The sequence below is a fragment of the Monomorium pharaonis genome, chromosome 10 (genome assembly GCF_013373865.1).
Source record: "Monomorium pharaonis isolate MP-MQ-018 chromosome 10, ASM1337386v2, whole genome shotgun sequence".
Taxonomy (NCBI): Eukaryota; Metazoa; Arthropoda; class Insecta; order Hymenoptera; family Formicidae; genus Monomorium; species Monomorium pharaonis.
This window is the reverse complement of record NC_050476.1, coordinates 12,893,651-13,182,008: the sequence shown is the minus strand read 5'-3', so window position 1 is coordinate 13,182,008 and position 288,358 is coordinate 12,893,651. Positions and strand designations below refer to the sequence as shown.

Here is a 288,358-nt window from a genome sequence, read left to right as displayed (position 1 = left end):
AGGCCTGGTTCTCACTAAACGCTCGTCTTTTTATGAGAGTCAAACTGTACGTTAAAGAAAATAAACACAAAGTGTTTATTTCCTTTAACGTACAGTTTGACACTCAATACACGCGGACGTCGGAAATGCCGCGTCGTGATAAGATATGGCGCGCGGCACAATGTTAGCGCGTTTCTTAGTCGCTCGCTTGAGATTCGTTCTCCCGGCTAAGTTCCGATTGATAATTATTCTAAGTTCCACACTTTAGGATTCACTCGCGGAACGCACGTATCAGCTTGATCCATTCTTGACTGATCCATGGCCCGCTAATCGGCAGCCGCTTAAATAATGCCGCAAAATAGGCATATTGGAGGGGTAATAAGCCCTCAATATGACCATATATGATCATAGTCGTGCGCATCCGACGCGCGGGAAATATTCGTGAGTAATAATTGCCAAATCGAAAATATGCATTTCCGGAGGAAATGTGGCATGATTGTTGCTAAGCTGAGATTAGCCAAATTCCGAGCAATGCCTGGTGCGTTGACTGGTGCGGTGGCCGGTTGGCAGCGCACGAGGCACGTGTCACTTGACACCTTGCGACAATATGCAGCTTTCCTTAGCGAGTTCTGAGATGCTATTCTCATTTTAGTATCTTTTTATTTTAATATTTTAATATAAGTTGTGAGTGATTCTGCCTCACAACATCAGTAATAACTCGTAATTACAACGGAAAATTGTTCTGTTTTGATGTGACCCGCGTTTTCTTTTCGCAGTTGTTTTAAATTTCGGCTAGTTGTAAAAATAACTTTTAAAATATTAACGCTATTAAAATGAGGTAAGATGGATTTGAAAGATGCAATTTTTCTTTAAATTAAAAAAAAACATTGTCCTAGCTTGCTTAGAAGCCGAGATAATTTTTTTTTAAATCACTGTTGCTACAGTTATGAATATTAAGAACTGAAATTTTGACAGCGTCTTATTAAATAGTTAAAGTAACTGAGTATTAAGCTCTTTCTGGTTCACGTACTTTGGACCCGAGTTCATATGCTTATACAGCAGGTTGTAAATTTTTTGTTTGTGCGTCTTTGATGTAGCGCGATTTTAAAAATTAAAGGTTGTAGGTTACTTCAGTCTGAAGAAGTGGAACCCAAAGAATGAAGGACTGCTCGTGGTGGTGGTTGAAGAAAGAGTTGTTTGAATGTTCCAACTCGTACCTTATTATTCACTTATAATTAGCTGTTTACTTCAGATAGTTTACGGATTAGGTGTTGCGCGTCCGCGATAGGACACTTTGGCACGTATGGGTGTACTCTTTGCGCTCGGTCACTGCGCGTATGCATTTATAACGGCCAATCGTCTACCGATTTAATGTAATTTCGTGGGAACAGTAACCGTGGATTAGGCAGCTTTCTTGAGACTAGACGTTTCAACATTGAAATATAATTGCCTCGCGGTTTATTTGTGCCACGTAAAGCTTTTATTGATTAATTATTTCCTGACCGTTCTGTGTCGAAATTTCGTAAGCTCGCGGAAGTTATTTGAGATATGATAAGAGTTTTTGGTACTTCACATAAAATTTATTTTACATCCTAGGTTATATTTGTACATAAGCTTAAAATAAACGTAGCTTCTCTTTTGTGATATCAACTTAATTGTATCATCAGTCAAGAAAAAATTTAAATCTAAAATTTTTACAATGTTAAAATACTGATACTCCAGGTTTGAGGTTATGTTTGTTATACCTATGATTATATTTTACAAACAAAAAGCATACATTTTTTAAATTAATATCTTCCTATATATTCTTATCTGTCAAAACAAATTTCGCCAACCTACACATTTTGTTGATTGGAATTTAACGATTCTCATTAAATTCATTAATACAGTTTTACTTATAAATCATGCATTTAACACATATCTTTGCATGTGTGTTGCCAAGGTTATGAAGTGGGTTATGTCAATTGCTGTGTTATCCTATAAGTCATCGAAGTGTGTTCTCGGCATGAAAAGAATTCTATTTTGTGTCAAAGTAACATATCTTATGTGTGTTATGGAAAAATAACACGTTTTTGCGGCGTGTTATATATATCGTAATAGAATAATGTGTCATTAAAATACACATCTATTACTGAAAACTTCTATTAGTGAATTCTTTTAACACACTTTTCAATACATGTGTCAAAATAATATGCTCGATTGCTTATAACACATATTTTTTTAGACCTGTTTTTACAGTGCACGTACCTTGATCTGTTTAGTTCTTTGTAGTATTTTATTTTCGTTTAATTGTGAAGTCCTTTGGGTTGAAAAAGCACTTAATTTGGGATCGCTGTCGGGAACTCCTCGAAACAGGTCACTCAGGAACATATTGAGTTGTGTGATTAAAATACAAACATATTTCCACTACTTCCTTATACCGAATTTACTTATTATGTGTTGATACAATGTGGAGGTATTAACGTGACGGTGGTTAATTCTGTTGTGAGTGTTTTCCGTTGCGTCGCTGACGCAAGGTAATTTCCTCGAATTTATATTTGCGAGTCACTCCCTTAAGAGTTGGAACCCAGAGAGTGGAAAACTGCTCGGGTGATAGTTCACAAAAGGAAAGCTTACTTGTTTAAATTTCCTTCTTGATATTTATTTCTTATTTTTTACATCAGTTGTTCGCTTTGTTGTACTCAGTAGTTTCTGAAGTACAGAAGAGATTGCTGCCAAGAATCCGGTTGGTCAGAAGTAAAGTCATTCACGCCGCGTTTAATCAAGTTAACAATATATTATTCCACGTCTACAATAGTATAGAATAATGCCAGATTGCGACCCTACAAGGCAGAGTGTCGTGGTACTTTGCTCGACTAATCCATCTGATTGATCCATGCCTCACTTTCTTTCGTCCGTTTATATACTTCATAATTTCAATTAATTCATCATTCGACATCGAAATCATCATTGCCTTGCGGTTTATGACGCCACTGTTACGGAACTGTTTCCGAGCTGTTCCGTATCAATAGCGTATCAGAGTTTCGCAAGCTCACGAAAGTTTTCGAATCTTCTGTGATCTCCGTGAATTTTTGGGGATTTTGAAAGATATTATTTCTTGTAACGTCTTTCGACACCATTGCTTGCACGGTTGCAGTGGGGACTGCAACAGAGAGTTTTTCGATAAGATTTATACTTTCAATGGTTTTATAGGGGGTTATAATTATGTTATTATTTATTTTTAAATTAACTTTTCTCTTAATCTTTGGATGACTTTTATTATACCTATTTTATTACTACAGTAGTTTTGCGTGTTGCATTATGAGCGGCGGGGCCGACCTGGCCCATCTAACGTGCTGGGACACGTTACATCATTTTTCTGAGTATTCACATTCACGTGTTGGCCGACACGCCATGATATCAGAATGTCAGAATTTATCGCATTAATCCTGACATTCTGATATCATGGCGTGCGGATCGATGTTAGATCGGACCTCTTTTATGATTCTTGATATTGTCGACGCTACTTGAAACTCGACGCATAATGAACCTCTTTTATGATTCTCGATATTGTGGACGCCACTCGAAACTTGATGTACAATGGACAAAGCCATATATTATGATCGGAAAATACACGGACCAAAAAATTACACGGTAAAAAAGAGAAAGAACGACGTATACGTTAATCGCCTAAAATTGTTTATCGAGGCATAAAAAAAAAATAAAGGAAAAAAGGGGCTTACTAAGTCAGTGAGATCGGAGAAGTCGCTAGGTAATCCATTTGTAATAAAGTCTCCCATAACCAAAAGTTTGTAGTAACTATACACTAACAATAAGTTTAAAAAAACTATACACTACGTATTATTCTTAATAAGAAAGAAAATACGAAAATATTTTTAAATAGCGTATGTTTATTCATGATGGTGACAGTGCCATCAATTGTACAGTTTAAATGCATTTTATAAAACACAATTTGCAACATGTTGTGTATGTACAACATAAGGTATGAGTAGATATAAATAATTCAGATATAGAGGGGGCGGAATAATTTACTAACTATTTAATCTTTCGTTGTTTGATAAACCGTTGTTTACCAATGGTTTTGAGCATTTCCCAGGCCTCGGGAGTGAGAATGGCTCGGTTCCATGGGACAATACGGATTTATTGGAATGCGCCGAAGGGGTCAAAATTGAGCTCGAAAATGCCTCGGAGAACTTCCTGCCGGAGCGGAGTCCCCTGCGGAGATGACTCTGTATTTGGAAGACCAATCCGGTTGAACGGTGTCAAAGTATCTTTCCTTCTGCAAAAACCAGGCATCACCGACGTAAGCAACCGTCCTTAACTTATCCGTCTCCAACTTATCAAACAGCCCATAAACTCTTCACTACTGCTATCCCCGTAGTCGCTTTCCTTACTATTGTTACGTCCGGCGGGGTTTAAGGGCTGCGCGGAGCGGGAAAGAAAAAGAATAATAATAATAAAAAGAACATATAAATTTAATTCGTATATTCTTTGGCAAAATTAATTTCATGCGCACGGGGATCACGGTATCCGACTTCACGGCCCTTACCGCGATTGTCACGGGCCTTCGGTAGTTTGATAGGGGAGGGGCGCAGTGAGCGGGGGACGCGGGTGTCGATTTGCCCTCCGGCGCAGGAACACCCGTGGCTGCGATGACCTCACGAGGGGGTGGGAGCGGCAAGACTGGCGTGCTGGCAGCGAAGAGCTCCTGAGGTGTTGAGAGAGGCGCTGGTGGTGGCCTTGCTAAGGCCGGAGGGGGCGGAGGCAGAAATACCCGGGGGTGGAATATCCCTCCGGATTCGTACTCGGCCTGGAGCCGCTTCAACTGAATATGGCGCCCGGCCCCACAGTGGAGAATTTTGACAAAAAACTGGCCAAAAATCGAAAAATGAAGTTTAGAGTTGGGATTTATTGTCTTTGAGAGTCGACAAAGGACTATTCCCCGGATAGAATTCCGTTGTTTTTAGTCCTCTATTATTTTAAGTTAAGCAGATGTGTCAGTTGAGAGTAGACCTTCCTCAGCGACACACGTTTTATACACATTTCTCGTTTACTTTAAACATTAGTAACTTTTTAAATAAAAGTGATAATCAAATTTTGCAAAATGAATTCTTTTCCTGGAAGTATGTAAAACTTTATTTATTAAAATTTTTTAAATAACGCTTACCATGTCGTTTTCGCATAATCAATAATTTAAAAAATTTCTATTTTTTTAAATTAATATTTACTTTGTGTAGACGTTTAGTTGTATATTCCACGAGATTCCGCGTTCATATTTTTTTTCCTGGTAACTTATACTATTAGTAATTAAAATTTGCAATGATCAACTGCTAATATCTGCTACTCTTGTTGTTACGATTTTTTTGAAATAATGTATGCGTTCAAAAAGACCCGGTGAGGCGCGTTTGACATCTCAGGCAGTCCCGCTTAATTCCATCTGTGCTCACAACAATAATAAAGAAAGTGTGTGTTTAAAATCCGGGTAAAAGTCAAAAGTATTTACAGATTTTAATATCTTATATAGGATGTTTACTAAATACGAACAAAAATTTCAGAATCGTTATTCAGAACTCGAATTTATTTTGACTTATAATACTAATATCTTGTATAATGTATGATATATTATATGTACTATATTATATTTTACAGGATCTAGAAATCTATTTATAACATATACAAGAAGAGAGATATTTTTTATTATGCAAAATTGCCTAAGCAACAATTTTAACGATAAAATTAAACATTTAGAGGAAGAATTATCTAAACGAAGTAACTGTTCCATTAAAATTAATTCAGATGCCAAATCTTATATGTGAATTTTTTTTGTAAACTGCGCACAAAATGGCACGAGGCGAAAAGAAACGTGAATCATTTTCTTAAAAAAAATGAAAAATAGTTAGAAGAAAATATGTCGTTTCCAACACATGTAGATACAGCAAATAAATTAAGCATACGCGGTCGTTCCTCGCTAGACTTTAATTCTTCTAGAGAACGATCAAAACGACGAAAAACTGAAGAACTCCGTCAAAATTTTACAACAGAAGAATTGTCATATGCAACGCAAATGAGCCTTCGCTCTTCCGGAAATTTAGACTCAGCACAAGTTGTCAAAGATGTTACAGCAACCTCACCAACGAGAGCTTTACGTTACAAAACAGCATTCCAAGCAAAAGTTGAGACTACATTATCTGCAGATTCAGCTCTCTCGATTATAGTAGAAGCTAAGCTCACCAGGAAGCAATACAATATCATCAGGTCATATAGCAAGAGAAATAATTGTCGATTATATCCGAATTACGAAGCAGTGCGAGCGGCCAAGAAATTATGTTATCCACCTCAATCTAGTATTACTATTAATGAAAGTAGTGCAGATATAAAGTTGCAAGATTTACTAGATCACACATGTAAACGTCTTCTTCTTACTGCGAGAGAAGCTTTAGAATCACTAGATATAAAAGCAGTTATTAAAGCGGAATTAATCTGTAAATGGGGATGCGACGGAAGCTTCAGTCAAAGCGAATACAAACAAAAGTTTAGTGACGAAACTAAATCGGATGTAAATATATTTTTAACCTCGTTTGTTCCTTTACAACTTCAACTTATCGAAAACGAATGTAACAAATCATTCAATAATATTATTTGGAAAAATCCGAGACTATTATCTCCTCGCTTCTGTCGACCTATCAGATTACAGTTTCTCAATGAGAATGTAAAATCTACTGTAAATGAAGTAGAATTTATCGAACAGCAAATTGCCATTAGAACCATTTAAAACCATAGTACATGGCACAGAAATAACAGTCAATTATCGAATGCTGTTTACCATGATTGACGGAAAAATATGTAATGCTGTTACATCCACAACTTCGACTTTGAAGTGTTATCTATATGGTGCTACATCAAAAGAGTTTAATAATATTGATAAGATGCTGAAAAAAAAAGTAACTGAAACAAATTTACGTTTCGGGATGTCCACGTTGCATGCATGGATTCATATGTTTGAGTGCTTATTGCATCTTTCGTATAAACTCAATTTTAAAAAGTGGCAAGCACGGACAGAAGATGAAAAACAACTTGTCAGCAAACGCAAAGCAGATATTCAGAAAGGTCTAAGAGTAGAACTGGGCCTTATTGTAGATCGCCCAAAGCCTGGATATGGTAACACAAACGACGCCAATACTGCTCGACGGTTTTTTGCAAAATCACAAACAACCGCTTTAATAACTGGTGTAAACGAAGAAATTATTAAAAGATTTCATGTAATTCTACAAGTCATTTCAAGTGGGTATGATATTCATGTAGATAACTACAAGGAATATGCGTTAGAAATTGCGAGGATGTTTGTATCTGAATATCCATGGTACAATATGCCAACTACAGTTCATAAACTGTTAATTCATAGTCCTTAGATTATAGCTTCCGCTCTTTTACCAATTGGACAACTATCAGAGGAAGCGCAAGAAGCCCGGAATAAAGACATTAAAAAATATCGAAAAGAATACTCACGAAAATGTTCACGCGAAAAAACAATGGAGGATGTTTTAAATTGGCTGTTGGTGTCGTCGGATCCTTTTATATCGAATTTAAGGAAACTGCCTTAAAATAAAGCGAAAAAATTATTGCCTGAAGCAATACAATTACTATCGAAACCAGATTCGGATACAGATATAACTACTGATTATGAAGAGGATTCCGATTCCGATTCAGATTAATTTATTTTTATTTAATTTATTTTTTATTTTAAATTAATTATTTAATTCGGACTAAATAATAATAATTTATATCTATTTATAAAAAATGTACAAATAAACTCTTATAGCTGCACATAGATTAAACAATTTTTCCTTGAATTTAATTCTTAATCGGCAAGTCCAAAAATTAATTTTCAGCTAGATCGGATAAGTATTTGATAGTTCATTCCGCCATATTAAGACCGCTATTTTATTTTCAGATAATTACACATTGAATTCGTAATCAGCGACCTCAAAAACATTGATTTATAAATTTTCAGCCAAATCGCATGAATATTTGATAGTTAGTTCCACCATATTAAGGCCGTCATTTTGTTTTCGAAAAATTACATATCGGATTCATAATCAGCGACCCCAAAAACATAAATTTACCAATTTTTGTGCAATTCTGATGATTCCTCGATTTATGGTTACGTTTTAGCCGAAATTCCCCACTGTGGGCCCGCCGCGACAGCCCATCCTGAGCAGAGGAATGCCACCTCTATAGTAGTTATCAGATAGACGCGTGGCTCGATATATATTGTGATTTAAGGAAGATGGAAGGCTGTCTTTATTAATAAAGGTAGTTCGGCCGCTATGATCGCTTTACAATAACGTTATCGTGAAAGAGATCGTTTCGATACGAAGAAACGCTTACGCGAATGAAAGGAAAAGAGAAACGAGGGAGAAAGAGAGAGTCTGCGTCCGATCCCTCTGAGGAAGCGCAAGAGAGCGCTCGCGCAGTGGCCATCGGCGTGGCTGCGCTATCGGGGAAGGAACGCGGGCGTCGCGGGTCCTCCCGATGCGCAAATAAACTTTCCTCTTCTCCGTATACGTTATTGCGAATAAGATCGTCTAAATCCCGGGAACGCTTGAAGGAAGAAGAAGAAAAGAGAGAGAGAAAGAGAGAGAGAGAGAGAGAGAGAGAGAGAGTCTGCATCCGATCCCTCCGAGAGAACGCAAAAGAGCGCTCGCGCAGGGGCGATCGGCGTGGCTGCGCTATTCGGGCTCCGCTGCCCTGCTCCAAGCATTCCTGCGCGATTGCAGATGCACCGGCGCACGCGAGAGCAGAAGCCTGCCCCCTCTCCAACGAGTTATTAATGAATTAACCAATTAATCAATTTACGCGGTTACCGTTAACAATCTGGAGCCGAGGCGCCTCGGAAAGGACCTGGCTAAGGGGAGGATCACTCCCCTTTTGCAATTTTTACGCTATCTGTAATGGTTTGCTAACAATTAATACATTTGATTAAAGCATGCGTGCCGCCAATGTGGACCGCATGCTCGCGGAGCGTGATACCCTGGGCCCACCAGCGAGAGCGCGTGAACATGGCAGTGCCTGGCTACCATGGCAACGCGTCTCGCGGCACGACGCTTTGCATGTTTGTGACGGATGGCGCGAATTACTCAGCCGGACGTAACACTATAATATAAATCAGAATTAAACTAGTCGGTCACCGCGCGCATTTGCTACTTCCGCGAACGTTGTATTTTCGAAATTTTGAAAGAAAGTTGCTTTCGCTAGACGTTGCATTTTTGCAAAGTTATTTTGAAGTGTTTTGCCACCCCTCGTAAATATTTTTGAGGATTAGTAGTTTTGCAACTTTGGTGAAATATGGTTTCACCATATTGAATTAAGGGGATCCTAAAGTCGTCTGTTTCACCGACAATTTTTACCAATGCCTATCTTTTTATTTAAGCATTTACAGAATTAAAAATCCTTCTCCACAATTAAAGTGCAGACGATAACAATGTACGGACGTAACGATTTTATACAAAAAACCCCAAAAAATTTTTTAATTGTCGGCATCTGACGTGGACTCGTAACAAAATGTGCTTGATAAAAAAGTTGTGCACCTTGTACGTATAAATCAAGTCAGGTTCGGACACGAGTAAACATTAAAGAACAATATTATGCTTTCAGATTGAGCGTAAGCGTCTTAAAAAAAAAACGCATTGGTAAACTGATTTCGTGTCTCAAAAGAGCAATCTAAAAAATTTTTTTTAATTCATGGTATGAAATTCAATTCATAAGCTGATATTAATACATAAACTTTAATTCTGGAAAAGTATTTCTAAATCTATAAAAGAAATATATACAAAATTTCGTTAATAACCTCGGTCAAGTTTGACTAGCAGTTTAGCATTTCCTTAACCAAGAAGCCGATTGAAAAAGACGTTAATTCGGCTGATAAAATTTTTCGCTTTATTTTAGTTTCGCAGCACTGCCGAAATAATTTTGGTGTTTAATTTAAAAACATAAACATATTGAAACAAAAATGAATATGTACACATAGGTAGAGACCAAAATTATTTCGGCAATGCTGTCAAAACTTAAATTGAAGCGAAAAATTTCTGAGCGCGAGTTAACGTCTTTCTAATCGGCTGAGTTAAGCCTTTTTCTTTGAAAGCAACAAAGTGTTCTTCGTTATCCCCAAGCGTTTTCAGAATCCGATCCGTTTCCCTTAAATGCTACACGAATTCCACGAACACTCGGCAAACTTCGGAAAAAAACACCGCCGTCCTGTGTGCCCCGCGACATCAGGGCAAATCGCCCTGTTGCGCAGTTGACGCAGTTTTAATGATGAGCTAATTAGTTATTTTTTCATAACAGTTATTGCAGTTATTATTACTCATAAATAACTGTTAATTTATAACAGTTTATAAAATTTATAAGCTTAATAAAAGAAATAAAATACAAGAAATAAAATTTTAACATATATAACTACTATAAATTCTAAATTAAAATGTGATATTGGAAAAATTCTGAAAGACATATATTGAAATAAATTCTAATAAACATTATAAGTTTTTACAATATATTATTTATTATAATATAAACATATTTTATTACATTTTCAATTACAATCACAGTTGAATTACAGATGCGCCTACAAGATGCGCAGTCTATGGACAAAATTCTTAGATCGATCTTAAGTTCAAGAATCGTCTTAAGTCTAGCCACGAGCAGACTTGAGATTTACTTAACCAATGAAACAACAGTCTCAAGATTGTACTTAAGATAAATCTTGAATAACCTCTAGTCTACAATGAAGAATTTAAGCTTTAAGTCATAAGAAACTGATCAATCACAGTAGATTTTTATAAAATCTATTACAATTGTGATTGGTCAATTTCTTACGGCTTAAAGGTTAAATCTTCATTGTAGATAAGGCCCAAGATCGATCTATGAATTCCGTTCTATGAGTATAAGTCTATGAGCTTTCCGACCGTAGCCATAAACAGTTATAAGTTAACTTCTATTGGAGAAAATTGTTAACTAATTACAACGGTTCTCCTTCAATAACAGTTACAAAGTACTAGATATAAAAATATCGCCCATCACTACGCAGTTTACACCCAGCGCACTGCACATCCTAAGGCCGCGATCACGCGTACTATTGTACTCGGGCGCAACCAAAATAGTTTTGACACACAACAGCTGATCCCGCGGAAATGCTACCACGCGGACACTTTATATAAATATTATGTATAATCGGTGGAAAGAATAAACTGTAATTAATTAAAACATCGTGTCTGCTGTCTCGAAACCTTCCCGTGCTTTGGTCCTGGGGAGCTAGTCTGTGCACGAGAACGAGTCGTTAAAATGTGCAGATATATCAAAATTATAAGAGAAATGTTGTGGGTAAAGATTATAAGAGCTATCTAGTATTTAAAAAAAATTCATGTACTGAATAACATTTTTTAGGACAATGACGTTTCTTAAATAAAAGATTTATATTTTTGAACTTTACATTACGATATGCTTCCTCGCAGGACATATAGAGAAAAAATAAAAAGTTTTTTTCTACAAATCAAACCCACGCTTTTGATTAAGTTAGAAATTGATCGATTCAATCGTTATTGAGATCTAATAATCTCGGATGTTCGCAAAGCGTATAATAATACCAATGTGGTCTTGCGCTACGCGTTCACTTGATGCAAGACAATATCGTGTCTCTCGTTATACGTATTGGTATATTAATTTATATATTTATATATTTATTATATATTTATTACATTTTATTTAATTAAATATAAAATATATTATTCTTTGTCTACTCTACATTTTAATATTGATCGATCGTAACTTCCATCATTTTTTAATAGATTTCATGGCAATAAAATAAGACAAGGACGCATTTGTTAGCTATAACAAAGAACAACAGTTATATTTTCTTATCTTAAAATATCTTAAAATATAATATATTATGATATATGTGAAATGTTTTATACCGTAGCAAAACATTGTAAGGACCCCACGAACAATTTACCAACTTTCAAACCAAAAGGTTTATTGCCTCTTAATAACAAAAGTTGTATCAATTTTTGTATATATAGAGGAGTTGCGTACCATTGGACTTCATACCTACATGCGATAACATAATATTAAGTAATTTGAGAGAAAAATATTTATAAATGATTTTTAATCCATATATATGTGTGTGTGTATTATATTAATTTTTACATTCGTTACTAAAGTCTGTAAAACAATTATAGTAAACTAGAATATTTCTTACGCAGTAATAAATATAAGATTATAATGGTCTGTAATTTCTTGTCCCATAAAATTCGAAAAGAATAAGTAAATATAAAAACCTAGTATTATTATAAGACGTAATAGAAGTTCCTCAATATTAAGTTCAGATGATAAGATCTGAAAACACTAATGTACGAGTATAAATGTTAGAATCAATTTTTAAATCAAAATTTAAATTAGATAACTTATATAATAACTTACATAATCTATTGTACAAGATATAGTTTAAAATTTTCAACTACATTTTTAACTACATGTTTTTAGAAATGAATAAATTCGTATTCATCTTAATCTTAAACGCATAGCATTCGACAATATATAAGATCTGTCGTAAATTGTAACTAGTAAATTGGCCTGTTCTTTTCTTAAAAAAAAAAAATGAATAGAAAAAGACGAAGAAGCATAGAATGAAGATAATTTAAATTCTCATCTACAGTGTTCAAACAGTGATGTAAATTTGGACAGTACTTATAAAAGACCAGCTGTTGAATATTGGCGAAATTTGGACAATAATAAAGAAATTAACCACAGAAAAAGGCATCGTTCTCTAAAATCAGTACAAAGTAAATTTAGAAGAGTTTCATCTGAACGTCAGTTAAGACGATGAGAAGAACAATTACAATCAACTAGAAATCGTTTGGAAAAATTATCTTATATCTCCAAATTTACACATGATAAATTTACTGCAGCTATTGAATCAGGATTCATGGTTCATGATATCGATTAAAAAAAATGGGCTTTACAAGCCCAAGAAGAAATAGGAAATGTAAATCCTATATTTAAAACATCTCAGTTGGATATCAAGATTCAAGAATTCTCACCAAATTGTTTCAAGATAAGTTATGAAGTTTGTAACTAAAAGAACAGTGGAAGATTCTATTGACTTACAAAACTCAGCAAATAATTTTTTAAAAACAGTGAAACCACTTATTGAACAGTTTGGAGCAGAAAATGTTTATAATTCTGATCAAAGTGGTTTCCAATTAGAAATGCATTCTAGAAGATCATTGTCTCCTAAAGGAATAAAAAAAGTAGAGCGTATCGTACAATCTGTATCATCAACAATCCATTCATACACAATACAACCAATAATATCATGTAATGGTAATTTGCTGTTACCCTTATTTATTGTTTTAAAAAAAGTTAACAATAAATTTGGACCAAGAGTACAAGAAATTTTATTTAAACCAACAAATATTATTGTAAAAGCATCGAAATCTGATAAAATAACATCAGGTAATATAAATTTCCTTTTATAAGATTTTAGATTTTTAAATATTGAGATAATTAGAAAAAAATAAATTTGCATAGACAATTACATAATAAAATTATATAATAAAATCAATCTCTGATACATAATTAATTATCATCCTTATGAAATTTTATATTTAATTTAACAATCTAATAACAATTATAAGAAAGTTATTAAATTAATTTATATTTCTTACAGCTCATTTAAAAATGTAGTTAGAAGAAGCTTATTTTCAAAACATTGGTTCTAATAGCGTTCTTCTTATTGATTCATCCGTTAATAATAATAGGCAATAAAATCAAATTCGCGTTGGGCTATAAACCTACCCCGGTATGACGTTCTATGGTTAAATAAATAAATCACAATCACAACGAGCTTAACTCTTACAGAACTGAGATTAGGTTTATTAAGATTATTTCAGATTTATTAAAATTATTTTAAAAATATTTATCCATCCTTTAGTCCCTTTTAAAGTCAGTTTTTAAAGTATTTAGTTTTTTTAAAGATTGTTTTAAAATCAGTCTTTACATACTTAAAAATTTTTTTAATCACTTTAGATTAACATTTTACATACTTTAGATTACTTAAAATTTTCTTCAGTAAACTCTTAGATTTATAAGGTTACTTTTAAAAATTTTAGCTTCATTTAAAGTAAATTTTCTTAAGAATGATTAGCTACTTAAAATGTCATTATAAATGTTATTATAAGTGTAATTATTATTATAAATATACATTAAAACATTATTATAAATATAAATATTATTATAGATTATTATGAAAGAAGAAAAATATATCTTTTGTTCACCATTTTTTATAATTTATGTTGATTTGTGTTTATGTAAAAATTTTAGTAATTATTCTTAAGTAAATGTTGATTAGTTTTTCAAATGTTGATTACTAAATATAATTAGTAACTGCATAAACATTTGATTTTCAATTATTAACAACTCTTTATAATTCTCAAAAATTACACTGTATATTAAGTAACAACTTACCCCAGCACTTTAATAACTAGCTCCACCATGAGGTAAGTAGTTTTTTCCTACTTTTTATATGTAAAAAGTACGTGCAAAAATCTATATAAGATATACCTAATATCATAAAATATGATAAATTTGTCAATTTCTACACCAGCATTAAATAGCTAATAATACATTTTAGAGATCATTTGCAATGTCCTTTCAAAATCAGCACATATAACCCCACTCTCCCCTAAAGTCAGAATGTGTAATTTCACACATTAAATTGACAAGTAATTTAATAACATTGTTTAATCACATTGTTGTTCAGGATCTGTAAGATCCCCTCATCACAAAAAACTGTAAATAATTTATTGCAAAAAATAATACTTAACTTTCAGTAACCTCAACTCAATGTACATGTTAACTAACCACACTAATACGATTTGGAATTTTGCATTTTTGAAGTTGAATAACACGGTAATAAAAAAAGAAAATTAAATTTAGCCTACGTTCTTTGGGGTAAAACTTTATAAATGCAACGTATATACTTGTTAGAGCAAAACGTAATTATTTAACTATAAAAAAGACCAAATTCAAATAGAAGTTTTCAAAAATTCGAAAGGAACCCAGCTAGCCAGGTCTGTTAAAATCACATATCGTGAAAGCTTTACAGCAAGGATTGTTTCAATTTTGACAACAATTTTATGACAAGTAATTGTCTGTTGTTTTGTCTTTTAAGTTTCGAGCAAATTTACAGCAAAAGTTTTCATCACACGATACTGCAAATAACAGAGAAAGACTTGTACATAAATATTACGTAGAGAAATTACAAGATTTGCCCTGACACGTTAAAATGCAAAATTTAAGCAAATAACAGAGCAAACCTTGCTACACGACATGACAATAAATTTATGGCAGGAACAGGAAATCTTGTTAGGCACTGAATAACGGCAAATTAGTAGCAAGAACAAAATAAAACTTGCCGAGCACACTTTTGCAACAAAATTGCGACAAGGTGTGTCCGTAAACAGCTTAGTTTTTGCTGGCAAGGCTTGTTGCAAATAGTATGACGTACATTTTATGCAAATAACAGGATTGCATTATCGGATTTTAAACTTTATTTCTGGGTGACTTTACTATCTGTCTCGAGATGGCGTATTTCTCGTGAAAAAGATTTACCTACTGAATTAATAAAAGAAGCTCGTCGAGATTGTCGAGAACAGAGAACCAAGTACGATTGCACCATTCACATATGATATTGGACTAATTAGTCCAATATTTAATTTTTGTTGATCTTAATTTCGACAAGATTTGTCCTGTTCTTGCCACAAATTTGCTATCATATTGTGCATGGCAAGGTTTGCCTTGTTTTTGCCACAAATTTGCTATCATGTTGTGTACAGCAAGGTTTGCTCTATTCTTGCCACAAATTTGCTATTATATTGTGTACAGCAAGGTTTACCTTGTTCTTGTTTCAAATTTGTTGTTATGCTTTACTAGAAAATTTTACCCTGTTATTTGCATAAAATATGCGTCATACTATTTACAACAAGCCTTGCCAGCAAAAGCTAAGCTTAATGCGGACACACCTTGTCGTAATTTTGCTGCAAAGGTTTGCTCGAGTTTGCGGCAAACTTCGCGCAAAGTTTGCGTCATTTTGCTAGCTGGGAAGAAGTTTTGGGCAGTGTAAATTTGCACTAGTGTGGTTATTACGAATTAAATCAGGCCAGGGTTCCAATTTGGATCTTTCAACATTTTATGTGAGTATTTTTTTAATCGACTATCAAGGTATATAATATTATTTTTTACAATAACTGATATAAGTTAGAAATTTCTTTTTTAAGCAACGTAGTATCTATAATAATAACACAGGCCCACAAAAAAGGTACCTTGCGCCGTAGACCAGACCAAATTAGTCACTAATAAAATTACAAAATTAACATTAAAATTTTTCTTTTATAAATGTCACAAAAATTTTTAATCTAAGTTGTCAAAATTATTCAAAATATAAAGATTATTAAACACATATAAAACACCATAAACATGTGACACATATTTATTAAATATGGACTTATAAATAAAACTTACTTGGAAAATATTAAGACTTAAACTAAATACACCAAGTATTATTAAAAACATAAATGACATCTCAAAGTTAGATATTATATATTCGGAAAACCTTCAAAAAATAAATTGTTATTACATATATAATATATATAGAGACATTGTATTAGAGAATGTAAATACTTACATTATTGCCTTTCGATGAATATGTACACCGTAAATAAAATTGTTATAAACCAATTTTTTGTTTTTAAAATTAATACTTTGAATGTAAATTACTATTGCCTTCTTGATACGATAACTGCAAATAATTTAATAGCAATGAATATCTAAAAATGTCGCTGTCTCGAAAACAGAAGTTTTTTATTCGTAGCAGTATTTCTCGAATATTCTAAATATGTCCCATCATATGTTCTATGAATGTCATTATCGTACGTATATGTAATGTTCATACACCATTCCAAATATTTTAGGGGACATTTGGTGATTCTGTGAACATTCTTCTCGCATTGCAAACATACGGCAGTTTTAGGATACAAATGGAATATCTCAGGAATATTTAAGGTTAGCTGAGATATTATTTAAAAAATATAAAAAAATAAAATTCTGTAGCTTTTTTGAACGATGTTAAGTTATAGAAAGCTGTAAAATTTTGTACTTATTTAAAAAAAATTTTAATATTCTCTAGAAAAGTACATTCAAATATTTACAGAAAACCACAAATTTTTATTATATGAGTTTCAAAGAAAATAGTTTTTAGAATTATTTACAGAAACCAAACAATCTTGTTATTTTATGTGGAATTTGTAATATTTTATGCAAAACTAAAAATAGAAAAAACTCAAAGTTCTGTAGTTTAAACAAAATGTAAAATTTAGTACATTTCTACAAATATTTGTAAATAAATCTAATATTATATAAGTAAATAAATATTTTGTTGTGCCCCGTATTAAGAGACACGATATTGGGAATTGCTGCCGTAACTCCTCGGGTCAGGTTCCATAGAGATAACGCCGATTGTGGCTTTAAAACGATATATATTCTTTTAACTGAGTTACACTAATTTGTTAATCAATAAACCCGTACAAAAGGTGTAATGTCGAGCGACAAACGTTGCTGTATACTGTATAGTATGCAAGTGTTCCGTTGGAACACAGCCAAAACCAATGACATTGAGCGAGCGCGGACTCGCCCGGGATTTGCCGATCGAAGAGACGTCGATCGGCAATCATTCGCGGATGAGTCCTCTCTTCGTAGCGCATCCGATTTTTCCCGAGCGTCACCGGCGGCGCTGCGGCGGGGAGACGGGGGCTTGTGGACCGGCCGGCCACGAGTTCTCACTCTCTTCCGAGCCATCGATCAAGCGACAGCTTTCTTCGAGCATTTAGTGACAGTGATTCGAGTGCGAATTTATTTCTAAGAAAACGTGTCTGTGCGGACTTAGGCTACGTAGCCGTGCCTTTACGTTCCACGCGAGATTCGAGTCCTTCTCAATACACTCTTCACGTGCGGCCGGTCGACAGCCGGTTCGCGAGGGAGCCGAGCCTCCTATTTGCGTCGCGATCCTCGTGATCCGACTTCCGGGGATCGAACTTCCCCATTTGCGTCGCGATCCTCGTGATCCGACTTCCGGAAATCAAACTTCCCCATTTGCGTCGCGATCCTCGTGGTCCGACTCGCGCCATGAATCTCTCGACGTGATTTAGCGCATCTTCGAAAGTAACGCTCGCACCTCTGATTTATAATATCTTCGTCGTTTTTTTTGTGTACTGAGCTCAATGTAATAGTTCTTCGAATAAACTTCAAAAGGGGGTTTTTGCCGGGCTCGCACTTGCAGGCTCGGATTTTCCTCCTTGGGTTCGCCCTAATTACTGTTTTTTAATTTAAATCAAAAAGTTTCCCACACTATCATCCCACTCAAACTATCTCGCCTATCGAAGGGGATTCGAAAGGCGGGAATACGATCACGCGCGGTCGTACAGCAAGTAAGCTCGTTCGTTACCTTTACAGCGGCGTTTATTTATACCGATTTTTGGCGTATAACCGAGGAGGGTACTTTCGCGGTCACTGGCCTGCGGTCAGTGCACTTGCTTAGTCAGCAATTGCATCTCCATCAGGAGATTTTGGGTGTTATTTATTAGGCAACCGGGTGCATTGCCCGGTGCGACGCTCGGTATGTAAGCGGAGCGGTGTTACATGCGCGAGGTGTCACTTGACACCTTTATTGCTTGCGACATTTCTGGTGTGAGTGCATCACAACAATTTTAAATAATAAAATTTTAAATGTTTTTACAGTTTCTAAACTTTTTAATTTAATAATTATAAAATTATATATTTCTAAAAAATCCTATTTGCAACACACCTTTTATTTAAAAGAATTGTAATTTGTAGTTATTTTTTTAGAACTTCTACAAAAAATTTGATATTTTTATAAAATATTAAAGCTTTTACAAATTTTTACTTTTTGTAAATATTTTTACATTTTCATAGAAATTTTTTCCGCCGCACTTTTTAAGCCTGTGTATACTACTGTTGACAAAAAGTTCACTGAGATTCATCCTCTTTTAAATTCAGCTAACCATTATTGTATATTTGAATAATCACAGTTTCTTACCTAGCAATTTTAAACATTCCACATGCATGTTGACCACATGTCAAAAGCATTGATCCTGTTGATATCGATGCGGTGAATCCTATGCATAAAGTTGCATTTATATGGAATTGCTGTATATAGTAATATCTTTCTTGATCAATAAAGTGTTCAGTTAAGCTTTGCAGGCGGCGTGATCGAGACTCATTTGTAGTTAGAATAATATCAATAAAATCTGGCCATAATTGGATGCCAACCAATATAAGTATAAAACAAACGACAACTACTAAACAACATTAGAACAAATAATTATTCATATAAAGTAGCCTTTTTATAATGTAAATTTAAGGGGATGCTGGAAACGTGGTTACACGACATTTTCCCGAAAACTAGATGAGAAAATGTTGGTACTAACCAAATTCTCTAGGCAATACCGTTTCAATTTCTACAGGTTAGTAACACTGTTAGAGTAGTAAATTCAAGGTTTGCAGAGTCGGTTTTGACGTATGCGCGCGTATGTGTCAAACAATAAATATTATATAAATGATTTATGACATTTGATTTAATAAATGAATAAAAATTATATAAATAACTAAAAATATAGTGCATAAAGATGAACAAGGTGAACAAATGTTTTATAGTATATTTATATATGAGAAAACAAATTATTATATTTATAATGTATTAATGTATTATATATTATTATATGTATTATATTATATTATATTGTATTTATATTATATTATACTATATTATATTAATTTTCAGTTTCTTTAATGTGCCTTTATAAACACCATGCATGATTGAATTTTCGTTCTTCGCCTTGGAATCATTCAGATTTCAATGAAATAAAATTAATAGAAACATAAAGAAAGAAGATGGAAAGAAATAAAGGAGAATAGACAAATATATCAGATAAGTAGCTAATATCTTTATAGAATAAAAAATTGTGTATCCTATGTGTTTTTTGTAATCATAGAGGAACTAGCCAATTCATTTCTTGAATTAATTTTTTGTTTCAGCTTCCCAGTCAATCATTTGCTTGTAGAATGTTGACAGCCGGAGAACAATCTCCTGCAGAGTGAAACTACCAAATTCTAAGCCTCCTACGTTCTCGAGTGTACCAAAATTGTAAGCAAAAAAGTTGAAATCACATTGTAGCATTAAGTAAATTTATCATTAACAGTGCAACAACAGATTGATACAACAAGCTGAGAGTAGGCTTGTCAAAATTGTTTGTACTACGAAGCATATGTGCTGTTTGTACCAGCAATGTACTCACATTGTTTACACTAGAGATACTGTTGCGTTTATCATTAATATGTCATCAACGCTTTCGACAAACCTGCTCATTGTTCATTGTCACTTTGTTATATGTATAGTCTGCTGATCGATGTATACCTTTTATCTTTCAGCAAGCAGAACATGTGTTATCCACATTGGTCTTTGCAAGAATGGGTATTTGGAGTAGCAATGGAATGCTTGTCAAAGATTATTTTGTAAGTAAATTTACACTATTTGAAGTAAAATAAATTATCGTAAATGGAAACCCATTAAGACCATAATAAATAAAAAAGTTACAAGTCTAGGAACAATAATTAAAAAAAGAATAGTAGTAGTATTAAAATGTTTATTTACTTATTGTTCGCGCGTGCGTAGAGTAAACGCGATCGCACGGGGAGAATTGCCGGGATCCGTCCCGATAGAGACGCGAAGTGAGTGGTCAGGAATGCGGGAGGTTCACGGGAGGTGATAGGAATAAGGAGGAGGCATAGATATCACTCACACTTAATTTCTTTATTCCACAAACGAACGCTCGAAGCGAGGGGCGAACCGTATCTTTTACACTGTGTCGGATATCTTGATACGCCCTGATATTGCGCTGCCTAATCGACGCGGAAATCTTGCAGAGCCTCGAGATCGAGGTCCTCGCAAATCCGGAAATCTTGCGCGCGATCCGACGGAGATCTTGTGCGCGAGGCAGAGGACGTTCGCGGGAAAGATACGGTCACCTGCGCACGAACGTAACACACTTACAACATTCACGCGGATATTAAAATTAAGAATTGCATGGTCGGAGCGGATTAATTAATAATGCACTCGCACTATCACGGCGCGAATGATAGGGAAGAGCGGAAGTGAATCTTCGCAGCTAGGATCGGCGGAAGACGGGAGAGATCTGTTGGACGATCTGATGTCGGTGCCGGGCTGCGAGAGACTGAAGAATTATGCATCGTAAAACAATTACGATCGGAGGCGAGAAAAGGGGCGGTAGGGAACCGATATCGAGACTTATTTGGGCATGGATTTGGACGTGCCCTTTTTTGGGCATGTTTATTTGCATAGCGACCGAGATGCATAGTTACCGGTGCTGATAGCAAACGAAAATCGCGCGTGTGAGGAGCTAGTGACAGCGCCGCGCGACTCGGTGCATCGAAGAAATGAACTATCAAAAGCTCGATGGCTGTCAGGAGCCCTCACTACTCGCGGATAAAACAGAGCAAATAAAAGGACAATGTCAAAACTTTAAAATAATTGTTATTGTCTCGAACACTTATAATTTCCCTACTAATTCGAATAATTTATACAAGATTAATAAAAGATCCAAATCTTTGTTATCTTCAATTTGACTCCAAATTTCTAATATTTTATTTTCTTTTTCTTTTAGGCTATTTCGTTTTGTTCGTGCCCAAAATTGTGGATGCCTCATGAAGCTCCGAATACGTTTCTGGTGCTCAGAAAGGTAAACTGTAAATAATATTGCATTTTAAAAATAATTAATATGGTATGGAAAAAATGTTTGCAAAATGAGGCATTTAATATACCTAAAAATTCAACAATTGTCGTGTGTTTTTTCAGATTTAACCGAATTTCTCGGTTGTGTCTCTCAGAAATATAATTAGTCCTGTGTACTTTTTGAAATACGCAGAAGGAATCGGGCTTAAAGTTATTCAGCCACGTTTCTTGATAATAATGAAAAAAGGATTCCAAAAACGTGCAATTATGGAATATAATTGTAGATATTAATTTAAAGCCTTCTTTTATCAATGTATGTGGTAAATAAGTCAAAGATATCAACAGTTTTGTAGCACCCCACCCCACATCATCTTTTAGTATACCATATTTTTCAGCATTATGCACTAATGCCTGTGATAAGAAATAAACACGATTAAAATTGACATGCATTTTATGCTAATTAAGTGTAATGTTATTTTTCCTAATTACCTGACTGTAATGAAATAAACGGCCCATAATTTTAGCGCTAGGAAAAACTATTCGTAAAGCTTTCCTTTCAGCTTTCTCAAAATCAGATATCACTGTATCAGGTTCTATTTTTAAAATATTTGTAACTTTTTTTAATACAGCAATATAATTTTTTGCGGTGCGACCTTCCTAATGGAAGATCGCACCGCAAAAATTTAATGTTCTTCTGTACTGATTGTGTAAAAGAATTAAAAAAATGTTATCAATTTTTGTAGAACTATATAAAGAATGAACATTCAATTATTTCTTATAAGTAAATAAATAAAGCTTAAAAAAAGAAGTACCACAGTATGGTGCCACAATATACAAATAAAAAATTATTAAATTACAAGCTACTCTTTCAATTTTTCTATGTTATCTTTTAATTAAAGATTCTCTCACTCTGATGATGATTTCCACTTACTTCGTATCTGCGTTCGATTTATTCAGATGGAAATGATATCCCTGATATTCCACTTTTGTTTCTTGTATTCTCGAAAAATTATATTTTGTTTTTTCTGCCATATTAACAAATGCACGCGACAAATACTCTAATTTTCAACACGCAATATAATAAACACAGTGTCAACACACAGTATCTTGGTTTGACTGCAAAATGACAATCGGGAAAAATACTAACTAGAAAAAAATCATAACGACAAACAAATGCATAAGGAATAATGAATAAACCGCAATATTTAACTTTTAACATTAGTTTATACTTGAAGTAATTAGTAAATCGAACGCAAATACAAAGTAAGCAGTAAGTAATCATCATCAGAGTGAGAGTTAATTAAAAGATTATAACAGAAAAAGGTTTATTCATTGTAGAATTAGTTGTTGAAGATAATACGACGAAAGCAATTATTTTTATTGACAAAAGTTTGTCAGATAAAATTCTAAATGAGCAAAACAATAAACTAACAGTTTTTGTAGATGGAACATTCGCTACTGTTCGCCAGCTAAAAAATATTAATTGCCAATTGTGGACAATTATCATTAGACACAATAATAGAGTAAGCAAAACAATTTAGTTCATTATTAAAATAATTAGTTCCTTTAATCACAACGGGCACTCTATATTCTATATAAATATATTATTAAATATAAATGCTTTGAAATTTTTTAGACATTTCCAATAGTCTACGCCATAATGGAAGGTCGCACCGCAAAAAATTATATTGCTGTATTAAAAAAAGTTACAAATATTTTAAAAATAGAACCTGATACAGTGATATCTGATTTTGAGAAAGCTGAAAGGAAAGCTTTACGAATAGTTTTTCCTAGCGCTAAAATTATGGGCCGTTTATTTCATTACAGTCAGGTAATTAGGAAAAATAACATTACACTTAATTAGCATAAAATGCATGTCAATTTTAATCGTGTTTATTTCTTATCACAGGCATTAGTGCATAATGCTGAAAAATATGGTATACTAAAAGATGATGTGGGGTGGGGTGCTACAAAACTGTTGATATCTTTGACTTATTTACCACATACATTGATAAAAGAAGGCTTTAAATTAATATCTACAATTATATTCCATAATTGCACGTTTTTGGAATCCTTTTTTCATTATTATCAAGAAACGTGGCTGAATAACTTTAAGCCCGATTCCTTCTGCGTATTTCAAAAAGTACACAGGACTAATTATATTTCTGAGAGACACAACCGAGAAATTCGGTTAAATCTGAAAAAACACACGACAATTGTTGAATTTTTAGGTATATTAAATGCCTCATTTTGCAAACATTTTTTCCATACCATATTAATTATTTTTAAAATGCAATATTATTTACAGTTTACCTTTCTGAGCACCAGAAACGTATTCGGAGCTTCATGAGGCATCCACAATTTTGGGCACGAACAAAACGAAATAGCCTAAAAGAAAAAGAAAATAAAATATTAGAAATTTGGAGTCAAATTGAAGATAACAAAGATTTGGATCTTTTATTAATCTTGTATAAATTATTCGAATTAGTAGGGAAATAACAATTATAAGTAAATAAACATTTTAATACTACTACTATTTTTTTTTTAATTATTGTTCCTAGACTTGTAACTTTTTCATTTATTATGGTCTTAATGGGTTTTCCATTTACGATAATTTATTTTACTTCAAATAGTGTAAATTTACTTACAAAATAATCTTTGACAAGCATTCCATTGCTACTCCAAATCCCCATTCTTGCAAAGACCAATGTGGATAACACATGTTCTGCTTGCTGAAAGATAAAAGGTATACATCGATCAGCAGACTATACATATAACAAAGTGATAATGAACAATGAGCAGGTTTGTCGAAAGCGTTGATGACATATTAATGATAAACGCAACAGTATCTCTAGTGTAAACAATGTGAGTACATTGCTGGTACAAACAGCACATATGCTTCGTAGTACAAACAATTTTGACAAGCCTACTCTCAGCTTGTTGTATCAATCTGTTGTTGCACTGTTAATGATAAATTTACTTAATGCTACAATGTGATTTCAACTTTTTTGCTTACAATTTTGGTACACTCGAGAACGTAGGAGGCTTAGAATTTGGTAGTTTCACTCTGCAGGAGATTGTTCTCCGGCTGTCAACATTCTACAAGCAAATGATTGACTGGGAAGCTGAAACAAAAAATTAATTCAAGAAATGAATTAGCTAGTTCCTCTATGATTACAAAAAACACATAGGATACACAATTTTTTATTCTATAAAGATATTAGCTACTTATCTGATATATTTGTCTATTCTCCTTTATTTCTTTCCATCTTCTTTCTTTATGTTTCTATTAATTTTATTTCATTGAAATCTGAATGAATCCAAGGCGAAGAACGAAAATTCAATCATGCATGGTGTTTATAAAGGCACATTAAAGAAACTGAAAATTAATATAATATAGTATAATATAATATAAATACAATATAATATAATATAATACATATAATAATATATAATACATTAATACATTATAAATATAATAATTTGTTTTCTCATATATAAATATACTATAAAACATTTGTTCACCTTGTTCATCTTTATGCACTATATTTTTAGTTATTTATGTAATTTTTATTCATTTATTAAATCAAATGTCATAAATCATTTATATAATATTTATTGTTTGACACATACGCACGCATACGTCAAAACCGACTCTGCAAACCTTGAATTTACTACTCTAACAGTGTTACTAACCTGTAGAAATTGAAACTGTATTGCCTAGAGAATTTGGTTAGTACCAACATTTTCTCATCTAGTTTTCGGGAAAATGTCGTGTAACCCGAAACGTGTGCCTGACGTCTGTTTTACCGGCAGGAAGACAGTAATTTTTGTATCGCAATATGTTTTTATTGGGCGCGTCTCAGATGCGCACAGTAATAAACGGACACAGCAGGTTATGTGGAACGGACACAGTAACAAACGGACATAGACCAAACCGACACAGTAACAAACGGACACAGTGCGAAACGGACACAGACCAAATGCGCACAGACCAAACGGACACAGTAACAAACGGACACAGTAACAAACGGACACAGTAATAAATGGACACAGTAATAAACGGACACGGTAATAAACGGACACAGTAACAAACGGACACAGTAACAAATGGGCACAGACCAAATGCGCACGGATCAAATGCGCACGGACCAAATGCACACGAACTTACCACATGAGTTACAACTTCTCAGAACATCGTACCGACGGGGTGGGTGCGGGAGATGGGGATGAAACCCTACCCTTGCACCCCCCCACCGTGTGTGTGTGTGTGTGTGTGTGTGTGTGTGTGTGTGTGTGTGTGTGCAAAGCATGCTCTGCACCACATGGGTTTACGACTGTGTCCGTTTCGCACTGTGTCCGTTTATTACTGTGTCCGTTTTGTTCATGCGCATTCGGTCCATGCGCATTTGGTCTGTGTCCGTTTGTTACTGTGTCCATTTATTACTGTGTCAGTTTATTACTGTGTCCGTTTGTTACTGTGTTCATTTGTTACTGTGTCCGTTTATTACTGATGTTTGGTCTGTGCGTATTTGGTTTGTGTCCGTTTGTTATTGTATCCGTTTGTTACTGTGTCCGTTTCACTCAGCCTGCTGTGTCCATTTATTACTGTGCGCATCTGGGACTCACTCTTCTTATTCCTTTTATAAATTGGGAAATTTTTCTCAAGAGAAAAACTAAACGCTATCAGTCTATGGAGTGGACTTTATATCAAAAACGGAAAAAAAATGTTAATTTTTTGGTCACATCGTAACAATATTTACTTAATATAACCCTAGTAGCAAAAAACATTGGCGCAATATGGGAAAGTAATATAGAAACAATATTCTCAATATTGGTCCAATATTGTAAAGTTGACGATTCATCGTATTTAGCCAATTTGTCTAAGAAGAAATATTGGTTCAATATTGGTTCAGCATTGGGCTAATATTGAACCGATCGATTTTTCATATTGAACATTAATTGCATTTTAATTTGGAACCAATATTTTATAACCAATATTGGCGTTACATTGAGAAACATTGGGAAAACATTGGCCAATGCATTCCCAATATATTCAATATTTAACCAATATTAGCCAATAATGGCCAATATACTGCCAATGTATTTTGCTACTAGGGTAAAAGATCTACGTACAGTTTGTACTTATGAAATTCATATCCATACATAGATTGATAGACAGGACAACAGGAACAAACAGCGCCGAGTTTTGAAAATTAGATTTTGATGTTTATTTGAGACAAAATTGTGATACAAAATTTAGGTTACATGCGCATAAAAAGTTGATAAGTAGAACGACATGAAAATAATGTTTTTCGTTCTTTCGATATAAAGTTTAATTCACAAATCGATACTAATATGTATACTTTAATTCTGGAAAAGAATTTTTAAGTTTATAAAGAATACATATAAAATACATATAAATTTTACTAATGATGTGCACAAATAAAGGCCTAAACACAATATCAGGAAACAGGCAATAGGAATGAAATAATGAAAAAGAGAAAGAGAGAAAGGATCTTCTTCTTTCTTTCTCTCTTTCTTTATTTCCTATTCCTATTGCTTGTTGCGTGGCATTGTGTGGTGGCCTTGACTCTACATTATCGACCCCGAACAAGTTTGAGAAATAGTCCAGCATCCCCTTATGTATAATTATACACAGCACTGCCATTTCTGAGCTGCATACACAGGACTGCCAGAGCAGCATAAGTACACAAGCAACGTGCCGTGTTATATGTATACAGGGTGTCCCAAATCTGGTGTGCAATACTTCATGGAAAGATAGACGAGATCGAGATGAACATAAAAATCCAATATAGTCTTGGTTAGGTCTATCAATAATCAAGATATAAATTTTTTAATTTATGCGAATGAGAGCGCGCCTTGCGCGCCGAAGGAAGAGCTCGAGCCGCTCGAGTCATAGCACGGCCTACTGTCTCAAGCATTGGCTGCCGGCGGTGGCGGGGGGAAGAAGGAGAAGCGTGGCGTCGTCGCCGTTCCCACGTCTCGCCGCACCGCGCCTAAGCTCGCGTCGATGGCTGCTAAGCATACTCGCGATTACATGACAAGATTATAAATTATTAATAAAAATATGACAAATTAAAATCGTAATAAACTTCTGTAAATAAGAAAGTCAAAAGAGATAAAGCGATGGAAACGTATGAATCCTGCAAATAATATAATATTTGCCGCATCAAATTCTCTTATCGTTTTTTATGGAATATTCAATTAACGAAGATTTATCACGATTGATTCTTTATACATTCTCCTTTCGTAACCATCTTATTAGAAAATTACAAAATGCACGAAATACTATCCCTAATATACACTCTTTGTAAAATAACACGATAGAAAAATATTCACGTTTGATCTAAGGACTTCAGGATAAATTATTCGATGCGACTTCTACGGTAATTATAGGTAATCAAAGATCAATGTTATGTCAAGTATCGTTAGTATGGTTAACTACAAAAGATTTTCTCTTGTATATGATAGAGAACTTCGAGTTTCTTCTATCGTTAATACATTATAAGTCACTGAAAATCTGTCGTAATTAATAATGCAATTAAAGGTAGAAGAAACTGTAAGTTTTCTATGGTTATAAAAGAAAATCCTTCGTTGTATTAACAATACATGATATTAAACATTAATTTTTAAGCATAATTATCGTAGCATCGCGCCTAAGCTATCGTGAAATCGTTACATCAAGAGGGAATATTTTTCAGTGTTATTACAAAGAGTGTAACATACTATGGATAAGTATTTCGCGCATTTTAGTATGACACCTCTCTCTCTCTCTCTCTCTCTCTCTCTCCTCTCATCCTCTCTATCTCTTCTTCTCTCTCTTCTCCTCTCTCTCTCTCTCTCTCTCTATTCTCTCTATCTCTCTCTCTCTCTCTCTCTTCTCTTTCTCTCTCTCTCTATCCTCTCTCTCTCTCTCTCTCTCTATCTCTCTCTCTTCTCTCTCTCTCTCCTCTCATCTCTCTATCCCTCTTTCTTCCTCTTTCCCCTCAAGCACTACGTAGTACACAAATACAATAAATATTACCACGTTTAAACAACATTAGTGGTATATTCTACTTTCATTATGTGTTGTAAATTGATTAAAATTTTAACAATTATCATTTCTTTATATTTTTAGTATTACACACGATCGAAAAAAAAAATTATCAAAAATTATCACTAAAACTGCGATAAATAATCAGCACGATACTTTCTTTCTGAGTGTCGTATTGTGTTTAATGTTAAAAATGTTAAAAAATAGTAATCTTGTTAAAAAAATTTTATATGACATTTAATGAAACTCTAATAATATTGATTGGAACTGTTGTTGAAAATGACATTTATCGTGTTTCTGTAAATACTTTAGAGGGAAAGATATTCTGCTAACTTCGCGAAATACATCTTTTTATCTTTGTCTTTTTAATATAAAAATTGTAGCAACGTTCTGCTTTATTTAATTACACATAATGAAAGTAGAATAGTACAAACTAATGTTGTTAAACGTGGTAATATTTATTGTATTTGTGTACTACGTAGTGCTTGAGAGGGAAAGAGGAAGAAAGAGGGAGAAAGAGAGAGAGAGAGAGAGAGAGAGAGAGAGAGAGAGAGAGAGAGAGAGAGAAGAGAGAGAGAGAGAGAGAGAGAGAGAGAGAGGTGTCATACTAAAATGCGCGAAATACTTATCCATAGTATGTTACACTCTTTGTAATAACACTGAAAAATATTCCCTCTTGATGTAACGATTTCACGATAGCTTAGGCGCGATGCTACGATAATTATGCTTAAAAATTAATGTTTAATATCATGTATTGTTAATACAACGAAGGATTTTCTTTTATAACCATAGAAAACTTACAGTTTCTTCTACCTTTAATTGCATTATTAATTACGACAGATTTTCAGTGACTTATAATGTATTAACGATAGAAGAAACTCGAAGTTCTCTATCATATACAAGAGAAAATCCTTTGTAGTTAACCATACTAACGATACTTGACATAACATTGATCTCTGATTACCTATAATTACCGTAAAAGTCGCATCGAATAATTTATTCTGAAGTCCTTAGATCAAACGTGAATATTTTTCTATCGTGTTATTTTAGGAGTGTATATTAGGGATAGTATTTCGTGCATTTTGTAATTTTCTAATAAGATGGTTACGAAAAGAGAATGTATAAAGAATCAATCGTGATAAATCTTCGTTAATTGAATATTCCATAAAAAACGATAAGAGAATTTGATGCGGCAAATATTATATTATTTGCAGGATTCATACGTTTCCATCGCTTTCTCTCTTTTGACTTTCTTATTTACAGAAGTTTATTACGATTTTAATTTGTCATATTTTTATTAATAATTTATAATCTTGTCATGTAATCGCGAGTATGCGTAGCAGCCATCGACGCGAGCTTAGGCGCGGTGCGGCGAGACGTGGGAACGGCGACGACGCCACGCTTCTCCTTCTTCCCCCCGCCGCCGCCGGCAGCCAATGCTTGAGACAGTAGGCCGTGCTATGGCTCGAGCGGCTCGAGCCCTTCCTTCGGCGCGCAAGGCGCGCTCTCATTCGCATAAATTAAAAAATTTATATCTTGATTATTGATAGACCTAACCAAGACTATATTGGATTTTTATGTTCATCTCGATCCCGTCTATCTTTCCATGAAGTATTGCACACCAGATTTGGGACACCCTGTATGTTGAATGCACATATTAGACGTGACGCGTCATGGATACATCATTTGTGTGCGTACGCTGCTCGGGCGCCTAAGTAAATACAATATTTAATATATTACGACACCTCTAAATAAAAGACCTAGGTAGCAAGGTGACGCCCACTGGACGTCAATAATTCGTCATTTAAGGTCGCGGACGTCATGTTACCAAGACGTAATAGTAACGTCATTTTTTTGACCTATTAATTACGTCAGTCATTTATCCATCCTCCAACGTATTTTCGATGTCATTTCTTGACTAATTAATAACGTCAGTTAATTGATCATTTTACGACGTATTAATAAGGTTTTATTAGTGACTAATTACTGACGTTAACTATAATTCTTTGTAATAATTGATAATTTAACCTCAAATGACGAATTATTGAGGTCCAGTGGATGACACCTTGCTACCTATAACTATTAATTATTATTTAAAGATTGGTTAATAAACAACATTATTAATAATTAATATAATATTTTATATAATTAATACTATCAATATTTTAGCATCATCCCAGACAGCACATAATATTTATGATAAATATTTATTAATATTTATTAATATTTATTTTTTTTAAATATATATTATATAAATATTTTACACATATTTTATATACACGAAGAAAAAATCTTTATTTAATATATTATTAAAATATAGACTAAATAGTTTATATAATATTTATGGTAAATAAAAGTAAAGATTTGTATAAGTAATATTTTGTAAATATTTATAATATTTATAAATATTTCATAAATATTTTTATAATATTTATGATAAATCTTTATGATTTGTCAAATCTAATTGTAAGAACACAAAAATATTTATAAAATATTTGGATAAATATTTATAAAATATTTAAATAAATATTATAAATATTTTATAAATATTTGCGTGCTGTCTGGGGTATAATTTAACTTTATTAAAAGAACAGAGCAAAAACATATTTTTAAAAGTTATTCCACATATTATTTTGTAACATATATATATATACATATATATTGTCACGACTTTTCCTGACCGGGAAAGCCGCGAGCAAAAAGCAGCGAAACCGATAGGGTAACCGGTACCCCCGATGCCGTGCTTGTCGCGCTCGAATCTCAGCCACGCTATCACGAGAAATTGTTGGGCGCCAGACGCGCTCGACGACGCGTCAATTCGCGAAAATCGATACGCCGAGGTGTCCTCGATCCTCGCGCGACAATCTCGACCAGCTCGGCCTAACGGTAGAGGGGCGGGGTGAATCGTAAGGGAGCAGGCGAATGCGGTAACACGAAGTGGTAGACAACACACTAGAAAAATAGACTCCGAACGTAACAAGTAACGAACTTTATTAAAATTAATAGTCAGACAGAAACAATAATATCACGGGACGCGGCATGCGGCGTGCCGACAATGCGGCGCCCCGGCGCGAAGCAAACCAAACAGAAACGCGAACGATACGCGGGAAGCTCCCGCGGTAGGCACGCGGCCGACAAGGACAGACGATGGAATCTCCCGCGCACAATGAATTTCGGACGTTCGAACGTGCCGACACTCCCGGCAACTAGAGAACACGTCCGCGTGTCTCGCGGGGGTCACAAAATAATCGCCAGCCGCTGCCGGACTACACGCCGTCGCGAAACCGGACGTCCCGTCCACCCGCTACTCGCGACGCGATACTCGCTTGCGCGAGGGCTTTGCGGCGCACACGGTCGAGGGGAATCTCCGACGGAACCCACGCGTCCTCACAATCGTCCTCCCCGTGGCTCGGCGCTTCGGCGTCCCGCCCGCTTGCATCCGATGTATCCCCAATTACTGACACGAACGTATGACCGCCCTGCGGCCCACGCGAATCACGCACCAACACAAAAACGGATGCAGAACGGGCCCGGGAACGCCTCGCCGGCCGGTAACCGCTCACACTAAGTTATCTTGGCTGGCCACCTCACCGATAACGTCCAAGGCGTCCTCCCTCGTCTCTCGGCTCGTCCTCTGGCTCTCTCGATGGCCCAGCACGCGCCACACCGATAATTTTTGTCTCTCGAGACACGACCCGCAACCGCAAGCCTGGACCGCTCGCACGCAAAAGCGGGGTGGATCGCGGTCGATTCCGGATCGACGCCGCTACCCCCTGTCCAGTCATGCGCATTGTTTCCGCGCCGCGACCCAATTGCTGCAAGGCACGCAGTCCTGCGTACGCAGGGACGTGCGCGCCGTAATCCTTCCGGGGGCCTCGCAGGCCCCCGCGAAATTTTCTTTCTCCCGCTGGGCCACTTCCCGAGCCGGGGCAGCGCCCGCGGAGACCTCCGCTCCCTGCGAGAGGACTCGACGCCTTCCTCGATGCGTTTGACCCCATCCGGGCTCCTTCACAGCCCTCCGGGACGTTCCGTCGTGGTGTTGGCGGGCACCGCCGCTTTAGGCTCCGGCCGTGGCTTTGCCGGGCCACGCCGAGTTCCCGTGCGGGCCGCGTGCTCGTCTCTCCCGGGCACCGGTGGCGTCCTTCCTTCTTCCCCGCATCGTCGTCGCTCTCTCTCCTCCTCTCTCGCTCTCTCGCCGCATTCTATCGGAAGGCGGCCGCCGCGCAAAGAAATCAAAAATATAAGAAATTAATACTACGCTCGCTAGGTCTGTCGCGGTTCCCCATGGAGATCCCCTCTCGCCTCTCGCCTATTTTCCCCGTACGGCGCGAATTCGCAGCCTGTGACGGGGGAGGAACGCTGCTACCCGTGGCAGCTGAGCTACCACGTCACAATATATATATATATATATATATATATATATATATATCCCATACAGCACATGTAGATGCTAAGAATGTTCGAAGGATATTGCAGCAGTATATTGCGTAAATTCTAAGAACATTCGAGATACGTACTACTATTTACTGAGAACATACTGAGTACATTTCTATTTCCGCTTTTTTCTGCTTCGTAGAATATACTAAAAATATTTTGCAGTATATACCAAGAATATCACTAGTATCAACGTAGAACCGATGATAAAATATGCACGGTACATACTTATTATGTTAGCTGGGCATCGAGTAACGGCGACGATGACAATGACAATACTTGTGTGGAAATTTCGCCTTACATATGGCTAGGTTCTGGACAGTTTTTCTAGATTCTGTCTAGCATCCATCTAGAAAAAATGGCTAGTACTAACCCAGATAGCACATGGATGAATACTAGGGCATTAAAAAATATGTCCATTTGAGATCTTTTTAGGTCCATTTCAGGTCTTTGTTTGGATGTTCACGGACATCCGAAGTTGTGAACAACGAGCGTCCATAAGACGCCCATTGAACGTCCATTGAACGTCCGAGCTCGGACATCGGGACGTTCATTGAGTAACCAAATAAGGTTCGACGGACGTCTTATGGACGCTCGTTGTTCACAACTTCGGATGTCCGTGAACATCCAAAAAAAGACCTGAAATGGACCTAAAAAGATCTCAAATGGACATATTTTTTAATGCCCTAGTATTCGTAATTATTGCTAAAATGAGTGTTTAAAAAATATAAAGGAGAGTTTATAAGCAATAATAAATACGAAATTCAGAATTAAATTATATATTTATTACATAAAACAAAATACAACATAATATAAATCAATATTTTAAATTATTGTAATTAAGAGATTTATGTATATATAGATATATTGTTGCGTGCGTCGCCCGGTATACTCCGCGACCGCGACTCAGCTGTTCGAAGACGGATCAATACTATTGATTTCCTGGACCGAGCGTTGTCAGCTGACGAGCGCTTGACGACGCGTGTAAACAACGAGTTGAATCTCGGTCTCGAGCCTTGTCGGACGCGTGAATAAAGCTGCTTGGTTTTACATTATAAAAGTGTCTTTCATTTCCGCGGCGCGCACGCTACATTTTGGGGGCTCGTCCGCTTGTCGGACCTTGAGGAACGCGCGCGGATCTAGTGATAAGTGCGCGGAGTGAACAGACGAGAAGAAGCGGAGAATTCGAAGGATGTCAATCCACCGTTCTCCTGTGATGACCCGATCTCACGCTTCTGCCGCTGCGGAGGGAGACAGAACGGATGTTCGAAACTCGGAGCAGGAGACGCCGGGGATCGTAAAGGCGCTCCTAGAGGAGATGCGGTTGCTGCGCGAAAGCCTGACTCAAAGGGAGGAGGAACAAGCCGCGACGCTGCGACGGCACGAGGAGGAGCTGCGCTTTTTACAGCTGAGTCTTTTGAATAATATTCCGCAAAACGGAAACGCGGGCAGTGAGTCGCGTGTGTCCGGGGCGGGCGCGGACGCGCGGCGAGAGGACGCGTTCGGTGCGGACGTGGACGCGCGGCGGGAGGATGCGCGAAGTGAAGCGCGAATGTCCGTCGGTCTAAAATTAAAGCCCGATACCTACGACGGGACGGCTCCGTTACGCGAGTTCCTCGCTCAATTTTTGCTTATCGCGAGTGCGAATCATTGGAGCGAGTCTGAGAAGGCGGTAGTTCTTGCTTCCTGTCTGCGGGGGAGGGCGCGTTCACTTTTGGACTCGTTTCCGGCTGACGAGGGCTCCATTTCGTTTGCGGAGCTCAAGTCAAAGTTAGAACTTCGATTCGGGGAAAGTGAGCTTGCGCAAAATTTTTATATGCAGTTCACGAATCGGAAGCAAGGGGCGGGGGAAGATTTCGCGACGTTAGGCGCGGATTTGGAGCGCCTATCGCGTAAAGCGTATCCCGAGTGCTCGTACGAAGTGCGCGATAAAATTTCTTGTTCGCAGTTTATCGCTGCGCTGTCGGACGGGTTTGTCAAACGCTCCCTTCAAGTTGAAGGGGTAACATCTTTACGAGTAACGGTTGAGCGCGCGAAGATGTTAAAGTCTTTTAATTTAAATAGCTTTTCGGAAAAAGGGGGGAGATGGAACAATAATTTCCGTTCGGAATGTAAGGGAGACGGAAATTCTCGATCGGAGCAGTCGGGAGTTTCAAAACGGAAAGAGGAGGACAAAGGAAAAAAGAATTATTTTAAAGGAAAGGAAGGAAACGGAGAGCGAAAAGGGAAAGAATGTTGGCAATGTGGGGCCACCGGGCACTTTCGTGCGGAGTGTCCGGCAAATAAATCGGGAAACTAAGTTCTGTCGGGTTTATTGGGGCCGGCTCGGCAGGCGGAGTTCGGGCTCCTGTTCCCGCGCGCGACGGGGCCGCTCTGGTTCGGCGACTTGACGGTGTGAGTGCGGCCGCGCGCGGCCGTTGTTATTTTACCGGATATTTAAATGGGAGAGTATGTAATTTTAAAATCGATACGGGCTCGGATGTATCGGTCGTGAGTGCTAAGAAGGCTGCTTCTTTTAACTAGGAGCGTATTATTTCTTGTGATTTGAAATATCCTACCGGAGAAAAAGTTCCGGTAATTTCTCGTATTACTGTTGAAATTTCTTTAGGTAAATTTTGTGTTAATTTATTGTGTTATGTCGCGGAGATAAGCGACGAATGTATACTCTGAGTGGATTTTCTCTCTGAGGCGGGAATTCTTGACGGTCTGTTTGAAAGCGCCCTCGGTTTAACGGGCAGCGAGGCGGAGAAGCGCGGGCAAATTTGTTCTCGGATTGAGGAATGCCCTGCTCGGCTCTCCGATCCTCTTTTGCGGATTTTTGAAGAAAGTTCTCAAGAATTTGAATTTTCTCAAAAACAAATGTTTTCGAATTTCTTGTCTGAATTTTCTTGTGTATTTTCTGAAAAGATTATTGCTGGTAATTGTAATGTTTTGTCGCATAACATAAAATTGTGTGATTCTCGCCCTATTAAGCAGGTACCTCGACGAATTCCCCTTCATTTACAGGCGGAAGTGAATAAAATTTTGGAAGATATGAAAGCCCATAAAGTAATAGAGGAATCAAATAGTCCTTGGGTTTCTCCAGCAGTTATGGTCAAAAAGAAGGACGGTACAATAAGGTTTTGTGTCGACTTCCGGAAATTAAATGCTGTGACCATAAAAGATTCTTTTCCGCTTCCAAGAATTGATAACATTTTGGATTGTTTAACGGGGAATTCGTGGTTCTGTACATTGGATCTTAAAAGTGGATATTGGCAGTTGCAGGGAAAAGAGGAAAAAGTCATCGCTTACTACAGTCGGATTTTCAGTAAGACGGAGCGGAATTATTGCGTTACCCGTCGTGAACTTCTTGCTGTCGTGGATTCAGTGAAGTCTTTCCATCACTATCTTTATGGACGAAAGTTTTTAGTGAGGACCGACCATGTTTCTCTTCGTTGGCTGATGTCCTTTCGGAATTTGGAAGGACAGCTAGCAAGATGGGTAGAACGCCTTCAGCAGTACGATTTTGATATCTTTTATCGGAGCGGAAAGGTGCACAAAAACGCCGATGGACTCTCGAGACGACCATGTTTGGAGACTTTATGTCGATACTGCATAAAGGTGGAATTAAATGAGGAATCTTCAAAGGAAGAGATTTTGGGACGTTTAATCTTTTCAAATAAGGAACTTCAGGAATGGCGTTCAGAGCAGCTTCAGGATTCTGTTGTTTCTTTGATAATTCGTGCTAAGGAGGCTGAGACTCGCCCTAATTGGCAAGAAGTTGCTTCAGGCGAACCTTCCTTGAAGATTTATTGATCTTATTGGGATTCATTGTTTTTGATTGACGGAGTTCTTCATAAGAAATGGATTTCCCCGAACTTGCGGAGAGATATTTTTCAAATTGTGGTGCCACGGCATAAAGTTCAGGAAATTCTTGAAGAAGCCCATGATTCACCTTCAGGGGGACATTTCGGTGTCAATAAGACCCTTCAGAAAATACGAAAGCATTTTTATTGGGCTACCAGCAAGAAGGACGTGGAGAGATGGTGTGCCTCTTGTAAGGTATGCGTTGCTAGAAAAGGGCCCATTGGGAAGGGAAAGTCTCCCTTGGAAATTTACAATGTGGGCGCACCTTTCGAGAGGATACAAGTCGATATTCTGGGTCCTCTACCGGTTTCTTCTTCAGGAAATAAGTATCTCCTAGTGGTAGTGGATTGTTTTACTAAATGGCCAGAAGCTATTCCCTTAAAGAATAAAAGAGCTAGTACCATTGCAAGATCACTTGTGGATCAAGTATTTTCTCGACACGGAATTCCTTTGGAGCTTCACACGGATCAGGGAAGGAATTTTGAATGTAGTCTTTTCAAGGAGATGTCTTTGCTTCTAGGGATGAAGAAGACGCGTACGACTCCTCTTCATCCACAGTCTGATGGACAAGTCGAGCGTCAACATCGCACAATTCTTGATTATTTGGCGAAATTCATTTCTGAAAACCAGAAGGATTGGGATCGTTGGATTTCACTTTATCTTTTGGCTTTTCGTTCGTCAAAGCAGGAAGCAACTGGAGCTTCTCCTGCGGAAATGTATTTGGGACAAGATTTACGTTTGCCTCTAGATCTTCTTAGAGGCAACCCTCCTTCTTCCAAGAAAGAAGAGAGGACTGATTTCATTTTCAGATTGAGGCAGAGATTAGATTTGATGCATCGTTTCGCTCGAGAGCGTCTTTCAATTAGCTCCAAAAATGCTAAGTTTTGGTATGACCAACGGACTAGACAAGTAAATTTCGAACCAGGGCAGAAAGTATGGTTCTTCGATCCTCGACGGGTTCCTGGAAGAGCTCCTAAGTTGCAGAGTTCTTGGAACGGTCCGTGGAAGATAGTCAACAAATTGAATGATGTATTGTATTGTATTCGGAGATTTCATAGAAATAAAGTCGTTCATGCAAACCGTTTGGCTCTTTTCATGGAGAGGGAGTGAAGCCGATGTGAGTTTAAATCGAACCGATACGAATCCGAGCCCGAATACGAAATAGGGGGTTTATTCTAATGTTAACACTGTTTTGAAGTCAATTTTAGTTCATGTTTTTGTGTTTTTGTTCTGTTTGTTTTCTTGTGTGTTTCAGTTGCTCTTCGGAGAGCAGTTTCTTTTTAGAAGAAGGGCGGACAAAGAGGGATCTCTTTCGGAAGGAGGTCGCTACTTGTAGGGAAGAAGACTGCCTCATCCACGGTTTTTGACCGTGGTTTTCCCGTGGAACTTAGGGCAAATGCCGAGGCAGAGGACGGGGAGCTTTTTAAAGCGTTGGGTCCACGGAGATAAATTCCCCCCCCGATCCTGAAAAAAGAAGAAAGAAGTGCACAAGATCCGACGTCGAGGGACAGTATCGCAAGGGGAGTGGAGCACGGGGACGCGGAAGGATTCGGGAGGTCCTGCGTGAGAGCTGGATGAGCTCGGCGTGAGAGGATGCCCGTGGTAGTCCTTGCAGGGGACGAAAAACTTCGGTGGACGTGGCTCGGGAACCCGTTGCAGCAGCTCGGGAAGAGCAGGAAATCGTCCGGGAACCGAGGGAGTCTTCTGCGGAGAGCGCTAAAACTGTTTCCCTGATTGTCGGGACGACAATCTAGAAGAAGGGGGGCAGTGTTGCGTGCGTCGCCCGGTATACTCCGCGACCGCGACTCAGCTGTTCGAAGACGGATCAATACTATTGATTTCCTGGACCGAGCGTTGTCAGCTGACGAGCGCTTGACGACGCGTGTAAACAACGAGTTGAATCTCGGTCTCGAGCCTTGTCGGACGCGTGAATAAAGCTGCTTGGTTTTACATTATAAAAGTGTCTTTCATTTCCGCGGCGCGCACGCTACAATATGTATATATTATATAATATAATGTGTATATTTATACATACATATTTATTTATTTATTAATAATATAAATCAATATTATAATTATAATTAAAATTACATATAAATTATAGACACCCATAAAATTTGAAAATTTTACATATATAAATATATCTTGGAATATTCTTGGAATTAATTATTTCATGGCTATAATTATAACATTTATATATAATTTCAGTTTTTAATATATAATCATACACTTTCTAAAAATGTAAAACTATTATAATACATACGAATCATTTAATAATTTCTATATATTTGTAGAAATAATAAATATTAAGGACGGACACGAACGACCCTAGCAAACACAAAACACTGCAGCAATATTGCAGCAATTTTGTACTATTGCTGTAATATTGCTACAATGTTATAACATTGCCGCAATATTGCTGCTATGTTCTGTGTTTACTAGGACTCATTGTATAAAGAAAATCATTGTGTGTACTGAGATAGTAATTAAGACTGTTTTAATAATTAAAAATCGACAATATGAATACTTCGTAGGATATCTGGTCTTGGACTCGTTTAAATATTGGTCCTTTCAGATCCATTTCAGGTTTCTTTTTTGAATGTTCAATGGACGTCCGAAGTTGTGAACAATCAGACATTGATGGATGTCTGAAATCGGATATACGACGGACGTCTATTTCATGTTCATGGACGTGTGGACATAAAATGGACACAAAATAAACGTCCATAGGATGTTCTGTGCTGTCTGGGAAGCTGTATATGTAACCTGCTGAATCTTAGCCCTTGAACATATAATCTATCCAAAAAGTAGTTAATGTTTCTCGCTACTTCTTGGCCACTGCATAAAACCAAGGAATCAAGGATTAAAATTTTATTTTTATATTTTCTCAATTCTCGGAAGCTCTATTCAAGTTGCGGAGGCCCAAGGAATGGGGACTCTCTTCGAGTAACAAAAATGATACCACACTTTATTGCTAGGTAAGCCTATTGAGCTCAATACACTGAGATCCGAGAGTTAATTCGTTGCTGTGGGTGGTTTTCTTTTATTGGCCTTTTGGTGTAAATTTTCTTACGAGAAGCGCCGCGCTTTCGCCTAGCAGCGATCTTGCGAACTACTCGCGGCGGAATAATGATATATATATTATAGAAGATATTGTAACAATATTCTCAATATATTATGTACGGTATATATATTCACAGTACGGTAATCAAAATAAAGAAATTATTTCGTCATTTTTGGTGACGTTACATTTTTTGACGCCAAAAATAAACCTTAAGCATTAAAAGGTATTTAGATTGCATATATAACTCAAAAGTAAATTCTAAAAATATAGGAAAAATAATATACTGATTTAGATATAACAGGTATATTCTAATAATATACAAATAATGATATATTAAAAAAGATATTATAAGAATATTCTTAGTACATTATATACGATACGTATGTTCACAGTATGAGTACAGGATATTCTAATGATATCATGTGCTATGTGAGATATATATAAGATATAAATATTCAGTATCTATAGGAATTCAAAAATTAAATTAATATAGAGCGAATTTGTAAAATAGAAAAATAAAAAGGATTGAAATACAGATATTAGATTAGATAGATAGAATGAAGAAATAGACGTATAAATGTATTAGAAATTGTAAATCAAGTTCCCTTCTGATTATTGTAATGTTGAAGAAAATAAAGATTAATTATTATATACAAAATTAATATTTATTGTTAATGTAATATTAAAGCAGGAAACCCGGGAAAAAATATTTTATATAAAAACATATATAAATACACTGAGCAACAAAATTAACGCAACAAAAATTTTGACCAAAATTTGACTCAATTTCAAATAATCATAACTTCGCGAAAACTTATCGTATTGGAAAGTTCTTTTTTTCATTTTAAAGCTTGAAGCCTCTATTTTAAAGAGCGTTTGTCAGATTTTGATCCTCTCCTTTTCCCTTTTCGGCATCTCTTTAAAAGTAAGAACATGTTTTGTCTTCAAAAATTTTCATGCTTTGACGCACTCCACGGGGTGCAATGAATTTTTCTCGTAAATTTTATAAAAATTATCGTAAAATATGAACTTTTCCCTACAAATTGAAAAAAAATTGAAGTCTGTACGATTTTTTTGGTGGAGTTATTAAGATTTAAAAAAAAAAGGTTATTTTGACTCTTATCGCTTGTTACTCGGGAACAAATCAACGTATACCGCTCAGCAAAAAAGCATTGGAAAGCTGAAAGTTTGTACTTTCAAATGCTATTATTAATGCTCTTTTAAAGAGATGCCGAAAAGGGAAAAGGAGAGGATCAAAATCTGACAAACGCTCTTTAAAATAGAGGCTTCAAGCTTTAAAATGAAAAAAAAACTTTCCAATACGATAAGTTTTCGCGAAGTTACAATTATTTGAAGTTGAGTGAAATTTTGGTCAAAATTTTTGTTGCGTTAATTTTGTTGCTCAGTGTATATATAAAATATGTCCATATATGTTTATATTTATAGCTTCCTTTTTTTGTAAAATTTCTGTTTGATATAAATAAATAATAGTCATACTGAAAAGATAGAAATTAATTTAAAGAATAATTTTCGCATTGCTTCTTTTAAAAAAGCTAAGTACGAAAAATTGTCCATATATAATCAAATATATTCCGGAATATATCTGGTTATATATAGATAATTTTTTATACTTAGCTTTTTTAAAAGAAGCAATGCAAAAATTATTTCTAAAATTAGTTTCTATCTTTTCAGTATGACTATTATCTTTTTATATCAAACAGAAATTTTACAAATAAAAGGAAACTGATATAAACATATATGGACATATTTTATATGTATATATTTATATATGTTTTTATATGAAACATTTTTTTCCCGGGAAGATATTTCATACACCTATAAGTATTATCGATACCATATTATATATTATTTATGTATTCAATAATATAATACTTAATTGTATTTCATTTAGTACACACTTGGACAGGAATGCCATATGAAATGAGCTCTCTTCTAGGATTTCTATAGTGTATGTTACGTATTCTATATATAATAGAAGTCGAAATGCAACTAATTTCATATGGCCAGGCATTCCTGTTCGCATGTATACGTCTAATCTGAAGAATATTGCATGAACGTTACAATATCCCAACAGCATCATATAGATTTTGTATTATATAGATTGATATTCTGTTCTTGCAACGTCCTTCAATAAGTGTGTGCAGTATGATATTTGATAAAGGTACATATATTTTATTGTAATGGCAATATTAAAATGATTTTATGTTTTAATAACTTTATTTGTATAAATTCATTAATCATAATTATTAAAACGTATTAAAATATATATTTAAGAAACAAAGTGTATAAAATATTTTAATTTTGATTATTTTTTATTTTTTGTGCTTTAAATTTTTTATTTGTTAATATATTTAGATTTAAAAAAATAAAACATGTTGCAATTCAAGAAATTTGAAAAAAATGTTTTGTTATTCAAATTTCATACTTGTTAATATATTATAAGTATAATAAATAAAAAGTATTGTCTTACTTATAAACGCAGTCGTATAACGTTTCGAAATGTTTACATATCTTTTAAAGATGGCAATTTCATTATTATCCTTTAAGTCATCATAAATGAGCTGAATTTGTTCCATTAAATATCTTAACTATTTGTTTAAAAAAATTTATTTTAGTATTTATATATTTTTTATAAAAAGAGAAAAAAACTCTAAAGATTGCAAAATTATATCATGTAAATGTTTATTAAAATATTAAGTATAATTAACTTACTTTATCACCGTTAACGTAAAACGAATTGTATGTAACGATTAAAGTAATGACAACAAATAATATAGAACAGAACTTTATGACATAATCTGCAGTACATTTTGAAGTCACAAGTGTTGCAAACTGTAATTAAAAACTTTTTTAGAAGCATTATACATGTCTTTATCATTTATCCTTTTAAACATAAACCTGATTATACATTATGTTAATGTTTTTTTTTTAAACCGAGTTTTTGAAACAATTTTTGCTGTTAAAATTCTAATAATAATTTATTCTATTTTTTTAAATTATTATACAAAAATATACATTGTACTTATTTATAAATAGGTTTTTATTTATTTAAGAATCAATCTGTTAATATTATTTAAAAAATAACGTCCCTGTAAATAAGATATCACTAATACCAGGGTAATGAAAATGCAAATTAAAAAATAATGCATTACTTATTATTTTTTAAATAAATAATTATTTCTTTACTCATTAATCATTTCAAAACCCGAGTAGAAAATGGTTAGGGAAATCCTTATGTAGCATAAGGCCCCGATGAGGATTTAATAAGGATGCCATAAAAAGGGGTACCTTAATATTACCACATCAGGGCCTTATAAGGTATTATTAAGGATGCCTTAAACTTACTGAGTAAGATTTTGTTATGGAAAACTAACAAGGGCCTTACAAGGTGTTATTAAGGATGCCTTAGATTTACTAAGTAAGATTTTGTTACGGAAAGCAAAAAAGGGCCTTGCAAGGTATTATTAAGGATGCCTTAGATTTATTAAGTAAGATTTTGTTACAAAAAGCTAATAAGGGCCTTACAAGGTACTATTAAGGATGCCTTAGATTTACTAAATAAGATTTGGTTACGAAAAGCTAATAAGGACAAGTTGCGATATCGAAAAAATGTTAATGCAGTTCTTGGCAATAATTTTTGTAACAATTAGTTGCAAAAAAAATTTTTTTGCAATTTGTTATAAACAAATTAACAAATAATTATCCTAGCCTGAAATAAACGACGGAAACATGTATAATATGTCTATGTTTATAACAAATAATATAATGTTTATAATATATATGTTCCTTGTTTATAACAAATTATTAACAAAATTTTTTGCAACTGATTTTTGTTGCAAAAATTCGTTTTTTTTTTTATCAAAACGGTCATTTTTTAAGTTATTCCACATGCTATTTCTTGTATGTGAAAATTAATAAAAAAATTTGTTAATTAATATTTATTTATAAAAATATAATTTAACTAAACATGTTTCATCTTTTTAACATCTATTGAACTGATCTACAACCCGTATGTATAACATATAAATATCCACAAACATCAATGGTTCATGGATCAATTCGAGGTATCAGTTCCTGTACGATCTTAAAAGTCAAGCAGCGTTCAAAGTGGTTCGCAGATGGATGGGTGACCGTTTTTTCGATTGCAGAAAATGCTGTAATAATGGCCGAATCAGGCATGCCGGATTTGACGTTTGGTCCTGATCTGAATATGGTATACATAATATAACCCCCAAATTTTTATTTTTATTACATCCCTTATCCCAGGGGTTGCCAGATCTGGCCCGAATAAGGCCCTGTTAATATTTGTTTGTAGGGCCCTGATAATTTTTCCTTTAAGGTGCTCTTAAACCATTTGTTTCACTTCCTTTTCAGGCCCCTTATACATCCTTACTAGGGCCTGATTAATTTTAAGGAAGCCTTATCAGGGCCTTATCGGTGCTCTATTACATTTTCTACTCGGGAAGTAATGCGTAATGAAAAAAATCGCATTATTTATTAAGAAAGTAATGCGTAATTAAGGATCTTCGCATTAGTTATTTAAAAAATATTTTTTAATGAAACCGTAATGCATTACAAAAAATAATGCATTATTTAGAACCCCGATTAATACAATAATATTTTGAACAATAAAACAATAAAAACTACATATAACGTTTTTAAATATCTAGTTTTTATTGTTGTATACAATTATTATAAAAAATATTTCAGTAAAACATTAAAAATAATGTTTGAAGAAAACACATTGAAAACGTGTTATGAAGCCTTAGGGTAACAAAAATAGAGATTTATTAATGTGAGCATGCTCAAAATTATGTTTTTGTGTATAAGTACTAAGATTTGTAACAAGTAGTTGATCATTATTAATTCATAAGACATAAATTTAATAAAACAATTTTATTTTAAGTAAAATATATGGAATAAAATTTTAGTTTTTAAGTTAATAAAAAAGTCCTCAAGTATTGAAGTAATCCTCTACATTACGTAACATAAATGTAGTCAGTAAGTCAACATACCTGAAGTAGAACAGTAGTTACAATAATACTGTAGCAACAAAATGAATAAAATCGAACAAATTTTGATCGTTGATAAGGCCATAGACCAACTATCAGCAGAAAAGCACGGTTAAGACTGAAATATTCGTCTATGATACTGATCATCTTTCTACTAACATTAAATGCGTTTAAAAAAGATAAAAGAAACAAAAGCCCGCTTATTCCTCTCTATTAAGTATAAAAAAAATATAAATATCTTTATTTTTTACATTTTTTCTTTTTATAAAAGATGTTAAGTGCTATAATTCATTTTCTACAACTTAGTCTAATCGTGCGGTTATAAGATAATATAAAATATTTCTATGTGCAATTGAACACTTGCAATTTAACACTATAGCGTGTATGTGATAATCGCTGCCGATTACATTGAGCCAGCGCCGAGAGAACATCAGATGTTTCTTTCTCATGGAATATTGAGATAAAATTTTAAATAAAAGTTACGCATATATATGTATATGTATATTGTTAAGCCTAAACACAATGCTAGGCAACAGGCAATAGGAACAGGAAATAAAGAAAGAGAGAAAGAGAGAAGAAGATTCTTTCTGGCATTGTGTTTAGGCCCTTTCGCGCGCCGCCTATACTCCTCGCAAGTCAGCTGTCCGATTACGAATATCGATCGGCGACAGCAAGCAATTGCGAAGCAGCGGTGTCAGTTCAGACACTCCCGCCAGTAGGGCTGCGTGGGGCTGCGCGAGCGGTAGAAGTATTTGCTGTCTTTTTCCGTTTCGAGCTGTCACTAGAGAAGGAAAGAGACAACAGATCTCCCACCGTTTGTGCAACTGGTGTGGCATCGCTGTTGTCAAGCAACGAAAATAAACTAGTTGAAAAGAAATCGCGCGCTTATTCAGACGTGTCACGACATTAGTTTGTACTTGTTCTGAATAAAGCTTTTTGGTTCGTTCAGAAAAGCGAAAATGCTTTTTTTTCCTTCAGCGGACACGCGAAACATTTTAATTGCTCATTCGGAATCCTACAGAACACGCTCGAACGCGTGGTCTAGTGTAAGGGCTATCACACACAAAATGACATAAGCTGCATAAGTATAGCATAAAAGCTCAATTTAATATTTATTTTATATAAAAAAAATATTTAAAGTATTACCTAATAATAATATATAAAGTAGTATTTAAAAATATATGTATTCAATATTAATTTAATATTTATATTTCAAGCATTAATTATTTAAAATAATGTGATTTAGGACAAATATTTATATAATATTTAATTAATATTTATTTAATATTAACTTTACATGTTAATAAATTGTTTAAAATAATATTTACATAACATTTATTTCATGTTTGTGTAATATTTATTTCATCTTTAAAATAATATTTAAAATAATGCTTAAAAAATATTTTTTTAATATTAATATAATATTTAAGTTACAATAATTAATTATTTGAAATAATGATTTAGAACAAATATTTATATAATGTTTAATTTATATTTATTTAATTTTAACTTAACAATTTAATAAATCGTTTAAAATATTTATATAACATTTATTTAATTTTTATATTATATTATATTATTTATATTATATTAATTTTATCTTTAAAAAAATATTTCAAATAATATTTTATATTTATTTATTTAATATTAATTTAATGTTTAAGTTACAATAATTAATTATTTGAAATAATGATTTAGGACAAATATTTATATAATATTTTATTAATGTTTATTTAATATTAATTAACATTTTAATAAATTGTTTAAAATAATATTTACGTAATATTTATTTATTGTTTATGTAATTTTTCAACTAGTTTATTTTCGTTGCTTGACAGCGATGCCACACCAGCTGCACAATTATTTTGCATTTAAAAAGTCATTTAAAATAATATTCGAATAAATATTTGATAATCCTGGTTGAAAAGCTTCATTAAAAGATCGAGGACACGAGAACCCAATCAGCAATATTTTTTAAACGGTTTTTAAATATTTATTTTTAATTATGTTTACATTATTAGGGTTTACTTTATAAATAATGTTTATTAAATACTTATTAAACATTTAACAGAACAAAAATATTTTTTTCATAAATTATTCCATATATTCTATTTCGCATGTAAAAATGAGTAAAAAACTATAAAGCTTTATATTTATAAAAATATAAGTTAACTATATATTCAGCCTTTTGACAATATCTATTGAAATAATCTATAACAAATATGTATGCATAAACATGAAGTATTTATCACGAAATGTTATGTTGCGTACGATCCTTGAAGTTAAGCAACGTTGACGGTGGCTGACAGTTGGATCATGTGATCGCTTTTCGGGCGCAGAAATTAAACATGTCTAACAGATACGACTGTAGCTTGAAACATGTAGTCTTCTCTCCCTTACAAAATTATCGTAGAAATTAAATGATGCTAGATTGGTGAGATTACGTTGAATTTATCAAAATTATTTAACAATATAACTAACTTTTTGTTTTTTTGCAATAAAAATTTAATAATAAACTTAATATCAATCTGATAAGAATATTCGGATGAGTCGAAATGAGGATACCTTTACGTGCGTCGCGAATGTTGCGGCACGGCATAAAATTAATAAAGTGTCACAGTGAGAAACCGGAATTATTTGAGATAAATGTTTAAAAAACAGTTTTTTAAATGTTAAAACAGACATTTATTAAATTAAAAAAAAACATATTTTTAAATTTTAAAGCAAATGTGTATTAAACATTAAAAAATTATTTGTCTAAAAATTAAAAAAACGTTTTTTTAATGGAAAAAAAGGGAACTTATCGCATTATTTTTAACGTTTTTAAAAATGTTGTTTTAAATAATTTTTAAATATTATTGAAAATATTTTTTTAATATTATTTTGCTGATTGGGATACAGAAAAAAAGAATTTTGATAATATGTTTCTTGACACATAACTCTTGAAATGAGATTATAGAAAGTTAAACGGATATAATTTACTTGCATAAACAAATTTTTATGTTGTTGTACCAACAAAAATATATTCTCATTATTGAAGAATAATTTTATTAAATAAAGTAAAAGAAAATAGAAAATAATAGTATTTTGAAACAATTATTATTAAAAAAAAATAAGATTAAGTTATTTTTATTTGATAATATGTTATCCTTAAAAAGAACAGTTCATATGAATGTTAAATTAAATTATTGTAGGAGTATTTATTTACAATTTCTCTTTCTTGTTTTAAAAATTAAAATATCAATCGATTAATCAATTTAAGATTAATAATGTTTCACTAATCCTATCAAAAACTGTTGAACGGAATGGATGGGACGCGTTGGGGGCGGAACACACAATGACAGATTCAACTCAATCGTGTAGAAAAAAGAGAACAGAGCCTTTATTGTAAAGGGTTACAGAGAGCCCGGAATGAGCGATCGAGACGCACAAAACACGCGGTCGCGATGAAGAAGAAGGACGCGAGCGGCGCGAGAGACGGAAGCGCGGGGCGAGCGTAGTAGCGAGTCGAGTTACGTGATGTAGACGTCGCTATAAGCGGTCTCGGTTTGGTTAACGCGTAAGTTAATAGATGGCAATACAGTTCTAACAAAAACTGTAAAAAAATTATATTTATTTATAAAAATATTATTTAACTGTACACTGAGAAAAAAAAGTTGTTAACTTGACTAAATTTATCAATTTAATTAAATTTTTTTAAGTATTTTAGGTATTAATGCATTTAACTTAAATACATGAAATACTTAAATATATAAATACTTGAATTAAAAAAATGTAATCAAAATAAAAAATTTAATTAAATTAACAACTTTTACTTATCAGTGAACATGTGTCATCTTTCTGACAAGATTTATTAAATTGATTTATAACAAACATGTATTCATAAACATCAAATGTTCACCGATCATCACAAAGTGTTAGTTTAATTCGACAATTTTCGAAATCAAGCAACATCAACGGTAGTTAGATGGGTTTTTCTTCTTCGGATAGCACGCAACATTCAATGGATGTCCTATTTTGGTCTTTATTTTGTCCAACCGTTCATGGACATAATACAAATGTTTTAAGAACATACATTATTGGACATTTAAAATACATTCATATTTGAATGTTTTAAAGATGTTTTTTACATACTTTTGAAAAAATTCTTGCCTAAAAAATTTTTTGTGTATAATAATTGTCAATTATTTTTGACATGTGATAGAAATAATATATATAGTTCAATCTTATATTTATTGAAATTGTCTTAAGTTCCCTTCCATTCAATAAAATAATGCTGCGATTTTTTTATTGGTTGAATTGTATCTAAAAATCTCTTAAATATAATATTGAACTAATATATAATATAATTAATATAATATAATATATAATAATATAAAATTGAATATATAAATACCGTCGAATAAATTTTACTAATAAGTTAACTAATTTGCATTAAAATTGAATAATATTTTATTTATACCTGCCTATTTTAAAACATTCTTTTAATGTTTAAAACAGGCCCAATTTTGGTCTGTTTTTCCTTAAAATGTACGTTTTTTTAATGTCCAAGACGGTAACTGGATGTTTTTAAAATGTGTTAAAAATGTCCACAGCTCGAATTTGAATTATTTAAATACGTCCGTAACGTCCAGTGTATATGTTTTTAGTACGTTTTTTAAACGTCACTGTGCTGTCTGTGTTGATATGAAGACAAATATGTGTAAAGATGAATACGTATTGCAATAAAGATTAGAAAATTCGTTTGAGAAATAAATATTCTGAAATGGATAGCATTAATTGTTGCACTAATTTTAAAGTACATTCTAGATAACCTTTTTATCATATGAACAAATTAATATTATTAAAAAAAGTTCAACATATATTTGGTACAAGAAAAATGCAAGTAATATTCATCTTTTCTTTAAATTTATGAAAAAATTGAAAGCACATATTATTAAAATTGAAGTAAACATATTGTATCCTTTATATAAGTATTATAATATTGAATTAAAATTATAATATGATTGATATTTAAAATAATACAATTATTCTTCAAAGATTGTATATTATTGCCCACATATGAAATGATCGCAATAATTTAAATACATAAGTTTCAATATGAGAGTAATTTTTTTTCTGTGCGGCAAACAGAGCTTGGGTCCCGGTTCATGGGCGAGCCGTTCTCATGTGACAACTCGGAAGCGTGGGGCGCGGACGTACCCTAACGCATTTGCGTGAAAGAATATTTAAATGAAAAACCGTGTAATTTTAGTTTAGAACATATTCGTCGATGTATAGACATTGAAAGGGAAACTTATTGTTTTCGGCAGAAGGCAACTAGACCTTCTTTCTCACTTCTTCCGGATGCATTTTAGTCCCATGTTCCCCTTTCATATCTATATTTTAAGAATTTTAGAATAGATATGAGATCGGATGTGTCGGTTTTGAGCGCCGGAATGATCGCTTCTCTTAAACAGCGGGATAAAGTTCCGAAAAGCGTAAACCTTCGATCGCGCTGAAATTTTAACCAAAGCTCATTCTTGATTAGAGAAGAAAGTCCCTAAAAGGATTTTTGACGACAAAGCCTCGTTTGCCCCTCAGCCCCCTTCAAAGTTTTTACAGTTCTTACTAAATATCTCCGAAAATATTGGTTTTAAAGAAAAAAGTTTGAAACAAAAAATAAAGCTCACAAATAACTCTACAAAAAAGATTATACACATTTTTTACGTAAACCTATTATTTTGGCTTTTATGACTCAAAATAACTCGGCGGGGGTCAAATTGATCCCATCAAACATTTTTTTCAATTTTTGTTTTATTAAATATACGAAAATTTTTTCATTTAAAGGTTATATATATTTATTTAACATAAACAAAAGTTTAATTGCAAATTTAAAAAAAATAATTTTTTTACAGTTTAACATAAAACAGAAAATTGTTTAATAATCTCGTTTTGCGAGAAATATATCTCGTTTCGCGTGTAAATTCGCAAAGAGTTGTGCAGAGAACGCGTGTACGGGGGAGGAGCTTTGCCTCTTCGGATAGGCCTTCAAAGAAACTCTAAGAAGTAAAATTATTGCGTCAAATATGTCTGAATTTTTAGATAGTAATTTTAATTTATCGAAAAATTAAGATAGCAGCTCTAAAATGGCTGCCAAAAGGTAAATTTTTCTCCTTACGTAATAAAGCGGTAGAAACGTTTTCAAATACTTACTAGACTGATCTTTTGCACATTTAAGCGTCAGATTATGCATTTTTGGACCATGTGATTAATAGAAAATTAAAAATCTAATATGGCGACTTGGCCCTGTCGCATGACTTTAATTTATGGAAATTTCTCCAAAACTTACGTGTAAAAACAGACTACTGGTAACAGTGTGACATTTTTATTTATTTATTTTAATATTTTTGCAAAATATTATTGCAAAAAATGCTTTTTTCCAAAATTTACTAGAACTGAATAATTAAGTTTCTGAATATTTTGATGTAAAAATTTTGATATTAGTGAAAAATACAAAACCCCCAAAAATGAAAAAAATTGAAAAAAAAAAACAAATTAAAAAAATAAAAAAAATATCCTGAAATTAGTATGCCCATTTTATAATTGTATTTGATATGCATGTGATATGTGAGTATGACGTTTACACACATACATATCACAATCTTGTCGATCTTTGTCGATTGTCGATTTCCGCTCTGCACAATTTTGTGATGTTCTCTGCACATGGGTGTATCGCATGGGGAATCGAAATTTCGTTCACGTTCCTGCAAGCACTAAGCAAGTACTGACCGGATCAAGCACGCATAAAGTAGAAGGAACCCCTAACTTTTTCCATTTTCCCAGCTGCTTGATCTAAAGTGGCGTACGTCTGAAAATTAGTCTGACGTTGCAAACCCAAAAATTCTGAAAATTCTGAAAAATTATATGCAAGTAAAGCAGTTCGTTCCTAATAAGAAACTATATTTTATTTCCGCTAACTTCCACTTTACGAGGGTAAAACACCTCTTCAAAAAAAATTGGTTTTTTTCTTTCCAGGTAAATATTTTCAAAACTATAAAAGATAGAAACAGATTTTTTAAACAAAAGTTGAACGGTTTTAAGAGTATTTTAAAGTTATCAACAAAAAAACTTTTATTTGCATTTGTTTAACAAAATTCCCCCTCCTCTCTATTTTTTAATTTTTAAATTTTTGTTTACATTAAATTACAGATTTTTTTCAATTTAACCGTATATGATTGATTTATGTTTCAATAAATCATTTTCGAGAAATAATTACAAACGTTTCCGCATATATGCCATCCTTATATAAACTATTCATATGCTATTCGTATAAGCACTCAATTCTTGACAAACACAACGACAATACTACAATATAAAAAAATTACCTTGTAAAAAATATAGACTTTGTATTTGCGGAATAAATGTCAAAAAGTAAGATATCAAAAAAATTGTATCTAAAGTAATTTTTTAAAAATTGTTAGCACTTTTAATTTAAAAATGGTTTTGTAAAGCAATATTTAAATTATTTATATTATTATATATATATATTAACATACATTTCAGATAGCTAAATCGATCAGTATATACTTACAACTATAAGAAAAACAAATTAACACAAATTAATACTAATGAGTGACATGCATAAATCATAATAACAATAAATGTTATTTATTATTTTATTGTAATAATAACATTTATATATTCATTCTTTTAGTGTATAATTTTGCAAATCAATAAACAAGATATTAAAACTCTATTTTAATATTAAATGACGCAAAACTACATAATGCACTGATAACTTTCTGATTTACAGAATGCGGATATGGTTAACTATTTTGTAAATTACGGATTATAATTTGTACAATAATGATATTCTTCATTTGAATGTTTAAAACAGAAATCATGCACAGCGCATAAAAGCGGCTATCCCACAAACACTACTGTTCACGACCGTGGCGTGTGCGGGAACAAGAATGGCGCGGAGTGACGGGAAAGTAAAAGAAACTCAAGGACGTTAGTACTTCACGTATAATTAAAAAATATATATAAAAAAAATATAATAAATCTCAACTCAATTGGAGACGCGCTCGCTGCACAATTCGCCCGAGCGAGAGTGGGCTCAGCGCCGGGATCTCGCGCGAGCACGCGGAATATGAGAAAATAATGCAAGCGTACGAACTCGGAGGGCGACAGCGATCCGATCGCGGTACTGACTCGGCGATTTCTGGCGGCAGGGCGCGAAAAACGCTCGCAAAACGCCCCGAGAAAGCGGAGGCCCTCCCTTTCCGTGGATCGCTATCGCCCCTCCGAACGTGAAAGTGGCGAAGAAATGCCCATATAAAGCAATGTTATTGACATCGGATTAGCGCCATCGATTTTCGCGCCACAATCTTGTTTTGCGCGGAACAAGCAAAGGCCTCCCGCTCGACGGAGAGAATCCGGTACGCTCGATCCTCAACAACTACATTTGGGTATATGCTTTTTATTTTGTAAATAGAAATAGAACTCTACAATATTTTGAAATTCGTGGGGATGTATTTTTACTCCGCTTTTAAACCAAGCATGTTGGAAAAGATTTTTAAATCTAGGCGAAGAAAGCTGATTATGTTAATGATTGCAATTTAACTATTTCGTTACGGGAGTGCAAATTGACATCTCTCTCTTGAAGAATTATATTATCTGAAAATGTTCGCACCAAATTTTTCCAAATCCGGAATCCGAACACATCTAAAGGCTGAATGAGGCCCGTCGTCTTTTTTGGAATAGTTAAAAATTGTACGCCTTTGTCTTGTGAAATCAACTGCTGCAAGTTTTGAAATCTTCAGATGTAAGTTTTCCTAATTTTGAAGCTTGAATGTAAATATTAACTGGACGAAGAAGAGTTTGTTGCATTCTTGGACCAAATGTTCCTGTGGATTTCTTTAAAACCATGTACAGTGATGAAAAAAGACGTCCGCTTGTCAAAATAATCGGCATTATAGTGTAATTATGTATCGCAGAAGATACCGATTGAACCGTTGCTTCAACTATTTTTGCACCTAATTGCGTCAATGTTCGTCCAGAATATATTTCAAGGTTGAAAAGCTACTCTCATCTGCATTTTCAACTCTGATGGTTGGGATGTTAGATCTTACGTTTGAAACAAACGATTTTGCGATATCTTGTTTATTATTAATATTTTCAAGCATAAATGGCGTTCTGAATGTCGTTATTTTGCGCGAAACAATTCCATGCACATTCTTAAATTTCCAAATCCAATATTTACTTGCCTTAAATTCAGGTAGATCTATTTCCAAGGCCCTTGAATTCATGTCATGAACAATAGATCTTCTTTCACGAGCTTCTTCAAATTTTTGCAGTACGTATTTCGTAATAAAAGCAACTTTATCTGCATTTGTTCCATCTTTTTCTATATTCGCTTTCCACCTGTATAGATGCTGTAAGGATTAGCCTTTTGTATTATAAAGGACATAATATTGAGCTGGCAAATAAGTATTTTAATACAAATAAATATTTTACTACAAAAATTTGGCGCCGCTAAACCGAATAATTTGCCAGCTCTCTTTCTTATTATTTTGTGCGTGCATCTGGATGTGTGTATGTGTGTGTGTGTGTGTGTGTGTGTGTGTGTGTGTGTGTGTGTTTTTACCAGTATATAACTTATAAGGGAACCTCACGAACTCGAAAATTCAGATTTTAATGAAACTTGGCATAAATGTAGAGGGGGTAAATACATAAATTTAGAAATTTTTAGTAGCGGCTTAAAAACGGTTTAAAGAAGTGAAACCATTATTCAAAAGTTGAGACATTTTTGCGTTTTCTCGAGATATCTCGTAAACTCAACAAAATATAAAAAAGTTTTATATAAAAGTTTTACAATAAAAGTATCTAATTACAGTAATAAAATTTTGAAAAAAAAAATTTTTTTTTAATATTTTTTTTAATTAAAAAAAATTTTTTTCTAATTTTATTAACGTAGTTAATAATATAATAATAATACTTTATTCTCTTCAGCAAATTACAGCCAAGAAGGGGACTTGGTTTACATACAGTCTAACCATTCATCCATCCATCCATCCCTTCGTATAGTTTATTCTCTCCTATTATCCTATCTCCTCTCTAACCCCCTTTCTCTTCCTACCGTTCAACCTTCTCCCTTATTTAACATATACTTTAATATACAAAAAAAAAAGAAAAACCTTTACCAGAATAAATATATGCAAATATAATCCTACAAAAGAAATACAACAGATCTAAAAAACCTACCCAACGCTGTGTTACCTTATTTGGTCTAGATAATACATTCTATTAATTTACTATATACTATAAATACTATTATCACAGATTTCTCTCTTTTTCCTTACAGTCTAAACAGTCTTCTTTCCTATCACGTTTGTACTAACCGTCTCTTATATCTTACCCTGTCTCCTATACACTTAAATACTAAATACTACTATATACTACTACTTCTGCTACTACTACCTTTCTTTAATATTGATTAGCATTTACTCCATGGGTCATTCTCCTTCGTTCCTTGAGCATTCCGATTTCCTAATTATCTCTAGTCTTTTCTTCTCTCTCCAAAACTTACTCAATATCTTCTTTTTCTCTATCTAATTCGTCGTTCCTAATCCTTTCCGTTCTTTCCTCCTTGTTCTTACCTAGATCTTTAAACCATCCGTTCGCCACTTCGCAATCTTCTATAAAATGTGATAACTGATCTCTACATTTTTTACAGAATATACAAACTCTCCTCTTTTCTTCCAGCCAGTACTTATTGTATTCCTCCATATTACCGCATCTCAATCTAACTAGCGCCCTTACACCTATAGTACATCTTTTATTTTTATTCTCAAGATTTTTCTTACACAAATACTTAGGTTTAATACCTATCATATCTAAATCTTTTTCCCTATAACTCGTGTTATATTTTGCGTGACTGAATCTCCTATCTTCCTCTTGCTTTTGTATATCTCTGTCCCTAATCTCTAATTCTTTGGCTAAGTTTCTTTCCCTTTCCTGTCCTAACATATCTACAGCCTTTGTACTCCATCCATTTCTATTATAGTAATTCTCTCTCTCTAATCCATACTGATCCTGCCACTCATCCTTTTCTTTTTCTTTCCAACATTTCTTAATCTACCTATCCTCTTCCATTTCCTTTATTTTTTCCTCAAATCTCCTAGCTCTAATTCCCCATTTTATTCGTAATTTGTCTAATCCTAATTCTCTAGCTATTAAATACCTTGGTGTACAAAAATCCAGACTAAAAATCCACCTAGCGTAGTCCATCATTATCTTCTCTAACTCTCTTTTTTCTTCCCACCCCCATATTTCTACTCCATATTCCATTATGCTTTTTACTAGATACCTAAATAACATCCATCTTCTCCTAAAATCATTTTCAAAATAAAACCGAGATATTTAAACGTTTTTACTTCCTCTAATTCTCTGTTCTCCCATTTCCATTTATCTATCCTTTCTTTCCTGTTCCTATTAAAGACTAAGACCTTTGTTTTTTCAGTATTCAGTTCCAAATTTTTATTTTTTAGTACCTTTTTAAGCGTGTCCATCATATCCAGTAGTCCTACTCTGTTTTTTGCCAACAATACCATATCGTCCGCGTACGCTAAAGACCATATCCTATCCTTATCTAATTTAATTCCTCCTATATTTCTTTTACGCATAAACTTATCTATGTCCGCTATATACAAATTGAAAAGTAAAGGACTCATCACGCATCCCTGTCTTACACCCTTCGTCGTATTGAAAACCTCCGTCAATCCTTCTTCTGTCCTGACTGCCACTCTTGTGTCTTCATATATTTTCTTCACTCTTCTAATTATCTGGGTCTCTATTCCTTCTTCTTCCATCAATTCCCATAATTTTTCTCTTCTAATGTTATCGAAAGCTGCTTTCAGATCCACGAATAAGGCAAAAACCTTGCTCTCTCCTTTCCTCTTCTCCCTCTGCACGATGTGATTCAGAATAAAAATATTCTCCATTGTACATCTACCCCTTCTAAAACCGCCTTGGCTCTCTGGCAGCACCTCCAATCTTTCCGTTTCTTTTTCTAATTTGTTTCTTAGTATTTCCGCGTAGATCTTATATGCCGAACAGAGTAGTGAAATTCCCCTGTAGTTTTCCGTTATATCCTGATCTCCTTTTTTATGTAGTGGCACTATAATGCTTACTTTCCAGTCCTCCGGAGTGTCGCCTCCCTTCCAAAGTCGCTTTATGATTTCTATTAGCCCTATTCTTACCGCCGCACCTCCATACCTCCAAGCTTCCATTGGTATCCTATCAATCCCTGGGGCTTTCTTGTTTTTTAGTCTCTCCAGTGCACATCCAATCTCCTCCTCGAAATCCATCTCTTCTCTCCCTTCTGTTCTCTCTTCTTCCTTGCTTTCCATCCTATTCGCTGTTGCCCTATCTACACTCTTCTCTACTCCTTCCAATAATTCCATGAAGTGAGTCTTCCATCCATCCTTTGTGATACTATTCCTTATCTGCCTCTTACCGCCTCTTTTCCTATTTATGTATTTCCACATCTCTGATTCGTTTTTCAGATTTCTAAGCTCTTTCTCTTCCTCTTCCTTCCATTTTTCTTGTTTTTGTTCTAAATATGTCTTAAAACTTCCCTTTTCCTTCATATACTTCTCTCTTGTGATTCTCCCTTTCTTCCATATCCTCAGCATCCTGTGCAGTCTCCTTTTCTTCTTAGTGCATCCTCTGTCCCACCACTCCTTGTGACCTATTTCCTTCCTTTTCCATTTGACTTCCCTTTTTACCATCGCTTCTTGGATCATTTCTTTCAAGTTCTTCCAGATTTCTTCTATCGACAGGCTTCCTACGTTTTCAATCCAATCCGCCCATTCTGTTTGTTCCTTGTATATATCTTTCGCTTCTTCGTCCCACCTTATTTTAATTCTTCTTTCTTCTTCCCTCTCTTCTTCTTCTTCCGTGACTTCCCTCCTTCCGGTCTTCAATCTCATTGACAAGGGCATGTGATCCGAGTCCGTTCTTTCCTCTACTCTAAATTCCTTATCTATACAAAAGTCATTCGCAATTACATAATCAATAACAGTGTTACCTCTCGTTCCTATGTACGTATATTTTCTTTCTCTATCACCGCTTGACGTTACATTTAAAATCCTACCGCCTATTTCCTTGACGAAATCTACTAAATCTCGACCGTTGTTACCTATTGTTTTATCTTTGTTCTTTCTTCCTATTCCTACCTCTCCCTCCACTATTCCTTTCTCTCCTATTCTTATATTAAAATCCCCTCCTATAATTATGTGTTCCCTTCTGTTTTCCTCTACTATTTCTCTGATTGATTCTTTAATATTTCCCCACTTGCCCTGATTGTAAACTGATACCACTAGTAAATCCTTTCCGTTCATTACACCTCTTAGTCTTGTCAAAATCCACCCCTCTCCACTTCTTTCAATTAACTCCCAATCTTTAATCCCTCCTCCCCTCTTTATTTCTACTATGAAGCCACCCTTAGCCTTATCTTTCTTATTATCCCTTATTGCATAACTACACTCCCAGGTGTGGGACTTTGACAAGGTACCTTTCAATCTGTTCCAATTTCTCTCCTCTACCCATGTTTCATTTAAACTAATAAAATCAAAACCTTTAACGTATTTCCAGAAATCTCTATCCTGTCTACCTAGTCCTGCTATATTCCAAAAAATTAAATCATAATCATAATCTACTCCCTTTTCCTCCCCCCTCTCTTTAGTCCTAACTTCCCCTTCTTGGCTTAGGCAAAATTTTCTTTATCCCTCTCTCCTACTCCTACTTCCCTAAGTACTTCCTCTTCCTCTCTCCTATCTTGTCCGTCCCCCCTTTCGCTACCTCCTCCCTCCTCTTTCTCTATTTCCTCCCATCTTTTCCATATCCCTCCGACTTTAACCCTTCCCATCCCTATCTTAACCGCTCTACCTTTTTCTCTTTCTAACCTCACCCATCTGGCTATTTCTTTCTGCGTATTCCTCTCTAACCATGTCAAATCGTGCTCTATAAAGAAACGTTCTCCATTTAATTTTCTTTTATTATACATTACATTTTTTTTCATTACCTCGTTTTCTAAACATCCTATTACAACTTTCTTGCTTAACCAATATCTAGTGACTCTAACCTCTAAATCTAATTTCTCCTTAATCATCTCCTCTATCCAAGCCTTTGTTACTTTTTCTAACTCCTCTCCTCTTATGCCTCTAATTATTATATTATTCTTTCTTTCCTCTTTATCCTTGTCAGCTACTAACCTCTTTAATTTTCCTACCTCTCTATCACTAAATGCATCGCTATCTATTTCTGATCTACTTCTGGAGCTCGCTCTGCTCGATCTACCTCTGCTTCCTTTACTGACGTTAATCGTCCCTACGCTCTATTCACTACCGCTCCCTTCCGTTCTCTCTATCTCTCTCCCTTCTCTACTCATTGTAAATCTTTCTAGCACCGATCCTTTTACCTCTAATAATTTCCTCTCTAAATCATTCGCCCTATTTTCATATTTTTCTCTCTCCGCCTTCATTTCTGCTAATTCTTTTCTTACGTCTTCCTTAAAATTCTTAAATTATGTTACTAGCGCTCTAACCTCTTTTTCCAATTCCTCTATTCCCCCTATTTCTCTTATCTCCACTTTCTCTTTAAAATCTACCTTCTTTCCTTGTTTGCCTCCTTCTAACGTTAACTTCCTTTGCCCCTCTTCTATCCCATACCTACTTCCTCTTGCACTTCTCTCCCTTCCCTCTGTCGACATCTTCCCGCGCTTGTTCTCGAAGCTTCTAACCTTCTAAACTAACCTCCTACCTACCTTGTGTCTTTTCCTTGCTATTATACCTAAATCCTACTTCTCTTACCTTCCCTCCAATTACTCGCCGAAAATTAATCTCACTCTACCTAATTCTCCTCAATACTACCTCTTTAACTCGCTTACAACCGCTCTAAATCGCCTTATTATCCGCTCACGCTACACCATACGTCCACACACCAGCGCTCCTCCTAACCAAGTCCTTTATTAACGTAGTTAGATAGAAATATTTTTGCTATAAAACTTTTGTATAAAACATTTTTTTATATCTCCAATACTTTTCGAGATTATCGAAAAAAGCAAAAATCTGCTCTATACATCAATAGTTTCATCCTTTAGATCGCTTTTGATCGGAACTTTGTGTCGAATTGGTGGTCATCGACGTCCGTCGACACACGGCGATCGAGCACGGCGGCCCTACGAATGGAATCGTGCCTGGCGCCCAACTATAATTAAGCTACTAATTACCGTCAATACACGATGAGGTTGCAGACGTAGAAGGTAGTAACGTCGCACTCTTAATTGTTTTAGCATTTCAATAGCTTTAAGTTTAATACTGCTTTTATGACTCTCGAGACTTATTAATTTTTCTAGAGCCTCTTCCAGAAAATCTGATATTTCCATATAAACTTCTTCCTTGATAACACTATTTAGGTAAGCTGTTGTAATATCGCATTGATAAATATGCATTTTGTAATGCGCTGCAATCGCCATTACTAATCGAATTGAGCTCAATCTGGCAACAGAGGCAAAAGTCTCGTCAAAATCTATACCTGGTCGGTGACTAAATCCACGAGCTACAATCCTTGCTTTTCTTTTCTGTAGACATCCGTCAGATTGATATTTATTTGTCAGCATTATACGACTTTTAATAATATTTTTATTATCTGATCGATCGACCAATTTCCACACGTCGTTCTTTATGGATCTTAATTCCGTTGCCATAGCATTATACCATTCGTTCATTTCTAGTTCCTGAAAATGGCTTTTCTTACTGAAACTTCGGCAAACATACTAACTTCTGGAGTCGTAAACTTTGACGCATGGTATTCTTTTTTCGATCGACCTCTTGATCCTGTACTAACAATTTTGAGACGATCTGGACCTCTTTTTTCAAGTATATCATTAAAAATTTTTTTGCCCATGATCTCCACTTCATCGTCATCAAAATGATCCGTTACCTGAGGCTCTTGTTGAATCGTATCTGATTCTGTTTCAATCATGTGTGGTTCTTCTTTATCTGTATTTTGAGAAACAATGTCAAATTGATTAGCTTGGATTGTTGTGTCGGTATCTTTTGTAATTTCTTCCTGAATACAATCGTATTTATTTAAAAACTTAACATCTCTGCTAGTTATTATTTTATCTTTAGACGGGTCCAGTAGGCGATAACCTTTTGCATCCTCAGTAAAACACATGAATTTAAATTCTCTTGCTTTAATATCTACCTTTGTTCTTAATTCTTTTCGAACGTGTGCATACACTCTAGATCCAAATATTCTTCAAGTTTGGTATAATATTACTCCATTTTTGTATTGGCGTGGCATCTATATTGCGTTAGTTATCAAACGATTTTGCAAATTGTTTGCTGTATTGGCGGCTTTACCTCAATAATTGTTGGGCAACCCAGCATTTATTAATAAACATCTGGCCATCTCAAGTAAGGATCGGTTTTTACGTTTTGCTATACCGTTTTGCTCGGGAGCGTAAGTGACAATATATTGAGCCTCAATACCTTTTTACTTAAACAATGCTTGAAGTCGATGATTGACGTATTCTTTTCTTTTATCCGACCTAATAACCTTTGGTATGACGTTAAACTTGGTTTTTGCTGAACGTATGTATTCTTGAATCTTGTCAGGAACTTCAGATTTGTTCGCCATCAAATACACAATCGTGTACCGACTGTAATCATCAATTATTATCAGTAAATATCTTCTCTTACCTGGTGTCTTTGTTTGCATAGGACCGCAAACGTCTGTGTGAACTAAATCCAGAATTGCTTTAGATTTTTTTGTCGATTTCTTTGAAACGTATTCCTGGTCATCTTTTTTTTTAAATAAGTTTTGCAGACTTCCTTGATTCCACAATCTTTGATACGAATGCCTTCGACAGTTCCTTTATTTGCCATTTCCTTTATTGCATCAACATCCCTGCGACCTAATTTTCGATGCCATTGATGTTGACAGTCTTCATTGTGTTCCTTAGTGACAGTTAAAACTTTATTATCATTCTCTAATTTATATAGATTTCCATTTAGCTCAGCTACAGCAATGACGGTATTTGCATGTACAATATAACATTTGTTCTCTTTAAAATTGACTTGCATTTGTCTTTCTGTCAATCTCTTTACTGATATTAAGCTCTCTTCTAGACTAGGAACAAACAGTACATCTTTGACAGTAACATTCGTACATTTTTCTTTATTATCCTAACAAATTATATCTCCTTTACCAATACTATAAATTTCAACATAATCGCCATTAGCTAACTTTAAATTTTCATTACTGTAACTGCGAAAGCTTATAAAAAAACTCTTATCCCTGGTCATGTGACTGGTTGCGCCAGAATCAATATACCAAGCTTTATGATTTATTGCATTGTTATTATTTATACTAAAACAAATATCAGAATCTTAATTTTCTTTGGTGTTACGTCCGGCGGGGTCAAGGATCGCGTCGTTCGTATTTCCTATTGAATTTTATTATTTTCTATTATTCTCTACTCCGCCGAGCGGAAACGGAGAGAGATCGCGAGGAACAGCGGGAAAGAAAAATAAAAATTCCTGGCAGATTCTTTTTCTGACTAATTTATTCAAATTCTATTAGAGAAATGGTGGCTTTGATGACTGTGTCTGAGGCGACCATCCTGTCTTCTATAATTGTGGGCCTTTTGTAGTCGCGTGGTGAGAATCCGAAAGTCGTACTCTCTTGGGCATAGGCAGGGCCCGGAACGGATGTTGGGCGAAAAAGGTCGCGCGGCGAAGGCAATGGTTGAGGCGGGGGTGCTGTCAGAGCTACCGGCAGTGGTCGGTCAAAAACACGGGGGTCAAACTCCCCGTGTTCCACCAACTCGGCGTACAGTCGCCTCAGCTGAACCTTTCTGCCGCCGCGCCTAGATCTTCCTATCTGCAGGGAAGAATGCCATTTCTTAGTTCTCTCGGTTTTATTTTATATCTTATAATTGGAAATCAGTTTCGCGAAGTTTAATTTGTAAGGTAAGAATTTATTTCCGTAAGAATACGCTAGCGGGTGGCGCGACCGATTGGTGCTTTGCGCGACGAAGTCTAGCACGCTGGATCACCAGGAGGCGTGAATAGAATGAGGATCGAGGGACATATACCTCACACCATGAGTTCGGGTGGAGGCGCCTAGTAAGGTAGCGGCACCGTGTTCGGCGTCCGCTCCGGTGCTGTCAATTTTGTCGGAACGCGAACGCGCGCCGACTATCTCGCGCCCACGCTAGAGTCTTCCGACTTTCGCAGGACCGGTTGACGGGGAAGGGTGTCGCTTTCCTATCCTCTCGAGAACAAACAGCCAACGGTGCGGGAAGGTGTACACTTTCCAGCGCGCACCTTCCCGCACCGTTGGCTGTTTGTTCTCGAGAGGATAGGAAAGCGACAGAGAGAGATAAGTGAACGAGGCAGACGATCCTCCCAATTGCCGCGAGAGAACGCGAACACGCTCACTTTGCGTGTGACGGGAGCCACCGAGTTCCTCACGGAACTACAGCTCAGCGCCAAGTTCACAACTCTCACTGTCTGTGAGAGGAAGTTATATTTCACGAAAGACCGAAGCACCACCACTGTCGCATGACACTCCACGATTAGAGAACGGAACGCACAAAGAAAAAAAGAAAAGAACTCGCTTATCACAACTATAATGACTTTAATAATAAGAAGAAGGGAGAGAACTCGCACCTTTACAACTTGTTGATTTCACTCTCGGTCACACTCACACGCACGCACAATCACGGCGATCGGAAATCGCTATCTGTAAAATAATGGAACGGATTAATCGTGTGAGGGAGAATTTGCCTTCTCTGGTGTTACCGGTTATCTTGAATGCTATAACTTGGTAAAATATTCTAAGTTCTTATTCGAGAATCGAAAATATGCTAAGTCTTTTATTCGACACGCGAAAATATTCTAAGTCTTTTGCTTGACACGCGAAAATATTTTAAGTCTTTTGCTCAACACGCGAAAATATTCTAAGTCTTTTCGTGCTAATATAAATTATGTCCAACGACCTTTCGGCGCGAGACGAGGAGGCAAAATCTCGCTTTCCGTACGAAATTCGCGGCTTTTATACTCCCAACCGAGGGAGTTCGGGGGTGAAGAGCGTGGAAAGGAGAGCAGTAAATCATCTAGTGCCTGTCACGTAATTCGGCAATTAATGAATTACCGCATACGGCTCTATGGTCACCAGATGAAGTTCCTCATCATAATTTTTGGTCGCGGGGTGTGTGACTATCGCACGCTCTTTGCAATCGCTTGCATTCCTTATTCGGGTTTTTATGAGTGGAGTTAGAATGGCGAGATTCTGGCAGCGTGCTCCTTCGCGTTCAATCTCTTTTAATTCGTTATCAATTAATTAAGGGCGTTGGGCCCCTAATATCTTACTGCGAACGGTCTCGCGCGAGCATGGCTACGTCGACGCCAGCGGGAGCGTTCGCCAGTTTCTTCTTAGAGGGGTAATTACTTCGTCCCGTTAATTAAGCGATTTACGCGATTGCCACCAAATGCCCAGTTTTGAGGCGCCTCAGGGGGAAGCTGGCTAGGGGGAGGATTACTCCCCTTTTTGTGCCTTAGCGATATCTAGCGCAGTTCACCGATAATTACCGCTTTTAATTAGCGCGTGCGTGCCGATCGAGTGGCCCGCACGCTCGCAGCGCGTGATCGCTCGGGCCCCGCACCGTAAGCGCGTGAATTTGCCGGCGTACGCGTTGTCCTGGCAACGCGTCGTTGCAGAGCGCGATCCTCGCCTGGATCGTGACGGCCGGCTCGAAAATCTCGGCCGGACGTAACATTGGAAACCGCATTTGCCTTTTCTTTATTGCTTTTCCATTTCTTATATTTAATGCAGTCTTTCTTCATATGGTCTCGTTTTGTACAAAAGAAACAACTAACCTCTTGAGATGTTTGTTGTTGTGAGCGAAACACTCACAACCAATAAATACATATTATAAAATAAAGGAAATAAAATATTAAAATAATAAGATAGCTCGCCGAGGAAGGCTCGCTATCATAAGGTGTCAGGTGACACATGCCTCGTGCGCTGCCGGCCGGTCATCGCACTGGGCAACGCACCAGCCACCTTAACGAAGTAGCGAAGCCAGCTTAGCAACAATCATGCCACCGGAAATGCATACCTGCATTTTGGCAATTGTTGCTAAACTCGCAAATATTTCCCGCGCGCCGGATGCGCGCGGGAATAACCATATATGGTCATACGGAGGGCCCGATGCCCCCACTAATAATTAAATCCGCGACACTATTTAAGCCGCTGCCGAACAGCGGCCAGCGGAATCAGTAAATAGTAATCAAGCCGATACGTACGGCCCGTACAAGTGTATTAAGAGTTCGGGACTTAGCCGCTAGCAAGTCTCTAGCGAGCAACGAGACGACGCGTTAACTCCGAGTCACGCGCCGTATCTAATCTGTGTAACACGACGCGGCACCTTCGCCGACCGCAACCAGTGTACAACATTAGAAATAAATCTTATATCAGTTTAAATTAAATCAGTGAGTGAGTGATTTGAGGACCCTGCCTACAAAACCGCCTCTTTCCGCGAGTTCTAACTCCTTGGGCAGCAACGAATCCCAAAAAATCTTTTGTCGCACCGCAAGGTTCGGCAAAAATATTTTGTTGTACCGCAAGGCGCAACATTGTTGTTCCTGTTTTTGTTGCATCGTTGACTTCTTATTAATTAAAGTGTACTTACCTTGAGTGCTTTATCCTCAGATTTTTCTTTATGATGCCTTACATCCTTGCGCCTGTCGCCCTCATCTATAAGTTTTCCTTTTACCAATTGCAGCGCAAGTTTCATCTTCTGATCTGGTTTCCAATGCTGTAACAAGTGTACTGTACGAATCAGGTAAACTACTCAATAGCATTGCAATTATTAAATTATCCTTAAACATTTCTCCCAAAGCAGCTAACTCATCCACTACGTTCAACATATGATTAATGTGAGTTTCCGTATCACCATCTTCTGCAAGCTTCATGCTGCACAATTTTTTAAATAAATAAACCTGATTTGTGAGTGAAGCTTTCTGGTGATAATCCTGTAACGCTTTCCACGTTTCCTTAGCTGACACAGCATCTTTTATGTCTCGTAACTGATCGTCTTCGATTAACAAACCGATGGTGGCTCTTGCTTGTCTATCATTCTTTAACCATGCTGCATCAGAACTTGCAGGTCTGGACTCGCTAACTGTGTGCCATATGTTTCTTATTAAGGGGATGCTGGAGTTGTCTGTTTTACCAACAAAAAGATAGTAATTTTTGTTTAACAATATCTTTTTATTTCTTTTATAGATTTGGAAATCCTTCTCCAGAATAAAAGAATACGCATTGCTATCAGTCTGTGGAGTGGAATTTCCTCCAAAAACGAGAAAAAATTGTTAATTTGCTGTCACATCATAACAATGTTTGCTTAATATAAAAGATCTACAGTTTGTACCTACGAAATTCGTATTCACAGACTAGTAGACGACGAAAACAAACAGTGTCGAGTTTCGAAAATTAAATTTTATTGCCTAATTGAGACAAAATTGTGAAACGAAAATTTAGGTTATATACGCGTAAAAAGTTAATAAGTAGAGCAATAAAAAAAAATATTTTTTGTCCTCGATATAAAGTTCAATTCACAGATGGATATTAATATGTGTATTTTAATTCTGGAAAAGAATTTCTAAATTTATAAAAGAGATATATACAAAATCTTATTAATGATGTGCATGAATGACTCTACATTATCGACCTCGGTCAAGTTTGAGAGGCAGTCCAGCATCGCCTTAATAGCAATTCCATCTTATGTTTTCATACCTGATAATTTCTGTTATTTAATTTCGTAATCAAAAAACGTGTTTCTGCCATTGTTATGGGTTGTCTGGGCCCATAACCTGTTAAAAAACAGAGACGTCATGTATCTGATATTCGGCCATATTCGCAAGATAGGAAGGGATAAGTTGCATCGACATACAGAATGGACGAGAGATAAATCGATACAATCGATAGATCGGTGCGTTGCGATAGGAGCACAAGTATGCCATCTTAACCGCGAAATATAAATTTTTACATTATATCCAGCAGACGGCACTGAAAAAATTAATAATTTCTGAAGCGTCTATTTAGATGGAACTGGAAAAGAATATTTAAACTAGATGCATTTATTTAAAAGGTATTGATAAAATTATTATCTGAAGCATCTATTTAGACGGTATTGATAAAATTTTTAATATCTGAAGCGTCTATTTAGACGGTACTGATGAAGTTATTCATATCTGAAGTGTCTATTTAAACAGTACCAATAATTATTAATATCTGAAGCGTCTATTTATACGGCACTGGTAAAATCACTACACGTTGCTATGTATGTGTACATGTTCTTCCAATACATGTATGTACGTTCTGAGTTAATGGTAATGTGGCACAAAATTAAAAATATTGGTAAGTTAATGACGGAGTCGATTATCGACATTATTCTTTCCTATTTTTAAGTACATATATTATACTAAAAAATATATGCCAAATAATATATTTAAAAATCTAATACAAAAAATATAACAAATGTTATAAACCAAATACGATTTATATAATAAACATAAATGATTAACAAATTATATACATTATTTTTTTAGCATACCTTTATGTACTGTTAATAAAATGAGAAATGATAATAAATTTTTAATTTTGATAACGCATTGGATTTATTTATATCTTTTATTAATACGTAAAAAAACAAAAAAGATGGTTAAATGGGTGATGGCTTGTAAGTTCGATTAATAAAAAGAGGATTCAATGTGGAGTTTAAGACAATTTTTTTCAAAAAATAAAAGATGATTCTGAATTGTTATATTGTTACACCACAATGACATTAGTACATTTTGAACAATTAGTACAAAAGGTAAAATCATATTTAACAAAAAAAATTCCTCGTGCTTTAGTTTCAGAACTACGACTTTTAATAACTTTAAGGTATATATACATAAAATTACGTATTTCACTAGATTACTTGTGTGTGTGTGTGTATGTATGTGTGTAATTATTATTATTATTGTTATTATTAGTATTATTTTTATATGTATAATTATATAATAATTATATCTACAATTTTACAGATATCTTGCGATAACTTACCATTTACCATAGCTATGGCATTTAGAATTGGTGAATCTACAGTAAAAGAAGTTGTAAAGGAAGTTTGTTTTGTTTTAATTAAAGTTTTAGAACCATTGTATCTTTCTTCACCTACAGAAAAAGATTGGAGATAATACACAAATACATATTGGAAAGATGGAACATTCCAAATTGTGTGGGTGCTGTTGATGGCAAACACATCAGATTACGATGTCCTCCACATTCTCGAAGCTTATATTATAACTTATTTATTTACAGGTAATAGTGACATTTTTCATGAATGTGATATAGGAATAAATTTAAATAATAAAACCGATTATATTTTCTGAAAAAACAGATAAACCTTCCTGATAGCAATTTAAAAACATACACTTATGGCTGATGATGCTTTTAAATTATCAAAAAGAATAATGAAACCTTATTCCAGTAGAAATTTAACATATAAACAAAATATTTTTAATTATTGACTTTCAAGAGAATGGAGAACAGTGGAAAGCGCATTTGGAATTTTTTCGAGTAAATGGAGAATATTTCAAATTGTTATCATGCTACCAGAAACTGCTGATTTAATTATAACAGCTTCCGTATGTCTATATAATTACGTACTAAAAGAGGAGCAACGTAGTGGATGTAAAATGTACAAGAAAAATAATACAATTTTTTTAAATAATAATGTTTAATCTTATAGGTTTCTTCACCATGGACCATTTGCGTGTGTACCAAGTGTCTTGAAGAAGACAATAACGTAAGATATGCCAACACTCAAAGGAATACTTTAAGTGATTATTTTGTCTCTAAAGCTGGTGAAATAAAATGGCAGCATAATTATGTTCAAAGAGATGTATACGCAGACGAATAAATATAAGTGTGTGTTTGTATGTATACATATAACACGTTTTGATCACTAAGTTTAGACATATAACATGTTTTGATTACTAAGTTTTGTTTAACAAGTTATGTATATAAAATAAAAACTTATATGTAAAAATGTTAAAATAAATTGTATTTATTAACAGTTAGTTAAAATTGTAATGCATGTATTGATACTTTTTTTAAGTTTTTAGTTATTATAAAAACATTTCATATTTTTATAACAATTTATATTATAAGAATATTTAAATATTAATTAATATGCAATTTATATTTTGTGTATAAACTAAAAAACGCGCGATCGGCGATGAACAAATCCCGAAAATGTCGCCCGGGGGAATTCGAACACAAGACTCGCCATCTAGACTCCCACTCGCGCGATCAGACGCGCGCACTTCTCGACCATAAACAAAATAGTGTAAATTTTCTTAAACCTAAGGTCAAATTCACAACATCCTCTCACATTTTTTGTGGAAACAAAAGACCAACTAAAAATGATAATTTATAATTTTCAAGGAAATACAATCCAATATCATTAAAGACGCAAAACTCTCGCGTATTATTATAAAAATTCAACGAACGTTTAGACAATGTGTCTTTGCTTGACGCTCTCCACAATCAGTAAATTAATAGGTCTACGTATTCGAAGTCCAAACCGGGTCATGATCCCTGACACTTCCTTTTGATTGTCTTTGGATTGCCCTACTGTTGAGGACACAGGGTCACCTTCTTCCAATACATCAGGCACTGTGTTCAACAAGTACAAGCGCTGTACAGGATGAACAAACTCTCCAGAGCTCAGCTTTAATCTGGCAACCTATTGAATGCCATCCTTCCCAGGTAGTCATTCCAAGATTTTGGCTAATGGCCACTTCAAGCGTTTTCGGTTATCGGCTCCAATCAGAACTATATCTCCCACTTTAACTGGGCGGAAAGTAGATAGCTTTCCACGGTGAACAAGCTCCGCCAAGTATTCCTTGCAAAATCGTTTTTTCAGCACATTTCGAACCCGTGCTAGATGTCGATAGCGTCCATCGAGTCCGTTCCCCTCTAATTGGTCGAGATTAGGGACAGAGACCTCTGGAATCTCACGAAGAAGCATTGCGGGCGTGAGCGGGACAAAGTCTTATCCGTCTTCAACCACATAGGTCAAAGGCCTCTAATTAATAATTGCCTCGACTTCGATCACACAAGTGGTTAACTCAATGTGACAGACGAGCTTTTCCCAAGACTCGTTTTAATAGATTCTTGACCAATCTGATAAAATGTTCTCAAAATCCGCCCCACCAAGACGCGGAAGCCGGATTAAACTTCCACGTTATGCGTTGCACGGCTGTCTCTTGTTCAATTTGCTTCCAGTTCAAGGAGCTGACCATATTATCCGCACCGATGAAATTGGTGCCTTGATCACTGTAGATCGTTGAGGGTTGTCCCCGTCTTCCAACGAAACGCCGCAACGCCAATAGAAAAGCTTCCGTCGAAAGCGAAGAGACCAGCTCCAAATGTATACACCGATAGACAGCGCAGATGAACAGTACTATCTAGGTTTTCTGTCCGGTTCTCAGATACATCGACTCGCAAAGGTCTACTTCAGTAGTCTCAAAAATCATAGCATCCTTTACGCGATCTTTGGGCAATCCATCAGGAACAACTTTGGTTTTTTTCTGCTTGAATCGACGACAACTAGTACAAGAACCGATTATTTGTTTGACTTCACGTCGGCCCCGTAATAACCGAGTGTTCTCGCAACTTGCTCAAAACAAACTGTACGCATGGCAGTACCGACGGTAAATCGATCAAATCAAGAGACTCGTTATTGGATGATTCCCCGGCAACAAAATAGGGAATCTGAGACCAACTGTACCATCACGGTAAGCGAGTTTTGTTTTACTCGAACTAGTCCATCTTCCTCACGTAGCACTTTTAGATCATGGTAGTTCGCTCCTATCATTTTAAAAAATTCTTACTGAACCACCCTCATGAATTTCAACTCGGCGTTTTTTAGTTCATCTACCGTTAGTTTTGCATTTAAACGAGGTTTGACATTCTTTGCAGCTTTGCACCATGCTGCAATCCACTCACTCTTAATCCGAACATAGGTTTCTTTGGTACGCTACTCATGGCCATTACCGTCGACTTTTTCCTCTCTGAAGCGATTGCCTCCTCATCTGGTTTTTCATCAGTATCTGGCTATTTTCGTGGTTCGCACTTCAACCAGGCTGGACCCGTTCACCATCTCGACGTCTTGAGCTGTTCTGCCGTACAGCTCCGAGACGACAAATCCGCTGGGTTTAGATTCCTTAGAATGTCTCCAGTCCACGACATTTAAACACGATAGAATTTCTATTACCTAGTTGTCGACAAATGTACTCCATTGATCGTTGCGACGAATCCACGCCAAGATCGTTGCAAAATCGGTTCAATAAAAAATTGGCAGGCTTTAAGTTTTACGGATGGTTTCACGCTCGCAGCTAATCTAACCGCAATGACATATCCAAATAATTCTAAGCGAGGGATAGAGACCTTCTTAATCGGGGCCAGCCCAGCTTTAGCTTGAACCGACTGTACTGAAACTTTCCTGGTCCCATGGGCTCGTAGGTAAACGACTGCTGCATATCTATCTTGGCTCGCATCTGAGAATACATGTAGTTGCCAATCCTCACGGTTGACAACGCCTCCTGCAATGTTTCGAGGAATGCGAATTCCAGGTATAGAATTCAGCCTCTCGTACTAACTTTTGAACTCGACGATTGATTCCTCTTCCAATAATGATTCCTCATTCCAAGATTTCTTTGCGAGCCAGATTCGTTGTAGCATCCTCTTCACTGTCAGAAGGACGGGACACAAAAAACCAATCGGATAATAAACTTGATTGACCACCGGTAAAATTATTCTCTTTGTGATATCCGCAAGTGGCTCCTGACGCTTCCACTCCGCCCACAACTAGTCTTCTTGTCGGTTCCACATCAGACTGAGCACTGTTGTGTGCACCTTCTCCTTTTCCCATGACTCATTAAGCAAGTTGATTTCGCTCCGGTCATCCAAATACCTCCGCTAGTCAATTCTCCCGCCGTCCAAGTCCCCTGCCTCAGTTTCATTTTTGCGTCGGACATCAGGGTGGGTGGCGTCATTTTTAAAACGCCTCATTTCCTTCATTAATCCAGTAGAATTAGCATTTAAAAAAAAAGTGATAACTCAGGTTTGACTGTGCGTAAAGCACAAATATTATGTGTAGATTAAAATACGTACGTATGCAACTCGCAACTCGTACCTATCTTAATCTACACATATTAATTGTGCTTTACGCATAGTCAAACCTGAGTTATCAATTTTTTTACAAAATGGTTCTTTTTGAAGCTAATTCTACTGGATTACATAGAGTTGAAGGATGCTAGCGCGTTATCTACATACATGGACTTCAGTAACTACTTCGCCATCTCTTGGTCTGCTGGATCCAAGTTGGCGAAATGAAATCGGATTACGGCAGCGAGTAGGTAAGGACTACAATTGACACCACGCGTTTGTGTCGCAGCATCATCAATTTATCTTCATGTCCTCCCTCCCACCATAGAAACCGAAGTCTCGATTTTCTGCCGTTACTTCGATTATGTTCGGGATTCGGCCTTCCTTCCAAATTCCCCGGATCGATCATTAATCATCGTTACTGACTCTCCGCCGATGACACGTCGTGTCAACAGATTTGACGGTAAACGAACGGAAAAATGATACTATCACGCCGGTCGTCTTGAGCCTAAATCTCGGAGTTTCACGCACCTCGGTGGAGGACCGCGTGATCCTCCGCTGATCAGCTGCGTGACAGGTGATCACCACGCGTTGTCTGCGTTCGATCGGATGATGATGAGGTGCTCGATTTTCCGGAGCAACAATCCTCCGCCAGTCTTGCGCCTGCTACCGCCCGCCAAGCACTCGTTTCTCGCTTTACGAAATCTGCTTCTCTGCGAAAGCTCTTTGTTCTCGCGGCTTCGCGCGTTGCTCCGTACCACGAGAGCCCGTACATTACGGTTAATCATGTCGCGATCTCGTTTAAATCCGGTTCGAGTAATTCGATCTTCCTAACTTAAGTTTTTTTTGTGTGTTGTAAACTTTAATGTATCGTTCACGCGGGTGATAAAGGCGAGAGCGCGCTGTGAGTGAACCATCGGCATTACCGACGACTCTCGCGATCGCGCCTGCACTCCTGTCCCGCGGCAAGATTTCCGTCGTTCGCGCGCTCAAGATCTTCGTTCGACATCACGTGCAATTCGACGTGAGGCAAGATTTCCGTCGCGGACCACCCGGGCAGAAATTCATCGTGCAGGATCGAAGATTTCCGATCGCTCGCGTGTCATCAGTTTCGCTCACATTCGCCATTCGTGCACACTCGTGATCGCCACCACCCTCGAGACTGACCATCGTTCTAAGCAATAAAATGAATTTGTAGTAATTCTGTGCCATGCATTTTTTAATGCCTATTCGTTCCTGTCTGTTTCTCCAGTGAATCTTCGAATCCACGTTACGCACCCTCCGCGCTCAGCGCTGGGCGGTTCCGGCGATTCGCGTGTCGAGATATTTTTCATCGGCACGCAAGCTCGCATTCATTTGCTGGTCCTTCGAGCCGTGAGTGTGTGTGTGTGTGTGGAAGACAGTTCGTGATCTATGACATTCAAATTTTCTCACATTATGTCAGAGATACTTTCCAATCAGCTGGTGCTACAACACTCGATCCAGCATGCGCTGGAGAATTTCACGAAAATCGGCAAGGGCAATTTGACGGCAGCGAAGATTCGTTCGCGAATCGCTTCTTTGAAAGAAAACTGGCGGCCGTATCGAGAAGGTCACAGTGCGCTCCTGCAAAAGATCTTCCACCCAGGCCATCATAGAGTACTTTACCAAGGGTCATTTCGACAAAACCGAAGAGTCGTACAATCTGGCTCTGGACTACATGACGGAGTACCTGAAGGAGCTCGAGCCGGTCGTAAGTCACAATCAATCGATCGAAAGTACAACTTCCGTGGCGCATCCGGACGCGTCCACTCTTTCGCTGTTACAATTGCCGCCTATTCGATTGCCACCGTTCGACGGCAGTTACGCGGAATGGGAAAACTTACGCGATCGCTTCACCGCTGTAATCATAAAAAATAAAGACATTAGCGATTTCGCACGCATGCATTATCTCTCGTCTTCGCTGAAGGGATCTGCTCTTGACTGTATCGCAAAGATTCCAATCATCGTGAATAATTTTCAAACGGCGTGGCAAACGTTAACGAATCGATTTGAAAGTAATCGACGAGCGCTCTCTTCTCATCTGTCTGCGCTGCTCGGCCTATCGACTCACGCGTGAATCCGCTACCGATTTACAATCATTGTGCGACAAAGTTAATATTGCGCTTCCGTCCTTGGGGAAATTAGATCGCACTCCGAGCGATTTATGGAACAATATTATCGCGCACATTTTGTCGAATCGTTTAGACGCGACCACGCGTAAGGCGCGGACTCTCCACACGAGTAGTGTTGACGTGCCGCCCACCTACGATGCGTTAAATCGATTTCTTGCCGGTCGCACCCGCGCGTTGGAGGAATGCGCGTCGGCATTCTCCACGAAATCAGCGTCGAAGTCGGCGGGATCTTCGCGCGTTCACGTGGCGACTGCGTCCGACGGCATGGCGTCAGCTTGCCCGCTGTGCAAGGCCCGTCAAGACTTAAATGCATGCCCCGAATTTATATAAAAAAATATAACTCAGCGTCGAAAGACTGTTTAAAATGCTGCTTCAATTGTTTAAGCAGTCGCCAGTCTGCTCCGTAGTGCAAGAGCAAATATAATTGTCGATCATGCGCGAAACGACATTATTCGATGTTACACGCCAAAACGGAATCGAGCTCCGACTCTACCGCGGTCGCAGTTCAAAATTCTCTACCGTTTCCATCGTCTAGCTCCACGAGCGAAATACATTCATTACTCGCGTCTACAGCGACGGGTATCAAATCGCAAGTCCTCTTGGCGACCGCGTGGGTCAGAGTTCGAGCCGCGTCCGGTCTTTCCGTCACGGTGAGGGCCCTGCTCGACCAGGGCTCCGAAGCTACGTTTATCTCGGAAAATCTCGCTCAATTATTGCGTGCGAAACGAATTCGTAAGTCGATCTCAATCTCGGTTGTCGGCGGTATCGACGTCGGCACGGTTCGACATGCTACGGCGCTCATTCTCCATTCTCATACTACGTACGCTTCGAAACGCGCTTCAGATCTCAAATCCCTTGCGCATCTGTTTAATCTCGAATGGGCGGATGCTGACCCGACAAACTCCGATCCCATTCATATCTTAATCGGTGCGGACGTTTGTCACGACTTAATCCTCGAAGGAATTTGAAAAGAAGAGCGGACAACCTGTGGCGCAAAATTCTGTGCTCGGATGGATCATTTCCGGTTCTCTCATCTCTAATTTACGTTTGTTTCGCGAATCATTCGATGACTCGCCCGCCACGCAGTCGTCGTTTCACATATTGGCGTGTTATTGCCCGCCCTGTCCTCTTGACGAGGAGCTGCGGAGATTCTAAGAAATCGAGGAGCTCCCTCAATCCCACGTTCTCACTCCGCACGATGAGCAATGCAAGGCTTATTTTCGCGCTACTCATTCGCGTCAAGCGGACAGCAGATATGTAGTAAAACTGCCGTTCAAAAGGTGTCCGCCGATTGAGACTGGTCACTCGCGCCTTTACCACTTGCTGTCGCGTCGGTTTCGCTCGCATTCAGCGCTCGAGGACGAGTACGACGAATTTATGCACGCATATGAAGCGCTAGGACACATGCGTCGAACGTCCGTCCCGCAAGGCTCGCTTGATCAGCGCGTGTATATTCCGCATCACCAGGTGTTTCGGACGGACAGTGCCACGACATATTGGCGCGTTTTCAATGCCTCGAGCGTTACATCAAATGGATCGTCGTTAAACGACCATTTACTGGCCGGATCGAAGTTGCAGACGGATTTGCCCGCAATCGTTTTACAATGGCGTCATTTTCGATTTGTTTATTCAGCGGACATTGCTAAGATGTATTGCCAAATCTTGGTCGATCCCCGAAATATTAATTATCAGTGCATTTTATGGAAGGGAGATCACGCGAAACCCGTCGATTATCAATTATTAACTGTGACTTACGGTTTGACGTGCGTTCCATTTCTCGCGCTTCGCGTGCTCAAATGTTTAATTGACGATGAAGGACATCGATTCCTCCTCGCGATTCCGATTTTGCGCGATCAGATCTACGTGGACGACGTATTGTTTGGCGGGGATGACATTGCGTCATTGAGAAAAATCCGCGATCAACTCGTCTCTCTACTACGATGCGGCAAATTCGAGTTGCGCAAATGGGCCAGCAATTCCCCGGCCTTGCTGGATATCGATCCGTCGGATCACGGTTTGGCCTGCGACAAGAAAACCGCGATCGATGAGAAAGTAAAAATATTGGGCATCGTCTAGAATCCGTCACGCGACATATTTCAATTTAAGGTATCTCTCAACGACCCCCTTCTTCGGAGCAAACGCACCATTCTTTTGACTATCGCAAGACTTTACGATCTTTTGGGGTAGGTGAATCTTGTTATTATTACAGCCAAGATTCTCATGCAACAACTTTGGCGACTTCGAGTCCCGTGGGATGGGGACATTCCTGAGCCTCTCTTAGGACAGTGGCGAGCAATTTACTCTAAACATTCACACATTGACGATCTCCAGATTGTCCGGTGGTCAGGCATCCGCGCAGACATCTCACGTGCGGAACTTTATGGTTTTGCCGACGCGTCAACGCTTCCATACGCCGCGTCAGTCTATCTGAAGGTCATTACCGCCTCGGGCAGAATTACTATCTCTCTGCTCGCTGGCAAGTCCAAGGTCGCACTGATTACTCCCCTGACGGTTCCCCACCTCGAATTGTCAGCGCCTGCTCCTCGTCCGCCTCATGAATTTTGTCCAGAAATCTCTCCCTGGCCGGTCCGTTCCGTGCATTTGCTGGGCGGATTCGACGATTATTCTCGCGTAGTTGAAAGCTCATCCATCACGATGGAAAACATTTGTTGCCAATCGAGTCCAGGAAATTCAATCTCGATTGCCGGATGCTGAATGGCGTCACGTGCCTACATTAGACAATCCCGCAGATTGTGCGTCGCGAAGATTGCCCGGTGATTAGCTTCGCGATCACCCTTTGTGGTAGCAGGGACTATTCTAGTTTCAACGTTCAAGAGAAGATTGGCCTCAGGAGCCTGTTTCTCATTCGCTGGATGCCTTCGCGGAAGAGAAAATTACCTCGTTGCAGATCTCCGAGCCTATCGCTTTCTGATACTCGTCGTGGCCAAAGTTGATTCGCGTTACGGCATACTTGTTCAAATTTATAAACGCTTGCCGACTTCGAAGACAATCTAATCACGTCGGCGTTCATCAAGGCACGGCCCTCTCCTCGTTCGACTGCGATCTCGCCAAGACATTTTTGATTAAACAAATCCAAACAAAACTATTCTCGAACGAAATCTGTTTGTTAACCAAAGGTCAGACTGTTCCCAAAAAAAGTTTCGTTGCTGAGTTTTGGCCGTTTATGGACCCGGAAGGTGTTCTTCGTGTTGGAGATCGGTTGCGCCATGCTCCTGTCCCATATCGAGTACGACATCCCATTCTATTAGCGTCTCATCCACTCGTGCGCTTGATTGTCTTGCAGGCTCATCTGCGAGCCTTGCACGGGGGGGCTGCAACTCACGCTGAGTACTCTCAAGAGTTTTGGATGATTCGTGCTCGAAGTATCGTAAAAGCTGTAATCCACGCGTGCATCACGTGCTGTCGCGAAAAAGCTGTCGTCTCGGTGCAACTCATGGGGGATGTGCGTGGCAACTCCGTCTCGTAGTTTCGCGCATTGCGGTCTTGATTACGCCGGGCCCGTTAAGGTTCGCGAGTCCGGCGGCCGTGGCATCAAATCAAATAAAGCATATATCGCCTTATTCATCTGTATGAATACTCGAGCCATACATTTTGAGTTAGACGGAGATTACTCCACCCCGTCCTTTTTAAATGTTTATCTGCGATTTTGTTCGCGTCGGGGCCTTCCCCATTTGATCTACTCGGATAACGGGACGACGTTCGTCGGCGCCGAAAAAGAGTTGCGGCTCGCCTATCGATCAGCGATTCGTGATCCCGACTTTTTGAATAAGATTGCATGCGATAATGTGTCGTGGCATTTTCTTCCCCCGAACGCTCCACATTTCGGGGGCATGTGGGAGTCGGGCGTCCGCAGTGTGAAGTATCACCTGCGTCGCGTGTTGGGGGAAACTACGCTGTCTTTCGAAAAATTTATAACTCTGTTGTGCAAAATTGAAACGTGCCTAAATTCACGTCCGATAGCCCCGTTATCGGATTCTCACGAAGACCATGAGAGTCGCACGCCAGGCCACTTTCTAATCGGCTTCGCGATCACGGTGCCCCCTGAGCCGTTGCTGCTGCAATTAAACGAAAATCGTTTGTCGCGCTGGAAACTCATTTGTTAAATCACCGAGCGTTTTTGGAGACTCTGGGCAAGCGATTACGTGAATACGTTGCAACAGCGCGAAAAATGGAAGGTACCTAAACCGTGAAGATCGGACAACTCGTCCTTCTGCGCAATGTCTCCCTGCCTCCCTGCAAATGAAAGCTAGGGCAGGTCACCCATCTCCACCCCGGAGCGGACGAGTTAACGCGCGTCGTTACAGTGCAGACTGCGACATCGGAGTTCAAACGCCCGATTGTCAAGCTCTGCCTTTTGTCGGTCGAAGGTGACACGTCGAGCGAACTTAAGTAAGCTCACTGTCCCGACGAAATCTAATCTATTTCAATTGCGTTACTATAGTCTTTTTGCATTCTCGCTAATATAGTTTATATGTGCGTTCTTTACCGATAGTTTTAGTCTAGAATTACTTGCGTCTTTTTATATTTAGTTTAAGTAAATAATGTTCAGTTTTCTTATACATCAATTCTTGTCAAGCACGAATCCGTGTCGCGCGATTTTGAAACGAGCGTTTCAAGGCGGCCGGTATGTTCGAGATTCGGCCTTCTTTCCAAATTTCCCGGATCGATTATTAATCGCCGTCACTGACTCTCCGCTGATGACACGTCGTGTCAACAGATTCGACGAGCGAACAGGAAAACAATAACATCACGCCGGCCGTCTTGAGCCTAGAACTTGGAGTTTCACGCACCTCGGTGGAGGACCGCGTGATCTTTCGCAGATCAACTGCGTGACAGGTGATCGCCACGCGTTGTCTGCGTTCGATCGGATGATGATGAAGTGCTCGATTTCCCGGAGCAACAATCCTCCGCCAGGCTTGCGCCTACTACCGCCCGCCAAGCAATCGTTTCTCGCTTTGCAAAATCTGCTTCTCAGCGAAAGCTCGTTGTTCTCGCGCCTTCGCGCGTTGCTCTGTACCACGAGAGCCCGTACATTACGGTTAATTGTGACGCGATTTCGTTTATACGAGTAATTCGATCTTTCTAGCTTAAGTTTTTTTTGTGTGTTGTGAACTTTGCGACGTAGCTTTCCCTCGGAAACCGCCAGGTCCGAAGGGGCTACGCCCAATTAAACGGTAACCTCTATTAATGTTAACGAGTAATGTTAACGAGCTTTCTCCACGAAATCGGTAGCTTACGAAAACGGTATCTCCCCAATGGAACTTGAAAAAGTTCTCCCCAACGATATCGGCAACTTGCGTAAACGGTATCTTCACAATATTATATATTTTGGGCGCCAGGCGCGAATTTCCGCCACACAATAATTAACGATAATTCAGTAGCGAAAGAGAAAGCGTTACTAATACCGGTAGCTCTTTTACTCTAAGCGATAGAGGGGCGTAGTCCTTAGATAAATGGGAGGTGTGGAGATTTCGGATCAAGGCAAATCGCAGAATAGAATCGGTAAACAATTTTTAAATAAATAACAAAGATCAAAATATATTTCTTGAGTGATTAAAGAATACGGTAACAAACAGAAATAATTGCCATTATTCAACTTATCGGAACACGACAGATCCACAGGTATACGCGATGGAGACGAAAACAAGAATTTAAGAACAGCAAAAATGCGGAAGTTTTAGAAAATCTACTATACGAGCCGAGAGGCCAGCGAGGCTCTCCGCCCGAACAACAACAAATACAATAATTTACGAAAACAGTATTCGCAATAATAATAACAACTCTACTATTAACTAAAGATGACTCTCGGTGCCGGCTTTGTCCGAGAGGGACGTACTTAACTAATCGGTATTCGGGGCCGGTCGGTCCGATATCTCGTGCGGCAACGAGACTCTACTCTTTAATTCGAGTGTCTCAAACGCAAAAGCAAACACAAAAACGGTAGCGGATTCCGAATTACCGGTAGCACGACAAGAAACGGTATTCTTTATCCGGTCCCGCACGAGAGTCGATCTCCTTAACCGAATCTTACGCAATTCCTGAGGGCTGCCGAGTGATAGCCTTACAACACAAGAAATCCTAGTCCACCAGAGTCGGTAACAAAAGGGCTGGTCCTCGTCGATACGCCTCGATGTGCAGCTCACCGAACAGTGAGAAACCCCGGTCCTCGATCCACCGCAGCGCCGCTTCATCCCTCGAAATTTTCCGGAATCCGCGCGTGTCGATTTTCACATGCGAGATCTCTCTTACCCGGCCGCTTCGGCTGATCCAGCTGGCCAGACCGCGACCGAACCGATTTTGATGGCGGGCGGTTTGCATTGATATGGCCGCTCCCCCAGTCTGCAGCCCGGTGGCGTGCTCGCGGCGTGATTCCTCCAGAGAATCGTCTTGCCGTAATGTCGTATTCTGGCGGAGTCGGTAACCTCGTAGCTTAGGGACGGCAACGCGCAGCGGGGCCCGGCGGGGAAACTCCTTGCGAGACACCCCGTCCACTATCGGTCGCTCGCGACAAAACTCCCACGACGGCTGTTCCTGTTCCGTCTTTGATACACTTTTGGATTGAGCCCACACTCGGCGCCTTATCTTTAGATAAACTAATAACTAAAAATGAAAAACGGAAAAGCGCGAAAGTTAGAAAGAAAGACAATAAAACAATAAAGTCCTTTTCCCCTCGGCTCGGCGGCTAGTAGCCTCAGACCGACCCCCTCGGCCGGATTTACTCCCTTGTGACGAGCGCGGCCGGACGCGCCACGTCACAAAACTTAAAAAATCTTTAAATGCTGTCCAATCACTTCCTAATTCAAATGCCGATTCGGAGAGAATGTTTTTTCTCTTAAGTAATTTGAAAACAAATAATCGCAACAGACTTTCATCGGCTACTGTTAATGCTAGTTGCGTTGTTAGATTAGCATTGAAAGCTAGAAAAGAAACATGTATAAATATGAGTTGATGAAAAACACTTCTATCTTATGTCAACAAAGAATTTATACGCTAAATCAATTAAAAAAGACTCGGGTACTTTGAGATACATGCTCTCGATGTTAATGATATTGTTGATTCTTTATGGGTAGGTTAAGAGGGCATAGCAGTTTGGCGCTACCAAAAAAAGGCATTCTTCATAAATTTTTTTCACAGCCAAGAGACTAACTATAAAAATGAGACTTTTTGCATAATAAAGTACACTTTTTGTAATTCTCGTACAAATTTTATTGTACTAGTTTGGTTAAAAAATCCCCCCCTTTCATCGTTGTGTAGTTACCCGTGCGCGCCACGCATGATTCTGCGGTAACCATAATATCTCCTTGCCCGTTCATCCGAAACACAAAAACCAAACGGGATTTTAAAGAAGAGTAAATTCCCTCGTCCTTGTCGTATCCGATTTTTAAAATTCAAATTTTAAACAAAATGGCGGGCCTTTAAAATTAGAATGCCGATTTTTGGCCAAAAATTTTATTTTTGTTTCTTAAAAAAAAATAGAAAAAATTTGAATTTTAAAAATCGGATACGACAAAGACAAGCGAATTTCATAAGCTTTTAGTTAAAAAAAAAAAGGTAGATCGGTTGATCCATTTTCAAGTTATATCATGGTTACCGACTTTAAAAACATGGTTTTGAGAAAAACGCGTTTAAAATTTTCGAACGACGTTACTCTATTGTAAAACTGAATTCATTAAACTTATTATCGTCAATTCCTGGGCCATACAGGGAAGCCTCCTGTTTAAGATCTGTCTCTATTTGTTCATTTTTAGAGAGACGGCGACTTATACGAGCCTTCCGTGTCGCGTGCTGTGCCCGGATGTCAAAAAGGGCAAGCGCACGCCCGATAAAATATATTGTGTAACTTTTTTACTTATTGGAATTTAGAAAAAGTTTTAGGACAACATTCTTGAAGGTTTAAACTGTTGAAAAATGCAATAAAAAAAATATCGATTTTTTGAACCCGACAAACTGCTATGCCCCCTTAAATTAATTAAAGTATAACATTATTATAATGTCCATGAGGACATCATGCTTACAAAGGATAAGCGTGTCAGAAATCTTGTTCGTAAGGACATCACGTTTATATAGAATAAGCGTGTAAGAAATCTTGTTCGTAATGACATCACGCTTACAAAGGATAAGCGTGTAAGAAATTTTGTCTGCAAGGGCATCACGCTTACATAAAATAAGCGTGTAAAAAATGTTTTAATGTATGTACGCACGCACACACACGCACGCACGCACACAGAGAGGGAAATGTAAAAAATTAATGTTAATTAAAATTAAAAATATAACTTTTTAATATTACAAAAAAAGTTTAATTTTAAAGTATTAAATTTTATTTGTATAATAAAAAAAGACGATTCGAGTGAGAAAGAGACGGAGCGAGAAGCAAAGGAGACAGCAGATGCTCTCGCCGCTCGACGCTGTCCGACTACAGGCAGATTTGCTGGCAAAAGTATCTGAACTGGCATCGCTGGCGACACGTCTCGTCGACAACCTCGTGCGTACACCGCTACACTTTTCTCGTTGTCGCCATTGCTCCACCAACAATATCATGTCGGCGTCACCAAAAATGTTAGAGTAGGGAACTCAGAGATTGCACCCTGCGAGCAGCTCTTAACTGTAAGAAGGGATGGTAAGCGAGAGGGTGATAACTATTTAACGAGACTTATTTAAAACAAAAAGGGCAATTTATTCTTTCCGTGTACAAACTAAAAAACGCGCGATCGGCGATAAACGTCCCGAAGATGTCGCCCGGGGGAATTTGAACACAAGACTTGCCATCTCGACTCCCACTTGCACGACCAGACGCGCGCGGCTCTTGACCATAGACAAAATAGTGTAGATTTTCTTAAACCTAAGATCTAATTCATAACAATCATTATTGATTAAAAATATACAACTTTGCAGTTAAGTTGATCATCTTGTAAGTATTATCATTATTGTTGAGAACATTTTATGTACTATTTTATTTTATGTACTATATATATATATATATATCTCAACATAATAGTACATAAAATGTTCTCAACAATAATGATAATATATATATATATATATATTAGGTATACCAATAAGTTTCCGCCGTTTGATAAAAGTTGGCGCCACCAGTAAGTTATGGTTAAAATTGTCAGATGTAAAACGTCATTATCGTAAGGTTGGACATCTGTCAACAACATGACCTTGAAATGTTAGTGAATTTTTATCAGTATAATATATTCTTTTGTGTGCGAAAATGTCGAGTTTCGAGCCGAATAAGCGTCATTTGCGGGAACTTCTGATTTACTTCTTCAATTTGTACTTATGACAGGGATGTAAAAATAATAAATATCAATTATTAGCAATTCAATAATATGATTAGTTCTAATTTGCAAACATTTATTTTGCAAAACTAAATTGTAATGCCATCAAGATTGGTGCAGCACAAGTTCATAATGTATAGATTTGGTAAATTTTTACATTGCTTGGTTACAAATTGCCATTGATTGATTTTTCTAGAGCAGACGATAAAACAAAGTTATTATCATACAATGATGGCAAATGATATCGATAAGATTCACGCAAAATTCGCATAAATCTATCTAAAATAACGACGCAAAATACAGAAGATATAATTTTCATAGAAACTGCATATTACTGCTATCCACGTTCAAATCAATATATGTAGTTTGTGAATGATAATGATTTAATATAAAAGCAATTGACTTCTTCTATGTGTTGAAACTTAAACTACCCAGTAAGCAAGAAACATTGATCAACGATTTTGAAACGTTAATTTTAGAGAAATTTCTTGTAACATTATAATTTAATGTTTCATAAATATTTTAAAAATATTACTTAGTAATATTGCTGTTCTAATACTATTAAAATAAAATATTAAAAACATTTATTAATATGTTCTTTAAATGTTATTAAATGTTATGACATAGCGTTTGATAAATGTTTTTAAAATATTACTGAATAATATTACTGTCCTAATATTTTAAAAACATTAGTTACATACGTGTTTTAAATGTTATTAAACATTATAACATAATTTTATAAATATTCTTAAAATACAAATATTCTTAAATATGAATTATTTAATACATAAAATCTAAACATTTCATAAATTTACAGACATAAATTAAAATTTTTTTATGTGTTTATAATACAAATTATATATTATCATATAAATTATTAAATTTTTATTTTTTGCTCGTACATTTAATTATATTCATCTGTTATATATGCATATATTACCGTCACCATCAGAACCATTACCGTCTACTAATTGCGTTTGTCATATGTTTTGTGTTACAAAGTTTATATAATTATTAATAATGTTACACTAATTTTATTATTAATTTAATGTTATAATAACATCCTGGCGGAAACAATTTCTATAAACATGTAAAAATATTTACTAAAAGTAAAAATTTATAGAAGTTTTTAATATTTTATATAAATATAAATATTTTTAAATAATTTTTAAAAAATAACCACAAATTACAATTCTATTAAATAAAAAATTTATTGCAAATAGCATTTTCTTAAATATATAATTTTATAAAAAATGATACAAAAAATTTAAAGTTTAAAAATTTTTAAGATTTGAAATTTTATTAGTTAAAATATATATATATATATTTACTTACTCATATAATACCAAAATTATTTATAAATAATTGTATTTAATGTACTAAAAAATTACATTAATTTTTTTATTGTTTGATATAAATATTTTTTGTAGAAATTTTTAAAAAAATAGTCACTCAAGTTACCATTTTCTATTAATATTTTATAATTACATAATTTTAGCTTTATAGAACAGAGTAAAAACAGATATTTTTATTAAGTTATTTCGCGTGTTATTTCACATATATAAAAATCAATAAAAAAACTGTAAATTTATATTTATTTATAAAAATATTATTTAACTGCACGTTTTATCTTTCTGACATCTATTAATCTGATCTATAACAAATATATATTTATGAGCATCAGGTGTTCATGGATCATCACGAAGTGTTAGATAGCGTACGGTTTTCGAAATAAAGCGACGTCGAGTGGTTTACAGTTGGATGTATGACCGTTTTTCTGATCGCAGAAGTAAAGCAATGCACCAAATGCGACGATGGAGTAACCGTGCCTGTTCAGAAACTTAATTTTTTAACTAAATTTAATTTTTTTCTTATATTATAATATTATTTCAATATTTTCACAATGTTGTTTTAACATTTTCGTAATATTAAAAAAATATAAATGCAATATTATTTATAATGACATTGCAAATGCTATTTCAACATTACCGAAACTTCCAAATGAAGCCAACTTGAAGCCAAAGTTTATTCATAATGACATTGTATACAACGTTAAAAATACATACTTGGAAATGTTACTAAGTTAGTAAGTAACATTATAATAACGTTGCAGCAATGTTTTTGTGCTTACTGGGTATACTACTCAAGGAGAACAGAAAAGTCAAAATTATATCAATTTTATGTGACATTAACAAATTTATGTCATTTTTTGGTCATTAATAAAATTTTAGATGACTTAAGAGGATGTTAAAACTGTCTTGTCTTATTGATTATTTTGATTATTTTCAATTCACAAATCTTTTAAATGTATTTACAGAATTAAAAATTCTTTTCCACAATTAAAATACAAACGATAACATAATGCGCACATAAGAATTTTGTACAAAAAACGAAAATAAATTTTAATTTAATTTACGTGAATTTAATTGTGAGAAAGGATTTTTAATTTTGTAAATACAATTATTACAAAGATTAGCAAATTAAAAATAATCAAAATAATCGGTAAAACAAGACAGCTTTAACATATCCTTTAAGAGGATGTTAAGAGGATGCTGGACTGCCTCTCAAACTTGATCGGGGTCGAATGTAGAAACATTTGTATACATTATTAATGAGATTTTGTATATATTTTTTTTATAGATTTGAAAATCCTTTTCCAGAATTAAAATACACATATTAATATCAATCTGTGAATTGGAGTTTAAATCGAAAACGAAAAAAATTTTTTTCATATTACTCTACTTATTGACTTCTTCCGAATCCGCACTCACACATACATAAAATTTTCAGATACATTATTCTCTTATACCAAAACTTCCAGCTCATTTTTGACAGCACATTGTTATTCTATCTTGTAATGACAAGGGTGCATAACAATTATTTTGTATGTATAGAGTCTTTAAAACTTAGTTTTGCAGATTAAAATTACAAGATGACTGCACAAAAGTATAATTTTCTAATTTTTTTCGTTTTTTACATAAAATTGTAATTACCCACCCTTTGTTATTGTCTATACTTTAATTCTGGAGAAAGATTTATAATTCTATGAAATCAATTAAGAGCAAAGCATATCCGAAAATAATTAGTATTCAATCGGTAAAACAGACGATTCCAGCATTCCCTTAAATTGCTCGTCAATCTTGATCAAGGTCGATAATGTAGATAATATAATATTTCTAAAATTTTTCAGAAAGATAAGAATTTGTTTTTGTATCTGCATGCTTCTGTAATATTGCAAAATATAGCAAATAAAGTATTTCAGAAATATTCCAGAGCATTATAAATACTGTAATAATACTGCATTTATATTAAACAAATAATATTTCTATAAAATATAAAATACAATATTGCATTTAAAATATTTCGAAAAAATTATAAAAGATTTTTGATATTTTTGTTATTAAATAATATTTTTATAAGATGTTTTGTATTTTTGTCAAAACATTACAAATGTTTCTTCGACAGATGTATAGTCTGTCCAATAGAAAAGGTGATTGATTTTATTTTTTCGTAACCACTAGCGTGTGAACGAATAAATGTGTGAATGAATAAATAAGTTTAGTTGTAACGCATTTTGAGTATCTTTCGTAAAATTTTTTAAGCGCTGGCATTGCTGGTTTATTTGTTTCTACTTAAAAATTAATACTACCTGATATCTTCTGAATCTCAATCGAGAAAGGAACAATGGAGCATAGACTATGCGACTATTACTTAGATATTTTGAGTTGTTTATGGGCCAGGATTCTTCGAGTTTGACTGAGAACTGTTTGACAAAAACTGAGACTGAGTTTGACTGAGAACTGTTTGACAAAAACTGAGACTGAGTTTGACTGAGAACTGTTTGACAAAAACTGAGACTGAGTTTGACTGAGAACTGTTTGACAAAAACTGAGAACAACGAACATCGTCTTTGTTGCACGACAATGCACCGGCGCACAAAAGCAAGGTTATACGTGATTTCTTGGTAAAAAAAAAGTATTGTGGTGTTTGATCACGCCCCATATTCGCCTGATTTAGCTTTATGTGATTTCTGGCCATAAATCAGATGGGTCGAACTCGAAGAATCCTGGCCCATAAACGATTAAAAACATTCAAGTAATACAGTGAAACCCCGCGTTAGCAGACTGTTCGGGGCTCTGGTCCGCTAACGCGGGGTTATCTCCTATTCAGGCCTGCCAGATTTCCAGATTTGGTACCAGCATATACTAGAAAAAGCTGAGAGCTCTGACACAGTCATGTTTTAAGTGCCCTTCAGCGCCATCATGACATCAACGACGTGGACATGTATTACGTAACCAATTCACATTAGGATCAAGGAGTAACACATATGTGTGTAGAATGTTGGTTCCATTCCGTAAAGAGTAAAAAAATTAATTTATTTATTAATTAAAACAGATATAACATAATTTAATCTTCTATTTTCGCACAAATCGTAAATCTTTTTAAATTAACAGTTAATTTTTTAAGGAAAAGATGTACACATTGGCCAAGAGTGGATTTCTATCATTTACTTTCTTTCTTTTCTTTATTTCTTTATTTAATAAATGTTTGGAAATTGTGCATTTAGTCGTTTACGAATCGTTATCATTGACATTCTGCAACGTGTTGTTAAATAATCGTCAGTATATATATTATTTTATTTTAATACTGTATATATATTCCTAATTTTAATAGAGAGCACAACAAGAATATAACTATTAGACTGAATACAATTTTACAACATTTTATTTACAAAATAATAACAATCAGTAAGAGTTAATTTAAAAAATTGTCACTTTTCTATTTGCATTAAATCACAGAATTATTTATGAATAATTTGTTTTAGATTATATATTAATGTAATTGTGATATTAATATAAGCGCGCGCACACACACACACACACACACACACACACACACACATTTAATGTATAAAAAAATAAAAAATTTATTTGATTTTTATTTTAAAAATATGCCGGTCTTATAACGTAATTATGTTAACGAGCGAGACAATAATAAAATCGAACAAAGTGATAATAAAAGCGTGCAAGGATCAATCCGATCATGGATCTTCGAGATTATTTTGCATGATAACTTTGTGTTATCGCAAGGACATTTCGTGCACAATAGCACGGAACGGGACCAACATTATACAGACACGCGTTACTCCTTGGCCCTAACGTGAACATTGGTTACGTAGTACATGTCCACGTCGTTAATATCATGAGGGCGCTAAAAGACATCTAAAACCTGGCTGTGTCAACTCTCAACCTCTTGTGGTATAAGTTACCCCCTCCACGGCCAAAACGTGGTAGATCTGGAAATCTGGCAGGCCTGCTCCTATTGCTTGGTTTCACTCCCACTCCGTGAAATTCAAGGACGTAACGGTATTGCCATCTAATCTAATGTTTACGCTTAAGACTAAATGTATTCGATCATAAAATTGCAAGCAGAGCGTCTCAGATCAAGTCAATCGTATCTATAGCTGTCCGAAAAACTCACATCTCGTACCTCTGTAATAAATTACATTCCCGAATATCTTATATTCCCTACACTTTTAATTTATTATTATTTTTCAACATATAATTTATAAATAAAATATTATCAAATTAGAAATCCAGCTTTGATTGCAATTGGTGTTTCTTTTTTTATGTGATTACATTTAAACAATTTATTTTAAATTAGTGTTGGCTATTTTATTTACATGATCGTGAATTTTTCAAATAAAAATTTATATAAAAATATATTTTTATTTATATTACACGAATAATATTTTGAAACAATTTTTTGAGACAATTTTTAATGACCATGTAGACAAAATAATAAATTCTTAAATTAAAAAAGATATTAGCCATTTCTTAGTCTTAAATGAATTAATTACAGATTAAAATTTTGCACAAATCTTTAAGAATATGTCGTAACTGCTTACATACTACGTGACTGCATTGCTATCCCCACACACGCTACTCATGTGGGCCGAGTGCATATGGAGGGGATAGTTTCCGCTAACGCGGAGTACGCTAACGCGGGGTTCCAGTGTATGTTATTTCGCATATGTAAAAATTAGTAAAAAAAACTGTAGATTAATATTTATTTATGAAAATATTATTTAATTATACATGTTTCATCTTTCTGATAACAACTATTGAACTGACCTACAACAAATATGGATTCATAAATATAAAGTATTCATGGATCATGACGAAGTGTTAGTTTGCGTCTTAGACTTACTAGAATAGACTTATGAAGGTAGTGGCGGTATCCGTCAATGAGAAAAGGATAATTGTTGTTAATATGAATTTCTATCTCTTTCTAATGATAGCAGAATAGTAGGGAAGCATAGCGACCAATAACGGTGTCAGAGCATGAGCGTGTTGTCACAGTATGCGTATTGTCGATGTGAGTTTCATGTGAAATTGGATGATTGAAACGGATATTTTCGGATTAGTGAATTTAACGTGTGAATAATTTTATTTTAACAATTGAAATAGTGGTGTTGAGTTGCTGCGTATGCGAAGTAGAATGTGAAAAGGACTTTCTTCGCTGCTACGAAGTTATGGCCACTAGAAAAAGATAGCAACTCATATTAACAACAGTTATCCTTTTCTCAGTGACGGATAACCCCACCACCGTTTTTAGATTTCTGGCGATATCTAAAAGACATCTTGAAGAAATCTAAAAGATATCTTAAAGATATCTAAAATATGTCTTTTAAAAATCTAAAAAAATCTATATGAGACATCTTAAAGATGTCTTTTATACGTCTTGAAGATCCTTTTTAGAATTTTTTTTAAACATTTAAAGGTTTTATGCATTTATGCGGAAGTCCAGAGAACTTTCTTCAAGAAGAGGTGCGAAGACCCGTGGAATTCGCTCCATCAGGAAAAAATCTATTATGTAGGTCCTAAGAAGGCTGAGAGCTCACTACAGTTGCTATTGTAGATTAATCCGTCACCGTAGGTGATATATATCCGTCACCGTAGGCCTATAACAGCGAATTCGCAAACTACATCGTGACTGCGAATGCTGCATGCGTGCACATTGTATTGTGGCGGATATTTCACCGCCACATAAACTACTAAATTATGATTTAAAATGTCTTTTTTTTAATGTTGAGTAATAAATATATAAAGACGTTTATAGATATCTTAAAGCAATTCTAGAACTAGTCTTTAAGATATATGTATAAAAGACTTTTGCATAATGCATAATGTATGTACATAAGCAAATTGATTGGTCCATAAGCAAAGTGCATAAGAAATTCAACCAATCGAATTTTTTATGCATTTATGTTATGCGTTATGCAAAAGTGTGTGCGGGGTCCCTTAATCTCTAGATCAATGCTCGACGTTAGTTGCTTTTTTTAAGCAAATTTCAAAGGTGACCTATCGTTCCCCCACTACCGCTCGCGACCTTGACGACCGAACCGCTGATCGCGCGTGAACGCCTTAAGTGCGTTGCGATAAAGAAGTATACTGGGAGTCCTACCTAAAATATATCTTTTGTTAAATATTTTTTATTTTTATTAAATAACTGAATATTAATAATTTTATTATTAATATATGTTATGATATAAAATTTTTAGCGACTCGACATAATTTTTTTTGATGTCAGTAAGTAGGAAATTTATAATTTGTAGGCGAAAATTTAAATTGTGTGTGTGTGTGTGTGTGTGTGTGTGTGTGCGTGCGTGTGTGTGTGTGTATGTGAGACCACAGCAAAGAAATGTCTTTGTTTACATTTCTGATTAGTTGACTGATAATATTCACACTCCCGCGCCCCTCCGCTTACAGAGCGAATCGACGTCCACGCTTGTACTGTACCACATAGGTTTGCGACTTCAGATTTGAAACTGTGACTAAATAGCGACTAAAATTTATTGGGTTAGGTTAGGTTAAAAAACGGGGAGGGGATGCAGAAGGAGGGGCGAGCCCCTCTTTCGCCCACGCATTCTGTGCACCACATGAATTTGCAGGCATGAAAATCACGCATTTCATGTATTATTAAGTTATATAAAATATGTATAATCTGGAAATTAAAATAAAAAATAGTGATTGACGTGTAGCGAGGTCCACCCACACCCTCTCCCTCCCCAGTTTTAAAGAATAAAACGACGTCCACGCTTGGAAATAATTTAATTCTTTCTACATCAATAATAAAGATTTAAAAATTATAAATTTTCTACTTACCAATATTAAAAAAAATATTTCGAGTTGTCAAAAATCCTTTTCGCATATGTTTTTTTTTCGCTAAAAGAAACCTATTTCCAAAATTTGAACTAAATCGAAAATTGGACGTTTTTGGAACTATCGCCAAAATATGTTATCATAATATATTTTTGATGAAATATAATTACAATTTTGACCATAGCTTTCCATATCACCCGTATTATTGTCAAATACGTTTTTTTTTTAAATAGTAATTTTCCAAGTCGGCCTATTCTACTAATAATAATAATAAAACGTTATAACGTAACAAATAAGAATACAACTTTTTTATAAAATGGAAAAAGTAATTTAAAAAAAACTAAAGCCAATTTGTGTATAATTTAATATAAATTAATTTAACCGTCGGAGAACACACCTATTTTTTCGATCACGAAGAACGCTGTGGGTCAATCTGACCTTACACACACTTTGATCGTCCACCATTTTAAATTGACAAGTGCGATCAACATGAAAAAATTTCCAGATGTACTTGGAACATTGTTAAATCAATTTATATAAATAAAAAGTGATGTTGGAATTATTTACATATTTAAAAAAATTCACAAAGAATTTAAAAAAAAAAACGTAATTTACGAAAAAAATTAAATTTTTATATTTTTTTAATATTTCTGGCTAAAAATTTACCTGTATATTCTTGAAATGTAGTAGAATCAAGAAAAAAATTGTACTTTAGTGTTCTTTAAAAAAAAAAGGTATTTATTTTGTTAGGTAATAAAAGTTATTTTTAAGGTAAAAAAATCAAACATTTGTGAAAAAATTTTAGAATACAACGTGTTGGTGTTTGACCGTACTGACACATTATTCACCTCAGAAGAACTGTTGCCATCGAAATATTCTTGCTCGACACGTACTAAGGCATTCTGAATACGTGGCCGCAAACTATATGCCATCGTGCTCACTATTGAAAAACCGACGTTTAGTACATAACAGGGTCAGAATGACCCTGTACCGACTTCGAATAATGCCCAACACCTATTAGATGTTGCGCTGTACAAAAGGAACATCTTGACATATAGTTAGTATCCCAAACTACAGGTAGAAGGCCTCAGGCCCGCCAATTTTCAAAATGCTTTCAAGATATTTACAATCAAATTCGAGGTAAGGGTCTAATTGACCCTATGGTGGTCTTTAAGGGTTAATATAATTTAATTAATGTAATATTTAAAATTTTAATGCGATTTTCCCAGTCATTTGTACGATTTTACTAAAAATGGTATATCTGCAGAGATTTTAAACGAACTAACTCGCATCAGCAAAGATAATGTTTTATCGATTAAAGAAAAACGTTTTTTTGTCTTCGTAAATTTTATTTTTTAATTTTTATAAGTGGATAACATAACATATCTAAAATTTTGAAAAATTTTACTTTTTTTCTAACCGTGCTTTTAAAGCAATATCGCATTACAAATCACAAAGCTCTGCCTGAAATTCTAAGCTTTGTTCCTTGATTTGTGAGAGGATTTTCAAAAAGTACTAACTTTTTTCTTAATATTTTGAAATCAGTAAAACGGGTATTAAATTGATTTATTAGAGAATTAATTATATCTCTAGGTTTGTTTTTCAAAATTACAATTCTTCAAAGAGAATTTGGCAAGAAGGAAAAAAATAAAAAAATATTATTTTTTAATGATTTTATATTATGCTATATTATAACATTTTATATATGTAAAATAGTTTTGTATACATAACATATATTAATAGTAAAATTATTAATATTCAATTATTTAATAAAAATAAAAAGTATTTAACGAAAAAAATATTTTAGATACAACCCCCCAGTATACTTTTTTAGAGAGACCCAATATACTTTTTTGGACGCGCCTGAGGCGTTCACGCATAGACATAGTATATCTAGGCCGAGGATAGTCCTAAATTTCAGGAGTGGGTGTAAGGCTTACGTATGATATAACAGGTATTTCCTTCTCTCTCACAGATGTCTGCGTGTAGGAGAGAAGGAAGTATTTGTTACATCGTCCGTCCCTTTTCAACGTCTACGTTTGTCCTTTTCTACGTATGCCTATACCCCTATCCCTGAAACGAGCAGGGCCTCTATTCTTGAAACTGTACGCAACTTTACGTATACGCACGTTGCGAACGGTGAAATTGCGCATACGTTTCTGACATGGTATTCTTGAACATAAAAGTGTAGTATTCGCAGAGGAAAACGTATACGCTTTCCATTGCACTGATTTACGTTTGGCAACGTCGGAAAATAGACGTACATTCCTACAAACATCGACAAAATTAATAAAGCTAAGATGCGCTCATTTAAATTAATTATAAAAAATATTGAGTTTATTATATTTAAGTCTTGTTTGTTACATCTAACATGTTTGTTACATCTTTGTAAGTAAAAAAATAAAATTGTTCATGTAATATATTGCAACAATTGTGATTTTAAACTTGTCAAGGTTTAATTGTTAGATGAAATTAATAAGACTGAGTAAGATTGATTAGTTAAAAATATTTTATACGCAATATTAATATATGAAAAAGCAAGTATTATAGTTTACTACTTTAATTTTTTTAATAAGACGTCTAAAATTACAAAATAAAATTTTACTAAATCGTTTCTTTTTTAATAAATAGATACATAAGAATTTTAGTAAATTTTAAAGAAAGAGGATTATTATAAGAATTAATTTTATTTTACATTTTAATAAATGTTTAAAAGTGGGAATGTTACATGCCATGAAGAATACGTCATAATATTTAAAAGTCTTTTATATAATTCTTTCATATTATATGTTTTATTTGTATTTATATACATTGTAAGAATAAATAAAAAAATTTTGACTTAAAATATGATATATTTCTAATTAATATAAATCCACTATTGATAAAAACTATACTAAATGATAAACGATACTTATAATTTACGAGAAGTAATTTGCAATCATTAGTTGCTGTTTATTTCTACCAGCTGCCATATTTGGATCAATTATACGGACGTTTCTTTCGTTTTCAATACGATTTTTGTTATTATACATCCCAAAATCTACATCTTCATTATCGTCATTTAGATTCAGTGGCACATTTTGGGCAATGTACATATTATGTAAAACAGCACATGTATATATAATTTTAGATGCTATTGGTGGAGAGTAATGGAGTACTCTATACTTCAATAGACATCTAAACCGCATTTTCAGAACTCCATTGCATTGTTCTATTAATGCACGACATCTCATTTGTTTGGTATTATATTCAGCTTCTGGACTACTTTTAATAGCACCTATTATAGGAGTCATCATCCAAGGCCTGAGAGAATACCTTGAATCACCTGCAATCCAAAACATTTTAACGTAAAAATTTATGATATTATTTGTTTTTGTGGGGGAAATTAAGATTTTATATTAATAATTTTCTGAAAATTTCCTTAATATATGGAGAAGTAAAAGCCTTAGTGGTTTAGGTTAAATTTTTTAAAATATTGACTCGTGTGCACAGATGCAATTTATACAATATATAAATTGCATCTATGCACACAAATTAATATTTTTAACAATTGACTTACACCACTAAGGCTTTTACTTCTCTATATATACATATTTGCAGAAAATATATATTATTTTCTGCAAGTTTCAACATTAAACCATGCATTACATTACTCGTCATTTATTTCTCTTAACATCTTACCTACTAAATGGAAATTTTTGTGTGGATAGCGCCTGTAAAGATAAACCATAGCACGTTTTTTGCATTTGAGTTATTCCATATAAATGTATTGCGAGTGCTTCCAGGATAACGTGTTCAATTCTGCTAACGTACTGGGAAACTTAATCCACTGTTTCATTATTTTTTCTTTCGTTACAACATCAATCATTTTGTGGATGCAGCGGGAGACTGTTGGCTGACTAACACCAATATGAATATTTTTATTAATATTCAATTGATAGGATTCACTTGCAAAAAAACGCAATGTGTAGTGAATTTTCAATACTTCTATTTTTAATTTATAAAATATTATGCTTACCTAATATGTAATGGTACGCGGAGGCTTTTACTATTGCTTTTCACCATCGAAACGTATACGTTTCTCATGAAACGAATGGTCTAAACCATTCGTTGCATCGTACACGAAAAATTGCGTATACGTTACTGCTTGCGACAGTCAAGAATACCGTTCTAGGGATTTTCCATTGCGATCATTCGCAACTTGCTATTTACGTATGCGCAACTATTTCAAGAATAGGACCCCAGGCCTGCGGCGTTCACGTGTGTTCGGCTGCTCAGCCGTCAACGAGCGATAGTGGGGGAACGATAGGCGTCGCCTATCAAATCTGCCCGAAAAGGGCAACTAACGTCGAGCACTACTCTAGATAATCAACTTTTTTTGGCCGACTTTTTTAATTTTAATGCTAAAACGTTTTTGTCCTTGTCAGTGAGATAAATTACGAAGAAGATGACATCACTCTAGCGTCTAATATTAGTTTTCAGTTTAAAAAAAGTAATTTTTTTTGTTGTACTTAAACTTTATATTATTGTTTATTGTTAAAATAATTGTTTAGCGTTATTAGCAATAAAAATGTGTTGAAAATATGTATATAAAAACATAAATATGTCTCATTTTGTGAAGTATGAGACAGTATATAAAATGTCATTATACAAAGTAGCATATCAATTTATTTCAAAATAAATGGATATATTATGATAAAAGACGTAATTTTAGTTAAATAAATATATAGTGTTTTTGGTAAATTTAATTATAAGCCTAATATTAGGCTTCTGGTCAGGGAGAGGTTAAGATATCTTGTATAGATCTTTCATTTAGATATCTTTGACATATTTTTCGAAAATTTTTAAGACATCGTTTAAGATGTCTTTTAGATGTCTTTTAGATATCTTTTAGAAATTCCATGAAGATATTTTCAACAAAATCTTCTTAGACATTTTTTAGATATGTCAGAAATGTCTTGAAGACGTCTTGATTAAGATGTCTTTTCAAAATATCGATGTTTACTGGAAATTGGATGGGTGACTGTTTTTTCAATTGTAGAAGTTAAGCAAGTTGTAGAAGTTATGCAATAAATAAGTGTAACTTACCATTGCAATGAAAGATTTTTGCTATGTGCAAGTGTTGGACGGGACATGTACCGGAAAAATTTTTTTAATGTTTCTGTAATATTTTATAATTTATATAGATTTGTTCAAAAATATTAATGTTGTTGAAATCTTTTAGCAAGATTGCATTTAAAATGATTGTAAACATTGAAAAAATGTAGCAAAAATGGTTGTGGAATATTTCTGTAATATTGCTGTAGAAGTGTAATATTTCAAATAAAATATTTTAGAAATATTACATCCTGAATGAGAAAAGACTAACCTTAATCTGACTCTTCATACGGACCATTTTTTAGTCATTTAGATTGACAAAAGCAAATGTAGAAGATTTTACGAAATGTCAATTTTTGTGACATGTTAATTTTTCCCAATAAATTTTTCTGTTCTTAAGAAAAAAAAATCGAGAAAAATCCGCGAAAGAAATGGAAAAAAAACCGGTTTCCGAGCCTTTAAAATTATATAGCCCTTGACGATTGATTTTTGACACAATTCATTATAAGTGGATAATACTTCTAGTCAACGTAAATAAAACAAATTGACGTAATTCTTTATACATTTTATTCTAGATTTTTTTATGTTTTTATTTTTAGTTTATTTACGATTTTATTATTTGCTCTAGTAATAATTCATTGGAGTTATACATTATTTAATACTGATAAAAGATCAGTAACAGCCAGGTTATTAATTTTATTAAAAAAAAGAATTTTTATAAAAGAGAAACATAATCTTGTTTTTAATATTTTGTTATTTTACTGTATGATTTGTAAAATTAAATTATATATTTTTACAGGAACAGAATTTATAAATGTGTGACCTACATTAAAAATTTTGTATTGACAATGCTTGCATCGATAATCAGCATATCATAAACAGTCAAACATAATGTTTATAAACTATTAAATTTGTCTTATTAATTTATACAATTATGTATTATAAGTTTATAAATTATTAATTTATATTTTTAACTTTATCATGTAAAAAAATTTAAATAATAGAGGATCGAAATTATATCATTATTAATATCAAGAAAACATCAATATTTTATGCTTTGAACACATTATGACGTCTTTTTGATTTTTCTGTTCTCACTAGATCTACATAAATAACAATTGTAAAGCTATCTTTTTAATCATATATATCTATAACAATGCAAAAAACATTATTAATCGCATAAAAAAAATGAAGATAATACAATACGAAAAGTAACTAAATATTAATATTATTATTAATTAATATTAATATTAATAATTAATATTAATAATATTAAATTAATTAAAATTTTAATAGAATATTTTTTTAGATACGCGTAAATATATATAATATATGAAATACTGCTTCGTTTTGACATAAGTAATTCATCTCTTCTTATTTAGTGGTGATATCCATATCTGTGCGATGTGGGCGACGATGTAACGCTATCTGCAAAATACATCAGGTGTACCTCATTAGATACTCTCGTCTTCATCTGTTTACTGCTTTTTAAATACAAAAAAAATCAGTATCAAATTAAAACTATTATATTCTTTGTAACAGTTATTTTTTTATATAAAAACAAAAATATGAATTATATAAAGTTCGTGAAATATTCTTGAAAGAATTACAGTTTTTTAAATCAGTGAATAATGTCAGTGAAATATTTATTTAAGTATTAAACAAAATTTTTTTTAACCTTTGGTTGTCACACTGGGTACGGTGTATGTACCCATGCATCAATTTTGAAGTCAAATAAGTCACCACATAAATTTTTAACTTAAAATATTTAAAATTAAAAAGATATGTTTCTGTAAAAACTGATTTTTTCTAGAATTTACAATTTTCAAGATTCTTTTCTAATATAAAACTTTTCAAATTTTAACGTTGTAATAATCAAACAATACTTTAAAAGAAGTTAATCCCCAATTTGCTTGGTTATTATATCTCTGATAGTTTTAAAGCAATGACTGTTTGAAAATTGATATGCTCTACCCAGTATGACAACGACTGGAGATAAGTATGACAACCAAGGGTTAAAATAATTATTTTTATATTAAAATAGTCATCTAAAAAATATAATATAATCCTGAATATTAATAACAAATTCAAATTGTTATTTGAAAATATTATTTAAAGATATTATTGTTTTGCATCCGCATTTTTTCTCTTCATTCGTGGAAATAATTATTAAATAATAAGGAATACTTTTTTTGACACTAAAAAATTTCTTACTTATTTTTGAAACTAAGAAATTTCTTACTTAAACAGCACCAAATTATAATTGATATAATCTATTTAATAATTGCTTCATGCAAGAATATGATGTCTTTGTTAACAATGTGGTAATTTCAAATTTTAATAAAATATTATATTTTTATTTCAATATTTAATCAATTCAATAATTGTTCAAAGAGTGCAATATATAATAATAGTAACATAAAAGAATTCGTTGGCAGACCAATTTGACTAAAAAAAGACAGAAATTAGACTTATATTGGGTTTGTTTTAGATGCGTTTTGGATGTCGGAACACATCCACTAGTCTCATTTTTAGACCTTTATTAATCAAATATCTGTTTACATACTGCTTAAATATTGTCTACACAGTCGAAAAACGCTGTTTAGTCAGTCTAAGTTGTCTAATTTATTCCAGGATAATAAACAAAATCTAGTAAACAAAAATATAACAAACCGTTTACCGTTGGCCACGGAGGCACAACAAGTACCAGGCCGTTACCTCCTACTTCGTGCGACCCCCTCTATGCTTCTTTATTACCTTCATCACCGAGTGGAGGGTATGTGAGCCTTCCACCACAGTATAACCAGTAGCGTCACTCCGTGTCGGTTCCTTTTGTCGATGTCCGAAATCACGTGTCATGTCGCTATGTTGTCGGTAGTAGCAACGCGCTCATATTTAAATTGTATAAAAAAGAAAGCCGATCATAAAAAAATATTTTTATATTAAAGTAACCGCTATTCAAATTTTCTTAAATAAGTATTGCAAATTTGTAAATGTAACATTAAAGTAATATATGTAATCACATAAAAATAAGTAAAAAATTGAATTAATAAGTAACAATATATAGCATCGATATTGTATCATATAATGAATTATAAGTAAGTAAATTAATATAAATTTTAATTATTTACAATTGAAATGTATATTATACGTCAAATTACATTATAAATTTTTGATCAATGATTCCAAATTTGTTTATCCTGTTTAAAAATCAATATAATTTCAATTTTTTAAATACATAAATATGTGAATATATAAATATATAAAAAAATTAATAATAAAGAATGTAATATTGACTGCAATCAGCAGAAAAAGCAGCTTTGCAACCACTCATGTGTAAAATTCTTTTATATGATTGCATTTAGTATTTAGGTCCGACAGGAACTATATAAGAGCAAGAACCAATCATATTAAAGAATTTTACAACAATTATAAAGTTGCTCTTCTTGTTAAACCTAGCTATTTTTAACATTTGCAAGCTACGATTTACAAATTTATTACTGAAGACATTATTTTATTTGTCATGCATATCGTTATTAATCTATTTGACGTATTTAGTTCGTATAAAAAGTATTAATTTATTGCAGTTTTATTATAAATGTAAATGTTTCATAAATAACCTAATCTAACCTAATCTAACCTAACCTAACCACATCACAATAACACACGCTTTGCACTGTGCTACGCCATATTGTCGATAGTAATGACACGCATGCGCTGTAGCACTTCTCCAATACGACTTTTATAAAGTGACGCTACTGGTTATACTGTGTCTTCACCAACTACAAGTAGTTAGAGCTTTCCGGCCAGGCACTGAGCTGATCGTACCTCCTGACGGACTGATTGTGAGTCAAACTTCCTGGTGCGCGCATTGAGCGTTCTAACCTTGAAATCCTTTCCGGCATGTATTGAGCGTCTCTCGGTCGCGCACTGAGCGACACTTCCACGACAACGACACAGCGATTGCAGATTTCGGCCCCGGTAACATACGTTCGCATGGGGAGAGGATGATTAGTGACACTCAGCCGGTTGAGCGCATGTGCAGTCGTGTCGCAAGAGTTACTAGTCATCCCCTCCCCAGGCGATTACTGGAATCTGCGATCGCTGCCACGACACGATCCGTATTTCGAGTTCTCGGTCGCGCATTGAAGGGTCATGCGTCCCATTCCGGGGACTCCATAATGAATGGACACCGGTGCCGCGAATGATATCTCCCCGCGGAGTGATTATCGATAACATCGACCAATATCAGCTGATGCGTCGAACAGTTGACACAGGGCAAGGGCGCCACGTCGAACCGACTGAGATTCCATTCACAAAGTAAGAATAAGAAGACCCAATTGCACAGATAGAAAGTGATCACGAAAAATGTTCCGTCAAGGTGGAGGTTTGCTGAATCGAATAACTTGCAAAATTTTATCGCCATATTGAATTTATATACATATGTGTATTGACTTCATCATGTCCTTAGACCTGTGAGTATTATCCACATACTTGCTCTAAGAATGTACTCAGACAGGATTAAGATATATTATAGATAGTATGAACTATCGTGAACATTACCTGCGGAATGCACTTATAGAGGATATATTTTTAATGTATATTTTCCATTAGTTTTTGTTTTTAAGAAATACTTTACATTGTTTTCCTCTGAACATGTGAAATTTCCCTTTTCCTTTAGTAAACATTACGTCATTTTGGCCTTATAAGTAAGGCACCCTGCGACTGCAGCAACAGTTCTCACAGTTCTCTTAAGGGGGCATAGCAGTTTGTCGGGTTAAAAAAAATCGATATTTTTTTCATTGCATTTTTCGACAGTTTAAACCTTCAAGAATGTTGTCCTTAAACTGTTTTTTAAAATTCCAATAAATAAAAAAGTTACACAATATATTTTATCGGGTAGTGCACAGGCGTGCGCTTGTCCTTTTTGACATCCGGGCACAGCACGCGATACGGAAGGCTCGTATAAGTCGCCGTCTCTCTAAAAATGAACAAATAGAGACAGATCTTGAACAGTAGGCTTCCCTGTATGGCCCAGGAATTGACGATAATAAGTTTAATGAATTCAGTTTTACAATAGAGTAACGTCGTTTGAAAATTTTAAACGCGTTTTTCTCAAAACCATGTTTTTGAAGTCGGTAACCATGATAACTTGAAAACGGATCAACCGATCTACCTTTTTTTTTTTAACTAAAAGCTTATGAAATTCGCTTGTCTTTGTCGTATCTGATTTTTAAAATTCCAATTTTTTCTATTTTTTTTTAACAAACAAAAATAAAATTTTTGGCCAAAAATTGGCATTCTAATTTTAAAGGCCCGCCATTTTGTTTAAAATTTGAATTTTAAAAATCGGATACGACAAGGACGAGGGAATTTACTCTTCTTCAAGATCCCGTTTGGTTTTTGTGTTTCGGATGAACGGGCAAGGAGATATTATGGTTACCGCAGAATCATGCGTGGCGCGCACGGGTAACTACACGACGGTGAAAGGGGGGGATTTTTTAACTAAACTAGTACAATAAAATTTGTACGAGAATTACAAAAGGTGTACTTTATTATGCAAAAAGTCTCATTTTTATAGTTAGTCTCTTGGCTGTGAAAAAAATTCATGAAGAATGCCTTTTTTTGGTAGCGCCAAACTGCTATGCCCCCTTAAAGTACTTCTTATAGTTCTCTCCGAAGATCTAAATCACGTAATTATAAGTGATAATTGTAAAACTTATTAAATAAAATTGTTTTTTTCTATATAAAGAAAATCGACAATTCTTACAGACCATATACTATTGGACCGCGCATTGTATATAAAAACTGTTGCCGAGTAAAGGAAAAGAGACAGCGCTATAGTGACATATATACATTGAAATAGCGGACGTTCGTGGTAACTCCTATTCCAACAGATAAACTGTAACATTTTATGTAAATTATCGATAAAGCTTCGAAAAATGTATTAGAGCTGAAATGAAATATATTTTAACCGATACAATCCATCGATATCGAGGTTATTTCTATTGCATTGACTGCATTTAAGTGTTCACAGTTATTAACAAGAGAATATGCCAAAACGGTAACGTAGCACTTGGCAACGTTTACTTCACCGGTGGAGCATTGTTTCTTTGTCACACGCGTGAGAAGGCACTGTCTCTTTCCCGTTACTCCGCAACAGTCTGTACAAGAGGCGATGCGCGGTTCAATAGTACAAGGTCTAAGGTCGCCGTCGGTGCATAAAATGTCTTATTCAAAAGTAGTATTTCGCATTCACGAGATTTTATCGTGAATTCTGCTTTGCAAAAATCTCGGATTAAATCGTGGCCAATATTTTTTAATGCAATATTGAGATAGAATCATGAAATTTTGCATATCTCTGAATTTGATAGCAATTAGCAGAAGAAGTGAATCTTTTTTAATACTAAACTACAATTAAACTATATTTACTTCAAAAATATCAAAATTACTTATACTTTTTCCGATTTTTCAGATTAATATTAGGTTACACAACCTAACAGAACACCAAACCAATGACGCTAACCCAACAAATTCAGTACAAATTTATATTTATATACATATGCATATATATTCAATATGGCGACAAAATGTGACAAAAGTTATTCAATTCAGTAAATCTCCTCATTGACGGAATATTTTTCGTTACCACTTTCCTTCTCTCTACACCACCTAGTTGGGTCTCCTTATTCTTACTTTGTGATTCCGCTATGCCGCTTGTCAGGCCGGTTACCCGACAATTTCTATAAAAAGGGAGGGAGTATTCTAAGGAAATTGTTGGTAGTAACGAAAATACCTAAGCCACACAATTCAACTTCTGCAATTGAATATCCTATGTAAGTAATAATTTGTTAGTTTACGGAAATTTTGACATATCCGTGCATATGTAAAATAATAAATAATTTATAAACATTTATGAATGAAATATGTAGTGAGAATTAACCCTTTTAGGGGCACATTTTTTCTAACAATTATGTCGAACAAGTCTTGTTATATCTGTATGTTTTGGATTATCCCAAGACCGAATCTGAAGTCAAAATTTAAAAATTCAAAACGGCGGATCCAATATGGCGCACGTCAAACATAAAAATTAAAAAATCGAGGATTAAAAAATTATAACCGTATTTTACATAAAATTTGTAATAAAAAAGGTCCTTTTCGGTTTTTTTACTAAAATGCATAGTTTTCGAGAAAAAAATTCCTGGAATGATATTCTTAAAATCTTTTTATTTGTTATTTTGTAGCCGCCATTATGAATTTTATATTTTTCAGGTTATTTTCATAATCAGTAATCCAAATAACCATTAAGTATAAAATTCTACATAATTGACTTGTAAATTAAATGAATAAATCATTTTTATATGCCAAAAATAGCATTTTTGCAGTACATTTTGTTGAATAATAAATAATAACAACATACTTTCTGCAACTTCAAAATATGACTTAATTCGTCATTTCTAGAATTTAAAATTATGATCTAGAAGTTTATTTACATTTAAAGGACTTCTAGAACAAATTTATCGTAAAAAAACAGCATTCTTTTTTATTGTTTATTTGTTAATAATTGCAAAATATATGACTGATGCAAAACTAGTATGGTATTGCATAGTTCTAATATTAACAAATATAGAACAGTTTATTTCACAATCACACGATGTAACAGACTTCAGTTTTATTTAAAAAACCTAAGAAAATGAGGTGGAAAGTATACTTCCCACACCGCCCTTGAAAAAATACAAAAGAAAAATATAATATAATCTTTATTCACTTTAGCCTTTTTAGCCAAGAAGGGGACTTGGTTTATAAAAAATCTAATTCACTCATCCTTCCATTCATCCATCCTCCTATCCGTTATTCGCTCTATCTAATCCTTCGACTATACCTATTCCATACCAAACCTCTTAGTAGTTATACTAAATACTAAATAATATTGAATCGTAATATTTATCTTTATCCTTATCCTATACTTAGTACTTAATTGCACATGTAGATCAACTTGACATAAACTTTGGCTTTTAATTCTTGTTATAATCTAATCATAAGCTATTTATGTGATCATGTAAGACGTATAAAATAAAATATAAATATATGACCTAGAGTTAAAACCTAGAGTTAAAACGTAAAGAAAACGTAAACGTATAAACTATATATATCAACATACAAAGCTACAAAGCTAAGTGTTGCCCGGTTCAAATAATAAGAATACAATAAAATAAAATAAAATAAAATGAAATAAACTACACATTACAGCAATAATAATAAACGTGACTCTGAAGGGGAACCAAGAAACAATAATGATGACCTTAATACCAATACTAAACGCAAATGCAAATATAAATAATGCAAATAATAATAATAATATTATAATATCTTAATATCTATACCAATACCAATAGTAACAATATTAATACTGCCACCAATAATATCTATAATATCAACAAACGGTGTGATTTCATATCATAGTTGTTCTACTGTACAATGTAATACCTCCGTTTTACTCCCTCAAACTGTTCTTCCTATTCCCTAGTTTCTAAGCAATAATTCTCATTTCTCCTCATTTTTTTCTCTATCTTTTCTTTTTCTTTCCAAAATTTACTTACTATCATTTCCTTCTTCTCATCCATTTCATCATTTAATAATCTATTGAGTCTTTTGTTTTTATTTACTCCTAGATCGCTAAACCATATCTTCGTAATCTCACATTCTTCTATGAAATGATCTAAATTGTCTTTCCTACAGAATACACATAATCTCCTATCTTCCTCTAACCAGTATTTGTTATTTCCTTCCATGTTACCACACCTCAGTCTCATTAATGCTCTGATCCTTTTACCGTTTTTCTTCTTCCTCTAAACTTTGCTTACTTAAATATCTAGGTTCTCGTCCTACTTTATCTTTATTATCTTTTTCGTATCTTATATTGTATTTTGCGTTTCTAAGCCTGCTATCTTCCTCTTGTTTTTGTATATCACTATCCCTACTCTCCAATACCTTGGTAAAATTTCTCCTATCTTCTATTCCTAGCATATTTATTGCCCTCGTGCTCCAATCGTTCCTATTATAATATTTCTCTCTCTCAATACCATACAAGTCCTGCCAACCTTCCTTTTCCTTTTCTCTCCAGCATATTTTAACCCATCTATTATCCTCCAGACTCTTTATTTTTTCTTTGAATCTCCTAGCCCTAATTCCCCATTTTATTCTTAGTTTAGCTAACCCTAACTCTCTAGATAAAATATACCTCGGGGTGCAAAATTCTAAATTAAAAATTCATCTAGCGTAATCTAACTTTATCTTTTCTAATTCTTTTTTTCCAACCATCCCCACAGTTCTACACCGTATTCCATTATACTCCTGACCAGATAACTGAATAACATCCATCTTCTATTAAAGTCATTTCTACCTATTCTTTCTCCTAGTATCCATACTCTTTTAGCCGCCAAGTTCCCTTTTAATGTTAGCTTCTTTATATGATCTTTATAATCTCCTTTTCTATTAAATGTAAAACCGAGGTATTTGAAGGTCCTAACTTCTTCTAAATCCTTACCTTCCCATTTCCATTTATTAATCTTTTCTTTACCGTTCTTATGAAAAATCAGAACCTTTGTTTTTTCTACGTTTAATTCTAATCCTTTTATCTTTAATACCTTCTTAAGCGTATCCATCATATCTAATAAACCTTCCCTATTTTTGCCAATAAAACCATATCATCCGCATACGCTAGTGATCACACTCTCTTATCACCTAGTTTAATTCCACCTATTCCTCTTTTACTAAAGTAATTATCTAGGCCTGCCAAATACAAATTGAAAAGCAGTGGACTCGTCACACATCCCTGTCTGACGCCTTTGCTCGTGTAGAAAGCCTTTGTCAAACCCTCTTCTGTCTTCACTACCGCCTGCGTATTCTTGTACATATCCTTCACTCTTCTTTTTGTTTGCGTTTCAAATTTCATTTGTTCCAATAAATCCCATAGCTTTTCTTATCTTACGTTATCGAAGGCCGCCTTTAAGTCAACGAAGAGCGCAAATACCTTTTTATTTTCTTTGACTTTCTCTCTATGCACTATATGATTCAGTATGAAAATATTTTCCATTGTATCTCTTCCTTTCCTGAAACCTCCTTGACTTTCTGGTATAACTCCTAGTGTTTCCTCTTCTTCCTCTAACTTTCTTCTTATCAGTTCTGCATATATCTTGTATGCAGAACAGAGCAGGAAGATGCCTCTGTAATTTTCTGCTTTTTCCTGGTCACCCTTTTTATGTAGTGGTAAAATTACACTGGGTTTCTACTCTTCGGATATTCTCTTCTCTCTATATTTTTCCCAGCAGAACTATAAGGCCTTTTCTAATAGCAGAGCCTCCCATATCTCCAAGCCTCCAGCGGTATGCCGTCAATTCCTGATGTTTTTCTATTTTTTAATCTGTCGATCGCTTTTCCTACGTCCTCTTCCTTAATTTCTATATTCATTTCCTCACTTCTGTTTTCCATTGATTCAACCTTGTTTGGGATTTCGTGTCTATCTGTTCCGCTGTTCTCCTTTTTTTTCCGTTCCTTTTAATAAGTTCATAAAATGTTTCCTCCATTTTTCTCTCCCTATGCAGTTTCTTGTCTTCATTCTTCTTCCCCTTTTTTGTTTATAAAGATTTCCGCACTGTTTTTCAAATTCCTAAGCTCTATTTCCTTGTTCTCTTTCCATTCTTTTTGCTTTTGCTTCAAGAAGATCCTTAGTTTGTTTTTAGCATTCAAATAACGCTCTCTCGTAATCTTGCCTTTTCTCCATTTTATTAAGTATCTGTGTGCTCTTCTTTTCTCTTTTATGCAACTTCTATCCCACCAGTCCTTGTGTCCTATTTCTTTCTTCTTTCAGCTCACTTCCTCTTTTACCATCGCCTCGATTATTGTCTCCTTCAAATTTCTCCAGATCATCTGCGTTGAGTCCTTGTCTAGTCTAGTTGTCTAATCTGCCATTTCTGTTCTCTCTTCATATATAGATTTTGCTTCTTCGTCCCCTAATATCTTAGTCCTCTTCTCCACTGTCCTTTGTCTATCCTCTTCATTCTTCTCCATCCTTTCGGCCGTCAGTTTCACCATCAAGGGCATGTGGTCCGAGTCCACTCTTTCTCCTATCTTAAACTCTAAAATCAAGTCTATACAAGGATCATTCGCAATCGCATAGTCTATAATTGTATTCCCCCTCGCTCCTATATATGTATACTCTCCCTCTCTATCTCCTTCAGTCGTTCCATTTAAAATGTAGCCTCCTATGTCATTTATAAAATCTATCAAGTCTAAACCATTATTGTCTACTCTTTTATCTTTGGTTTTTCTACCAAATCCTACTATATCCTTCGCTAGACTATATTCTCCTATCCTTATATTAAAGTCTCCTCCTATTAAAATTATCTCACCTTCATTTTCCTCTACAATTTTCTTAATAGCTTTTTTGATATTATCCCATTTATCTTAATTATAAACCGAAACGATTAACAGATTTTTCTTATTACATACTTTCTCTATCCTAGATACTAATCATCCCTCTCCGTGTCTCTCTAACAAATTACTATTACTATCCCCCAATTTTTCTTTCTTCCTACTATAAAACCGCCTTTCGCTCTACCCCTCTTATTAATTCTTTCTGCAAAAATACAACCCCATTTATGTGTATCCGGTAGTATATTCTTTAAAATGATCCAATTTTTTTCCTCCACCCACGTTTCATTAAAACTAACAAAGTCAAAACCCTTAATAAATTCCTAAAATTCTTTATCTTGTCTTCCCAGACCCGCTATGTTCTAAAACAACATATTCCTACCCATCGTTATCCTATTACCTTTCCTATTCCTCCCACCCCCTTCTTGACTTAGACTAAATATGCTTTATTCCCTTCCTCTTCCCCTGATTCCCTTTACTCTACTCTATTCCTATTCTCTTTCCTATTCTCATTCCTAATCTCAGTCCTACACTCTGTACTTACTGTTTCTCTAATTCCCTCTTGTATTCCCTCACTATCTCCCGCTCCCTCCTCTCTTACAATTTCCTCCCATTTTTTCCAGAGACCATAATCCTGACTCTACCTTTTCCAACCTTTACATCTTTACCCTTGTTTCTCTCCTCTCCTACCCATTTACTAATACTTTTCTGTACAATCCTTTCTACTTCTCTAAATAATCGCAAATCTCTCACTCTCGCTTCGCTTGCTATGGCTCACATGCACGCCTCCTAACCAAGTCCACAAAAAAAAATAAAGAAATGAAATTTTAACAAGGTAAAAAGTTGTATTATGTACCTGATGTAATGTATATATTTTAAGGAATAAACTTCCAAAAGCGACAACCCTCTGATTTTGCTGAAATTTTGTATATAGCTTCTTTTTATCTAGGAAACAAGATTCCCAAATGGATTTTGGACGACACGGCCCCATCGCCCGCCCAGCCCTCTTCAAAGATAAAACTGTTTTTGTTATTTATTTCATAGAGTATTAATTATACCGAAAAAGTTGTCGAACAAAAAATGAAGCTCGTAAAAAGTTCTACAAATAAGGTCGTATACATATTTTACGTAATTGCAACAGTTTAGTTGTTATTATCATAAAACTATTGTAAAATGAGTTATTAAGTGTTAACACCGTTACCATACGCATATTTATATTTTATTTTAATATACTCATACATAAAAAATAAAAGTTCAAATTTTATTTTAAAAAATCAGTCTTTTCAGGGCCACATGATGTACAAAATCCGATCGTCATTCTCCACGTGGTGCAGATCAGGTCACTTTGATGACAGCGGTATGATTGAGTTCAACACGAATAAAATCAATGTGCAATATCATATTGATACTCAAAATTCATGATATTCAAAAAATACCGTATTTATTTGCTAAAATACCTTAAAATGCAGTGCAAATTTCAAACTCGTGTGCAATCAACAAAAAACATCGTATCGACATGTATTTTTTTTTTAAATTGCTTAGAAAAGAATGAACTTTAAGAATCTTGATTAATATTAGCCAAATTTTAACGAGAAACATGTGAAAAATGATAACAAACTTTTACTTTTTTCTATAATTTTTTTTCTATAATACATGTTTGGTTTTCATGCGATACAAAAGATTCGCACTTAACAAATCAAATTTTCGCCTAGGGATTCTCAAAGTAGGGTCTTTGCCCTTTAATTTAAAAAAAGTACATGTAATTTGGATGATTTTTCGCAAACTTTGAAAATTGCCTAAAAATCGGTCAAAATTTTTGTTTCGTTTTTTTTTGCGCCAGTGTTTAATCCTGTAACCATATAATTCATTCGACTGGAGTGAACAAATCACTTTTCTTGTAGCAAATTGTTCACTTAACTAAAATGCAGTAAATCATAATAGTGTGTGACAGTCCTCTTCCATCGGACAGAAACAAGAAGCTAATTTTTGCTTGCCTTAACCACGCTACGGGTGGTCTTTATGTAGCCGATCGGCTGCACTTTGCTCCCGAGAGAGTACGCCGCCTATCGACGGCGCCGCGCACTAACTAGCATATCTAATTGTATATAATTGTATGTGGCGCCATATATAATGCTATATATAATTATATATAGGGTGCACTGCTAACACAACATTATATATAGCGCCACATACAATTATATACAATTAGATATGGTGCTATATCTGATTGTATTTAGGAGCACTGATTGCATATGAGGCCATATATGATTAGATTTGACACCATATAAAAACATATATAATTATATATAATTGTATATATACCAGATATAATTATATCTGATTTATATAAACATTTTTTCCCGGGAATGCTTTGCACACACACATACACACACACACACACACACACACACACACACACACACACACACACACACACACGCACGCACGCACGCACGCACACACACACACACACATCCCGAGGGGTGCAAAGGGGCCTTCGACCCCCCTCCCGCATCCACCCCGTTTAAGTCGCTACCCATGTACACATTGCAAACAAAGTAAAGTTCACACGTGTTTGCAGATTTCCAATACAATGTTTACAATTTTTCTCGTGTTTATTTCTTATGTTCTGTATTTGTGAATTTTCATTTTGAGACAGTCTTTTTCGATTCGTAAAAATTTTATTATCAAGTTTTGCACTGTTACACTACGTACAAATTTTAATTCTTACAAATTGTTTTTGTCAAGAACTTTTTAATAAACAACGACGGCTAAAATTTGTTGTAGATTACTCAGGACAACATGTCAAGGTCAAGGTGATTGAAGCTGAGTCCCCTTTTGTCAACCCTTTGTTTATCCTTTCTGAAATAATTAACGAAAATAGTTTTACCTTTGAAGGGGGCTGGGAAGGGCGAGGGGGCTGCGTCACCCGGAATCCATTTGGAAATCTTATTTACTAAATAAAAAGAAGCTATATACAAAATTTCAGCAAAATCGGAGAGTTGTCGCTTTCGGAAGTACACCCAGTTTAAGTTATATAAAGTTTATTCTAATTAAATATTTATAACTAAAATAATTATAACGGAGATCATCAAATAAATTTAACATTTTGTTTGCAAATTAAGTTTAAATGACACAACAATATTGTTTCTTTTATATTAAAATGTGTTTTTTGTTTAAGTTATTTTTAAATAGAGAATTGAAAAAAAACCTATATAAAATGAAAAGAGTATGAAGGAGGAAAATGTAATAGAAAAAATAAATTGAAATATAAACAAATATTAGATAAGTTATCATTTTAAGACATTCTTTAAAAAAATTATATCAATGTACTATAATTGTAGACGCTGTTGGACCGACTCTTTTCTTTAATTTTTTTTGTTCCAGCTTTAAGTTTGAAATTGGAATACTTCTTCCAGAAGATTCGATGGTATAATAGTTGAATATAATGGACCTTTGATTCTATATGGACATGTCATCTGTCAAAGTTCATTGTATTAGCCTGAATCAGCTAGTATCACCTTGCACAGATTTTTGTCTAAAGGAAGTAATATAAGTAAGGACATTATTTTTTAACAATAATCTAGCCTCATTATAAATATTAACTGCTGAAAAAGAAATATTTATTTGTGATACAAATCAAAACAAAAAATATATGGATACGTTATTTTTGTAGCAGTTAAGATATATTGCAGTTGCTGATTAACAAACAAGATTAACGAAATAGAATTGAACAAACAGTGTAGAGAGAGCAGAGAGCAGAGAGAGAGAGAGAGAGAGAGAGAGAGAGAGAGAGAGAAAGAAAGAGAAAGAGAGAGAGAGAGAGAGAGAGAGAGAGAGAATTCAAATATTATTAAGCTTTGCTTCCAATAGAAAGGGTTTTCGGATACATGGCGCGTCCTGGTACAGCGTTGCGCCGACGTTTCGCAAACGTTGCAGTTTGCATCATCAGGGCTCGGAGCTCCGATACTGAGCTCTGTTGTCCTGGTGGTAAGAATGCGAGTGAGGAGAGGGGGAGAAGTTATTCGTCCAATAGTAGCACATGTCATGGGCCTACTATTGGTAAACTTTTTTTAATTCATCAGTTAAAAACATGTCCGAACAGTACATATTAATTGGCAAATAGTAAGCCAATATTATATTAAGATTGGCCAACAGTTGACCAATAGTAGGCCCATGAACTGTGCTATTATTGGACGAACAACTCCGCCCCCTCCTCTTACCCTCATCTCTACCACCAGGACAAGAGGTATATAAGGACAGTTGCAATCCAAGAGAACTCAGTAACAGAGCTCCGAACTCTGATGATGCAAACTGCAACGTTTGCAAAACGTCGGCGCAACACTGCACCAGAACGCGGCATGTATCCGGAAGCCCTGTTATAAGTGACTCTCATACCGATAAGAAAGGTGTCAGTAGCACCGATGACGTAAGTCGGTCAGCTGCAGCAGTCAGCATCGAGCGCATTGCACGAGATTCCGCGCAATCCGCTCGACATTTAGCGCAATGCTCCTTAGACAGCACTTGCTGTCTAAGCAAGATTTTGGAATGACCGATTTACGCCCTCACGCAATCCTCCCCTTCTCTCGATTCGACTACCGAATTTACAGATATATAAACCGCCAAGAGAAAGTGAGGGACGGGTCAATCCGAAGTCGACAAACCGAGATAACACACAACACTTTGCAGGGTTGTGTACCGCCGACACAAAACATTGTATAGCGCACGTCCCGATATCGCACAATGAAAGAGGCATATTATCCAGTTAGCGCACAAAGTAAAAACCACATTATCCCGATAGCGCACACCCCGATAGCGCATAACCCGATAGCGCACATCCCGGTAGCGCACATCCCGATAGTGCACATCCCAATAGTGAGTGAGTCCCAGATGCGCACAGATCAAAATAGACACAGCAGTCTGAATAAAACGGACACAGTGTCAATCAGACAGAAATAAATTCGTGCAAAATTGTCAATGAAATTTTATAGGCATGTAGTGTTTACTAAATGAAGTCGAATGTAAACCGGTTGGCGAAAGAGGAGAGTGTGGGTGGACCTCGCTACGCGTCGCAAACCCATGTGGTACAGTGCAAAGCGCGGACACTTCTTCGCTGTGGCCACACACACGCGCACGCACGCACGCACACACACACACACACACACACACACACACACACACACACACACGCGGGGTGCAAGGGGGGCTTCGCCTTTTCTCCCGCACATATCCCGTCGGTAGGGGTGCCCTGAAAAGTCGCAAACCCATGTGGTAAGTCCGTTTGTTATTGTGTCCGTTTCGCACTATGTTCGTTTGTTACTGTGACCGTTTTATTTAGTCTGTTGTGTCCATTTTGATTTGTGCGCATCTGGGACTCACTCGCGCTATTAGATATGCGCTATCGAGATGTGCGCTATCAGAATGTGCGTTATTGGAATGTGTGCTATCGGGGTGTGCGCTATCAGGCTGTGCGCTATCGAGATCTGCGCTATCAGGATGTGCGCTATCGGGATGTGCGCTATCGGAATGTGCGCTATCGAAATGTGCGCTATCGGAATGTGTACTATCGGGATAATGCGGTTTTTGCTTTGTGCGCTATTGGCATAATATGCCTCTTTTATTGTACGTTATCGGGACGTGCGCTATTATTATCGAATATTATCAAGATAATACGCTTTTTACTTTGTACGCTATTAGACTAATATATCTTTTTTACTATGCGATATCGGGACGTGTACTATCGGGATGTACTCTATCGGGATGTGCGCTATCGCGCCGTACGCTAACAGGACCCTCTCGTTAAGGGCGTCGTCAGCCGTTAGTGACGTGACACCTAGTGGTCAGATTTGGCGTGAAAAGATTTATTCGACATAAGATACAAGAGATCACAGGACACGCGTGACCGCGGGAGGAAAAGAACGTGAACAATGCCTGTAAGGTAGAGAGGGAACTTGGGCGTAGACAAGGCACAGCCCCGAATAACATTTTCTAGAATGGGCACGGAGGCGCCACCCGGTGTCGTAATCTTGTACGAGAGTCGCCTGTTCCAACACTCTCCTCGACCCGTGTATCATCAGTATCTCGTGGCATGATGTAACTTGATACTGTTACTGTACATTCCGACAAAATTAAAATTATGTTTATAATTTATTTGTAAAATTGTTACATGGGTGGATGTTTTTGCGGCAAGAAATTAAGTCAAGAATCAAAAGATGCTAGTGCACAGTTTGTACTCCCAAAAATAATTACGAATTTGCTGTCCAGATGTATTAGCGGGAGCGTCCCAGATGCGCACAGTAATAAACGGACACAGCAAGCTGAGTGAAACGGACACAGTAACAAACGGACACAGTAATAAACGGACACAGTAACAAACGGACACAGTAACAAACGGACACAGACCAAATGCGCACAGAGCGAAACGGACACAGTGCGAAACGGACACAGTAACAAACGGACACAGACCAAATGCGCACAGAGCGAAACGGACACAGACCCAATGCGCACGGACCAAATGCACACGGACCAAATGCAATCCATGTACATTGCAAGCAGAATAAAGTCCACATAGGTTAGCGACTTGGACGGAGTGGGTGCGGGAGGGGGGCCGAAGGCCCCTCTTGCACCCCCCCGTGTGTGTGTGTGTGTGTGTGTGTGTGTGTGTGTGTGTGTGTGTGTGTGTGTGTGTGTGTGTGCGTGCAAAGCATTCACTGCATCACATGGGTTTGCGACTTTCTGTGTATGCATTTGGTCCGTGCGCATGTGCAGTGTGCGCATTTGGTCTGTGTCCGTTTCGCACTGTGTCCGTTTCGCTCTGTGCGCATTTGATCTGTGTCCGTTTCGCACTGTGTCCGTTTCGCTCTGTGCGCATTTGGTCTGTGTCCGTTTGTTACTGTGTCCGTTTGTTACTGTGTCCGTTTCGCACTGTGTCCGTTTATTACTGTGTCCGTTTGGTCTGTGTCCGTTTGTTACTGTGTCCGTTTCACTCAGCTTGCTGTGTCCGTTTATTACTGTGCGCATCTGGGACTCATTCGTATTAGCTGGGGAGGCACTCAGAAAACCAAAATTGCTTTTAATAAAAGCAAAACATATAATGGTATTCAAGGTAAATAACACAGGCACACAAAAAAAAGTGGTTGGTCCGGCGGACCTAACTAGTCAATCCTTTTGTATTTTGACCCGCTGATTGCGAATCCAAGGTCAGAATTGCAAAGTTAGCTTAAATTTCCTAACCACAAAAAAAATTTTATTTTAAATGTTGGTCCGGCGGACTAGACTAATCTGTCCTCATGTATTTTGACACACTGAATTCAAATTCAGTAAGAATTTTTGAATTGGCTCATTTTTTTCTAACCTCAAAAAAAAATTTTTTTGTATGTTAGTCCGGCGGACCAGACTAGTCTATTTTTATGTATTTTGACTCGCTGAATCCAAATTCAAGGTCAGAATTTCTGAATTAGTTTATTTTTTACTAACCTCAAAAAAAATTTTTTTAATGTTGGTCCGGCGGACCACCCTACCGTAAATTCGATATATGACTCATATATTAATAGTATATGAAAGACATACGAATCATATCTGATCGTCTACGAAGTATATGCAAGTCTTATATGAATCGTATGCGATCATATGCCAATTGTAATATTAGACATGAACGTATACGACCGCATACGAATTACATATCACCTCCCAAAATTTATGTCAGAATCATATGTGACATGTTCAACGTACGAATCAAATGGTATAAGATTGCGTACACAGTACATGCGATTCTTATACGGCTCGTATACGATCACATGGCAATAACGTTATTAGATATACGATCGTATACGATCGCATACGAATTACATATGACAGCCGAAAATTGGTAACAGAATCACATATATGATATATGTCATACATGTTTGATTTGCGTATTCATCGTGTAAGAATTATACTATATGATCCTGTACGAATATGTACGATCTACGATGCGCGCACGCAAGTGTACACACAAAATTCATAATTTTGTCATATATGACTGATATACATATATATCCTTTACCAAAATCGGAGGCAAACTTTTCGACAAAAAAATTAATGTATACTCGTATACTCTTCATACATCAGTCATATATGACAAAAATATATTATGTATATTATGCATATATAAATTGTATATTATGCCTTATATGAATCGTATATAACGCCTATATGAATCGCCCGGGAAAAAATACTTCTTATTTGTTCATATTAACAAATATATGTTTATATATGTTTATATATCGTCGTATAAGAAAAAAAGTGCCATTATAAATAATCTTATACGGCCATATATGAAAATATATGATTAAATCATTTTTGTAAATACTATTTAAGTATGGTCTTGTATAACAATATATGGTATGACGTTCTTGTATATTATTATATGTAATCATATGAAAGCATTTATATGATCGAATATAATCATATATGAACATATATATTATACTAGGTTTATCCATAAGTTGTCCGTGCTTATGAATAGATCCAAATATATATGTTCATATATGATTATACATGATCATTACAATTTTTTAAACTTTAAAGTTCTTAAATAATAAAATTAAAATGTTACAGAAATAAAAAATTTATTATGTAATATATTTTTATTATGCAACATTTAATGTTTAAAAATCTTTTATATCTTAATAATTATAAAAAATCCCATTGACAATAATTATGTTCAATTTTTTTTTACAAACATATGTATAAATATATGTATACAATAGTTAATACTATGTCGGTTTTAACTACTGGGCTTCGAGAGGGGTGCGGATGTGTGAGGGGTACCCGTGGGCGCGGGGGTATGACGTCACGCGGGGGGAGGTCGCTGTGCGGGAATGGCTGACGCAGATTTTCGGGTCCGCGACCTGGGAGCGGAGAGGGGGAATCGGAGTCTGTGACCGCCGCCGTCGCCGCCGCCGCCCGCCGCTCGCCGCCCGCCGCCGTGGTGCTCGCGCTCTCCCTCTGTTGCGAAATTCGGTCTCTCTCCCGTACGCGACATCTTTCAGCAGCCATCACCGCGATGATCGCTCTTTTCCTCTATTGCGAAAATCTGTCTCTCTCTCGCCCATACGCGATATCTCCAACCATGTAATCTTATCATTCTCTCGTTTCTTCTCTTTCATTCGTTGCGTTCTTTCATACGCGGTACATACATGCGTTCCCACCCATCTTATCTATGTACCTCTTACTCAGTTCTGCACACACCATTATACCGCAGAGGAATAGGGAAGAGAAAAAATATTCCCGAAAAAATTATTTATAAATTTGCTTCATTTATTCATTTTGTAACGCGTCATATATCTATTCAACCGCTATCGAACCACATCATACAGATATAAAACACAGAGCATTAAAAATAGGACATTTATTGAAAATAATACCTTCATTCCGTTAGACAATTTTATACATGCCATTAATTTCATTCTTTCGTCAACCTTTTTCATATTTAACAATAAAATATATAAGCAAACATTTGGAACTCCGATGGGCTCACCTCTGTCACTTATTATGGCTGATCTAGTGTTGCAGGACCTCGAGGACAAAGCGTTGAAAGCATTAAAATTCGAAATTCTGATTTATTATCAATATGTAGATGATATTCTATTATCTGTACCCCTGACAAAAACCACCGAAACTGTCAACATGTTTAACAGCTTCTATGTGATACTTCAGCTTACTTTAAAACCTGAAAAAGACCGTTGTTTCAGCTTTTTGGGTCTTTTGTTGAGAGTAGAGAACAAGATCATAATTGATTGATTCCATAAAGATACGTTTTTGAGAAGATATTTGTCGTTTTTTTCGCAAAATCCTCGTTGTCACAAAATAGGAACAATCTATAGTCTAATTCTAATAGATAGAGCAGTTATGTTGTCAGATCCATTTTTTTGGCAAAAAAATTTAAAATTTTGCATCAATATATTACTAGACAATGGTTATCCGCTAGATCTTGTTTTTCATGAAATTAATAACAGACTTAAGAAACATTTCAATAATCAAGTGGAACTCACTGACTCTCAAACTAATCAGGCTAAAACTGAAAGTCAACGCATAAAGAAAAAGTATTTTGTATTATCTTATATCAGACACATATTTGAAACAGCCTCATCTTTTGTTAACACAGATTTGTTTATGATTGGCTTTCGATGCCTCAATAAATTGAACATGTTCATCAGGGTGCAGAAGGACATAACCGATATAAATCTAATGAATAATATTATCTACAAAATATGCTGTAAAAATTGTAACGCGTCATATGTAAGACAGATAAAGAGACATTTAAGTAACAAGATTAAAGAACATGCGAATAATTTTAAATTGGAATCGTCGAGACACTCCGTGGTAACAGAACGCATGCTAAAAAATAACCACGTGTTTGATTGGAATAACGTTAAAATATTAGATTCTGAATCAAGATACCAAAAAAGTTAATTTCAGAAATGATTCATATTAAGGAGCAAATTAATGGCATCAATTTACAGAAGGAGTGTCTTGACAATTCTTATTATTGTTTGTTTGACATTTTGTCGAAAATGACTAACGGAAAATAAGTCTCGCTCATTCTGCCTTTGACTACCGAACGTTACACTTGTCTTTAGCGCTTTATCGAATACTCTGTGCGTTGTTGCTCTTTTTAATATTGTGTTTGAAGATCTGCGATCAACATATATAAATTTACAGTTTTCTGCAATACGCATACCAGTTTATGTTATTCATAACACGGTTTCCATTATTTTTTATCTCATGAATTTATTTTAATATGAAAACCGACTTACGAAAGAATTTCATTATTTTTCATTTTATTATTCATTTAATTATATTATTGATTTACGATTTATTATTGGTTTACGTTTTTATTTATTATAACATAATTTGATACGCAATGAGCTGTTTTATGGTTGTTCAAGGGTCATCTTGTTTAACTGTTTAATTATATTTTCGTGTCCATCATTTCATTCATGTTTTAAGTTCATACATATTGGTAATGTATTGTGACTAAAGAGGACTAAGTATAGTCGAAACGTTTCTTTAACACAGTGTTATTAGTCGCGTTTATAATTATATAATGTTTATCTAATTAATTACAATGTATTAAGAAAATTTGTCTTGACTCGATACATTGACCTGTTCATCATATTATTTTTGTGTATCATACAGCTATCGATCCATTATTGAACCACTATCAAACTGCATCATACAGCTATCGAACCGTTATCAAACTGCGTCATATAGCTATCGAACCGGATTGTACAGCTATCAAACCGTTATCAAACTGCATCATATAGCTATTGAATCGCATTGTATAGCTATCGAACTACTATTAAACTACAGCAAACATCTACAGGGAAAGAGTAGAAATAAACATTTTATTGCGTTTTATTTTTCTTTATTTTGAAAAAATTTCGCAATTATTTTGGTGTTGCGACCACCAGTTATATATTTTAAATACATTTTGTAATGCACTATTGTTAATATGTTTTTCATATCGTATAGTATTACTAACATCTAAATTATTTAAAAATTCAATGTCTTCGTAATCCGCATTCAATGTCTTGATATATATCCCATTATCGGTATCGAGCATGTCCGTCAACCATTCCCGTTTCTGAAGATGACCGTCCTGATCCACAATACGAATCATCAAATCAGTAATGCTCCGTGCGACGATTGGAAGATAAATGATCTGTGCAGGCGTTTCCGATATCTTATATCCTGATGGTATGACCCTCGGTGAAAATTCGTGTATCGTGTGTACGCATTTGTCGTTGCCGTACGCACCCGCAGTACATTCTATGCGAATAATGTTTACGTTTATGATATTTATAGGTGCATCCGATTCATGCCACAATCGCGATTCAAGAATACGACGCGATGAAAATCCCAACAGCGATCCAATGTTGTTAGGTTTAATGAAATTTATCCGATAAGCACACATAATCTTGTTCTTCATTGTATTACTTTTGGCACGAATCACTAGCAGATATTCGCTCTCTTCTTCATCTTTGCAAAACGTCCTCTTTCTCGCAACATCAGGATGAAATTGTAAAATTGCGCGTTTCAAATATCTATCTATATCACGCAATTCCTACGATCCTTCGGGAATTGTAATTTCCTTGTCGTCTTTGTCGTAATAAAATTTGTTATTCGACGAATTTACATTAAGTATGGTACAGTATGTTTTAAAATCTGTGAGGCTGAGCTCGTAATCGCCATCGCTCAAATCTACGGCTGGAAAATAGCTTACCGCGAGGATGTTACTCTTTCCGGTTAGCGTAAACATCAGTGACATGTTGAAACGAATACTGAGTTAAATTTCGCAATGTTAGCCTTTAAATTAATTATTAACTGTTTGAAGAAAACGCAGACATAGTTGGCCGCAGTTGCTTTGATCGTAACGTTGATAAGGCGTGTGATTGTACTCGATCCGCGTTACATCTAAATATTGCACCAGTTCTTTCGGTGGTTTAAGATTGCCGAAACTATTAAAGTATATAGCGCGATTTCCTCTTTTTGCGTATGCCACTTAGTGTGTACCTTATCCTTCAGCATTATCTAAATTCACAATACCGCTCTCGTTTCGATATGCTCTTGCCGTTGGTAATGCTGTACGCATAAAAATTCCACTAAACTTTAGAGTCTAAAGTATGGAATGCGCATACGTTTCGCTAACTGTAGTACTTGTATGTTGTTAGTTGCACCTTTTGGCATTTTTAACGTCTCTTTGACGTTTCTTTTTTCGTCGAAACTCCTTGTCCACGCTTGTATAGAGCGAGATAAACTCCATGACCTTCCATGACACGATTATGACGTTTCAATTCGTCCAGCTGACGCTGCGCTGCCTTGTTATCATTCACAACCTTCGCAACTCCCGCCGCTCCGCCGACCAACGACCCGAAAACTCCAACAGCGGTAGAATGGGTAAAACACCACCGCGTTTCGCTACCGGAAGTATTCATTTACTTACTCTTTTCTTTTTATCTCTTTTTTTCTTTTTCAAACCCGTACCGATTTTCGTCTTAGTTTCATAGCTGCCCAAACGGCTGCTGTAGCAGCTCTTTCTCCGAAAGTCGAATCATTCGCTGTAATGCGTTTTTGCGCTTCCGCAGCGAGTATATTGTCAGCTATGTGTCTGTCGATGAGTTCGTTGATCCGGGAGTACGCAATGTCGTTCGCGACACGCCGCGTCCAACGGATTAATATCCCGATCTTTTCTGACCAATCGTTTTTTCAGCCTAGTACCCGGACCGCAAAATTGATATCCTGGTATGTGCAGTTCGAAAGGAAGCGCATTTATCGCACGATTTAATAAGCCGCGCCCTACCGCTGGCATTCGCGACAATTCTTTATCAACGGTGCGGGGCCGTCGATGTGCGTCTGGTGCAACGATTGATTGTAATGTTCGTAGCAACGACGATAGCTTCGAACCTCCGTATCAGCCTTTATATGTTCCGAAAGCCTGTCCCATACGATGTGGGAACTATGTTCAATATAGTTGCCACACACGCGTAGCAGAATAGGTTTCGACACGAATTCTAACTGGTCGGCGCTCAAATCGAGTATATCGGAAGAATGTGACAATATGAAAAACATTTTACATACTGAACAATTTTGCTCGGCGCGTTTCTATAAATAGATCGGTCTGAATATAATTATTGTCAGTTTTTATCAGAGCATAGAGGGAGAAAATATGCGGTTCGTACAACATTTACCAGCGATTAAAGTAACAAATTTCGATGACAGAATAATGTCCGAAAGAAGGATACGGAGGCATGGAAGCATGTTGCCGAGTTCTATACGCGGTATAATTTGCGACCTGTCAAATTGTGGCAAGACAAATGTATTAATAAGCTTGTTGGAAAGTCGGCATGGAGTTCGTTTTGAGAATGTGTATGCGTACTCGAAATCATTATAACAACCGAAATATCAATACTTGGAAAATTTATTGACACCGATTGAAGAAGTTAGTTATTTTGCATTCTCCAATAACTGTGATGTCATTCAGCCGAGTGAAACGCTTCCGAATTCCATTTTTATCTTTGATGACGTGGCGTGTGATAAGCAAAATACGATAAGAGACTACCTTGCAATGGGGCGACACGTGGATGTTGACTGCTTCTATCTCTGTCAGACGTACGCAAAGATACATCTTATACGTGACAATGCAAATTTACTAATTTTATTCAAGTAGGATGGTAGTAATCTAAAACATGCGTACAACAATTATGTAAATACCAACATGTCTTACGATTTTAGCAATTTAAGTTAAACTTGTTGGCAACAAAAATATGGATTTTTAGTGATAGATAAGGATAGTGCGCTCGCCGATATCGAAAAGAATTTAATGACTTTGCAATACCATAAAGCAGTTAGTTGTTTTCTATACGTTGACCAAATAGCGTTTCTCAACATGGATAACACAGATAACAGTATGGATTGTAAGAAGATTGTGAAAGAGATTGCGAAAACAAGTGATTCAATTCGCAAAAAATATCGCGCTTTGAAAGCGGGTAAAGTGCAAGAAGAGATGGCGTTGGAGAGAAACTTTAAGCCCATTGTCGAACCATTAAAACAAATTGTTGAGAACACCGTTGGTGATGTATCAGATTCGATTAAGAATGCAACGTTCTATTCAGGAGAAGATGAATACGCAGAACCAAAATCCAAACAAAAGCGATTGTCAAACGCTTCGTTTAACAATTCTATAATGACCTCTACTCTTGTTAAAAAAATGAGACGATCAAAAACTGTACCAACTAATTTGAATGAAACATCGCAAATATTACGTGATAGTGATTTATCATACAGTCATGTACCTTCTGTCGAAGACGTTTTTGAAATCACAGTCAATGAACCGCTCGTGACGTCTATTCGACAACAGCTGGAAACGCGAGAGGGACGTGAAAAGTTGCACACGCATTGTGGTCCATTAGGTCAAAAATATATGGGAGCTGTTCTGAGCGGTAAAAAGCCAGTCATCATAGATACTGTTTACGGAGTTTATTTCACCGACTTTGGAACGATGCTCGGCGATAAACGCATCGACATACAGAAGAATGACAACAGTCATAGATGGTAAAATATACGCGGAAATGCCTGGTCTGTATGTACGAATTAATTTTCATGAAAATGTCCAACATGTACACGAATAATGACTGACAGAATTATAAAAACATTCTATTGGCAACAAATGCATATAGACGCGGGCATATTACATATAATCAAGTAATAGGCAACAAAGGGTCTAAATATAAAAATATAATTAGCCCTTAGTAACAGACGCTAAAGTTGGACAAGGTGTACCGAGCGCTATTACATTAAATGATAACAAGATTGATTATGTTTATTGGGATGATCTCAACGAGCTTGTGGATCGCCTTCGATTGCTCAAGACCTCACACCAGGCAAGGCACAATGCTCACGACAACAAAATTTTATCCATTATCGAGGAACTTCGCGAGACTGGTTTTATTAAAATTAAAACTGCGTGAAACAAATTATTTAGTCAACATCGAAATTGTCAATCAACAAGTTTGGAACATCGCTCGGAAAAAGTGGTGCGGAACCATACTATCAATGGAACGGATTAGTCAGAAATTACATGCGCTATAACACTCTTTGCATGGTTGTCACCGATTTTGAAGCAAAGTCGCGCAAGGTTCGACGTTTAGCGTTACCTATAGATGATAATGATGCAGCCAATAAACGATACGTGCAGCAAACCGTGAAAATTGTAAAGGATCGACAGGATGAAATCAAGAGGAAGATTGAGACACTTCAAAGTAAGGTGGAAATTACAGCTCATATGCTAAATGAGATTCAAAGACAGCTCGACGCGATGATTCATCGTGCAGAATAAAAAAAGGCAGTACAGCGAATATATGCACCATTTACATGTCATACTCTGAACATGTCTAAGAAACAATTGCTGGTTGACGAGTTGAATGCTCCGGCGAGAAGAAATTTTCCTTGAAGACGCGTTATAGTTCATGGATACGATGATCTGTGGCAGGCGGATGTGATTGAGATGCGTCCTTACACATGATTTAACCGAAGTTATCACTACACACTCATCGTTATCGACGTGCTGAGCAAGCATGCATGGGTTGTGCCGCTGAAGGCCAAGAGTGGTAACGAAGTTGCAATTGCGATTGCAAAAATAATTCGGAAAGACAGAAAATGTCTGAAAAATTTGCAAACAGACAAAAGAAAGGAATTTTATAACGCCAACGTGCAGAAACTATTGAAAAAACATAATATCAATCATTATTTTACGTTCTCTATAATGAAAGCATCAGTTGTCGAACGCTTTAACCGAACATCATGTGGAAACAATTTACACTCAATGGAAATTATAGATGGATTGATTTGCTGCCGCGTCTCGTGTCAGAGTACAATGCACGAAAGCATCGAACTATCGGCATGCGACCCATTGATGTTACACCCACAATCGCTAAAAAAACACTTAACCCCGGTGTATAGTCATGTAAAAGTTGCTACACCCGCGCGATTTGAAGTAGGTGACTCGGTGCGCGTCAGCAAGTTCAAAACTGTTTTTGAGACGGGCTATACACCAAATTGAACTACGGAGATATTTAAAATTATTAAAGTACAGCATATCAATACTGTGACACATATACTGGAAGATTCCTGTAGAAAACCTATCGTCGAGAATTTTATGAATATGGAATGCAACGTGTTGCAAATCCTGACGTGTATCTCGTTAAAAAAATATTACGCAGGAAAGGAGATGAGATTTATGTCAAGTGGCTGGGATTCGATGGATCGCATAATTCATGGATACATAAAGACACTATTATTTAACCCATATAAAAATTGTTTTTATTATATTCACATAAAAGTACAATGTGACCAAATACATTATTAATTTTATATTATGCGAGATTTCTTTATCATCCTTCCATCATTCTTAATACATTTTTATTAATACTTGTTTTTAATATAAAAATACATAAAATTATTTTTAATGTAAAATGTGAAATTTAAAAACTATATAATGTTAAAGATATAAATATATTATAGCAGTATTCGATAATGTCCCCACGGTAACGTTTCAACTGAATCGGGTATAAGGTATCTCTTGTCATCATATGAACTTAGAGCGATTTTCGTTACGGACATATATATATACTTCATGCATCTTGGATCGTATGCATGATTGGCGGCGCATCATCTCGATCTCATCTCTCAAACATAGGGTATAATCATCGAACGTTATGGTTTGCGCTACTACATTATTCTTGACACCTTTCGCTTTTTTAGTGTCCTTGTGACGATGCGTCACTAAGTCCCGGGCCACTAAGCCGACCATCCGCCTCACCACGGGACTCGGCATCTACGGACGCCCTCCCCGATAATCTAGAGTTCCCCCACGGGAAACCATTCCCACCACGCAGCTGAGAGCACGTGGGGATCGCCCCGGCGGGTATATAAGCCGGGTGCGATCTAGATCTGACACCAGTCCCGTCCTATCGACTGAGTAGGTCTCCGGACCACTCCGACGCCCGGTTCTCGCCGGCATTCGACTATCCTTGTGTCCGCCGACGGAGCAGGCCACCTGGCCGTTTTGCCGCCCGGTTCTCGCCGGCATTCGGCTATCCTTGTTGCGCCGACGGAGCAGGCCACCTGGCCGTTCTGCCGCCCGGTTCTTGCCGGCATTCGGTTGTCCCTGTCATCCCCAACGGAGTAGGTTACCTGGCCGCTCTGCCCGCCGGTTCTCGCTGGCGACCACGGGTTCTAAGGTGCTGCGCACTAGCGCGTTCCCGTCCGACTGACGTCACTAGGCTAAGCTGTACATTTCTGTATATATCCGCATAGACTAAGTAGTATATAAGGTAGCATAAGTAATGTGTAAGTTAGGCTAAGGTTTCTAATAAAGACTTATTAATTTAACATCGGTGTGCGCAAGTTGGTTTCTCCACTTCTCTCGAATCCTGGTACCCGGCGAGCCTGTCCGAGGCGTTCGGGAAAGGCGAACCGTTACATCCTTCTTTCTACCTTCAACGCATACATCTTTGCTCTAAGTCCAATGAACTCAGTCATTATCACACCATTGTTCTCATTTTTCATCAGGTCCGGAACTTTTTTATTCTCGAGAGGCATACTGTACGCGTTGTCGACCGGATAATCGCTCGTGTCGAACCTAGCGATATCGCGTTTCATAGTCTCGTAAATATCTTCGCACTCGACGTGATATACGAGACTGTCAGTGTCGGTATACATGACTCTACATTTGTCGCGATACAGAAGTAGCATGTACCGTGGTGAAATTCGTATAGACACGTCTTAGAAATATCTAGGATAACGTCAACATGATTGCGCACATTCTCCATGGTTTTACCAAACCCCGCATTATTCATTAATTTATACAAGTTTTTTTCGTAATCATTTTTGGCGAGAGTCCGGAATTGTGTATTTAAATCTATGTATTTACAGAGCCATGTAGATTGTGCGAATTTTAATATACGATAAGAAGACCGTGACGCGCACTGTTGCAGGTTGCGGTAGTGGATGACGTAACGTTTCTTATCATACAGCGTGTCGAGAAGTTTATATTCTCGCTTGACTGGTAGTTTATCACGTGTTGGGCAAAAAGGTAGGTCAGTGTGCACGTCATGAAAGTCTCGGGGATACTGGAGATCAACTTCGAGAATGTATCCCACTGGTGAATCAGCAGCGATCACATTTACGTCAAAATTCGACTCATTGAAATTCTCCATACGGTAGCGGCTGACACATCGCCCAACCGTACAAATTTTAATGTCAAAATACATAAGATATGAGGATGGTTTCGATTGGTCGTACGTCTGCATGTACTTGTTGTTAGCCTGTGCATATCTGCTTGAACATTGACTAAGACCATCGCGTATACCGCGCTCGATGAACATTATCATGTCGATGTCCGTAAGCAGTTCGAAAGTAATTTTTGTATATTTAAACATAGCGTCCCACGTGTATCCCGGGAGAGTGTAATAATGTGCTGGATCAAGACCATAACTTCTAAGCATTTACCGCGGAAATTTTCAAAAATGTCAGCTAACAATAACACATCTGTTTTCAAATATAGATCGCTGTATTCACCCAACGTCCGAATGGAGAATCGCTTACAAACATTCTCGGCGTGTATGTAATCGCTCTTGGATACAGTATCAGAGGTCAGGGAACTGAAAAATGATTTGCGCGGCGGTAAACATGTATCTTGCAGCTTGTCCACGTACTCATACGGAAATACACCTTTTCACGTCAATAATTCAAAATCCTCGTCAGATAAATATAAAAATTCGGAACGTACAATTTTTAATTTTTTTTTGCCTAGAAATGATGCCAATTTTTTGCGACTAGTGTTTAAATATTTATATGAATCTATAAACCGAAGTTTTATGTAATTGTGTGGATCTAATTTATCGGCTGTGTCTACGACATGTTTTGTAAAAGAAATATACTTTTCTTTCGTGATGAGGAGTACGTCGGTCTTCCCTTTGAACGCTGTGGCTATTTTTTTAATAATGAAATGCGAATCGTATCCAGATAAATTATGAAAAATAACTGGCATGTATGATGCATTTCGATAATTTAGATTGCAGAGAGAATGCGCAGGACCGCGGTGACGACCGGCCATGTGGCAATGATCGCGCACCCGCGTATCATCCGACGTGAATGGCTTATCACAGATACGACACCGCGTATGCCTCCAATTGTTTCTCCGATAACGTTTCCATGGGGACATTAGTTGATAAACGAGTTTTAACATTATACGCTAATTCTTCAAGTTGTTTAGTGAACCACGCGACGCAATCTTTATCGCGACGAAACCGGTACGCTGATGTCGTACGAGCATCGCATGTAATATCCGATGCTGAATATCTCATGTTGTTGATATGTGTATAACGCTTGCACATGTTGCGTCTTCCGCAGCACACACTCGAGGTCCGCGTAAACGATAAAGTGCACTCGTTCCTTGTGGTTTATATTCTGGAAATTCAACCACTTGTCTTGGGCAGGCAATGTGATAGCGCAATCGTTTATTCTCTGACAATCACAGCGTGTGATTGCAACCTCTCGCATAAAAAATAGTGCAAGCACCTGTAAAAATAATGAAGACATTTTTAATTACTTTTTTGCTAGGTCATGAGAATTTTTTAAATATATTATACATACCGATCGCAAGTGTATTTCTTGTATTGCTCATTTTTACTCAGTTGGGAACTGATGAGGCGGGACAGATTTTTTATCCAAACAAAGTGGCCCACGCTGTCTTCACGCGGATTTTGCACGTATAATAAATTGACATGCTTCTCTTTCTTGTCATTGGACAGCTGCAGCGGAAGAATCTTTACATTGCCATTTCCTTTTTCATCCCGTAGACGTTGATTGATACATTGTTAAGACTCTCAAATTTTCCAATGTCCTTTACTGTAACGGGAAACGCAATGTCATCAAACTTTAGGACTGTTATATAATGCAGATATGACGACTCCAATCCTGTGTTTCTTTCAGCAGGGTATAGAGCGGCGACCACTGACAACGCGAAGTATGCATTGTCTTTTGAATTAACGTTCACTATCGCGCGCTTTGTCATTATTTCTCGCGGTAATGTCACGTAACACCCCGCGTGTAGAGGATTGTATTTACTTATATTTAGAATCAAATTGAGAATTCGCGACAACGCCCACCCGCTATCACGTTCTTGAAACTCTTCGAGTGAGGCCAAAGTGGGCTCGATAACGCGTGGCTCGTATCACTCCAAATCCGACGTTTGGAATAGTTTACAATTTTTAGTATTTATACTTTTGTTGGCACGTTTATCACCTGTTACAAACACGCTGTTGAATGCTGTGTTCACTTTTACACTATTGTGTTTTTCTAAAGCGTCCCGCACTCGCTCGAGCACTATATCGCCTGCGTCTTCTAAAAACGTTCGCGGTTCAATATAGTTTGTATTTATCACTGCACCTGTCTGAATGTGATTCTCGAACGCTGTATCTATCTTTCGCCACATGAGTTTGTTCGCGTTATTACTAGTGCTCGCGTAATTATCACTTACATGCACGAAACGTCTTTGTAATTGTATCTTTTCACCTTCGAGTCGCGCGATCCTCGCCACCAACGATTGTCTTTGTCCGACGGCAAGCCGAGGACGCTTTATGGGGCTGTTCCTCAAGTTGTTGTATAAACTCGTCGCATCGCTGCAACCACATGAAACACTCGCCCAAAGTAGTGACTCCATTTGCTTGCTCCAACAGCTCGCGTTCCACTTGCTCGAAATTATTCTCCATTTTTATGTCTTTTTAGCACTTTTTTAAAACAGCACCGTACAATCTTCAACAGGACACTTGCATGTAATTTGTATTGTATTGTATAGTAAGTAGCACCTAATGCAGAATCGATATTTGTCTTGAATTTCAAAGTGCATTAGCTTGCTTTGTATTCCACATCGAATAAAAACACATATCTCTATCTCTTGTTCAGACAAAACATATTCATCCTCATCATTGTTCAAAAGATTAGAAAATTCGTGGTAAGTGCGCAACATTTTCTCTACATAAGGATTCTCAGTCTCATAACAAAGGTGGCTCATTCCTATTACTTCGATATACCTTCCAACACTTGCTGGTATCTCAAGGGAGAGGTTTAATGGCGCACAGTACAATTGGACACGTTGCAATTGCCCACCGTACTATTAGACACGAAACATTGCGCACCGTTCGATTGTACACCGTTCGATTGCACACCGTTCAATTGAACACAGTTCGATTGGACACCGTTCGATAGTTTAACCGTCAATTAATCAATACTCGCATAGAAATGCTTGAACAGAATTAGAATAAATTCTTGGAAGAACACGAAAACCTATGCTTGTCTGGAGGTGATAACTTGAGCGAAAAACTTTATCTCAAGACCCGCGTATATGAACGCTGTCAAGCCTTTTACGTATATGTTCAGGTCAAACTGCTCAATCATCGAGAAGATTCTAAAACGACTGAATTAAATTCCAGATCTTCGTTCCTCGATCATGAGACATCTACCTCAATGTTGCCTCGGAACTTCTTGCCTCGAGTTAAATTGCCAAATTTCTCAGGAGATTACAAGTCCTGGCGTTCATTCTACGATCTTTTTACAAGAATGATCCGAAACAACAAAGATTTGTCAGATGCAGAAAAGACGCATTATTTAAAGACATGCGTTACTGGAGAAGCAGCACGCTTGATTTCCAATCTACCTGCCTCGAGTGAAAATTACATTGTCGCATGGAAGCTTTTGGTATCAACATACAAAAACAAGCCATTTCTGATATCCGCTTAACTGGATCGAATCTACGAAATAAAGTTGAAGGTCAAGAGTGCTTAAGCAACAAGAAACCTACGAACAACCATGTTGGAATCCGTCGGCGCTCTACGCGCGCTAGGATGCGCTGTAGATCATTCGGATCCATTACTTGTACATTATTTAGTTAAATTGCTCGACCCGCAGTCTCGTGAAATATGGGAAATGAAGTTTGGATCATCAGCAACACACCCGCCCTTCTCGCAATTCAACGAGTTTCTACTCGGAAGGATACAAACATTAGAAAACATGCTCCCCGTCGATAGGGATGCCCTGGATAAATTTGTGTCCGTTATTGACGTGGCCTTTATTGACGTGGCCATTATTGACGTGGCCATTATTGACGTGGCCAATATTGACGTAGGCAAATGGGACGCTTTCTAAATATGCATACATATAGTATAATTTCTGTTTTATAGACATAAATTGCAAGGCTTGTAACGTATGTTCTATTTTAGTACATTTATTACATTGTAGTATTACTCGCATAGCCCGATTCTGTATTACTTACAATATATTCAATTGTGTTTTTTCCATATCTACTAATAATGTTGCACAATACTCAAAGTGGGGTATTATTATCGGCTTATATACAATACACTTCGTATATGTCGATATGTAGTTTCCTATTCTATTTAAAAACCCGTGTCTTCCAATTTTTTTAACGTATAGTCACAATAATCCTTAAATCTAAGTTTGTTATCAATAATTATACCTAAGTACTTTATTACCTCTATACGCTCTATTTCCCTTCCGTCTAGGCATTTTTATACAATAGTTCCCCTTAATTATTTTTTTATACTTCTCAAAATCATAAATTTTATTTTTCTCTGATTCATTTTTAGCATATTCAATCTCATCCACTCTTCAACTATATTAAAAATCATTTTTTCTTCTATTTCTGCCCTACCTTCTTTAGCTACATATATTAGTGTATCATCCGCAAACATTTTTATACTATAGTTTGCTGGGCAAATTTTTATTATACTATTAATATATACATATAATAGCAAGGATCCCAACACTGATCCCAGTGACACCCTGTGCCAAGTTCGCATTAATTTTGAGCAATAATTACTAATACGAAATTGTTGCAATCTATTTTTTAATATTTATCCATTGTTTTTATCCATGTTTTTATCCATTCTAATACATTTCTTCTAATACCGTACTGGAAGGGAGGAGATGGAAGGAGAGAGGGAAAGAAAGAAAAGAGAATAGAAATGGAGGAAATGGAGGTAGAAGTAGGACGGGGGGTTAAGGGGAGGAGAGAAGAAAGAGGAAGTTGAGAGGAAGGAGTTAGGGAAGAAAAAGAGAGGGATGGAGAGGTGGGGAAAAGAGAGAGAAGAAAGAATGTGAAGCTAGGAATGATATAAGCGTAGCGTTTTTGAATGTAGCAGGATTAAAAAATAAAGATTTAAATTTGGAAAGGGTTAGAGAAGTGGGGTGTAATGATACTAATAGAAACTTGGGTAGAGAAAAAGGACTGGGGAGAGATAAAAAAGAAATGTCCCAAGAGTCACGAATGGAACGCACAAGAGACAAGAAGAGAACATAAAAAGGGGAGAGCTAAGGGAGGGATAATTATGGGAGTCAGGAGAAAAATAACAATAAAGGGGAAAGAGAGGGATAAGGTGGATGAAGGAAAGAAGATAATAAGAAGGAATGTCAGGTGGGTAAAGAGGTCCTGAAAATAGTAGGGGCTTATAGTATATCAATGGGGACATGAAAAGAAGCTGGAAGCAATGGAGTGGATAGAGGAGAGAGAAGAAGAGGTGAGGATGGTAATAGGGAGGGACTTTAATGCTAGAACAGGAGGAGAGGGAGGGAAATGGAAATGGGGGAGGAGGGGAAAGAATGGGATAGCAGAAGGTCAAAGGACAGTAAAATAAATAAAGAAGGAGAGATATTGTTAGAATTTATAAAGAAAAGAGAATGGTTTATTATAAACGGGAGTATAGAAGGAGAATGGACACAAGAGGAGAATTTGTAATAGATTACGTGTTAGGAAATGAAGAGATAGTGAAGGAGGTGACAAAACTAGAGATAGGTGAAAAAATGGATTCGGATCACCATCCAGTGTTAGTATGGCTAAAGGGTAAGGAAGTTAAGGAGAGAATAGGGAAGGATAGATCAGGTGGATAGAATAGGTGGATATGGAATGAGATGGGAAGGGAAAAATTCAGACAAGGTTTAAGGGACATGGAATGGGGAGGAGAGGATATTCAAAAGACGATGAATGAGATAGAGAAGAAGATTAGGAATATTTGGAAAGAATCAGTAGGGGAGAGGAGGGGAGAAAAAGTGGGAAGGAAAGGGTGGTGGGACATGCAGTGCGCGATAAAAAAAGAGAGATAAGAAGGAGGTTAAGAGAATGAAAAAAGGCAAAATAGGAGGAGAAATATACAGAGAGGGGAGGAAAGAATATAAGGAGCTATGAATAAGAAAAAAGCCGAGGAGAACAAAAGATGGGAAAGGGAGGTCGAAGAAGCGGTAACGGACAGGTATGGCAGGTGGACAAGGATAGGAAGAGAAAAAGGGGAATAAATTGGGAGATAAAGATAGAGGAATGGGAAGGATATTTTAGGAGGCTATTGAGGGGAATAGAGAAAAGAGTGAGATGGGGGAGAGAAAAAAGAGGTTAGGAGAGGAAATGGAAATAGATAGGATAGAAATAGATAGAATAATTAGAAAATTAAAGGAGGATAAAACGATGGGGATAGACGGGATTTCAAATAAAGTGTAGAAATACGGAGGAGAAGAGATTAAAGAATGGATATGGACAGTATGTAACAGGATCTGGGTAGGGGAAGGATGGCCGGAGGAATGGAAGAAGGGGGTGGTAGTACTGGTACTAAAAAAGGGGCAAGGAGATAGAGTGGGGGATTATAGGAGTATAACGATTATTCCCTCCTTGTACAAAATATACGTGACGATATTAGCAAATAGGATGAGAGAGGAAATTGAAGGGAGAGGGATGATACCGCCAAATCAGACAGGTTTTAAGAAGGGGATGGGAATAATAGACAACTACGTGCTAAATTATTTGGTAAACAGGAAGATTAGTAGGAAAGGAGGAAAGTTTATAGCATTTTTTGTAGATCTGAAGGCAGCATTCGATTCGGTAAGTAGAAGGGAAGTGATAAAGGCAATGAGGGGAAGGGGGAGGAGGAGACATGGGAGCATATCTGCGAGATGCAAATTTTGGAGGGAGAGGGGAAAGGGAAGTTGGCAGTATGAGGTGGGAAGGATATTAGCAGATGATAAAGGAAAAGAGGGGTGGATGAGAGAAGTGGAGAGGGAAAGAAGGAAAAAATGGATGAGGGAAGGGAGAGTGAATGCAAGTATGAAGAGTGAATAAAAAATAGAGAAAAATGTAAACGGAAACGGAAGTCCTGGAGAGGTAAAAGGCAGGATGAGGAATGATAGGGTAGAGGGAGGCATGGCGATGGCGTCATAATTGTTAGAAATTAGACGGCGATAGATAAGCGAGTAAGAAATACGTAACATTGTCTACTTTTCATAATTCTCGTCGGACTATTAACTATTTGTTTCATACGTAGACTAGATATTATTGTTCGTAATTTTTTTTGTAAAATGAATCTATCTAAAAATCTATATTAAAGTTTCTTACTATCATACATTCTTCTCTTATCATCAAATCCTCTATAATTTATTCTAAAAATCGCAGGAAATCGCCATCAGAGACACTTGATGAGTGATATATTACCATTAGCGCCCTTTTGTAAAATTTTTCTCTTACAACTATCGCAACGCACTAGCAATTCGCACTTATAGATGTTAATATCGTAGTGTTGCGCGCCGCGCGTCGCCTGATACATCCCTGAAGCGTCGGTCAGCTGACGGTTATTATCGATCGGTTGATTGCCGGGAGAGATTTGTAAGTGACAAATGTTTCCTATCTAAAAAAGGAGATGTTAAATCGAATCGAATTTATTGTTGCCGCTTTTCCGAGATGCTGATTGGCTGTCTCGCTATCTCGTTGTTAAGTGCGTCGTGACTTTCTTCACTTCGTGTCATTTCCAGCTGTCAAACTACTTCGTATCATTTTCAGCTGTCAAACTGTTAGTTTTGATAGTTGATTGAAATAATCAGGGAAAAAGAAAAAAGAGCCAAATAAAAAATATAAGAGAGAAACAGAGAGAGAGAGAGAGAGAGAGAGAGAGAGAGAGAGAGAGAGAGAGAGAGAGAGAAGTAAGAAAAAGCTTAATTTTTTATAATACATTAAGTATTTTATTTCTGAAAACAATAATATATATATATATATATATATATATATATATATATATATATAATTTTTGAAAATAATTTTTTCCTTTGAATGTTTTTTGCTTTTTTTCCTTTCTTTTTGTTTGAGTACGAGACTTTGTGGTGTCGGTGAGCCCGGCCTTACCCCTACCACGACCGGCAACGTCGCGGATAGCAGCGGCGCACATGCGCTGCTTGTGGAGGAGAGAACGCTGCGTGCGTGACCTAACTCTCTCTCGCTGTTCGTATCGAGTCGTGATCGGTTATCTGTACGACTGCAGTATTTTGTGATAAGTGTATTAGAGATATAAAGAGTGTATAAAAACCACACGCAGGATCTTTTTCCGTAGCACACCCTCGAAAGCTAATATCCTTCAGGTTACGGGCCCAGGGCACGCGTCCACTGCGTGAAGTGCAACGGTATAAAGTTTGCGTGTTAATAAGAGGATTCTAGAAGGTAAATACACAAGATCTCTGTTCTGACGAGAATTGAGAACGGTACTTAAATAAAATTCATATCAGAATTAGATGGAAAGGGAAGACAAGGAGGACGTCATTTCTCTGGAGGATGAGGATTGTCATCAAATTGTCGACTACGAAAGCGATAGTGAATACAATGAGACAATGACGCAAGAGATAGTAGAGGCTAGAGAAAGAGAAGAGACTAGAGAAAGAGAAGAGGCTAGAGAAAGAGAAGAGGCTAGAGAAAGAGAAAAGGCTAAAACTTTAGAGGCTAAAGAAAAAGGTATACTCATGAATGTTTATTTTAGAGGTTGCAAATTAAAGTAAGAGTAAAAGTTTAAAATATTTAAAAAATAAGAGGAAAAAAAATATATATATATATAAATTTTCTTTGTATATATATAAAAGAAATAAGAATCATATCAAAGGATGACGAAACCAGAGGAGCCAAGCCCAAGAGGACACTAGAGAAGGAAAAGCCAAGAATCTTAGAGGATAAGAGGTTCGTGCAAGGTGACAGCCCGTTTTTGCTAATAGGCAGCAAAATTCTGTATGAAAAGCAAGAAAAGCTAATTGCTAAAAATGATCTGATAGCCAAAAAAATGCAAGCATCGCTCAAAATGATCGAAAAAATTATGGGGGGAGCGAACAAAATGATGGAGAAAATGGTCAGAGTGTCGGAGGTCAACCTGGAAGAACAGAGAATTAAACTTAGATGTTTAGAGGTAACTAAAAATAACACACAAAGTTTAGAGAATATAGAGGAAAGCCAAAAGTCAAAAGAGTTAGAGTTGAATAATAAAAAGAGAAAGTTAGAAGAAATGATCCATGGATCTGAGCATAAAGGAAAAGAGGTAGTTAATAATAATAAAAATCTAGAGGTAATTAAGAGTGTAATTAAAAGTGAATTAGATAATCAAAAACTAAATATTAAAAGAGAATATAAGCTGACGCAAAAATCCAACTTCGATCTCTGGTTAGATTATCTAAGATCAGAACTAATGAGTAACAATTTGCTAGATGTCATAGATTTAGAAGTAACTGGTCCGGAAAATCTTACAGAGTCAAGGACAATTAAAAGAAATAACCTTGTTAGAGACATAATAATCAATCGTTTAGATGAAGAATACCATAAGAGAATTTTACATGAACGCGATTCTAGAGTAATTTTAAAGAAGTTAAGAGGATATAAAAAGAGTGAGACAAATGTTACTCACACATCCGTAAGAGCTCGCTTATATCAAATGAAGATGAGAAGAGACAAAAAAGTGAGTGATTTTTGCGAACGTTTTGACTCAATTATTAGAGAATATGAGACGTGTGAAGATGCAATCCCTCTCACTGAACAAGAAATCAGATCTTCGTTCTATCAGGCTGTGTCTTCTAACATACCTGAATTAAGAGGCGTTGATCTAATTAGAAGACAAACAAACTTGAAAGAGATGAACATAGATGAAATAAAATCATTCATCCTACAGTTAGAAGCAGAGAAGAAGTCAGAGGTGAGATACGAACCTAGAGTCCAAAGAGTAGCCAGCAATATCAGAGAAAAACCGGAAAACAGATGTTACCGGTGCAACAAAGATAGTCACTGGGCAAAGGAATGTCCACTGGCTGATACAAACACCTGGTTTTGCTACTACTGCCAGAGGGTCAGGACTCACAAAGGGGACGACTGCCCATTTTCCAAGACTCAGTCCACGGATAAATTTAGAGGAAAAAGGTACAAAAATAAAATGTTTATATTAGAAAGAAAACAAAATAAAATCAAACGCGAACATAAGGGCTTTAAGAAAAACATTAGAGGAAAAATGGTTAAGAAAGAAAATAAAGAGGACAAAAAGTTAAAGAAATCATAAAAAATCTCAGCAGATGAAGAAAAACTAGAATCAGGTAAGAATAGGTTTTTAAAGAGTTTAGATGATCCTAGAGAATTAATTAGCTTCATCGCGGATTCAGGAGCAACTGATCATATTGTAAACACAAATATAATTTTGTCAAATTTTGAGAAATGCGAGAATAAGTTTATTAAGTGTGCGAACAAAAATGGGTTTGCTGACCTGATGGTGGATGGTAGGGGAGATCTTTTGTTGTATAGAGATGAGAAAGAGGAAGAAGACATTAGATTAACTAATGTAATCACAACAAGAGATGTATCCGAAAACCTATTATCTCTGAGAAGGTTGGCGGACGCAGGCTTTAGCATTTATCTAGACGATAAAATATTTAGAGTCTATAATAAAATAACCAACAAAATAGCGTTTGAAAGAGCTTACGAAAAACCCAACTGGATAATACAGTTTAAAGTAAAGAGTAACAAAGTAGAGAAAGAGGGCGACGATAACTGTGCAGTATATTGTTGCAAAGCTAAAATAAAGTCACATTGCGAGCATCCTAGACAATCGCATGCAAAAATTCAAAACATAGAATTACCTAACTCGGTGGTAGAATATAGAGAAAATAAGAATGTTAGGCATGCGATTGGGAGGGAGAATGAAATGAAGCTCGCAAATGTGAACAAAAGATTAGAATCTGATCAGAATACAGATCTTAGCCAAATTATTAAAATAGAAGATGTAGAGTCATTAATAAAATTAAAGGAAATAGTTAAAAGTTCGATCCCAGAGAAACCAAAGAGATTAGAGAAAATTAACGAAGCAATGTTATGGCATGTTAGATTAGGCCACGCCTCATTAAGTTACCTAAAAAGATTACAAAAAGCAGAAAAGATCTTAGAGAAAGTAAAGTTTGATGACTCTATATTAGAGTGTGAGGTCTGTATTATGGCAAAAATGGAAAAGCTGCCTTTTAGAGAAACAAGACAAAGAGCGCAAAGACCACTTCAAGTCATACATACGGATATTATGGGTCCGATAAAACCAACATCTTATCCAGGATACAAGATATTCATAATCACATTTATTGACGACTATTCTAGACTAGCTAGAGTATATCTATTGAAGACAAATGGATCGACTAGATACAAGGCGAGACTGGTAATTAGAGGTTTTAGAGATAAAAACATATATGATCTCAAAGAGACATACGCTCCAGTTTCAAGATTGTCATTGGTTAGATTTATTCTGGCAATAATAAACAAGTATGGCTTACATGCCTGCCAACTAGACGTTAAGACTGCCTTTTTAAATGGAGTCTTAGAAGAAGAAATATATATGGAAATACCAGAGGGACTAGAGACAGATGCGCATACTAAAGGAACAAAAGTGTGCAAATTAGAGAAAGCCCTTTACGATTTAAAAATAAGTCCAAAAAAATGGAACAAGAAATTCTCAGAGGAAGCTCGAAAACTTGGTCTAGAGAATGATTTGCATGAACCATGTCTATTCACTTGGAGAAAAAAAAGCAAGATGGCTGTCATACTACTTTATGTGGATGACATGCTAGTTGCTAGCAATGACAGGGAAAAATTAGAGGAAATTAAGAATAAATTGAGTAAAATCTTTGAAATGAAAGATCTCGGAGAGCCTAAACAATTTCTGGGAATGTCAATAGAGAGAAATAAAGAAGAAAGATACATAGCCATACATCAGAAAACCTATACAAAAAATGTATTAGAAAGGTTTAACATGAAAGATTGTAAACCTCAGGACACACCAATGATCACTAGACGAGCGAGCAATAAAAATAAAAAGCCTAAGTTAAAGGAAATTAAAGATGAAATAGAAGCTGGGGAAGCAAAGAAAGTACCTTATAGAGAAGTAATAAGAAATTTGATGTATTTGGCAAACGCTACTAGACCTGATATAGCATTTGCAGTAAACTATCTAGCAAGAAAACAATTAGAGCCTACGGAAGAGAATTGGTTAGAAGTAAAAAGAGTTTTCAGATACTTAAGAGGAACTACAAATGGAGGATTGGTGCTTAGAAGTGAAACAGATGAATTGATGGCATTAACGGATGCAAGCTTTAGAGATTGTGAAGATTCTGCATCCACTGGAGGCTATATAATTAAATTGATTGGAGACGTAGTGGCATGGAGAAGTCACAAACAAACCTATGTTACGCTTTCTACCTGCCAAGCTGAATATTTAGCTATGAGTGACGCCTGTCAAGAGTTAATCTCGCTGGACAAGTCAATTAGACATGTTGTTGGAATAACGTTTTTTCCGATAACAATCCGGTGTGATAATAAGTCTGCAGGAGACTGCACTAAGAAAGATGGAAGTCACAAACTTAAAATGTTTGATAACAGCTTAGATGAAATAAAACAAACCCTAAGAGAAAGAAAAATTACCGGGAACAGAAAGCATATGGCAGACATACACGGAGATTTCGTGAAACAATGTGTTGATCAGAGGAAAATTAAAGTCGAATGGATAGAAACCAAAAAGAACTTAGCCGACATTATGACAAAGCCCCTACCTTTAGATGCTTTTAAGAGTTTAAGAGATAAAATTATAAATTGAAATTTAATCTGTAATAAATACCACTTTTTGTTTATTTAGGCAAGAAAGAGACCTAGAGGATTGTTAGAGGAGAGCCTGCTCACCAACGTACAAAGAGAGGGAATGTTGGAGTACGAGACTTTGTGGTGTCGGTGAGCCGGGCCTTACCCCTACCACGACCGGCAACGTCGCGGATAGCAGCGGCGCAGATGCGCTGCTTGTGGAGGGGAGAACGCTGCGTGCGTGACCTAACTCTCTCTCGCTGTTTGTATCGAGTCGTGATCGGTTATCTGTACGACTGCAGTATTTTGTGATAAGTGTATTAGAGAAATAAAGAGTGTATGAAAACCATACGCAGGATCCGTATCAGCTGTATTAATTGATTTTGAGACAGCTGTAAGAAAATCAATATATATACCCGTTTGAAGTCAATGTTAATTACAACAAAACGATACATTGATTTTCAACACCTGACTCATTAATATTATGTACCTTCTTTATTTCTATTTTCAGTATATACCTTTTTAATATTTCTTTCTTTCTTCTCTTACTTTCTGCTCCCTCTATTTCTTTCTTTCGTTTTTAAACATAATGCTTATTTTCTTTAACCTTAAAAAAAAACATTTAGATATGATAAAAGTAAAAACGCAACTAAGTCATATTAAAACTTCGAAATTTTGACAAAACAAGCTTTATATTGTAAAAGAAAGGAAAAAAAGCATTTCAAAGAAAAAATTTAAAAAATATTTTTTTAAATTATAGATATATAAATATTATTGTTTATAAAAATAAAATACTTACTTAATGTTATAAAGAATTAAGCTTTTTTATTTTTCTGTCTTTCTCCCCCCCTCCCTCTCTCTCTCTCTCTCTCTCTCTCTCTCTCATACTTTACCGTATTGACATGAATTTTTTTTTAAATTGCTTAGAAAAGAATGAACTTTAAGAATCTGGATTAATATTAGTCAGATTTTAACGAGAAACTTGTGAAAAATGATAACAAACTTTTACTTTTTTCAATTAAAAAATACATGTTTGGTTTTCATGCGATACAAAAGATTCGCACTTAACAAATCAAATTTTCGCCTAGGGATTCTCAAAGTAGGGTCTTTGCCCTTTAACTTAAAAAAAAGTACATGTAATTTAGATGATTTTTCGCAAAGTTGCATCACTTTGAAGATTGCCTAAAAATCGATTAAAATTTTTGTCCCGTTTTCTTTTGCGCCAGTGTATATATAGATATTTATAAAAAATAAAAAGTTTAAAAAAATAGCAAGAATTAAGTGATAGGTAGAAGGAAAGAGAGAGAGAGAGAGAGAGAGAGAGAGAGAGAGAGAGAGAGAGAGAGAGAGAAGTGGTCTGTTCTTTCTAGCTGCATTGTTGCACCGGTGCAATAAGTTAAAGTAAGACAAGTATATTTTTTCTCATTATTGCACCAGCGCAACAGTGCAGCTAGAAAGAACAGACCAAAGGAAAGAGAGAGAAAAAGAGAGAGAGAGAGATTAAGTAAATTTGAAAGAGATCTTATTAAGAGAGAAAAAAAGAGAGAGTGCGAGATTTCGGGAAGGTAACATTTGCGTTTTAAATATTTTGAAAAAAAGGAATCTTAAACTCTTAATTCTTATTTCTTATTAATTATCATTCTCAATAATTATTATTTTTTATTAATTATTATTCTCATTAAATATCATTTGCGTTTTAATTATTTTGACATTTTGTGTATTTTAATAGAAGAAAAGGAATGAGATTAGAGAGAAAGAATTGAGATCGAGAGAGTTTAAAAAAGAAATGCAGAAAGTGAAAGTGTTGAAATTTGATTGAAAATTATCAGGTAACATTGCATATAACATATTGTAATTTTTAATTTATTAAAAATTTTAATTTCAAAGTTGTATTATTAAAGTATAAGATTTAAAAAATTTAATTTTAAAGTTGTTGGATGCTTGTTGTCAGAAGTTGTTGAAATGGTCAGAGAGAGATAATGAGTTTTATTGAAAGAGATTAGAAAAGGAAAGAGATTAGATAGAAGGAAATTATGATTGAGAGAGATTAAACAAGAAAGCCAGAAAGTGAAAATTTGAAATTTTATTGAAAATTAACAGGTAGCATTACATATAATATATTATAATTTTTAATTTATTTAAAGGGGATTAAGTATGGAGGTAAAGTGTGTAAAAGTGATATTAAGAAACATGAAAATATAATATAATTAATAATTTGTGTTTAGAGAGAGAGAGGGAGAGGGAGAGGGAGAGGAGAGGGAGAGGGAGAGGGAGAGAGGGAGAGGGAGAGGGAGCGGAGAGCGCGAGAGATAGAGAGCTGAGAGAGAGAGAGAGAGAGAGATAGATAGCTCGAGAGAGCAGCTAACTCACTCGCCTTAAATCCCGTGTGTACAGTAATTTTGACCAATAAAAATATATAATTCTATCCCTACTCTCTAATTCACTGACCCCACCCCGCGTTAGCGTCTCCGCGTTAGCGGAAACTATCCCCTCCATAGATGCACTCGGCCCACATGAGTAGCGTGTGTGGGGGATAGCAATGAGGCAATGCGGGTCGCGTATTTCACGGAGAGTGGGAGTGAAACCAAGCAATAGGCGATAACCCCGCGTTAGCGGACTAAAGCCCCGAACAGTCCGCTAACACGGGGTTCCAGTGTAATAATTTAGAGAGGGAGAGAAGGAGAATGAGGGAGCGTGAGATAGAGAAGGGCATTAAATATGATAAAGTGTGTGAGAGTAATATTACTGAAGAAGAATAAATGCAATGTTCAATATAAAAATGCTAAGAGGCGCGCGCGAAGCGGGCGCAATGTTGTGTTCTAGTGTAAATAAAAATGAAATGACAGCTTTGTGCTGGACTCCTGCCGAGAAGGACGCCGTGTTAATCGGTTTCGTGTTTTCAAAATAAAGTTGGGGTTTCTATAAAAAAACTCGTCTAGCCTTTTTTCCGTGTGCGTGAGTGTGTGAGACCAAGAGAAACTCGACGCAACAATATCACTTCATTCAATGTCATGTTCAGTGTTCACAATATCACTTTAAGGTGATGCAGAACTGCCTCTCAAACTTGATCGGTGTCAATAATGTAGTCATTCGTGCACATCATTAATAAGATTTCGTACATATTTCTTTTATAAATTTGGAAATTCTTTTCCAGAATTACATATATTAGGTGTACAACTTTGCTTCCGCCGTTTTTTTTCGAAAGTCGAGGTTTTATTGTGAAAAACTGGTTATACATTTACGATTCAAAGTATTGTCTATTGCTGGCCACTACTTTCTTTTATCTTTCTGGCAGCATACAAATCCCGCGTCGAAAAAACTGGTCATCTTTTGAGATGATCCACGAATCGATCCAATTTTTCACTTCTTCATAAGAACGGAAGTGCTGGTCAGGCAGACCGTGTGTCATTGATCGAAACAAGTGATAGACAGAGGGAGCAATGTCCGGAGAATATGGCGGGTGGGGTAGGACTTCTCATTTCAACGTTTCCAAGTATGTTTTGACGGGCTTTGCGACAAGGGGTCGAGCATTGTCATGTTGCAAAATCACTTTATCGTGTCTATCGTTGTATTGCGGCTGTTTGTTTTTCAGTGCTTGGTTCAAACGCATCAATTGCTTTTGATACCGAATTGCCTGTAATTGTTTCAGTCAGTTTTAGTAGCTCATAATACACTACGCCGAGCTCGTCCCACAAATACAGAGCATGACCTTGGAGCCGTGAATATTCGGTTTGACCGTCGACGTGGAAGCATGGCCAGGAAGTCCCTACGATTTTCTGCGCTTGGGGTTATCGTAATGACCCCATTTTGAGTCTCCAGTCACAATGCGGTGTAGAAATCCCTTCCGTCTTTGCCTTGCAAGCAGCTGTTCACAAGCAAACAAACGAGAACGAAAAAAAACTGTTTTCATATTATTCTACTTATCAACTTCTTTCGAATCCACACTCACACATACATGAAATTTTCAGATACATTATTCCCTTATACTAAAGCTTCTAGCTTATTTCTGAAAGCACATTATTATTCTTTTTTGTAATGACAAGGGTGCATAATAGTTATTTTGTACGTATAGAGTCTTTAAAACTTAGTGCTGCAGATTAAAGTCACAAGACGGCTGCACGAAAGTATAATTTTCTAACTTTTTTTGTTTTTCACATGAAATTGTAATTACACACCCTTTGTTATTGTTTATATTTAAATTCTAGAGAAGGATTTACAATTCTATGAAATCAATTAAGAGCAAAGCGTATCCAAAAATAATTAGTGTTCAATTGGTAAAACAGACGACTCCAGCATCCCCTTAATGGCTTCTTTTAGGTATAATATTGCACCTGCTGTACTTCTATTCTCACTATCACATCTGATTATATCATAATCCGGCACATTTACTTCACTATCTTCCATTTCAAACGTTAGCCTCGTTTCGAACAATGCTATAACCGCTGAAAGAATCGTGTTTATAACTTGATTATGTATTTCATTATTGGCTATCTTATTGGCTATCAAACTTCGCGCATTTGTATACAGTATCAGTTTTTCTTTTTTCTGTGATTACTGTTTTGTATTCTCCCAGCCGGTCCTTCTTTTCTCTTTTTGCAAAATCTTCTTGAACGTCGAACATTCGGGAGCGTTCCAGATGCGCACAGTAATAAACGGACACAGCAAGCTGAGTGAAACGGACACAGTAACAAACGGACACAGTAACAAACGGACACAGTAACAAACGGACACAGACTAAACGGATACAGTAATAAACGGACACAGTAACAAACGGATACAGACCAAATGCGCACAGAGCGAAACGGACACAGTGCGAAACGGACACAGTAACAAACAGACACAGACCAAATGCGCACAGAGCGAAACGGACACAGTGCGAAACGGACACAGACCAAATGCGCACGGACCAAATGCACACGGACCAAATGCGCACACTGCACGTGCGCACGGACCAAATGCAGTCCATGTACATTGCAAGCAGAGTTAAGTCCACATAGGTTAGCGACTTGGACGGGGTGGGTGCGGGAGGGAGGGCCGAAGGCCTCCCTTGCACCCCCCCCCCGTGTGTGTGTGTGTGTGTGTGTGTGTGTGCGTGCAAAGCATTCACTGCATCACATGGGTTTGCGACTTTCCGTGTATGCATTTGGTCTGTGCGCATGTGCAGTGTGCGCATTTGGTCTGTGTCCGTTTCGCTCTGTGCGCATTTGGTCTGTGTCCGTTTCGCACTGTGTCCGTTTCGCACTGTGTCCGTTTATTACTGTGTCCGTTTGGTCTGTGTCCGTTTGTTACTGTGTCCGTTTCACTCAGCTTGCTGTGTCCGTTTATTACTGTGCGCATCTGGGACTCACTCGAACATTCCGGACTCAATGCATCATGGTCATCTTTTATTTTCAGATTGTATGTTTGGTTTTTATACATACAATTTATACATTTCTTCATATTTGTTGTACAATCATTTGAGTTATTATTACCTGCACATTTGTGACATGTTACATTTCGTATACAGTTTTTCGCAAAATGATGGTAGCCCCAACATTTAAAGCATCTCTTGACATTAATATGATTAAATACAGAACATCTCTTCTATCCTATATTTAACTTTTTTGGCCCAACATTAATTCATGTGTTTTTTCATTTAGTTTAATTATAATGGCGCCTCCTGTTTTATCTCTTCTATTAAATTAAGTTTTTAATCTTTTCACTATTCTCATCCTATTTTCTCATCGTATACCAAGTTTATTCTGTTTTTTGATTGAATCAATTAATTCTTCATTACTCAGGTTCCATTTTTCTTTGTTAATATCAACAATTTTTAATTTCGGCTTCATCTGTAGTGACTCAGTAACTTTAAAGTTGTCACCCAGGTTGCTTTGTATTGTAATTTTCAATTTTGCTATTTCTTTTCCAGTTTTACATCCCAGGATGACTGTACCATTGTTTCTTTTCTTTAACTCTGTTATTTCCATTTCCAACAGAGGAAGAAGGAGAGGTAGAAGAGGAAATGGAGGAGAGAACGAGGAAAAGGATCAAAGAAAGGAACAGAGAGAAAGAAGGGAGAGGGAGAAAGAAGAGGAACAAAGAAAAAAGAGAAAGAAACAGGTTCTGAGGAAGCAGAAAAGATAAGTAAAAAAGGAAAGAAACAGGAGGAAATTACAGAAGAGACAGAAAGAAAGAAGTGCAGCTGGCTTTGGAGAAGAAAAACAGGTGAAGAAACCGATAGAAGGGGAAAAAGGGAGAAAAATCGGTGAAGAAAGGGAGGAAAAAAGAGAAGGAAGATAAAAAGAAAAAAGGAAAATAGAAGAGACCAGGGGAGGAATATGGATGGATCTAAGGAGAAGGAAGAGAGTGAGGAAGTAAGGGAAAAGAAAAAGAGGGACAGAGAGATGTGGTGGAAAATAATGGAAGAAGAAGAGGTAGACAAGCGGAAAGAAGAGCAGAAGAAGAAGGACAGCGGGAGGAGAGAAGGAGGAGAAAGCAGGAAATGAGCGGTAAGATTAATTATATGGTATATATGACTTTTGTACCATTTTGTATTGACAAATTGATCACTATAAAGGATTTGGTGCACCTTCGAAAATATACTCCGGCAACCCCGAGAAGAGTCCGGTATAAAGATAAATACATGCATACATATAACAACTTATTTTACACACATACATAATTTTCTAACAGAATACTATCACTTTTTTAAACAAAACTAATTTCTTACATTTATTTCTGTGGTGGCCACATTATTCTCCCTGCTTCCTTTCGGCCCATTTTGCAGTGTCGCTACATTTTTATAAATAGTATATAGTGTAGTAAAGTCAAGGTTAGAATTGCTGAATTGCCTCATTTTTTCCTAACCTTAAAAAACACTGTGTAAAAGCAGTTTGAGTCACAAATGTATAATTCAGAGGGTGCAGACTTGCGTAACCACATTACCGGGAAAAAGTTCAATACGTATGACAAGTCTAAGTTTCTGTGAATGAATAGCGTAAAAAATATACTTCCTTTTTTTATTATATTTAACTCTTTTATTCTTAAATGTTTGGATTAGTTAACAAACTGAAACCTGGATGTTACAAGTCTGATGAGTGGAAACTATTCATCAATTCTTCTAAGGAAAGCTTGAAAGCAGTATTGCTGCACAATACCAATGTATATACCTCCATTCCTGTAGCGCACTTGGTAGTGATAAAAGAAGAGTAAGAACACAAATCTGAAAACAGTTCTTGAAAAAATTAAATACACAAGAACATAAATGGCAAATTTGTGGGTATCTGAAAATTCTCACCATATTATTGGGTCAACAATCAGATTACACAAAAAATCTGTTCTTCCTATGTGAATCGGATAGTAGAGATCAAACAAACAATTACATAAGAAAAGAATGGCCGATAAGAACGTCTTTGCAACTTGAGTCTAAAAACATCATAAATGAACCGTTATTTGAGCCTTCAAAAGTTCTTTTTCCCCCTTTTTATATCAAATTAGGACTTATGAAATAATGGGTAAAAGTTCTGAATAAAAAAGATGAATGTTATAAATATTTACGAGAAAAATTTTCCAACATCTCTGATGCAAAATTGCGGGAAGGAATTTTCGATGGACTTCAAATGTTGAGAGACTACAATTTTGTCGCAAAAATGGGTGAAGATGAAAGAGCAGCATGGCTGAGTTTCAAAGATGTCACAGAAAATTTTCTAGGAAACCACAAAAGTCAAAATTACAGAGAAAGAGTGGCGGAAATGGTGGAGAACTATAGAAAACCAAGTTGCTTAATAAATCTTAAGTTGCATTTCTTGGATTCTCATATTGACTACTTTCCAGAAAATCTAGGTGGTTATAGTAAAGAACAGGGAGAATGGTTTCATCAGGACATCAAAGAGATGCAGCATCGATATCAAGGCAAGTGGGATGTGAACATGATGGCTGACTTCTGCTGGACGGTCGAACGAGATGTCTCTGTGAAAGGGAAGAAATGTATGACAAAGCCATTTCACAGAACCTTCGAGAATAAAAGTGTTAGATAACAGAAAAAAGGAGTGAATTTTCTATGCTATTCATTCACAGAAGCTCAGACTTGTCATACGTATTGAATTTTCTCCAGGTAATGTGATTACGCAAACCTGCACGCTCTGAATTATACATTTGTGACCCAAACTGCTTTTAAGAGGTGTTTTTTTTTAGGTTAGAAACAAATGAACTAATTCCGCATTTTTGACTTTAAATTTGGATTCAGTGTGGCAAAATATATAGGATAGATTAGTCTGGTGGCCGGACCAACATTAAAAAAAAATTTTTTGGGGGGTTAGGAAATGGAGCGTCCCAGATGCGCATAGTAATAAACGGACACAGCAAGCTGAGTGAAACGGACACAGTAACAAACGGACACAGTAACAAACGGACACAGACCAAATGCGCACAGAGCGAAACGGACACAGTGCGAAACGGACACAGACCAAATGCGCACGGACCAAATGCACACGGACCAAATGCGCACACTGCACATGCGCACACTGCACGTGCGCACGAACCAAATGCAATCCATGTACATTGCAAGCAGAGTAAAGTCCACATAGGTTAGCGACTTGGACGGGGTGGGTGCGGGAGGGGGGCCGAAGGCCCCCCTTGCACCCCCCCCGTGTGTGTGTGTGTGTGTGTGTGTGTGCGTGCAAAGCATTCACTGCATCACATGGGTTTGCGACTTTCCGTGTATGCATTTGGTCTGTGCGCATGTGTAGTGTGCGCATTTGGTCTGTGTCCGTTTCGCTCTGTGCGCATTTGGTCTGTGTCCGTTTGTTACTGTGTCCGTTTCGCACTGTGTCCGTTTGTTACTGTGTCCGTTTCGCACTGTGTCTGTTTATTACTGTGTCCGTTTGGTCTGTGTCCGTTTGTTACTGTGTCCGTTTCACTCAGCTTGCTGTGTCCGTTTATTACTGTGCGCATCTGGGACTCACTCTTAGGAAATGTGAGCTAATTCTGCAATTCTGACCTTGGATTCGTATTGAACGGGTCAAAATACATAAGGATTGACTAGTCTGGTCCGCAGGACCAAACATTTTTTTGTGTGCCTGTGTTATTAGCAAAATTATTGTACAAAATGTAAATGAATGGCTATATTACCAGGGTAACACTCATTTGGACACGGTTCAAATGGACACGGTGCATTTGGACACAATGTTTTTGGACACAATATCTAACGCATTATTTATTTATTTGGATACGGTGCTTTTGGACACCATTCATTTGCACACCGTTCAGTTACACACCGCTCAGTTGCACACCGCTTACTTGCACACCGTTCAGTTGGACACAAAAAAATGGACACATACACACACGCGCGGGGAGGGGTCCAAGGGGGGCCTTCGGCCCCGTCGGTAGGGTGCCTTCGGCATAGTTATTTCTCACTGTGTCTAAGTGAACGGTGTGTAAATGGACAGTGTGCAACTCTACAGTGTGCAAATGAACAGTGTGCAACTGAACAGTGTGCAAATGAACGGTGTGCAAAATATTGTGTCCAAAAGCACCGTGTGCAAATGCACCGTGTCCATTTGAACCATGTGCAAATGCACCGCTCCCATATTACTATCTTTCCTTATATGTATGTTACTTATTTGATGTTTTTTCTTTCAGCTCATAAAATTTATTAATTATTAAATAATGAGAATTTTTCTGTACAAAATTATATAAAATTTTTTCTTGTTCTTCAAATAAATTATGTCTGTCGTGTATCAAATAAATTATATCTCTAACGCTAGTTAATCTTATATTATTAGCATTTATATACAGAGTTAATAGCGAGCATCGTCCAAATCTTATTAGGAAGATAGGCGGGATGGATATAAAAGTCCAATGTTGTCTTAGATCCACCAATAATCGATATATTAATTTTTCACTTTATACGAATGGGAACGCGCCGAGGGAAGTGCCGAGCCGCTCGAACTATAGGACCATTGTGTCAAACATTGGCTGTTCGCGCTGAGAGGGAAGAAAGAGAAGCGCGGCAAAGCATGAGCAACGGCGCGCTTCTCCTCCTTCTCCCTCCGCCGCCGGCAGCCAATGTTTGAGACAGTGAGCCGCTATAGCTCAAACGGCACAGCGCTTCCTTCGGCCCGCTCTCATTCGTATAATTTGAAAAATTAATATCTTGCTTATTGGTGGATCTAACCCAAGAAAATATTGTACTTTTATGTTCATCTCGATTCCGTCTATCTTTCTATTAAAATTTGGACGATACTCGCCATTTACCCTGTATATACTGAAAATAAAAACTTTTTCAAAATAATAATTAAATTTTGTTTCCTATGAGTAGGTAAAATATTTTTTTTCTTTATCTTTGTAACTAATGCAGGGTACTCTTTACTGACGTAAAAACTGTATATCTTATTTGTTGTTAATATGAACTTTTGTTATTTTCTTTTTCTATATTAAAAAAATTTTAAAATTATCTTTTTTTAATTTATGTACTTTTAAAATATATTAGAAAATTTATTTTTTAAATCTTCTATTTTGTAACTAGATCAATTTTTATATTCTATATTTCGATGCTTATCAATAGAAATACACGTACCCATTGATCCACGAAAGACGACAGGGGATAAATGTCGAATTGTTGAATATCTTTGCTAGTCCTTTCGAAAGACTGATCCGATCGCTGTTCCCGGAAATCGTCATTCGGAAAAACGTAAAATAATTCATCGTTCGGTGATGGTACCTCAGATTCTTGAAAATTCTGGCTGACACTTTTTTGTAAAGTATTACGTCGTACGGTCGAATCGAATCTTTTGCCATGAGCACCGAAACAGACATGCCCGAACGACATGCAATTATCTGTAAGAGATTAATTATTGATGTTATGGATGAATTGTTTGTGTAATCAGGGTAATGAAAAAGAATTCGAAATGTTATGATGTATCAAACGCTTTAGGTACGCATGAAACATACTCAGGATTCTATTCTTTTACTTTACATGCCATTGATCGATGAAACTACACCCACAGCAAAGATTTCTGGATCTAATTTTATTATTGTCCGATCTATCATAAAATAGGATCGATATAGCGCCAATCATATTTATCATCACAGAAGGAATATTTTATTCTTAAATGGTAAGTTCTTAAATCTAGAATAACATAATTTTTGATGCTATTTTATTAATTTTTTTAGAATAATTTAGTGTGACAAACTTATAATATTTTAGATTTAAAAATAGACCGATCTGAAGATCTTAATCTGAAAATCTGATTTTAAAATTTCTGGAAGGGTTAAATTTATTACATCAATACTAACACTAACACGTTAACATATATACCGTGATTCTCATTTTTCTCGATTTCTTTCATAGATTGACATATTTCAGTCTAGTAAGTTATATGTCAATGTTGAAATCTTACTTCCTTCGACGCACTTGATGTGCCCCTGTATTCATTAAATAGTACATTTTATTTACGAGAAAACGCTATGACAACACGCCACATAGCGTTGGATAGTGATCAGAATACTATTTTAAGAATAAAATATGTTCTAAACGTAAAAACAATATAAGCTTAAATTTATATATTGTTGCACGCGTCGCCCGGTATGATGGCCAGCCGCACGAGTCGATCGCCCGATTGCCATGGAAAAGCATGTTGATTTTGGTTTTAGATTACCTGAGCTGTCAAGCTTGTGTATTTTGGTGTGTTGAAATAAATATCGTTTTTCCCTTATCTACGCAAGAGTGTTTTTTCTTGCAAGCATCTGTAAGTTCGGGAGAGTGTGAGAAAGTGCACGCGAGGTTCTTTGAAGTGCGGAAGTGACGCGAAAATGCAACACTTTTTGAGAGCTCGTCCGGAATAATGGACGAGCAAACGAGCCGATGAAAAAAGTTTAAAGCGTCGAGGAATTTTTATGACGACGATACACTCGCCGAGGAAGACCCGCTCTCAGATCGTGTCGTCGATTTCCGCGAAAACGAGTGCGATGAAAGCCGTGTTGATGCGGCAAGAGCAGCAGACCTTCGCGCCAAGATCGAAGCCCGTTTCTTGAAGCGCGAAGCAGCCTTTCGGAGGTTGGAGGAGTGATTCTCCGACCCACAGCTAAGTCCAAATTTTAATGTGATTCTACCGGAAATTCGGTCAAAGCAACGCGATTCGGGGGCGCGGAGAAAGCGTGTGCGGGTGTAGTGCAAAAGGAGGTGGGAGTAAAAATTAAACCCGACACTTTTGACGGCTCGATGTCGTTGCAAAAACTTTTATAATTTAAGCTGGTCGCGCGCGCGAATCAGTGGAATAAAGCGTCGAAAGGGGAGTGGTTTACTTAGACACAGTACAATTGGACACAGTGAAAATGAACACGGTGCAAATAGACACAAAGTAATGTGCACGTTTCAAATGGACACGGTTTATTTCGACACAGGAATTTTGGCCACAGTAATTTTGTACACAGGAAAAATAAATTTTGGACAAATTACAATTTGGACACGATAAAAATGTACACCCTGCGATTGGACACGTAAAATTTGTACACCGCAAACTTGTACACCACGTACATTGTATTGGAAATCTGCTAATACATATAAACTTTACTTTGTTTGCAATGTACAACATGGGTTAGCGACTTTGACGGGGTGGGTGCGAGAGGGGGGAGATGGCCCCCCTTGCGCGCGCGCGCGCGCGCGTGTGTGTGTGTGTGTGTGTGTGTATGCAAACCATTCTCTGCACTACATGGGTTTGCGACTTTCCACGCAAAACTTTGCGGTGTACAACTTTGCGGTGTACAATTTTTACGTGTCTAAATGAACCATGTACAATTTTACGGTGTACAACTTTACAGTGTATAACTTGGCAGTGTATAACTTTGCGGTGTCCAAATTTTACGTGTCCAATTGCACAGTATACATTTTTATCATGTTTAAATTGTAATTTGTCCAGAATTTATTTTTCCTGTGTACAAAATTACTGTGTCGAAATGAAACGTGTACATTATTTTGTGTCCATTTGCACTGTGTCCAAGTGAAGGCCACTCCAATTTTTTGTGCAGTAATTTTTACATAATTTTTTCCTATGGGTTGATCTTGTATCATTTTTAAATTTGTTTATGTACTTAACATAATCTTCTTTACCTTTGTGAAGTTTTTGATATGTTATTACTTTGTTATTATTTTATTTGTACAAATAATTTCCATATTATATAATATTAATTGGCTATTGTGTTTTAACTACACGCCAAATTTTTGCTTTACTATAATCACGTTGGTTGATTTTAATCATTTAATTATTTAAGCATAAAACCCGTTTAAACGTTTTTGTAATATTAAAAAGTAATAGTAAATAAATTTTATACGTATGTTTTTATGATTGGCGCATTTACTAAATTATAATTACTATGTTATAATCTTTATAGAGAAAACAAATTATTTGTCCTTTTATTTAGGATATTTTTATTCTTTCTATATATTTGCTGAAGCTTAGTTCTAAAACGTTAGTTCTAAAAACCGCCACAAGTATTGCTACAGTCAATTTTAGAAATGGGCACAGCAAATAAGCATAGATGTCGTTTTGCACTGTAAAGAGGAGGAAGTGTGGGTGGATCTTGCTTTACGTAGAGTCGCAAACCCATGTGTACCCGCAGTTTCGCTCTGTAAGCAGGGGGAGGTGTGGGTGGATCACATGTGTGCAATGTGCATGTGTGCAATAATGTCATGTGTGCAGTGTGTATGTGTTCGAGATCGAGAGACGATGCTTACAATAAATCATGTATTTTGTCTTAGCTTGGCAAATCTCTTGTTTCTCGATCTCGAGCATTTGATCGTTGGTTGACGTTCTCGGAACCCCCGGGTATAACAAAGTGAGAGTAAATAACAACACAGCGGCCGTGACAGTTAAAACAGCTGAGCGGCCGTCAAATTCAAAGCGAGTGCTCGCGTACTAACGTCGTATCTTCTCGGCTTAAACTTGTATCTTCGCCCCACTCCCAGGAGATAGAGTGCTCATATCCTTTAGTATAGTCTTACTCGTTTGTCGAGGATTCGATAAGTTTTGGCGAATATAAAACCGAGACTCCGCGGGCGCAGGCATACAGTCGCAGAGATTCGTAAGGATCGGATCGCTAGTTTTCGACTCATTATTATTCGCATAGTTTTCTGTTCGCTTAGTCGTGTGTGCTCGCCGACTGCGGTATGCGTTAAGTCTCGTGCTCCGAGATAATAATAAAGTCGAGTCTATTGTGTCGATCGCGCGGTCAGCGTTTCCGCCCGTTTTTCAAGTGCGGACTTACGATGACCTGCAGAGCAACTCTTACTCGTGCTTTCGAACCTTGATTGTATATATTGTAAATAGTTTCTTTTGACTTTTTAAATATATATTAATTCTGTGCTGTTCTAAATTGATAGCTTTCATTACCACGTCACTCCCGTTCCTATCTTTCGGTTCTGCTTGAACAGTATGTGTGCAACAGTGTCATGTGTGGAATGTGTATAAGCGTAATAATATCATGTGTGCAATGTATAAAAGCATAATAATATCATGTGTGTAATATGCATATGTGGAATAATTTTTAATTGATTAATTAAAAACATTTCGGAACAGCACATATTAATTGGCAAATAGTAAGCCAATATTGTATTAAGATTGACCAACAGTTGACCAATAGTAAGCCAATGAACTGTGCTACTATTAGACGAACAACTCCGCCCCTTTCCTTCACCCCCATCCCTACCACAGGACAAGGCGTATATAAGGACGGTTACAATCCAAGAGAGCTCAGTATCGGAGCTCCTAGCCCTGATAATGCAAACTGCAACGTTCGCGAAACGTCAGCGCAATACTGTACCAGGACGCGGCATGTATCCGGAAGCCCTTTCTATTGGAAGCAATATCATGTGTGCAATGTGTATGAGCGTATTAATATCATGTGTGCAATAATGTCATATGTGTAATGTGTATGTGTGCAATGTGCATGAGCGTAATAATATCATGTGTGCAATGTGGATGTGTATAATAATGTCGTGTGTATAATGTGTTAATTTTATTTCTTCATTTTATGTATACAATAATGTGTGCAATGTGCATGTGTCATGTGTACGATGTGTTTGCGCGCAATACTGTCGTGTGTACAATGTGTACATACGCAATAATGTCATTATATGAGGTTGTAATAAGATTAGTATGTCAAGAATATTTTTGTCTTGGTGTCAGAAATCCTTTCTAAAAGAGTACATTGTCACATTCAAAAGTTCATCTTTAACTATTTTATGTTTACAGATATAAAGATCTTCAGAAATTTTTTCACGAAAAATGTGTTATTTATTAAAAACCACTATAAAACAAATTTTTTTATTAGAATAAAAAATACATTATACGAAACTTTATAATTACAAGAACTTAAAAAATTGTTTTGGAATCCTTGAAAAGTTTTTTGTGTAGTCTTGATCAACACATACTTTTTATTAAAATCTTACCTTTGTAGTTATAGGTACTCCTGCGACCTGTACTCCTTTCTCCTCGCGCTGTAAAAGAAATTAATGTTACAAAAACAGTAAATAAATTTTAAAAATTTTCATAATTTTTTTCGGGTATTCTTACACTCTCTTGCAAAGTAATGCAATGAAAAATTTTAATTTTAATGTGTAATGAACCCCCGCCCGGCGACCAGCGACCGCGTACGGCTCGGCCGAACATCCGTCGAACCACGATACGGGCACCGGCCCGTCATAAAAACTCCACACAGCGTCGAGGCAAAAATCGTCTCCGCAAGTCGCGCGATTCCCCACCGATCTCCCGACCGTCGGGGATAGAGTACAAGAGAGGCCGAAGACTCCCGAGAGTCACCGACCCTCCACCCGGACGGGTATAAAAGACCGTCCCGGTGGAGGTAGCTTCACTTCTCTTGAAACGATCTCGCCGAGACACGACAAGAAAGAAGCTTCCTAAATCGCGACCAGAGGTTAGAGTGGAGAGTTCTCCGTTTTAGCCGAGCGTTCTCCGGCTCTGATCGCATCTTCTCCTTCTCCTGGGGTCAGTGCACTAAGGGTAAAGAGTTCTTTGCCTTTGCCGAGATCTCTCGACTACTGGCCCGCTCCGTTCCTAGCAAAAACGGTCTAGGCTAAAAGGGTCAAGTGTTCTTGGTTTCTCCCGAGCGTTCTCGGATCTAGATCCGTATCCTACCCATGGATCACCGCCTTATCCGAGTTTAAAACTCACGACCGCCCACCGCACAGCGCGAACCCCGCCGCACCGAACCACCAGCACGGCGAGAATACCACCCGCCGTACCGCGCTAATTCCCGCGCTTACCAAATCCGAATTCTTCACCGCGGAGCGCCAGCCGTCTCACCGCGAGCCCTGCGACCGCCACCGAGCATTGCACGCGACTTACATAAACAGATGTTCGGTACAAACACGCGTATAACGCTCTGTACATATTGTAAATAGTATATATAATTAAGAATATATCTGTTTCTCATTACAAATCAACTGTCTATTGTCTTGGACCTTTTTTTTCTCTCCATATCCTGGCGAGCTAATCCGCGCAGAAATCAGGTCGTTACAAATAATTTACATAATGCACAATACTTAATCTGGATTAAAACTGGCGAAAAAGGGGAAAAAAAGAAAGGCTAAGAAATTACATAAAACAAATCAATAAATAGTACAGTTTATTCTGATAATTATGGCGTTAAAATACTGTTTAATATTTTTTATTAAAGAGAATTAATTTCATAATTTCATAAATACAACACACATTAATATACTGGTTCCATATATGTATATATATATATATATATATATATATATATATATATATATATATATATATTGTTGCGCCCGAGTCGGGAGATCGTTCGGGATTTCTCCGTGGAACGTGAACGTTGTCCCTTGATTACGGATGTTGACACGTTGTCAAGGGAGAGTTGAGCTTGAGATTTCGAGCCGAGCGGACGTGCTTTGATCTTGATCCGTGAACGATCTTTGTATTTCAAGCCTCATTAAAGAGTTTTATGAAAGAGAGTGTCTTTGTCATTTCGCGCAGAAGTGCGCGAGTGATTGTGCGAGGCAGACTTGCCGGGCGAACGCAACATTTTTGGGGGCTCGTCCGATCTTAACGGACTGGCGACACAAACGAGCTATGGTTACGAGAACCCCGTCTTACTCGGATTTGATTGCGGCTTCTTCCGCGGAGGAAATGCCTTTTACAAGGAAGCGAGCACGTGCATTGGAGTCAGCCAATGCGGTAACCAATCCTACTGCGGCTCAAATGGAAGTTCTTCAGGAACTGCTTGTGGAGATGCGCTCTTTGCGCGAGGAGCGGCTGCGCAGAGAAGAGGAATTCTCCGCAAAACAGAGACAGCGGGACGAGGAGCTACAGATTCTTCGTTCTCAATTACAGCTAAGTCTTTCCAATAATCGTGAAAGTGGTGACGCGGGTGACGCGGGGTCGAGTCGTGCGAATTCAGCTCGCGTTTCCGCGGGCGAAAGAGGCGAACGCTTAGAGCCCAGTTTTAAGTTAAAACCCGATACTTTCGATGGAACAGTTTTGCTACGGGAATTTCTCTTGCAGTTTGATTTAGTTGCTCGTGCGAATCTTTGGAATGATTCTTTTAAAGCCATCGCTCTCGCTTCTTGTCTGCGGGGTAAAGCACGTTCTGTTTTAGAGTCTGTTCAGAATCTCGAAAATTTAGAATTCTCGGAATTGAAATCCAGGTTAAAATTACGCTTTGGGAAGACGCGTTCTTCTCAAAGTTGTTATACGCAGTTTGCAAACCGTAAACAAAAATTCGGGGAAGATTTTGCTACTCTAAGAGCAGAATTAGAGAGACTCTCTCAATTCGCTTATCCTGAATGTTCTTATGCGGTGTGCGAGAAGATAGCTTGCGCACAATTTATTTCGGCGCTTTTAGATGAAAATATTAAAAAAACTTTGCAGTTGGAGGGGATTTCCTCTCTTTATGTTGCGATTGAAAGGGCAAAAACTTTGAAAATTATCCTTGGAGAGAAACGTGAAGGAGCAGGTTCTTATTTTAAAAAGCGAAATTTTAATTTTGAAAAGAAAGCTGCTTCGGAGGAAACAGAAAAGAAAAAGGAAGATAGTGGGGAAGAAAAGAAACGTTTCGGGAACAAGGTTTCTAAAGAGTGTTGGACTTGTAGGAAAATCGGACATTTCCGGTCTGAATGCCCAATGAAAGGGGAAAACCGGGTTTAGTTGAACTTCCCGGAGCAAGTTCAACTTCCGCGAGAAATGTTCCGATGATTAGACGTATGGGAAATTGTTTTTTTAATTCTGTAAGAGAGGAAAAATTTATTTATTATGGAAGATTGGAAGGAAAAACTTGTTCTTTCAAGACTGATACGGGTTCTGATGTTTCTATTGTAAATTGTAAGTTTGTAGAAAAAGAAAGTAAAAAGTTAAAAAAGAAATCTTATGTTCTTAAATATCCCACAAGAGAGACGGTCTCTGTAAATTATAGAGTTTTTGTAAAGATTGGATTAGGGAAATTTTCTTTGGAAGTTCCAATGTTTGTTGCTGATATTAAAGATGATTGTTTGTTGGGAGCGGATTTTCTTGAAATTGTCAATTTACAGGGAATTTTCGATGCTGCTTTTGGTTCAGAAAGTTTAAATAAAAGTGATTCTTTTTGTTGTTCTCGAATTATTGAATCTGTAGAAAAGAATCCTTTTTTCTTGAAGGAACAATGTTTTCTCTAAAAACATTGTCGCGGGGAACTGTAATATAGGTATGCATGTTATTAATGTAAAAGATTCTCTTCCTATTAAGCAGGTTCCTCGGCGTATTCCCATTCAAATGCGCGGAGAGGTTAATAAAATTATTGAGGAGATGAGAGCTCAAGGCGTAATTGAGGAGTCACAGGGCCTTTGGATGTTTCCCGCAGTTTTAGTCCGGAAAAATGATGGAAGTATAAGATTTTGTGTGGACTATAGAAAATTAAATGGGGTTACTGAGAAGGATTCGTATCCTCTTCCCAGGATTGATGACATACTCGATCAGTTCTCAGGTAACATCTGGTTTTCCACCTTAGATTTAAAAAGTGGTTATTGGCAAATAAAAATTCAGCCTGAGGATAGAGAAAAGACAGCTTTTTCCATCGGAAACGGGCTTTGGCAATTTACGGTGATGCCTTTTGGCTTATGTAATGCTCCTGCGACTTTTGAGCGCGTGTAATGGAGAAAGTTTTACACGATTTACTCTATAAAATTTGTTTAGTTTATCTCGATGATGTTATTATTTATGGAAAAAGTTTTTCTGAGATGCTTGAAAATTTAAAAAAAGTTTTCTCGCGTTTACGAAAAGTCAATTTGAAAATTAACCCAAAGAAGTGTAATTTTCTAGAAAAAAATGTTAAATATTTAGATCATATTGTTTCCGAACACGGTATTACTACTGATCCCGAAAAGATAGCTGCTGTAAGGGAATGGTCTGTTCAGCATAATAAAAAGCAATTAAGGAGCTTTCTCGGATTTTGCTCATATTACAGGAAATTTGTTAAAGGGTTTTCTACTTTAGCCAAACCTTTATATGCGCTTACGGAAAATTGAGTTCCTTTTGTCTGGGAAAAAAATTGTCTTTCTGTGTTTAAGGAATTAAAACATAAGTTATTTTCTTCCCCTATACTTGCGTTTCCAAAAGAGGAAGGGGAATTTATTTTAGACACAGATGCTTCTAATCTCGGGATAGGAGCAGTTCTTTCTCAAAAACAGGAAGAAATGGAAAAGGTCATTGCTTATTTCAGTCGAGTTCAGTCGAGCAAAACCGAGCGAAACTATTGTGTTACACGTCGCGAATTGTTGGCAATTGTAGAATCTTTAAAGTCTTTCCGGCATTACCTTCTTGGGAGAAAATTTTTAATTCGGACAGATCATGTTTCTTTAAAGTGATTGTTATCTTTTAAAGATCTGGACGGGCAATTGGCACGTTGGCTGGAGAAACTTCAACAATATGAATTCGAGATTCTGAACCGGAAAGGATTAATTCATAAAAATGCCGACGGACTTTCTAGACGTCTTTGCGAATCGAGTGGTTGTGGTTATTGCTCTAGGGTAGAGAAAAGGAACATTAGGGGAAAAGGAATTACTGTTGCTCGAATTTCTTTTTCAGGAGGTCTTTTAGAAGAATGGCGTAAGGAGCAGAAAGAAGATACGACCATTTCTATCTTTTACCGTGCCAAGGAGGCAGGAGTGCGTCCTGCTCGGTCGGAGCTGGGTGACGGAGACATTTCGGCTTAAATTTATTGGAATTATTGGGACGCCGTAAGTTTAAAGAATGGAATTTTATATAGAAGGTGGACGGCCCCTAATCTTAAATCCAATGTTCTTCAACTTATAGTCCCTCGTAGGCGAGTAACTCAAATTTTGGCTCATGACTCTTCAACGGGAGGACATTTTGGCGTCAATAAAACTCTAGATAGAATCCGGAAGCGGTTTTTCTGGGCTACTTGCAAACAAGACGTTGAGGAGTGGTGTCAAACCTGCAAGGTCTGCATTTCCAAGAGAGGTCCTTCGGGAAAAGAGAGATCTCCCTTACAAGTTTATAATGTGGGAGCTCCATTTATTCGAGTTCAAATGGATATTTTGGGACCTTTGCCTTCTTCTAAAGCCGGAAATAAATATTTGCTCGTTATCGTCGATTGCTTCACTAAATGGGTGGAAGCCTTCCCTCTTAAGAACATTAGGGCAAAAACTGTAGCGGAAATTTTTGTCAATCAGGTGATTTCCAGGCAAGGAGTTTCCTTAGAGATTCATACAAATCAGGGAAGGAATTTCGAGTCAAAACTTTTTTTGAAACTTGTGGTTCTTTTAGGGAGCTGGAAGACAAGAACTACCTCTCTCTATCCTTAGTCTGACGGTCAGGTGGAGCGTCAGCATCAAACAATTACACAGGCACACACAAAAAAAAGTGGTTGGTCCGGCGGACTAGACTAGTCAATCCTTATGTATTTCGACCCGCTGAATCCGAATCTGAAGTCAGAATTGCAAAGTTAGCTCGCATTTTCTAACCTCAAAAAAAAATTTTTTTTTAATGTTAGTCCGGCGGACCAGACTAGTCTATTCTTATGTATTTCGACCCGCTGAATCCGAATCCAATGTCAGAATTGCAAAGTTAGCTCGCATTTCCTAACCTTAAAAAAAAATTTTTTTTTTAATGTTGGTCCGGCGAACCAGACTAGTCTATCCTTATGTATTTTGACCCGCTGAATCCAAATCCAAGGTCAGAATTGCTAAAATGACTCATTTTTTCCTAACCTCAAAAAAAATTTTTTTTTAACGTTAGTCCGGCGGACCAGACTAATCTATTTTTATGTATTTTGACCCGCTGAATCCAAATTCAAGGTCAGAATTGCTAAATTGGCTCATTTTTTCCTAACCTCAAAAAAACATCTTATAAAAGCAGTTTAGGTCACAAATGTATAATCCGGAGCGTGCAGGCTTGCGTAACCACATTACCCGGGGAAAATTTAATACGTATGACAAGTTTGAGCTTCTGTGAATAAATAGCGTAGAAAATTCACTCCCTTTTTCTATTATATCTAACTCTTTTATTCTGGAAGGTTCTGTGCAATGGCTTTCTCTTACGTTTCTTCCCTTTCGCAGAGACATCACGTTTGAGCGTCCAGCAGAAATCAGCCATCATATTCACATCTCATTTGCCTTGATATCGAAACTCCATCTCCTTGATGTCCTGATGAAATCTTTCTCCCTGTTCTTCACTATAATCACCTAGATTTTCTGGGAAGTAGTCGATATGAGAATCTAAGAAATGCAACTTAAGATTCATTAGGCAACCTAGTTTTTTATAGTTCTCCATCATTTCCGCCACCTTTTGTCTGTAATCTTGACTTTTGTGGTTTCCTAAAAAATTTTCTGTGACACCTTTGAAACTCAGCCATGCTGCTCTTTCATCTTCATTCATTTTGGTAACAAAATTGTCGTCTCTCAACATTTTACGTATTTGAGGTCCATCAAAAATTCCTTCTCGCAATTTTGCATCAGAGATGTTGGGAAATTTTTCTTGTAAATACTGGTAGCATTCACCATTTTTATTCAGAGCTTTCACCCATTGTTTCATGAGTCCTAATTTGATATGGAGAGGTGGAAGAAGAACTTTTGAAGGCTCAACTAACGGTTCATTTATGATATTTTTAGATCCAGGTTGCAGAGACGTTCTTGTCGGCCATTCTTTTCTAATGTAATGGTTTGTTCGATCTCTACTATCCCATTCACATAGAAAGCATGGATTTTTTGTGTAATCTGATAGTTGACCCAATAATATGGTGAGAATTTTTAGATCTCCACAAATTTGCCACTTATGTTCTGTGTATTTAATTTTTTCAAGAACTGTTTTCAAGTTTGTGTACTCTTCTTTTATCACTACCGAGTGCGCTACAGGAATGGAGGCATATACATTAGTATTGTGCAGCAACACTGTTTTCAAGCTTCTCTTAGAAGAATCGATAAATAGTCTCCACTCATCAGACTTGTAACATCCAGGTTTCAGTTTGTTCATTAATCCGATAACATCGTGACAATAGACTAATGAATGTTCCTCATCTGTAAAGAAATATTGCCGATATTCTCTTTCTCTGTCACGATAATAGGAGGTTTTCACATTTTTCGCCTCTCTAGCATTGTGTTTCAACCAGGACGCCAAAAACTCTGCTCCATCTTTGAGCAAATCCAAATCTCGAACAAGATGGTTCACCTTCTCTTGTGTTATTTTTCCTGGTTTTTTTGATATATTATACGGAACATAGTCACCATCAGTTGATTTACTTAAACTTTTAGTCTCGCTTTCAGTTTCACTCTCAGATTCTTCCGAACTTCCATCAATCTCTTTTCGATTGAGTTCAGAAGTAATACTTGTATCCATAACTTCATCGTTCGACTTAAGTTGCATTTTTTGGATTCTCATATCGACTACTTCCCAGAAAATTTGGGTGGTTATAGTGGAGAACAGGGAGAAAGATTTCATCAGGACATCAAGGAGATGGAGCATCGATGTCAAGGCAATTGGGATGTGAACATAATGACTGATTTCTGCTAGACGCTCAAACGTGATGTCTCTGTGAAAGGGAAGAAACGTAAAAGAAAGCCATTGCACAGAACCTTCCAGAATAAAAGAGTTAGATATAATAGAAAAAGGGAGTGAATTTTCTACGCTATTTATTCACAGAAGCTCAAACTTGTCATACGTATTAAATTTTCCCCGGGTAATGTGGTTACGCAAGCCTGCACGCTCCGGATTATACATTTGTGACCTAAACTGCTTTTATAAGATGTTTTTTTGAGGTTAGGAAAAAATGAGCCAATTTAGCAATTCTGACCTTGAATTTGGATTCAGCGGGTCAAAATACATAAGGATAGACTAGTCTGGTTCGCCGGACCAACATTAAAAAAAAAATTTTTTTTGAGGTTAGAAAATGCGAGCTAACTTTGCAATTCTGACATTGGATTCGGATTCAGCGGGTCGAAATACATAAGAATAGACTAGTCTGGTCCGCCGGACCAACATTAAAAAAAAATTTTTTTTTGAGGTTAGAAAATGCGAGCTAACTTTGCAATTCTGACATTGGATTCGGATTCAGCGGGTCAAAATACATAAGAATAGACTAATCTGGTCCGCCGGACTAACATTAAAAAAAAATTTTTTTTTGAGGTTAGAAAATGCAAGCTAACTTTTCAATTCTGACTTCAGATTCGGATTCAGCGGGTCGAAATACATAAGGATTGACTAGTCTAGTCCGCCGGACCAACCACTTTTTTTTTTGTGTGCCTGTGATATTAATTACCTTGCAAAATTTGTTTCAGAAAACAAAGAGATTGGGATTATTGGATTCCCATGTTTCTTCTCGCTTATAGATCTTCAAGATATGAAACTACTGGAGTCTCTCCTGCGGAGATGTATTTGGCGCGAAATCTAAAATTGCCCTTGGATCTTTTACGAGGGAGCCCACCAGAATTTAATGAGGATGCACAGTGTCTGATAGGATATGTAAGAAATTTAAAACGGAAATTAAAAGGGTTACATTCTATTGTTAGAGAGCGTATGGATATCAAGTCTTCTCGCGTTAAAGCTTGGTATGATCGGAAAGCTAGACTTGTTTTCTTTCATGAGGGGCAGAAGGTTTGGTTGTTTAATCCTCAAAGAAGTCAAGGAAAAACTCCCAAATTGCAAAGCAATTGGGAGGGCCCTTACATTGTAATTAAGAAGCTTGGTGATGTAGTTTATTGTAAAAATCTTCTAGGCAAAGAAAGAAAGTAGTTCATGCTGATAGACTCGCTCATTTTTCTGAAAGATGTATTTAGGGGTTTTAAATTTTGGAAGTCGGAACCTTGTCTTAGGATTAGAACAGAGAACTAGAATAGTTAAGAAATTTAATTTTTCAGTTTTTCTGTGTTGAAATATTTCTTGTAGATTTCTTCGAGAGAAAAAGAAAACTCAAGACTTGGATGGAGTTCTGATGCTGATGGAGGGAACCAATGCAGGAGATCTTTTGGCGAAAGCATGGATCTCTTGTTTATCTTCTTGGACCCTTACTGGGTTGGCTGTTGGAAATCTATATTTTTTTAAAAAGAAGACCGCTTTGCCCACGGTTTTCTCTCTGTGGTTTTCCGTGGAACGTAGGGCAAATGCCGAAGCGGGGACTAGGGGAGTCCTTCGGGACGGCAGGGCCACGGGAAGCTATTTTCCCCCCTTGTCCGAAGTTCCTCAAGTTTCAGCAGCAGCGCCCAAAATCTTCTTTTTTTTTCAAGAAAAAAATGGCTGATTTAAAATGGCGACTCAAAAGTCGTACCATGGTGGTAAAAAACTAACATTTGCGTAGAAAATCTGACTAATACCATTGAACCCAATCGAAAAGTAGTTGTTTTTCACAAATGCATGTATATATATGTATGCAAGTATGTGTCTATATATATGCGCGCGTGTGCGTACAGATACGTGTGCGTTCGCAGTTATGCACTCATGAATACATGTATTTTTTTATGTTTCTTTGCCGTTACAATCATAACCGTTGCCCGAATCTTACCACGAGAAAGTGAACGTGAATAAGATTTGCTTTTGTTTTTATTTTTTTATTTTTTGTGTTTTTAATTTTTGTTTTTTAATCCTTTTTATTTGTTGAATATTTATCTTTCTCTCACTTATATGTTTATATATATTCTGTTTTATTTTTTTCTTTATTTTCGAATAATACTTTTTTTTATCAACTTTATCCAATTTGTGAAATCGTACATTATTTTTTTTAGCTTTTTTCAGATAATAATTAGTTATATTTATAGCAAAGTCATTTGAAGTATGTTTTTTTTTACAAACTGCGTATTCAACAAATAAAAACTAAATATTCAATAAATAAAAAGTACAAAAAAAACAAAAATTAAAAACACAAAAAATAACAAAAGAAAAAACAAAAACACAAATAAATCTTATTCACGTTCATCTTCTTGTGGTAAGATTTGGACAACGGCTATCATTGTAGAAGGCTAAGAAACGAAAAAAAGTAGATATATCCGTGAGTGCATAATTGCAAACGCGCACACGCACATATATATAGACACATCCTTGCATAGATATATACACATGCATTTGTGAAAAGTACCTTTTTGTTTAAGTTTAACGTATTAGTCACGTTTTTAAAGCAAATATTGGTTTTTTACCACCATGATACGACTTTTAAGCCGTCATTTTGGATCAGCCATTTTTTCCTGAAAGAAATAATTTTGATTTAAGAAATCTGCAAAACTTTTATATTTTTTATTTATAACTACATTAAAATTCAGCAGAAATAGGGAAATTCGTGAAATGTCCACTTATGTGCCTCTATTTTGTTTCCATCATCTTGATTTTAAAAAAATGCTGCATGCCTTTCAAAAGCACATTAGACATATAACACGAGGTATATCTACATTTCGGTGATTTTCATAAATGAAATAAATTATAAAGGGTATAGCGGAATAAGCAGGTGAAATCTGTCTCCGCTCTAATCGAGCTCAAATTGATATTATTAGTAGGCACTTTTGAGATGTATAACTTCCCCAAAAATTAGAATTTTTTATGGAATGATTGTTTTGAGATACCACTTTTGTATTTTCACAAAAACATTTCTAGATTTTCTTCTTTAACACGTATTTTTTTCAAATTAATCGGAGTAGTGGAACATGGTTAAAAATAATAATTCACACCGCGCCGCCATGCCGCGCCGCGCCGCGGCGCACGGTGATTGTTGTCATGTTAAACTTACATACTAGTTGCAGTGTTGCAATATTTAGTTGCTAAGAAAAATTGGAATTTAAAAACGTACTGCAATCTCCTCGTGGTAAACTGCCGAAACGATAAGTTTTATAGGCTAACGGTAGACGTCCTGAAAATATTATATGTATTATTATATTTTATATTATTGTATCATAATTTTCCTTGTCAACTAAACATTGCAACATTGCAACTAGTATGTAAGGTCAACATGACAACAATCGCCGTGCGCCACGGCGCGGTCGCCTAGCCGGCGCGGCGCGGCACGGCGGCGGAGTGTGAATTATTATTTTTAATCATGTTCCACCACTCCGATTGATTTGATTAAAATACGTGTTTAAGAAGAAAATCTAGAGATGTTTTTGTGAAAATATAAAAGTGATATTTTAGAACTATCACCCCAAAAAATTCATAAAAGATTCAAAAATTTTTTAATCAGGTTTTTTTTATCACAAAAATTACTTAAAATTTTCTTAAATTTGCCTAAAAGATGTTTACAACATATATTTTTTTCATTAAAATTCAACCATTTTCGAAAAAACCCACTTTTTTAATTTTTCTTTCCCCCTCCATAACTTCCCAAAAAATGCAATTTTGTAGCTAATTTTTGGGGAAGTTTTACATCTCAAGAATGCCAACTAATGATCAATTTGAGCTCGATTAATGCGGGGGCAGATTTCATCTGCTTATTCCGCTATGCCCTTCATGAAAAACAATTCCTGAAAATTTCAATATTTCGTTGAAAATTGAGTTGAAACTTTTGAACAAATGGAATTTTCAAAATTCAACTACATCTGAAAAAGCAACCCTGAATATAAGGAATGACCTTCATACAATTTTTTTCCGTTGTAACATAAAAAATTATGGCGATGAAAAATGTATAGAAAAAGTGTCCATTTGTTTTTAAAGGATTAAGAAAAAAATAATCTTTTTTTTAACCTTAGAGTGATATATCTACATTTTTCGACTTCAAACGTTTTACCGGGTTAAAAATATATTTTATTCCCTCGTGTCCAAACGTGCTGCAATAAATAAATAATTTGAAATCAATATTGTGCTACATGAACCTCTTCGTTTTTTTATGGCCAAAACGATAGTGTAATTTACAATAATATTAATTACACAGGCACACAAAGAAAAGTGGTTGGTTCGGCGGACCAGACTAGTCTATCAGGTCTGTAAATATGAAACCGAAATTTGCCCATAGATAGCGCTAGCTGTCAATGTAGTTACCATCAAACCGCGTCATTGGCGCCATTTTCTTACTTTGACATTTGATAAAGATTTTCAACTCACAACAATACAAGTTTTATACAACATCATAGTTTTTAATAGCGTTGAACATGTCGAATTTTGTGTCTGAAAACTACGATTTGCGAACAGCATCGATTTTCTGTTACCATTTGAAGAAAACTGCTGTAGAATCGCATCGAATGCTTGTCGAAGCTTACGGTAAGTATGCTTTTGGTAAATCACAGTGCTTTGAGTGGTTTAAAAAATTCAAAAGTGACGATTTTGACGTGAGAAACGAAGAACGTAGAAGACCACTGAAAAAGTTTGAACGCAGCGAATTGCAAGCGTTGTTGGATGAGAATGACACAACAACAACAACTCGCTGATCAATTAAATGTGACACAAGAAGTCGTCTCCATACGTTTGAAAGCCATGGGAAAGATCTAGAAGATGGGAAAATGGGTTCCACATGAACTGAATGAAAGACAGCAGGAAAACCGAAAAACCACTTGTGAAATGCTGTTCGCCAGGTACAAAAGAAAGTCATTTCTCCATCGAATTGTGACTGGCGATTAAAATTGGATATATTTTTAGAATTCTAAGCGTAAAAGATCATGGGTAACTCCAGGCAAACCATCGACGTCGACTGCAAGGCCAAATCGCTATGGACGGAAGACAATTCTCTGTGTTTGGTGGAATCAGAAGGGTGTGATCTATTATAAGCTACTACAACCTGGCGAAACCGTTAATACTGAAGGCTGCCGACAACAAATGATCGATTTGAATCAAGCTTTGCGTGAAAAACGACAAGAATATCAAAAAAGGCAACACAAAGTGATTTTGCTTTATAATAATGCACCATCACACACAGCAAAACCGGTCAAGGAAACGATTGAGACGTTTGGTTGGGATATACTTACGCATGCGGCTTACTCACCATCCGACTTGGCTTCATCCGATTATTACTTATTTGCATCGATCGGACAAGCACTTGCTGAGTAGCGCTTCACATCTTATGAAAATGTACGCAAATAGCTCGATGATTGGTTTGCCTCAAAAGAGGAACAGTTTTTTTGGAGTGACATCCACAAATTGTCAGAGAGATAGGAAAAATGTACAGCTAGTGGTGGGAAATACTTCGAATAAAATATTTTTTATCATTTTCATACAATAAACATACATTTTCTATACAAAAATTCCGGTTTCATATTTACATATCTGGTATTCTCATGGATTTTGACCCGCTCAATCCAAATTTAAAATCAGAATTGTTGAATTGGTTCATTTTTTCCTAACTTAAAAAAAATTTTTTTTAAATGTTAGTCCAGCGGATTAGACTAGTCCATTTTTTGTGTTTTCACCCGCTGAATCCAATTTCAAGGTCAGAATTTCTGAATTGGCACATTTTTTCTTAACCTCAGAAAAAAACCTTGTAAAAGCAGTTTAGGTCACAAATATATCCAGAGCGTGCAAGCTTGCGTAACCACATTATCCGAGGAAAATTCAATAGATATGACAAATCCAAGTTTCTGTGAATAAATAGCGTAGAAAATTCACTCCCTTTTTTATTATATATAACTCTTTTATTCTCAAATGTTTGGATTAGTTAACAAACTGAAACCTGGATGTTACAAGTCTGATGAGTGGAGACTATTCATCAATTCTTCTAAGGAAAGCTTGAAAGCAGTATTGCTGCACAATACCAATGTATATACCTCCATTCCTGTAGCGCACTTGGTAGTGATAAAAGAAGAGTAAGAACACAAATCTGAAAACAGTTCTTGAAAAAATTAAATACACAAGAACATAAATGGCAAATCTGTGGGTATCTGAAAATTCTCACCATATTATTGGGTCAACAATCAGATTACACAAAAAATCTGTTCTTCCTATGTGAATCGGATAGTAGAGATCAAACAAACAATTACATAAGAAAAGAATGGCCGATAAGGACGTCTTTGAGACTTGGGTATAAAAACATCATAAAAGAACCGTTAGTTGAGCTTTCAAAAGTTCTTCCACCTCTTCATATCAAATTAAAATTCATAAAACAATGGGTGAAAGCTCTGAATAAAAAAGGTGAATGCTACCAGTATTTGCAAGAAGAATTTCCCAACCTCTCTGATGCAAAATTGCGGAAAAAAGTTTTCGATGGACTTCAAATACGTAAAATGTTGAGAGACGACAATTTTGTCACCAAATGAAGACGAAAGAGCAGCATGGCTGAGTTATAAAAGTGTCACAGATAATTTTCTAGGAAACTACAAAAGTCAAGATTACAGAGAAAGGGTGGCAGAAATGATGGAGAACTATAGAAAACTAGGTTGCTTAATGAATCTTAAGTTGCATTTCTTGGATTCTTATATCGACTACTTCCCAAAAAATATAGGTGATTATACTGAAGAACAGGAAGAAAGATTTCATCAGGACATTAAAGAGATGGAGCATCGATATCAAGGCAAGTGGGATGTGAACATGATGACTGATTTCTGCTGAATGCTTAAATGAGATGTCTCTGTGAAAGGGAAGAAACGTAAGGGAAAGCCATTGCACAGAACCTTTGAGAATAAAAGGGATAGATACGATTAAAAAAAGGAATAAATTTTTTACACTTGTTGTGAGTGCATCACACTCACATACGGCCTATTGCAAGCGATAGTAGGTGTCAGATGACACCTCGCGCGCGGACATCGCCCGGCCTACAGACCGGGCGTCGCACCGGGAAATACACCCGGTTGCCTAAGACTCAACACCCAAAATCATCTGATTTTGGGATAGAATCCGCATAGCCAGCAATTGCTGGCTAAGCACATACACTGTCTAAAGGCCAGTGACCGCGGAAGTACCTTCCGCGGTCATACGCCCAAAACCGGTGTATAAATACGCCAGTGGACAGACAACGAGCGGGCTTTTGCGATACCGTATACAGCGACGCACGTATGTCGCTGACCCTGTAATACTCGTTACGGTTTATTATTATATATAAGTTATCAAGTGTAACTAAGAAAGAAATATACATATATATCTTTATACTACAACTGGCTATAATCTCTCGAAGACCTGACCCGAGGAGCATCGGCAGACGATCCCTATAACCTGTGACCCTTTATCTAAGAAGAGCCACAACAAATCTGGTGGCAGCGGTGGGATCCACTGCCGAAGAACCTACAAGGAAAGTACTCCCTAACAGACGCAGAGTCTAGAAGAGAACAGCTAAAAAGGGAAAAGAGCGGAAGCCGATCAGAGCGAACTAAACTCGCCAAAGATTCTGCACCACGCAGCCGAGCCGATCAGCTGATCTGCGGACCCGAGATCCAGCAAGGAAGACAGCCATCGAGCCAGAGCTCCGCCATCGGACAGCGCAACAGCGATAGCGGCGTAATCGGAGAAGACACCGACCTACCGCATCGTGATTCACCAGCCAAGCGGCGAAACGACGGACGACAACATGCTACGATATACTGCGTTAATGTAAGTCCGACAAATCTTGTAATGCGAAATAGATTATAAGTTAGCGCGTCCGAAAAACCCCGAAATACGCAGGCCCCCGGTAACCTAGTTATCGAAACAGAAATTAGAATAGGCGAATGTCCGACAATAGTAACTCGCCTATACGCAACGAATCGTGGCTCTTCAGTGCAGCTGCAGCGCGATCAATACATTATTTAGAACTAGATCTTGCCTGGCGATCGGCCCAAGCTCTTCGCGAGGATCGGGATAACGTGCGCAGGGCTTTAGAATATCCCCCCGAAGGCAATAGCGAGTTACCCGAGTACGTGGTACGCGAGCGAGAATTTCCCTTCACGAGTCTCGATTCAAGTTTATTCGAATACGCGACACGATCAGATTTGCCGGAACCAGACCGCGAGATCCGACGGACGAGACCATACGTTAGCCGGACCCCGAGTCGCGTATCCTCACGAGGTGAATTCTCACTGACCTCGTACGATTCGGATATATTTAACCCGGAAGAAATTCTCGAACGATACGCAATGAGTGCCAACGACCAAGCACAGCCATCGGGCGCTGAACAAACGGAAGCGCAACAATTTATGGCTGACGCGGAAAGAGAACTACAAGAAATACAACAAACAATTCGCGAAAATCCGGCCGCCAGGGTAGCACAGCCCAACGTAGCGAGAGAAAGGGACGACGAAGTCCGGGATACGCTACGCGCCGTAATTCAAGAAATCCGTCGGTTACAAACAGATATAGACGCCGTGCAGAAACACAACTGCACACGCAGCGCATCTACGATTATCGCCCATCGCGACCGAACCGGAGAGATACGACCATTATAGACCACGACGAAGACGTTCGACATCGAAGAGGACGTGGGACACTACCGTTAAAAGAAGCGCGTTGCATGATCCCAGAATTCGATGGAAATGCAAGTAAACTGCAAGAATTCTTAAGCGCAATGACATACGCGGTAGAAAACATTGACCCGGCCGACGAAGTGACGTTATTAGGCGCGATATTATGCACCAAATTAAAAGGTCGTGCCATGCTGGATTTCCAAACGCGAAAAGTCCGAGATTTCGAGCAATTAAAACAGGAGCTAGAAGCGTGTTACGCTAGTAAAAAGAGCACCACGCATTTACAAATCGAGTTTAATACGCTCAAACAAAGAACTGGGGAAAACGCGCGAACATACGGACTCCGCGCCGACAAATTAACAATGGACCTGTACGAATCCATGATAGAGGGTCGACAACACTACACGACCGAAAACAAACGCGCGATAATAGATATTTTGCAGCAACAAGCACTCGAAAATTATCAAATCGGACTTAACGACGACACGAAAGCCGTAGTCCGATCGCGCGGATACGCGACACTGCAAGAGGCAATAGCCGCTGCTAGCGCGGAAGAGCGGATAAAAGGAACGGCCGCTAACCGACCCAAGCCGAAATATAACACGCTTGGCGGAGACAATTACAAAAATAAATTACAATGCCGCAAATGTGGAAAAATGGGGCACCATGTCAAGGATTGCCGAAGCAGCCGGTATGCAAATCGCTTTTCGTTACCGCAACCGGAGAAATCACGCGTCAATGCAGTCGACAAATTTTGCAAACACTGCAAGAAACGCGGCCACACTCGGAATGAATGCTGGCACTTAAACGGAAAAACCATAAATAAAACGTCAAAAGGCCTCCAAGGACCACGACACAATAATATAAAAAATAGTAATACGCGAAAAACAATTGAATCGCGAAAGAAAAGAAACTCCGATTCCGAATACAGTAGCGAAGAAGAAAGAGGACCAGCTGGAAAGCAAGATAAGTGCGCGCGCTCGTATCAAGTTGCGCAAGTAACTCGAGCCGCCCAGCCGAGCAGCGGCCTCGACCAAATCACGCTCCCGATACAGGAGACGCGATCAGGGGAGATTGACATGCTTTTTGATTCAGGCGCGACCCTCTCACTCATAAAAGTAAAAACTTTGAAAGGGAAAACCAAAATTTCTCCCGAAAAAATTACCCTAGCAGAGATAACTGGCCACAAAATGCACACCATCGGGAGCATACAGGCCCACATTAAACTAGGCGAACAAGTATTAAAACATACTATGTACGTAGTCAAGGATGATTTCCCAATGGAGTACGACGGAATACTTGGACTCGACTTCATGAAAAAACACCGCGTAGTTTGTGATTACGACAAACAGAAACTAAAAATAGCCGGCGTCTCATTTAAACTAAGACCCTGCGGCAAAATTACTCTACAGCCGCGCAGCGAGACTATCATCCGAGCCATCACTAACCGAAATCAACCCGGAGTGATCCAAGCAAAAGAAACTAAACCCGGGGTGTATATCGGCCGATGTCTGGTTGAACCAAAAAATTTTGCATGCGCAATTAGCGTAATAAATACAACCAACAAGCCGGTAGAAATACGTACTCCGCACGTGACCATAGAAGATCACGACAAAAACGATTATCAGATATACGCTGTTATCAACGAAGCGGAATGTACAGATAAACCGCGGAGCGAACGAATCTGACAAACACTACGCACCCGGCACCTCAACTCGGAAGAAAGACAGGCTTTCACACGGATATGCGAAGAGTATCAAGACATATTCCACCTAAGTGGAGAATCACTGACATGCACAGCAGCAGTGAAACATGAGATACGTACACAAGCCGACGCATCGCCGGTCAACGTACGACCGTATCGCCTCCCTGCGAAGCATAAGGAAGAGGTGAATACGCAGATAAAGCAAATGCTACACGATGGCATTATCAGAGCTAGCACGAGTCAGTGGAACGCGCCACTATTAGTGGTACCCCAAAAAGCTGACTCGGCCGGAAAACCGAAGCTTCGAATTGTAATCGACTTCAGAAAGCTCAACGATCTAACTATTGGCGACTCATTTCCCCTACCCAACATAGAGGAAATCCTAGATCAATTGGGAAACGCCAAATATTTTTCAACGCTAGACTTAGCGTCAGGGTATCATCAGATACCAATGGCTGAGCACGATAAACCAAAGACAGCGTTCTCAACACCGTACGGACATTACGAATACAATCGAATGCCGTTCGGATTAAAAAACGCGCCAGCCACGTTCCAGAGACTGATGAATTCAGTACTCATAGGAATACAAGGACTCAGATGCTTAGTATATCTCGATGACATAGTGATATACGGCTCGAGTCTAGAAGATCATAACAAACGGTTAACGGAAGTACTGCAACGCTTACGAGAAGCGAATTTAAAGCTGCAGCCAGACAAATGCGAATTTTTACGCAAGGAAGTCAATTATTTAGGACATGTGATTTCCGAAGATGGAATATCACCGGATCCAACAAAGCTGCAAGCAATAAGAGATTTTCCGGAACCAAAAAAGGTTAAGGATGTTCAGTCCTTTATAGGCCTTGCCGGATATTATAGAAAATTCATTAAAGAATTTTCCAAAATCGCAAAACCGTTAACCAAACTAACCAAGAAAACAGAAAAATTCGCGTGGGCCGCCGAACAACAAATAGCCTTTAATACGCTAAAAGAAAAATTAACGACGGCACCAGTACTCCAATATCCAGATTTCACAAAAGAATTTAATGTGACCACAGACGCATCCGATTATGCAATCGGAGCGGTATTGTCACAGGGACCGATAGGCAACGATCGTCCCATTGCTTACGCGAGCAGAATATTAAATCGCGCAGAGCAGAATTACAGTACCACCGAGAAAGAATTACTCGCCATAGTATGGGCTGTAAAACATTTCCGACCATATGTATATGGGACCAAGTTTAAGATCGTAACCGATCATAAACCCCTTATATAGTTGTTTAATGTAAACGACTCCGGATCAAGACTGATTCGATGGAGATTGAAACTGGAAGAGTACGATTATGAAATCATTCATAAGGCCGGTCGCGCGAACGCGAACGCCGACGCGCTGAGTCGTAACGTGAAGCGGGAAGCTCACGTTACAGAAGCAACTGATAAAGTCCTAGCGCTAAACGAAGACGGCGAACACGCATACACCTCCAATGAAGATGATACAGAAGAGGATAAAAAATGCGAACTAGCATATACAGAAGAACAGAAAAAACAGATTCTGTATGAATACCATGATGCACCTACAGGAGGACATCAAGGAATCGAAAGAACAATAAAAAGAATACGACTCAAACATAATTGGCCTGGATTAACGGCCGATGTAGAGCAGTACATAAGAAAATGCGAGTTATGCCAAAAGAATAAACTCTCTCGAAGAATAAAGGCACCTCTTATCGTCACAGATACGCCAAGCCGACCCTTCGAGAAATGTGCGCTCGACATTGTAGGACCACTTACAATAACAAACAACGACAATAGGTACCTACTAACTTTTCAGGATCATCTTACAAAATTCAGTAAGGCGATACCTATCCCGAACCAGGAAGCAAATACCGTGAGCAAAGAATTTGTCACGAAAATTGTACTGGAATACGGAACGCCAGATTACGTATTAACGGATCAAGGCACGAATTTCACGAGCGAGATATTCAAAAATACGTGCAAACTATTGAAAATAAATAAAATTCAAACTACCGCCTATCACCCCGAGAGCAATGGAACTCTTGAAAGATCACATCGGACTCTAGCCGAATACTTGCGACATTATATAAATCAGGACCAAACCGACTGGGACGAACGGATCCCGTACGCGATGCACACATACAATACAACGCCTCACACGGCGACAGGGTATACACCGTTTGAACTAATATATGGTCGACAGGCAGAACTGCCGACAGCCCTAACGAAACAACCTAAACCCACCTATAACTACGACGACTATGCGCAAGAATTAAGGGAGAGGTTAAGGGCCGCAAACCGTGTTGCACGCGAAAACATAAAAGAAGGAAAGGCCAAAGCAAAAACGCAATACGATAAACGCGCGAAGGAAACAAAATTTAAAGTCGGGGAGAAGGTATTATTGTACGACGAGACGCTCCGGCGCGGGAGATCCAAGAAACTCGACGCGCAATGGACCGGACCGTACACGGTGACCGAAAAACACTCGGAAGTTAACTACACGATTAAACGAGGCAGGACAACTACGCGCGTGCACGTAAACCGCCTAAAACCGTTTATTGAAGCGTAACTAATAAGGCGAAAAAGAAAAAGAGAAAAGAAAAAGAGAGCAAAACAAAAATAGAGACTTACCATGATGATGCCGCCAGCCGGAACATAGCCCGAGTAACCAGGATAACAGTCATATGCTAGTGCATTACCCACACCAAAAATAAACTATCACTACACTTAAAAACTAGCACTACAAACTACGGAACAGTGTATAAGTAAACAGCCAATCAGCTGTCCATAGCTGGATCTTCAGGCGAAAGATCCAGACACGACGAGACTCCGTCGCGTAAAGATAACTCTACCGCGAATCCTACAGTATCCTCGTACTCGCCACTATGGAAACACGTCCCCTCGGAGGCTCCTTCGTCCTCTGCACTCACAGAAGCACTCATGCCAACATCCTCCGAAACGTCCACATATAAAACGAGTTCCTCCCAAGGAACGGGACCATCATTAAATTCGGCTAAATGCTCATATCCATTGACAGGCAAAGGCTCGGCAGGATCGGAACTTTTGTCCTCATCCAGAGGAATGTAGTTCAACTCATCCAAGTCGTCAGATAGGATGATCGTCTCCCGATCATGAAAATCGGAGAAGACATCATCATACCCATCGCTCTCGCCACAATCACTCCCCTCACTCTCCGCACTATAGCACGAACTCGAGTCGCGTCGAAACATAGCAACGAAAAAACCGTAAACTCGCGACACGCAAACAAACTAATGGAAGGCCGACAAAAGACTGAAAATTCGTACCGCCCAAAGAAAAAATGAAAGGCAAAAAAGAAAGACGAGAACAAAAAAAATATGCACTACTAAGCAGCCACAAAATAGCAGCATCAAACGCACGTGCAGCAAAACGCTGACACAATTTAATAAGATACGCGTAGCGAAAATCGATCTAATAAGAAATTCCTCGTACAAAAAAAAAAAAAAAATTTTTTTTAAATAATTACAGATGTATAATCTGGGCAACACTAAATGCCGCGGAAGAACCGGACATAAAGCCACAGTACGAGATAGAAAAATTCACCCATCATCCGGGAATATATTTCGAGAAGATAGGAATACTACACCAAGTGGAATCTTCCTGGAAGGTGATAATCAAAGTAGACGCTACGTCACTAACCAAACGACTTACGCAATTAGAAAAATACGTACATAAAACAGATAATTTATGTCAGATGATAGCCGTAATCGGCAAGGAAACATGCACAAACTTGCATGAAATTATTAAGAAAAGTTTCGAAAGAACAAATAATCTAATAGAACGGATAAACTCAACGTACAAGAAACAAACCGCACAAAAGAGAGGATTGATCGATGGAATAGGATCTGTGGCGAAATCATTGTTTGGTACCATGGATGCAAATGATGAAAAACTCATCTACGAGCAATTGACAATATTGCATAATGCTGAAGAACTAAATAAACATGCAATAAAAAACCAACTGAAAATAATGAAAGTGACAATAGCCCACATTGACAACAACGAACGAACAATACGACAAAACGAAAACACTCTCGCAGACGCAACTGACAAATTGCGGACAAAACTTATCGAAGACGAAAAACAGAATAATCTACATGAACATTTCATAATTATTAACGCTATACTAGCTGACTTAACGCGAGACGCAGAAGACATATTAGAATACGTAGCAAATGTCAAAAAGGGAATGTTGCATCCTCGCCTAACACCCATCAATGAAATAATAGAGTCTCTTAAAGACGCAAGCTCGAAATTGCCTGAAGGATTATATTTCCCCTTTAGAATAGGCAAAGAAGAATGGTCGACGATAGAAAGATTCGCGGAAATAGGCGCGTATTGCGACCATTTTCATATATACACCATTCTGAAATTTCCACTCATATCAATACCGAAATATGAAATTCAGAATGTAATTCCTCTACCTATCCCAGATCCAAATAACATCTTCTCATTCATAGAAGTAAACCATCCTCTCGTAGCGATAGATACAGTACAGCGTACGTATATAATACTAGCGAATAGCGACCTACAGAAATGCGTAAAAATAAATCGCGAATACTTATGTACGCAGAACCATCCGGTATATAGGATAAATGCAGACTCCATATGCGAAGTAAAAATATACGCGGAAATCAAAGAAAACAATAGAGACTGTAAAATAAAAAATACTATATCGAATAATAGTATTTGGATAGCATTAGAGAACTCACACTCGTGGCTATACTCGACACCGAGAAGCCAAGTTATCACTATATACTGTAAAGACCACGGACAAATAAAGGAAAAGATTGAAAGAACGGGTAGAATAACGTTTAAAAATAGCTGTAAAATAGCGACGGAAAACGCTATAATAAAATCACTCACGGCATCATATGAAACGCGAGTAGAAGCGTATCTACCGCAATACAACATCTCGCTAATACAAAAGTCTGACTCAACAAACGACACAGACATAGCGAGAAAAATAAAATTAAAAAAGGTTATACGAAACCCAACAGAACTAGAAAGCTATAAGCAAAAAATAGATGAAATAAACAACGAAATTGAAAAAAGACCAAACTCGATCTTTCAATCGCCACACTTTATTTTTCCAATGGCAACAAGCGGAACAACCATTGTAATAGTTGTAATAGTGATAGTCATAGGGATTATCGTGATACGTAAGAAAATGCGCGAATCACGCTAATACAAAATAGAATAGTACACGATTCTAAAATAATATATATATTTATATAATGAAATGTAAGAAATTTCTCCCGACGGGGGAGGGGCGCATGGCAGTAACCAGCACGTCTCGAGTTAGCAAAACGTGACACACGATCACGTTACAGCGAATTGCCGGACTCTGGCAAGGAACGACACGTGCACCAACGATGCACAGCTGACTTAGCTATGACCATATATGGTCCGATAATGGGTTTCTACCCCACCAAATACAAAATTTTGAAAAACTATAAAAACCACGGCAGAGCCGCGCGACAAGAAAACTCGTAAACCAACACGAGCCAAGTCGCGTCAGTCAAAAGTTCCTGTGAAAAAACCACAAGTTCAACCCGAGGACTCACAAGATGAAGATCCCGACGGAAACCGAACAGCCAATCGATGGGGTGCGCCCAATTGACCACCCTACTCGCTACGAGCGGTTCCTGAGAAGCATCTGCCTGCGGCCGACCGAGAGATGCCTCGTGGAGAACGAATTCGCCTGGAGGCGATGGTGCCGCAAGTGTTACCGGCCACACAGGGCCCAGTGCGAGGTACGAGAACCAACCTCCCACGGGTACCGCACACAGCTGGCAACAGACGAGACATGGAAAACCATCACCCAGTGTTTCCTCTGCGACACCATCCTCATGGACGTCCGACCAGCAAGGGACTGTCTACGGTGCCTTGCAGTGTTTCTGGAAGACGAGGACGCCATCCAGGAGGCCATCAACCTTAACGTCAGTTACGAGACGTTCCAAAACTGCCGATCAAGCGACCCCGCTAGCTAAGTAAGACTATCAATGTATACAATACCTGCGCTCATAGAAAATTGTACTACTCTTTATTGCGGACCATCCGTCGTATAGTCTATTCCGTAACCGACAACTCAGCCCCCTCGTTGTCTTCCTAATAAGGGGGAGGGATGTTGAGAGTGCATCACACTCACATACGGCCTATTGCAAGCGATAGTAGGTGTCAGATGACACCTCGCGCGCGGACATCGCCCGGCCTACATACCGGGCGTCGCACCGGGAAATACACCCGGTTGCCTAAGACTCAACACCCAAAATCATCTGATTTTGGGGTAGAATCCGCATAGCCAGCAATTGCTGGCTAAGCACATACACTGTCTAAAGGCCAGTGACCGCGGAAGTACCTTCCGCGGTCATACGCCCAAAACCGGTGTATAAATACGCCGGTGGACAGACAACGAGCGGGCTTTTGCGATACCGTATACAGCGACGCACGTATGTCGCTGACCCTGTAATACTCGTTACGGTTTATTATTATATATAAGTGTTATCAAGTGTAACTAAGAAAGAAATATACATATATATCTTTATACTACAACTGGCTATAATCTCTCGAAGACCTGACCCGAGGAGCATCGGCAGACGATCCCTATAACCTGTGACCTTTTATCTAAGAAGGGCCACAACACACTATTCATTCACAGAAGCTCAGACTTGTCATACGTATTGAATTTTCTCCAGGTAATGTGATTACGCAAGCCTGCACGCTCTGGATTATACATTTGTGACCCAAACTGCTTTTACAACGTTTTTTTCTGGGGTTAGGAAAAAATGTGCCAATTCAGCAATTCTGACCTTGACTTTCGATTTATCGGGTCAAAATACATAAAAATAAATTAGTCTGGTCCGCCGAACCAACATTAAAAAAAATTTTTTGAGGTTAGGAAAAAATGAGCCAATTCAGCAATTCCAATTTTGAACTTGGATTCAGCGGGTCAAAATACATGAAGATAGACTAGTCTGGTCCGCCAGATCAACATGACAAAAAAATTTTTTTTTTAATTAGAAAAAAATGACCTAATTCAGCAATTCTGATCTTGGATTTAGTGGGTCAAAATACATAAGGATAGACTATTCTGATTTACCGGACCAACATTAAAAAAAATTTTTTTCGAGGTTATGAAATATAACGTAACTTTGCAATTCTGGCCTTGGATTCGGATTCAACGGGTCAAAATACATAAGGATTGACTAGTCTGGCCCGCCGGACCAACCACTTTTTTTTGTGTGCCTGTGTTATCATTAAATACGTCAAAAATTGTTTTAAATAAAATAAGGTACGAAAAATCACAAAGTGACTTTTCTTTAAATCTATTATTTTCATTAATTTTTAACGAATTTAAAAAACAGAATAGTTTTGGAAAGTTAAAAGATAGATCTAGAATCTGGATAAAGTGGATTTTAGGTATCATTTAAAAAGTATAATTATTTTGATAAATAAAAGTTGGAAAAAACGATATGTTGAGGAAAAATGGAAAAATAAATAAAAACAATTATTTTTTTTATTTTGCTATTATAAAATTGTAAAAAATCTGTTGTGAGCGTTTGCTCTGAACGGGAGTTCTCCCCGAAATTGTTCTGGAATTCGCCTGCCTTAGAGGTTAGGATCCGAAGGGGAGAGGATTCGGCTCGTTGATTGACAAAGGTGGCTTCTTGTTTGCTCTTCTTTCGGCTTTTATTTGTGTCAGTCCGGTTACAATCAGCTGTGCTGCGCGTTCGGTGTTATGTGATACTCGCGAAAAACGTGACGTAAATCGACATACTCACATATATGTAATAAGACTATATTGCTAACGTCGGACTTATCCCATAGGAGGAGTGGGTGAAATCAAAGAGAGATAGACGTAGTGGAAATCATGTATCTGCATCGTTGTGCGCAAGCGTGGCACATAGTTGCATGTGCGGGGCGCGCGGTAGCGGGAGCGGCTTTTGCGCGTGCGCAAAACTGTCAAGGTACGTCAAGTCGCACCGTTTTCGTCGTAATGTTTTCACCCTTTTCCGAGCCCAGTTAGCTTATTACATATATGCATACTTACGTCGTGCGCATTGCTACTCTCCGCTCGGTCACGGCGTGGTCGCGCTTATATTTGATGATTTTGTGGCGCAATTTTAGGACCAATAACCGGAAGTCGGTGGCTTCCGCGAGGCTATGCGTTTCGACACTGAAACGCGGTAGCCTTGCGGTTCAATTGTGCAGCGTAGGGCCTTATTTCTAGGGCGATACGGAACTTCCGAGCGGTTCCGTATCGTGATGTTGTAAGCTTACGAAAGTTGCTTGGAAGGTCATGCTTTGTATCTGGTGGGACCAGCTCGGCGTAGTGTATTATGAGCTACTAAAACCGCCTGAAACAATCGCAGGCGATCGGTATCGAAAGCCATTGATGCGTTTGAGCCGAGCACTGGAAGACAAACGGCCGCAATACAACGATAGACACGATAAAGTGATTTTGCAACATGACAATGCTCGACCCTATGTCGCAAAGCCCGTCAAAACATACTTGGAAACGTTGAAATAGGAAGTCCTATTCCACCCGCCGTATTCTCCGGACATTGCTCCCTCTAACTATCACTTCTTTTGATCAATGACGCATGGCCTGGCCAGCACTTCCGTTTTTATGAGGAAAAATTGGATCGATTCGTGGATTGTCTCAAACGATGACCAGTTTTTCAATGCGGGATGGGGGGTATGCTGCCAGAAAAATGAGAGAAAGTAGTGACCAGCGATGGACAATACTTTGAATCGTAAATGTATAACCAGTTTTTCACAATAAAGCCTCGAATTTTGAAAAAAAAACCGGTGGAAGCAAAGTTCTAATATATAATGTGTATATCCATTAATATATTTGGTATGTATATACAGCGCACAATGTTAAATATATGTACATTTCATATGTAAGATATTTTTCCTCGATAATGTGAACTTGCACGCCCACTCGCAAGGAGTAATCTTTGCAATCATCGCTAGGCGATGCAACTTAGCCTTTTCTCCGGAGTCAAGTAATGCTCTCTTGCATATATAAGGAGGTCACTTGCAACTCCGAAGTCAGATCTCAAATCTCATTTTTACTAGCCATCGTGCCTCGAGTACGGCAGCACAACTGCCACGATTCTCTTCAACGCACGGAAGGACCGTCATCACGGCACATAGGACAGCCGCTAGATCAGGGGATTACAAATTACAAATATAATTACACACTGACGCTATTCCATCTGTATTGTTCTGCTCTTTTAAATAAACACACAAGCTATTTATAAAACCTTCCAAGCAAGTCATTTCGACGACCTACCGCACGCAACACACAATCCCCCACAAATTTATATCATGTATATTCTATGTACACGTTATATATATACTATGTACAATATTATGCATGTTATTATGTATTTCTATGTTCATATTATGTATGTGCAATGATAAATGGACATACATAATGTATATATATATATGTAATATATAAATCATGTACACACACACATACACACACATGTATATATACCGATCTGCAATATACATTATTCTGGTAACATTTGCATATATATTTCATATTCATTGGATGTATAATGTAATACAGGAGCATATACATATACACTGTATATTATACACTGTTTATATATATACACTGTATATTAAATTGTTTTGTGGGTATTTACATAAAGTTAATTTCTGAAAAATCAAACCTTCTATTCTTAGAAAGTAAGACAAAGAGCGAAATACACAAAAAGAATAGATCCGCCTTTTAACCTTGAATATAATTTGAAAAAAGACCTTCAAAGCAATTCAGACTATGAGGTACAAGTCAGTTTTGAATTATAACAGAAGTCATAGACACATACATAGGTAAGCCACGATTTATATTGTACTTTAATACAAAATGAGTATTTTCTGAATAGTTCCTGAAATGATATTTAGTTGTTTACACTTTTCTTTAATAAAAATTATCAATTTTTGGCGTAAGTTTTCTTATGCTTAAGTAATGTTACATTGAAATATTTAGTTTAAAAAAATACAATTTATGAAAAGAAAGTGCGATTTATACTATTATACTACATTTGATATTTCGAAATATCAAACTAGTCCAAATTAAAAATTCATTTAAATTTAATTAGAAAATATGTGAATAATTTGTGGCTTTTAACCTTATATCTTACTGTGATAATTATTATACATATCGAAAATATTTCAAATCTGCAGCTAATTGAAAAATGTAAAAAACCGGAATATAAATTTCATTTTCTAAGAATAACAAAAATAACAATTTGTGATTTTGCATTTTTCGTAATATAGCCCAAGGAAAAACATATTATGTAGATAATTTTAATTGAATTCAAGATAAAAATATTTAATATAGAGATGCTGAGTGACAAATATCTCAGGCGTGCATGAAGAAAGAAAATCATAATAATAATAAATACATAATCCGTAATACGTGCTCCGTGTGCGAAATTATTTGCGAATGATAAAAGAACAACTTGTTTCATAAAGTCCTCCATTCAGTTGCTATCTCAAACGAAGCTGATTAATTGATTGGTTTCGACCTTTTTGAGCACAATCGAACATGACCGTTTTTCTTCCTAAATGCTACATTTTTATTAAAGATTCTACAGATGGGTGTAATAAGATCCACGAAGTAGAACTTGTTAGACGTATTTCGTCTCTATTTCTTAATATTACATAAGTATACCGCGTTATTTCCAATAACATAATCACAACGCAACTTGCAATACAATCTCGCAATTATAATTCGTCATACTTTTTACTCTAAACAAATAAATAATAAAGTAAATTTTATTAATTGTATGTTACTGATCGAATAATTATGTCACGGATTTGTTATTGATTTTCAACAGGAAATTAATGGAGACGATGTACAATCATTGCGAACCTGTAATAAGACAGTTGCAGTTCATTTAAGATGATTATATATAAAAATGCCACATAACAGATAATACATTTGCGCATATCAAGGAGAATATGTGTATTTTGTGTCCGACCTTTTCAATATCTAAATGTTCGCTTACACTTTTAGCCGCACCTAGATTCATCGTTCACGAAAATACGCATCACGGCTGGACAATTCAAACTTCAATTCGAATAGCCGCAGCATTTACAGTGAAATGGACTGGAGTATTGCGTACCATTCTATCTGTCCAGTATAAATTTACTAAAGTGCATTTCACCTTAAGTGAGTAGAGATTTTACGTATAAAATTACACCCACAAAAATTATTTCGGTATATGTGAAATTCTCTAAATCTTAGAGGATTTATATATATATATATTGTCTCAAAAAAGGATTCCTGTCAAAATAAAAAAAATAGTATAAACATAATATCTTACAAGTAAAGAAACAATTTGTTGCTTCTTTTGTGCTGCATGTAAGAAAAGCCACTCTGCTTCGAATCAATAAATTTCGATATAAAACATATTCTTCTTTATATAAAAGGACAGTTAAAATATCTCATAAATTGCGGATGAACACTTTATTTTATTAAAAGAGGAATATGTTTGCTGTAAAATATTAAGCTTAGAATATGAGATTATGGGAAAAATCATTTTGGACGTTGAAAATACTTTTTTTGGGTGTACCCAAATATTTAACTGACTTATATTTTATATTATTTAATTATAATTGTGTATTTCATACTTTTTATACTTTTATCTTGCTTAATTATATTTTGTAATATTAAAATTGTATAATTTTATATTGATCCTAGAACATCATATCAGAGTAGTTTTGTAGCTCAATGCAAAGAACAACCACAAAAAATGCCCGGTTTTTCTCGGTTTTTCAATTAAATATAATGCTAAATTATAGTTTATAATAAAACATTAATCGCATAAAAATTTTACGATAAGTATACAATTAGTTTATGATTAGATGATAATTTTTTTATAAATTAATTTCATTATCGTTTTATCCCTTATATTTGATCCGCTATCTTGAATTTTTGAGATCTGACATAAGATTCGTAATCAGGAACTTAAAGAATTCTTAGGTACTAACTTTTGAAAAAAATCAACAAAAGTTTATGCTATTATGTGTCGATAGTGTCATACTTTCTTTTAGTAGACGTTAACTACTTTGACCCCCTAGATCTCTGAAACCAATTGTATGCTCATCGTAAAACTTTTCTGTTATTAATGTTTCATCATGAACTATCATTTAGCATAATATTCATTTGAAAAATTCAGAACAGAAAAATTTTTTGCATCCTTTTTTGCCATTGTTCTTTGATTTTATTTTTTAATTTAATTTAGCAAATAAAGGGATCGATTCGGGGCACCGACCATAATTCCATTTAAAGTCTTAAGAATCGAGAGAGACACTAGCTGGCGTTGGAACGTCATTAGCTTCCAAGCAGTACAGACATAAAATAAAAATAGGACACGCTTATACGAGTATATCAATCTGACATTTGTGTATGCATTTCGTTCAGATATCACCATACAAAATACTATTTTTTCATGTTTATATTTTGTTTGGACGGACACTCGCTATAGAAAGAGAAGTACTACGACTGCGTTTGTGCAAGCTGTAACGGTCCTGTATATAAAAACCACAGGACAACACAATGTGGCGAGTGTCGCTTGAAGTCATGAAAATATTTTAATAATTTGTTTTACTTTAATAATGTATAATTCTATATTTAAAAAATAAACATTTTTTACTATTTTATAGCAAATTAAAAAATGATTGATTGTGTTTTAATTTATCTTTTTCTTTTTCTTAAGCTATTTTTTTCTACTTCTACTTGTCAAAATAGTTATACTTTTTAAACAATACTCAAAATTTATTTTATCTAGATCTATCTTTTATTTTTCTAAAACTGTTCGTTTTTTTTCAATTTGTTCAAAATTAATGAAACTACGATAGATTAACAAAAATTATTTTTGCAATTTTTTTTTAAACTTTAATTTGTTAAAATTAATTTTTAACGTGTTTAATGTTAATTAATATTATTTTGAGTTACATTGTTTTTATCATGAAAAGAGATTTATATATTGTAGCACAATATTAATTTCAGTCCATCTGTTCAATGCAGAACGCTGAGGAAGGAATGGAATACATTTTAAATCCAATATAACGTTAGAGGTGGAAAAATAGGTATATTGTTCTAGGATTAAATTCATATACGATGTATACTTTAATAGAGAGTTTAAAATTATTTAAATAGGTTCTTGATTCTAGCCTGGCACTGTAAGGAAACATGAGAGGTGTAGGTGACATAAGTAGGAAATGGTATCACCAATGAAACACCATTATAAATAAATTTTGATTATGCAACACTTTTGTGAACAGCTGAGCAATCTAACTAAATTTATTTCATTTTTGTATTATTGTACTATTATCTTCTTTCTTACATTATGTTCTTACATTTTCTTTCTTTTCTCTCGTATTATCTTTATGTATTTGTATTTTAAAGATCATTCAGAATTGATCATTATTGACAAGTATTAAGACAGTTTCAATTGTGCTCAAAAAAGTTGAAAGTGAAAAAGAGCGAGCTTAGAAATTTTCAAAAAGTCCTTCTCTCAATATCCTTTCATCTTAGCTTGTTTATAATTATATCGATGCAAGTGTAATCAAAAATGAGCAGATCGTCATGCAGCCAACATTCTTGTTTCTTTCTGTGTTGTAAAAAGACTTCGAGTTCCAGAAAACCGGAAAATTGTTTAAAAAATTTCAAATATACCTCTTATGTATATGTGTCGCGCATATTGCTTTTCTGATTTTCACAAAAGTTACAAGAATTTTGAATAAGAGTTTATATCGATTTCCAGGTCAGTGACTTTAAGTGAACGTAAACGTGACATATTTCCATTTTTATCATTTTACACAATTTGTTTCAACGATTGTGAATATATAACGTGTTGCAGCATTTATATAGTTATAACATATATATAGATTTGATTTCCCGCATACTTGTTAATTAACGTAGTTTGCAACTTGAAACTCGATCAAAGAAAGTTGTACGCAAAAAAAATATAATTCTTAAATATATTTTAATGTACATTTTATATGTCTCAGAATTTTAATAAGTATGTGTTAGTAATATTTATCAATTTTTTTATTACTTAAAAATAAAAAGAAAAAAATTGTGCAGATAAAAGAACAATAAAAAACTAAAAGAATATAAATAATAATAAAAATAATATAATTTTTTTATTAAGATAAAATATTAAAAAATAAAGCTTTTTCCTTTTACAAAACCTCATTTCTTGATGTAATAAAATCGTAACGATGTTGTGGCTATAAGTAATCTGATAAAATCGTCCAAGCTAAATGCTAACTTTTTTACTTAAAGCGTTTTAATGGTATTAATTATGTCTATTGACCAACCGAAAGAGAGCGGACATGCAAAAATGTATTTGACAAATCCATTTTTGTTTTCACAAAACATTTATGGTTATTGAAGGATAAAGAGCTGTACATTTTAATAATAGTTTAAAATTAAGCACTTTAAAATCAAAATCGATATTTGCGATAAATATGGATAGGCGGACAAAACAAATTTTTGGAAGCAACTGTTATATTAAGAGCTACTAAATACATAATCGTTAATAACGCATGCAATATTTGCCTATTATACAACGCATTTAAGCTGTCTCATTAGATGCTAACTACAAGGCAATTTTCACCGACACGGCTTTTAACATCGCATAATGTGTGTCACATGCGTTAAATTATTAATTTTTGACATTTATAATCAAATCATTGTTGAAATTTTATGGTGGACTTATCAATCGTATATTAATAGAAATTTTATTAATTAATAGTATCTCAAATTAACACTACAAGTACCAAGTGATCAAGTATTTGTATGTACTGTTTTTATTTTTCAAATTATTTTTATTTTTGTACAAAAAATAAAGTTTTAATTTTTTACTAATTTTTAAAACAATTATGTTTTTTATATTAATAAAATATTTGACTACATTCTTTATTTTTACAATAATGTATTGTAACTAATGTTTTTGTATTGTAACTTATGTACACTTGTGCTTTTATTGTGTAAAAAAGTGTCAGTACTTGTTGTGCTAACAATTTATGTAAATCAGTCGGTAAAACTTCTAACAATAAGTACAAAAGATTTTACTTTATAATTATTTCTTAAAATTGTATAATTTAAAAGAATGTCAAAATTAACCAACAATTTGATTTTTTATCAAATCATTATATACACTTCTGTCTCCGATAATTTCTATTCTCGCGTTAATTCTATGCTTTTTAGCCGACATAAGAATTGATAACTGTATCATGGAAATATGAGAAATAATGAATGCTATCATAACATTTCGTAACCGTGAGAGTCTCTTACAGTGGATCAACAATAATTCGCTTTTACGAGAGTTTTGCCTAGAATAGCGAAACTTCACGACAGCATCGCAGAAATAATCTATTGCTCGCGCAAGACCCAAATAGAAGTTGAGCGGGCGTATGCAGTCGTCAAATCTACGATGTAACTACTTCGACTTTACATCGTGCATTGTTACAGTTTCCAGGAGCGGAAATAAAAGGATTGATGTCGCTAATCTAATCACATGTCCGAAGTTATGTATTTGGCAACACCACTAATATTAGTTATTAAATATCAATTGTTCGTAAATAGTTTTACGTACAAATGAATGATGATGTCTTTAAATCTTTCATGATCCTTTTTCAAATCAAACTTGTATGTTTTATTTATTATTCTGTTTGAACTGTATTAAACTGTTTTGTGTTTAAACATATTAAACATAATAATATTTAAAACATATAAACAATTAGTGCTAAAGAATGTCAAATATAGTGAAAGTTTACGTGCATCTATTTTAAGATTAATAATGTTGAAATTACTATTAATTATAACTGAAATATTTACTACCGACAATCAAACATCTTTCAATATATTTATAGATTTTATTTATTTTTATTAGATAAATTAGTCAAATAAAATTGAATTGAACAGAAATAATTGATAACGCTCAATCGTTTCATTTATTTCCGCTATTGACTTGTTCCTCTTCATTACTTTAACTTCATTATTATATCGAAAATGTTCTCGCATGCGTAATAAATCAGAGTGCTTTATATTGTGTCGGATTTAGTGCACATGATTTATATCATAATTATTTATGATAAAAAAATTTACGCATTATGGTTCTCAAGAAATTACGTTTTTAATGCTCATAAGTTCTCCGTGCTAACCCATTCGGACTTTGGCGGAAAGTGGAAACGGTTAGTCAAATATCAGATCGATAAAACAATTTGACGGTGATATTTGAAATATCAAAGCGTTGTTTAAATTATGACTTTTTGTGAAAGAGAAAAGTTGCAAAATAGAACGTTCGTAAACACGAATAACAAACGTACTTTTTTTGACATTTTTGATCTATTTGAGCTAGATGTTCGACTATTGATTGACTATTTATTCGTTTGATGACGCAACACTTTCACAATGTTATAGGAGAATACTGATTTTACTGTCTCCTAATTTGTAATGTTTTAACTTATAGTCTAGATGAGAAAGAATATTTATTTATATAAATGCTTTTTTATATAGTTTTTTTATAAATCAAACGGTTTATAGAGCATTAAAAAGGTAAAAACATTAGTGAAAACTGTGAATAATAATAAATTAAAAAAAATGCACTATTAATAAACATGTAATTTCAAACTTTAAATTACAAAAAAAGTTTACCCCGCGAATTAACGTAAACAGATTTAAAAAATCGTTTTATTTAAAAAGTTATTAAATTTGTTTTTGATTTTTTAGTACACACACACACACACACACACGCGTAAACAAATCTTTAATTAGTACTTGAACAAAATATTATTCACGTGTTTATAAAAAGTTTTATCTTATTCTCACTTCAAAACAAAAGAAATATAGTTCAATAAATTGGCACAGTTAAGAAATCATCTACAATTGAAAAAAGAAGATAACAACAAATACAAAAAGAATCAGGTCAATATATCGAGCTAATATAATATTCTTAGTAAAAATATTATTTATTGACTGATATAAGAAAATAACAAAATGAATAAAAGAAATCTAATACACAATATAAATTAAAGAAACGTTTCGACTCTATGGAGTCCTCATCAGTCTGTATTACAAATTATATAATAATAAATTAAGTACTGTCCTAACGTTAACGATGAATAAACAATAATATAATCTACGTAATATATAATATACGAAAATTAAAGTAAACAAAATAACCCAACATACTTGCAAAAATTATAGTTGTCAAACCAGAGTAAAAGACCTTTATAGGAACTGAGCGTCTCAACTATTCGACAGTCAACGCAGGTGTATCAAAGAAGGCAACAATTATTAAAAAATGTATAATTTAAATAAATAGTAATATGTAATATGTATGTAATACATATAAGTAAATGTAAAATATAAAAACAAATTAATATAAAAATAATTATAAAGTAATTATAATAAAATGGAATTTAGTGAAACAATTATGAAACAATTAAAACAAAAATAAAATAGTTAAATTAAGAACACAATAATGCAATAAACAACCAAATCTCATATAAGAATAAGGATAGATCATTGTTTTCTATCTCTATTAAAAATGCATTCCAGCAACCACGGAATCGACTTCCTATGCAATTTGTGTAAACGGAAACTAGTTTTACGGATTAAGTTACAAAAGCATTAATTAATGAAAAATAAACTCAACGTGCATCTTAAAGCTTTTAAGACCTTAAGTCGGCAAGTTAAACTTAAGAAAATCACGAATATGTAAAAAGTTTTACTATATTTTCAATTAAATTTAAAAGTTTAATACGTTATTTTTCTTCAATACGTAATAATTTTGATTGTATAAGATGACATAAAACTAAATAAAAGGAATTTTACTATTTGTTTTTTTCTGTTAAAGATTTACATACAAACAGATTTGTAAAAACAAGAGTTTAATTTCAATAAATTTTTAATTATATACATATACATATAAGTAAAGAATAGAAATCTATCAAAATCTATCAAAAGTATTATATCGTATTAGTAGTCTTTAAAAATATTGAAATTTCGGAACAAATAAATTACTTTTTAAGAATGTATTTATCATTTGCAAATTCATGTCAAAACAATTTAACTTTATCTCAACATTCGTGCCATTTTTTTGCAAAATATTTTGAAATTACTAATAAATTATTAATATGCTGTTTAAGGATCTTGATTATTTGTAGAAGCTAGAATTAAATGTATAAATTAACAAATACGAACGAAAACTTACTCACGTTTAGCATGCGCCTTGTCGCTGATAGAAACTAAGATCACGAAGATCAGGATGATTAAAAACGAAAAAACGGAACCGAAAGTCGCGTTAATGGTCCTCATCCTGTCACAATTATCAATGCGCGCTTCGTTCCTGCGGAGGGTGATAGGCCTAAGAAATCCTTCTGCTGCACGGTCTGGAATGACAGATGACACCGAAACGATGCTATCCCGTCAAGCAGGTGGTTGTGAATGAACGATGGTGGCGGCGCGCGTTCCCTCTTTTACAGAAGCGGAAACCGGAGTGGCGCAGTCGGATATCGTCGTGGTGCATGTCGGGTATGCGAACGGCAAGATATCCGTGGGTGGAGGTGATATTTTCCAGGTAGTGACGGCGATCACGACGTTGTTATCATTGTGAACTTTGATGATAATTCCGGACACGAAAATTGATTGGATATGTAGGTATAGGAAAAAAGTGTCGAGAAAATTGCACGTGCCGAAAGGACTGTCTTCAAGAAAAGATAAGATAGTTAGAGGCACACATTGCGACAGATCTTAATTATTTTAGAGTTAGCATAGACTGCGCTTTTGTAATCGAAATATAACTACACAATATACAGAATGTTAATTAATAAAAATATTAGAATATTATTACGCAGCAAACAATATAATTGTTATACAACTTACAAAAATTATATAACATATAAGAGTTATATTGTTGAATAAAAAATTACAACAATATGTAACTATTAGTCGAGGTTTGCTGGATATATGATTTGCACACGGGTAAAATTTTCTTTTAGAATTTTGCATTACAATCATGGTAATAATAAAATAACTTTAAAAAAATTTACATTTTTGGTAAAATTTTTACTAAATTTTACTACATTTTTATTAAGTTATATTTCTTAACTTGTTCTAAATTTAACAAGATTTAATAAAATTTAGTTAAATTTTTCAAAATTTAATCAAATTTAATAATTTTCAAAAGTAATTTTTTCTAAAATATAACTAAACTTTAGTACATTTTATTAAAACTGTAATAAAATGTTTTTAATTTTATGTTGTTTGATAACATAATCTTGAGAATAAGTTCTATAAAAAAGTATATTCTACACATTTTATATGTCTAAGACGATTCATCTAAATTGTTGTATTTAACAGAATATGAATATATTAAAAAGTAACATAAATATTATGTAAAGATTGACACAAAAAATTTAATATTTTGTTACAATTTGGAAAAAATTGTAAAAGTATATTTTTTTAGTAAAATTAACATTTATATTGGCACATAATTTTATCTTAGAATTTATGTTTTAAAATTACTTTTATGTACATTTATCTATAAATTGTGCTATTTTAAACCTAAAAAATATTGAATGAATTCAAAACAAAATATTTAACTGATACAATCACATTATATTAAATTAACATTACTTACGTTAAAAACTTTAACAAGATCCAATTTTCGATACAAATAAAAAATTTTACTATACGGATTTGATTTTTTAAGAAATGTCATACAATTTAATATTCGTCAATTGTCACTCTATGATGATCATTTACAAAACAAATAAGAATTACTCACACAAAAATGTTACTATCACAAAATGTATTTTTGTTATAAAAATACGGAAAATGATTCCATGCGTCATAAATGCAAAATAAATAGATTTTATACGTAAAAATAATATTGAAATAGTTCATTTAAATAATATTTTTATTTTATAATCATAAATATTATATGTTACTTTATAGCATTATAAATTAAAAGTGTTATATATAAAATGTCAGGAAATAAAAATCCAGATTTTTTTTTATAAAGAGAAAATATACTTCAAGAGTAGAAAATAAATAAATTCAAGAAAACTTATATTTATATTTATGTGACTAAATTTTATTATTTTCTTGTATAATTTTTGTATGACTCTTGTAAGAAGTTAAGCTTGAAATATTTCCTTCAAATAATGAAACATTAAAGCTTAATCAAGAATTTAATAAAAATTATTTTTATGTATTAGCATTATGTATCAATATATCAACATATCTCTAAACTATCTTAGTTACCAGTCCTGTACCTTATCGAGTTCTGTAATTTTTCATCATTAATTCTTGCACATATTTTCACAATATTATAATAATAACGAAGAAGAGCCTGACTTCTTTTTGATACCATTTGATTCGAGAGACGCTTCTTATCACGCCATAAAACTTATTAAGAAATTCTTTTTTCTTACGAAGTCGATCAAGATTATCGATAAAAACTGTAATTAATATTTAAGTACGTAGGAAATATCGTGAATAGGGTAGAGAGAGACTTACACGTTTCATGTGAGTTGAGGCTCTTTACGCCTGATTGAAGTGTTCCTAGATGGAACAATGCTGTTGGAAAATTGTGAACGACGTGCTTTTCAACCGGATATTTAATTATTGGATATTTAATTTTATTCGAGGCATGTACACAACAATGTTCGTACAACGGTGAAGAAAATCTTGACAAATTTGTAATTAATGGTATTCGATAATGCCGTGCCGATGGTGGTCATCCTTGTCATCTCGTGGGCAATCGAATGCAAATTTAACTGAAGGACAAATGCATACAAGCGCTAGTTAATTAACTATCCTCCTAATTTCATCAATATCACGTATCACAAGAGTTGCTTTTTAATTCCACATATAACATTTAATTATCTATCACTTTAATTTACATTGTAAAGTTTATTAGAAAAAAGTTGCTAATACCGGCATAGGCTTTTTCAGACGATCTAATTTCCAACGTCTATATAATAATATCGTATTAATACTGATAAAAACACATAATGCTTAATATAGATAATTAAAGAAATAAAAATCCATAGTTTATTTACGGCTTTTTTTGTATAAAATATGTTAGAAATGAGAGAGAGAGAGAGAGAGAGAGAGAGAGAGAGAGAGAGAGAGAGAGAGAGAGAGAGAGAGAGAGACTCTAACATAATCTAATCTTTATATATAATTGCATTACACATTGCATCTCCTAAAATTACATAAGGTATTTATATAATAAAAAAATATTTTATATTAAAATGAAAAATTCTTTAGGTATATTCATATAAATTAACTTGTTAATATTTTGTAGGTACAGATAATTTATGTTAAAGAAAAAGAAAGTATAGCTTATTATCTCAGTTTTGGACCAAATTTTTCAGACGTTTATTTTCGATTATGTTGCGAAAGCATTAATTATCATAAAATATAAAAAAGTATTTTAATAACAGTTATAGCATCTAATAAAGAACACTTTCTAATTAAAAGTTATTTTCAAAGTTTTAAAGCTAATCTACAATATGTTTTTTACTTTTCCTATTTTCGTTTCTTTTTTTTATTGCATTTTGCCTTTTCAAACGTCTTATCAAAATTGGTAAAATAAAAATTAACAAACTATTAAAGAAATAAGAAACACATGACAAGAAACACAATTACCAGTAAAATAGTATACACAGAAAAAAAGTAATATAGCCAATAACATATGTAATTGCGGGCTGCCAACTGCATAAAATACTCAATACAATAATTTGCTATTAATGCAAGTACAATGTTGATACTGCAATAGCATATATTATTGTATTGAATATATCTGTAATTGGCAGCCCGCAACTACATATCTTATTGAATATATTACTTTTTTTTTCAATGTGAAAAAGCGAAAAGGTAATAAACAAGAAACAAAACAAGAAGCATATTGTAGAAAAATTTTTGCTTTTACTTTTTGTTTAAGAAATATTCAAATTATTCAAAATCAAAGTAATATGCCACTGACCTTCTGCCATTCCTTTCATTTTTGTTCTTACTTGTCTCGGAATATATAATAAATATTTCAAAGTTTGCATTAATTGAAAACAATCAAATTCTACCCATTATATACAAAGATATACGCAATTAAAAAATATCAGGTACTACACCTAGTGCTTCAAAATCTTGAAGCAAACATAATGCTCCTCCTGAAAAATATACAATCAAATCTTATTCATTCAAACCCCGTTAATTTAAGAACCTCTACAATTTGAATTTCTATTCATTTCCTAGAAAAAACCTTTTCAAACGTATTAGACTTCATCCTTCCTCTACATCCCCATTAATTTTTATAAAGCATTTTTGCTTTAAAATAAGAAAATTTATTAATTTATTATTATCCTAATCTAAACTTAATTATTATCCTAACCTAAATCCTATAAAAAAATATGGGTAAATCTTAACAAAAGGGGACCCAGCCCCGATAAACAATAAATTCATTATTAAAATAAAGCACGTATTTATGCGTGCTTTAAAATAAGAAAGTCTATTAATTTATTATTATCCTAATCTTTTATGCAAAGTCGCAAACCCATGTGGTGCAGAGAACGCGTGGGCGGAATTCAAGGGCACATCTTCGCCCTCTCCCTACATGCCCGCATTAATTTTTATAAAGCACACATAAATTAATATATTTTTTTATTTTAAAGCACCCAAAAATGCATGCTTTATAAAAATTAATGCGGAGATGTAGGGAAGGAGGGCAAAGTCCTTTCCTTGCACCCCGCCCACGCGTTCTTTGCACCACAAAGGTTTGCGACTTTAAGGGGGGAACCTCATTCCATACAGCACAGAAGCTTTCAGCAACATTGCTGCGACGTTACAATATTACGAGTTGCAATGTAACATTGTAGAGACGTTTCAGAAACATGCAATATCAATATTACGCCGAAATGTTCCAGTAATGTTGCAGAAATATAATAAAATTCTGAAAATGTATATATTTAAAAATATGCATCAAGTATTCCAATATACGTGCAACTTCGTGTAAGAAGAATTTGTGATATTTTTAAATAGTTTTGTGAGATTTAAATATTTGGATTTGTGTGCAATATTTATAGGATTTATACCAAAGATTATATATATAATCTTTTTGAGATTTATAATAGAACAGTAAATTAAATAATTCTTTAAATAAAAAATAAAATTATCATACATGATAATTTTATTTTATTTGAAAAATTGTTCAATTTACTGTTCTATTATAAATCTCAAAAAATGCAATTACTTGGCTATAAATATTGATGCTAGGAAATTCATATATATATGTATTCATTAATATTATTGCTTTTGACGATAATGAAAATAATGCTACTTCATGAAAATAATGCTACTTAGATAATAGAATATTGTGTAAGTTTTTAATCCTGTATAAAATGTAATAATAATTTTCTAATTTTCTACTATGCTTCTATATTTTAGATTTTAATAGGTAAACTTTGAGAATATGTAAAAATATTCTAGAGAAATAAGAAACAAATTCATTGCAATTGCGTAAATTCACAATTTTTATCCGAATTTTGGATACAAAAAGATTATAAAGTTACACAGATTGCAACAAATTTCTTTTTATCTCTCTTGTCTTTAGATATTCTCAAAGTTTATCTATTAAATTTAAAACGTTATGCATATTTATACACTGAGAAAAAAATTTCTTTAAATACATTTAAGAAACTCGGTTTTCTTATTACAAAGAAATGATTTATTTCAGTTTAATAATGATACTATTAATGTCATTAAATCATTACTTAAAGGAACAAAATCAAAAATGTATGAAATGATTTACTTAAAAGAATAAAATATTTATTTGCTAGCATACATTGTTTTGTTGCTGTAAAAAAATATTTGTTTGTAATAAGAAACCGAGTTTCTTAAATGTATTTAAAGAAATTTTTTTCTCAGTGTAGCAACGCGTTTCAATGCATCAAATACATTGCACCGTAACATTGCACTAGTCTTACATTGTAATATTTCTCAGGGCGGACATTTCAGCGTTGCCGCAAGCTTGCAGTAACATTGCAGAAACATTTTGCAATGTCCATGCAATATTACAATATTTTAATGTAAGGTTTCTGCAATGTTTTTGTAATCTTTCAGTACTGTGTGGGATGTACATAGAAATTTTGTAGTAATTTTTTTTTCTTACTCAAATTTATAGAAAATTTTCCATAAAATATGAAAAAAAAATAGTAGAAACCGATTTGAGACTTTCTTCTATGTTATTTTCGTCGAAAAGTGAACGGTCGAAATGGGCGGAGCACTCAGGTAGACGAGCGCTCGTCGAGAACTCAGCCTTTCAATCCCTCTGTAATAAATGTTAACCTGGCTGTGTTAGAGTAATGTTCGAGGAAGATCTGCTCTATGGCCCTGGAATCATAAATTAGCAAAAAACTGCGGTAAGTTAAAATAAATTACGATTTTTTCACGATTTTGTTACTCAAACTTTTAATGCATTTTTCTCAAAACGCAAAATTTCACACGCCATGCAATGTAACTCAAAAATTAATTTTTCGATCTTTATGAAATTTGGTATAAATATTTTATAGATAGTTGGGCATAACATGACATGCTCCAATTTTTTATTTTTTAATTTAAAACGTTGTTATTAACAATTGTTTAAAAAAGAAAACCCTTTTTTTCAAAACTTCGCGATTTTTACAAATTTGCAAATTTTAATAAAATAAAAATGTCATGTTGTGTATTTTTGCATAAACAAAAAAACTCATTTTGGTTTTTTCGTTTCAGATCATTTTTGTGACCTGTACGCTGCACGGCCATTTTCCATTGCACTGTTATTATAAAGAATTAAAGTTAAAAAAAAATATTTTTTTTACATTGTAATGTTCATAAATTGTACCTTAAAGTTTAAATCAATATATGCGTTACATTTTTCAAAAAAAAATTCTTGAAAAACAGGCCGTTAACATGAGGTTCCCCCCTTAAGTAAAGCACCGATATCATGTATCATATTTATAAAACCTTTTTTGTTAATAACTTTTTAACGAATCACGAGCGGCGATTAAAATCTCTTGAACATTACTCAGGGGGGTGACCTTGATAACATATGTTATCGGAGCTGGGTTTCCTTTTGTAAAGGTTTATCAAAAAAACATCTCAGAATTAAGTTAGGAATATGACATTTTAAGGATAAAGAGTTATTTGAAACTATTCTGTATAATGGTCAAATAATTTTAAATCTTTATCTCAAAACAATTCAAGTTTGTAGAAATAAATTATAGTAATTGTTACGCTCGAAAAACATTTCGAGTTAATTTCCTATTTTTCTTCGATTTCTAGAAAATGAATAGAAATTCTAATTGTAAAGTTTTTCAAATTAAGAAGGTTTCGAATTAACAAGGTTTAAGTGTATATTTCTTAGGAAAAACACTATGTTTGCTTTGAGATTCTGAACCATTGAATACGCAATATTCGACATTTTTTAATTGCGTATATCTTTGTATGTAATACATAAAATTTGATTGTTTTCGATTGATGCGATAAACGGGCAAGAAAAAGAATTTATAGGTTTAAAAGTTGAAAAATTTGTAAATATTTGAATCATTGAAGAGAGAAAGAAAATAAAAATTATTAACACTTTTCTTTCAATTTACAATTTTGACAGGAAAACAGTTAAAAAAGTTTTACCAATAAATTTTAAAAGATATAATTGAACATATTTTAAGATGAAAATATCCTTTGTCTGATTATTTTGAGTATATATTTTTTATAAGAGAAAGTTAAATTCAAAGTGAGTAGAGAAGATGGAAAAAGAGGAAAAGCGGAAAATGAGAAGAGGAGAGGAGAGAGTGAGAAAAGGAAACATCAAGCGGCGGCGCATGATGAAGCAATGGATAAATAATTAAATAAATAATTTTAAAGAATATGAAAACTACACAAAGTATTTAAACTTTACTTTAATTGCTTCACATTTAAAAAAAATTTTAAAATATGTAAAATTAAAAAATTTTAAAATATTAAAAAACAAAGAAATTGTAAAAATCTCTACTTATTTTCACCTATAAACAATAAATTTAAACACACTAAAAGTAATTTTTCGCTTCCAGTGCATGAAATTGATCCTTTTCTCACGTGTCACTCCACACAAAAAACCAATACTTTGACGCACAAGTAACAAAAAATATTGTATGCGACATGTGCAGATCGGTTATTTTCCGCCCGTGTTGGTAGACACACGAGCCTTTAGCTCGATTTACCGCACTAGTTGCATAAATATCTATTTAATATTGCGGAGTATTAACAATAAGTGTAATACACCAACGGACTGAATTCCTACGACTATGAAAAGTTCTTATCCAATCTTTCAAGCCTGCTGTGATGGAGAATTAGTAGTAGTAGAGATGTGAAACATTTTTTATCTTTACTCCAGCTGTCATCTCTTAGGGCCTCCGCTCAGATTTTTGCATGACGCATAAGATAATCAATCAATCAGAGTCGACTATTTCCCTTTCTAGGATAAAAATAAAGACCTCTGATCGGGTAAGTCTCTTATGCGTTACATACTATGCGCTATGCAGAAGTCTGTGCGGCGGCCCTTACAGTTTTGTGAATGCCTAATATTATTCAATACACCTCGGGTATGCGTAACAAAGTGCTCCTGAGAAATGTATGTATACCCACATAGCACAGAAAGACTGCAGAAACATTACATAAATATTTCACCCAAACAGTACACAACATCCAATGGACATCGAGCTAAAGGCTCGTGTGTCCACCAGCACGGGCAAAAAATAACCGATCTGCACATGTCGCATACAATATTTTTTGTTACCTGTGCGTCGAAGTATTGATTTTTTGTGTAGAGTGACACGTGAAAAAAGGACCATTTTTTATGGATTTTGATCTTTTTTTGTTCAAATGTGAACGTAATACAAATGTTTTAAGAACATACATTATTAGATGTTCAAAATACATACATAAGAATAGACTAGTCTGGTCCGCTGGACCAACCACTTTTTTTGTGTGTATCTGTGTTATTTACTATCTTTTGATGACAAAAAAATTTTTTTGCTTTAATCAAAAAAAGTTACAAATGGTAACTTTTCTTTGGCTAGAGCAAAAAAATTTATTTTGTCACCAAAAGATAGCAAATAATTAGTAAAAAATTCATGTATCAATGATTCTTTAATTTATTTAATTTATATACGATTTTTTGTAGTGGGTAGGTAGTATAATATTAAGCTATCTAGTCACTACAAAAAAACGCATATACAGTGAACAAATAAAAAAATTATTAATATAGGAATTATTTGCTAATTATTTGCTATCTTTTAATGACAAAAAAATTTTTGCTCCAACCAAAAAAGTTACAAATGGTAATTTTTTTGGCTGCAGCAAAAAAATTTTTCTCACCAAAAGGCTAGCAAATAATTAGCAAATAATTCCTATATTAATAATTTTTTAATTTGGTTAATGTATATGCGTTTTTTTTCTATTGGCTTAATATTAAGTTATCTAGCCACTGGTATTTCTTTTGGCTGGATAAAAAAAAAATATTTTTTTCAGCAAAAAATAGCAAATAATTAACAAATAATTCCGATGTAGAAATCGATGTGTTCTGATGATATGGCTCAGCCAGCTTAATATATCTACTCACCAGACCGCTACCGGTCACCCATCAGGCTCGGAAGCCCGGTATCGTAGCCACAGTCCACTCGATACCCACGTGCCGTGTCATCAACGTTTCCTGACACGGATATCGAGCGGTGCTCATTCCTCTGCAAGGGATATTCCTTTTTTCTTAATCAACCTCCAAAGGGGATAGATAAAAACAAATGTACACGCGCGGAAATAATAATAAGAATTAAATAATTTATAGAAAAAACAATGTAACTATTACGTTTGACCTGATTGGCCTCAAATATGTTTATCAAATAGCACACAACGTTTCGACCGTTGGTTTCGGTCCTTATCAAGTGCTTAGGTACGTAAAAATTATGTGGTACACATTTTGAGTTATAATATGTGTCTAGATATACTGGCGTGACAACATCATCAGTGATCTTACGTATAAAAAATTGAATTGCACTAACGCGAACCTCCGACGATGTTATGGACAACCGAAGATCCATAAAAAAGATTATCCATTAAGGATTATAGTATCGACGCTTGGTAACCTTTTATACAATATCTCGCATTTCTTACATCAGATTCTGGATTCGTCGATTTCAAAACCAAAATCTTATATCAAAGACAGTTGGACATTTTCAAGAGCAATAAGCGATGCTACGATTAAATCCGATAAAACGTTAATTTCGTTCGATGTCACAGCATTATTTACGAACATTCCTACACAGTTAGTTCTAAATTCTATTACAAATAAATGGCAATATATCTCTATAAAAACTTCGCTGTCATTACAGCAATTTCTATTTACAATAAAACTGATGTTGGAATCGACGAGTTTTTCATTCAATGGCGAGATATATGAACAGATCTTCGACAGTCTAATGGGATCCCCGCTCTCTTCAATATTAGCGGATATGGTCATGGATGATTTGGAGACACACTGTATAAAACAGTTATCGTTTCATATCAAAATGTTCTATAAGTATGTTGATGATATTTTCGCCATTATACCGACAGCAAAAGTCAAAGATGCTCACTGGGTTCAATGGTTATCATCACCGATTATAGTTTACATATGAAATCGAAAAAGATAATACACTGAGTTTTTTAGATATTATTGTTATACGTGATGGTAGCACCCTTACTAATTGATACCGTAAACCAACGTTTTTTGATCGGTATCTGAACTTCTTTTCCAACACTCCAAGATACAAAATTAACACGATTAATAATCTTGTTGATAGAGCTGTATTACTCGCTCATAAACGATTCCATTCAGAAAATATACTAGAAGTCAAAAGAATATTAGGTACATAATTTATGACAAAATAATTAAATCGACATAGGCGTTTAAAGATATCGATTGTATCTGATATTATCATTGTTTATGTATTTTTACCGTTAGACTCCGCACCGTCGCTCAGTCGAGCCTCAGATCTCGAAGGAAACACACGCATTAGACTTCAATGTATCCAATCATTTATTATTTTTTATTACACAAACTTGACTACACTTTTTATTTATAAACGTTATTATTAATTTATATTTTTAAAGCAACTCTTCTGTAATTTATTTCGTTTATATTACCTTTTAGATGATATCGAGGCACATATTATAACTCAAAATGTGTATCACATAATTTTTATGTACCTAAGCACTTGATAAGGACCGAAATCAACGGTCGAAACGTTGTGCGCTATTTGATGAACATATTTAAGGCCAGTCAGGTCAAACGTAATAGTTACATTGTTTTTTCTTTTGTAATCACTGGCGAATAAATAATCATTTTATTAAATAATTTATAATCATAAACTCAAGTCGTCTTCTCTCTCTCTCTCTCTCTCTCTCTCTCTCTCTCTCTCTCTCTCTATCTCTCTCTCAAAAATAATAAATGAGTTGAAGAATATCAAAGAAGAGCTAGAAGAAGTAAAAAGGATGCTGTCCACTGGACCTAGTAATTCATCAAGAGGAGCACAGAAGAGTTATAGTGAGATAGTTAAAGAAAAGAAGAAAGTAAATGTTATAATTGTTAAACCTAAGGTTCAGCAAGAAAATGTTGATACGGCTATGTTAATAAAAAAGAAAGTAGATATAAAGAATATGGAAATGGGAGTAACGAAAATAAGGAGAGGAAACAATGGTACAGTCATCTTGGGATATGAGAATGGAGAAGAAATGGCAAAATTGAAAACTACAGTGCAAAACAAGCTGGGTAATGAATTTAAAGTTACTGAGTCACTACAGATAAAGCCGAAAGTAAAAATTGTCTATTGACGAAGAAGAATGGAACTTGAGTGATAAAGAATTAATTGATTCAATTAAAAAGCAAATAAACTTGGAACACAAAAAGAAAATAATATGAGAATGGTGAAAAGATTAAAAACTCAATCTAACAGAAGAGGTAAAACAGAAGGCGCCATAATAATTGAACTAGATGAAAAAACACATGAATTAATGTTGAGCCAAGAAAAAGTAAATATAGGATGGAAAAGATGTCCTGTATTTAATCATATTAGTGTTAAGAGATGCTTTAAATGCTGGGGATATCACCATTTTGCGAAATACTGTACGCGAAATGAAGCATGCCATAAATGTGCAGGTAATCACAAATTAAATGAGTGTACAACAAATGAGAAGAAATGTGTAAATTGTATGTATAAAAACCAAACGTATAACTTGAAAATAAAAGATGACCATGATGCATTGAGTCCGGAATGTCCGACGTTCAAAAGAGTTCTACAAGAGGAAAAGAGAAGGGCCGGCTGGGAGGATGCAAAATAGCAACCACAGAAGGAAGAGGAACATATACTGTATACAAATGCGCAAAGTTTAATGGCACATAAGGACGAGATACAGCATCAGATTATGAAGAAATTAAATTCGGCAGTTATTGCATTGTCGGAGTCAAGACTAATTGCGGAAATTGAAGACAGTGAAATAAGTGTACCGGGATACAGTGTGGTTAGATGCGACGCGGAAAATAGAAATACAGGGGGGGTTGCTCTGTATGTAAGAAATGATATCAAGTATGAAATAGTAGCATTGAAAAAATTAGAAAGGATTGTGTGGTGCGTTGCAATAGAAGTGAAAGAGAAATTATTTAAAGAAGTGTTAATGGTAATATATCATTCACCGAGTGCGTCACATGGAGAGTTTATAGGATTCTTAGAGGAGATAGTAGAAGAATTAACGATAAAAGAAAAGTGTATAATATTAGGAGACTTTAATATAGATTGTATGACAGACTCTTATTATACAAATAAACTACTAACGACTATGCAAAGTCTAGGTATGAAGCAATATGTGGATAAACCAACGAGAGTTACCGAAAATAGTAAAACAATTATAGATCTAGTTTTTGCGAATAAAGATATAAATGTAGAAGTCAAGTACGAACCTAAGATAACGGATCATGCGTGGATAAAAGTCGTGATAAATACGAACAAGACTGTAAATAAATATAAAGAATTCAGTGGCAGGGATTATAGTAGATATAATGCGGATGAGTTTATTAAGCTAGTGGAGAGTAATTTAGAAAAAAGATATGATTTAGATATTAATGAGTTAGATATTAATTTAAGGGCAAAGAATTTAATTAATAGTATTGTAGATGTGCTAGACATCTTAGCACCTAAGAAAATTTTTAGAATACCGAAAATATGGGAAGGGAAAAAATGGTATTCAAAGGAAATAGAAGAGCTAGCGACTAGAAGAGATGAGGCTTATAGAAAAGCACTGTACGATAGCACGGAACAAAACTGGCAACAATTTAAAATAGAAAGAAATGCAGTAGTTAATTTAATTAGAATAAAGAAAAAAGAATATTATGAAAATATGAATGATCATAATAGTAACAATCCCACAACTATGTGGAAATCATTAAAAGAAATTATTAGAGGAGGACCAATAGGCGCGAAAGTTGTAGGAAAAATAGATTTTGAAATATCAGACAATAATATAGAGTGTGATATAGCTGATAAATTTAACTTATATTATATACAAAGTATTAAAGACATAATAAAATCTATAGATAAAAATTATACAACGAGCACAAATAAGAGAACTATTTATTGTATTGAAAAGAAGGGAGAGCTAGAAAAATTTGAGTCAATTACGACAGAACAAGTAAAAATAATTATTAGGGAATTACCAAAAAAGAAAGGCACAGAAGAAGGAATAACTAACGATATATTAAAAACGGTGTCTTGTGTCATTGGAGAGGAATATTGTGATATAATAAATAAGTCATTAAGTGAGGGTTGTTTTTTGAAAGAGTGGAAAACATCTACGATAATTCCAATACCAAAAGTAGAGAAACCTAAGAGGGCAAGTGATTATAGGCCTATTAATATATTACCAATATATGAAAAAGTACTAGAGATAATAGTTAAAAAGCAAATTGAGGTCTACCTAGAAAGTAATAATATCATAACGGAACATCAGTCGGGCTTCAGGAAAAATTATTCGTGTGAAACAGCAATTCAAACAGTTATAGATGAATGGAAATTGATTATTAGTGAAAGACAAATAGTAGGAGTTATTTTTGTAGATCTTAAACGAGCTTTCGAGACAATTGATAGAGAAAGATTATTAGAGAAATTATACCAGTATGGTATTACAGGAACAGTTCTAGAATGGTTTAGGTCGTACTTAAAAGATAGAATGCAACAAGTTTAATTTAATGATAGATGGTCTAAGATAATGACTACGGAATACGGAGTGCCACAGGGTTCGGTATTGGGCCCATTGTTGTTTATAATATATATGAATGATATTGTTAACGTTTGCTCGGATATGTGTAATATAAAAATGTTTGCGGACGATACCTTAATATATGTAACAGGTGAGAGTAGTGCGGAAGTAGAGAGGAAATTGAATATTGCATTTAACGTAGTGGAGGAATGGATGAATATTAATAAACTGAAGATGAATTCGGGGAAAACAAAATATATGTTAGTTAGAGGGATAAGAAAAGAATTGAGAGGCAATACTACTGTGAGATGTTTTTTTTTGATGGAAATGAGATTGAGCGTGTAGAAATAATAAAGTACTTGGGTATAATTATTGATGATAGACTTAGATTTAGCGGTCACTGTGATTACATGCTAAAGAAAATAGGGAAAAAAATAAGTTTTTTAAATAGAATAGGAAACTTTATCTCGGCGTACACTAGATGTACGATATACAAAACAATTGTAGCACCTCACTTTGAGTATTGTGCGACGCTACTATTAGATATGGGAGATACACAGTTAAGTAGACTCCAAAAAGCGCAAAATAGAGCTATGAGAGTCATATTGCAATGTGGCAGACGTACTAAAGTTAAATGTATGCACCAAGCGTTGCAATTTATGACCATAAGACAAAGGCTGTATTACAACACGTGCATATTTATTTTTAAAATTTTAAATAATATGATGCCGGAGCAATTTAGTAATAAACTTAGAATAGTAGAGGGAGAACGCGAAACTAGGCAGACAGGGGATATTGTTATTGAATTTCGAAAAACAAAAAGTGCGCAAAAAAGTTTATTTTATGAGGGTGTGTTAATGTATAACGCATTACCACCCGAAGTTAAACATTGTAATCGTTTAGAAATGTTTAAACGAATGCTAAAAGAGTTTGTTTTTAATGATGTAGCATAAAATTGTATATATATGTATTGAAAATAGCTGAGAAAGCTAATAAAAGGTCAATCAATCAATCTCTCTCTCTTTCTCTCTCTGGTCCTAGAAAGGGAACGTCCCTAAATACGTCCCTGCCAATCAAACTCGGACGTAACAATTACTATTGTTATTTTTTTTCTCTCGAATAAACGCGCTGTTAATTTGTCCCACCATAGGAGTGCAAATTATTTTTTTTCTCGTCCCGCGCGAACGAATGTCCGTTCGTGGCATACCGCGTCCCTCTACCGAAATCGAAGCGACCGGCTAATTACTCTGAGCGAGCGTGAAGCGAGATCTTGGAACTTTTCGCGGGATTTCATTTGGTGATTCGACGCGACGGAGAAGCGCGTCTGGCGCCCAACATTTGATGATAATTTCCTCGGATCGCTCGGTGATAACTCAAGAAGGAACGTCCATCCTCCCTCGCCTCTCGTACCGTTTTTGCTCCGTGTCGCGGTTCCGCGCGGCGGAACGTGGAACGGCGCACAGTGGTCCAAAATGTGAATTTAGCGGCCCAAAACCCGTTCTTTCGAAGTGAGAAACAAAAATACTAATGATTATAACTTTAAAGTACACATCCCAATTAAGGTTAAAAATGCACTTTTAAACAAAAAATCGTTAAATAATGAGTTACGTGAACAACAAGCACAAATACGATGTGAAAATCGTAATCGCGCGCAATGCTATTTTTGTTTCACTTTTGACAATTTTAATTGATAATAAACTAGTTTAATGTTTTATTTTATTACAACAAGTATCAAAGTTGCAGGTAAGTATATTAAATAAACTCATACATATATTTAATCTTGTAAAAAATACATATATGTCTGAAGTAAGTATAACCCCACAAAAATTACCTTTTGAAAAAAGGTAAAAAAGCGCCAAGTATACGCGCGCAAAAAAACCCCTCAAAAATGTATTTTTATACAAAATGTTCTCAAAAATGTATTCTTGTAAAAGAACAAAGAATATATTTTCTCTACAAAAGTAATGATATGAAGAAAATCGCCAACTATGAAAATGGATGTTCATACGAATTAGAACATCCCCAGTGAGCATTATTGAGAGGATGAGTTCTTTAAGAGGACTTTTTTAAGACCTCATTAATTTCTCTTGAAAATGATGTCAATAAGTTATCTTTTTGTAAGAGATCTTTCAAAAGAGCTCTTTATATCTATTTATAGATGTCTCTATAGATGTCTCTATAGAATCTTAAAAAAGGAGCTCTTGAAGAGGACTTTTAAAACATCTCATTAATTTCTCTTGAAAATGATATCAATAAGTTATCTTTTTGCAAGATGTTTCTTTAAAAACATAACCTCAATGCTAAAGAGCTGTAAAAGAGCCCAAACAGAGAATAATACTTATAATAATTTTAACACCGTTTGTTGTGGAGAAAGGATATATTTGTGGGAGTTAGAATAACTATAGAAGATCGAGGAATAATTAAATTGATAAGTATTACATAGTGTTACAATCAAATATTGTGCATAACAACACATATATATTTATAACTTTAAAAAAATTATAAGAGAGCTATTATATATATTATTTTTGTATTTACTATTAATATTTTTAATAAAAATGTCTTTGCGTAAAAATTTTAAAAACTTATCAGTGAGTTAAAAAAATAAAAGGCTTCTTAATGCCTATAAGTATTTGCATAATAAAGAAATAACAGATATTCTGAAAGAAAATGATGAAATAACGTGTTCAAGTGAAATAGTGCATTTACTTGCTGACAATGGAAATATTGATAAAAATATTAATTTCAGTATTAGTGACAAAAGCAGAGATAAAGAAAACTATTGCGTTGAAAATGATAATGACTTAATGATAATAAATGATATAACAATTAATAACAATTAATAACAATTAATAACAATAGCATGAATGTAATAAATAAAAGTGATTTTAATTTTAAAAAACAATTAAAGCAATGGATGTGCAACATTATAACATTATAACATTACTCATCGAGCTGCTGGATCATTATTGAAGTTATTAAAAAATATTAAAGATGTGAATGAATTAGAAGATCTTCCACTTGATTCCAGAACATTTCTTAATACGCCTAAACACACTGTTACTTGTATAGTTTTTCCTGGGAAATATTTTCATTATGGCTTAGAAAATGCTTTAATAGATATTTTTAAAATTGTACCTTTAAATACAGTACCTAAGGATATAAAAATTAATATAAATATAGATGGATTACCTTTAACCAAAAGTTCAAAAGCCAATTTTATCCAATATTAGGAGAAATATATCCCAGAATTGCTGAACCATTTGTTATTGGAACATATCATGGCTATCGTAAATCTGATTATCCTAATGAATTTTTAAAAGATTTTATTGAAGAGTATAATTTTTTTACACAAAAAAGGATTTAAGTTTAATGAAAGACATTTTACAGTTACAATTCGATGTGTAATTTGTGATTCTCCAGCTCGATCATTTGTGAAATTTACTAAAGGATTTAATGCATTTTTGGGTTGTTCAAAGTGTATGCAAGAAGGTGATTATAATAATCATCGAATGATTTTTCTTGAAATAAACGCAAAATTTAAGGACAGATGAAAATTTTGTTAATCAAGAAAATGAAGAACATCATACAGGAAGAACAATTTTTGAGAAAGCAAATGTGGGAATGATAAGTCAATTCCCACTGGATTACATGCATTTAGTTTGCCTGGGAGTTGTAAAAAGACTGCTTAAAGTTTTTGTGCATGGGGGAGAAAACAAAGCAATTAAATTTAGTTCTACAGTTATTCATGAAATTTCAGAACTCTTGTGTAAAGTATCTGCATGGGTACCAAATGACTTTGCACGAAAGACACGTTCTTTAGAAGAATTGGATCGTTGGAAAGCAACAGAATTAAGATTATTTCTGTTATAGGTAGGACCAGTTATTCTCCAAGATTATTTATCAGAAAATTATTTATTAACATTTAATTGTTTGCATTGTGCTATTCGAATATTGTGTCATGAAAGTGATTGTTTTAACAACAATTAATATGCTAAGAATTTGTTGATTTACTTTGTTACAACTTTAAAAATATTATTTGGAAAAAATTTTGTTTCAAATGTTCACAATTTAATTCACTTACCTGATGATTCCTTTCTAAAAAAGCCGTGTCACCTGTGTGAATTTCATTCATATCGATTCCTTGAGGCCTTTTTTCCGCGACGCTGATTGGTTCTCTCGCTTGTCTCGTTTTGCATAGTGTGACTGTCTGCGCGATTGTATTTTGTTATATGTGTCATTTCAAATAGATTTTGAATTTCGAAGATAATAGATTTTGAATTTAAAAGAGAGTAGAGATTTTGATAGTTGTTAAAAAAAGACATTCTTAAACAGAACATTAACGTAAAAAACATTCTTATAGAGATAAGAAAAAGACATTAACGTATTTGCGGTGATTGCGGTGAAGAGGCGCTCGTCTATGTGATTGATTCGTTAAAGTAACTTACGTTGTAAGACAATTTATGTATTTGCGGTGAAGAGGCGCTCTTGCTCGCGTTAAATTTAAGGTAAGTTTTATTGCGTGGACTTTTGTCTGAGAGATACTTGACCGCGTGTGTTTTGTGAGAGATATTACCCAGCAAACACAGATCATTGCAGCAACATTGCGACAATTTTGTAATATTGCTGTAATATTACTACAATGTTATAACATTGCCGCAATGTTGCTGCTATGTTCTGTGTTTACTGAGTATTCATTAATGATAATGCTTCTTAATATACATTTAATATTTTTTAATAAGACATGTATTTAATTTATTTTGGAGAAAATGCTACAATATAATGATTAAACAAGTCGTGAATAATTATTTTTTAAATTCAGTAATAATTTAATATAAATTATTTGTTATAAACATAATTGTTCAATCTTATTTATTATTTCCAAATTAATATTATTACTATTTTATATTATCAGCACTTTTTCTTTTTTTTCTAATTTGACATGTATTTTTTTTAAAAGACATCTATTTTATGTATGGGGGTGAAAATGCATTAATTTTCTTATAGAATATGTGTGTGCATTTGTGCGTGTGTCTTTTTGCTTGCGTCTTTGTTAATAATTGATTTTATTTATTTTTTTTTATTTTTTAATTTTTAAAATACATTAAATATATTATATATTTTCAGATGGATAGAAGCTTTAAGAGTTTTATTTATCAATACAGCATTAAGAATATTTTTTGGAAGAGACTATCGTTTTTATATTTCTGAAAATTTTAAGGTAAAGACATATATTTAATGTTTAGGGGATTTTACTTTTTCCTTTTCTACAATTTAATGATTAAACAAGTCGTAAATAATTATTTTTTAAATTCAGTAATTTAATATAAATTATTTGTTATAAACATAATTGTTCAATCTTATTCATTATTTTCAAATTAACATTATTACTATTTTATAATATCAGCTACATTCTTGATACAACTATATTTTACATTGCTTTAAAATAATGTTACCCTTTTTCGTTTTTTTCCAATTTGACATGTTTTTTTTTAAGAGTAAAAATGCTATAATATTATGTATAAACAAGTCTTAAATAATTAATTTTTAAATTTCAACAATTTATTTTAATTTTTTTTCCAAAAAAACATCTATTTTATGTATGGGGGTGAAAATGCATTAATTTTCTTATAGAACAAGTCGTTAATTATTATAATATTTCACCAATTTATTATAAATTTTTTGTTTTAAACATAATTGTTCATTATTATTCATTATAGACAAATTATTATTATTACTATTATATAAAATCTTTTTCCAATTAGACATGTATTTAATGTATGGTGGAGAAAATGCTACAATATATTGATTAAACAAGTCGTAAATAATTATTTTTTTAATTCAGTAGATTAATATAAATTATTTGTTATAAACATAAAGACATATATTTAATGTTATTTAAAAATAGTCTCTTTAAAAACCAAATGGTTTAAAAAAAACAACTAATATTTGTCTTTTTTGGAAATAAAATATTTAAAAAAATATATTTTATTAATTTTATTTCTCAAAAAGACATATTTATTTTTTGGTGTAGATTATTTTTTCTTTTTTTTTATAAATTTTTTAATTTTATAATTTTCTATTTTTAAATCTATTTTCTCTGATTCTGTCATAATTTATTTAAAAATATTATATAAAAAAAAAGACAAATATTTCACCCCTATACATTTAATTTTATGTTTACGTTAATCTTTAAATGCATTTTTCAATCCGAAAGTATATAATTCTATCTTATAAACATCTTAAAAATTGTATTTAATTTTTTAAATGTATTTAATTTTAATAAAAGACATATATTTTTAGTTTATTGCCAAATTATTTAGCCATTTTTTAATCAATTTTTGTGTTTACTTATTGTATTAATTGAATTATTTTTAAAAAATTCTAATAATTCTTTAAATTAAATTAAAAAATAAGAATATTTAAAATAAATTAAACAAGGATAATCTTTTCTTATTTATGCTCGTGTTCATGCTTTTAACAAATGATTACTTGTTTTAAGCATAATTGTTCTATATTATTAATTAATGATAATTGTTTCTTAATATACATTTAATATTTTCAAATAAGACATGTATTTAATGTATTGTGGAGTAAATGCTACAATATAATGATTAAACAATTCGTAAATAATTATTTTTTTAATTCAGTAATTTAATATAAATTAATTGTTATAAACATAATAGTTCAATATTATTCATTACAGACAAATTAATATTATTACTATTTTAAAAAAACAGCAACATTCTTGAAACAATTATATTTTACATTGCTTAAAAATTATGTTACCCTCTTTCGTTTTTTTTCATTTTGACATGTATTTATTGTTTAGGAGTAAAAATGCTAGAATATTATATATAAACAAGTCTTCAATAATTAATTTATTTTCCAAAATTTATTATAATTTTTTTCCACCAAAAGACAACTATTTTATGTATTGGACACACACACACACACACACGCGCGCGCGCGCGTGTGTGTGTGTGTGTGTGTGTGTGTATTAGAATGTTTTCAATATATATATATACACTGGTGCAAAAAAAAACAAAACAAAATTCTTGACCGATTTTTAGGCAATATTCAAAGTGATGCAACTTTGCAAAAAATCATCCAAATTACATGTATTTTTTTTTTAATTAAAAGGCAAAGACTCTACTTTGAGAATCCCTACGCGAAAGTTTGATTTGTTAAGTGCGAACCTTTTGTATCGCATGAAAACCAAACATGTGTTTTTTTATTAAAAAAAGTAAAAGTTTGTTATCATTTTGCACAAGTTTCTCGTTAAAATCTTGCTAATATTAATTCAGATTCTGAAAGTTCATTCTTTTCTAAGCAATTAAAAAAAAACATGTCGGTACGATGTTTTTTGTTGATTGCACACGAGTTTGAAATTTGCACTGCATTTTAGGGTATTTTAGCAAGTAAATACAGTATTTTTTGAATATCATGAATTTTGAGTATCAATATGATATTGTACAGTAGGCGTCAATAATGCCTTCCTACATGAAATAAGCCGCATTCGGGGCCAGTAACAACTAGGCGCATCTCATCTAGATATTCGTGCATCATGACTGTTAGTCTAAAAAGATATTATTTTCAAATGGTGTGCACGCACATTCTCAACAGTTTTAAATGCACTTTGCAAAATATTGTATCATGTTAAAAGAAAAATAATAATTTATGCTAATTTAGTATATATAGTCTAAGCTGTATATATTGTTAAAAAAATAAGTAGATTAAAATAATACAAATTATAGAGAGACTCAATAAAAAATTTTTTATACAAAATATATGTAAATCTATATAATTATACATAAAATGTCCATATATTTCTATATTAATTTATTTTTTGTAAAATTTTTATTTAGTATAAAATAATAATCATACTGAAATAATGGATTAAAAAAATAATTTTTCTACTGTTCTTTTTACTAAAAGTTAAATATGAAAAATAAGAAAAAATTTCTCACGTATGATCATATGTATTTTCTTAAATCTTAAAATATAAATATAGGCAATTTTTTTAGACAATTATATAGGCAATTATATAGGCATTTTTTTTTTTTTTTTTTTTTTAAGGACATATCTTGTGTATATTATAATTATATATACTCTGCATAAAACGTCGGATTGAAAAGAATTTAAAAATATAGACAGTTTAAATACTTTCTGAATTCTGCTTAAAAAGGATTCAATTTATTTCAAATCTTTTTATTTTATCGCATTCAATAAAATTTCATCAAATGCCAACTCTTGCATTCAAAAGAATTCACTCGAGTCTAAACAATTCTTCGCATTTAAACGCAATAAGAGGCATTGAAATAATTGCGAATCCTCACATTAAAAAGATTCACTTCTGCTAATTGTTATCGGATTCAGAGGCATACCAGATTTTGTGATTCTATTCTTAATATCGCACTGAAAAGTATTGGCCCATAATCTAATCCGAAATTTTTGCAAAGCAGAATTCATGATAAAATCTCGTGAATGCGAAACATTATTATTGAATAAGACATTTTATGCAGGGTATTTATATATAAAAAATTTTTTTCCTGTGAAAAAAAATTATAATAATAAATTATCAATTCATACAGAATATGCCTTAATCGGTCAAAGCTGATCAAACTGTTCGCGCTAATATTTACTTGCGTAATTTTATATATCTTTCCAAGTTCATTGATAATAATAAATTATCATATTATTGATAATAATAAATTATTATATTATTGACATAATTTCTCTCTATATAAATTACATAAAATATTAAATAAATACAACGGATTTTTATTTTTGTTTTTATTGTTATTTTTTTATAGCTGCTAAAATTATCGGACTTTATGAATCGGGAGTAAACAGAAATAAAATCGCTCAAACGGTAGGATGTAGTGGACGCACAGTGAGTAGATGGATCATACAAAATATCGAACGAAAAACCCGGAATCTCTAAAAGATTACCGAAAAAACAATGCAAGACCAAGGCAAACTACAGCACAAAAAGATAACAATATTGTTGAATTTGTTAAAAATTCTTCCAATGCTGCTACAACAGTTTACGCAATAATTTTCCAATTTTGGAAAATACGGTGAGACGAAAACTTGCAGTAGCATTGAAATGATTTTCGTCAACTGATTCAACAACATTTTTATTTTGTTTTGCAGTTTTTCTTGACCTTGCATTGATCTGTAGTTTTTCTTGTTTTTTCTAATCTTAAATTTTTTAAGATTGGAAAAAGCTTCTCGCTTGATATTTTGAAATTCATCTATTCATTATGCGTTTAAATTAATTTTTAAAAACATTATCATGGTCACGTAAATATCACACGCTATGTAATATTTTTGCAAATATATATATATATATATATATATATATATATATATATATATACACATATATATCTAATTTTATAACAATACATATAATATATATAATACGTATTATCATAATATTATAATAATATTAATATATATTCATGACTCTTTATATTTATAATAATTAGATATATATAATTATATTATATAATATTATGTGTATGTGTGTTGCATGCGCATGTGTGTTTATGTGTGTGCATGCATTAATTTTTGTTATTGTTTTGTTTATTAAAATGGTCGTAAAAGTGACACACAATGCAACGCAATATTTTTGCAAATTTATCAGAAAGTGATAGAGGACGAATTATCGGACTCTATGAATCGGGAGTAAGCAGAAGTGAAATCGCTCAAACGATAGGATGTAGTGAACGCACAGTGGGTAGGTGGATAACAAAATATCGAACAGAAGGCCTAGAATCTCTAAAAGATCATCAAAAGAATAATGCAAGACTAAGGAAAACTACAGCACAAGATGATGAAAACATTGTTCAATTAGTGGATGAAAACCCTTTTAATGCTGCTGCAACAGTTCTACGCAACAATTTTCCAATTTCGGAAAGCACGGTGAGACGTCGATTGAAATCGACTAAGATTCGTTCACATCCACCAGCGAAAAAAATTGCACTTACAGAAAATCACAGGAATCAAAGAATGCAATTTGCACGAGAATATTTAAATACACCGCAGGAAGTATGGAATGCAATGATATTTTTGGACGAAGTAACGTTTTCTTCTGCTGAAGACGGGAGATATAAAGTATGGCGACCGGATGGAGAGCGTCTAAATCCGAAATATGTTATTCCCTATAAACAAAGTGGAAGAATTAGCTTGGGATTTTGTGGAAGCATGACATTCTCAAGATTAATGGATATTGTAGAATTATCACCACATGGATGCTGAAGAATATGTGGAGATTTTGGAAGTAATTTTAAAACCTAGCGCTAGACAAATATATCCTGAAGAACAATACCCAGTTATTAAAATCGTTCAAGACAACAGTGCTGTACACACTTCAAGAATGGTTCAGTTATGGTTTGAAGCAAATTCTGATTTTCAACTAATACCATGGCCAACAAAGTCACCCGATCTAAATCCGATTGAAAACGTATGGGGCAAGATGAAATCATCATGGATATCAGGTCAATTAAGAACCAAAGAAGCGTTAAGAGATCATGTTTACCAAGTTTGGAATCAATTAGCGTTGACACCCGATTACACGCAAAATTTAATTAATTCGATGTCGAGACGATTAGAATTAGTACTCCAAAATGATGGTTTCTGGATTCCATATTGGTAAGTATAAATTCAATAACAATTTAAAAAAGTAAATAATATATATATATATATATTGTAGAATAACAATTACAATCTTCTTTTTTTCAGAAAATTTACAGAAAGAAGAAAATAAAATTAACCTTTACTTTAAAACAATATCATCTGGTAACCGGATTCTACATATCTCGTCGACCGAAGAAAATAGAAAAAAATTTTTTAAAGAAGATTGTAATTGCTAATATTTATAGTTACCATTATTTGTTTTTATACTTACCAATATGGAACCATCAATTTGGAGGGCTAATTATAGTAGTCCTGACACCAAATTAACTAAATATTGCGTATAATTAGATGTCAACGCTAATTAATTCCATACTTGGTAAGCATGATTTCTTAATGGTTCTTTTATTCTTAATTGACTAAATATCCATGACGATTACGTTCCATACGTTTTTTATTGGATTTAGATTAAGTGCTTTGGCCATGGTATTAGTTAAAAATCAGAATTAAACTACAATTGAACCATTCTTAAAATGTGTACAGTACTGTTGTCTTGAGCGATTTTAATAACTGGATATTAATTGTTATTCGGATATTTACCTAGCGTTAAATTTTTTAATTCTTTCAAAAATCTTAACATATACTTTAGCATCCATATGTGATAATATTTCTACAATATCCATTAATCTTGAGGATGTCATGCTTCCTCAAAATCCTAAGATATTTCTTCCATTATGTTTATAGGAAGTAGCATATTTTGGACTTAGACGCTCTCTGATTGATACACTTTAGATCTCTCGTTTTAAGTCCAAGATAACATTTTTTTTGTCCAACCATTATTGCGTTTCATTATTTCTATGGTGTAATTAAATGTTTCTTGTGCGAATTAAATTCTTTGATTTCTATGATTTTCTGTAAATGCAACTTTTTCCGATGGTGGATGCGAACGAGTCAATTTCAACCGATGTCTCACCGTGCTTTCCAAAATTGGAAAATTATTGCGTAAACTGTTGTAGCAGCATTGGAAGAATTTTTAACAAATTCAACAATATTGTTATCTTATTGTGCTGTAGTTTGCCTTGGTCTTGCATTGTTTTTTCGGTAATCTTTTAGAGATTCCGGGTTTTTCGTTCGATATTTTGTATGATCCATCTACTCACTGTGCGTCCACTACATCCTACCGTTTGAGCGATTTTATTTCTGTTTACTCCCGATTCATAAAGTCCGATAATTTTAGCAGCTATAAAAAAATAACAATAAAAACAAAAATAAAAATCCGTTGTATTTATTTAATATTTTATGTAATATATATAGAGAGAAATTATGTCAATAATATAATAATTTATTATTATCAATAATATGATAATTTATTATTATCAATGAACTTGGAAAGATATATAAAATCACGCAAGTAAATATTAGTGCGAACAGTTTGATCAGCTTTGACCGATTAAGGCATATTTTGTATGAATTGATAATTTATTATTATAATTTTTTTTCACAGGAAAAAAATTTTTTATATATAAATACCCTGCATAAAATGTCTTATTCAATAATAATGTTTCGCATTCACGAGATTTTATCATGAATTCTGCTTTGCAAAAATTTCGGATTAGATTATGGGCCAATACTTTTCAGTGCGATATTAAGAATAGAATCACAAAATCTGGTATGCCTCTGAATCCGATAACAATTAGCAGAAGTGAATCTTTTTAATGTGAGGATTCGCAATTATTTCAATGCCTCTTATTGCGTTTAAATGCGAAGAATTGTTTAGACTCGAGTGAATTCTTTTGAATGCAAGAGTTGGCATTTGATGAAATTTTATTGAATGCGATAAAATAAAAAGATTTGAAATAAATTGAATCCTTTTTAAGCAGAATTCAGAAAGTATTTAAACTATCTATATTTTTAAATTCTTTTCAATCCGACGTTTTATGCAGAGTATATATAATTATAATATACACAAGATATGTCCTTAAAAAAAAAAAAAAAAAAAAAAAATGCCTATATAATTGCCTATATAATTGTCTAAAAAAATTGCCTATATTTATATTTTAAGATTTAAGAAAATACATATGATCATACGTGAGAAATTTTTTCTTATTTTTCATATTTAACTTTTAGTAAAAAGAACAGTAGAAAAATTATTTTTTTAATCCATTATTTCAGTATGATTATTATTTTATACTAAATAAAAATTTTACAAAAAATAAATTAATATAGAAATATATGGACATTTTATGTATAATTATATAGATTTACATATATTTTGTATAAAAAATTTTTTATTGAGTCTCTCTATAATTTGTATTATTTTAATCTACTTATTTTTTTAACAATATATACAGCTTAGACTATATATACTAAATTAGCATAAATTATTATTTTTCTTTTAACATGATACAATATTTTGCAAAGTGCATTTAAAACTGTTGAGAATGTGCGTGCACACCATTTGAAAATAATATCTTTTTAGACTAACAGTCATGATGCACGAATATCTAGATGAGATGCGCCTAGTTGTTACTGGCCCCGAATGCGGCTTATTTCATGTAGGAAGGCATTATTGACGCCTACTGTACATTGATTTTATTCGTGTTGAACTCAATCATACCGCTGTCATCAAACTCGATCTGCACCACGTGGAGAATGACGATCGGATTTTGTACATCATGTGGCTCTGAAATTCATCGGTGGAAATTTGTACTTACTGATCTGAATATAACGGATAGCTGATGCACCAATTTCACTGAAGTCAACAGAAGATCACATTCATCTATACTCATAAACCCACGCATACACATAACATACATATACACATACTCATACATAAAAAGTAAAAGTTCACATTTTATTTTAAAAAATCAGTCTTTTCAGGGGTGCGACAAAAGGTTCGCACTTAACAAATTAAACTTTGGCGTAGGGATTTTCAAAGTAGAGTCTTTGCCCTTTAATTTAAAAAAAAAATACATGTAATTTGGATGATTTTTCGCAAAGTTGCATCACTTTGAATATTGCCTAAAAATCGGTTAAAAATTTTGTTTCGTTTTTTTTTTTGCGCCAGTGTATATGTATATAAATAATTGAATTAATATGCAATATAAAATAGGTATTCCTAAACCTCCTATAAACTATAAACCATTACTAACAACATTACTAACTAAATCATTATTAACAACAATAAATAAAGATAAGGAAAACTACGTACAGAAAATATTGCCTTTGAAAACCAGCGTTACATTAGAAAAAGGTTATGAAGATAAAATTACAGAAAAAGGTATTAAAAAACCATTGTGATTTTTACTAGCTATGCAATATCTTATGTTTTATAAAATATTTACATAAATTTTTTAATTTGCATAAAAGTCTAAAATATATTTACTGCATTTGTCTTATAAAAAATAAGTAAATTTAATTTTATTATTAATAATAACAAAAAACGTTTTTTAAAATTGTTATAGATATAGATGGAAATTTTGCCACCTTTTAGCTTTAGGTGAGATGTTGGAACTCAACTTAAATGTTTTGGAAATGACAGATATAAGTGAGTGAAACAATATTATTATTTTATATGGATATAACAGGCTCACTTTTTATTGTATTTTAATAGTTCTATAATTAAAAAATTTTTTTATCTACTTTTACATTTTCTACACTTTTTCTAAACTATGAATATAATAGATTTTTAATATTTTATATAAAAGTTTTAATTAATAAAAATAAAATTTGCAATATTTTTAAATTGTAGAATATGAAAAATGTTTTACATTTATTTTTTACTATTATTTAATTATTTATCTCTATAGCAAAGTCATAGTGACATCACATCTGTAACAAAACAAATCTGCAACATTTGATGTCACTATACTTCATAAGATACGCAAGATTTCACATTATAACAATGGCTGCGTTCAACAGAAAAAGCAGCTTTGTAACTGTTGTAAAATTCTTTTATATAATTGGTTTAGATCCGACAGAAATTAAGAGCAAGAACCAATTGTGTTAAAGAATTTTATAACAGTTGCAAAGCTGCTTTTCTACTGAACGCAGTCAATGTCATAGTAACATTGCATTTATGACAAATCATACATTTGCGTGTCACCATTCTTTGACTACATAAGTATATAGTCAAGTACGTAGACTTATTTAATCAAAGCTATGATTGCATTGTGATGATTGCTATAGAGGTATTTATGTAAATACTACAAATTAAATGTTATTAACAATTGTTAATAACATTGAAGAGTTATTTGAATTATCAATATGTTATAAATAAATTACAAGGATTATATATTATTTTATTATAATTTTATTTTTTATTGTTTTAACAGATCCATCAATATCTGCACAAGTAATCGAAGAAACAAATCAACAAGAGAAAAACGTGAAAGAGAACGAAAAGATTAGGAAAGAGATACATCACAATGAGTTATATTGCAGTAAGTATATACGGCTAAAATTTTAATAATTCGTATTCCAATAAATTGTGTGTGTGTGTGTGTGTGTGTGTGTGTGTGTGTGTGTGTGTGTGTGTGCGTGTGTGTGTGTGTAATTTTACACGTTTAACATATGTATACATATATGTATGCAATAATTAATTGCATAAATTACTATACACATATACATATTTCTTAAATAGGAGCTTGTCAATATGAAAATAAAAAAATCACACAATTATTGATTACAATTCAACAATTATTGGATATAAACCCACATTTTTCACAAGAAAATACAACAAATTTAAATTTACCGGTTGGAACGCCTGAAGCATTAAAGGAATTTAATAAATTGATAACGCAAGACTCCGTATCTTTGTTGCAATATGTAAGTAATCTTTATCAATTGAACTTTAATTATAATAAACAATTATATATATATATATATATATATATATAATAGTTAAAATATATAATAGTTAATATATAACAGTTGAAAATTCTTTTACAGAAAAAATTGATTAAAACTGCAGGAGGAAAAAATACGGAACAGCATGTGAGAAATGCTTTAAAATTAACTGTAACTGGCCATTTAGCCTACAAACTATCATGGACAAGACAGAAAAATACAATTGAAACGAGATTCATGAAATTTGTCGATGTCATTGTTACGTCCAGCCTTATAGGATTTAACTCTTTATTCGGTAGGAAGGATATTTCAGGGAGAACAGGTAAGGCAGGGAAGAACGTAACAAAACGTGTAGAATTCCCGTAGGCACACAGTTTAAGAGAGGGTATGTGCCTCGGGTCGAACGCACTTTTTATGACTCAAAAATATAGGTCAACGTGCCGATAGGCCCGCTATAACCCGTTTCGAGTCGTACGTCCGTCGGTCCAAGTTTCGAGTCAACGAATTGAATCGCTTTAACTCGGGATCGGACCAGTGCAGTCTTTGTTCGGGATAGGCGAAGTCGTTATTAATTAAAATAAATGATAAAGTTTCACATAAAATTAACAAAAGTATTTATTCTAATAACAAATAAAAATGAAAATAAAAAGAAATACAAATAAGCGCTAAAGTCGTGATTTGACAATTTTGTAATAACGGTATAATTAAATTTAAGACGCATGAGTGAGTGAATATAGTTGTATAAATATTAAATTAGTATATAGTGGGCGGAGAAAGGGAAACAAAGAGTTTTTTGTTTTTTAATTCTACAGTATTAACGGTAAACGCGGAGCAAAGAAATAAACGAAGGGTTTATTAAATGGTTAGATGGGGAAAACAGAGCTGCTTGGAGTCATAAGAGGATAAAGCATAGCGGGGGAGAGTGGGGGTGGAATGTCTTCGGATTCAGTGGAACTTATGGGAGAGTAACTTGAAGAAGGAGGAGGTGAACTAGAAAAAGAATATGTTGGGAATATCTGAGGAACGTGTTCATGTTCTTCAGTAATTAAAGGCAAAGAGGAAGGTCGAGGAACACTAAGTTCTTCGAAGATGGTAGCTGGAGAGGAGGGTCGAGGAACACTAAGTTCTTCGAAGGTGGTAGCTGGAGAGAAGAGTCGAGGAACACTAAGTTCTTCGAAGGTGGTAGCTAGAGAGGAGGGTCGAGGAACACTAAGTGGGAAATTATTTATAAAATAATAGGAACGTGTCTTGAAAAATTAAAACAAAAGAGAGTAAATGAGTAACGTAAAAACAAAGAAAGAAATTGTGATTGTAGGACTTACTCATTACTGGTTCTCGAATAAATCCGTTGGAATCAAAGGGATTTTTTGACCGGATGGAACGGCACTAAAATTTACTTGCGCACTGATTCTACATAATTACTAACTAACTAACTCTCTTATTAACTGAACTGACTAAAAACTCTAAACGTAACTGAACTCACAACTAACTACTCTCAACTAACTGATTATTACTGACTGATTTTCTTCAAGATTTGGTATTATATATACAGAGTCTTACAAGGGAAGGATCCAGATGTAGGTGGTTCAAATATTCTAATTGGTAGGATTCTTTTTCAGGATTGTGTGGGTGAATTCTACGTTTTCTTATTGGAAAAATAATTTTCTCTTTGGACCAATCATACGTTGAGTACTCTGTCGAAAGTTTCTCTGTTTCCTCCCACATTCCTTTAATTTTATCGAAGGGATCCGACCTATCGCGTAGGTTATCTTCGCTTTGGGTTTAAGAGATAAATAATTTTTTCTATCGTGCTAGACGTGCTACGGTATAGGTTACAGATGGAGAAAACGGTTATTTATTTTTTGCTTATGTTTAGATACTTTATTGCTCATTTTTTGTGAGGAAACGTGAAACTTTGCTTAGATCCCATGTTTGTTTTTGAATTTCTATCTTCAGAATTTATTATTTGTTGACTCAATATTCAAAAGGAGTCGGAATTATCTACTTGGTCGTTTCGTCCATCTATGTTTGTCATTACGTTTCTAACAGACTAATCCTAAACGCATAAAAAATTCTCGGAGACCGTTGAAACGGAATTTCTTTTGTAAAACTATTTGTTCCTCTGACGAAGGGAAATCGTGGAGTCTGCCGGACGTAACATCATTATTGGTACAATATCTTATTTTCTCAAACTTTTAAAATATAATTATATATTTGAATATATAATTCTTTAATAAATATTATTTTCTATAAATAACGCATCAAAGGATATTATATTATACTTTAAAATTATTAATTAAGAAATTTAATATAAATATTTTTTTAAAAATTAAAACTAACCCGGGAAAAAATACCTCTTATTAGTTCATATTAACAAATATATGTTTATATATGTTCATATATCGTCATATAAGAAATAAAAGTGCAATTATAAACGATCTTATAAGGCCATATATGAGAATATGTGATTAAATCATTTTTGTAAATCCTGTTTAAGTATGGTCTTATTTAGCCATATGTGATCTAACGTTTTTGTATATTATCATATATGATCATGCGAAAGCATTTATATGATCAAATATAATCATATATGAACATATATACTTAGATCTATCCATAAGTGGTCCGTACTTGTGAATAGATCCAAGTATACAGGGTGTCTGGTATTTTTTTATGGGATTTTTATGAGCAGGTAGAGCGCATGAAACTGAACAGAAAAGTCCTTACCGTTTTTCCATTTTCGCAATAATTAACAAGTTAGTGACTTGTAAAATTTTCTGTATTAGCCCGGCCTACCGGCAAATGCAAGCGCGCTGAGCGCACGGCCGCGGCGGCCGCCCCTCCCTAGCGCTTGAACCTTGAGATTGCTAGGCGCGCGGGGGGAGTTGTTACAACAAGCAACAATGACTACGCACAAGCGACGCGTAACGCTAAATTCTCCCTTTGAATTATGATAGTTCCTTACCTTTTTTAATGAAAATAAAATTTTCTAACGACAAAAAGTATGTGTGTACGTGTACATACATGTGTACAAAAAATATCAGATCTGATGCTTAAAGAAGTGATTACTAAATTTATTTTTTAATAAATAACGATTATTTTTAATAAAAAATATTTTTTTCATGATAGTCTTAAACGTCGTAAACTGTCATTATAAATTTTAAAAGAAGCTGTTATCATATGCTCGAAATAAAATTTATGCTTCTTCAAAAAACATTAGAAAATTTTATCGATTAGAATAGAAATGACAAACAAATAAAATGTTTGTTTCAACTTTATATTCTTAATTAAAAATTAAATAACTAGGATATTTATATTTTTAATAAAATTAATTCTTGTACATACATACGCGAGCTAAAGAATAATCATTTTGTGACAGGAAAATGATTATGCCTTAGTTCCGCGATTTTATATCACTATTACTATTTACGCTGATTACTATACACGTACACGTAAAAAAATATGATTCTAGTTTAAAAAAAATCAATTATTCACTTTTAATTGTATTTTTTTTAATAATTATTTTATCTTTAATGACTGAAAAGAGTATTCTGTTGATAATAAACACCACACTTTACATAAAACAAATAATGTTTAACATTTTCGCGTATTTACACACACATACACACACACACACACAAATTACACACAAATTACAAACCAATTCTTGAATTAAGGAATAATCATTTTCTTGTCACAAAGTGATTATTCTTTAGCTCGTGTATGTATGTATCCCCCCCTCCACACACACACACACACACACACACATACATTACAAATTAAAATTTTCTTAAATTAAATAAATATTGTTTATAAGTTTTCAAACATTTAATAAATTTATATATTCGTAAATTTACACGGAGAAAATTTTATAGTAAAATTATGTATGATTTTATTATTTATGATAGTAACCACGAACTGTAAGAAGAAATTTCAGAGAATTATATCATATAAGTAGTGTAAATATTGTCGTAATTTGATGAAAAACATAATAAAAATTTTCATAATTTCTCCTTGGCCCGCGTTTACTATTTACCATAGTAATTTTTACCATAAAGTTTTTTTCGTGTATTATAAATCTATCACAAAGATTAATTTTATTAGAAATATAAATATCCTAATTATTTAATTTTTAATTAAGAATATAAAGTTGAAACAAACATTTTATTTGCTTGTCATTTCTATTTTAATCGATAAAATTTTCTAATGTTTTTTGAAGAAGCATAAATTTTGTTTCGAGCATATGATAATAGCTTCTTTTAAAATTTATAATGACAGTTTACGACGTTTAAGACTATCATGAAAAAAATATTTTTTATTAAAAATAATCGTTATTTATTAAAAAATAAATTTAATAATCACTTCTTTAAGCATTAGATCTGATATTTTTTGTACACATGTATGTCCACGTACACACATACTTTTTGTCGTTAGAAAATTTTATTTTCATTAAAAAAGGTAAGGAACTATCATAATTCAAAGGGAGAATTTAGCGTTACGCGTCGCTTGTGCGTAGGCATTGTCGCTTGTTGTAACAACTCCCCCCGCGCGCCTAGCAATCTCAAGGTTCAAGCGCTGGGGAGGGGCGGCCGCCGCGGCCGGGCGCTCAGCACGCTTGCATTTGCCGGTAGGCCGGGCTACTACGGAAATTTTTACAAGTCACTAACTTGTTAACTATTGCGAAAATGGAAAAACCGTAAGGACTTTGCTTTTCAGTTTCATGCGCTCTACCTGCTCATAAACATCCCATAAAAAAATACCGGACACCCTGCATATGGGGTGCAAGCGTCCGCCTTCGGCCCCCTTCCCGCACCCCGTCGGTAGCTCACGGCATAATTATTTCTCACTGTGTCCAAGTAAACGGTGTGCAACTAAACGGTGTGCAAATAAACGGTACGCAAAATATTGTATTCAAAAGCACTGTGTGAAAATGCACTGTATCCATTTGAACCGTTTACAAATGCACCGCTCCCATAAATTTCAAGTAAAAATAATAATACGTAATTTTTTAAGTTTGCTTGTTTATTTACTAGATATATATTTACTAGATAATAGTGAATAACATAATAAAAATTAAAATGTAAGTAAAAATTAATAAATATAAGTAAATTTTAACATAAAACAATTCCCCAATAAAACAGTACGTGATATCCACGTTAATGTTACATGGATCGGTATCGTGAAATCGACATCGTAAATATTCGAGTGGACATCCGCTCAATCAAAAACAATACTAGAATCTATGTAGATGCGATAGATTTAACATAGAAACCACGTAAAAATTTTACGAATTTTATTAGGTGTACAACTTTGCTTCCGCCGTTTTTTTCGAAATTCGAGGCTTTATTGTGAAAAATTGGTTATACATTTACGATTCAAAGTATTGTCCATCGCTGGCTACTACTTTCTTCCATTTTTCTGGCAGCATATGAATCCCGCGTCGAAAAAAACTGGTCAACTTTTGAGACACGAATCGATCCAATTTTGCACTTTTTCATAAGAACGGAAGTGCTGATAAGCCAGGCCGTGTGTCATTGATCGAAACAAGTAATAGTCAGAGAGAGCAATGTTCGGAGAATACGGCGGGTGGGGTAGGACTTCCCATTTCAACGTTTCCAAGTACATTTTGACGGGCTTTGCGACATGGGGTCGATCATTGTCATGTTGCAAAATCACTATCGTGTGTATCATTGTATTGTGACCGTTTATCTTTCAGTGCTCGGCTCAAACGCATCAATTGCTTTCGATACCGATCGCCTGTGATTGTTTCAGTCGGTTTTAGTAGCTCATAATACACTACGCCGAGCTGGTCCCACCAAATACAGAGCATGACCTTGGAGCCGTAAATATTCGGTTTGGCCATCGACGTGGAAGCATGGCCAGGAAGTCCTTATGATTTTCTGCGCTTAGAGTTATCGTAATAAACCCATTTTTCGTCCGCAGTCACAATACTGTTTCGTGCGTCGCTCGGTATACTCCTCGGCCGCGACTCAGCTGTTCGAAGGCCGATTGATATAATGATTTCCGAAACGGAGCGTTATCAGCTGTCAAGAGCTTGACGATGCATGTAAGCAACAAAGTTGAATCTCGATCTCGCACCTGTACGGACGTCTCTGTTCTTTCGCGAATAAAACCGATTGCTTTGAGAGTTGAAAGTGTGTCTTTCATTTCCGCGAGCGCGTGCGTAACAATACAATGCAGAAATTCCTACCATCTTTGCCTTGCAAGCAGCTGTTTGCAAGCAAACAAAGGCCGTTCAACATCTCTCGGCTTCAATTCGTACAGCACCTAATTTGCTTGCTTTTGAATCATTCCCATGACTTTCAGGCGTTTTGAAATGGCTTGTTGAATTACTCTCAATGATCCTGCCAATTCTTCTTGCGTTTGACACGAGTCATGATCAAGTAATGCCTCCAATTCTGCATCTTCGAAAACTTTCTCTCTTCCACCCTCATGCCGGTTTTCGACGTCAAAATCACCGTTCTGAAGCGTTGGAACCCTCTCGGCATATTCTTTCACTAATAGCGGCCTCACCATACGTATTTGAGAGCATTCGATGCGGCCTCAGCCGCAGATTTCTTCATATTGAAGCAAAAAATTAAAACCTCCCGCAAATGACAAGAATTTGGCTCGTAAGCTGACATTTTCAATCGAGAATAACTTTATGATGCAGACACAAATCGACTAATATTTCGATGGCGTTATGTTTACAAATGTTTAAGCTTATTGTATGATGTTTACGATCTATTTATTTCAACCACCACTTACCGCTACAGCCATCTATTGGAAAACGGCGGAAGCAAAGTTGTACACCTTATAGAAACATTACCGTAATATACATTTATTCTCTAAATTTCTTAGAAAAAAACGTCGCTTCAAAAGAATGAAATTTTACGCTAAGCAATAGTAAAAATACGGCTACTTGAAACAGGGAAACATCTCATTTTTCATAAGAATAAATTTTTTGCTCGATAAGTAATTTTTTCATTTGACTGGAGTGAGAAAAAAAAGGTTTCACTTTTCTTGTAGTGAATCGTTTACTTAACCCTCTGCCTACACATGGGGTTACGGTAACCCCAGTCGATTTTGAAATGTTCGCTACTTAAAAGTATTTAGCAAGGGGACGCTGGAACCAGGGGGGGGGGGAAAGTTTGAACTGTGCTCTACTTATTCCTCTTTGGGCGTTGTGAATGTTGCGAAAACAACAGAAGTAGGAGCATCGAAATTGTGTGTTGGGATTACAATTACCTCGTGTGTAGGGAACGTAACAAAAAAAAAATGGAAAAGTTCCAAATTTCAAGGGTAAGTAAAGTTATTTTTTTGTTCATTACGTATCATTTACGCATGAAGTACTTATATATATTACCAATGTCGCTATCATTTTGCAAAAATATGCTGCAATTGTAGCATTACAAATTAAAAAATTTTTTTATAATAAATAAAATCTTTTGTAATAAATATTTTTTGTATTAATAATTATGTTTTTGGGTATTAATAATTGTTTTTTAAATAAATATTACTATTTTCTTTTACTATTGTGTTTAAACTGCATTCATTTTTTACTAAATTCACATTACAAAATAAATATATTTTTTGAATAGAATAAAAAAAACTGACAATAGATTCTTAAAGTACAACTCTTCCCCTTTTCATTGATTACCATTTTAATTACTTTATCTATTTTTTTCTAATAAATACGGGCGTTAAAAAAAAGGCAAATTTTTACAAAAATTTTTTGTTCCTTTCTCATTCTTTTCAAAAAATCTCTTTTCTTTTAATATTTTCGACTTTTCAGCCAAGACCATCATAATTCTGAGATTTTTTCTTTTCGATTAAGAAAAAAGAAGTTAAAATTGATTAAATACATTTAGAAATATAAGTCAACGAAATTTTGGGGTTAGCGTAACCCCTGTGTGTAAGAATCGGAAGAAAAATAAGGTGTGTAGGCAAAGGGTTAATTAAAATGAGTAAATCATAAAAGTATTATGTGGTAGTCCTTTTCCATATCGGGCAGGAAGCTAATTATTGTTTGTCTCAATCTGTGCTGCGGGTGGTTTTTATGTAGCGTCGACTGTATCTTACTCCTAAGAGAGTTAGGGTGAGGTCCCATGGAGCGGATTACGCGGAAGCGGAACGAGCGGATCACTAATCATGAGATCGTTCTGATAAAACCCTTTTAATAATTCCGTCAAAACGATTTCGTGATTGGTGATCCGCTCGTACCGCTTCCGCATAATCCGCTCCATGGGACCTCACCCTTACGCTGTCGACGGCGCCATTTATTAACTGACGAGCGTACGGCATTCCTCGAATCCATGTAAATTTGCCATAAATATTTTTTAACAGATATAGATATATACAGAAAGTCTAATAAATATTTCGAGGATAAAAGAATTCGATACACTGATAAAAAAAAACGTTGCATCCACGTGGAAAAACCTGCATCCACGTATTTCACATGTCATCGTAATTGTTTTATTGAGGTTATATTCCAGTGCAATTGGAACAAAATAGAAGTTGATGATCTAAACAGATTGGTCGCCTGTAGGACGAGCATGCTTCTTTGGTCTTCTTATCTTCTTTACAATTATACACAGCACATCAATAATAAAAATAACAATAATAATAATTATTATTATTATGAATTACATTGAAATAAATTACATGAAAGTACAATGTTATTATGTTTGTAATAATTTAAAATATAAAATTAATTTTATTTTCAAATTTAAATTAATGACGAAATTTGTGGAAAAAATATCACCGCGCCACAAGTTCTCCCAATGTTAGCATCGAGCAGCTCTTGACTTGGTCCGAGTTCGACGTCGTAATTGATGTCATTTAATAAGAACTATAAAAATTTTATGCGATCTGAGCGAAAAATTAAATATTGTTTAACATAATGTACTTACTTTATTTAACACAATAACAAAAGTTCAGAGGAAAAAAATATTTAAAAAATTCGTCCAACAATCACAGCTGGCACATACTGGGATCTCTAAGGGCACTTCGATTCGCTGGACTGTTAAAAGCACACTAACGCTTTTAAACCTAGGCTTAGTGGCATAAGAAAGTTTGTTTTTAAACTAACACTAAATGTGAAAACGTCACTATTTGCCATTTTCGTGTAATAAAGTAATTCAAATTTAAATTAAACTAGGTTGGGATTGTATTGACCCCAAAGTGCCAGCTAAGGGTTAAGGATCTAATTTGGATGTTCTAAATATGTGCGGTACGTCTACTGCGTACTATTTTTAATACGTTTAAGGGGGCGTTTACATTAGGAGGCCAAAATACTTATTTATGATTTTTTTCTAATGAAATTAAGCAATGGATCTTTTTGCGATTTTTTTCACTTATTGTGCATGTCTTTAGGTACTCAAAACAATTTTTATTATAAAATTTTATTTATTTAATTATAAGTTGTAAGCAAAAATGCACAACTGCCTTAAAAAATTCTTTTCACACTGCGTCCACGATAACATCCAGTAGAATCGACTGAAAAGAAAAAACCAAAATTTTTTGTAAAGTTTATGAGTATAGCTTCTAAGTGAACCTAAGAAAACCATACATTTATTACAAAAAATTTATAAAAATGGCATTTTTAAAAAAAAATTAATTTTTTGTGAAAAATTTTTGACTTTTTCTTAAAATAACTTTTTTTTACATGACTTTTAATTTATATTGTAGGTTCACACAGAAGATAATTTAATAACCTTTATTTAAAAAAAATGAAGTGGATCCATTGATTTTTTAATCGTGAACGCAGTTTCGAAAAAAGTGGTTTCGAGAAAAACGCGTTTAAAGTTTTCAATCAAAGAAAAAGGTTGATAAAAGCTTGCTAATGATTGTTTATCCGTACTTTTTGATTAATCTACTATCCCTGCTCCATATAAATGTCCTCAGTGTCCTCATACAATTCATTCTTCTCCAACAGCCATTGTTTGTCGTAAGTACGCGTTTCCTGCGCAACAGATTTGCTACGACGATTTTGGCTAATCGTGCGATTTTTGTTTATTCTATCCGCAACATCTCTGCATATTGCTTCAATAATTATTTCCATGCATGACATGATTCTTAGAACCGACAAATAGCCTTCTTGGGACTTCAGGAGCTACTATCGATTTAAGCAAGAAAAAAAAAATCGATTTTTTTTACCCTCTAATGTAGACGGTCCCCTTAAACGTCAATGTACGGTCTGGGCAATAAAATAAACATTGCATATACATCATAAAATGTTGCTACAATACATTGCTGCTACAACATTACAGCAACACTAAAATGTTCACCCTGAATAACATTGCAATGTAAACCTACAATGTAATATTATAGTAATCTCACATGTAATAATCTTACAACATATCTATAATAATGCAGTGCATAGTCATACTATGATCTATTGGTGGCTGTATTATCTCGTAAAATATTTATTTTTTGATGATTTTACCTTCCTGTTTTTTTAAATAAAATAATGAAATTAATTAACAGTAATAATTTATATACACATATTACAAGTTTCCAAAATTTACTAATGCATCTACGAAATATAATTTTTAAAAACAAGTTTTTACATTAAACACTTCGTTGATAGCGAGAAATAAGTATCAATTTACCAAAAATAGCGAAATATAACTACATATAATATTGGGTGTTCTCTGTTAAAAAGGCCGTTCTCTCTACCCACCTTAATTATTTAGATAAAATGTTTGAAAAAGATTTAAAATTTTCGTTAAAGTAATTTTTGCCCTCAAGTATGTTTAAAAATTTTAAAAATGGCGGATACAGAATTGTGGCTTAAACGGAAGAAGCTGAAAAATTTAATCATATCACAAATAAATGTGCAGGATGTGATATAACCGTAGCGATAGTCTAATCTGTGTGTGTGTGTGTGTGTGTGTGTGTGTGTGTAAAATAATTATTTTACCATGCAAGTTACAAATATCAAATACCTTTTACTCAGTAATTTTGTGTTATACATGATTTTGAAATAACATCGTGCTGCAAATTCAAAGTGATGTCACAATTGTAAAGACGCACATAACATACTCGTACATGTGTCGTGCAGAAGTCAAGATTAATGATTAACTTTCGTAAGACCGTCTCGAACATTTTTCAGCGTAAAATACATATGTAACTGTAATATTCTTTGACTCACAATGTTCCAGTTTCGAGTTGAATTCTTCTTCGAAGTTTTACAATGACATATGTTCCACGCGATGCGCATCGCCACATTATAAATTTTAACCTGTTACGTTGTATCCATCAAATGCTAACAATGATCAATTTGACATTAACATCGTGACACACAATTGAACGCAAAAGTTATCATTACCGAATGTAACAAATTTATTCGTAATATTTCTGTAGTATATATTAAAAATGTTTTTGACCTTAAAAAAAAACGTCATTGTTAAAATAATAAATAGTCAACAAATTTAAGTAAGAAAAACAATTTGTTCTTTAAAAATATTTTTTTATCATATTGAAAGATAAATATTGATAATTTTTTGAATTGTTGAGATAGACAAAAGTTAAAAAAGAATTATTTAGATTAGCTTAGAATAATGATTTTAATGTAATAAAAACAATGTTGCAATATTTCCACTAGTGTGATGTCATATTAAAAAAATGTGTTATATAATTCAGAAATATTTTATTTTATTACACAAAAATGATAAAACACAATCCTTTTATCTTTAAACTACTTCTTAAAAAATATTTGTTTAAATATAGTTCAAAATTCCTATTCTTATATTTTGTTTGCAGTTATTTAAAACTTTTCTTCTTATAAGATCATTAATGCTACTTTATATTAGAAAGTTCTTGAAAGAAAATTATACAGTCAAAAAATCCAAGATTGTCTATACATTCATCAAACTTATTTAAACTTATTCATCAAATTTAAATTAAGTTCTTATATTATTGTATATATGAAGACTTGAAAACCTTTTTAATGTTTAATACACAAAAATTTGACAGTAATTTAGTCTAACGATGACAAGTTTAACAATATAAAGAATTAAGTTTAATTCTCTATTATCCAGGTAGCAAACACAAGTTATTTTGACGTTAAATTTTGGTCATTTCCTGACTATTATTGATGTCACTAATTGATGATTTAATGACGTTAAAATAAAGTCTAAAGACACAGACCAATTGACATCACAACGAATACGTCATTTTAACATCATCTTTATGATTATCCCAGGTAGTAAGCTGCCGTTATTTTGACTAAATATTTAGAAAATATTTCGGATACATGTCCTATCCAGCATTTGCAGATTTTTGCAGAAAGAAAAGGAAAACGGAAAAGAAACGGAAAGAGAGAGAAAGAGAGAAAGAAAGTTTAAGAGAAAAAATAGTATGAGAAATGTCAGATAATAATAAAATAGAAAATTACGTTGCACAATAATATCCGTATATGTATGTTTATATAAATATTTTTAAAAATATCTTTAAAGTGTTTTCATTATAAAATTTTAAGTTATTTTTTATAGATGTATAGGAAAAAGATAGATAAATAGATAGATAGATAAGTAGATAAATAGATAGATGATAAATAGAGAGGGAGTGAGAAATAGGGAATGAAATTTAAATATTATGTAATATGGAGATGTAACGTCTTTTGTAGAAAGAAGGAAGATAGACATAGGGTTAGAAGAGAGGAGGAGAGAGAGAAAAAGTGAGAGGGTAGAAATAAAAAGAAAAAATAGATAGATTGATAGATAGGGAGAGAGAAATAGGGAACAACATTAAAATATAATTTATAATTTAATTAAAAATTTTACTTTAAAATAGTATATAAAATATATTATATGACAATTATATGTTCAAAATTTTGACAAAATCTTTCACAAAAAAATAAGAAGAAAAGAAAAGTAATTGATTATTAAATAGTTTGAGAGATAGAAAAAGAGAGAAATAGAGAGAGAGATTATGAAAGACAAGAAATTAGAAGGAGAAATAGTAACTTTTGTAGAAAGAAGGAACGGAAAGAGAGAAAGAGAGAACGAGAGTGAGACAGTTTAAAAAAGAAGAATTAAGGAGAAATATCAGGTAGTAATAAAATAAGGAAATAACATTGCACAATAATGTTTCTAATGTATGTTAATATGTACATTTTTTTTAACATATCTTTAAAATTTTGTAATAATTATAAAATTTTAAGTTGTTAATTTTTTTGGAAGAAAAGAAAAGAGATAGATAAATAGATAGATAGATAGATAGATAGATAGATAGATAGATAGATAGATAGATAGACAGATAGAGAGTGAGAGAGAAATAGGGTACAACATTAAAATATAACATAATTTGGAGAAACAACGATTTTTGTAAATAGAAGGAACAGTAAGAGAGTGCAAAAGAGAAAGTGTAAGGGACAGATATAGTGTTTGAAAGAAGTAATAAGGAAAAATATCAGGTAATATTTAATTTTTTTGTTATTTCTTATATGCTCTTATATGCTCATATAAGAAGTAATTTTATACGCTCATATATGGATTTTGTCCGCAAAAACTCATATATGGTCATATATGTGATTATCTAATCATATTCAAGCATATATATTTAAATAAGTTTATATTTTGAGGTGTAGTATTGTGATCTGAACATATATAACTCCATAAGTTTGTATGTAATTATATAAAATTTTATTTTTATTTTCTCAATTTTTGGAAGCTCTCTCTAAGTTGTAGAGACTCACGAACTCTCTTCGTATAACAAAACAAATATATACTACACTTTGCTGCTAGTGAAGTGCTAGGTAGAAGACCGTGGGTGATGATCTTCTTTTATAAGCCGTTTGGAGTAAATTTTCTCATGAGAAAGAGAAGCGCCGCGCTTTCGCGTAGTGACAATCTTGCGAACTACTCGCGGCTGTATATATTTAAATAAGCTTATATTTTGAAATATAGTATTGTGATCTGATCATATATAACTTTATATGACCATATAAGTTTTGTATTTGATTATATATTTTCAGTTAAAATTATAATATTTGTTAAACGATATTTGTTTATAAGAACAATATATAATATTTATTAAATATATATGTAATATACACACATATATATATATACATGTGTTTGTAAAAAAGAAAATTAAACAATTATTGACGGATTTGTTTATAGATATTAAGATATAAACGATTCTTAAACATTAAATGTTGCATAGTAAAAATATATAATAAATTATTTATTTCTGTAACATTTTAATTTTATTATTTAAAAACCTTAAAATTTTAAAAATTGTAATCTATTGTATATAGTATATATAACCATCATGTACAATCATATATAAACATATATACTTGGATCTATTCACAAGTACGGACCACTTATGGATAGATCTAACAATAAGTATATATGTTCATATATGATTATATTTGATCATATAAATGCTTTCGCATGATTATATATGATAATATACAAAAACGTTAGATCATATATGGCTAAATAAGACTATACTTAAACAGGATTTACAAAAATGATTTAATCACATATTCTCATATATGGCCGTATAAGATTGTTTATAATTGCACTTTTATTTCTTATATGACGATATATGAACATATATAAACATATATTTGTTAATATAAACAAATAAGAGGTATTTTTTCCCGGGGTTCTATTTGTAAATATAATTTTTTACATATATTAATTGCTAAATCAAAAATAGATTAAAAAATTTAATATTCCTTGTAATGTAATCTATTGACATTGTGTTTGAATTTAATAGAAACGAATCGTTGGCGCGCAGTATACAGATAAAGATGTGTAAAATAAAAAATTATTCTCCTACATCTGTCGTTTTAAAAGTAATTAATATAACACTCTAATCAAAATATTGAGCGGTTGTAATACCGAATGCGGCCATGTATCCAGTAAATGTCTATTAGATGTTTTATAGACGTCGATCTTAATATCTAGATAGCGTCGAAATTAAAAAATTTGAACGTCTACATAGACGTTAAATTAGATCTTATTTAGACACATCTAAAAGACATCGCTTCAATGTCTATTCCGATCTGCCATTTCTCCCTGGGATTAACATGAGTCTATCCTTGTTCTACTTTTAATGAGTAATGAAGACTGATGCTAGTAGTGCTATAGTGTCTGCCCGAATGAAATCTAAGAAATAAAAACATAAAATTAAAAATATCATATTTGTTAACCAAAAAGCAGGACCAATATGTTATGTCATAACGACGTCATTGAATAACGTTAGTGTACCGTTATTTAAAATTAGTGATCGCTTTTTGGTCATATGATGTCATTTGTATTAATGTGACCAAAATTTTACGTCAAAATAACTTGTTTGTTTATTTAAGGAGCTGAGTTGAGATTGTTTTTTTGTTCTTCACTGCTATGAATTTTTTACATTAGTCTTCCGACCGATAAATGTTTTAAACATATAGATCGCCTATTCGGTCTACAGAGGATCTTGGTACTGAATATAATTTTTTAATTAATATTTTTAGCTTATCTGAACTACGCTGACAATTTTGTCAGCTTGAAATACAACTACAGTTAAATATCGGTGCTCAGATCTTTAACCCTTCGCATACACATTTATTTTTTCAACATTCATATATACACTGAGTTGCCACCCATGGCATTTTTCAATCAGTGCTGTATCTTTTAAAATATTTTTTATAATTATACTAAAATTTTAAAAATTCATGAATTAACTTTAATATTTATAGAAAAAATTTACATACTCTTAGTATTAAAATTTCAGAAATTTTATATTTAAAAAAATTATTATATTTTGCGATAAAAAAATTATTTTTACAGTTTTTACAGTTTTTTATTTATTTATTACGGTACTTAAAAGTAAAGAACGCTGCATTTTTAGAGGTCAGAAAATTATGATTGGTAATCACCCAGTGTGTATACGAGGGTTAAAACTTTCCTTACCCCAAAAACTGTAAATAATTTATTACAAAAAATAATACTTTAGCCAGAATTTAAAATTTTTAGATTACAATTGTTCGGTTCTCTCCCCCCCCCCCCCTCTCTCTCTCTCTCTCTCTCTCTCTCTCTCTCTCTCTCTCTCTCTCTCTCTCTCTCTCTCTCTTTCACTCTCTGTTTTTATATTAAACATTCAACGAAATTAAAGATTCCAAATCGCAATGACCTTTTAAGTTGCTTTTATTGTAATAATTCCTGTGTATACAAGATAAATCCATTGACGTCTCAACCTCGTTTCCTCATTGTGCGAAGAAAAAAGAAAAAATCGTTAAGTGAAAACGTTTTATAAGCATGTTGTAAACCAAATTGTATTCCACAGACGTGTTTAAATAAAAGTGGGACCTTTTTGAAAGTAAGCCGGCACGAAATTGTCCTTTTTAGCTTCTTCTTTCTTATTAATGTATAAGAATCTTGCTTTAATTATATGCTTTAATCCTAACACTAATTGTATTCTTTTCTAACTAATGCGCTATTATTATCTTTTTCCCACGAAATAACAATATTCTATTGTATATTTGATATCAGCAATAACATCCAAAAATAACATCCAATCGAACTATTATGTACTTATTTTTATTCTAGCTTGTATTTACTGCCAAATTAAAATAAAAAAAGTAAATTTAAATTATTTCCAAAACTCTTGTTAGTTAAATAAAATTTATTGTTTTTAAACGTGTTTAAAAAATAACTACATTTAATGTACTCATTTTCATAATTAAATGCTCAGTTTCGTATTAACCAGTGCTGATATTAATGTATATATTTGGTAAATAATAAGTTAAACTTTAGTCATTATACAGTTATTATTACATTTTAGTCATTAATACTTTTGTTAAAATTAAATTGTTCAACTGCATCGTTTTAGTTAATGATATACCTACTAACAAAAACAGTAGCGAAATAGAAATGATTGAAAAATCATTAAAATTGGATACATTTAAGCATTATAAGTTTAATAGTATTGATTCATGGTCCAGTATATAAAATTACTAAAATCTTTTAAAATACTTTGTAATAAGAAAACTAGAATTTTCCGTATACTTTTTAATTTTTTGTGATATATATGTATATAAATATACATACATATATATATATATATATATATATATATATATATAAAATTTTTTTTAACGTGCGTGCGTGTGTGTGTGTGCGTGTGCGTGTGCGTGTGCGTGCGTGCGTGCATGCGTATACATACGTATTGTTACGCGCGCTACCCGGTATACTCTCCATCCGCGAGTCAATTGTTGAATCGGCAATGTCGACCGGCGGCGGCGGTCAGCTGTCTGGAGTCGAGCAACGGGAATTGACGGGAATAAACAAAGAGTAGTTAAAAGGCATCGAGCCAGATCGGTTGTTAATTGTAAACGCTAAGAATAAAGCTGTTCGTTAAGAGTACGGAAGAGTTGCTTTTTCATTTCCGCGAGCGCGCGCGTAACAGTATATACGTACATGCATATATATCTGAATACATAGTACACATACATAGTATTATTGCATTTAAAGTATTTTTCTTTTTCAATTTTTTTCCTCTCTCTTTTATGTTTAATTATTCTTTATGCGCAGGACTGAATCTCTTCTCTCATAAATTATAATATTTGACAGCTATCAAAATTCAATTGCGCTGACAGCTGCTTTCGCAACACGAATTAAGCCAAGCAAAAGAATCAATCAGCATCGTACAGAAACAAGAATAAATTCGATTTGATATAACATTTCTTCTTTAAAAGTCGAAATTTCACTCTTAATATTTTAGCAATATGTTTAGCGCAAGGCAACGTGAGAAAAGAGCCTTTATATTTCAAATGGAAGTTAGAGCAACTGTGCCATGTTCGCAGAATACGCTTGATCAAAACTAATAAACTCAATACATCATTCATCCGCGTTTCATGACTAGAAGATTGAGAATACTTAAACAATAGTAAGATAATATTGAACAAAGTTCACTCATTGTTGCGAACGCTGGCGCCGTAACGACGCGGCTTACAGGCCAAAGCATGTTTCTAAGCGCCCGGAACCGGAATTGTTTTTGTTCCGAACTATCGATGATAGAAGTATAGACGATTTTTATCTAAGTGACAATAATGTTATGAAATCGAAATATGGAAGCCATGCTGAAGTTTTATCTCCAATTTTTATTTTTATATCTTAAGATTATTTATCGTAATATATAGTAATCTTAATATAATTTTAGGACTATTTATCTCAATATTTAATAAAAAACCTGGAAAAAACTTTTCATATAGAAACATATGTAAATATATATAAAATACCTCCATACATGTTTATATAACTAATTTCTTTTTTTATAACATTTTTGTTTGGTATAAAAGAATAATAGTCGTACTGAAAAGACAAAAACTATTAAAAACATTATTACATTGCTTTTTATACAAAAAATTAAATATAAAAAATAAGAAAAATTTATCTACATATAATCATCCATTCTATGAGTCAAAAATATGTGTGATTATATATACCCGGGAAAAAATACATCTTGTATGCTCATATATATAAGCAATAATCTTATACATAAACTTATATATGAATTTTGGCTGCATAAAGCCATATATGATTATATATGATTATATAAGATTATCTAACGTCATATTCAAGCATATATATTTAAATAAGTTTATATTTTAGGGTATAGTATTGTAATTTGATCGTATGTGTAACTCTATATGACTATATAAAATTAATTATATATTTTCAGTTTAAATTGTACAACGCTTGCTAAATAATACTCTTAATATATTTGTTTATAAGAAAAATATATAATATATAATAAATATATATGTAATATACACTGGCGCAAAAAAAAACGAAACAAAATTTTTGACCGATTTTTAGGCAATTTTCAAAGTGATGCAACTTTGCGAAAAATCATCCGAATTATATGTACTTTTTTTTAATTTAAAGGGCAAAGACTCTACTTTCAGAATCCCTAGGCGAAAGTTTGATTTGTTAAGTGCGAACGTTTTGTATCGCATGAAAACCAAACATGTGTTTTTTAATTGAAAAAAGTCATTTTAACTTTTTTTACTAAAAAATTCATAACTTTTTTCAATTTTAATATTTTTTTATGATCCTTTCGGAAATCCTTCCTAGAAATGTGATACTTTGACGTAAAAGTAGACCCAATAGTGGCCGTTGTAAAAAAAAGTATTTATTTTGCAGTATAAATGTATCAATTTTAGAAGAAAAATTACACGTACATTTAGCATTTATCTTTGTTTATTTTGATAAATTGCAGTTCTGAATCGCTTTATAACGTTATTTTTTATTGAAAAAATATAAAATGGAAAAAATTACTATATATATAAAAAATTGTAAGCTATCTACATGTACAAACATGCACATATGTGAGTGCGAATATGAATAGAATATTAGTGACGAAAAACAACTTTTCGAGGGAAACGCTTTTAAAGTTTTGGTAATTATTTAGATCAGTGCTCAACGTTAGTTGCCCTTTTCGAGCAGATTTCAGAGTCGACGCCTACCGTTCCCTTACTACCCGTTGACGGCCGAGCCGCACGTGAACGCCTCAAGCGCGTCCCTATAAAGAAGTATACTGGAGGGTCGTATTTAAAATATTTTTCTCGTTAAAAATTTTTTATTTTTATTAAATAATTGAATATTAATAATTTTATTATTAATATATGTTGTGTATATAAAACTATTTTTAAAATATGTTATCATAATATATTTTTGATAAAATATAATTACAGTTTTGACAATAGCTTTCCACATCACCCGTATGGCCTACTGAGAAAATTACTATTTTAAAAAACGTATCAAACAATAGTATCTCACGGGTGATGTGGAAACCTATTGTTAAAATTGTAATTATATTTTATTAGAAAAATATATTATGATAACATATTTTATATATGTAAAATAGTTTTATATACATAACATATATTAATAATAAAATTATTAATATTCAATTATTTAATAAAAATAAAAAGTATTTAACAAGAGAAATATTTTAGGTACGACCTTCAGTATACTTTTTTATCGCAACGCGCCTGAGGCGTTCGCATGCAATCGGCGCGGCGGCTCGGCCGTCAAGGTCGCGAACGGTAGTGGGGGAACGGTAGGCGTTTGAAATCTGCTCGAAAAGGGCAACGTTAAGCACTGATTTAGATTAAGGGACACCGCGCCGAAGACCTTGATCTTGACATATGTTGTCAAGAACATGACTCTGAGTAACTTTTCTTCATAACTTAATCGGCGGTCATTGTTCGTTAAAAAGTTATTAACAAAAGAAGTTTGAAAAATATTCATGTAAAATAGATCAACATACATACACACGCACGCACGCACGCACGCACGCACACGGGAAGGTGCAAAACGAAACGCGTGGGCGGGACTCCGCCCTTCCCTCTGCAACCGCTCCCCGTAATTTTTCCTAACTCTAACCCACCAATTTTACATCACTATTTGGTTGCTGTGAAAACATTGGAAACGAACAGCGTGGAAAGTCGCAAACCCATGTGATACAGTATAAGCGTGAACATCGTTTATTTTACGTTCAAGTTTATTAATATTACAGTAAAAGTGTCGAATGAGTTTGCTTCGTGTAGAAAGTCAATGAAAGAGCAAAAACCAAGAAAAATGCTGAGCTCAAATGTTCAATTTTTCAATTGTATTTGATTAAACAACGTCCACGCTTGTACTGTACAAGACAAAAAGATACTATAACACAGAAAATTTATCATAAATATTCATAAATATTTTACAAATTTACTTTAAAAAAATATTTTTTAAAGATTATATAATTATTTTTCATAAACTACTTAGAAATGATACAAAAATTATTATTAACAATATATAGAATATATTTTAAAAATGTAGTAAAAGGTATTTATGGTATATGAACTTGAAATATTTTTTATATTCTTTGATAATAATAGTATAAATATTTATTTTAAATATTTTTATAAATATTTATCATAATTTTTTTTATATCTGACAAACTCGGACATAAAAATGTGTACAAAATATTATAGATATTTTTTCTTCTTATAAATATTTTATAAATATTTTGTACTATCTAGGAATGCTGAGCCATGAGATGTTCTGACTTAAAATTACAATTTTCAGCTCATCTAAACTATCCGTAGCATATTCGTCAGTTTGCGTCGTCCAACTTTGTGGTGCAAAGAATGCTTCGCGCGTGGAGGGGGGTGCAAGGGATGGCCTTCGGCCCCCGCCTTTCCGCACCCACCCCGTCCAAGTCGCTAACCCATGTACTATACTCTCCTACTACTATCTGCGATGCAAAATCGCCCGATTGGGAAATACTACTGTGTCTGATCGTTTATGTGTCCAATCGGGCCTAACTCCGATCTATTACGTATACTGAGATGATTCTAACGAGCTAGTGGATCGCTTACGGTTGCTCGAAACTTCGCGTCAAGTTGGTCACAATGCACATGACAATGCTGTCAATTATTGAGGAATTTCGTTAGGCTGGTCTTATTATAAATTAACGCGGAGAACGTTGAAACAAACAGAAACGACCGACAAATACGAACGGTAACAAACGACAAATAATGATAATATAAACGTCAACACAGACGATAACGAACGACAAAGAAGGTAAGGAAAGAAATTGCCCTGCGCCCGTGTACCACGGAAGCTGGACGAGAACTCTGAAGATCGTATTAGAGTACACGTATTAGAGTAAACGTTCAAATTTTTCTTTAGTTATCTCTAATGTGCCAGTGTATCTAGCTTATACAGGGTGTCATGTATAAGGTATTGTCACGTTCTTTTAATGTCCGTTTTTGGGTCAATACATTTAAGTAATTTACCCGGGGATGGACAAGTTTGTGAGAAAATTAATCTTCGTCAAAAAGATAACGAATTTTATAAATTTGGTAACAAGGATCTGTTTTCTTGATATTTTTTAAATGAGGAAAGTTAATTTCAAAATCAATTCTGATGAGTTTATATTTATTTTGCTCTTTAAGTTTTTCAGAAGGTTGTTTGAAGTTAAAAGTTTATCTAATTCGGAAATTAATATCAGAGGATCGCGATTTGAAATTATTTCATATCTCAATATTTTAATCTTACACGTCTACCACCCCTTTTGGGCATTAAATATTTATAATTAGATTTATATTAATAATATACTCAGGTGCCATACCTAAGGAAGAGTCAGGATTCAGGTCTGTTGCCACGCTAACGTCAGCGACAGGGCCCGATAGATCGGGAGCGTCCCAGATGCGCACAGATCAAATGCGCACGGACCAAATGCGCACGGACCAAATGCACACGGACCAAATGCGCACGGACCAAATGCGCACAGACCAAACGGACACAATAACCAACAAACTTATGGGTTTTATTACACATGGGTTGCGACTTTTCGGGCACCTCTACCGACGGGGTGGGTGTGGAAGGGAGGCAAAGCCCCCCCGCGCGTGTGTGTGTGTGTGTGTGTGTGTGTGCGCGCGCGTGTGTGTGTGTGTGTGTGCAAAGCATTCTCTGCACCACATAGGTTTGCGACCGTGTACATTTGGTCCGTGTGCATTTGGTCCGTGCGCATTTGGTCCGTGTATATTTGGTCTGTGCGCATTTGGTCTGTGTCCGTTTCACTCAGCCTGCTGTGTCCGTTTATTACTGTGCGCATCTGGGACTCACTCGATAGATCTGTCTTAATGCTCTCGGCAGCGACAGAGTTTTGATGTGATCTGTTGCCACTGAAAGGCAGCGACATAGTTTTGATTTGATCCGTTGCCACTTAAAGGCAGCGACAGAGTTAGAAGGGAAACTAAAATGATCTTAAAAGAGAAATCAAGTTAATTACCTTTATTCCGAAAATCTGATTTCGAAACAACAAACCGAATTGAGGCTAAATGCTTAGGGTAAGTCCGCTAAGGACTTCGATTAAAGCTCGAGTTTAAGGTCACAACTCTAGACTAACTGATTAAGGGGTTACACCAACCTAGACGGTCGAAAAACAGGCCTAACTTTGATATTTTATTTCTTCTAAACGGGTAGTGGGAATTAATTGAAATTTTGTGTGATTATTGACTTATGTTTCGACATAAAAAAAATTTTTTTTATTAAACAATGGCGACGGAAAGCAGAAATATGGCCGCCGACACACATTGAGATTTGGAAAAACGCATTTCGCGGTGACCACTGTCTCGTCTAAACGATCCATCTGAAACAAAAAAACAAAATGGTGTTTTTAAGCTAATAGTAGTGGTTTGTCGGTGACGATCGCCGATTGTCGATTTTATCGTTTGTTACAAAATGGCGATGAGTTGAAGTTAAAATTTAAAAAAAAATAAAAAATTTTCGTTTTTTTCATTTTTTTAATTTTTAATGAAGATCGATTAAAAAAAATAAATCACCGACAAAAGAATGTTTCTGAGAGTATTGTGTAAAAATTTGAAAACGATCTATTGATTAGTTTTTGAGATCTGGTGGTCACCGACTTTGAAAACCATGTTTCGAGAAAAACGCGTTTAAAGTTTCAAGTTTAGTTCTACTATTGTTAACAGCCGAATTTTGCACTTTACTTCTAGTCGGCAATTCCGGAGCCATATGAGATTCCTTCCACATCAATAGCAGCAGCGTTCTGTGAAGACTTCTGTTGACGGCGAGCAATCCTTCCTTTGCGCGTCGCCTTCTGCGCTCGTACTTCGGCCACATCGATGCGTGCTCGGTCTTAATTTTTGCAATATGCAGCACAATTCTTTTATTATCATTAATAAATGTGCGGCAGCACCTTCATTAAATGTGTATGCAGCAATATTGGCAGCAATTTGCACAACGTGTGCACCGCTGTGCTGCACTTTTGGCGCTATGCGCCAAATCAGATTGTTCAAACTTTCGTTAACGTTTTGCATAAATCCACCGACGCATTTCTTCAGTAAATTATCACTAGAAAATTGTTTTCAAATATTGGACGAATGGCTTTAATCACATCATCGTCCAGTGGCGATTTATATTGATATTGCTCCAATTCGAGCACTCGAACGCTCGATCCCGTTTTACTCAACTCTCTGTAATTCTGGCATTTTTTCAGATATCAACATAAAACTTTCAGGATATATTCTCGAAACTTGAAGCTTCAAGAAAATGTAATAAAAATTCGAATTTTTTTTCCGCTAGGTTGATGTAACCCCTTAACTGTCGGACTAACCCAAGTTACCATAAGCAAAGTATCGCAATAGACTATGGACTGAAGACTAAAAACTATCAAGCGTAATTATTCCCTCATATTTATACCTAATTTCTTATACATTTTTTCCCTTACTCAATCTTATTTCTAGTGGAGGAGGAAGGTTTGGTCTCAGGGTGTAACCGTATGCTCTATCGATTTTGATTCCAATATCGACCTACGCCTGGTATCACCAGTAACTGAATAACAAATACTCATGCATTCCAATATTAAGATTCAATTAAAAAATAATTAAATTATTATTACAATTTAAATTTAGATGTTTCTGCGTACGTTACAGTATGAAAGTCTTCATGGAAAGAAATCAAGGTGAACATAGAAGTCTATTACAGTTTTTGGATATCTCCAATGATATTGATGATGGAGATATTAATTTTTCAAATTGTACGAATGAGAGCGCGCCGAGAGAAGTGCCGAACCGCTCGAGTGTCAGCAAGGCCCACTGTGTCAAGCATTGGCTGCCGACGGCGAGAGGGGAGGGGAGAAGCGCGCCATTGCTCGTGTTTCGCTGCGTTCCTCCTTCTTCCCCACCGACAGCCAATGCTTGACACAGTAAGCCGTGCTCGAGCGGCTTGACGCTTCCATCGTCGCGCTCTCATTCGTACAATTTAAAAAATTAATATCTTGGCTATTATTGAAGATATCCAAAAAATATGGTGGACTTTTATGTTTACTTTAATCCGTCTATCTTTCCATAAAGATTTTATACCTTATGAATGACACCCTGTATAGTTAGTTCATGTTCACCGAATTACTTAGTTCCTAAAGTAGTTGGCAAATCGTACCACTACACTGCTTTTTGTTTTTGTATGGTTGGCATAACCTCGATTCGTGGTTCATTAATTGATGTCTCCGTATCTATTCGAGAAGTGTTCTTTAATAATAAAAGTTCATATTGATTAGCATATTCCATTCTCTGTATGTTTGTAATTATACTCCGTATCATCAACATGATAGAAGAATGTGATTGCTCGTAAGCGGAAGGGTGTTGTTAAACATTGACAACAATAAACGTGGTAGGGCGTGGCTGGAAACTATAGATAAGCGATGTTGGGGAAAAAATCGTTTATGTAATAATTGATTATGAGAATAATCGATATCGAGGAATTAATTATTAAGAAAAATAATCGGGAAATAATCAATTTTTTAAACTGATTATTTAAGGAATGGCACGTGAATGCTTTTTATTGTTTTTAATTGACCGATTTATTTAATTGTTTATTTTAAGCATTTCACATTTATGTAAAATATATATAATATTATTAAGAAAAATTGTCAATTTTCGCTAACTAAAACTGAAACAACTAGATTTTATGCTGATGACGTTATTTTTTCTTGATTTATCCGCAGTCGTGAAAGGGGACCGTATTGATATCTGTAATATAAATCAAAACATGTTTAGTAAACAATTTAAATAAACAAACACATAATTAAATAAAGCATACTGTACCTAATCATCTTCAATTCTCCAAATAAACAAAAATACAATGGAAAGAAATTAGGATAAAGAATCAGGACAAATAAAAATGCATACAATCATACATTCCCATCACGTTTATTAACAAATTGTTACTAACGATGTACAACTTGTACATTGCACGAGTACAACAGGATATAAAATGTTTACACCGTACGTTAATAGAACGTTTACAAATTTATGAGAATGCAATAAAGCTAACTAAAGTATTTAACACAACAAAAACAAAACTAGGTGTAAACATTTAACATACAAGAGATGCAAGCCTTGTACTTTGAATAACAAAGGAAATTGAGACCTAATTGTAGGCGTCGCTATGCAAACCCCTAGTCTTTTTTGGACAATGACCTTAGAAATAGCAGCATATTGAGTCGTTTACCAGACAATCTATTGCGCCGTTCTATTTTTAATGTCCCAGCCTTCGAAAACCAACGCTCTGATGAAACTGAGATCGCGATGACATTTAAGTACTTCACTGCTAAAACGTACAATTTCGGAAATGCATTTTTCACACTTTGCCAATATTTAATTGCATTTGCTTGTCTCGAAATAACAGGCTAGTTGAGATTTATTGACGCAATTCGAGCTGAAGTTCTGAAGAATCGCTGTTTGACTGCATATCGTTAGCAACCAAATTATTGTAAAAGTCTCATACGCTTATTCCAGTAGAGTAATTAAACGTAGGGACATATTAGGCAAAAATTACTGCACAAAAAGTTGCATATTTTTGTACATAAACTTCTGCAGTTCTTATGGATTTTTGTATGATGTTTTCGCTTTCAAAAAAATTACATAAAATTCTGCAAAATATTCTGCAGAAAAATTCTGAAGGCGAAAACTTTTTACAAACATCAGTAAATACTGCAAAAATTCATGCACAAAAATATGCAATTTTTTATGCAGTAATTTTTGCATAATTTTTTCCTACGAAAAGCTTTCTGACGGTTTCGGGTTCGACGCAACGCTTATCACGGGATAAGAGCTAGTCGATTTCATTCCTTTATTTATGTTTGATGCCGTCAACGCAGATCTAAAATGAATTTTTTTGAAACACGGATCAAGAATTGTTGATATTGTCAATAATTCGCACGTTTCGATTTCCTTATCCTCAACTTATCCTCAACTTTAGCTATAATTTTCGATTTCATATCTTGTCTGATTTTTGTCACGGGTTTGCAGTTGTTCAATGCAATCTCCATGCATCGAATTATTGGGATAGCAGTACTGCCTGTCTAATGTTTCGCCGCTGATTTCGGTAATTACATTTCTAATCGGCCGTAAAAGTAGTATGTAATCTTTGAAAACTTTGATTTGTTTTCACTTTAACATTTCTGGGACAGTCAATCATTTCATTAGAACCGGATAAATATATTTGCAAAGATCAAGGAACTTTTCGATCATATAAAATGACGCATTCATACGCGCAGGTACATCTTGCTTCAATTATAAAACCGTGCCCTCTGTTTTTCCGTTACAAATTTAGAGCCGCTTCAATTCATCGGCCACAACAACGCTTCTCTTTATTATCGTCTCTATGCTTTTACGCGCACAAGCAAAGATACTCTCGACTTTCAGTAGTTTTCATGATGGTCGGTATGACGCAGAATGGTCCAGAATTTTAAAAAATTGGCCAAAAGTCAAATTTTCGAGTTTTTAGTAGATTCTTTAAATCATAGAACATTATCTAAAATGACGCACGAATTAATATCTATAATTGTTATTTTATAAAAATGCATTGGTAATGTAGAAACATTTCTTTAAAGTCAGATAATTTTATATTCAGATTCTATACTGTTTTACAACTGACATCGCGCATTGTCTTCTACAACAATATTTTATTTTATAAACTTTATTCCTTTCAATAACAACTTAATAAGATTTTATTCTAACATATACTGTAAAAGAAAATGCAGTATATGTTATTTATATTTGTGTTATTAATATATTGTTTAAATAGTGAAAATTTTATAAATGCATATAAATAAAGTTATTAATATAAAAAGTGTGACGCGGAGTGACGCATTCTTCCTTATCTCATAACAATACTTACGATACATAGAAAAAATGAAAAAAAGAATTAGTTGCTCATAACTGCTCGTTGTAAAATATCAGACCATAATATGATGTTATATACTATGTTATATACTATCTTATATTTATATTTTTTGTAGAAATAAATTTATTTTTACATTAATTAAAATAATAATTTTCTTATTATATAAAGATCTCTTAAAAATGTATATATACATGTAGATTAAAACCCGTGGGTTGAGTGCCTAGCGGGCGCGTTTCCGGGTGGCGGATAGGAGGACGCCCGGGAACCTCGGTCCGGGCCTAAACCCCTGCGTGCCGGGGCGGACCGCCCGGGTAGTAATGGTCATAACTTGCCCCGGCGGGCGTAAAACCCTGCCCAGGGGGGGGGGGGGGGAGCCGATACCGCGGACCAACTCGACCCAAGCCAAGCTGGAAGCCATCGTGGCGAGGGCTGCGTGGCACTGGAGGAGCAGTGTCTTGAACGACGTCTTTGGGGAACCAGGCAAAACCCCAGAGTATTTAGCCTTATCCACGCATGCGGGGCTCTGCGTGGGTGGACCGCATATTTCCCTAGCTGCTCGTGGGAACAAAATGGAGAAACAAATTGCAAACCTAAATTTAAAACTCACCGAAGACACCCCGATGGAGGCTTCGCTCGAGGACTCCGCAAGGGTGGAAGAAGCGGGATCGGGAGCCGAACGGACCCTTGTGGGCACGAGAAGCACCGAGACCGCGGAGGAGGGGGGGTGGTTTCGAGTGCCGAGCGAGCCCCTAGGGGCACGGGAGGCACCGAAGCCGCAACGGACGAACCGACGAAGGAAAAAGATCTTTGCAAGAAGAAACTCTCCGGAGCCACAAAGAGAAGAAGGGCTCGGGAGCGGAGGAAGGGGGTTCAGGCCCAGGCTCAGGCTGGGACTGGGACTGGGCCCCCGCCGGCCGTTCCGGGGACCTCTTCTTCCTCGTCCTCGGCTATGTCCCAGACGCCGATTGGGGGGCCTCCGGAAAACTCGGGAAATAAAGGCCGGAAGGACCCCGATGGGACCTTGCAACCGACGGTACGACAACCCCTCAGGGAAACGCAGCGTACACCGACGATGAGTGAACCAGAACGAGAGGACGGAAGTCTATCGACGACGACGACCCCGAGGAAGGCGCAGTCAACGACAAGACCAACATCCGTGAAGTTAAGAAGGATTGACGACACGCGCGTTAAAAAGTAACAAAGCGTTTTGCATGTTAATTTTGAGCAGATGCGCGATCCCGCGTAAAATCGTTAATTTACCTTTTATTTTCTATTTACCTTATTAATTTTTTGATTTACCTAATTATTTTATTTACCTAATATTTTTCACTTATTTACCTAATTTTGGTTTTCTCACGTATTTTATAACTTTAACTATTACTAGCGTCGGAAATATGACCGATGTGAATACTCGCGTTAGATTTACGTAAGACGAGCGCGTATGCGAGAGCGTAAGAATACTAAGTCACGTATCTTGCAATATTATTTTATATTAGTATTATTTAGTGTTTACACTCTTAGTCAGTGATATATTAACATTTGCGTTGATTTTGTATTTCGAAAGTCTATTTTGTTTGTGACAGCAAGAGATAGAGTCACGTTTATTCTTTTATTTAATTATTTTCCTTATTATTTTATTTAGCGATTAGACTCAATTGCGCGACAGCGTAGCGAGGTTAATTCGCGTTTAATTTGTTATTTTGCATGTAGAGACATGTCTGACTTGCAGCGAGAACTGCAAGATTATTTTTTGTTAACTCTAGTTATTATTATTTTTAGTTTGCTTATTACATTTTTAATTTCATATGCATTTTGCATGTGGGTGGCGGTAACATAGCGGATTGTAGCGTAACCAACGAATACGATAACGACAACCTGTAAAATAAAAGCATTAGCAAAAAGTGTAGAGTGGTGGCACTACAAAGTGCACTACGCGATGCGAACTGCGAGCGAGCTGGTATCCTAATGATGGGATTGGCCGATCGACTAGTGGAGGGGAGGCGCACTCAGACGCAAGATCCCTGCACGATGATTCGACGCAGCGAGCGAGACGAGCCGAGACGACGCCGGAGGGGCAGCCGTGCACGCCCATTGGGCGAACATCACGAAGTGAGGAGACGCGACTGCTGATTGGCGGAGACGGCGAGGCAGCGGGCGGCGGCTCGCATGCCTATAAAAGCAGTCAGCGAGACTGTTAGGGAGACTGTTAGACTCCCAGCTACCGTGAGGCTAGGATCTCCGCGATTATACACGCGATTGAAAAGAGATAGCGCTACAGCTCCGCGGAAGTAACGACCGCGTTAAAGAAGTGTTTTGTAACAACGCCGAACGCGAGTAGGTGTTGTGTTTTTATTTCATATAGAATCTTTTGTTTATTGGTAGGCGGGTGCACAACGCACAAAACGTACACGAGTGTGATAAAGCGTCGCGTACGGGAATTTGTTATCGAGATTTGTGAAGTTTAATAAATTCTACGTTGTGTTATATAAAAAGAAAGCAAGTGATTATCCTGTGTTTTCTACACCTGCTACGTACCTGCACGTGATCCCACGACGAGTGTTCCGGGTAACCTAAAATAAAATAAATCCTGTCAAAAAATCCGGGTTGAGGGGTGAGGCTTTATTAGCGAAAATACTTACCTGAGGCGAATTCTGGAGGGACTGGTGATCCTGGTGACGTTCTGGCGATCCGACGGCAACTGAAGTTCCTGAAAATTAAAACAGAGATTGATTAAAACAAATTTGTGATTCGTAAGAGTGAGTGCTCAAAATAAATCAACATTGAAAGGAGTACTTATCTCATCGTACGAGCGTCCGCAGGCGATCCGACGGAAGGAAGGAAGGAAGCCTACTGCGGAATACCTTGCTTCTTAATAGGTGAAAGGAGCTGGCGACCATAAAGCGACCGAAAGGCTGCATCATCGAAAAGGTAAAATCTCACGTATTCGCGATATTTTTTATTTACACACACTCTCTCCGGTCACAGTGTATACCAACGAAGGATGCTGTAAATTCGTGAAACGAAGTCCGAATGCCTTATAACACGCGTAACCAAAGAATAGTCAAAACAGTACGAAAGCTGATATCTTTCGACATGGCGACCGTGAGCACGACGTAGTTAAGCCGTTAAACAATACCGCGAGTGATCTCGATTAAAACGGTAAACCGGTTTAAAATAACTACAAGTTGGCGTGAACGTAAAGAGTCGTGTGCGAGTAATCCTTCGTGAATCGTGAGTGTTCAACTGGCACAATGTCCGACAAGGAATGTGAGGCCGGAACGAGCGAACAACGCGATTATTCAAAACCAAAGGTCATGCATTCGCCGAAACGAAAAACGAATGACGAGAGAATGACCAGATCGAAATCTAAAACCGCGACGGAAACCGAAATAAATCCAACGAGTGCGGAAATTAGAAAGTTAATAGAAGAGAACGAGATTCTCAAGGCGCGTTTGAATCAAAGTAAACAAGCGACCCAAGGGGAAATCGACTCGATAAAAAACGACGAAATCGTGTTGTGCTTGGCGGAAATTCGTTCGAGGATATCAAACCTAGAGACGCGTGAAAACACGATGCGCGACAAGACCGAAGGTGAGCGTGAACAAAACGCTTTGCTAACGAGGTCAGATAACGACGCGTCGGCGCGTGAATCGGTCACTGCCAAGGACGAGAACGCTATAGTGCATGCGAGATTGCCGAAAGGGGGGTGGTTGAAGAATCCGTTTGACGATTTGAGATATTACGGAAAATCTGACGCCCAGAACCCCGTTAAATTTATAAAACGCTTCGAGAAAATCGCATCGTACGAACAGATCGACGAGCGCGAACAACTCTATTTTTTCGGGAAGTGCATGCGAGGAACAGCTTTGAGCTGGTTCGACGTGCGTGATCCGGAAGATATACGAGAAGCGAAAAACGTATTTATAGATTATTTTTGGGGAGAAGAGCAACAGGCTAGGTTCCGCGAAAGTATCTATAACGGTGCGTACAAACAAAACGATAGAACGTCAATGGCCGAATACGCGTTAGATATAGCTAAAAAAGCGAAGTGTCTAGATCCACCAATGTCGGAGACGGAAATAATTCGTAACGTAAAGCGACATTTTGGAAAGGAAATCGCGCGTGAAATAAGACCAACGACAGTTAAAAATATAGACGAGTTTGTGAAATTGCTGGATGAGCTCGACTACGAGACGCAGCGTAATTCCAAGCAAAAAGCGCAGGAAGTAACCTCGAAACCGCAGACTGTAAACAAACACGCGAAGCAAGAATCGAAAGCCGGCTATGCGAGATCCGAAACGAAGGAAGATCGTGTGGTTAGTGGTAGGGCGGACACGTCGAAGCGTGCGGCATCGATCGTAAACAAACGTCGCGTCAACGCGAACGACGATCGTGCGAACAATAGACGCGCGACGGAGACTCAGCCATGGCAACAAAACAAGTTCAAGGCGTACAGAAGCGCGTATAACAAACGAGTAGCGCGAAATAACGAAATAAAATCGTCGCGTGAAGCCGAGTTTTCCGAAACGGAATCCGACAACGAAGCGGAAGGAAAGGAGTTAGTCCCATACGATCGTAAAGTCGCCCAGAAAGCGATTAAAAACCTCAGGTCAAAGGGAAACAAGAATCGCGAGGAAGATGCGAAACTTTCCAATTTACCAAACGCGAAATCAAAACGCAAGGTAGCCGTTATCAGTTCGTCGAAAACAAAAACCGAAACCGGAAACGAGAGCGAATTAATAGAATCAAGCGAAGCGGAAGAGAAAAACGTAGCGATAATTCGGACGAGGGAAATAATACGCGATATAGAAAAAGTGTCTAAACAAGATCGGAGCGCGGATACAAAAAGACCCAAACCTTACGTGCGGGTGAAAATAGGAAACGTTGCGATAAAAGCTCTGATTGACACAGGGGCACAGATATCCGCGTTAACGAAAAACCTCTACGACAAGCTAATCTCCGAAGCGATCGAGATGCGCGTAATACCGATCAAAAAATTCGTGTTGCAAGGAGCCTTTAGCGACAAGGGGCAACCCATCGCGAATAGAGTTCAAACCGAATTTACGATCGACGACACGAAGTTTGTACACGAATTTTACGTAGTAAAGAATCTAACATACGAAATGATTCTCGGTATAGACTTTCTAAGCGAACAAGCAGCAACGTTAAAATGCTCTGTGAGAGAATTCGCTGTCGAATTTGACGACGCAGCATCGAATAAAAATGGCGATACGCGAGCCAATGTAAACGCGATAACAGCGGAAGAGGCATCGTCGCATTTAGCCAATTTAATAAATAAATATAGTAAACTTTTCGAAGAAGGAGTGGGGCGTGTAACGCACTATGAGCACGAGATAGCGATGCGAACGGGCAAAGCTTTCAAGTCGAAAACGTATCCGATTCCCGACGTACATCGCGAGGCGGTACGAGAACACATATTAGAGTTAGAAAGGGACGGAATAATCAAACGCGAAGCGACCCAATACGTAAATCCACTCGTGGTGGTAGTAAAAAAGTCGGGCGAGATAAGATTATGCTTAGACGCACGCGAGCTCAATAAAAGAATGTGCAACGATCACGATCAACCACCTACGATCGACGAAATTTTCCGTAGGATAGGAAGTCGAAAATATTTCACCACCTTAGACGTGGCAAAAGCGTTTTGGCAAATACCTCTGACCAAAGACAGTAAAAAATACACCGGTTTTCTATTCGATAACCAGACGTATGTTTTTGAGCGTCTACCGTTTGGTTTGAAAACAGCGGGAGCATCGTTTACGCGAGCGATTCGCAAAGCGTTAGGCGATGAATGTGACGCGTTTACAATTGTGTACCTCGACGACATATTAATAGCGTCAAACTCCATTGAGGAACATTTGTATCATTTGAACTACGTTCTGAAACGATTAGAGAAGGTAGGATTTAAGCTAAACGCGGATAAATGCGAAATAATGAAAACGGAAATCAAGTTTCTCGGTCATACCTTTGACGAAATAACAGCCGAGATGAACGAAGATACGAAGACCGCGATAAAAAATTTCGCGCGACCCAAGAATAAGAAGGGCGTACAAGCTTTTTTAGGCCTCATAAATTGGGATAGGAGGTTTATAAAAGGTCTAGCGGAAATGACCAAGCCTCTCGAAAATTTATTAAAGAAAAACGTAAAGTTTGCATGGAACGCGGAAGAGCAACGTGCGTTCAACGCGATAAAATTAGCATTCGACGAAGCCGAAAAACTTTTCGTAATAAAGGCAGACCGGAAGTTCGGGCTATACGTAGATGCATCTAAATTCGGATTAGGAGCTAGGTTATACCAGTATAAAGACTCCGAACCTGAGAAAAAATATACAGTAGCGTACGCGAGTAGATCTCTTAAAGGCGCTGAATTGAATTATACTGTAACCGAGATTGAATGCTTAGCATTAGTCTGGGCATTAAAGAAGTGGCATACTTCTCTGCTAGGGCGTAGAATCCGAGTTCACACGGACCATCGTGCGTTAAAATTCTTAAAAGCATGTTCGGGCGACAGTAGTAGGATTGCTAGATGGATTTCATTTTTAAACGAATTCGATCTCGAAATCTGTCACGTGCCGGGAAAGGACAACGCGTTAGCCGATACTTTGTCGCGTAACAATATTAATAACGGATTCGCGAAGAAGGCAGAAAGTACGAAAATTATTGCGTCAATACCCCATCCGAACGAAGTGTGACGATTTACAAATCAAGCTGGTCGAAGAACCAAACCTCTATACGACGAGGGACGGTCTTATCAGACGCGAGACACGCGAGGGCGAGAGAATCGTGGTGCCAGATCAGGTGAGATGGCGTTTCGTTAGGAAATTGCATGAATACATCTTACATTTCGGTACCGACAAGACGATCGAGTTCGCTAAACAATATTTCGTTATTAACAACATCGAAAAACTGGCGAGAGACGTAGTTGCGTCATGCGAAGTGTGTCAGGCCACGAAGTATTATACTCGTGCAACGCGCGGAGTAGAATATTATGACTTACCTGAAAAACCAGGACAGGTCGTATCTCTCGACATTTTTGGACCATTGCCACAGTCCTTAAAAGGTAACAAATATATTCTAGTATTGATGGATCAATTTTCAAAGCTGACGAAATTTTATAACATGCCTAATCAAAAATTAGATACCATCCTAGATAAATTACAATTAGAGTACTTCGACGAAATCGGAATGCCAAATACCATCCTGACGGATAACGGAGGGCAATTCATTACCGAGCGTTGGAGACAGTTCGCGAACGAAATGGGATTTTCAGTTAAGAAAACTTCTCCTTACAACCCACAATCTAATCCAGTGGAACGAGTCATGCGAGAAATCGGTAGGATAATCCGAGTTTACGCATTCGAGCGACAAGTCAAGTGGGACCAAATAGTAAAGCGAGCTGAGAATACAATAAATAATACTGTTCACGCGAGTACAGGGTGCAAGCCTAGCGATCTACACGAGGGTCAAGACAATCTGTTAGCTATAGACGAACGCTTGAGACCGCGGGAGATAGAGGAGAACGATAACGATGATACCGTGGAGGCGAAAATTCAAACCAGAATCGTACAAGCAACAGAGATCCTTAAGCGAAGGGCGACACAAAGGAAAGCACAGACAGATAAGAGTCAAGAGGCGAAGCCGTTCGAAGAAGGTGACAAAGTCTGGATCAGACTGCATCGGAGAAGTGACGCTTCGAGAAGACTGACAAAGAAAATACACTTGGTATTCGAAGGACCATACGTAATTGGCCGAATAATACGACCAAATGCCTATCTAGTAACGGACGAGGCGAATCAAGCTATAGGAGTGTTTAACGCGAGGCAGCTTAAGCCACATCACGAAGCACGAATGAAAGATCCAGCGCAAATATTAGCAATGGAAAAGACAAAAAGTACAATCGTTGAGTGCCAAAGTGTAAATAAAAGTAAAGGAAAATCTTCCAAATCGAAAACTACTGCCAATTCAGTATCGATAAATATGTTACAGATAATGGAAGAACATCCAGATTCCAACTACCTAAAAAAATTAACAAGAGGACCGTTGAAGAAAGGATCATTCGTAATCCCCGAAGATGACGAACAAGTCGAAAAATCAAAATGGGAAGATACGAAGAGAAAGAACAAACAATATATAAGCGAGAAGGGAATGAGACACATTTCCAGAATAAAGCGACTTTTGTCTGGTGACACGAAAGCACACCATGTCATGGGACAGGTCGAAGGTATAAGATTGAACATTATAATGGATACTCGAGGCGATTTCAACGTAATTACTACGAAAGCCATCGAGAAAATTGAAAACGAAACGAAAAGGCTGCAGAGAACAACGCAATCAGACGAGATTCCAGCATACCTCAAGAAAGAAAAATACGCGAAGATAGAAGCAGTCAAGATCCGAGCTCAAGTGTTTGGAAAAACAATTAATATCGAGGCAATGGAGTTGGAAGGCGAGGAAGCTTGCCTAATACTCGTACGGAATGCCAGAAGACAATTGGCTAATAAAATTCGCGAAGCAAATGAAGAAACAACTCAAAAGCCTGAGCCTACGAAAAAGTTCACACCGGACGAGCAGGACACATCGAAACTACAAAGATGGAGTTCTACAAAGTCAAAATTAATTATGAACACGTGGGAGCAAGAATTGGAAATGATGAAAGAGAAATTGCAAGAGTGGGAGGCGAGAAACGAAAGACGCCGACCTAGCGATACTTCCATCACCCGAGATGCCAAACGAACGAAGAGGACATCGAGGACGTCTGAAGACGAAGAAAAAATCGAAATATGCGAGATAACGAAGAGACAAGACAGCAAAAAGCGAATTAAGCAAAGCAGATCTGTTCCTGTATCTCCGAAAGAAGAAAGTAGAAATCACGACGAAGTAACCACGAAGCACGTTGAGAGGTCGAACACAGATAGATTGGTACCAGAAAATTGCGTAATCCAGCGGGAAAACAACGAAAAATCTACCCGACACGAGAGAAGCAGAGTACCAAGTCCAACGGACCAATCAGCGAACGCGAAATGGCGAAACGAGAGTGAAGATGACGAAAAGCCAAGGCAACCATCGCCAGGGATATCGAAGAACCGCAAAAAGACGAGAAAAACACGAGAATCCTCTGAAAATAGCGTGGGAGATGCCGAAGCTAAAATAATAAAAGTTGAGTGCAAATACACCAGAACGGTGGCACCTGAAAGTGCAGAAGCCGAAAAACAACGAGAAAAGAAAAATCAACACTGCGAAGCACGCGAGACATACGAAAAAACGACAACGAAAAATAATTTACACTCGAGATCAGTCGAAGAAATATCCGATGTGTCGAAAGAATCCATCGACGTAATTAAATTAAGCGATAGCGACAGCAGTAAAGAGACGACTCGTAACGAGCAACTCGACGACACGTTTGTCATATCACCTAGTATAAGGTATATGAACGCTGATAATCTGATACAAAACAGTAGCAGTGAGTTATTAGTTCAGTCTGATAACGATTTTAACTATAATATTTGTCAAATAAAGCCAAATCACAATAAAAACGAGTGGTTTGTAAAGTTAAAGTCGAACGAGAAAGAAAGAATCAACCTTAAGCAAGATGGCAGCGAGTCCAACGCGATTGGTCGACACCTAACCGATCCAGCCAATCACAGACGAGAATCCAGCCAATCACACGAGGCGTACAAGTCCGACCACGTGCGCATAAAAGAACGCAGCAGCGGCGTACAGCAGTCACATGTGAGTCAGCCTGCGAGTGAAAGTCAGCTGTTCGACGAGGTAACAAAGTGCACTGAGTGTAGCGACGAAGTGCATACGCAACGACAAGCGTATAATAGCCGACGTGATATACAGAGTGAGACATCGCGCAAGCGCAAACGAAAGATGGAATTAGAGAACGAAGAAAAGCAAGCGCTGAAGCGAGCCACAGCTAGCTACCTTTACGAAAAACTCAAGGAGCGGAAGCGAAGAAGAATCGTGTTCCTAAACAGTATAACCACTCAAAACAAAGCGACGGAGGAAGACATCGATCCGGAAACAGTGGAACGAATGCTGAGAGAGGACGAACAACAAACCTCAAATATTTATGACACATTTGTCACAAATCGCGACGAGACGGCGAAGGCGGACCTAATTGTGGATATCGCTGACATAAAAGTAGCCGGAAAATGTGTTGCGAGCGTAAAAACGATGGTTAACCTAGAAACCACAGACAATTTCGATAAGCGTCAAATTCCAACGACACGCATAATAATTGACATTATCGAAGGGCAAATATCAGTAACATCCAGAGAGTGTGCAACTCAGAATACACAAACAACATCGGTAACTGATGCATCTCAACAGCTGGAAATGCAAAATGTCAACGTCCAGAACAGCCAATCAGAGCACGTTCCGGAAAAAATAAACGAAAAAGAGCAGACCAAAGTGCAATACATAGAATTTGATGACCGAAAAGACAGCCACACGCTAGCCGAGAACGAGGACGAAGAACCGGAAGCGGGCGAGTCTGAAAAAGAGAACGAAGGAAATCAAACATATATAAAAAATATTTCCGAGACCTGCAAAACAGAAAAACGCGTACCTAAGATAATAAGAGTTGAAAATCCAAAAATCATCTCTGTAACCAAGAAAAATAAAGCTTGGGTATACCAACGCGAGGGCAGTCCGGAACCTGAGACAAAAAAATTATTAAAACGTAATACGCAAAAACCACCGAGCTATTACGAAAGCGAGGAATCCGAAGGGGACAAGACACCGCCGACTCCAACCAAAAAAGCGCTTACACCATCCAGGAAGTCTGGTTTAAGCCCTTTGGAGGGGGTAATGCAACCGACGGTACGACAACCCCTCAGGGAAACGCAGCGTACACCGACGATGAGTGAACCAGAACGAGAGGACGGAAGTCTATCGACGACGACGACCCCGAGGAAGGCGCAGTCAAAGACAAGACCAACATCCGTGAAGTTAAGAAGGATTGACGACACGCGCGTTAAAAAGTAACAAAGCGTTTTGCATGTTAATTTCGAGCAGATGCGCGATCCCGCGTAAAATCGTTAATTTACCTTTTATTTTCTATTTACCTTATTAATTTTTTGATTTACCTAATTACTTTATTTACCTAATATTTTTCACTTATTTACCTAATTTTGGTTTTCTCACGTATTTTATAACTTTAACTATTACTAGCGTCGGAAATATGACCGATGTGAATACTCGCGTTAGATTTACGTAAGACGAGCGCGTATGCGAGAGCGTAAGAATACTAAGTCACGTATCTTGCAATATTATTTTATATTAGTATTATTTAGCGTTTACACTCTTAGTCAGTGATATATTAATATTTGCGTTGATTTTGTATTTCGAAAGTCTATTTTGTTTGTGACAGCAAGAGATAGAGTCACGTTTATTCTTTTATTTAATTATTTTCCTTATTATTTTATTTAGCGATTAGACTCAATTGCGCGACAGCGTAGCGAGGTTAATTCGCGTTTAATTTGTTATTTTGCATGTAGAGACATGTCTGACTTGCAGCGAGAACTGCAAGATTATTTTTTGTTAACTCTAGTTATTATTATTTTTAGTTTGCTTATTACATTTTTAATTTCATATGCATTTTGCATGTGGGTGGCGGTAACATAGCGGATTGTAGCGTAACCAACGAATACGATAACGACAACCTGTAAAATAAAAGCATTAGCAAAAAGTGTAGAGTGGTGGCACTACAAAGTGCACTACGCGATGCGAACTGCGAGCGAGCTGGTATCCTAATGATGGGATTGGCCGATCGACTAGTGGAGGGGAGGCGCACTCAGACGCAAGATCCCTGCACGATGATTCGACGCAGCGAGCGAAACGAGCCGAGACGACGCCGGAGGGGCAGCCGTGCACGCCCATTGGGCGAACATCACGAAGTGAGGAGACGCGACTGCTGATTGGCGGAGACGGCGAGGCAGCGGGGCTCGCATGCCTATAAAAGCAGTCAGCGAGACTGTTAGGGAGACTGTTAGACTCCCAGCTACCGTGAGGCTAGGATCTCCGCGATTATACACGCGATTGAAAAGAGATAGCGCTACAGCTCCGCGGAAGTAACGACCGCGTTAAAGAAGTGTTTTGTAACAACGCCGAACGCGAGTAGGTGTTGTGTTTTTATTTCATATAGAATCTTTTGTTTATTGGTAGGCGGGTGCACAACGCACAAAACGTACACGAGTGTGATAAAGCGTCGCGTACGGGAATTTGTTATCGAGATTTGTGAAGTTTAATAAATTCTACGTTGTGTTATATAAAAAGAAAGCAAGTGATTATCCTGTGTTTTCTACACCTGCTACGTACCTGCACGTGATCCCACGACGAGTGTTCCGGGTAACCTAAAATAAAATAAATCCTGTCAAAAAATCCGGGTTGAGGGGTGAGGCTTTATTAGCGAAAATACTTACCTGAGGCGAATCCTGGAGGGACTGGTGATCCTGGTGACGTTCTGGCGATCCGACGGCAACTGAAGTTCCTGAAAATTAAAACAGAGATTGATTAAAACAAATTTGTGATTCGTAAGAGTGAGTGCTCAAAATAAATTAACATTGAAAGGAGTACTTATCTCATCGTACGAGCGTCCGCAGGCGATCCGACGGAAGGAAGGAAGGAAGCCTACTGCGGAATACCTTGCTTCTTAATAGGTGAAAGGAGCTGGCGACCATAAAGCGACCGAAAGGCTGCATCATCGAAAAGGTAAAACCTCACGTATTCGCGATATTTTTTATTTACACACACTCTCTCCGGTCACAACCTCACAATCGGCAGAAGGGGCGAAGAAGAAGCAGAGGCTCTAGGGGACCCATGCTTACGTCGACGCCGCGGATCCTCTGACGAGGGTGATTGTCGAGGAGGGGTACCCGGATGCTGAGCAGTTATCGCAGCTGAGGGGTGCGGTCTAAAAGAGATCCAGGGAATCCAAGAGAGTATCCTGCCCAGATTTGACAGCACCTCTCTGAGGGGGGGTGCTGCGGTGATGAGGTGCGCGGACACGGAGTCGCTGAAATGACTCGAAAGCCGGATCGAAAGCATCGTGCCGTAGGAGGACGCCAGGCTCAGGGTGACGGAACTGGAGATGCTGCAAAAGCAGTACAGGGCTGCGGTGTGGGTCCCAGGACCTCCCGTGGGCGCGGCTGCGGTCCTGGGGCTACTGGAGCGGCAGGATCGTCACCTCGGGCTGACGCTTCTATGCCGAGAGTGTGGGGGCTACCTGTGAGGGTAGAAACCTCATTCTCGGCATCCCTCAGTCCAGCGTCAATAAACTTAAGACGCTGGACTTCAGGCCCCACCTTGGGATGGACCGGGTCACTTTTAAAGTGACCGGAACATCTCAAGAGGCGGTGGGAAAGGGTAGGGAGGAGCCCGACCCAAAGGTCTCGTCTTCGTAATGGGCTTGACCGGGATGGGCTCCACCCAAATCAACTTGCACCATAGCAAAGGAGCCTCGGCTGTTCTTGCCAGGCGCCAAGCTGGAGTACACACAGCCATATCACTAATACAAGAGCCTTGGCTGGTCCGAGGCTGTATTAGGGGTCTGGCGGGGTGCGGCAGGCTCTTTAGGCCACCGCACGAAGATCGGCCCAGGGCCTGTGTGGCCGTTAAAGGGCTGGAAAGCCAGCTGTTGCCGGATTTCTGTTCCAGGGACTTGGTAGCAGTAGTGATTGAGGACGCCAGCGGGACCGGGATCAAGAGGAAGATGGTAGTGGCGTCGGGCTACTTCCCACACGAAGAGGACGATCCGCTGACATCGGACCGGGTTGTACGACTGGTGGAGTTCTGCCAAAAGGAGCAACTTCCCCTTATACTGGGGTGCGATGCAAACGCGCACCACACGGTGTGGGGGAGCACGGACACCAACAGAAGAGGCGAAAAGCTGTTGGAATTTCTGGTGTCCACAGACCTAAAGATTCTCAACAGAGGCAGGGAGTCTACCTTTGTCACGGCGGTGAGAAGGGAGGTTCTGGACCTAACTATCTGTTCAAGACAGGTAGTGCAAGAGGTGACCGGCTGGAGGGTCTCTGACGAGCCCTCATTGTCGGATCACAGACAGATCACCTTCAGGCTGGCTAAGGTGCAAGCGAAGGTAAGAACAGTGAGGGACCCGAGGAAGACGGACTGGGACTCGTTTCGAGAGGACCTGGCTGTCGGTCTTAGGGAGTTTCCCAGAAAACATGGGACCCCGCAAGAGATCGAGCTGTGCGTCGAGCACCTGCAAAGGGTTCTCGTCGGCAGCTTTGAGAACAACTGTCCGGAAAGGATAGTGAGGAATACTAGGGAAGTCGCCTGGTGGAACCCCAAGCTGCAGGAGCTCAGGAGTGCTGCACGTCGTGCCTGGAACAGGGCCAGGAACACGGGCCGCCAGGTTGACTGGGAACTTCACCGAAGGGCTCAGAAGGCATATAGAGACTCTGTGGAAAGGACTAAAAAGGAGAGCTGGAGGAGATTCTGCGAGTCGGTGGAGGGGATACCTGAAGCCGCTAGGCTCGGCAGAGTCTTAGCCAAAGATCGGGACGCGGCTCTGGACCGTTCGGCTCGACGACGGGACGACGGCGTCTAGAGAGCGATGCCTGAACCATCTGCTGGAGTCGAACTTTCCGGGCTTCCGCGGAGGCCCGGAGGGAGACGTCCATCAAGGAACTTCAAATCTCCGTAGGGTACGAGGAGAAGACTGGTCTCTTGCGGCAAAAATCGTTGGGCCTGACAAGGTCAAATGGGCCGTAAGAGGTTTCAAGCCCTTCAAGTCGGTTGGGCCAAGGGTGCTGGGAAAGACCGCTAAGTTAACATTGGAGCACGTCAGAGCTCTAGTTTTAAGAGGGGCTCTGAGGGCTATGCGAACCACGCCGGTGGCGGCGATGGGGATGCTGCTTGGCGTCGAGCCTCTTGATCGGGTGGTAGTGGCGGCTGCGGCGACGGCGGCCTATCGCCTAAGGTGTGAATAAAAGTGGAAGGCAGGAGCCCTTCACACGAGATTTCCTGAAGGAATCCTATTGGGCACTATTTTTGCAATGAGACAAGATAGGAGGCCGGTGATTCGTACCTTCGAAAGAGGGTACAGAATAAGCTTCCCCGGGCGCTGGGAGTGGAACGGCTCTAAAGGATCGGTTCCTCGGGACGGGGACGTCTGGTTCACGGACGACTCCAGAACAAGTGCGGGCTCTGGAGCTGGGCTTTACTGCCAGCGCGATCGGGCAAGAATTGTCGTTCCGCTTGGAGAGCACGCTACGGTTTTCCAGACGGAGGTGTTAGCCATCATGAGATGTGCCCAGAACCTATCAGAGTCTGATAGGGTGGGAAGGCGCATCCGGATTTGCTCGGACAGTCAGGCGGCGCTTAAGACACTTGAGGTCCAAGAATTAACTCGCGACTGGTCTGGGATTGCAAGTGCGTACTGGAAGAGTTGGCGGAGAAAAATGATGTTGGCTTAGTATGGGTCCCCGAGCACGCGGGGATCAAGGGCAACGAAATGGCGGACCTGCTTGCTAAGGCGGCCGAAACAAGGCTGTTGGGACCTGAGCCGGCTGTTGGGATCTCCTTCTGCCTAGGCAGGGGGAGAATCAGGAGCTAGCTCCGGGACCAGCATCTTGAATACTGGAAGAAAGAAACAGAGAGCAAATGCAGACAGGCTAGGGTCATGCTGGGGGAGTGCCCCAGCAGGGACCTGGCCAAGAGCATAAGATCTCTAGGTAGGAGGGACGCCAGGCTCGCGACACAACTGCTCACGGGCCATGGCGACCTCAACTACCATCTGCACAAATTGGGTCGTAGCTATACGCCCAGCTGTAGGTTGTGCGGTGAAGAGGAGGAAACTCGCCTCCACATTCTTGGGAACTGCCCAGCATTGGTCGGACCAAGAACACGCCTGCTGGGCTCAGGTTTTCTGGAACCGAATCAGGTGAGGCAGCTGCCTGTGGGGGATCTGCTCCGCTTCTGGAAGGAAGCGGGGCCCCGCTAGGGTAGCTGATAACGGGGAGGCACAATGGACTCGGTCTGAGTGCCAAAGTGGGCCTCGCAGGAGGACCGCCCCCGTCACCATTATTATTATTATTATTACTATTACTATTACTATTACTGTTACTGTTACTGTTACGGTTACTGTTACGGTTACTGTTACTGTTACGGTTACGGTTACGGTTACGGTTACGGTTACGGTTACGGTTACGGTTACGGTTACGGTTACGGTTACGGTTACGGTTACGGTTACGGTTACGGTTACGGTTACGGTTACGGTTACGGTTACGGTTACGGTTACGGTTACGGTTACGGTTACGGTTACGGTTACGGTTACGGTTACGGTTACGGTTACGGTTACGGTTACGGTTACGGTTACGGTTACGGTTACGGTTACGGTTACGGTTACGGTTACGGTTACGGTTACGGTTACGGTTACGGTTACGGTTACGGTTACGGTTACGGTTACGGTTACGGTTACGGTTACGGTTACGGTTACGGTTACGGTTACGGTTACGGTTACGGTTACGGTTACGGTTACGGTTACGGTTACGGTTACGGTTACGGTTACGGTTACGGTTACGGTTACGGTTACGGTTACGGTTACGGTTACGGTTACGGTTACGGTTACGGTTACGGTTACGGTTACGGTTACGGTTACGGTTACGGTTACGGTTACGGTTACGGTTACGGTTACGGTTACGGTTACGGTTACGGTTACGGTTACGGTTACGGTTACGGTTACGGTTACGGTTACTGTTACGGTTACGGTACGGTTAAGTTACGGTTACGGTTACGGTTACGGTTACGGTTACGGTTACGGTTAACGGTTACGGTTACGGTTACGTTACGGTTACGGCTTACGGTTACGGTTACGGTTACGGTTACGGTTACGGTACGGTTACGTTTACGGTTACGGTTACGGTTACGTACGGTTACGGTTACGGTTACGGTTACGGTTACGGTTACGGTTACGGTTACGGTTACGGTTACGGTTACGGTTACGGTTACGGTTACGGTTACGGTTACGGTTACGGTTACGGTTACGGTACGGTTACGGTTACGGTTACGGTTACGGTTACGGTTACGGTTACGGTTACGGTCTACGGTACGGTTACGGTTACGGTTACGGTTACGGTTACGGTTACGGTTACGGTTACGGTACGGTTACGGTTACGGTTACGGTTACGGTTACGGTTACGGTTACGGTTACGGTTACGGTTACGGTTACGGTTACGGTTACGGTTACGGTTACGGTTACGGTTACGGTTACGGTTACGGTTACGGTTACGGTTACGGTTACGGTTACGGTTACGGTTACGGTTACGGTTACGGTTACGGTTACGTTACGGTTACGGTTACGGTTACGGGTTACGGTTACGGTTACGGTTCGTACGTGACGGTTTACGGTTTACGGTTACGGTTACGGTTACGGTTACGGTTACGGTACGGTTACGGTTACGGTTACGGTTACGGTTACGGTTACGGTTACGGTTACGGTTACGGTTACGGTTACTGTTACTGTTACTGTTACTGTTACTATTATTATTATTATTATTATGTAGATTAAAAATGTACATAAGATAAATACTTTGGCCAAATTTTAAAAAATAAATATTTATGTCTTTGGTTAAGTGTTTTTAATTTAATATCGCCATTTTTAATCCGCCATTTTATTTTTTATTATTTTTATTTTGACTTCAGATTTGTGAATAGCAACCTCGAAAACCTCTAAATCTAAAGTTTCAAACAAGAATTTTGTTTTTAGCTATTTTTGTGTGCAATTTCGTTCGGTATGTGCGTCGAAGCATCAAATGTGTCGATCGCTGCTTTTATAATATTCACGCCACTGTCAGTAACCATCGCTGTAACATTGGACGTTTCCATACCAAATGATTTGAGACAATCCCGTAAATTTCGCAATATATAATCCGCGGTGTAACGCTCGCTTAGTGGTAATACGACCAAACAACCGTTTTTTATCTCGAGCTCATCAAGTAATGATCGGTGATCTCAAGGTAACTTTGATTGCTTGTATCTGTCCATATGTCGTATGTCAACGTTTGAGTAATAGCGGCGGTTATATTATCTCGAAATGTTCTTTAGCTGGTGGTACTTTAACTCCATTTCTTTTGTGAAAGTTTTCTAACTAGGAATATTGTACAACGGGAACGTAGTCTTCATGAGCGTTCTGAATCTTTTGTTTTCCACGATCGATAGAGAACAGTTGTCGGCGACGGTCATGAAAAGAATCGGGTTGGTTATCTTAGCAGCACATAAACTCCCATCTGCAACATACAATTATTATGAGTAAAAATAAGTAGAATTATTACTTATTGCAATCTAAATACAATGCGCAAAGAAAAAGATAGAGTATATTTATTCTTAAACATGAGTGCACAGATTATAAATGAATCTGATCATATATACAAATAAACTTACCTTGAAATGAGCTTATTCTCCGGAACATTTCGTCGATCTTCTAAGATTTAATTGATTTCGTCGACGTCTGGACTTTGGGCAGACGTTGGACTTCTGATAATGGGTCGTCAACATCTTCTGAAGCTGAAGAGAGCGATCTGTTTGGCTACGTCGTTTTCTTGTTGACAGTAATAAGGGAGGGTACATGCATCCAATGACAGCGCTTTTGGTGCTGCAAATTGGTTCTATATATAGGTTTTATATAAATGTTGCATCGTGCCGATATATTATCTATTTTTGTATAGTACTGCCATACTTCACTCTTTGCAGCTTTTCCTGTATCTTTTGAAGATTTCCTGTGAGGATCCAATAAAAAATACGTAAATAAAAATATTGTGGCAAATCAAGTTTCACATGTAACGGTATAACATACGTGGGGAGTGGTTCACTTGGACACAATACAATTGGACATAATGCAAATAGACACAAAATAATGTACACGTTTTAAATGGACACGGTTCATTCCGACACAGGAATTTTGGACACAGTAATTTTGTACACAGGAAAAATAAATTCTGGATAAATTACAATTTGGATACAATAAAAATGTACACCGTATAATTGGACACGTAAAATTTGTACACCGCAAAGTTGTACACCGTCAAGTTATACATTTTAAAGTTGTACACCGTAAAATTGTACACCGTTCATTTAGACACGTAAAAGTTGTACACCGTGTATTGTTACGTCCAGCCTTATGGGATTTTAATTTTTTTATTTGGTAGAAAGGATATTTCAAGGAGAACAGGTAAGGCAGGGAAGAACGTAACAAACAGTAGAATTCCCATAAGCACACAAATTGAAAGGGTAGGTGCCTGGGATCGGACGCACTTTTTATGACTCAAAAATATAGGTCAACGTGCCGATAGGCCCGCTATAACCCGTTTTGAGTCGTACGTCGGTCCAAGTTTTGGGTCAACGAATTGAATCGCTTTAACTCGGGATCGGACCAGGTGCAGTCTTTGTTCGGAATGAGAGGAGGTTGTTATTAATTAAAATAAATTATGAAATTTATGTAACAAAAAAAAATAAAATATTTATCCTAAATTTCCCAAAAAGTTATAAGAATATAAATGGGCGCTGAAGTCGAGATGTTTAACATAATTTGTTGGCTATGAGTTTATAAAGATTAAGTTAAGAATGATTCTAAATAAATTTCGCAAAAGTTTACAAAGTTTTAAAAATACGCAAAGGATTATTATTAGAGTTTTTAAATACGCAAAGGGTTATAAACTGTAACCGCGCTCGCGAGCGACGAGCAACTTCGCCTCCGTCCCTGGTCACGGCCCTGAGCCGCCCGGGTGTCGAGGCGACTGCTCCTCGTAATTTTTCTCGCTATACTGTGTAATTGGGCGCCAGGTACGTTGAGCGTACCAATCTTTCGTAAACCACGGGAAATTATGATCAAATTAATAAAGTCGCGGAAAAGAACAGGCCTCATAAGCGACCGGGCGTCGACGGCTCCGATAACCAGCTACTCAGCCTTAAAAAATGGTAGAGGGGGAGGTTCGGCGCGGGCGGATGGAATCGGGAAGGCGAGAGAACCACCAAGACAACGTAAATTTAACCAAAAAATTAACAAATATATTTAACAATGAACAATACAGCTTTACAAGGCTCTGTCGAGCGACGGCTATTATTCGCGTGTAGTACAGGTTGCTGATCACCCGAAAATATATTTCACGAACACGGAAGAAGTACTAAAATACTTATTATACAAACGTAGGAATTCTCCGGCTTGTCTATGCTTTCGATGAGGACGACGGTCTCATCAAGGGTGATCGGGACAAACAGTATAGGAGAGTCCGCGCGGCATGCGGCAAACTCGTGCTCTTTCGTACTCTATATACTTTATAAAATCTTGTGAACCATATGCGCGGTAATTATTATTAGCTCGCCAACGAGACGGCAAGAAACAAAGACATTTACTTCGACAAGAACGCAAGTACGGGAAGATTCGCGACACGAAGACAAAAGAATACTCCAAGTTTTACAAAATTACAAAGGCGCTACAATTCATAATATAATCAACGACGATGACTCGGCTGCGGATCGGGACACACAACGCAATTTTACGGAAAGAATGGCACGGAGCGAATTCACCCAGGCGGGCGCGATCGGGCGAGGCAACGATACTCTAATAAACGTGAGCTCATGACTTTACTGGAATGCTGAAGAGATTCGCGACAAACTCGTAATCTTCTCGCAGCTCGCCCGACCACAAAATCGGTGACTTCACAAATTCGAAGTGACGCTCGTCTCACCAAGTCGCTTCCTCCTCGTAAGTCTCGTCCGGGTCGGGATGTTTCCGGCTCCTGCGTCCTCTTACATTCTTGGATTGCTCGGGATTCGGATCGCACACATACACGACAACGTCCGCAACTCGAGTGCGGGATTTTGGATTCTGCGGGGGCCGCTCAGCGACGCGCCGCACCTTGCCTCTGATAAGCCGGGCCCTTATTAGCCGTGATTTTCCAAAATCGACTTGCGCGCGACGCGCAACGTGCACGCCATCGCTTGCTGATTGATCCAAGCGCGGTGGTCGATATTGTTGGGCCCTGTGACCGAGAATTTTTGACGCTTTCCCACACAACACACGGACGTCCTTCGGATGTCTTGTATGTGTCCTGAAAAGTCCTGTTTATATCTTCGTATTTCGGATGTCCGCGAGATATCCGAAATACGTTATCCGGACGTCCCGTTAAATCACAGCAAAAGGACGTCCGAAAGACGTCCAAAATACGTGATTCTTGCAAAATCAAATCCACCACAACTGGAGATAACGGAGATCCCATGGGGACTCCGTTAATATAATATATTTATTATTAAACAAAAAGTATGAGGAATTGAGAGCGAATTTCACTGTCCCAAAGAAGTTCATAAAACATTTTTCAACGTAAATACTAACGGTTTATGGCCATTATTATTTTTTATATTATTAAAATTAATATTTATTTATATTAAAATATAATAAGATATACATTAATACTAATTCTAGTATTTTAATCAAATTATATTAACTAAAAAATTATTTTGAAATAATTTTATAAAATTATTATTAACAATAATTTTTATTTACTTATAATTTAATAATCTATTAATATTAATATTTATAAAATGTAGTAGCTTCTTATATAAATTAAATATTTCAACAGCATGTTAACGCGCGCACTTTGAAAAAATTGTTTATTACAAAATAACAGTTGTTTAATAATAATTAATAATAATTAACTTGTATAACGATTTATTTATTTATTGTTAACATTATTAGACAGTAACTTATATTTAATATTCGTTTATATTAATATTAATATTATACATATAAATTGTATTTAAAAACTATTTTCTTTTTTGCGCTTTAAACTTTTATAAATTTAATATCATTACAGATATGTCGACATTTAATCAATTATCGACATACTGATATATCACCGCCTGACCGTCTCGCGCTTCATCGCGCCTCGGCTCGGCAAGCAGTGCTTCCAGTCTCGAATCTTTTTACATGTAGCAACGTGCTGTAAGTGGAGGGGATAGCGAATAGCTCGACGGCACTCGACTATCTGCTGTCTCCTTTTCTCTCGAGCTGTCTCCTTCAAGCCCTGGAAAGGAGACAGCAAATAGTCGATCGATCGCTCGCTGCTGTAAAAGATTCGAGACTGGAAGTTGCTGGAAGCATTGTCGGCAAGACTGCTCGTGTTTTGTCATGCTTCGCATTTCGTGGCCAAAAAAATTCCGTTAAGTGTCCCGTGTGAGTTCTACTGGAAAATAAATGAAAATAACGATATTGTACAATTCCCCAAAAGGTATGTTTACTGTTCAGTAATTTAATATTAGTAAATTTTCATTGTCGCGACAATTAATTAACGCATAGTCCAATTTTTTTAAGGTTATAATAGTCCTTTTTTATCCAGATTAAGAACAGGCGTACTCAAGTTTCCTACGGAGAATCCAAATTGTTTAACTTATAAGAGGTTTATATATAAGATAAATCATCCCACGTGGCGTGCATACTGAATTTCTTTGATGGTACACGGCTGAAATATTTTCCACTAGAAGATAAAGAAAATATCCTTTGTACGATTCACCAAAAGGTATGTTTGTACCGTTCAGTAATTTAATATTAGTGAATTTTCATTGGCAACGCAAATAACGGTAACGCGCGTTCTCAAATTTTTTTAACATATATTATAAGAGGTTAAGAAATTATTCCATGTAACGGACGTATGCTGAATTACTTTAATGGTACATGGCTGACTTGTAATAAATGTTAATCAGTGAAAACTCAGTTATACAAATTATTAATAAGCATACAAATTATATGCAATTAATTACACTCACTGTAGAGGAGACTCGTAAGCATTTGATGTAAAACTTCTTCTATGCTGAGCATATAATGATTAATTGCATCGACAGTCTTTAAACATAATTTGCATAACTGAATTATTTATGGCGAATATAAAGAAAGAAATATAAATAATTTATTATTGTACTCTCAACATATATTATAGATCATTTTCAGTTGCGTATTCATATTTAATTTTGTCGAATAGCAAACTGCATTGATTCTTTAAACTTTAAGCTTAACTTCTATTACACGTACATATACGTATATATACACGTTAGTTACGCATATTATGCGTTTAAATTAAGACTGTCCATGCAATTAATATAATGATTATTAAATATAGATGCTCAGCGTAGGACAATTTTATTTACATCGGCCTATATAATTTGGTTAAAAGTGTATTTTTTATTTTCTCTGCTTTTACTACAACATAAATTAAGTGTCAACATAAATCATTTATGGTACATATATATACTATTTGGTGATGGCAGTTTGAATGCATTTTGAACAATCAATGATTGACTTTACCTTCTTGGCTAAAACGGTCCTATAATTCTTCTTTGTAATGAAAAAGTAAATGTAATTTTTTTTTACTTTCTATGCTTTTACTGCTATGTAAACTAAGTTCCAGCATAACTCATTTAGTAAAGCATGTAAATTTATGTGATGGTTCAAATGCACACATACATTTCAGGAATGTTCCTATAATAAACACCCAGATAACCAAATGCCTATGAAGTTGCCGTCATGTTGCTGTCAACCGTTGCAGCAACCAATTTCTATATAGAAACTCGAGACAGCATTGTTTGACAGCTCTTCAGCATTGTGCGTCTTAGGTACTCACGTGAATTCGACACTAGACTACAGCATGTTGACGGCAACTTGTTGATGTTGGTTTGCTCTCCCGACGAATTCATTTGTGACAGCAACATGATGGCAACAAGTTGTCGTCACTTTGCCATCTGCAATTGACAGTATTGTGACAGCAATATGACGACAATATGAAGGCATTTTGTTGTCATCAGGAGTCATCTGCGACAAACAATAATTTTACAGCAACATGATGGCAACATATACTTAGATATTAAAGACTTGCATATGACTACATTAATACCTTGTAAACCGAATAGAAATGTATAATTTGGACAGATTTATACATATCCAAAAATAGTATTTTTAATTTTCTGAATAACGTATAAGTTATTCAAAAAATATTTTTTAGATCTGCATAAATCTGTCCAAGCAGCAACTCTTTGAATATCATAAGGAAAGGCAAAGAAAGAAAATCAAAGTTAAAGATCAGCCATGTTAAGATCGGCCACTTTAATTACTATATTTATGTTGGTTTTAATTACAAATTTAATTAGTAATTAAATTGATTTAAATACTTTGTCAAAAGTAATTCTTCAAATCGATTTAATTGCAAAATAAAAACGTAATTAACAATTCAAAATGTAATTAGCAATAAAAGATCTGTTTTTATTACTTTCTCAAATGTAATTTGTTCTTAAATTCGATTTAATTAACATTTTAAAATGTTATTAGTGATTATTGAATTGGTTTTACTTACATGTCAAAATGTTAATAGTAGTAAATAGTAATTATTATGCCATTTAACTACAAATTATAATTGTTATTGGTTAATAATTAATAATTTAATTATATTTGCAATTAATGCTGCCCAAGGCTGTGTAAAACATAATTTGTATCAGTAAGTTTTCATACTTTTTTTGCTTTTACTCAGTTTAAGCATAAATTCATATTTCTTTTTCTTAGCTTTTATTGTTACTTATTTATTTTTTATTTTAATTACATCGATATTGTTGTGTTTGTCGATATTAATATTATAAAAATTCTGGTATCGCAAAAAATTAATCATTAATATAGGCATGATTTACCGTCTTCTTGTCGAAATTTCCTCGGCTGTGTGGAAATATTATTTAATCCTTGGTAAGATTTGTACATATATTGGTAGCCTCGGTCCGATTACATAAAACTTGAAATTTTTCTTTAAATAAATACGTATACCTATTACAATATGAAATCTGGTTTACAAAATAGTTATGAACAATAGAAAAGAAGATTAAACTTTTTATTACAATTTTTTAAAAACCCGCAATTATAATATATCGTTAGTATATAATGAAAGTACCACTTTTCATTCAACATCTATACATAAAATACTATATTTAATCTAACTTACATAAACTTCTGTTTTCATGCTTGTAATTCCCATAGAATAAAACGATGAACGCGTTGTTCCATCTATTGCATTTGATAGGCATGATTCTTATATGTATAACATTATTGTGATTGGTTATCTTTAGGTTTAGTTCATTTTTTGTGCATGATAACCAGCGTAATGAAGTGCCGTTCAATTAATAAAAATAATTTTATTTAAGGATATTCCAAAAAATAGTAAACAATGAAGTTTTTAAAGTTTATGCAACTTGAATAATTTGTAAAAATTATTTAATATTATATGAATTAAAATTAAAAATTAATTTACGAATTACTTTTGTAGAAATAACTTTTTTTTACAGAAACGAATTTGATGAAACAAAATAAAATTTGATTTAATTTTAAGATATAAACATTCATTCTATACAATTATCTTACGAGTAAAAAATATAAATGGACATTGAAATATGCAAGTGTTTATACCTGACAGGTTCTTCAAACGCAAAATACAACGAAGGTACTGCATTGACGCAAACGTCCGTCAAATTTGTGCAGATTTTGTTACCAATTATTTTCTTCTGGAATTGAATACTGAACGGAATTATGACGAAAATAAAAAAAACAAAGTTTTATAGTTGTCAGCATCGAAACAAACGTTTAGAACAAGCGGTACGGGAAATTAAAATTGATAATAGCCATAATGAATTGGAAAATGAAACTGAAACGAGTATGTCAGAGTCAGCCAATAGCAGTGACAGACAGTTGTGTATAAACGAAGACGTTTCATTCGAGTTAGAGTACAACGAAGCATGTAATCGATCAATACAAGATGAAGTACAAGAAGTTTTAGAAGAGGAGGAAATAGAAGAAGAAGAAGAAGAAGAAGCAATATCGTCAGATGAATACGATAGCGAAGATTCATTGGAGTTGGAACGTGATATTGACAATAGAATAAATATTGACAGATTAAAGACAAATCTAGTACAATGGAGTCATAAAAACAATATAAATATATCCGCCGTAACGAATCTTTTACACACATTAAGAAAAGAAAACGTTATGAAAATCCTTCCCCGTGATGGTCGAACATTATTGAAAACTCCCAAAAAGTCGAACGTTATTCCAATGGAGCATGGGCAATACTGTCATTTTGGAATAGAGGAAGGCTTGCGGCATATAATTAATGTCAGTGGTGGCTTTAGATGTCTACCGGAAGAAATACATTTGTCTGTGAACATAGATGGATTACCACTTGCAAAGAGTTCCAAAAGCCAACTATGGCCTATTCTTGGAAGTTTTCGAAATTTTGTAAACAAATCACCGTTTTTGATTGGAGCCTTTCACGGATATGAAAAACCTGCAGGCGTTGAACTCTTTTTACATTACTTTATCGAAGAAGCTAAAAATCTTGTACAAAATGGTTTTACTTATGCTGACAATAATATACCATTCTACATCGATTGCTTTATATGTGACGCTCCTGCGAGGGCTTATATTTGTTGTATGAAAGGTCACAGCGGATATTATGGGTGTCCTAAATGTGAAACTAGAGGTATCTATCAAGGAAAAGTAGTATTTGTTGAAATGAATGCTCCGTTACGTACCGCTGAATCATTTGTCAATCAAACCCAAGCTCAACATCATACTGGAATAAGTCCCTTACTACAACTTAATATAGATATGATTTCCCAAATACCTCTCGACTACATGCATTTGGTAGTACTAGGACAAGTAAAAAAAATGTTGAAAATGATGACAGGAAACTTAAATCCGATGAAACTGGGAGCGCAACAAGTTGTCGACATGTCACGTAGGCAGCTTGCATTGAGGGCACATATCCCGTTTGAATTTGCTCGAAAACCCAGATCATTGGATGAACTTGATCGAATGAAGGCAACTGAACATCGAGAATTTGCCTTGTATACTGGAGGGGTGGTTCTTCGTAAAATTGTAAGACAGGGCGTATATGAGCATTTTTTGAAATTATCTGTAGCTATACGTATTTTAGCAACTCCCGGAATAGATATGGAACAAAACAGATACGCAAAGCGTTTATTAGAAGAGTATTTTACTGACTTTTTAAAATTGTATGGAGAAAACAATGCTACATACAATACACACGGATTATTGCATCTGACTGATGATGCTTTAAAATGGGGAACATTAGATGCATTTTCTGCGTTTATTTTCGAAAATTATCTACAACAAATAAAGAAAATTATGAGAAAAAATGATAAACCTCTTCAGCAACTAAGTAATAGAATTTCTGAAATAAAAAATAGTGTCACCGTTGAAACCGTTGAACGCATCGAAACCTATAAATTAGGCAAACAATGTTACAATAGATGCTTGATAAATGATTGTACAGCGCCGATGTACAAAAAGATTCAATTTCAATATTTTACAATTACTACAAAAGCTCCCAATAACTGCTGTATAATGAAAGATGAGAGTATTGGCCCAAAACTTCTTTCCCGACGAAGAATGTCATTCGAAGGACAGTTCCTGAGGAACATTGGACAACCCACAAGTGTAGAATCCTCGGCACGTTTGGTACGCAAAATAGAATACAATTTACGAGATTTTAAATAAAATAAAAACTTTAAAAATATAATGTATATTCACTTTTCTAAGTGCACAAAAAGTTATTTGTACACTGAAAAAAATGTAATATATCCAATAAGATATGTAGTTGCGGGCTGCTAACTACAGATATACTCAATACAATAATATATGGTATTGCATAAAAATCAACATTGTACTTGCATTAACAGTAAATATTATTGTATTGATTATATTATGTAGTTGGTAACCCACAATTACATATGTTATTGGTTATATTACTTCTTTTTCTGTGTACATTCATTTTGATTTGCAAATTGGACAATCGGTATTTATGACCTTAGGTAATGTTTACTGAAAATATAATTAGACTTTAATAAATAAACCAATTTACTCGTTTCTTTGCTTCTGATTTTTAAAAACCGATAATTGACTCGAGCCAATAATATAAAATCAACTTTTCAGACGATTTTGACACAGCTCGTTCGAACTTAAATCAAGCTGAAATTTCATCCGATTTCCCGTCCAAAAAATTAAAAACTCTAGGAAAAAGATTACCTAAACGTAATCGAAGATATGTTAGCGATGACGATTCATCAGATGATGGAGTAAACGAAAAAAATACACCGGCGGCTCTTATGTACAACAATTTAAAGCTATCAACTTATAAGTCCTCAAAAAACACTACCTCAAATAGTTCGTCAGGCGACGAAGACAAGGAAAATAAGTTGCGAAAATCAAACGCTCTGAAGTTACCTGCAGCCTTCGAAGATAAAAATGAACGAGTTCTGCAGGCAAATGTTACTCCCTATGAGGTCCTGAGAAAAAAGAGTTTCATTATTTCCACTAAGTCTTCACAGAATCAGCATAACATCGTCGATGAAGGTAAACATCTAATTGAAATTGTTAACAAATTACCCAGATAGCACAGAGAGTTAAAAAGAACTCAATTGTATGTCACCAATTATGAATTCTTTTTGCCTCTCAAAAAGAATTCATAATTGGTGACATACAATTGAGTTCTTTTTGAACTCTCTGTGCTATCTGGGTAACTACTTAAGCAAGGCATAGATAATGATTTCCAAATTTACTGATTACGTGTATTATCTGCATAACTAATACTTTAATAACAGATTGACATCAAGGTCAAATTAACATCATCAGTTAATATATTTTTTAATATCCAAAATGCTTTATTTGAAACTTTTTTAAAATGCTTATTTGAAAATATTGGTCATTTCGAAACTATTAGAACGCACATAAATATTAGAAAGTTTTCCGTCTTCCCTTTTAGATGGTGTACGACAAGGATGCAGCAAGGATCATCGAAGAGAAGAACAACGATCCAAACCGTTGAATCCTCGCGAAATAAAATCACAGATTACATATATCGGCGAAACTGGTAAACAATTTTATTACTCTAATGTTATTGTTAATGTACGCTCCGTCTGAACAGACTCACGACGAATCGCGACCGCGCGATGGCGCTGTAAGACTACCCGTGGCAATCTTGAGTTGTGCAATCTATTATATCCTTGCCCCCCCCTTCCCTCTCGTCTTTCTCTTTTGCTTCTTCCGGTCTCGCGTTGCTCGCCCTGAGTGTCCCCCCTGACTCGCGTGTATTCAATAAAGGTCTGCTTGTTCTCGACATTCTCGCCGTTATATTTTTTATCCCGCTGGCCGTCCTCAAAGGCTCTGCAGCCTCTGATTCCAACAGGTTATGGGCCCAGCCCGACTTGTCGTCAAGAAAAGCAAACGGTAACCTCGACATATTTCCGCCTCGCATGCGACGCCATTGTCAGTCGAAGAAACGGTCGTCGAAAGTTCTGGTATACGTACGTTGAAAAGCAACATGGCGCAAGTGACGAGAATCGAATCCTTGAACAAGGAAAATTACGACACTTGGAAGATGTTCATGGAAGCATTGCTCGTGAAAAGCGATTTGTGGCAGTACGTCAACGGAACGGCCGTGAAACCCGAGACAGGCGATAGTGCGGCATCAGCAAGCGCGGCGCGAGCGTGGGAGCAGAACGACGCGAAGGCGCGTTCGGAAATCGTGTTGTCGATCAGCTCGAGTGAGTTGAAGCAGATCAAAGGGTGCAGCACATCCCGTGAAGTGTGGCTGAAACTTAAAGATACGTATCAGTCAAAGGGACCGGCGAGAAAAGCAGCCCTCTTGAGACAACTAACCACGCTCAAAATGCAAGGTAACAGCGACGTGCGCACACACCTTAATCTATTTTTCGATACCGTAGATAAAATCAACGAGATAGGAGTCGACATCGATGCAGACTTGCTCTCGACCATGCTGTTGATTAGTCTGTCGAGCGAATTCGACAATTTTCGATGCGCGATCGAAACACGAGACATGTTACCGACCTTGGATATACTTCGAGTGAAAATCACTGAAGAAGCGGACGCGAGAAGGGGCATCGCGAGTGGACACGTACCGAACGCCTTGTACGCGAAGAAACCTTTCCGAAAGCCACAAAGAAAACCCAAGGACGCGACCGAAGGTTCGAATAGCGGTGCATTTAAATTCAAGTGTCACAAGTGCAAGATCGTGGGACACAAAGCCGCCGACTGCAAAGGCCAGAAGAAAGATCCGCAGATCGCACAGAATACATCGGCGGACGCAACGATGCTCACGTCGGAGGCTTACTTCGCCGGAATGGCCGAAACCAGTAAGTGGTGTTTGGATAGCGGAGCGACTTCGCACTTCTGTAACGAAGCACACAAGTTTGATGCGAACATGGGCGTCAAGGAAGATAGACTGCATCTTGCAAGCAAGGATTCAATCCAGATTAAAGGAAAAGGCGCGGTTCGCATGAACGTCAATATCCACGGAGAACCAAAATTGATTCAACTTGAGAATACGCAGTTAGTTCCGGACCTGCGTACAAACCTCCTGTCGGTCTCCAAGATCACCGAACACGGTTTCAAGGTAGTGTTCGACGACTGCGAAGGGCTCGTGCTAGACAAAGAAGGCAAAGTGAAGTTAATTGCCAACAAGGTAAACGGGCTGTATGTCGTTGAGGAAGCAGTCGACAAGGTTGCTATCGCCGAGGAAGGGAACTCTAGTGAATCGACCTCACCGAAAACGGACTGGCATCGAAGGTTCGGCCATTTGAACCCCAGGGATCTCCAAGAAGCCATTCGTCGAGGCCGAGTCAACGGCGCGCAATTGGAAGATCCTTTGAGCAGCGAGTGTGACATCTGCTTGAAAGGCAAGACGGCAAGAAGCCCGTTTCCTGTGAAATCCGACAGATCAACGGGGATGCTGGACCTGGTGCACACCGACCTCTGCGGCCCGATGAGGGTCGCCTCCATTGGCGGAGCTAAGTATATTTTACAATTCGTCGACGACTATTCTAAATGGGGGCACGTCTATTTTTTGAAATATAAATCCGATGTTTTTCAGGCGCTTCAGAACTTTGTCGCAATGATTGAGAACCAAACCGGCAAACGAGTGAAATGCATTCAATCCGACAATGGAAAAGAATTCGTCAATACGGCCATCGATGAATTCTTGAAGGAGCGCGGAATAATAAGAAAGCTGACTGTCCCGTACAGCCCCCAGCAGAATGGCGTAGCCGAGAGACGAAATCGAACTCTGATGGAGATGACCAGGTGTCTCCTTCTACAGTCCGGCCTACCCGCACGTTTTTGGGCCGAAGCCGCCAACACGGCGAATCATATCCGTAACCGCTGCCCATCGAAATCATTGGATGGCAGAACGCCGTTCGAGATGTTGTCGGGCAGGATTCCTGACGTCGGCTACTTCAGGGAGTTCGGGCAACGCGTATTTATCCGCAACAACGGGCCGAATGTTGGAAAGTTCGACTCACGCGGTCTTAACGGAATCCTCATCGGATACTCAACCACCTCTAAAGGCTACAGAATATGGATCCCGGACGAAGAGAAAGTCGTCGTGTCAAGGGACGTGAAGTTTCTACACACCAAACCTAGAAAGGGAATTGATGAGGATTTCCGCCCGGAAGTTACGAGTCACGACTCAGACGACGTAACCCTAAGTCACGATCACGACCCACATGTTGTGGAGGTGGTACTTCCGAACATCACAGTGCATCCTTCAGTCGAAACTGTCGAAGAACCACTAGTTGAAGCGCCCGAGGAAGACGTAGAATCAGTTGATAGCTCTGAGGAGGAGTCTCAGGAAGACCAGAACGAACCGCTTCCGGATGAGGGCACAAATCGTCGTAGAGCTCCAGGAAGACCAAGAAAAATCAGAACCGGCGAAAGGGGGAGACCTCGGAAAGAGTACCATCTTCGCCCTGAAGAATCTGAGTCGTCGGAGGAGCAGGTAGCAAGCTTGTCCGAAATTCCGATGAAAGAGGCTATGTCCAGTTCCGAAGCCAATGAATGGCGAGCAGCAATGGTTGACGAACTGAAATCGATCATCGCTAACAACACTTGGAAGTTGGTTGATCGCGTCAACGGCCAAACCGTCATCGGGAGCCGAATGGTGCTTAGGAACAAAGTCAACCCCGACGGGACCCTTCAGCGGCGAAAGGCGAGGCTAGTGGCTCAGGGATTCTCTCAGAGACCCGGCGTGCATTTCAACGAGACGTTCGCCCCAGTGGCGCGTATGAGCTCTATCCGCTTGATGATTAGCCTGGCCGCCCGCTACAAAATGAAAGTTCATCAGTTGGATGTTACTACGGCGTATCTTAACGGACACCTAGAGGAAGACATTCTAATGGAACCGCCCAAGGAATTGGCCGAACTTTCGAGGATTATCTCGGAATCGGAGAAGGATGAAGTTATCCAACGAAAGGCAAAGGAAATGCTTCAAGAGCTCAGTTCCGGGAACAAAGTCTGTAAACTGACAAAAGCACTCTACGGACTCCGACAGGCCGGACGAAGCTGGCACACCCGACTCGACATGGTCCTGAAGGGATGTGGAGCCGTCGCCACGAATGCCGATCCTTGTCTATACCGCATCGGAAAGGGAGAGAACGTCACGCTGATAGCGGTGTACGTCGATGACATCATCATCGCATCACGGAACGAAGAAGAAATCAAACGCATTGCCAAGTCTCTCTCGGAACATTTCGACGTAAAAAAGCCGGGAGAAATTCGTCAGTGCCTCGGTATCGAATTTCTTCGAGAAGGAGATACCATCACCTTGAATCAGAGCGGCTACATCAGCGAAATACTCAAACGCTTTGGAATGGACAACTGTAACCCGGTATCCACTCCCTTCGATCCGAGCATGAAGCTGGAAAAGGGGACCGAAATATCCCCCGAAGACAAACGTGAAATACCCTACCGGGAACTCGTGGGTTGTCTCACATACCTAGCCTCGACTACCAGACCCGACTTAGCCTTCGCGGCCAGTTCCCTTGGACAGTTCAACAACTGCTTCGACGAATCCCATTCGAAAGCCGCAAAAAGGGTCCTGAGGTATTTGAAGGGGACCATCGACGTTGGCCTCACGTATCGCCCCAACACTGCACCAGTGATCGGCTACACGGATTCTAACTGGGGAAACTGCCCCGTGGATCGACGTTCACACTCTGGGTTCGTGTTTCTATTGAGCGGATCCGCCATTAGCTGGGACTCGAAGAAGCAGAAGACCGTGGCCCTGTCCACGTGCGAGGCCGAGTACATGGCACTCACCGAAGGTGCGAAGGAGGCCACATTCCTGCAACGTTTCCTAAAGGAGCTCGGGTTCGACGACCTGAGCAACATCACTATGTATGGGGACAACCTGGGCGCTATCAAACTAGCCGGAAACCCCGTATTCCATCAACGCAGCAAGCATATCGACGTGAAGTATCACTACGTTCGAGACGCTCTTCGCGACGGAGTTTTGAAGATAAAGCATGTTCCAACCACCGAAATGGTCGCGGACTTCATGACCAAGGGTCTACCGAGGAAAAAGCACGCTAGCTGCCTCTGGAGAACCGGGATGCGTCAGTTGACCCGCGGAAACCATCTCGGTGCACGATTCGAGGGGGAGTGTTAATGTACGCTCCGTCTGAACAGACTCACGACGAATCGCGACCGCGCGATGGCGCTGTAAGACTACCCGTGGCAATCTTGAGTTGTGCAATCTATTATATCCTTGCCCCCCCCCCCCTTCCCTCTCGTCTTTCTCTTTTGCTTCTTCCGGTCTCGCGTTGCTCGCCCTGAGTGTCCCCCCTGACTCGCGTGTATTCAATAAAGGTCTGCTTGTTCTCGACATTCTCGCCGTTATATTTTTTATCCCGCTGGCCGTCCTCAAAGGCTCTGCAGCCTCTGATTCCAACAGTTATGTATAGAAGATATAGGGTGCGTTCCGAATAAGCTTTCGCTAACTATTTTTTTAGTTACAAAGTTGGTAACTCTTTAACTTTGTTTTGTTCCGTTATGAATCAGCCGATTCAGTTGAATTCATCATATTTATTAATAAGCAAAAATGAATATTGCTGTATTAAACGAAGCCTTATCAAAGTAGTTACCTATATGAATCTGATGTGCCTAATACACATATAGGGCTATGTACAACTGCTTTTCTGCAGAAATGGGCATTCTGCCACAATTTTTTCCACCCTCTAAATCATTTCTTAATAACAATAATAAGTAATTAAAAGTCAAGCGTCTCATTCTAATAATAAAAATTACAATTTTTATTTATTAATTTTCAATTTTTTTATAAAAATATTTTATGTTCTATTACATATAATTCCCAGATAGCACAAAATATTATCATAAATATTTATAAATATTTTACAAATTCATTAAAAAAAATATTTTTTAAAGATTATATAAATATTTTCATAAACTATTTAGAAATAATACAAAAATTATTATCAACAATATATAGAATATATTTTTAAAATATACTGAAAAATATTTATGGTATATAAACTTGAAATATTTTTTATATTCTTTAATAATAATAGTATAAATATTTATTTTAAATATTTTCATAAATGTTTATCATAATTTTTTTATACTTGACAAACTCGGACATAAAATATGTACAAAATATTTATTATATTTTTTCTTATAAATATTTTATGAATATTTTGTGCTATCTGAGTTATATACCTAAAAGATTCTTGAAATTTTTCATTGTTATACATATAAACAACAGTTTCAATAAAATTTGCAACTTTTGATTTTTTATGTGTGCATCGGTTTTTATTTTCAACCATATTAATAAAATTTAATTTAATTTTTCATCATTTTCATCACTTGAACTTGAACTTGAAAAGGCTTCGTTTAATACAACAATATTCATTTTGCTTATTAATAAATACGATAAATTCAATTGAGTCAGCTGATGCATAACAGAACAAAACAAAGTTAGTTAAAGGGTTACCAACTTTGTAACTAAAAAAATAGCGAAAGCTTATTCGGAACGTACCTATAAATGGACTCATTAAGTGTTATAATTATTCAACAATTTCTTACATACAGAATTCGAAAAACGAGTAATTCGTGACTTAACGAAAGTAAAATTGGATATACAAGAAATTCGTGACGTTATCATAACGATGCAACAAGATATTTTACATCAAGAAGACATTTTTAAAAGAAAAACTAAGGACACGAAACAAGGGGAAGAAATGGAAAACATTTTGCCAGCTTTTCCATTGAAAACTCTGCAGGATTGGAATGAGTTGGCAACATTATTGTCAAATAATAAAGTCGCACGTGAACAGCTTGTAAGTGTTTAGAAACAAAATAAAAATCTTTAAAATCATAATAAATCTTAAAATTAAATTACATTTTTTATTCTTTAAGGAGACAATGTTTTCCAATCGAGGAGGAAAAAATGGTGGAGACTTGATCAGGCGAATACTTGGAACCGTGTTTTCTCCGCAACTTGCCGTACAGTTCTCCTGGCAAGGGCGGAAAAATAATGAAAAAGTGGAAGGATCTGTTGTGGCACGTACCATATTTGGTAAATATGTATATTTTAATAGTTGATGACAAAAAGTTGACTATATATATTATACAATACTTAACTTTTCATTTACAGTTGCTACGAAGCATAAATTTAAAATTGATGATCGAGAGATAGAATTGGGCATAATCAACTGGTTCCGTCGTGCCTCGGAAAGGATTCCAAAAAATGTAGATATTGAAATAGTGCATAATCATTAATGTTTTTTTTCTAATGTTTAACATGGCTGTTTTTCTATTAAACTTTAAAATTTAAAGAATTCAAAAATTTGCAATATTAGCATTATTAATTAGTATTAGTATTGTAGACACTATTTCAGTATTGTTTGTTTAGTGTTTTTACATTGTAGAAATAGTATTTCTACATTGTAGAAAGACTAAACTGTGATATCTAAACAAACAGTACTGAAATAATGTAAAATTGTTTTGCGATTAAAATATATTTTAAGGACCATAAAGTTATATATTTTATAATATATATAAATGTATACGAAATATATTTTTATAATATATATAAAAATAAAATATTGACAGAATAATTATTGACAATTGCAATATACAGCAGTGGTTAAAAATTAATACTTGATCCCTTTTTTGCCACACCACTTACAATAAAAATAAACTCATTGATCTCTGTTTAAGTTATGCTATTCAAAATGATAACATTTGATAACGCTTATTGAAAACTTGTAATGATAAATAATTTCAATAGTTTTTAATAAGCGTTATGCAAATTCTTTTGAATAGTATTTTTTATGTAAGGTTCGTATATGTAATACTTGTACATTGCTAGCCTTCCGTCTGAAACGTTAGTTAAAATAGTGCAGTCGCGGCGAAAACATTACGGTGCAGATATATGTATATACTATTATCTTTCTTCCGCGGATAGCTTTCTGCAGCGTTGTGCGCAAGCATAGTAAACCAACGCCTGTGCACGACACTCTGAGAGAGAGCGAGAGAGAGAAAGAAAGAGAGCGAATATTATTGTGGAGAAAAAGACCTGGGGCTCGATTCTTGAATTTATTTGCAAGAGAAACGTATTCGCAAATTCTGTTCTTACAGAAAAGTTAGAAATTTATTGGCTATCGTATGGCTATTAACCAATAAACTTACAACTTTCTGTTAGAACGAGTATTTGCGTATACGTTTCTCTTGCGAATGACTTCAAAAATCGGGCCCCTGTACCGTGATGTTTTCGCCGATTGTCGGGACCGTTAGCTATATAGAAGTATTACATATATGAGGCTATTATGTGTCCAAATAATGTCCGTTTTACGTCCGGTTCGGACATTCTAAGGATGTACTTGGTATGTCCTTGGGACGAATATAAAACATCCTAAATACGTCCATTGGATGTAAATAGGACATCCGTCGGATGTCCTCAGGATTGTATCGGACATCCAAATTACATCCTAATTATGTCTGCGTGTTGTGTGGGTTCCTCTGCGGCAGTTTCCTTTCTCCTTGACGGGCGCATCCTCTGCTACCGGGACGTTATCTCCTCCTCGACGAGGGCGTTCACTGATTGTAAGCTGCCGCGATCTCCGCCGAAACTTGTGAGGGATCGGATTTGACGTCGCCCCGTCGGGACACCGGCCTCGTGCACTTTCGCTGGATCCTGAAAGCATGATTCGGCGGCAGTCGGAATTCTCGTACGATACAAATTGTAGGCAAGATAAGGGCGGCATTACCTGCGGACCCCCGCTCGAAAAGTGTTTCCTGCAAATCTCTCGTTGTTAGTTCTTTCTCCAGGTACGAGGGTGGTCTCAACTTCCGTTGAGACGAGACGCCAGAATTTACAAAACAGGTCTCCATGGCCACCGATTTCCGCCACACTCGCGAAGTAGCGCTCGCAAAAAATCTTAACAGTTAGCGAAAGGACAACATACCAGACAACACACACAGAAAATATAACATAGCACGCTTTCACGTCCGCTCCCGAGCGGGAGGAAGCAGGACCCGCGTGACGTTAACGCGTAAGGGCCGATAAGGCCCTTGTAACGGACAGCAGCCTGCGGCTGTCACGTCACAAAACATAGATTTTCGGTTGAGTTTACAAAGAATACGCAAGAATTATTATTAAAGGTTTCAAATACGCAAAGGATTATAAACCTAGATTTCGGTTGAGTTTACAAAAGTTTTAAAGTTTAACAAAGGGTTATTAATAAAGTTTTAAAAATACACAAGGGTTATCAATATAAATTTTGAAGTGTAAAATTAATGGAGAACTGTTTGCTTGTGAGTGACATTTTGTCTTAAGTAATTCGGGGAGGGGAGGTGAGGAAAGTGCAGATTCTCGAAAATTGAAATCTGAAACCGTGAATTGTTGTTCGGACTCTCGAACACTAGGGACGGAATCCGCGAACTGAAACGGCCGGCCGGACTCTCGAAAGATAGACTCGGAATCCGCGAACCTGGACGCTTGGCCGAACTCTCGAACGGTAGGTTTGGAATCCGCGAACCGGGACGCCTGGTCGGACTCTCGAACAATAGGCTTCCATCCGAGGAAAGAAAGGAAACAAAAAACTCTAAGAGGAAATTATTTATAAATAATAGAAGCGTGTCTTAAAGAATTAAAATGGAAGAGAGTAGATGAGTAACGTAAAAACAAAGAAAGAAATTGTGATTGTGGGACTTGCTCATTACTGGTTCTCGAACAAATCTGTCGGAATCGAAGGGCTTTCTTGACGAGATGAAACGGCACTAAAGTTTTATTCGCGCACTGATTTTACATGATTACTAACTAACTGATTCACTAAGTGACTAACTACTACCTTTTCTTGTTACCGATTACTAAGTATTGGGGTAAAAAACACTGAACTGTCTTCTTCAAGATTTGGTTTTATATATACAGTCTTACAGAAAAAGGATCCAGATATAGGTGGTTCAAATATTCTAATTGGTAGGACTCTCTTTCAGGATTGTGTGATGGGTGAATTCTAAGTTTTTTTATTAAAGAAATAGTTTTTCTTTTTTGCCCAATCATATGTTGAGTAATCTGTCAAAAGTTTCTCTGTTTCCTCCCACATTCCTTTAATTTTATCGAAAGAATTCGACCTATCGCATAGGTTATCTTCCCTTTGGGGGTTTAAAAGATAAATAATTCTTTATCGTGCTAGACGTGCTACGGTATGGTTTGCAGATAGAGGAAACGGTTATTTATTTTTTGCTAATGTTTAGATACTTTATTGCTCCTTTTTGTGAAACTTTGCTTCGATCCCGAGTTTGGTTTTATATTTCTATCTTGAAAATTTATTGTTTGTTGATTCGATATTCAAAAGAGGTTGAAATTGTCAACTTGGTCATTTCGTCCATCCATGTTAGTCGTCACGTTTCTAATGGACTAATCCTAGACGCGTAAGAAATTATCGGAGATTGTTAAAACGGAATTTCTTTAGTAATCTTATTTGTTTCTCTGACAAAGGGAAATCGTGGAATCTGCCGGACGTAACAGTATATTGTATTGGAAATCTGCAAACACATATAAACTTTACTTTGTTTGCAATGTACAATATAGGTTAGCGACTTCGACGGGGTGGGTGCGGGAGGAGGGGCCGAAGGCCCCCCC

At 35.7% G+C, this 288,358-nt stretch overlaps 6 protein-coding genes and 3 long non-coding RNA genes across 15 annotated transcripts; 4 read left to right on the top strand and 5 right to left on the bottom strand.

The window, feature by feature from the left end:
• Positions 1 to 16,288: 16,288 nt before the first annotated feature.
• LOC118647765 lies at positions 16,289 to 25,688 on the bottom strand. Its single transcript, XR_004964909.1, has 3 exons — positions 24,502 to 25,688; positions 19,142 to 24,241; positions 16,289 to 16,828 (listed from the first exon to the last, which is right to left on the bottom strand). It is a non-coding gene; the product is annotated as an uncharacterized LOC118647765 (long non-coding RNA).
• Positions 25,689 to 34,214: 8,526 nt separating this feature from the next.
• On the top strand, positions 34,215 to 39,150 carry LOC118647711. The gene is made up of 2 exons (XM_036293110.1): positions 34,215 to 35,423; positions 38,292 to 39,150. Exons 1-2 carry the CDS (start codon positions 34,537 to 34,539, stop codon positions 38,353 to 38,355), a joined length of 951 nt encoding a protein of 316 aa, XP_036149003.1. The 5' UTR covers positions 34,215 to 34,536; the 3' UTR covers positions 38,356 to 39,150.
• A 3,487-nt stretch (positions 39,151 to 42,637) lies between these two features.
• Positions 42,638 to 46,462, bottom strand: LOC118647787. The gene is made up of 3 exons (XM_036293298.1): positions 45,291 to 46,462; positions 42,988 to 43,107; positions 42,638 to 42,863 (listed from the first exon to the last, which is right to left on the bottom strand). The coding sequence occupies exons 1-3, from the start codon at positions 45,432 to 45,434 to the stop codon at positions 42,684 to 42,686; spliced, it is 444 nt and encodes a 147-aa protein (XP_036149191.1). The 5' UTR covers positions 45,435 to 46,462; the 3' UTR covers positions 42,638 to 42,683.
• A 5,997-nt stretch (positions 46,463 to 52,459) lies between these two features.
• Positions 52,460 to 192,318, bottom strand: LOC105833689. 3 transcript variants are annotated; one of them, XM_036292677.1, is made up of 5 exons: positions 192,020 to 192,318; positions 155,654 to 155,701; positions 150,785 to 151,044; positions 66,040 to 66,165; positions 52,461 to 54,706 (listed from the first exon to the last, which is right to left on the bottom strand). In XM_036292677.1, exons 1-5 carry the CDS (start codon positions 192,030 to 192,032, stop codon positions 54,317 to 54,319), a joined length of 837 nt encoding a protein of 278 aa, XP_036148570.1. In that variant the 5' UTR covers positions 192,033 to 192,318; the 3' UTR covers positions 52,461 to 54,316. The 3 variants fall into 3 exon arrangements, with proteins under 3 accessions (XP_036148569.1, XP_036148570.1, XP_036148568.1); XM_036292675.1 differs by having other exon boundaries at positions 52,464 to 54,706; positions 192,024 to 192,303; XM_036292676.1 differs by lacking the exons at positions 66,040 to 66,165; positions 150,785 to 151,044; positions 155,654 to 155,701; positions 192,020 to 192,318 and adding an exon at positions 60,565 to 65,310 and having other exon boundaries at positions 52,460 to 54,706.
• LOC118647570 lies at positions 127,155 to 135,062 on the bottom strand. The gene is made up of 2 exons (XR_004964761.1): positions 128,925 to 135,062; positions 127,155 to 128,849 (listed from the first exon to the last, which is right to left on the bottom strand). It is a non-coding gene; the product is annotated as an uncharacterized LOC118647570 (long non-coding RNA).
• Positions 143,421 to 144,920, bottom strand: LOC118647569. The gene is made up of 2 exons (XR_004964760.1): positions 143,939 to 144,920; positions 143,421 to 143,863 (listed from the first exon to the last, which is right to left on the bottom strand). It is a non-coding gene; the product is annotated as an uncharacterized LOC118647569 (long non-coding RNA).
• A 70,422-nt stretch (positions 192,319 to 262,740) lies between the features above and the next one.
• On the top strand, positions 262,741 to 263,910 carry LOC118647503. The gene has a single exon (XM_036292545.1). It carries the CDS (start codon positions 262,741 to 262,743, stop codon positions 263,908 to 263,910), a length of 1,170 nt encoding a protein of 389 aa, XP_036148438.1.
• Positions 263,911 to 271,325: 7,415 nt separating this feature from the next.
• LOC118647666 lies at positions 271,326 to 277,492 on the top strand. Of its 5 annotated transcripts, none has more exons than XM_036292956.1 (5): positions 271,326 to 271,585; positions 271,669 to 271,873; positions 273,814 to 273,838; positions 274,671 to 276,861; positions 277,336 to 277,492. In XM_036292956.1, the coding sequence occupies exons 4-5, from the start codon at positions 274,912 to 274,914 to the stop codon at positions 277,363 to 277,365; spliced, it is 1,980 nt and encodes a 659-aa protein (XP_036148849.1). In that variant the 5' UTR covers positions 271,326 to 271,585; positions 271,669 to 271,873; positions 273,814 to 273,838; positions 274,671 to 274,911; the 3' UTR covers positions 277,366 to 277,492. The 5 variants fall into 5 exon arrangements, with proteins under 5 accessions (XP_036148849.1, XP_036148845.1, XP_036148847.1 ...); XM_036292952.1 differs by having other exon boundaries at positions 271,329 to 271,585; positions 271,694 to 271,873; XM_036292954.1 differs by having other exon boundaries at positions 271,330 to 271,585; positions 271,694 to 271,873; positions 274,799 to 276,861.
• LOC118647667 lies at positions 277,364 to 285,345 on the top strand. Its single transcript, XM_036292957.1, has 5 exons — positions 277,364 to 277,755; positions 278,165 to 278,272; positions 284,302 to 284,549; positions 284,629 to 284,788; positions 284,867 to 285,345. The coding sequence occupies exons 1-5, from the start codon at positions 277,509 to 277,511 to the stop codon at positions 284,989 to 284,991; spliced, it is 888 nt and encodes a 295-aa protein (XP_036148850.1). The 5' UTR covers positions 277,364 to 277,508; the 3' UTR covers positions 284,992 to 285,345.
• The last annotated feature ends 3,013 nt before the right edge of the window (positions 285,346 to 288,358 follow it).

What these genes read in the sequence shown, in the direction of transcription:
- LOC118647711 (XM_036293110.1), top strand. Translation starts at nt 34,537, where the DNA reads ATGTCAATCCACCGTTCTCCTGTGATGACCCGATCTCACGCTTCTGCC. An exon ending in AATAGCTTTTCGGAAAAAGG is followed by an intron (nt 35,424 to 38,291) that starts GGGGAGATGGAA and finishes CTTTTCATGGAG; the next exon opens with AGGGAGTGAAGCCGATGTGA.
- LOC118647787 (XM_036293298.1), bottom strand. Translation starts at nt 45,434, where the DNA reads ATGATCAGTATCATAGACGAATATTTCAGTCTTAACCGTGCTTTTCTG. An exon ending in TAACTACTGTTCTACTTCAG is followed by an intron (nt 43,108 to 45,290) that starts GTATGTTGACTT and finishes TTTTAATTACAG; the next exon opens with TTTGCAACACTTGTGACTTC. An exon ending in TTTACGTTAACGGTGATAAA is followed by an intron (nt 42,864 to 42,987) that starts GTAAGTTAATTA and finishes TTAAACAAATAG; the next exon opens with TTAAGATATTTAATGGAACA.
- LOC105833689 (XM_036292675.1), bottom strand. Translation starts at nt 192,123, where the DNA reads ATGAGGACCATTAACGCGACTTTCGGTTCCGTTTTTTCGTTTTTAATC. An exon ending in CGTCTTTCGTGGATCAATGG is followed by an intron (nt 66,166 to 150,784) that starts GTACGTGTATTT and finishes CACTTGTTACAG; the next exon opens with CATTGGAAACCAGATCAGAA. An exon ending in CTGAGGATAAAGCACTCAAG is followed by an intron (nt 54,707 to 66,039) that starts GTAAGTACACTT and finishes TAATCCTTACAG; the next exon opens with CATCTATACAGGTGGAAAGC.
- LOC118647503 (XM_036292545.1), top strand. Translation starts at nt 262,741, where the DNA reads ATGGGCTTGACCGGGATGGGCTCCACCCAAATCAACTTGCACCATAGC.
- LOC118647666 (XM_036292956.1), top strand. Translation starts at nt 274,912, where the DNA reads ATGACGAAAATAAAAAAAACAAAGTTTTATAGTTGTCAGCATCGAAAC. An exon ending in TAGAATCCTCGGCACGTTTG is followed by an intron (nt 276,862 to 277,335) that starts GTACGCAAAATA and finishes TCAACTTTTCAG; the next exon opens with ACGATTTTGACACAGCTCGT.
- LOC118647667 (XM_036292957.1), top strand. Translation starts at nt 277,509, where the DNA reads ATGTACAACAATTTAAAGCTATCAACTTATAAGTCCTCAAAAAACACT. An exon ending in AAGTCGCACGTGAACAGCTT is followed by an intron (nt 284,550 to 284,628) that starts GTAAGTGTTTAG and finishes TTATTCTTTAAG; the next exon opens with GAGACAATGTTTTCCAATCG. An exon ending in TGTGGCACGTACCATATTTG is followed by an intron (nt 284,789 to 284,866) that starts GTAAATATGTAT and finishes TTTCATTTACAG; the next exon opens with TTGCTACGAAGCATAAATTT.